At 33.1% G+C, this 246,737-nt stretch overlaps 6 protein-coding genes across 8 annotated transcripts; 3 read left to right on the top strand and 3 right to left on the bottom strand.

Annotated features, from left to right (window-relative positions):
- Positions 1-21,921: 21,921 nt before the first annotated feature.
- LOC131849817 (ceramide glucosyltransferase) lies at positions 21,922-24,184 on the bottom strand. The gene has a single exon (XM_059199940.1). The coding sequence runs from the start codon at positions 23,897-23,899 to the stop codon at positions 22,697-22,699; it is 1,203 nt and encodes a 400-aa protein (XP_059055923.1). The 5' UTR covers positions 23,900-24,184; the 3' UTR covers positions 21,922-22,696.
- A 1,245-nt stretch (positions 24,185-25,429) lies between these two features.
- LOC131849684 (uncharacterized) lies at positions 25,430-46,675 on the top strand. Its single transcript, XM_059199797.1, has 14 exons — positions 25,430-25,582; positions 25,676-25,879; positions 27,308-27,501; positions 28,832-29,033; positions 29,777-29,875; positions 30,790-30,953; positions 31,451-31,616; positions 32,762-32,839; positions 38,749-38,806; positions 39,224-39,288; positions 39,938-44,057; positions 44,507-44,603; positions 45,876-46,013; positions 46,236-46,675. Exons 1-14 carry the CDS (start codon positions 25,430-25,432, stop codon positions 46,387-46,389), a joined length of 5,892 nt encoding a protein of 1,963 aa, XP_059055780.1. The 3' UTR covers positions 46,390-46,675.
- Positions 46,676-48,967: 2,292 nt separating this feature from the next.
- LOC131849819 (nuclear transcription factor Y subunit gamma) lies at positions 48,968-58,090 on the bottom strand. 2 transcript variants are annotated; one of them, XM_059199944.1, is made up of 8 exons: positions 57,817-58,090; positions 55,097-55,235; positions 54,403-54,588; positions 53,437-53,568; positions 52,231-52,323; positions 51,753-51,857; positions 50,518-50,628; positions 48,968-49,650 (listed from the first exon to the last, which is right to left on the bottom strand). In XM_059199944.1, exons 1-8 carry the CDS (start codon positions 57,840-57,842, stop codon positions 49,570-49,572), a joined length of 873 nt encoding a protein of 290 aa, XP_059055927.1. In that variant the 5' UTR covers positions 57,843-58,090; the 3' UTR covers positions 48,968-49,569. The 2 variants fall into 2 exon arrangements, with proteins under 2 accessions (XP_059055927.1, XP_059055928.1); XM_059199945.1 differs by having other exon boundaries at positions 52,231-52,311.
- Positions 58,091-58,572: 482 nt separating this feature from the next.
- On the top strand, positions 58,573-86,957 carry LOC131849825 (zinc finger protein ubi-d4 A-like). The gene is made up of 12 exons (XM_059199950.1): positions 58,573-58,643; positions 58,780-58,889; positions 60,342-60,435; positions 61,003-61,183; positions 61,890-62,093; positions 62,952-63,033; positions 72,824-73,054; positions 74,036-74,250; positions 75,094-75,199; positions 84,842-84,954; positions 85,600-85,739; positions 86,586-86,957. The coding sequence occupies exons 1-11, from the start codon at positions 58,588-58,590 to the stop codon at positions 85,729-85,731; spliced, it is 1,524 nt and encodes a 507-aa protein (XP_059055933.1). The 5' UTR covers positions 58,573-58,587; the 3' UTR covers positions 85,732-85,739; positions 86,586-86,957.
- Positions 86,958-97,310: 10,353 nt separating this feature from the next.
- LOC131849815 (RNA-binding protein fusilli-like) lies at positions 97,311-212,291 on the bottom strand. Of its 2 annotated transcripts, XM_059199938.1 has the most exons (16): positions 211,504-212,291; positions 160,950-161,042; positions 144,184-144,266; positions 140,106-140,293; positions 137,772-137,861; positions 136,879-136,933; positions 118,525-118,635; positions 117,594-117,726; positions 115,995-116,132; positions 115,210-115,425; positions 110,698-110,862; positions 109,540-109,620; positions 108,883-108,999; positions 108,676-108,760; positions 100,224-100,354; positions 97,311-99,952 (listed from the first exon to the last, which is right to left on the bottom strand). In XM_059199938.1, the coding sequence occupies exons 1-16, from the start codon at positions 211,630-211,632 to the stop codon at positions 99,860-99,862; spliced, it is 1,908 nt and encodes a 635-aa protein (XP_059055921.1). In that variant the 5' UTR covers positions 211,633-212,291; the 3' UTR covers positions 97,311-99,859. The 2 variants fall into 2 exon arrangements, with proteins under 2 accessions (XP_059055921.1, XP_059055920.1); XM_059199937.1 differs by lacking the exons at positions 97,311-99,952; positions 100,224-100,354 and having other exon boundaries at positions 107,171-108,760.
- A 9,216-nt stretch (positions 212,292-221,507) lies between these two features.
- Positions 221,508-232,303, top strand: LOC131849820 (N-acetyltransferase eco). The gene is made up of 10 exons (XM_059199946.1): positions 221,508-221,774; positions 223,750-224,832; positions 225,257-225,694; positions 226,139-226,276; positions 226,934-227,044; positions 227,625-227,740; positions 228,335-228,403; positions 229,107-229,274; positions 230,802-230,923; positions 231,628-232,303. Exons 1-10 carry the CDS (start codon positions 221,525-221,527, stop codon positions 231,830-231,832), a joined length of 2,700 nt encoding a protein of 899 aa, XP_059055929.1. The 5' UTR covers positions 221,508-221,524; the 3' UTR covers positions 231,833-232,303.
- The last annotated feature ends 14,434 nt before the right edge of the window (positions 232,304-246,737 follow it).

The raw sequence follows: 246,737 nt of genomic DNA, 5'->3' as shown, positions 1-246,737 counted from the left end.
AGTCTCCGGAATTAACAGACTATAACAATCCCCTTCTCCGCTATAGGCGGCTACTTACCATTAGGCAGGCCGTGAGAATGCTTGTTATTCCAATAACATAAAAAAAAACAAAAATTACCCTGTTATTTTTTACTATTCTAGTACCTACTGTCTTACTGGGCAACCTTGGTGATCTAGTTTAGCCGCCTTCCTTTCGATGGTCGTGGGTTCACGATTATGATTGTTTGTATCGGTTTGGGTGTTTTCTATGTATAATATGTATGTATTTATGAAAAAAAATCTATGAATTTGTGTCTTAGCTTAGCTTATCTTGGGTCTAGATGGCGCTGTGTGAATTGTCTCGAGATTATTATTACTCTTGGCTGTACAGCTTTTACAGTTTCACCGGGCAAAAGGTGGCGAGTGCAGATGGCATTCCAAAACCGCGGAAGGACTTATGAAGCGGCTGAAGGCTAACCCATCTGTAGAGGTAAATTTTAGTAGACAAAAACCCCCAACTATTTGAAATCTTACATATATATGGCTATAAGGCAGTTTTAAGGAGTTGTATGTACACATCCTTTTATATTAGGTATATATAACCTACTGGATGGTGGCACGTGCAGAAACTGTGTTGCTACAAAGTAAATTAAATAATGCACCAACTAATCTAGCAATGTGTTTCTGTAATGTTAACGCTACAATTCTATATAAGCTGCTACAGTTCAAAACTGCAACGATAAATTTCAACGTTAATAACATGGAAAATTGCATTTTTCTGCTACACTCTGGATTTAACGTAGCGTGTGTGGCCGGCTTTATACAATTACTAAGTGAAAATATTTTATTTAAAGTTTGTAATTTACATAATATAATAAATACTTAATATATTAATATTATTATAAACGCGATAGTTTATAAGTATGGGTGTTTGTTACTCTTTCATTCAAAAACTACGGAACGGATTTTGATGAAACTTTACAGTAATATAGCTTAGACATTAGAATAACGTATAGGCTATACATTTCACGCGCACCTCGGTGAAACTACGGCCACAGCTGGTAATGTATAAGGTTAATTTACTTCCCAAATGCAGAAGGATTAAAAATGCAATTTAAAAAAATATTTTCGTAAACCTATTTATTTTATGAAGCATTGTGTGTGTGTATTTTCTGATTTGTCTAATGTTTTGTCATGTGTCGTCACTCTTTGTAGATAATCACGTAATTCATCACTGGACCCTAACGTTACAATAAACTAGAAAAACAGAGGCTAAAAACTGTGTAGACTCCACATGAAGCCCCATCGTGATTTGATCTTTTTTTGATGATTTGCATTATTTACGAAAATGTTTAAAAACGGAAATCCTTCAATGCTCGGTACTGTAAAAAAACTATTGTATTTATATCAAGATTACTGTTATGATACTGGGATAATTATTTTACAATATAAGTATTCTTAATTATATTTTTTATCACAGGTAGGTAGACTAAAAACTTGTCTGCGTAGGTAGTGGGTGCCTTGGTTACATCTATTTCAGTCGCCAAGCAAATTGCTTGTTTCAAATCAAACAAAATCAAAATATCTTTATCCGTGTAGGTATATTACAGACTATTACGATATGTCAAATCTACCGTCAGTTCAGAGTGCTTTCAACCTTAGAAGAACTTACAAGAAACTCAGCTCTTAGTCTTTTTTAATGTACCGAGCATTTTTAGAAATATACCGATTCATTTTTAAATTAAATTAGGTAGTTACCAACATATGCTATTAGTAGTTGGAGGATAAGGCGATTTTGCACGTTTGAAAAAAACAAGAATATAATGGATCTGAATAAAATTAACAAGCACTGTAGAACACACTGTTTAATGTTTAAAAACTATTGTAGATCATACGGCTTTAAAAAAATATCATTTGTAGGTATAAGCTAACTTCTATATGAGGGGATTTTTTGAGGATATTAAACAATATTTTCGGGAATAACAGACTGTCACTTGAAGGACTTAATGACAATGACTTTTTTCAGACGGTAACGGTTTTTCAGAGCCTTGAAATTAGAATAGAATAGAATATTATTTATTCAAATAAACTTAATTTAAGCACTTTTAAATAGTCATCACAATTTTTTTAATCTACCGCTCATTCCGAAAGTTGTCTCATCACAAGAAGAATGAGCAAGAAACTTGTGTGTTCCTATTTTAAATAATTACTTTAAGTCGACACGTGTGAATACAAACTACCAACTAGCACCAATTTGTTAGGGACAAATATAAATATATAATAAGATTAAATTAGTGGTAGTAATTAGAACAGACCAGTCCCTAGAGGCAGCACTCGTTCACGATTATGATTTATAAATAAATATGTATTTACAAAATAAAATTATAACGCTATAAATACCACAATACTAAAATATTCCAATTTATCGCAAGTTTCTCAATTTAACCCTAAGTAGGTAATAAATCATGTTTCTCGCAGTTTATACTCGGCTTATTTATTTTACACTGTCATCCTGGTACTTACAGGATGATATAATATAAATATAGCATTATGTAAAACTCCCACAATTACCTAACCTAAATTTAACGACTCATTAATCATTAATTAAATCGACTAATTCGTTTAGGAAGATATAAAACAATTATACAGATTATACGTAGTTCTTTTATGGATGATTTTGTTTTTTTTTTTACTACGATGGTAGCAAACAAGCATAGAACCCATTTGATAGTAAACGGTTACCGTTGCCTATGGACGCCTGAAACACCAGGGGTGTCACGTGCGCGTTGCCGACCCTAAGCAACCTTAATATAACCCTTCTTGAAAAACCCCATGCTATATAATGGTACTTACGACGATACTTAACCGTGATGGTTTCCAGGGGAACCAAACAACCTGACAAGAGCTAGTAATGATGGCCCTAATGTACATTGCAGTCCGTTACTAACAATGCCCTCCTCCTAATATTACTTTAAACTACTTAAAGGTTTTTAGGTACATCTGAAAAACATAACCCTTTCTTCAGGTTGACCTCCAGGCGGTTCCGACGATGGTTTCCAGCATCGTAGTAAATTGAGTTGGGCTTGGTATTTCAATTGCCATTTGCCAAGATAGGCTAACTGACAACGTAGACCGTTAGAGCAGTTGGATACATAATTCCATTATCATCCATAAAAAAGTACTACTACAATTAAGACTAACTTAACATCTCTTTAACTTTTATTTACAAACATTTTACGCTATTTACTTCGCCAAAGATTTGGACGCGTTCATACCTCTTTTTGCCCTGTTTGATCGATCTCCCGTCCAATTCAAACGGTGGTCGAAATTACTACGGCCTGAGCCGAGGTTCAAACCCCCTACGGTGCCCTCAGACTAAAGTCGTATCCGTCAAGTGGAAGTTGGCCTTCAACCGCTCTATAAGTCCATCGTGTTTCGAGTGCCACATGCACTCGCCCACTATCGTCTGGTGAGTCTGTAAAACCAGCAGCGACGAGCAGTTCGAAAATAAAAACCTCTTTTTTGTGATTCGGATCTATAACTAGCATAACTCGCTAGTCACATGTCTAGAAACATCAATACAGTAAACCAGCTGATCATTATTATCGGACAACTATTTGTGTGGCTAAATCGAATGATGACGTACAGCAGTAAATAATTTATAAGCTCCACTCGAGTCAGTCGACAGCGGTCTGTGACGCGTCTGATGTATTGCTATATTTTTATTTACGTAACCGTTACGGAATGGCACACAAGCGATGGTCTGTCCCACCAAATGGAAAATAACAAATTTCCCATATACATGAATAGCACTCATCATCTGGATGAACGGCGGTTCTCCGTTATGTGGTTTTCTAGAAACTTTTCGGCACGTTCAACCACATTGTGGAATCATTACTTTCTCCTATACATGAATAGCACTTATCATCTGGATGAATGGCGGTTCTCTATTATGTGGTTTTCTAGAAACTTTTTCGCACGTACAACCACATTGTGGAATCACCACTCTCCTCTCTCCTATACGTGAAATAGCACTCACCATCTGGATCCTCTGGATAAATGGCGATCGTCCACCGTGTGGTTTTCTAGAAACTTATTGCCACGTACAACCACATTGTGGATTCACCTTCCAGCAATGGTATTTCCGAACGGATACGATATTGAAACCTGCAAGGAAAGGGCTTCTTCCTTCTTAGGCCGACAACGCACTTGCAATTCCCCTGGTGTTGCGAGTGCTCATGGACGGCGGTAATCACTTACCATCAGGTGAGCCAGTGAGGTGAGTAATATTATGATTAAGACAAAGAATGTTAATATAATGGTCGCAGATTCGATCGCACGGTACAACATTTGTAGTCTGATTATGCATGTATGTATTGGTCTGTGTGTTATATATACTAGTTACTCGGTCCGGCTTCTCACGGGTGTACATGTATTATATATATAAACCTTCCTCTAGAATCACTCTATCTATTAAAATAACCGCTTCAAAATTGTTTTAAAGATTTAAGCATACATAGGCTTTGTTTTGTACTATTTAATGATATATATATATATTAGCTGTCCCGGCAAACGTTGTTTTGCCATATAAATTAATAACGCTATAAAAAAATAGGGGTTGATGATAGAAGGGTGAAAATTTAGGATTGTATGTATTTTTGTATGTTGTATCATAAAAAAATAGAAACTAAAAATTTTGTCTAAAAAAAAATTTAGGGGTGGACTACCCCTAACATTTAGGGGGATAAAAAATAGATGTTGGCCGATTCTCAGAGCTACTCAATACGCTCACAAAATTTCATGTGAATCGATCAAGCTGTTTCGGAGGAGTATAGGAACGAAAACTGTGACACGAGAATTGTATATATAAGAAATATATATATATACGTTTATTAAAGTATTTTAGCAGTTGTCTAGTACCCATAACACAAAAAGGGGCTATTATTATTATTAAATAACTTGCTTTTAATATATCATATATCCAATTACCCGTGAACCAATAAAAAAATATAAAATAAAAGGAGCCCATATTATTCGTTATAACATTCGCTATCTGCGAGTGACAGTTTCATCAAAATCGGTCCAACCGTTTCAGAAATTAGCAAGACCAAACACACAGATACATTTTAAAGGTTTTTCTGATACATAGACGTCCATATGCATTTAGCGGATAGCTGTTAATTTTAAATTACAAACAGTCACTATAATTTTATTTATTTGTATAGACCAAGCAAAAAACTAAACCTGTTTAAAATACTTCGCGGCGCTCTCGGCATGAATTTAACTCCCACATTACCGGTTTTGTTATGTTTGGCATTCAATCCTTACCAATCCTTATTCCTACTAATTTATCCTTATTTCCTTACTAATATTATAAATAAATACAAAAGTAATTCTGTCTGTCTATCGCGCTATCAGGCCAAACCTATTTAACCGATTTGAATGAAATTTGGTACTGAGAAAGGACATAGGCTACTTTTTAATGCGAAAAATGGGTTGTAAGTACTTCAAAGGGGAGTAGAAAGTTGATGACTGAGCTGTACTCGAGACTTCGTCCGCGTGGAATTTAACTTTACTATTCTAAAATAATTATGCGGAGGAATGAGGACCATGTCTTATGGAAAATGTGTAATATGAATGTGGATGGATGTAAAGGGAGGGGACGCCCTAAGAAAAGATGGATAGATTGTGTGAAAGATGATATGAATAAAAGAAGAGTATGTTTAGATATGACGACCGATAGAGAACAGTGGAAGAGAATGACATACTGCGCCGACCCCAAATAATGGGATAAAGGCAAAGCAATGATGATTCTAAAATAAAAGTAGCCTAAATTACTCTTTATTACATCAGCTACTTGCCAAAAAAAGTCCCGTCAAAATCGGTCCAGCCATTTCAGATTAGCCGGAACAAACAGACAGACAGACGATCAGACAAAAATTCTAAAAAATTTTATTTTGGTGTATGTACCGTATTTATATTCATATGCATGTAGTAAAAAACGGTTATTTCAATATTACAAACAGACACTCCAATTTTATTTACATATATGTAGAGTCACGTGGGGCAAGTGTGCGCACTTAAGGTTTGAAGTATCATATAATAAAATATTTGAAGTTAACTGGAACAAAACAAGGTTTATTATATAAAATATTTAATAATCAACAACTTAAACGCAAAATAAATAATTATCATTTACACAAATTCTTTGGAAATCAACAAAATCAAAACTGTTTAAATGCGTACACTTACCCAAGTATAGGGGTAAGTGTGCGCAGTAGTGCGGGTAAGTGTACGCAACATGTAACATACAGTAAATAGAGTCAGACTCATACGACAAACCAGAAAATAGACATCCTCAACCTAATAATACATCAGTTCAAATAATTCCTTTTCAAAGTTATTGCATTGTTCATGCCACCAGCTCTTACAGATGCTGTATTGGATCCAGTCTTCATTCGGTGGAAATATGTATTTTTCTCCACACAGTGGGCAAAATAATTCCTGCTCATCATTTTATTTATTTTCAGATCAAGTCGTATCTTCTTTTTTGGCAATTTTCTTCCTCTTGTTTTTTGTTTTTCCAATTCTAGTTTATAAGGACTTACAGTATCAATGATTGACTTTTTGCCTTTCTTTCGCCGATTTTGAATCACAGTCATTCATCCAAGAAATGCCTAAGGCTAACTTCGGTATTTCTTGGATGGATGACAGTCGTACATATTCATTCCTAGACGAAGGTACACTCATTATTGCGGGTGCCACACTGTCGTTTGCTACCAACCTCCGAAATTAATCTTTTAACAGCTTCTAGCTGTTCCTCTGTGACAACACTTCTATCCGGCATTTCTTTTATAATCGAGGCATTTTTTATGTATAATTAAACTCTGAAATAACAAATTGCATCATAAATACAAAGCCAAAGCGGAGCGGGGTAAGTATTCGCATGCGCACACTTACCCGACATTCGTATGCGCACACTTACCCCAAACCATCAAAATAAAATTTAACCAGAACTGAGCAATATTACGTAATCGTCATCACCAAAAGATTAAACACGGCTTATATTACATAAAATGTACTGTTCGATGGTATAAAGCATGATTTCAAAATATAAATATATTACAAAGGAATGAGTCCTTCATTTAAGACAAAAATCGCAATATTTCAAGCAAAAAACAATACTCACGAAACAAAATGGTTCACCGGCGGACAGTGAAAAAGTTGCACTAAGTATAGCCTTTTGTGCGCTAATGAGGAGGGGTGTTATCAGTTCGTACCTATAAACCGTTTTTGAAATACTTCGAGTGCGTACACTTACTCGCTGCGCACACTTGCCCCACGTGACTCTATAGATGATAAACTTCGATTTCTGATAAAATTATATGTTGTTGTAGCAATAAACCGGTAGTAGTAAACAGATTTACTTATATATTTTATCTATTACGTTATTATATAATAGATAAAGTTATTAATATCTATACCTATTATGGTGAAGTATAATCGACCGGTAAATCGATAAGATCTGTAGGTCAATGTAAAGATTTATTATAATGCGCTCCGATTTTGATACTTTTTATTTAAAAGTTATTAGTAACTATATATGAATGAAAATCACTTTTTTATTCATATAAAAAAATCTAGCTCTCTCTCCCCCTAGTTTTTTTAACTATTACTACATATAAGATAATATTACAGGAATGTTTGGCTGCGTCAGCTAGTATAATGAATGAAGAGGAAAAAATGTTGGATTTAACTCAAAAAATACTAAACAGATGTTAATAAATCTTTCACCTATAAAAAGCTACATTATTAGCGAACAGAATAGGATATCTTACTAATATTATAAACGCCAAAATGTGTGAGGATGGATGGATGGATGTTTGTTATTCTTTCACGCAAAATGTACTTGAAGCGGAGGTATCAAATGTGTCTGATGAGTGAGAGGTGCTGTGAGTTTTAATGAGGAAAATACGGAGATTAAATAAAATGCGACTAGTATGACAGCGATATATAATAGAAAGTGAACAATAAAGAGTATGTCAAAGAATATTATTATAAAATTTAAAAAGAATATAAAAACCTATCAAGGAGTTCGCTACAGTACTTAAAGGAATTTAATGAAACTACAGTAATGTATCTTATATATCAGAATAACATATAGGCTATTAATTATATTTTAATTGCGATTAAAACCGCAGAGAGAGCTAGTACTATAATATCTAAAGGGGTTAAAAAAGTATTGTTAATAATGTGAACTGATGACCCCATCGCTAGCAATGTACCGTGTCAGGTCGATCTCCACGCAGTACCTTCTGGAAACCATCGTGATAAATTCTAAGTGAATTTAGCACGATGGGCTAACTGACCTGACTTTATGTTTATCTTATCATTCTACACTGGTGCCCCGTTAATGCTGTTGGCCGCAACTGGCCTTTACAGTTTCACCGGACGTGTGCAGATGGCACTCCAAACCCGCGGAATGACTTCTGGAGCGGCTTATGAAGACCAACTCCCGCTTGACGGTGGGTACTGGTACTCCATTCCATTATCATCGACAAAAAAGATGTCTACCCGTTTATTCGTGTCAATCTTTTTCGTAAAATTTGAAGCCATGGGTATCATTGTCGGATTTATCAGCAATTCCTAGTAATTATGACTATCGGTTTCGTTGCTACATGTTTTTTCCACGCGATCCCCTATGACGTCAGCATGATCAATCCTTACTAATACTCGCGAAAGTATCTCTGTCTGTCACACTTATGCCAAAACTACTAAACTATGTAATATTATGTTATCTGTGAGTAAACTGATTTAAATGAAATTTGGTACAGACAGTCTAGACCCAGAGAAAGGATATAGGATACATTTTAATACGAAAAAAGGGTTGTAAGGGTTAAAAGGGGAGGTGAGAGGTTGTATGGAAGTATATTCATTTTTAAAGCTTAAGTTTAAGTTTAAATTTATTACATAATTTACAAAGAAAAACACTCAAACAGACACAAACAATGCATCATAATGCATCAGAAGAAAGAAGCTAGAAGCTTGAAACTTATTTTTGAGGCTATTGTTTAAATATAATAAAATATGGGATGAAACTTTGTATGGAAATTCGTCATTTTTGTGGTTAGAAAGAAGAAGCTTTTCTTTGGCTTTTTGGGTTACATTATTAAATATTTTATCATTACATAGTATAAAATAAAGTCGCTGTCGCTATCTGTCCCTATGTATGCATAAATCTTTAAAACTCCGCAACGGATTTTGAAGCGTTTTTTTTTAAAATAGATAGAGTGATTCAAGAGGACGGGCATTTATACCCGGGCGATGCCGGGGCGAGTAGCTAGTACTATATTAAGGTACACTATTCCACGCGGACGAATCGCAGGCACAGCTAGTTCCCGATAAATCCTATAATGACGTATATATTTACGGAGTTTATTTAAAAGGTTTGCTTAGTGCAAACAATTCGTTATCGATTGCGTTTACTTTTACGACCGACAAAAATGATAAACGTAACAAAAATGTGTAACATACTATGGTATTTACTTATAATAAACACTAATTTATTACACACACGTGTATAATGAATTTCTACTCAGTGCGTCAAACAATATATTTATTTATTGCCGTTCTGGCAAGAAAACACATAAAAAATACATTTAAATCAAATGAAACCAAAAATCATGTAGGACATTTTAGCCGCTTACAATAATAATAATATTGTGTTTAACATCCCATCAAAGGGAGATATATAATATATATATATAAGATATATATATATATATTATATATCTCCCTACAATAATACTAATGTTTATTTTGGCATCAATGACCCATTAGTTAGTAATTTTTTCTAATCTATTGTTAGTAAAGTTCTTAACTCTAGTATTACAGTTACAGTCGTTACAAATTGTTAGACGTCTATCAAACAAGTACACTCACACATTGTTGTATCATAGGCAAATCAATTTATTTCATCAATGTGTTTAGAATGTTATTGGAGCTACAACGTTTTCTGATGAATAAGATGCAGTTTTTTTTCTAATCATGGCATAAATGTCATCTGTTCATGTAAGAAAGAACATGCCAGATGCACAGAAACGCGGAAGCCCCATGAACATCCTGAAACCATTGTTATGAACGTAAAATACCAGTTCAGTATAATTGAGAACAGTTTGTGCAGTTATTAATCTAATTCAACGGATTTTTAATTATTTTATGGTAAAGGTATTTACCTCTCGACGTCTGGACCAGGTTGCAATAGTCATGGTCACGAGCTGACTGGAGTAACAGCGATGTCAACGTAGATACGTGCCGGTAGTTTCTTCAAATACTCGTACTTACTAAACTATTGCGTTCTGAATCATGAGAAGTATTAAGATGCACTTGTTCATTACCAACTACAGTATATATAGTTTTAAATATAAGTGTATTTTTTATTTTACAAATGTAAGAGTATTATGTGATGCAAATTTTTGTGATAATAATAAATAAATAAATAAAATAAAAATAAATACTGTCACTAGATTATCCAACGAAAAATCACGACTCAATACTCATGATATCCGTACACTTATTGACCGATGCTACATATATACAAGGCTACAACTGCTCTCATTCTTTCACCGCCCTCTTTATGGAACTGCTGCTACAACAAGCGTGACAACCGAGAAGGAACACATTATAGAATATTAGCAGCCACATCAAGCCGCTAAATAACTTTGAATTTCTTACCAGTTAAAATTTATGTATATTCTGTGGATATATAGCAGTAAATACAATTTATTCTGGATTTCATCACAGTTGCAAGTAAAACATAACTGTTACTTAGCAACATGAATACTCTGTGGCGAATTTACTATTATTGCACGGCAATACCATTGTCTAGTTACGACGTTGAGAAGAAATAAGCCTGTCATTCGGGACCGAATCACTTTCCTGTACATACCTATATATCAATTATAAATACTGCTATATTATAAATATGTACATAACCACAATCTGGACTCATCACTTCACCTCCTTCTCTCCTGCTGCTACATAAACACAAGACACAATAAACATAAATAATAGCGGCTACAACTTAGCCGCTAAAGCTTTTTTTAAATTTGATGATGTTGGTGACAATTAAAATATATTATTGTCATAAATTCTATTGTAATGTTTAGTAAATTCTAATTTTACTTATTATGAAATAAACTATTTATCTAAACAAGAAGTTTTTCCATAGATCAAGCATATCAGATGGATTATTCTTTTTATTTGAGAACCAATATGTCTTATAAAAATTGGGGCTTTACCTCCATGCTCTCTCATTGCCAATTTGTGCTTTGACAGACTGTAGTAATACTAGAGTGAGACTATACCTACAGTGGCCTAGTTAGGTAACCAAGGGCCCTAGAGCAAATCAAAAAATGGGCTACGCCACTGTTCCTATAGTTAGTTATACTGTGATGCCTACCCATGCCGCCACAAACGGATCTCATCATCATTGCCTTGCCTTTATCCCATTAATTGGGGTCGGCGCAGTATGTCATTCTCTTCCACTGCTCTCTATCGGTCGTCATATCTGAACATATTCTTTTATTCATATCATCTTTCACACAATCCATCCATCTATTCTTAGGGCGTCCCCTCCCTTTACATCCATCCACATTCATATCTATTCCTGAAAATACTGAAAGCCATGTTCTTCTTCTATGAAAATCGTTATATCGCGTCTGTACCAAGTAATGTCAATGTCATAATCGATCCCTCAAATCGGTAAGTCAGTTTAATTGCAATCTAGTTATGTGCGATATTTTTATAATAAAAGAAATATTAAAAAAGATAGTATTCAAGTTTGGTATTACTTTTGTAAGTTAGGTTTTTTTTTTATGGATGATAATGAAATGGTGCACCCGCCTGCGCTAACGGTTTACGCTGGCGGGGCACCAGTGGAGGATGATAAGATGAGCATGAGGTCAGGTCAGTTAGTCCATCGTGACAAATTCACCAGGGGGAACCGCGTGGAGGTCAACCTGACATGGTACACAGCTAGTAATGGGGTCCTAAGTCCACATTACTAACAATCCCCTTCCCCCCTGTAAGTTAGGTTAAGTTGTTCTTAATTTTATACTCACCCTGGTGTTATTGCCCCTGGAGTCGATGCCAGGGCAAAGGGGTTCGCTCCTAGGCCTCAACCTTCACCTCCGTAGGGGGTGTGGATGACCAGACAGTCAGCGGCACTTTTTTTTATCTAAATTTATTTCAGGATTTTTGTAACGATATTGTTGTTATTTTAAACTATATAAAAAAGTTTTTCTAGTATCTATGAACCATTAGCCATAGACTCAGTTCCAGAGACAGAACCTATCAAATATCTAAAATAAGATGCCATTGTTCTGTTTTACATAATGAAGAAGCAAGTCAGAACTAGCTTCCGATGCAGCTAAGTTCTTGTTCTGGATGGTATCATATTAGTTTAAGTTTTTTAAGTTGATTTTTATTATTTAGTATAGGTACGATGGGATTGTCATCGTAACATTTTGTGTACAAAATTGCCAAAAAAAAAGAGAAAAAAAAAAATAATGAAGAATTCTATAAATCCACTTTCTCCGGACTATTCTAACGCTCCTTCACCAGTCAAAGAATTAAAACCACTGTTGATTTTAATTCATATGATTATAATTACGTTTCATAATTTAATCATTGAATTTGTAATGCAGTAATATTAATACAATATAGCATTGGGTGTACAGCGACATAGCACATTTACTTCCGATGGACGCGGTTTCGATTTCTCGCACAATAAATTTGTACTCGAGAGTATGATTGTATAATTAAAAAAAATGTATCTGTATTACCATCAGTGGTCTAGTACCTATAACACAAGCTCTGCTTAGCTTGAGACTAGATGGCTTTGTTGTGAATTGTCCTGAGATATTATTATTAATTTGGAATAAGATAAAAACAAATAAATAGAGAATTAGATACTTTAATGTACTTATACTGTATTCAGGTACTGACATTATGAAAATTGTCATCCTTTATGAAATTATTAAATATATACACATCAGTACAAGCGACTATGTCATATAAACAATATTTTATGTAATAGTCACCTGGAAAATACAATGAGGTAAAAAACAAATTATAAATATGGTATAATTTGTATGGATCATTGCGGTCACTTATAAAAAACTTACATTAAACAATTTGGAAAAGAAAAGTACCTTTGGACGCAATCTAGTCTACTACAGTCTTAAATCTCAACAATCTTTGGTATACATTCTAAAATAATTTCCAAATATTATAAGCTGCGAATGATATATCACAAAATCATATAATTTCCAACACTTGGTCCCAATTAGAGACTTGATTTATAACGCATTTGCTATTAAATATTGTTTGAAACATTCAATTGACAGCTTCGCGATTACGTATGTATTGACAATGACAGATGCAGTTACACGCTCGGTACAACTCTGACTTTAAATATGTTATTCAATATAGTTATTTCAACAATTTTTTCTTCGGACTACTCTAATGCTGTTGGCCGCAGTTGGGCTTTACAGCTTCACCGGACGATAGGAAGCGAGTGCAGACGACACTCCAAACCCGCGGGACTTATGGAGCGGCTGACAGCCACCTCCCGTGTAACAAATACGACTATAGTCTGAGGGCACCGCTAGGGGTTCGAACCTCGGCTCAGGCCGTCGTAATTTAGATTCCCGTTTGAATCTTATTTCAACAGTTGTGTTGATAATCGCAATAATGTATCAATCTGTTTCAAACGATCATTTCCGGCAACTGCATTATATAATCATGTTTGTACATTCATAATTCGAACAATAGTCCAAAGGTACGGATATAAATCGTCACAGTATTTGGGAAACAATTATAAATGTAACCGTAAGATTGTGAATTTTTAATTACATTAATAGTATTTAGTAAGCAATATTGTACACAATTGTAATTTACATTCTTGCGAGATTGTAAATTGTAAAAACTATTAAGTTTACAATCTTACGATGACATAATTCGCACACAGTACAATAAGGTAGAGTGTATTTTCCGAAATTTAAAAAATTTGGAAAATACACTCTACCTGTTTTACCTTTAAAGTCGAATTCTAAATATTTGTAATTTAGTGTCAATACAGTATTGTATAAAGTCTGCGTATCTGTGTAAACTATACAAGACGAATATAAAATCAAATATGTAGGAAGTAAGACATTGTATTGTTTCATTCATTATTACACTATAATTTACAATTTCCTGCACAGTGGCCGAGTGCTGTATCATTGAGAGGCGCCGTGATGTTACAATTTCATTTGTGAAGACAGCATTCAGTCTTAGTTTCGAGATCGATTTTTTTGTCACAATATGAAATTGTAAAGACGCACCTCGACCGTATGTCCAGTCACATCAACCGCGTAAATTTTGTCTTTAGCCGTAATATAAAACAATAAAAAATACATTTCTAAATTCGAATAAGGAACAAAAAAAAATGTTATGTAGTTTAAACATTATGAATTAAATATATAAAACCAGTGTTTTTGCACCGTAATCTAATATGTTTTAAGGTATAAACAGAAATACAAGAATTTCGTCAAATATTGACGTATCATATATTTCGTATAAAAAAAACGGTTTCCACAACTTTGTTACATTTTCACAGCACAATACGAATTTATCTTAAATTACGATTTTTACATTGTTTAGATTTACCTAACGGTTTGTACAGGTTGTAGAGAATATGTTTCTATAAATACATTATTATATTTGTTACATTATGCATTAGAAAGTATTAAAGAGAAAATATTCTTATATACAATATTGCACCGCTCTATTTGATAATATTAGGAAATTAAATTTTATAATGTATATTTCAGTAGATACACAGAATTATTACAACGTTTTAGGCTTAGCGCAGGGGAAGCAATATGGCGGACTTACAAAATAATGTAGTAAGTACAGAATAAATGCAATGTCAAGGGCTAATACGCTTCACAATAATAATCTGAATTAACTTTAGTGTCATTGAAATTAAACTGAAAAATCGACGGCAACGTTTGCATTTAAGATCGAATTTGAAAAATTCCAAATTTTTCAAATTCGATTTTGGACTGATTGGGGCCTGATCTGTCAGGTTACGGACACTTAGTTGACTGTTTCCTTTTGACAAAATTGCAATAGCACATGCTGGTGGTCACTCTATTCTCTCAAATTTGAATTTAGAAATGAATCTGTATTGTTGTAATCATGTACAAGCACATTTGTAAAGAATAAGAGCAGAGTCTTCTCCGTTCTTAGTTCGAAAGCACTTCGAATTGACGGTAAATTTGACATATCATAAGTCTGTAATAGAACTATGTGAATAAAGATATTTTATATATAATTACATGATTTAATCTCTATTCAAATAAATAGAAATACACGAAATTTTAAATCGGTAATTAAATAAACCGGTACGAAATAGGAATGAGCGACTAGTATTTAATGAAATTGAAACGGAACACTAGGTCGGGACTAATTTAGCAAATGTTACCAGTTATAAAAAGGGCGGGGGAGGAGTCGTAAAATCATGGGAAACAATTTATATATGGCTCCTAAGATTATAGTGTCATTTGAACAATCGCAGTGAAGCTTAAATTCAGATTTATGTTATTGTTAATGATCTAAACAATGATGTCATTAGACAATTCAGAGTTTAGAGTCAAGGTTACACATACATATGTTATGTATACCTAAGATCCTGGAACTGCTATCCTCGATATATACATATATGTATTATTATAAGTAAATTCAGTATAATCCTTATTTATATATATAATATATATATGATGGCTGTTACAGGGATCAGTGGAAGAGGATATACTGCGCGGACCCTAAATAGTGGGATAAGGTACAAATAATAAATCTTATATAGGTACACAATTCTCGTGTCACAATGATAGTTCCCATACTCCTCCGAAACGGCTTGACCAATTTTTATGAAATTTAATATGTATATTCAGTAGGTCTGTGAATCGGCTACTACCTATTTTTCATACCCCTAAGTGATAAGGGTTCAACCTTACATTTTTTTTTGTTTTGATAATTTTTTTTTAAATAAATATATACAACCCTTTTTTCACCCTTCTACCACCAACCCCTATTTTTTAATTGCGATATTAGTACTTGAAATTTATACGGTAAAATAACCTATGACCGGACAGCTAGTATATATATGTATATAAATATACAATAATAAAATAATGGCATAAATATAAACGAACCATCAAGACTGTTTACTAACGCAATATATGACATGCCTACATTTCGCTCAGTATATTGAGCGAAATGTAGGTAGGTAAATAAGTTTATTTTTTATTATTGGTGCTTTCTTCATCGGAGTCAGATTTTTAAAACTCGACACAAAGTTATTTTTTTGTTGCCCAGATTTGACCTCACGACCTCGTGTAAAGTCTGTGTATCATACCACTAGACCACAATAGTGTCTATAACTAATATTACAAATGCGAAAGTCTGTCTGTTACTATGTTACGACTAAACTCATTGAATGTAATTGGCGTAAATATACTATTGATACGAGGATAAACATAACTAATATTTAATTTAAAAAAATGCAGACAACGTCACGGAAAACAGCTTGTATAGTAGTATAATCGTATGGCATTGACTAAAATTCTGCAAGTACTCATATCTGTTGGAAGGTTGTTTGTTATCTTATGTCAGTCCCTTGTAATGTCAACAAAGCGTTTAGGTGCTATCGGATATAAACAGAGCCGGTTATTGTACTAGTCCGCACGTGGCCCTACAATCAGTGGATGTGGGGGGAAATGGGATTGTTAGTAATGTGGACTCTCGACCCCATTATTAACAATGTACCATATCAGGTTGACCTCCACGCGGTTCCCCCTGGAAACCATCGTGTTAAATTCCTGGTGAATTTGTCACGATGGGCTAACTGACCTGACCTCATGCTCATATTATTACCCTCCACTGGTGCCCCGCCAGCGTAAACCGTTAGCGCAGGCGGGTGCACCATTCCATTATCACATACAAAAAAAAAATCAGTGGATGTAATGGGCCATCCATTAATCGCGTGAGGCTCGACAGGGGGCAGGAGGGGTTTGACAATAATCACGAAATATCACAAGAGGGGGTGGGGGGGGGGGTCTAGTAAGACATCACGTGTATTTATTTTATGCCGATCAAAATCAATCTGCAACCTTTCTGTCTAGACATTTTTATCATGGTCCTTAATTTCAGATAATATTCTAAAAAATTTAAGATTCTTTGAAGGTAATAAAAATACACGTGATGTTGAGTGGGAGAGGGGGGGGTAGTTTTAAACCTCCAAGTAACACCAAGGGGGAGGGGGGGTTAAAAATACTTTAAAAAAATCACGTGATTAATGCACGGCCCCTAAGTAATGTAACTATAATAATAATGATCTGGCTTACAGATGGTCGGAAAATCCGATATTGTCCCGGAATTTTGCGTCATGCCCCGTATCCATAAATTAGATCTATTGTTCCTAATTCTGAAAACCTACTGTTTTTGTAACAAAATGAACTAACAACGAACGACGCGGCTAGCCTGCCTGTGCGTTCCTTTTTTTCGGACTACTCTAATGCTGTTGGCCGCAGCTGGCATTTACAGCTGCACTGGAAGTTACAGGGCGAGTGCTGATCGCACTCCAAAACCGCGGAAAGACTTATGGAGCGGCTGAAGGCCAACTTCCGCGTGAAATGGTTTATGTTAGTGCCTACGATTCTAAATTTAGATAATCAGAAATGTTACATGACGTTATTATTAATTATAATTATTTATTAACCTTGTAGTTTCTGAATTCACAGTCATTAAAGGAAAATATATCATTAATGACACTAAATATTAAAATAATATTTTAGCATAACTTAAACAAACACAGCTTGTGTTATAGATACTAGGCAACTGATATAAATACACCCAGATTGATAAAAACAATCATACTCATCAATACAAATGTTACCGTGGGAGGCATCGAACCCGCGACTATGTAAGGAAGTAAGGCGATGTGCTAAACCGCTAGACCAAGGACCCGTATCATTTATCAGTCGACGAATGGTACAAAAAAAAACAAACTGCTAATTTTAATAGGAACTTCGTAAAAATTTAATAAATTAGTATTTAATAATTGTATCGCAAATTAAATAATATTTGTTTATAAATAACAGTTTCCTAATAAACCATGATATGATAAGCTTCGCAATGTCAAGGTCGCTAAGTCAATATCGGACGCAATGCCCATTGAATACAGTCGGCTTCATATAGACCGTAACGTCAAGAATGTTAAATATTATCTGTAGACAATATTATGTACACAATCCGAACAAAAAATACCGTTGTAACTTTACAACAAACGTATATCGGCGTGAAAAAGATTCTATATTCAAAATTTACTCTTCGAGACGTTTTATAATTAGAATATGTTACGTAGAGTAAGTAAGCATATTTCAATTATAAAAGTCATAGTAACTTTACAACCAACGTTTATCGGCGTGAATAAGATTCTATATTTAAAATTTACTGTTAGAGACATTTTAAAATTAGAATATGTTTTACGTAAAGTAAGCATACTCCAATTATAAATGACCACAACATAAAAGAAAACTTAAGTAGGTATGTGTACTACATATCCAAATATTTATATCTACATATCACTTTTAAAGAGAAAAATAATTAAATTTGACTGTTACTTTGTACTATTAATATTATTAAGAAAGATTTTTAGTCTGTAACGGAAAAAATCTGTATATTTAAGGAATTTTAAATTCTGTGAAACATTTAAAAATGTACATTATGAACTAATAACATGAGCTATATTAAAACAAATAGGGATAAATCAGTACAATAGATGATAAAATTCAAATAATTGATTTAGAATTGTAATAAGAACAAATATTTTGACAACAATGCCTACTAATGTTTATGAACCCGACTGTACTTTTATCTATACAAAATCTTTTATCATTTTAAATATAGCATTAAAAAAATCAGTTTCATTTATACATGTATATGTATATTTTAACATCATGGTTTATGTAACTATATTGCTGGCTCTTAACTTCATCTGCTCTGTGGCCTTTACAGCTTCACCGAACGATAGAGGGTGCAGATGACACTTGTAATCCGCAGGAGTTAAGGAGCAGCTGAAGGCTAACTACCGCCTGACGAATACGACTCTGGTATGAGGGCACCACTAGGGATTCGCACCTTCGTAACTTCGATCCCCGTTTGAATTCGAAGGGAGATTGATCATATTTCAACTTATATTCAAAATAATGTTTTTATGTATGAGATATATATGGCTATTTTAACATAGTATATTATTATGCATACCATTATAATATAATTTTAATATCATACTGTAGTTTTACAGTATTTTATACTCATAACTACACTAGCTGTTATGCGCAACTTTGTGTACAGAAACTTTCACACATGGTCCTCTCCACCCCTTTTCATCCATGTTTGAGATTATCTTAAAAAATATCTCGAAATGGTTCACCCCTTTAGCTAACAGATAGCTCAGGATCAGATTCAGATGTTTAGTTGTGTAATGGCAACAGATAGATATACATTTATAATATTAGTATTTATATAGTGAGGTGTAATTTTTGCACTTTTATTTCTCAGTGATTATATGATCATATATATTTTCAGTGCAAACCACCATTGCATAAATATTATAACAGACTTATTAACAAACTGACAGAACTACTCCACTTAAGAAATTTTATGCATTTAAACCAAATGTAATAAAAGTAATATAATGTTCAGGCCATGAATAATAAGACTTGAATCACATTCTTAAGAATGACTCAAAAACTTCTGGCTACATCCTGATCTGAATATGTCCCATATTTACTCACAAAGCACCAGCTATAATAATCAAAAAATATTCCCAAAATCGATTTGCATAGAGAAATGTACTAAAGATAACACACAAAAAATACAGTTAAACAGAAAGTCTTCACCTTAAGAGACAGAAAAAAAAATTATGACATAGGAATAGAATATACAATATTGATTTTCTTTAAAAAAAAGGGACTCCAAAAATTAAAAAAACAAATGGGAACAAACTGAAAGTATTCTCATTCTAATAAAAAAAAGTTTTGTCAAATCGTTTTACAAATTATTTCATTATACCCATACAATTTCAATAACTTTCTTAAAACAAAAAGCAACTCCTTAAACTAAAAAACAAATGGGTGCAATCTGAAAGTATACTCTTACTAACAAAAAAATAAACTTTTGTCAAATCATTTTATAATATAATGTTGTTATACCTATACATATAATTTTAATAATTTTCTTAAAGCAAAAAGCTTCTCAAAAAACTAAAAACCAAATGGGAGCAATCTAAAAGTAAACTGTTTCTAATAAAAGAAATTCTCAAAACAGTTTAAAAATTATGTAGTTATGGAGATATAGAACACCTTGAAAAAAAAGCAGCAGAATAAAGAACCTGTTCCTCCTTTCTTGGAGTCAAACAGGCAATTTAACGGTACTCTTTGTTTGTAACTTTTAATAAATTATTATTGAAATATCCTAACAGGTAAACCAAACGTATATATTATGTAATTTGCAGAAAGCATACATATTTCAAAAGTAGAAATTATGTCATAATAAGGAATATATATATTATTTGTAATATTATATAACATTGTGGAATTACTGTATTATAATAATAGTTTTCATTAAATATTACTCACTATATGATTATTTGAATAACGAGCGTGCATGGCAATAGTTGTTGTGCATCGGATTTTCATTTAATGTTGGACATAGAGACCTATATATATAAATTGTAAATAAATTGACTTTTAAAAAATTAAATAAAATATTTAATTGAGTTTCTTACCAATTCTTTTCAGTTGGATCTATATACAGAACTAGATGGTAAGGAAAAAATTAAAATTATAATGTAAAAATTATAATTTTAATTTTTACTTTGACCTTCATAAGCAGCTAATATGTCCTACATGTATGTATTCAACATGATTTTTGAATTTGAATTTATGTAAACAAGGGTTTTTCAAATTTAACTGTATTTTTTGTGTTTCCAAATTTAAATAAAAAAATATTAGTAAGTAGTAATAATTATAATAAAAATTATTGGTAGTAGTTCCAAATTTAAATAAAAAATTATGAGTAGTAAGTAAGTTGGTATGCCCTTTCGGAGATTATATAATTTAATTATAAATAAAATTATTTAACACACACCTCATGCAGAGATACAGAAATATTATCATCTAATAAAAACATGCTTTTAGTTCTGATAACTAGTTTTTGTTCATAGATTTGATCATACAACCATCTATTATTACCTATATATATATATATATATATATAGTTCTTCTGTATTAATATATTAAATTGAACCCTTTACTATCTCTGGTCGAGAACGCCAACAAGCATTAAGTCCGTGTATACAATTTTGTATGTAAAAGAATAAATAAATATAATGATACCAGCCAGTTGTACTCATTGCAATTTAGATTTTATAAATGAACTTGATTTTGCTAGCCACATAAGAGTGCATCAAAGGAAACATTAGGAGTCCCTATTATTGGATTTATGACAAGAAGCACATCATTATTATTATATATATCAAAGTTTATAATAAAACCATATAAAACCTATATTCATACAGACTATTTATAATTGCTAACTTTATGGATAAATTATTATAAAACCTATGTATTTCGGACTACTCTAATGGTGTTGGCAGCAGCTAGTCTTTACAGCTTCACCAGATAATAGGAGGTGAGTGCAGATGGCACTCCAAACCCGCAGGACTTATGGAGCGACTGAAGGACAACTCCCGCCTGACGGATACAACTTTAGTGCAACTTCTGAGGGCACTGCTAGGGGTTCAAACCTTGGCTCAGGTCGTCGCATTTGAATTGGAGGGATCGATCGAAGGGGAAAACCTATGTAACCAATACACATGTTCCCTAGTTGCATTTGGATGTAATAAAATCTAATAAAATCTAGTGCAATCCGATCAATTTCTCAGATATGGTGGAAGAGAAATACAGCTAGTAATTGGTATAATTTGGCTTCAATAAAGTATTTCCAAACTTCAGTACTCATAAATGACACTACTAGATGTGTTTTAATATAATTGTTATGTGGATATTCTTTAATACCCACTTTTTAAGTTTTCTTACTAGTCACTTTTCATTCACAAGTAACTTTTGGCATTGAATTTCTATATTAACATTGAAATTAAGTAACATATCAGAGAATCCATATATTCTGATTCTCAATTGATAAGCCTTCTACATTAACATTGAAATAAGTAGTATACCAGATGTTGCATGTTCAGAATCTCAATTGATAAGTGAATGATTTGTGTTCAAACATACTGTCAATAAACAAGGTGTTATGATAATATCTGTTAGTGATAACATAGATACATTGTACTTTTGTTTATGAATGGCATTTTCAGCAGACCATATTGGCAAATTGTTGTAAAATCAAAACGTTGGATGTAATTAACATAAAAATTGTACATTTCTTTTTCTAAAATAATATCTGTGAGCATTTATACTCATTGACAAATTATAAAATAGGAATTAAAATAAAAACTTATCATTACAAATTCACCCATTCACATCCACACACGAGCGAGCATTAAACATTTTTACATTAAAATATGTAAACATTCACCAAATTAAAGCTTTTGTGTATGAGGTGGCTTGAGTTCGTGGGCACGGCCACCCCAATCCAAACGGTAGCAGCGAGTCCGCCACGAGATTTCCGGACTAAACAACGCCGTGGCCAGGACGAACGGCGCACAGCACTCGCTCCACACCCACCCCAGCAGGAACTGCACTTTGGTGAACGGCGGCGAGCCATTCTGTACCGACCGCAGCATCAACCAGTCCGACAGAAACCACACTAACACATGCACTAAGAAAAACGGTAACGGTTCCGTGCCGAACAGTTGGCCAGCGGCCCACGCGGCGCCGGCCCCGAGCGGCAAACATTCACTGAGCACCTCCAGCATTGTCGTGGTGGGCACCATCGCGATACGCAACCTCGCCCACCGCGTCAGCCGCGCCCGCAGCGCTCCCACTGACCGCGAGCCCGCGTTCTGCAACGCCGGCAACGACGCCACCCGCATCCGCCAGCCACGGGACACTATCGCCTGCGCCATGAAGTAGTCCTCCGCTAAATAGTCGGCGAAGGCCGCGAGACCACCCACCTCGTCTAAAGCCTCCTTTCGCACCAGTGACGACATCCCCACATGACAATTGATGCCTAGGAAATCCGCGCACAGATACATTCTTGCCTGCGCCGTCCCGAAGTACACTTTCTCGTACACCGCCGCGAAACCTTCGGCATCGCACGCAAACGGCATCTGATGCACTATCGCTACGTCGTCACGCATATGCTGCACCATATCCAGTAATGTGTCCTCGCGCATTCGGATGCCAGCGTCACTCACGAGCACGAGCGGATACTTCGCCGCTAAATATGCGGGTTGCATATTATTTATTTTAGGGTTCACTCCTACTCGTTTCCCGCCTTTGAAAAGTTTCACGTCTACATGGGGATATTTCGGTTGAAGCGTCTGTTGTATTAACATCACCGCCGGATCTTCTTCGCTCTCCACACAGAACAGTATCTCATATGATGGATAGTCCAGCGTGAAAAAGGTCTCGAGGTTCGATAACAAGTTCGGGTCGATGCCAGTAAGCGGCTTTATTATTGTTACACCCGTGTATGGGTGTTCAGGCGAAGACCGGTCCACTGTTCTGTATAACTTCCACTTCGAATACGACAGAGCCATTATGTGTATTAACCACAGACACACCCACGCGATCATAAAAAATATGGCAAAACCATACACCGTATATACCATAGGCATCATAATTGTAAATTTGATAAGCGATTACTTCGTTCGGACCACATAATATCGACAAATTTCCGTTGGAACCCGCGAGAAACGTACAACTAGAACGCTAACGTAAGGGAGACTGACTGAATTGACTCGACTCGAATTCAAGTACGTATGTCGAGTAGTTCCAAGGTATGCGCTCTGCTATGTGATTCACCATTTTCTTATCACGTTAGGCATAAGAATGTTGTGTAAAGCAAATTTGAATTGTATACATATCAAGTTCAGTAATTCTAAACGCCCAAGCGGATTCGTACTATACGGTCAGATGAAATGAACAACTAACCGAATCGGTCACGCCACTTCAACAGTCAGTCAGTCTCATTAAAGTCATGAAGTAAATGTCAATCATAGATCAGACAGATTTAAGTCAATCAAGTAGAGACGTAACACCAAATGGACTACCGGTTTAAACTAGTTAGTTTTGATACAGTTGACTACTCTAGTTTTCCCAACCGTAGTCGATAGTTTTAAGGCATTAAAGGCAATGAAGAAACCAATACACTAAATTTGGACTTAAACATACTGCATTATAGAATATGTTATAGCAAAATATATACATTGTACTTCTGTTTATGAATTTGGTTAAGGTAAAGTAGTTTAGAATTTATTAAAAGCATTAAATATCTGAAATAACTATTAGAGTTAATGATAAAATTATGAGTAACAAATTAGGTACATTAGAGATCCCGTAATTGTTCATGCTCGGTATGTATCACTTACAACAGCTCTACAATAATCAGTCGTCACTGTCTTTGTAGCTAAAGTATTGCTTCGTTAAATAAAGTTTGGGCATTTCTCACACAAAAATACTTTTGTGTGATAAATGATGAAGATGAGAATTTAATAAAACAATAAAAAATAATTAATGTTACTACATTGTAACAAAGTAACAATTTAATTTGGAGAATTTTAAAATATTAGTCTTTATTTTAACCATAAATTACGGAAACGAATTATGATATGAAAGATTCTACAGTGAAGTATTCTATCTCATTTGCTCAGTTGCTAATATGACATGAAAAAGAAAAACATGGGACGATGGGATTTATACGATTACTTAATAAAGTATGATTACTGGAAAATGTCCAGTATTTTATGAAACAGATTTTATTAGTTATTTTTATTAAAAAGTCACTAAATAACAAGTTTATGCTTAGTATGCATAGAGTCATTATTTACTATAACTATGTAATATTATATTATCTGTGCTATAACGAAAATGAGGTATGCAGAACTATAATTTCTTTTTATGTTAAAAAAAAATATCATCCGATTTTATAAACTAATATTTTGATAGAAAATAATACTAGCTGTTTGTAAAAAGGAAATTGAATTCCAAAACTGTAAAACAGGAAATTGAATTTCGACAGTGTTGTCCACCGACAAAAATATGCGTGTATTGACTGGCTGCATTTACGATTCGCGGGAAAATAAAATTATTGCAATCAAAAACAATATTTGTTCAGAGTAATTTTAAATAATTTGGTATAATTAAATAATATGGATGTTAATAATTTGTTGAACAATATTAAAAATGTTAACGATTATATTTGTGTGACCCAAGATATTTCTACAAATTTGAAAAACATGAAATCAAAACTCAATATCACTACAGTGACTAATTTGAAAAGAATACGTCTTTTAGAAATCGAGGTATGCTCAATAACTACATGTATTTATATGAGACTTATATTATTATTGTTTATGAAGTTTGTTTTATTCGATTCGATATAAATATTTTTCCAGTACTTCATGGTTTATAACGGTAACGGAGCTGCAATTATTGTAATAGAAGATTTAATGAAATTGCCGTCATCAAAAACATGGAGTCTTCTTAAAAGGGACCTTGTTGCATTGATTTTTTATTGGCTAGATGTTTTACGAAAACATTTGATTGAAATTAGCAGACACTGGCGGCCATTTTTAAACCGTCTTCTAAAATTGATTAAGGTAATTTAATTTTTATAGATTTAAATATTTTTAACCGACTATAAAAATGAGCGGTTTTAAAATATGACTGATTTGTCTCTTACAAAAATATTATCCAGAGGTAAAGCACAGTCGTTTGCGTAGTTTTCGCCTATTTCAGCTTGTTTTTAAGCTCTTTCAGTTGTATGGTGGAGATTAGGCAGTACAATTATAGTATTAGAGGTATGACATCTTTGATCTCTCACATGATGACGTGATGTCTGTAGTGCTGTTCATGTGTACAGGCGACGATTAGAGTTTACCGTAAGGCGGGCCGTCAGCTTGTTTGCCATTTAAAATATTAGATGGTTACCTCTATTTTGATGATTATTATTAAACGGTTCTATTTTGATTTTAAAACCTGATGGTAAATCAGGTTTATTTTTTACGGATTATGGAATGGTGCACGCGCCTGCGCTAACGATTTACGCTGGCGGGGTACTAGTGGAGGATTATAAGATGAGCATGAGGTCGGGTCAGTTAGCCAGTAAATTCGCTACTAATTTATCAAGATGGTTTGCAGGGGAAACCACGTGGACGTCAACCTGAGGTTTTACTGAGGTTGACCACGCTGTTCCCCCTAGAAACCATCGTGATAAATCTTGGTAAATTTGTCACGATGGGCTAACTGACCTGACCTCATCATCACATATTTTCATCCTCCACTGGTGCCCCGCCTGCGTAAACCGTTAGCGCAGGCGAGTGCACCATTCCATTATCAGCAATAAAAGAAAAATAATGTGGTCCTACTTTTATAAACATCTGCTGTGTTAATCATAGCCAGACGTGACCTTTTCAACCTGCATACGTAATATCTGGAATCTAAGAGAGTTGGTGCTAAAGGGTTGGTATGGTGTTGAAGATTTGCAGTTTCCATTCAAATAAGAAGGGTTAGGTGGATTATTAGTAATGGGAACTAGTATCTCCCATTGCTAGCAATGTATCATGTTAAGTCTACATAAACACGGTTCCTCCTGGAATCCATCGTGATGAAATCCTAGTGTAGTTGTCAGGTTGTGCTAACTGACCTACCTTCATGTTCATCTTATCATACTCCACTGGTGCCCCGCCAGCGTAAACCGTTAGCGCATTTCATTATCATATATACATATAAATAAAATTGGACTGTCTGTATGTAATATAACCGTTTTTTCCTACATGCATATGAATATTAATAAGGTACATATACCAAAATATCATTTTTTACAATTTTTGTCTGTCTGTCTCTTTGTTCCAGCTCTCTAAAATGACTGGACCGATTTTAACGGGACTTTTTTTGGCAGGTAGCTGATGTAATAAGGAGTAACTTAGGCTACTTTTATTTTAGAAAAATAAAGTAAAATTTCACGCGGACGAAGTCGCAGCTACAGCTAGTACAAAATAAAATAACATGAGATTTTCAATGTCCAGGCATTAAATCAGAAAGATGCAACATTTCCGGAACTGATTGTGGAGGCGTTAGCGGAGCCTCTTCTAGGCCTGGCCACCAGCGACTTCATCGATGTACTACAGACGCAGGAGATACTGCACACTTTGAACTCATGCTGTGTGGCGTGCAGCAGAGAAGTGCGGATTAAATTGCGGCATAAAGTCGACTGCTATTTGTAAGATTTTAATCTATTTTGATCCTATCCATGAATTACTTTTACACCTTAAGGAGGGGTAGATTTATTTAGGGAGTTTTATCAGGAGGGCCAGGTTGTCAGTTTGTTTATTTATACTAGCGCGCGTCTTTATGATGTACTACCCCTATTTGGACCCAAAGGTGTGTTGGTGTTAGGTACTGTCTGTTGTGCGCGGGACTACGCGGTCTATTTTATAAGATAGTCTGTTGCTAGTGCGTCAAAGCGTTCGGTCTATTGTGATCTTTTGCTATTGTAAATACATATATATTATACATAGAAAACACCCAGACCGACAGAAACAATCATATTATTGAACATTTGCTTGAATAAAAACATTTTCTTTTAATTTTTAATTAAAAATAACATAGTTTGGGGGTGCCCGTTGGTTGTAACCATACTAAGTAGACACTTAAGTAGAGACTTTTGCCAGACGGCAATGAACAGTGCAAGTTATAATACTGTTACGAACAATATGTGAAAAAATTGACTTTCATAATTTAACGAATTTGATATGAAATTTTTTATAACTTTTGTTACCGTTACCTGCCAAAGGAACCACGATCCAGGTTTCATGTGTAGGGATCGTTCTTACCTGTGTTGGGGACACACATACAAGAACTGTCACATTTACTAATAAGACGAATGTCTGGCCGTCGTGGACTCTTGCTCTAAAATCCGGTGCATGACTATTCTTTGCAATGGGACTTGAAAACAGTGAGAGCAGAGTTTCTTCTCAGTTCTTCGTACTTTTCAGGACTGAGGATAGATTTGACTTACCAAACTGTTTGTAATTAAATCGACATGAATAAATATGTTTTTGATTACCTTTTGTAATCCTGTTTAACTAACTAACTCTGTCTGTCTGTCTGTCTGTCTCGCTTTCACGCCAAAAATAGTGAACTGATTTTAATGAAATTTGGTACACAGATAGACTAAAACCTGAGAAAGTAATAGGCTACTTTTTAATCCGAAAAAAGTAGTAAGTAGTTTGTAAGGGGTTGAAAGGGGAGGAAACGTTATATGGAAGTATAGACAACATACCCGGACTAAGACGCGGCCGCATCTAGTTAAACATATGTGAATAAATTTATTTTTGATTACCATTTGTAATTAAACATCGTAACATAGTATAAAATAAAGTCGCTGTCGCTGTCTGTCCTGTTTATGTTTAAATCTTTAAAACTATGCAACGGATTTTGAAGCGTTTTTTTTAATAGATGTAGTGATTCTAAATGACGGTTTATAAAAAAAAGCAGGGGCGAGTAGCTTGATATTTTTTATTTACCTTTCCGTTTGACGTATTTGCCAGCCCCAAATTGTCTTCTCGCATGGCTGCGTGTGGTCATCTACCAACCCAGTACAGCATGCTGGAGACACTGCTCCGCTGGTTGTTACCGCGGGATAATATGACTGTGAAGCTTGCGGCCGCCGCCGATTGGTTCCCGAAGGATACCTATCAAAAAGCCACAGTGGATTTGTTCTTGCAGAGACCTTGGCAGAACTTTTTTCAGGTATTTTTGATGTTTATTTTTTTGTAACCAGTATTATCTATATCTCTTCTAATATACAAATATAATTCTTGTGTAAAAGTGTTTGTAACTCCTCCGAAACTATTTATTTCGTCAATATTTTTATGACTAGCAGTTCCCGTGACTTCGTCCGCTTGTAATTTAACTTTATTTTTCTAAAATAAAACTATCCTAAGTTACTCCTTATTATATCAGTTACCTGCCAAAAAAGTCAAAATAAGTTCAGCCATTTCAGAGATTAGCCGGAACAAACAGACAGACAAACAAAAATTGTAAAAAATGTTATTTTGGTATGTGTACCGTATTTATATTCTATGCATGTAGTAAAAAACGGTTAATTCAATATTACAAACAGACAGTCCAATTTTATTTATATGTATAGATTAGGCATAAAAAATACATAGGTACAACAATTTTCACCCTTCTATCAAAATCTGTTTTTTTTTTTCAATAAACGTTTGCCGAGTCATCTAGTACTAATATAAAAATATTGTATTTGGATAAATTCAATAATACTTGAATGGTTTTTTTTCTTTGCATTATTCTAATAGTAATCCATATTAATATTGCCCGTTTATTTGTTAACTTTTCGTAAACGGGTGTACGGATATTGATGAAATTTCACAAAAAGACAGATGATTATTATTTATATATAGACGTGTGTAAGTGCGTTTATTTCTTTTAATAAATAGGAATTTTAAACTTCCATTTTTTTTTTATTTTAGGACGCACGAGATTTTCTGAACTCGCACAATGTGACTGGTGATCGAGTAACTTCGGTCGTATGTCGGAAAATGTCTGTAGGTGAACAAGTCGTAGTATCCGTAAGTATTTTTATGTAAAACTAGCTACTTACCCCGGCTTCGCACGGATGTACATGTGTTATATATATAAACCTTCCTATATCTATTAAAAAAAAACAACTTCAAACTCCGTTGCGTAGTTTTAAAGATTTAAGCATACATAGGGAGTAATAGGGACAGACAGCGACAGCCAGTTTATTTTATACTATGTAATGATATAAATTAAGTACCATCCCGATTTTGCAGAAACTTTTTGTCACTCACAACCACATTGTGGACGGTGGTACGAATGTAAGCGACTGATAACCTGATGGTATGTGGTAACCGTCACCTATGTATATGAACGGTACCATGAGTCATCTGACGCCTTTAGTTTCACTGCTGTATCTCACTCACTCATCCTTTAAACAAAATAGCTTTCAAAGCAATCTGTTAGGCAGTAGAAATAGGTGAAATAAAGGTACCCAACTACCCACGCAGGGGATTTTGTACGAACTGTACCTAGGTTTTACCATCCAGAAACTACGTCACATATACTGAGGGGGTCAGAGGGAGTCGAAAAAGTGTGACATTGTGGGATAAGCAGCAGGAAAGGGTCCCCGGTTACGTGACGTCATCTCTGAGTATTAAAACAGGATTTACTACACAAAAAACTGAAAAATATTTCTAATTCATCAACTAGTTTATTAGTGGTTTACAAAATTTGTGTCGCACACTAGTGAGGCTCTCTAGTGTGCGTCACATATTTTGCTAACCATCTAGTGAGGGGGCTCTAGTGTACGTCACATATTTAGCAATCCACTACTAAACAATTAGAAGACTTCGAAATATTTTAAACATTTTAAGTCTCACAAATGCACAGGGATCAAGTACCATGAACGTTGTGTGACGTAATTGGTGGCTAGCCCCTAATGTGTTATGTTATTTTTACACAGGGAGATGACAAACGCGATACTTGGTTAGATGTCAACGCTGCCACCAAAAGCATTTCCCTTCTAATGGATTTACGCATGATGGAAGCACTGGGTCGTTTTGAACAACCCATGTGCGAGACGTTGATTATTTTTGAGGATGAAGTGGAAAGTGTCATCATTTTCAAGTAGGTTTTTTTGTTTAAATTATTGTTTTATGTTATTGGATTGACATATAAACTGACTAAACATCGACTAAAAAAAAGTATTTCAGTATGTATATTAGTTGCTCAGTACATACCACAAGCTCTGATTAGCTTGGGACTAGATGGCGCTGTGTTATTTTTATTGGACTTAGCTGGCCTTTCGCAGCTTCACCCTCGTCGGGTGAAGCTGTAAAGGCCAGCTGCGGCTTTTTTTTCTGACTACTCTAATGCTGTTGGCAGCAGCTAGCCTTTACAGCTTCACCGGATGATAGGCGAGTGCAGATGACAGTGCAAACCCATGGAGGAACTTATGGAGCGGCTGAAGGCCAACTCCCGCCTGACAGATATGATTTTAGTCTGATGGCACCGCTAGGGATTCGAACCTCGGTTCAAGCCGTCGTAGTTTTGATCCCCGTTTGAATTGGACGGGGGATGATCGGAAGGGAGCGCTGTGTAATCTATGATTATTAATACATCAGGCAGTCAATAGAAGTGACAATATCAATAAGGATGGTCAACCCTCCGAGTATACACCCGTCAGAGGTAGCTCTAAACGGGCAGGATGTGAAGATTGTGATGAAATCCGACAGCGACCTAAGAAGATTCAATAAAGCACTGCAATACGTGTTTGCAAGAAAATATGAAGTAAGTTGGATATCCATTTTGTTTTATTGATAACTAACTGTACCCGCGACTTCGTCCGCGTGGAATTTAACTTTATTTTTCTAAAATAAAAATAGCCTAAGTTACTCCTTATTACATCAGCTACCTTCTAAAAAAAGTCTCGTCAAAATAGGTCCAGCCATTTCAGAGATTAGCCAGAACAAACAGACAGACAGACAAAAAATTATAAAAAATGTTATTTTGTAACACGCCAATTTTATTTAATGTATAGATAATAACTATCCTTGGATATTAAATTCCAGGCTTGTTACCTTAATTTACTTATATACTACAGAATATAGGAGTAGGTACTTTAATACTAGGGATTATACATTTAATGTATAGGATTATTCAAGGTTTAGGTTTATTTTATTGTCACATGTTGAGAGGAGACGAGGTTTTTTTTTATGAATGATAATAGAATGATGCACCCGCCTGCGCTAACGGTTTACGCTGGCGGGGCACCAGTGGAGGATGATAAGATGAGCATGAGGTCAGGTCAGTTGGCCCATCGTGACAAATTCATCAGAAATTTATCACGATGGTTTCCAGGGGGAACCGCGTGGAGGTCAACCTGACATGGTACATTGCTAGTAATGGCTTATGAGTCCACATTACTAACAATCCCCTTCCCCCGACGCGAGGTTGATAATGGGGTATAGGTCGATAATTGGGAAAAAGTGGATAATGGGGAAAAAGTCGATAATGCGCGAAGGTCGATAATGGGGAGAGGTCGATAATGGAGCGAGGTCGATAATGCGGGAAGGTCGATAATGGGGAGAGGTCGATAATGGAGCGAGGTCGATAATGCGGGAAGGTCGATAATGGGGAGAGTCGATAATGGAGCGAGGTCGATAATGCGGGAAGGTCGATAATGGAGCGAGGTCGATAATGCGGGAAAGTCGATAATGGAGCGAGGTCGATAATGCGGGAAGGTCGATAATGGAGCGAGGTGGATAATGCGGGAAGGTCAGTAATGGAGCGAGGTCGATAATGCGGGAAGGTCGATAATGGAGCGAGGTCGATAATCGGGGGAGAGGTCGTCGATAATGGGAGGAGAGATCGATAATGAGGGGGATAAAATAAATAAAATAAATTACTAACAATCCCTTCCCCTAAATTTGTAGATGTTGATTGACATAGCGTCGATGCAGTCAGCCCCACGGCGCAACCGTGACAAGTCGCCTGTAGTCATCGATAATTCTGTAAGTCTATTTTTTTTATTGAGTATGTTTTTGTAACTCTTTTAACTTTTGCGTTTGCGTTTTCGGGTTACGCTCGCTTCAGCAGTATGTTAAATGTTTTGGAAGTGTTTTATTTGTTTAGTTTATATATCTAGACACGCGGTAGCGTGTCAAGCCGAGTTTCAAGTAAACTGGCAAGCAGCACCGTGTGTATATTTACACGAACCATTTGGAGCCACTTTTGACCTCCTCATAACTCAACAACTCTTTCACAAAAACCTGTCAAATTTGGTTCATATATTGAGACTTGCGAGATAAATATGTGTTCCAAATTTCATAAACATATCTCAAACGGTTATTTAGATATTAATGTCCAAAAATCGTCATTTTTATCACTGATCAACTATAGATCAAAATTATAACCCACTTCCAGATGACCTAGGAAGTTCAAATTTGGCATGCAGATAGGTAATTAGGTGAATATAAAGGAAAAAATCTGAAACTGGTAAATTGTTATCATTTTACTACAATTTTTCACTTTAATTGATTCTATTTCAACTTATACTGGACGAATACTAAAATTCTATGAAAAGGTCGATAGCCACCAATTGACATTGATCCCTGGCGAAATATCTCATCTTGTACTGGACGGAAACTAATATTGTATGAAAACGTCGATCATTACCAATTTACGTTGACCCCTTCACATCAGTGTCGATAACTAGCAAACTTCAAATATTGCATTGGGCGGTAAACACTAGTTGCTATAATTTAGATTCTGTCTAAAATATACTCGTACTTATAACTAGGAGTATAGTCGAATTTCGTATTTATTATGTTATTAACTGAGATTTGGTATTAATTATTGTTTCAATATTTAGCGTACATCGATAGTGTAAAATCATTATTTTTATAAATAATTATTAAATAATAGGCATATCGGTATAGACGCCGCGGCGCCGTGTGGGAGCGGTGCGATAAAACGTTGAACTAACCTATAAGGTTGGTATTTATGCTACGAAATTCATAGTTTTCTTAAATTATACGTATATATTTGTCGTTATATTATTATTACATTATTTTAGTAAATACGTATGGTGATGACAACGAATGACAATAGTTTAAACCAAAAATTTATAATAATTTTAGTATAGTTATAAGTAGGAATGTATAGTTAACTCGAGAATGAGAACTCATTGGTAACATATTGTTTTCTTGAGAATTCAGTAGATAACAGTCAATTTGTTACATAATCGTCTTTACGAACTATAACGTGTCAATACCAAGTTTCAGATATTAAATAATGTATATGTCGACAGAGAACAATTCCGTATTTGCTTAACATATGCTATCCACAAATCACAAGGCCTTAGTTTTGACAGTCCTCTTCTCAACATAGGCTCCTCTACATTTAATAAAGGGCAGGTTTATGTACGTTGGACTCTCCAGAGTTAAAACCTTAGATGGAGTACGTCTTAACAATTTAGATCCAAGTCACGAGAGCTCTATTGTAGAGTACAACCATCTGTGGACGTTATACCGCCCCGATGATTTGCCCAAAAATTCCTGATACTGAATTGGCATTGCACTTAAACATTTAAAAGTTACAAGAAAATATAGAAAATAACACAAAAAAAGACAATTATACCCCGTAAATATACGAAAATACAGTAATTTATCAAAAATAATTTGGTATTAATTTAGTTATAAATAAGTACCTCGTATAATTTATGTACAAAAAGTAATGATATCCCATCAAAAACATAAATGTGAAATGATAGCCGAGTTTAATATTATGATATATGCCTTGATTGTTGACTTCTTCGCAAGTTCTAAACATGTTACTTGTCGGTTCCTATTTTAATATTAGTAGTAACTAGCAATCGAAAGTAATAATTTAGATCTCATCTCTTTTGTCGTAGAAGTCAACAATCAAGGCATATATCATAATATTAAACTCGGCTATCATTTCACATTTATGTTTTTGATGGGATATATTTTACGATGGTATGTCTTTGTTTACGAGTTCATAATCTTGTTATAGTTTTTGTCCGTTCATTCATATCCGCGTATAAACATTAACCTTATTATTATAACTTATATATCTAATATTTTATATATTATATATATTATACCATTTTTGAATTTTATATATTGTACCATCTATTTTTTAAGTATTTGTAATGCAAACCAGTATAATAACCTTTAATCATCATCATCATCATTATCAATATTCATTCTTCATTTTTATTCTCAGTCATCATTCTACCTTCCTTCATCATTCATTCTTCAGTCATCATTCATTCATCATCCATCATTCATTCTTCATTCATCATTCATTCATCATTCATTCTTTCATCATTCATTCATCATCATTCATTCTTCATTCATCAATCATCATTCATTATTAATCATTCATTCATCATTCATTCATCATTCATTCATCATTCATTCATCATTCATTCATCATTCATTCATCATTCATTCATCATTCATTCATCTTTCATCATTCATTCATCATTCATTCATCTTTCATCATTCATTCATCATTCATTCTTCATTCATCATTCATTCTTCATTCTTTCATCGGTCATTCATCATTCATTCTTCATTCATCAATCGTCATTCATTCTTTCATCATTCAATCATCATTCAATCATCATTCATCATTCATTCATCATTCATTCATCATTCATTCATCATTCATTCATCATTCATTCGTCATTCATTCGTCATTCATTCATCACTCATTCGTCATTCATTCGTCATTCATTCGTCATTCATTCATCACTCATTCATCATTCATTCATCATTCATTCATCATTCATTCATCATTTATTCATCATTCATTCATCATTCATCCATCATTCATCCATCATTCATCATTCAGTCATCATACATCATTCATTCATCGTTCATTCTTTCATCATTCAGTCATTCATCATTCAGTCATCATTCATCATTCATTCATCGTTCATTCTTTCATCATTCATTATTCATTCATCATTCATCATTCATTCATCATTTATCATTCATTCATCATTCATCATTCATTCATCATTCATTCATCATTCATTCATCATTCATTCATCATTCATTCATCATTCATTCATCATTCATTCGTCATTCATTCGTCATTCATTCATCACTCATTCGTCATTCATTCGTCATTCATTCATCACTCATTCATCATTCATTCATCATTCATTCATCATTCATTCATCATTCACCATTCATTCATCATTCATTCATCATTCATTCATCATTCACTCATCATTCATCATTCATTCATCATTCATCATTCAGTCATTCATCATTCATTCTTCATTCATCATTCATTCATCATTCATTCTTCATTATTCGTCATTCATTCGTCATTCATTCATCACTCATTCATCATTCATTCATCATTCTTTCATCATTCAATCATCATTCAATCATCATTCAATCATCATTCATTCGTCATTCATTCGTCATTTATTCGTCATTCATTCATCACTCATTCATCATTCATTCATCATTCATTCATCATTCATTCATCATTCATTCATCATTCATTCGGTTGGTATTTATGCTACGAAATTCATAGTTTTCTTAAATTATACGTATATATTTGTCGTTATATTATTATTACATTATTTTAGTAAATACGTATGGTGATGACAACGAATGACAATAGTTTAAACCAAAAATTTATAATAATTTTAGTATAGTTATAAGTAGGAATGTATAGTTAACTCGAGAATGAGAACTCATTGGTAACATATTGTTTTCTTGAGAATTCAGTAGATAACAGTCAATTTGTTACATAATCGTCTTTACGAACTATAACGTGTCAATACCAAGTTTCAGATATTAAATAATGTATATGTCGACAGAGAACAATTCCGTATTTGCTTAACATATGCTATCCACAAATCACAAGGCCTTAGTTTTGACAGTCCTCTTCTCAACATAGGCTCCTCTACATTTAATAAAGGGCAGGTTTATGTACGTTGGACTCTCCAGAGTTAAAACCTTAGATGGAGTACGTCTTAACAATTTAGATCCAAGTCACGAGAGCTCTATTGTAGAGTACAACCATCTGTGGACGTTATACCGCCCCGATGATTTGCCCAAAAATTCCTGATACTGAATTGGCATTGCACTTAAACATTTAAAAGTTACAAGAAAATATAGAAAATAACACAAAAAAAGACAATTATACCCCGTAAATATACGAAAATACAGTAATTTATCAAAAATAATTTGGTATTAATTTAGTTATAAATAAGTACCTCGTATAATTTTTGTACAAAAAGTAATGATATCCCATCAAAAACATAAATGTGAAATGATAGCCGAGTTTAATATTATGATATATGCCTTGATTGTTGACTTCTTCGCAAGTTCTAAACATGTTACTTGTCGGTTCCTATTTTAATATTAGTAGTAACTAGCAATCGAAAGTAATAATTTAGATCTCATCTCTTTTGTCGTAGAAGTCAACAATCAAGGCATATATCATAATATTAAACTCGGCTATCATTTCACATTTATGTTTTTGATGGGATACTATAGCTACTCGCCCCGATTCGCCCGGGTGTACATGTATTATACATATAAACGTTCCTATTGAATCACTATCTATTAAAAAAACGGCTTCAAAATCCGTTGTTTAGTTTTAAAGATTTAATGCATACATAGGGACGGACAAACAGCGACAGCGACTTTGTTTTATACTATGTAATGATTTGTTAATACTAATAGTTATTTATATACTTCGACTGCTATCCCAGATACTAATACAAATAATTGGATACATTTTTTTCGTAAATACATTCATAATACAGAGCAATGAATTATAAGGTTTACATTGTACGAGGAATCGGACCAACTACCATCGTAAGGCAGTGCTAAATCTGCATGTTGCATCTACACAAATAAATAAAATTGTAGTGTCCGTTTGTAATATCGACAGCTGTTGGAACTAGCTGATCCACGCGACTTCGTCTGCATTATGTATTGTATGCGGTAAAAATATTGTTAGTCCTATAGAGGGTAGTCAGAAAATTATAAATGTCAGTGATATTATTTAGTGTTGCATAGTAATGTTCTTCTTTTTTTAAATAATCTTACATTTGATCTTCCGTGATAGGTATGATATTATTTTTATATTTAAATAGTTTTAAAGAATGTAATCAGTGGATACAATGTTTCTCATACTATATCTGAGTAATATTATAAATGCGATAGTTTGTGAGTATGATTAGATAGATGGTGTTTGTTGCTTGTTCACGCAAAAATACTGAACGGATTCTGATGAAACTTTACAATAATATGGCTTATACATCAGAATAATACATAGGCTGCCAATTTTAAGTGAAACCGCGGGCACAGTTTAGACTATCTGTGTATCAAATTTCGTTTAAATCGGTCTAGTATTTTAGCATGAAAGCGAGACAGACTATCAGAGTTACTTTCGCATTTATAATACTAGCCGTGCCCGCGTGATATTTATAGCCTGTGTTATTCTCATGTATAAGCTGTATTATTGTAGTTTCATTAAGATCCATTTAGTAGTTATTAAGTCAAAGAATAACAAACATCCATCGTGGGGAAAGGGGATTGTTAGTAATGTGAATTGACCTCCTATTGCCATGTCAGGTTGACCTCCACGTGGTTCCCTCTGAAAACCATCGTGATAAGTTCTTGGTGAATATGCCACGATGGGCTAACTGACCTGAACCTCATGCTCATGTTATCATCCTCCACTGGTGCCCCGCCAGCGTAAACCGTTTTCATTGTCATCCATAAAAAAAAAACAAACATCCATCCACACTCAGAAACTTGAACGTTTATAATATTAGTAAGATTAGTAAGGATATGACTTCAAAATCTTCCGTCTGGTGAATGATAATGAATAAAGTATATGTTTTTTTTTTATTTAGGTGGAGGAGGCTGCGGTACTGTCCCAAACAGCTAAAGTTAAAAGGCGCAGACATTCAGGTAACTATTAGCGTTGCCAGACGTCCCGTATTTCCCGCGACGTCCCGTATTTTAGGCTGTTTTAAATGTCCCGGCGGGACTGACTCTGTCCCGTATTCGAATAGTGCTTCGTTTTTTATTATTGAATCGATCGATCTACGCTAGGCAAAAATATACACGCACGCAATGATCGTACCCCTAATTTAATAAAAAAAAGTGTTGATGACCATTTTTAATTACGATTATAATTATGTTAAACATATAAAAATCAATACAACCAATAAAAAATATGTTAAAACTGACTTCCTACTCAGAAAAATGTATAAAAAAAATAAAGCATGTCACTATATAATTTTATTTGTTCTGAGTAAAAAACTAAATTCCCGTATTTTTTTTTTACTAAATAACATAAATAATTATAAAAATTGTAATTCCTAGGCGTTATAGTGAGACACAGGCCGTGTAAGTCACCATCGACGGTATCTACCACATCGCTTCTACAGGTCAGAAACATTAAAATGTATTTAAAATATTTACTAAACATTTTCATTTATAATATATCAATACATGACAATAATACACACAGATAGAGTCATATGGGCTCACATGATCTAGTTCTGACCTGACGGCCCGTATCGAGAAAGAAAGATCCAAAGAGCGGGGAATGGCAACTAATGCGCCAATCGAACGGTGTTGTCGGCACTTGTCGTTGGGTTAGATATTAATAGAGCCCATTCTTTGCAGTATTATTTAGCATTGTTTATTTTACATATTCAACGATAGTATATGCATATTGCATGCCGTGTTCGCCTATAAACAATTGTGCATTTAGACCACGACCCGTTACATGTAATTAAATAAATTGTATGATTGTAACAATTGTTGGCGATACTAAATAAAATTTAAAAAAATGTAATAAATACTAGATATTACTCTTCGTCTTCTTTCTGATTATTTTTTTTAAATAAAAGAGTTATTGTCATTATTGTTACAGAAACTATATGCACGTCAAATTTCATTAAGACCTGATCAGTATTTTCGTTTGTAAAGATAATAAACAGACAGACAGATACGTAGACACCCTTTCGTATTATTATATTTGTAGGTTTAGGTTTATAAAGTAACTACTAATAATCCTCAAACTTGTTACAGCTTCGCGAGAAACTATCTCACTTGCCCACCTATAGATATGAGAACGAGCTTTTCAAAGTAAGCGCTTTCCCTGAACTGTCCAGTGTCAGTGAATTAACCGAAGACGGGGAAAGTTTTTCTAGCACAAAAAAATATCGCCCTTGTGGCATAGGTCATAAGAGTTATCGTAATTTAGAGAAGAACTCGCAAAGTGACGGAGAGCGAAATAATTCAAGAAAATGTGTATCTCCTTTACCAGATGATGAACATTCAGTAAGTTGCTTATTAGTAGCCACTATAGGGACTGATGAAGGTGTCATCAATGACACCGTTGAACGATTATCGAAAAGAAAAGATTATAAAGACAATAATATTGTAGATTTACTTGTTCAAGAGGCTTTGCAAATTAATAACGTAATATTAGATAGTGGTATAAATACAAACGACAATAGAAAAACACAAAATGAACAAGATGCTATAAAAAATGTCGATGCAATAGAAAATACTCCTGAATTTACAGAAAATGTATCTGTATTCGATAAAAATAATGATAAACAACTTATAATATTATCGCCTACTGACGATTCGAATGAAATACAAGAGACGCCATTAAATTACGTAAGTACGAGACGAAAAAAACCATTGACTAGTAATTATAACAAAAATGAGCATGTAGGAAGTACTGAAAATGGAAAAGAAATGCAAATTATTGACGAAGAAGCAGTTGATGAATTCTTTGCGAAACATATGAAAGAGAGAGATGGGAATATTCTAGTAAGTCCTACGCTAGCTAGAAAAATTAATGAAACTAGTTCAGAAGGTAGCAATGATGCTTTAAATGCTGACTATATTGTTAATGATAATACTACGAACTTCGTAGTCAATAGTATGGAAATAATTGATTGTTTAAATTGCATTCTGGATAAAGTATGTGATGATTTAGAGAAGGGTATAATTAACCAGGACAGTGATGAATATGTATTGAAGTCCATGAATTGTAAATCGGACCGAAATGATCCTTTACATGATCTAAGTAATATAGAAAAAGAAAATACTGTTACACCTAAGAAAACAGGATCGAAGTCGAAGACAAATATTAAACTTACTTTTGGTACTAAAAGAGATAAGATAAGTAATGTACGAGCGATAAAGAATGGAATGAAAATAAATTGTGCTAAAAAAATGTCTCCTATTCCAGAAATAAAAGATATAGCAGAGGTACAAGTACTCGAAGAAAGAATAGATATCCCAATGTCTGAAATTGTGACAAGACTAACTCCACCCAGAGCTAGCGACTTTGATATGCCATTGATACGTAGAAAACGTAAGCTTTATTCTCCTAAAGAAGAAGAAACTGATATAGAAAAGCCAAAAAGTCAAATAGAACAACCACTAACACACATTTTAGACAGCAAAGCTAAAAACAATACTAAAACTAGAAATTTAAATAAAAATAAAACAAGCTTTATGTCTGCTTGCTATAAGGAAATCGAAAATGAGCGAAAAAAAAGTATTCGCCAGACTTTTTTGAGGAAATGCAGATCCAAGAAAGTACGAACACCTTCTCCTAAAACCCAAAAAATGAATGCACTTTTTGATAAACTAAAAAAAGACGTGAATAATGAAGACATAATTATAGCGGATGAAAAATTTATTGATAGAGATTTTGCAGTATACAATTTCACAAGTGATAGTGAAGATGAGAATTTCATAAAGAAAAAAACTGACTTAAAAAAGCGTGTTAGTTCAACTACAATTGCAAGCGATTCTACGGTATCTCGCCATGGAAAGTTAACGAACTCTTCTAGTGGTGCTATAAAAAAATCTAAGAAATTAGAAAAGAAAATAGTCAAACGTAAAATAGATCGGAAAGCTTGCGATTTAGCTGACGAAAAAATGAGAGAAGCTGGTGTTGAAACTCTCGATACGTCGTTTGTATTAGACAAATCCCTTAAAGTTAGTAAAGAGCCAGAATTTCTAATAAAAGTTGCTCCTCAGATGGAAGTAATAACTGATGATGAAGTTACTAAACCTAGTAAAACTTTACCACCGAGGAAAGTAAAAAAAAGCAAGAAATGTGACATGTCATTAAAAAACGAAAATTATGCAAAGAAATCTAATGCAGAACAAACCACTTTAATAACTAGTGACGACAGAACTTCCAGCCCACTGCCAGGATTGGTAGTTGAAACAGTGGCAGCTCATAAGGGTGACGCTGATGATTCGGTAACTACACAAATGATTACGAAATTTAAGAAAATATATGAAGAAGGTCCAGAATGTCTCGTAAGGGATGAGACAAATACAACTCAGAACTTATTGGATGCAGAAAATACAAGTTACAACCCTTGTCTAAATATTACGGATGATTTAATTGAGATCGACTTCACTTCTACTTTGAATGTTAAATCTATACCAATTAATAATATAAATGAAAAAGTATCATACACCGATCCGAAAAACGTCAATAACGAAATGAAAGAAAAGAAAACATTCAGCTCAAGTATAAAAACAAATCGAGACGTAATTAACCCAAAAAAATTACAGCCTAAACTAAAAATAATAAAAACAGTAGAATACAGGAATTGTGTTGAAATAGAGAGTAATGCTGATGCAAAGTCGGAAAAATCTATTGCGACAATAGGAAATAATCCCATAACAGGACATGGTGATTCTGACGAAGCTCCTCCTAATGCAGAAGAACTAACACGAAACGTAGACTCTAGAAATTTAGAATTAGAAGACTTGGATCAATCCATGAAAGAATATTATCTTGAGCTGCGTAATGAGTTATCTGCATCGGCTTATAATGATTCTAGACGATCTGAGTCAAAAGGAACTCAGGCTGCGATTACAATCAATGACTGTAAAAAGTCGGAAACTAATAAATCTCCAGTAGTGTCCGTGAAACGATTGTCATTGGATGACATATCTAAATGGTTGCCTTCGCGGAGAAATTCTTCAGAAACTTCCATCTCTACGTATAAAGTTCCATCTCCTGCTAAAAAACCGCTTCCAACCAAATTAAAAGTGTTTAAATCTACTCATTCAATTTTACATGAGCGACTAACTAAATCAAAAACACAGATTGAAAAGACTGTGGATATTGATGATAAAATAGAAACTAGTACGAAGTCTCCAGCGTCCGTGAAACGACTATCTCCAACAAAATCGAAAACTGAAATTAATTTAGATAAGTCAATTTCATCAGTAGAATGCAATAAAATAAATAATATAACAGAGAATAAATATAGATCTATTATATCGCCTATAAGACTTTTCGACGAATGGAAAAATGATAAATTTCTGGCAAACAGTCATTCAAAAATTGTAACAGTTGATATACATAATGCTCCGTCTTCCTTCGAGGTTGTACCGGGCAATGAATCTAATTCTTCTGTAAATTCCATTTCTACATATAAACTCGCACCTACTTGTAAACCTACACTTGCAATAAAACCGAAGGCATCTAAATCTAAGCGTTTAAAGTTACAAGAACGCAAGATTACGTCAAAAACTGGAAAAGCTTTCGTTACTGATGATGAATCACTGACTAGTACAAACTCTCCAGTAGTATCTGTGAAACGATTGTCTTATGATGACATTTGTAAATGGTTGCCATTGAGAAATAATTCATCATCAACTATTTTACAACAAAACACCATAAAGAAAACAAAGCAACATGAAAAGGAACCATCTGACATTAATTTAGACAATTCACTTTCGTCAGAAGAAAGTAACAAATTGAAAAGTATTACGGACAATAATTATAGATCTATTATATCACCTATAAAAACGTTCGATGAATGGAAAAATGATAAATCATTAACAAATACACAATCAAAACTTGAAATTAAACAGTCAAATGCGTTAAAAGACGAAAAAAGATATAATCTAAGGAAAGCCAAAGGTCGTGATAAAAATTATAAACCTGTAATTTCGAGTAAAGATTCTAAAATTAGTACATCGACAAAAGCCGATATTATTAATGGATCAGATACAAATGTTTTAAAAAGAAAACCGAACAGTTCAGTAAGCGATAATTCAAAGAAAAGAAGAATTGAAACATCTGTTTTGTCAGAATGTCCAACTGTTTCGAGTGTCAATGACTGGCTTACGAGTAATGCTCTCACTAACACAGGTAAGATTTTATTTTAGTCAGTATTAGATTTGATAATTTATTCGATACTTTTCGGACTACTCTAACGCTGTTGGCCGCAGCTGGGATTTACAGTTTCACCGAACGATAGGGAAATAGAAATAATCTTTATTCAAATAAACTTAATATAAGTACTTTTGAATAGTCAAGTTTTTTTATTCTACCGCTTATTCGGAATGTAGATTCATCACAAGAAGAATAAGCAAGAAACTTGTGTGTTGCTCTTTTAAACAAATGTTGTTTTACTTATATTTAATTAAGAACAAGGATTAGGCATGCGACAATCAACATAAAAACCGCTACGCACTTAATCTCTGTTCAATGAATAATAAGAAAAACAGCAAATAGAACTGTAATAACAAAAGTCTTAATTCAATAAGCAATTTCTTACTTATGATGTTTTTTGTTTACAATTTTTTCGTGGTTTTCAGCTGACAGTACATCTCTATCATGTATAGATAGCATTCAGACTGTAATGGAAAAGCTCGACACAACATTGCAAGAAATACATCAGAGCACAAGCAAGAAGTAAGATTTTCAATACTGTAAACTCAAATTCAACAGCTAATAATTTTGAACCTAGGTAGACATGTTCAAAGTCTGCGTGGGTACCTCAGTCTCACCTATTTTGTTGTCTAGCAGATTGCTTTATAATTAAACACAGTTCGGTTGAAGAGGAGAAATAATCCAGTGAAATTACATGTTAATAAGTGTCATCACATTTTAGTTCTCCGGAACGGCAACGCATGAGTGGTATAATGGGTTAGGGGTCGTCCATTAATCACGTGATCTTTTAAATATTTTATGACCCTCCCTTCCCGGGAGGACTCATGACCCCATTACTAGCAATGTATGGTACATTGGTAGTAGTCAGGTTGACCTCCACGCGGTTCCCCCTGGAAACCATCGTGATAAATTTCTGGTAAATATGTCACGATGGGCTAACTGACCTGACCTCATGTTCATCTGATCATCCTACACTGGTGCCCCGTCAGCGTAAACCGTTAACGTAGGCGGGTGCACCATACCATTATTATCCATAAAAAACCCTCCCTCCCCCTTGGTGATACGTGGTGAGGTTTAAAACTCCCCCCTCACCCACTCAACATCACGTGTATTTTTAGTACCTTCAAACAATCTTAATTTTTTTACAATATTACCTTTAAATACAAGTATAAAGTATAATCTTATTTTATTCTGAAATTAAGGACCATGATAAAAATGTCTAGACAGGAAGGTTGCAGATTGTTTTTGATTGGCATAAAATAAATACACGTGATGTCTTACCAGGCCCCCCCCCCACCCCCTTGTGATATTTCGTGATTTTTGTCAACCCCTCCCCCCTCCCAAGCATCACGTGATTAATGGATGGCCCCTTACATGATAAATTGATCTCCGTGTTGCTATTCATGTATATAGGCGCCGCAGCGACGGTTACCTCTTGCTATGAAGTGCTGAAATAGCAAACAAGCTGACGGGCCGTGAATTTGTTTGCCGTACCAATAGATATATAAAAATATAGGCGACAAAACTGCGACTACCGAACAGTCATCACTAGGTTTTCAAAGTATAACCAAATACAACACGAGCCGTAAATAACAGTCAGAATTTGATCCCCAATGGTAATCACTTACCGTTAGGTTAGATTATGCCGCAGACTCATTTGTCCCCTACACTATAAAAATTTGTTACGGTTCTTGAATTTCGAAATATTGGAGCGTTTGCAACAGCGTCGAAATACCAGGAGTAAATAATTATATCTCGTACACAAAAAATAATATCAATAAATTCTAAATGCAGGTTCGTCCATATGTTTGTCGAAGTTCAAAAACAGATGTGTGAAGAGAAAGTTAAAAGAGAAGAGCTTTATAAAGGATATATGCTAACGTTGGAAATGATCAAGAACATCATTGACTCGCTTGCAGACATGAAGAAAAGGTTATACTTACACCATATTAACTAATTTTTATATCAAATTTTAGACTTTATAAAAGATGCTCTATTTCAGCCGAAAAACAGCTTGCTTTGTAAGCTGTGTATCGATTGTAGGGTATAGACTAACCAATGAAGATACTGGAAAATTCGAGAACCTTCGAGTCCTCGTGGGAAATTGCCACTTGTCAAGATGGACTAACGGACTGTTGTGTTGTTACTTTATAGGCTGCAAGACATACAAGAAAATGATGACATGTTCGTGGACCAACTGAAGCAACGTGCCGCCAACTTGATACGGGAAGACTGCAAACAGAAAAGAATTATGGTCACGTTATTAAGAGAAGACTTACAAGCACTTATGAACCAAATGAAAAAGTAAATATAGTACGTACTTTATCGTTTCTAATAACTGTTAACCCGGCCTCACATTATTAGGTTCATGAGTCCAAAGATAGCTTGATAGATTCAAATAGGTACCTTGTAGCCTTTAATAACAGTTAACTCGGCCTCACATTATTATTTTCACGTGCCCAAAAACGGCGGGGCGTAGTTTCATAACAATTAACCCGATCTTCCTTTACTAGGTTCAAATGTCCAAAGAGAACGGGGCGTAGGTTCAAATGTGCCAATATAACGTTAGTCACATCAGAAGGAAAATCGAAATGAACTTATATGATGCCAGATTTACATTTGAAATCCGATATCCAACTTTCCGTTAGAATAGGCACACATTATTAGGTTTTAATCAGACGACCTGTGTCGATAACGTTGTACGACTTTCAGAGAGGGCGAGCCATAGCAATGCAATGTTGTGTCAGAACCTGATAATGTGAGCCTACTCCTATATGTTCTAGTGATTATCCGGATTTCAATCGAATTCCAATCACATAAGAAAATTGTTGATAAGTGTAATTTGTTGTTGTTTTGAATAAACATTGTAATATGTATTAAACCCCAGAAAGATATGGTAACATAATCTAATAAAATATCATATGCGAGCGAGGTAAGTTATCTTTCTAGATAATATACTTAATAATGAATTACGTACTTACGTACTGTTTTGTTAACGTTCTATTATTCGGATTTTTTTATTATCCGTATGCTTTGACATTTTTAGTCAAGTTAATTGAATCTTCACTGATTCAGTGAAGACTTTTATCGTAAAACAGATAGTTTAAATACTGCAAGTCTAAGTCTTAATGCGCTAACACATTAATAGGATCCGTCGGTCATTCTTTCGTGCATTTTTAAAGAGAGCGTGATGTAGTAATTAACGTGGCAATCGAACGGGAATCGTCGCCACGACACGTTCAACAGAGCATAATAAGGCTGGCCTCATATTTCCGGTAAAAATCGACGAACCGTATCGAGTATACCGTTGGTTTGGTGCATTGGTTATTACGTTTCAGCACTGTTTTCTGAAACTAAACCTAATATGTGAGCGCCCTTATACATAAATATATCAAATATTTAGTAAATCTATTTTAATTATAGCACTGTTTTTGTCCTTTTCTTTCAACCTATTGATTTCATTTGAAAGAAAATGACACTGTAATAGATAAAATAGGTTTGTAATATTCAGTTCTAATGATTAAGGAAATGAGAGTACATAATAGAACACATATAAGTTATTCATACTTTGGTATATAAAATATATAATTGTTATGTTATGCTACAAATTTTAGTAATTAATTTTTTGAATCTATAATTTCGGTTTCAGTCTTTGATTTAATTTTATGAATGCTGAATTGATTTTTTTAATAACTGAAGCCAGTGTATTTTTCTCAATTTTAATAAATTAAAAACTGATTTTTAATATAGGTAGTATAAAAAAAATATTTATAACATTTGTTATTAAGATAAATATATTATTTTAAATATTAATTGTTGTCATGTTGCATGGTCAAGAAAAAAATGAGTTCTTTTAAGTCGCACAGTAGTGTTTTGTGCAAAATGTTATGATTTTTATTTATGATGATGTTAAAGATGTTATATTCTATTATTTTTCGTTCAAATATGTAATTCCATAGTTAATTTTAGTTGGTTTGTACCAATATTGAATTAGAATAAGTGATAATTGTTTTATTTTTATCTAATTATTAAATTAAATTTATATGAAATTATATGCTCTATGTTGTTTTCCATTCCATGCAATGATAAACAGATTTTTTCATATATCTTAATAATGTATGTTTTTTTATAAAGATTTTTCCAATCTAAGTCAACCCCAAGCAACTTGTGACCTGTTTCTGGTTGATGGGTGAGATATGTCAGTGAGATTACAGAATAATGTAGTCAAATAAGGTCGGTTTTATGTTTAAAACGTTTCGACGAGGTACAGCTTTGGTCTGACCCGATAATAGACGTGAAAGTTTAAAAGAAACTTTTGCTTCGAAGTCAAACTTTGCTTGTCAAACTCTGCCTCTTGCAATAACAAGACAATATCTTTTTTAAAACAATATATTTGTAAAATAATTTATTTTCGTAATACACTTAAATTACTATACAACATAATCTACATTTAAAGACTTATCATAGAAATGGTTCAACAGTCACCATCTCGCAATATAATTATTTACTCGACAAAACCCCGTGTCAGAATGGGGCTAAAACCTTCGAATTGCCTATTTTAAATTCGTCGTATTTAAATAATAGTTTTTCAAAATTTGATTTCAAAACTTGTATTATGGGAACTAGACAACTGATACAAAAACTTAACAGTTTTTTTATAAATACATACATAATATACGAAGAAAACACCCAACCGATACAAGAAATCATACTTATACATACAAATGTTTGCGTCGTGCGGGGCATCGAACCCACGACCATGAGAAGTAAGGCTATTAGTTAAACCGATTATATCTAGGCTATGAATCCTGCACTCCCCATATTACGTCTCTGGACAATGTACCAATAAAACAGCACTAATGTGTGTTGGGGAATGTTAAATGTACAATTTTTTTTCTTACTCCCAATTATCCAGATGTTTTAATATCCCATGATAATTAGTCTGGTAAGTAAAAAAATGCCACTAGAGTACTTGGCGTTTTTCTGTGTCAAATATTATGGACATTCTATACTATCGTTTGGAAAACAATCCTATTTGTTTTATGAGGATTCACTACTTAAGTTAGCAAAATCGTCGATTAAACAGAATGTATATATATGAATTTTAATTTATCAATATAGAGATTTAGTTTGCTATCAAAATACTTTAATCCAGCAATACCCATCATGAGTAAAATTGAGAAAAATTTAAAGAATACCCAAATTGTAATGTAATTAGATATTAAATACAACAGTACAAGAAATAAAGATAAAAATAATTTCTAATTAATCATTAAAAGATATAGAAAACTTGAAAATACTTGAAACAGCAAAAAAAATATACTTGTTCAAATGTTTTTGATAATTGGCAAGACTTGAGAGCTTGAAATCAATCTACGTTAAAAAATTTAAAACTTGCTCAAATATTTTTGATATATGGCAAATTTTTCGAGACTACGGTAGTGAAAGCTCCTGATTTTAATGTTTACAGTTGTTACTTATGATTGTACTATGATTCTTCTTGACTATTGGCAACTTGAGCTAGGAACACCTGCTGGGGTTGGTGCTGATGCTGCGCCTGTGATGACACCTGGAAAATATATTTTAATATCTTAGTATTGGGACAGTTATGTGGAATAAGAACCCCATTGCTAGCAATGTGTGGTACATTCTGTAGTTCCACAGGGTTCCTCTTGGAAACTATGTTGTTAAATTCCTAATGAATTTACCACGATGTGCTAACTGACCTGACCTCATAATCAACAATCCTCCACTGGTGCCCCGCTAGCGTATATCGTTAGCGCAAGCGAGCGCACCACTATTATCATGCCTAAAAAAAAATAGCATTTTTAATGGGCGACGATAGGATTAGCATGATTGGACAGACTTAGCCCAGTAGTTAGCGTGTTTATCAGCAATCAATAATAATAATAATAAAAACTTTATTGTGCATAAAAAAACAAATAATTACAAAAAAGAAAGAAAGAAAAATATGCGAACAAAAGGCGGCGTTATCGCTCAAAGCGATCTCTTACAGACAACCTGGGAGATAAAAGTATTGGGTGAGGGAAAGGTAGGTGGCGCACTATAAAAAGAGAGTTAAATATTATATGAATACTAAATACATATACATACAAATATTTAAGGTATATAGAATATATAAAAAAAATATATAACGCAACAAAACATTAAAGAAATTAACTACAATGACTTCCATAAGACAGTCAACCTGAAATAGTACATGGCTAGCTATGGGGTTAATTTCCGCTATAATTCAGGCATTATTTTAAGGAAGCATATTTCATTGGTTCCTTTCACACTCCGAAATTCCAAACTAAGCGCATCTAATAAAGTGAACGGCTTGGCTGAATTAGGAATGACTAAGATTTTTCGATTTTCTATGAATTCTACTTCGGCGATTTTTTTTATAAAACTCCAGTATCTACTATCTACATACCTGTATGATCTGTGGCGACTGTTGCGGCTGGCCTTGTATTATAATTGGTTGATTGGGATTGTTTTGTATCTGTAGCCGGATCATATTTAGTTGTGCTTGTGTCAGCTGGATCTGTAATAAATATACATTTAAGATTAAGATAAAAGTAATACGGGCTCAATATAGAATTAGGTCTGTTACCGGTGTTGTTTACACCAGGTCACATGTAGAGCGGAGCGCGTTTATTCTTAAAAACTCGGCTTGACCGATTGGAATTTTTTTAAATGGTAAAGATGGAGGCCTGATGGTTATTTTCGATGAAATTTTGGTCTATATCGATCAAGCCATTTCTTTTATTGACAAAGTGTGCAAATCTGATCACTAAGATCGCTCCGTGCTTTGCACTCTGTTCAATTAGTATAAGATGGTCCATATTAGAAATATCCTATACATTTTTTTATTTCAGGGTTTGGGACTTGGGCTGTTGTGAGTTGTAGCATTGCGACCTGCAGAGCAGCAGCATATCTATTGTGCTGTTTTTCAAAGTTACTAGGCTAGCTGCCTAGCTGCCTAGCCTACCTAAACTCATCAGGGATAAGAATCCAAGGATTTTTATGTCCTCAAGATAGAGTGTATACTTTCCAAAGAAGATATTTCTTTTACGCATGAATGGGCTACAACCACATAGGATGCATAGTGGCGTTTTCTCTTCAGCTTGGCAAAATGTGCAGATTGTTAAGTTAAGCCTAGTTTTGCTATGTATTTATTCAATTTGCAGTGTCCAGTGAGAGCCCTAGTCATGATGCATATATTGTTTTTACTCAATATCAATAGTCTATTGGAGCCAGTTATTTGGGCTTTTGAATGTACTAATTCTGGCATATTGTACCGTGATTCAGTGCTGTTTGGTTATTAGTTTGAGATGGATTTGCGGTAGATTAAAAAATGTAATGACTATTCAAAAGTGCTTCAATGTGAGTTTATTTGAATAAATGATTTTCTATTCTATTCTATTCTATTCTATTCTAGATGTCTTAGTGTTAGACAACGAGGTACGCCACAGAAGGCTTCAGGGCCCTGTTGGGCGATTTTTGCCCAACTTTGCCAGTTGGTAAACATTTTTATTGTCTTTTTGTTTTGTTTGTAAGTTTCAGTGCCCGGGGACCCATCTCAGTATAATTTGTCTGCTTCTTACATCATATATAACTATATATGAATGAATAAGTGTATTATTTATTTAAAACAAAACAACTGACCGGCAACTGCTGCAGTTCCCCAGAAGGCGTTAACACCTGCTGCACCAGAGTCACAGGTTGTGGTGGACTCACCACATTGTTGGACGATGTGCCCGCGCTTGAACTCTGCAAATAAACAGATTAATACATCATTTTCAAAAATTTTGGTTTTTTAAAAAGTTATTATGTAAATTGGGCGAAATATAATGATAAATGCCAGGTCATGTGTGAGTGATTCGAGAAAACTATGCCATATCTTACATTTTTTATTATTTGTATATTTTAATAGTTCACTCACTGGTTGTTTAAAATTTGCTTTGGTTGTTACGCGAGGCCCCGGGTGATTGCCTGTGCTGCCCTGTTCATCACCCCCTACACCCCCGCCGACACTCCATCTATCCATTCATATTCACAAACTTCCGCGTTTATAATATTAATATAAATAAGATTAAGATAATATAATATTAATAAAATACTTAGTCAGTACTAAGGTACTGACCTGTACAATCTGTGCACACGGCTGTATGACGATCTGTGGCTGCGTGGTGCCCTGTAGCGCCGCCTGATGCTGCTGCGCCAACTGCAGGTAGTACTGTCCACACTCAATACGTCATAAACACAATACATATTTATTTACCACTAGCTGACCCCGCAAACATTGTTTTACCATATAAATTAAAACCGCTATTAAAAATACGGGTTGACGGTAGAAGGGTGAAAATTTAGTTACATGTATTTTTAATGCTACAGTATATAAAAAAAATGTCCAAAAAATAAATGCAAGGGGCAACCCTTATCACTTAGGGGTACGAAACATAGATATAGATAGTAGCCTGAATACGCATATAAGATTTCATAAAAATCGGTCAAGCTGTTTCGGAGGAGTATGGTAACTAACATTGTAATACGAGAATTTTATATATTAGAAGATGTTTTACGGCTCTGGATAAAAGTCCTTATATTGTGTCAAAAATTATGAAATCATAAATTAAATAGGTACTAATAATGTCCGGTGGCAAGGGTAGTAATGTGGACTGATGATCTTATTGCTAGCAATGTACCATGTCAGGTTGACATCCACGCGGTTCCTCCTGGAAACCATCGTGATAAATTCCTAGTCAATTTGTCACGACAGGCCAACTGACCTGATATCATTCTCATCTTATCATGCTCCACTAGTGCCCCGCCAGCGGAAACCGTTAGCGCAGGCCGGTGTATCATTCCATTATAATCCATAAAAAAACCATAGTTAGGGGGGGAAAAGAGGTTGTTAGTAATATGAACTAATTACTCCATCGCTAGCAATATACCAAGTCCACTTGACCTCCACGTGGTTTCCCGCGAAAACCATCGTAATAAATTCCTGCTGAATTTGTTATAATGGGCCAACTGACCTTACCTTATGCGCATCCTATCATCTTGGTGCCCCACCAGCGTAAACCGTTAGCGCAGGCGGGTGCATAAATCCATTATTATTAACAAAATGTAAAGTATATAATAGTTTATATATAACTGATTACTTGCCCCGGCTTCGCACTCGTGTGTACATGTATTATATATATAAACCTTCCTCTTGAATCACTCTATCTATTAAACAAGAAACTTTAAATTCCGTTGCGTAGTTTTAAAGATTTAAGCATACATAGGGATGGACAGACAGCGACAGCGACTTTTTTTTATACTATGTACTGATGAAGTCTGTTACCTGATCAGTAGATGGGCTTGGTCTGGGCGGATCTTCTCGCGGTTTGTTCGGCTTCACCTCGTGCCGCGGTACGATGTCGATCAGGAAATCGAACTGGTCGGACTTGGATATCGCCATTGCTATGTCGTTCCGCTAAAAAATAATACAACATTTTTATATAACTACCATGATGTATCACTTTACGTTCTGTGAGAATCGCTGACAAAATTTCACCAAGAAATTATCACGATGGTTTGTTTCCAGGAGGAACCAGGAGGAGGTCAACCGGATATGATACATTGCTAGCAATAAGATCATCAGTCCACATTACTAACAATCCCCATGATTAAGTAATAGTAATAATAATAAAGTTTCTTCTTCTTTTTATTCTGATGTATAAGTTAATTACTGTAAAGTTTCATTAAAATCCGTTCAGTAGTTTTTGTGTGAAAGAGTAACAAATATCCATACATACTCACAAACTTTCGCGTATATAATATTAGTAAATATATCTGTTTTATAATTTTTTTATTTAATGAACTAAATCCTTTGAGTATCTCTGCACTCCCTAATACTGATAGAGAATGCTAATAGCATTAAGCCGGCCTATTGTTCAATTTAACAGTTTAAATGTATACATACAAAATTGGAGTGTCTGTATGTAATATTGAAATAACAGTTTTTTACTACATGCATATTAATATAATACAGTACATACACAAAAATCAGATTTTTTATAATTTTTGTCCGTCTGTGTGGGTGTTCCAGCTAATCTCTGAAAAGGCTGGACCGATTTTGACGGAACTTTTATTGGCAGGTAGCTAATGTAATAAGGAGTAACTTAGGCTACTTTTATTTTAGAAAAATAAAGTAAAATTCCACGCGGACGGAGTCGCGGGTACAGCTAGTAAAATATATAAAAATTAAAATTCCGACCGTTATTGAATCTACATCCATATTGGGTCCACGTTTCTGGTTATTTCTTACCTGCAATGTTCTCCGCTTGTTGTCTTCTGTGTGCGACCAGGCCCTCAGCGTGAGCTCATGAATAAAGATCTCAGCTGCTTTGGCGAACAGTACTGGCGCTTCTGCGGATATCATCTTTACTTCTTCATCCAATTTCATTATCTTCTTTATTCGTGCTAGAGGAAGCGCTTGCATTTTGAAGTCTTCCTGGTAATAAACATCAAATAAAATTTAACTAAAACGTTTATTGAGGTGGTTATTCTAAAAGGTGGATTGGGAATTGACGGCCTTGGTGGTTTAACGGTTTAGCACATTGCCTTACATATGACGGTCGCGGGTTCGATTCCTCGCACGGTAAAATACTTGTATTCATGATGATTGTTTGTATAGGTCTGGGTGTTTTCTATGTATAATATGTATGTATTTACAAAAAAATATATATGGCTATGTATTTGTATCACTAATTTTCGTAAAAAGGGCCGTGGTTAATTTACTTGATTTATATAAAAGGAGGCAATTCTAGTTTTTTGAAAAATGTATTATGTCTATTTAATCGACAACATATAATATATAAACCTTCCTCTTGATCACTCCATCTATTGCTATAAACTGCATTAAAATCCGTTGCGTAGTTTAAAAGATCTAAGCAACCAGACAGCGAAATATACTTCATTTTATATTCTATGTAAAGGTAAAGATTAAACAAAACACTTACTGTGGTAACTTTCTTAATATCCTCAGTGACTTTCAACCAGAACTGCTGTAGATTGAGTTGCGCATTCTCCGCGGGGGCCGCCTCCTCGCCACCTTCCGTTTCCACCTCCTCAGCCACGCCTGATGCGCCACCCTGATCACTGTCCACAAAATAACCTCAGAATTAATTTATTTACTAGCTGTACCCGCAACTTCGTCCGCGTGGAATTTAACTTTATTTTCTAAAACAAAAGTAGCCTAAGTTGGTCATTACATCAGCTTGCCAAAAAAAGTCCCGTCAAAATCGGTCCAACCATTTCAGAGATTAGCCGGAGCAAACAGGCAGACAGACAAAAATTGTAAAAATGTTATTTTGGTGTATATGTACCATATTTATATTCATATGCGTGTAGTAAAAACGGTTATTTCAATATTACGAGCAGACACTTCAATTTTATTTATATGTGGATAAAACTAGCTTTATAGCTACAACTCCACAAGTTTGAACCTATGGCGACGTGGTTGCCCGGATAAATGAGCTCCTACTAATACGGTGGAATGCAATGATGGTTCATTCGTCATACTAGTAGACGGGCGCTGCTTGTGAGGACTGGTTTGTTTGGTTACGGCCATTGATTGCACTATTTCCTTTTTACAAAATTGCAATAGCATATGCTGGCGGTCATTCTTTGAATTTAAAAATGAACTTGTTTTTGTTAAACATGTAAGTAGTTACACACACGAGCCACAAGCTCATTTAAGTAAAAAGAATAAGAGCTGAGTTTCTGCTCAGTTTGTCTTAGCTCGACAGCAGCTTCTAACGGTCCATTTGAAGGGGGAAGGGGATTGTTAGTAATGTGGATTAGGGGATTGTTAGTAATGTGGATTAATAACGCCACTGCTAGCAATGTACCATGTCAGGTGATCAATTGCTAGCAATGTACCATGTCAGGTGATCAATTGCTAGCAATGTACCATGTCAGGTGATCAATTGCTAGCAATGTACCATGTCAGGTGATCAATTGCTAGCAATGTACCATGTCAGGTGATCAATTGCTAGCAATGTACCATGTCAGGTGATCAATTGCTAGCAATGTACCATGTCAGGTGATCAATTGCTAGCAATGTACCATGTCAGGTGATCCATTGCTAGCAATGTACCATGTCAGGTGATCAATTGCTAGCAATGTACCATGTCAGGTGATCAATTGCTAGCAATGTACCATGTCATGTGATCCATTGCTAGCAATGTACCATGTCAGGTGATCAATTGCTAGCAATGTACCATGTCAGGTGATCCATTGCTAGCAATGTACCATGTCAGGTGATCAATTGCTAGCAATGTATGTATATATATAAGAAGAGTATGCTCAGATATGACGACTGATAGAGAGCAGTGGAAGAGAATTACATACAGCGCCGACCACAAATAACACGATAAAGGCAAGGCAATGATGATGATGAGTTTTTAAGTTTTTGTACTTTATGTTGGGCTAAAAATGACTTGTATCCAGAGCCGTAAAATATTAAGAAATAAAAAAAAAGTAAAGAAAAAATATAACTACTAATATAGGATACTTTCAGTTTGTTTATTTTTTATGTAATTATATTATTATATGTATTCATAAAAAAAATATTTTTAAGTTTATCTATATCTGTCTCAATGGTTTACTATCATTATAACACAAGCTCTGCTTAGCTTGGGACTAGATGGTGCTGCGTGTTTAAATGTTCGTGCGTGTTTGTGAGCGTGTGCGTGTGCGTGTTTGTGTGTGCGTGCGTATGTTTGTGTGTGGGCGTGCGTGTGTGCGTGTGAAGGACTTATGGAGCGATTAAAGATCAACTCCTACCTATATGAGCGACATTTCCATAAAGTGGGCCATCAGTTTTCTTTTGCCTCTCTTTACAAAAATTACAAAAATACCCTCTAAATAAAAAAAAACAAATCTTAGTCGATGTCATTGTTATTTTGCAGTTGTAGATAGTTACCTGTGTACTTATAAAGCTAAGTGGGGAACGTATTGTTATTAGTATGTATTCATTGATAACCGATTTTAACAGCGATGATCACAATCTGTAACGTCAAGGGGTTCCTCAGCTTCATGTATTTCAGCGGCTAAACCGCTTTCTCCATGTCCATAATAGTATGTAATATCTTATCTGTGGTAATAGCAACGCATAAATACATACTATAGACGCTCCATGATGAAGTCATGATCACTTATCATCGGTTTGTCTTTCCAATTACATAAAATAATTAATCCATCACTACTAATAAATTGATAATGATTATATGAACGTGTGTAGCCCCCCTTATAACTTATTTACGTAATTGAAAACAACAACAACGTGTAATACCTATACTAAGTGTACCGGCTCGCATTTGACGAATTTACTGATATTTGACTGCTTGCCCGTTTATACGAGTAACATTTATATTTTATACTATTTATTCTATTATAATACAAAACATCAACAAAATAATAATAAACGTTGTAAGTAAAAAACAATGTTATTTACATTGGTCCAAACAAACGGAGACAAAACCGGGTAAATGCGTTGTATTGTATATTTGTCTATAGTTGGAATGGTTGAAAGGTTATAAAGCAAAGATGTAAAAAAGACAGCAAGTAAATACAGAATCATTATTAAATAATTACATTTTTTCACAATTAATCATCGCTGCTGCTGATAAAAGGTGTTACTTATCAATTGGATTTATATATTGGAACGGCAACTTACGCAGGCACAAAGAAGCATACAGACATCTTGAATTTTATGTACACAGAACGGCAACGTCGCACTTATGAAATTGTTTTTCACTTTTTACACAATATAAATTTTGTTGTTTCGGAAAAAGAAATTATTATCCGCGGCCAAAGTTTAATAAAACACAGTAACCAATAATCAGTGTAATATTTGGGGATCTCCAATCACCAATTACAGAAAATGCGCCGCTTCCACGATTCGTCCACCGATGACCAGTCACAAGCTTTACGTTTCATTTTAGTGTTACCATCTAATTATTTACAAATATCTACTTAACTTTATTTAACATAAACAATCAACTTGACAAGTCAACAAGACTTTAAATAAAATATTCATGTTACCTGATTATTAAATTTTTCTCTAATAATTGATTTTGTCTAATATAACACTAAAAATGTAGCTTAAGTGTAATACTTTGATTAAGTTTTTTTTTCTTAAATGAAACCCTATTTTTTAATATTCAAACTTTTGATAAACTCCTAATTAGTTAATACAATCTTAGTAAATAGTCGATAATTTTTTTTGTATTAAACTGAACAAAATTCCTTATTACTTCATTTCAATTACACTGGCAATAGTAAACGGAAATAAGACATTATTAAAAAACAAATAAAAAAGAAGTGCCTAAATCTCAGTGGAAACCATAGATAGAGCAGGAAACAGAGCTTTATCATTCATTTCATTCAGTACTGATATTTGACGTTCGTTGGTGACGTCATCATAGTCGGGTCAGCGTCTGCTAAAATGGCGGCTACCGAAATACAAATAGTTAATCAATCTAATTTAGCTAAAATTGAAAGGTAAATAGCAGGTTTATCTATTCATAATTAGAATTATAAAAGTTCTGATCTTTTATTAAATTAATTCGATACTTTACAAGTGTATATCTGTTACTTGGTTGTGTGTTTATACTGGCAATGTTTCGTTGGATTTCAGTTTTCTCCATGACCCGAGTTATAAGGAGATTATCGAAAATTCTTCAACATTTAATTCACGACTATGTGCCGAAAGAAGGATGCGTATGCCATTTATCGATACTCAAACCGGTAAGTGTGTATTGATTTTTGACACCATTTTCTTCGACTCCGATGTAGCTTAGGTGTACTACCATAAATACATATCATAGATATTAATGATTTAGTCACCCTTTTAGCCGCCTGACTGAAATAAATGCGAAAGAGTTTGTTATGATTTCTCCCTTAAGAGTGGGCTCACAAAAACAAAGTGACCCTACGCTCCGTGTCGACGACGCCGCTCGAATGGCTTTCCTAAGAGGGCGGGGTGTATCAACTAATTTCATTTTATGAGGTCACTAATCTGTTGAATCGACTTATTTTTTTAATGGTACATCCATTAAAAAAATAAATCGATTTAAATAAATGGGATAAGGAAGAAGCAGATGATGATAATGGAATGTTGCCTCCGACTGCGCTAACGGTATACCCTGGCGGGGCACCATTGAATGACAATAGGATGAGTATGTAGTCAGGCCAATTAACCCATTATAACAAACTCCTTAGGAACTTCTCATGATGGTTATCAGGGGAAACCTGATTGCATTGAGTTTATTAATCCAGATTACTAACAATCCCCTTTCCCGAAATCAATTGGTTAATTCAGTAAAGACCTTTGAGATTGTTATAAGTTACTTTTTCTTGAGAAAAACTTATTGAAGGGCAAGGGTAATGGTGAATTTGCATTTGTAATTGATAAGTATTATTTTATCTGATATCAACTGACAACCAGAATTGGTTAACAAAAACCATTAATACAAATGAAGCTAGGTGGAAACCTTGTTGTCTTGGTATCTCTATTCCTATTTTGTGCACAATGGCTCAAATGAGATGCATCTTAGTAGCCTAACTAACGAGATGCATGAAACTAATAAGATGAGATGCATCTTATAATCTTACAGAAACAAAGTCTAACATACAATAATATTGGGTGTCCCTGGGTTCATCACCAACAATGAAATTCACAAAGAACTTGGCATGCTAATGAGAGCCTCAGTTCCAAAACAAAATAAAAAAAGTACCTTAGTAACCACCAAATTCAACTGGCTGCTCAACTATTAGAATAACACTACCCTAAGCAACTAAAAATAAACAACATTATGTAATGTTTCACAGACTTCGTAACAAGCATATCCTCCCACTGTGGTGGACATTCCATTTCAGTTCCCACACTCAAAAGATCCCATAGTTCCAGGACTGATTGCAGATAGGAATACATATATTTACTGGAATAGGAAATAAAAGAAAGAAAATAGTAACTATTGTCTATTTATATGAACAGCACCAAATACTTCATGTCTTCTTCATGTGATGTCTATCGCACCTCATTCATTGTCATTCTTGATGAATATTGTGTCATGTCTCCATACCTTGTCATTACGGGGTCAGCCATCTTGAGGGAAACCAGTCCTATGCTAAACTGGTCTAATTTAGCACTCAATCTTATAGCATCTCATTAAGTAATGCAGTAATTCTTGTGTTTAGGTGTCGCACAAAGTCATTGCAATTTGTTTATGACAAGAAAACAGAGGATGCCTGGAGCAAGAGAGGGCCAGGTGTACACATATCCAGCACAGAGGTAACTTTTTAAAAGAGGAGGAGTTTCTCAATTTGATTGTATTAGTTATTAAATGGAAATAGAAATAATCTTTATTAACGTAGCGGTATCTGTGGTTTCAATTTCAAAAGTTTTCTGACTCCATTTTTTATAATGATTTTATAATGGGTAAAGAAGACAATCCGGCTCGAAGGACCAAAAGTATTGTGGTTATTGTTTAAAACAAAATTTTAAGCTTCATTAAATGTCTCGATAAGTAATAAGGTCGCGCGCATGTTGCATAAAACTGCTGACAATTATATGTATAGTTGTACTGTACAATATGGTTATTATTATTAATTGATGATAATTAAATGGTGCTCCATCTTGCGCTAATGGCATACGCTAACGGGGCACTGAAGGATGATAATTAAAGTATGAGGTCAGGTCAGTTAGGCCATAATGGGAAATGCACCAAAAACTTAACATGATGGTTTCCAGGATGTCAACCAGGCATGGTACATCGCTAGGAAAGGAGTTATTAATCCACATTAGTAACAAACCTCTTCCTCCCCATGATTATTAATCATATACAACTTGTTACCTCAGATGGCGCAAATCTCGCCGCCAATATTTAACAATGTCGTCCACACGATGGGGCTGGAGTGGAGCAGATAATTTAGCAGACCACACTGGCGATGGAGACAACAGTTCCGGCATCCCTGGCGATATTCTTGGTGGCGAAGACAGTCGTGATGGGTCACAAACTGCCGCTAAAGATGATCCAAAGGTGAATTTTAAATGTTCAATATTCAGAATTGTTATTCTCGGATCTGAGGTGGTGTAGGTGTAGGTTTATTATCAAATGTCGATGTGAAAAACTTAATAGATATAGTACATATTGATAAATGAATGGTATATCTAAAGGCAATGGAGTTTCTAATTTACAGTTAACTAGCTTTTGCCCGCGGCTTCGCTCGCGTTAATTTATCCCCTTAGGGGTGGAATTTAACAAAATCCTTTCTTAGGGGATGCCTACGTCATAGAAGTTTTATGCATGCAAAGTTTCCCGATCGATATAAAATTGACAAAGTTTCATACAAACTTTCATCCCCTATTTTATCCCCTTGGGGGTAGAATTAATCAAAATCCTTTCTTAGCGGATGCTTACGTCATAACATCTACCTGCATGCCAAATTTCAGCCCGATCCCTCCAGTGTTTTGGGCTGTGCGTTGATAGATCACTATGTCAGTCACCTATAAGTTATAGATATTCAATAAAAACTTACTGTAATTGTTATTATAGTAAGATTTATTTGAATTTTTTTTGTTATTTAATTTATAATTAAAAAAAAAATATTAGCATTCTACAATCCATCCATCTCTTTTAAAGGATAAGTGTGCGAAATTTCATACTCTTCTTCTGAATTTCCGTAAAAGGGGTACAAAGTTATTGCTTCACTCATCACTTATTAATATAATGATAATTGTTGCAGGAATGGTTCTATGATGAACTAGCAATAGAAGAAATGGAAACAGGAGAGGAGCCCGATCCGGAGTCAGATGAGGATTATTATGATGATACATACGCTAACAGACGCAAGCGGCGTGGAGGAGCGACACCCACAGGACCGGGCAGCCGCGGTGGTAGGACCAGAAAGTCACAACCTGATGACACTCCTGCTAAAAGAGGCCGTGCGGTATGTATCTCTGAGATAAACTAAAAAGCCTGTGTGTGAGTGCCTCAGTCTCACCTATTTCAGGCGTCAAACAGCCTGCTTTTTAAGCTATGTTCCGATCTATGTTCAGATGAGTAGAAGTTTCAAATGGTAAGCCACTCTAGATGACAACATTACAGAACAGATTTGCTCATAGTCTTGGGACTGATTGCAAATATACTCGGAGAAAAAAAAATGTTCCGGTCGTAGCATGTGAAAGTAGCAGGATAAGAGTCCTCAGTATGAAAATATAATGTGGTTATAATTTATTAATATTATAAATGCAAAAGTACGTGATTAGATGGATAGTTATTACTCTTTGACGCAAAAATTACTGAACGGATTTTGATGAAACTTTACAGTAATATGGCTTATACATCAGAATAACATATAGGCTATAAATTTAACGCGGGTGAAACCGCATGCACAGCTAGTGTTAAATAAATCTATTTATAATGTTAAATAAACTTTGGTTCATTTAACATCAACTTAACATCTTGCTGTATTTTTTACCAGACGATTGATTGGTAACAGAAACTAATTGGTGGTGCAAATATCTTTATATAGTGTAAAATGGAGACTCTTCCGCTGTCTGTTCGGAATACAGTTTAAGGAATACACAGTTATTCAAGAGGAAGGTTTATATATATATTGTACTAGTACACAGTAAATAAAATTAACAGGACATAAATCTCATATTCTTTTGTACATACAAAAAAATATGAGATGATATTTATGAATTTAATTATTATAATTTTTTTATTATATTTGAGATTTACTTAAATTATTAGATTTAATATAGGCGGCAGTATTAGTAATAGTTAAATGTAAATTTTTCAGGGTCGAGGCCGTAAACGCGCCGGCCAAGGTACCTTACCTTACGAAGTGCCCGGCGACGCAGAGAAACCATTCGGCTGCGAACGTAAGTCCACGAGGCGACGACATTAGTGCCTCACAACTCAGCTCAGGTCCTATATAGGCAGCTAGAAAATTATATTGAGATGCGATACGATCAGAGACTGTCTGACAAGTATTTTAAAAAATATAAATGGCAGAGACAAAAATAATTGCTTTGGACTTATATAACTTGATTTCTTTAGCATTTTTAGTCACATGATGTATTTTAGCATTTCAAAACCTCCGCCCTTCTCTTTTCCACCATTTTGTCAAAAGATGTGAGGTCTCGCACTAAAATATCAGAAAGAAAAGAAAGAAAATCAGGTGTATTTTTAGTACCTACAAAGAATCTTAAATCGAAAAAATCTTAAATCTAAAATCGAAAAAGTGCATTCTAATTTTATTCTATACAAATCAACCGTCACACTACACGTTGCTCTGTGGTTTATAAATCACCGTTTGGCGAAAATATAAATACACATGATATTTTACATTTACATTACACTCCCCTCCCCACTTGTGATATTCTTGAGGGTTTTAACGATATATATCACAAGGTTTTGGTAACAGAATTTATTTGTTTGCACTTTTTAAATTGAATTACAAATATACCATAGAGAAATTGAATGAAAAATGTATGAATACAATTTTTTTAAAACTCCAGTTGTCTATGGCCGTATGGTGTACGATGTATTGTTTATTGGAAAACAAGTTTGAAATGCTAATCTAAAGCTAATCTTGTGCTAGTTTAATGCATTATTAATCTCAATTGATTATTGTTTAATTTCAAATGAAATTATTTTCGAGCGTAGTAATATTTTTTATCACAATTTTTATCAAAATTAACTGGTTCGACTTGATGTATTCTTACTTATTTTAACACAAAATTACTTTTGTCGAATATATAAAAAAAAACTATTATTAATATTTAATTATAATTCTCGTGAGGGTATAATCGTTTTGACCTGTATACTAAAGAAATTATATTATCATATATTATATACTTTTCGGGCAGTCTCAATCTATGTATTTCAAATGTATAGTAAGAAAAAAAAGGTTTAGGGCAAATATTTTTTGGCAAAAGATACCTATTCATCTTATTTTCAGCTCATGATATATTCCAATGAGATTTAAAACAATATTATAATCAAGAATACACAGTGGCTTAACAATAAAATAGAATACATAAAATACAAGCTGGGTAGTATACCACGGGATCTGTTTTGGAGCGGTTGGGGGTTTCAGGATAAGAGGCATGATACCTTTCTCTGAAATGCATGAAGATGCCACAAGTATTACATGATAATGTGATGTAAGTATTTCTGTCAGTTGTCTAGTGAAAACTGATAGAAATATTTAAATACTAGTATCCTAATTTGTGGGTACTAACCCATAAACTCTGCTTAGCTTTGTGACTAGATGGCGCTGTATAATCGAAGGTTATTATTACAGACAGATAACTGCATAGGAATTATTTATGAATAGCACGGTGAATCTATTTTGATACAATTATAAGCCAGTTTGTAATATATAACGTTTATAAATAAGTATAGAACTGCGTCATAGTGTAGTGTTTAGACCATATCAAGAGCTTACGCATTAAGAATATTAGTATTTTTTACACGGCGTTGCGGTTTTTTTATTGCACAACACAATAATGCTTAGTATTTTAGTAATTTATTTTAGAATTAAAATTTAAAAGAGTATGTATAAATACTAAATTGAAGTAAATTAAATTAATTCTTAATTGAAATGCAGTACAAAAAATAAAGTCTTCCAAATGAACTTTATTTTTTTATCGAAGCCATTATAATATGGTGTTGATTGTTTTTAATGACTCTTTTTGTACTAATTGTAATCTATAATATTTGATACCGATTATTCGTGCAGTCAATAATACGAACACAGTTTAGTACTTTGTCATAGTGACTTTATTTATAACTCCAATAATTTTTAGAAGTTATTACTGAATTGTTATTATAACAAAGTACATAAGTGTTTATTAGCTATGAATATCTAGAAATTTTGTATTTGCCATGTAAAACCAATACAGTTATGTCAGACCACGGTGCCTATATACAAGTAACGGAATATTTGAGAGCAATATTTAATATAATTAAAAAGCTATAAAGAAACCGCAACAAATACAATCGAAATATAATGTCGTAATGTTTTCTGCAATAGATTTTTATACAGTATAATAAATTGGCAAACCAACCACATACCTCGATGGTAAACAATATGAATTGCTCAATACTTACTAAATATACACATATAATAGATTGGACCTGAGCTTTTGTAGTTAATTCTGTATATTATTCGATATGCGACCAGACGTCTTTTTATCAGTGAATATAATGAAAACGAACTACTGTCACTTTAAAAAATATATATAAAATCTTGTTTTCAAGTTGTACAAAATTTTATAAGTTTTTAATTGAGGGACGGCAAATTAAGGTAGCATTACGGTGCGGTAGGAAGCGGTGCGTCATGCTTTTAACCTCTCATCTGCGAAGGAGCCAATTATTAATTAACTCGGACACTATAGCTCCATCTGTAGAGTACCCAATAATATTTTAAACTACATTAAAAATTATTGGATACATTACAGAAGACTCGAAAGCGCCATCTGAGAGAAGTCCTGTAATTGGTCTCACAGATGGGGCGTTAATATCATTTTGACAACTAGCTATAAAAGGTTAGTTATTGAAAAGAGTGCGGCATCCTATAATCGCACTGCGTTTTCATGCATCGAGATGCTTCCTTAAGATATAATCAATTTGTTTATATTTTGATTGACAACTGTAATCCGCATTATCTTAGGATATAGAACATTGTAGTCGTTACATCTGTTGAATGTAACGTTGATTTTTAAAAGGTCTGTTTACAAGACTTTAACAAACTAGTTGTATGGACGTCTGCTTGTAATTCGGATAGCTTAGATAAATATAAATATATCATTATATAAGCATCACATAGTTATAGTGCAGGGCCAATGAGTACTGTAACGTAGATGTAACATAGGCGGGACTAGGTCGAGCAATAAATAATAATTCGAGGTGCTTACTGTTATGTGTCCGACTGTACATATATTTTAAATCTATATAGTAAATCAATACAAAATGCACAATTAAAAAAAATAAATTGGAGTTGTTATGTACCAAAATTTAAAGAGCATGTTGGAAGGTCGTGGAAACTGGCAACAGCGCCACCGACAATAATGTGGCTCTTAAATTATGAATGAATATTAATACGTGAAACAAAAACATTGTACCCCTTTTTACGAAAATTACGCTGACGGAGGAGTATAAAATTTCGCACACTTATATATTTTATAAAGAGGAGTTCAGAATGCTAATCTTATATAAATCAATAAAAAAACATTAGATACCCTACCCTTTTTTGGACACATATATACACTTTTGTTTATTGTTAAAATATGTGGTTAAATTGAGAATAGATTAATATTGTTTGTCTTTAATATTATTAGTCTATAGTCTTACTGAATGTTAAATTAATTATGGTTGAATTTCGATCACTGGGCGACCACTAGTTTGTTTAAATGGAAGAAATGCTTGTTTTTTGCTTATCTGTAAGCAAAGACTGACGGACACATAACAGTAAGTGTGGGCCACGTCATCAGGGTTAGAACGAACGGCCCGTGCCAACGTTTTGCGTATTGGTTGTTAAGCTCCGCCCTCTCTGGAAACGAGCCAATCGAACGACGCCGTCGACTCTCGTCATCACTGGTCGTCCGGTCTGAACCCGACATGTGAGCCCACTTTAAGACCGGACAGTGTCGGCTTATCGGAGTCGCAAAATATGCCTTTTTATTGTTGTGTACGTACGTGTATAGTGTTAGTGGTGTAAGTGAATCTCCTTGGACTATCCGATTAATAATTATTACTTATTTTTAGGCGAATTATTAGACTTTTATAAATATTTGGCGGTCTGAGACTTTCGTGCGTATGTTATTTATTGTTGCACTGTATTTTAAATAGTAACCTAATTTTTTTTACTAGGTCTTACCCGCGGATTCGTCTGCATATAGAGTTTTCCCTAATTCATATTCTATCTGATTTTTTTATTTAAAAATCTTTATACAATCTTCATTCAAAAATTTGTTAAGATTCTTCAGCTTAGTCATGAAAATATGTCAAACAGATAGACACTTATTATCTATAATTTAATTAGTATTATTATATATTTATTTCAGTATTTTAATATCACAAATAATGTATTTCTTATTAACGGCCAACGGTTACTAGTTAAAGTTGTTCATTTGAAGCAAGCCGTTGTCTGTGAAAAGTCTCAGTGCTGCCATTCAAAATTATTATTTATGTTTAAAATGTTAAGCTTGCATTTAAATTGATTTGTTAAGGCCAAGTGTTTAGTATTTTATTGGATGTGTATATTTTAGTTTAATAAAAACACACTGGTTTTGTTCGTCGCCAAAAACCACTTCACATGAGCTATTTGTAAACGTAACTATAGTGTTAGATTCATATACAGGGTTACGAGTAAATGGTATACCAAGGCGACAGTAATTCGTTTGCCGGCCGTGATCTTGTTGCCCGAGACAACGCCTCAGGCTTTCTTCTGCCTCCTAGATTCCGAGTTGTGTGAATAGTAATATTTTCAAAATTGAATCATAGAAACAAATATAAAAAATATATATAAGTATCAAGTTTTATGTATATCTAAGTATCAAACAACGAATTTCATTCTGTTATCTAATACCCATAGCACAAGCTCTGCTTGACTTGGCACTAGATGGCGCGCACATTTTATTATAAATTATGAATAGTTAGTTCTAAATGTATTTTCTGATTTCGACTTTATTTTTACCTTACTTACTGTACTGTACTACTGCTTAGTGTACCCTTTACGGACTAACCCTGTACATTTTTTTTATATACAAATTTATATGAAACAATTTCATCATCAGTGTATCTACATTTTGCGTTTGAAAATCGCTTATGTGACAGGTCTCTAAATTCTGTCTATTTTATACATAAAAACGTTATTCCTCCACCCATATAATTTGTGTGTTTGTCCCTTACTTGCAAATTAAGATATTAACCTAAAGAGAGAGACAAAATACCTCAACTGTTAAAATAGGTAGGTGTGACGTTTTTGTGAATAACGCACGCGAGACCGCGTCAATTACGAAACCTATATAGTGCAAATTGCGTAATAAACAAAAGTAGGAATTTTATGGAATCTGTGACACCAATTATACATATAATAAATACACTGCCAGATATATTTTTACCAGAGTGGTCGGGCGACTAGTGTAGTTCTGTTATTTATAATGTAGGGCAGGGCTGTCCAAACTAGATAGGATTTATGGCCCGTAAATATTACTAAATTCATTGAGGGGCCGCAAAATATTTGTAAAAACAAAATGCAGGTAGAATATCATTATTTTATTATTGCATTAATTTATCTTTTACAATTCTGTCAACGTTAACGTCAGTATTGGTAGTAGTTAGACACAATGCATGGTTATAAGAGTAGAAGAGAAATAATTTATTCATCAAATCATTTGGGATTATTAAAAATTATAATTTTGTATAATTTTCTCTATACAAAAAAAAAATATTTAGCGGTCCGCATCAATTTAAGCCGCGGGCCATGGTTTGGACAGCTCTGATGTAGGGTATAGACTAGTTATTATTCAGTAATGAACCTTTATATTCAATAATGTATCTATAAATAGTATAAACGGAAGTCTCTGTTTATTTCTCCGCTTGCTACTAAACAAACTCATTTTGATAACATTTTTACTGTATTTTTTTACGGAAGTTTTGTCTGTACAATATATGTATCATTACTTATATATGCTTATATTTTCTGTCATTGTGAAAGCAAGACAGGGTAGGTTCATTCATCAGAGGTCGTATCCGTCAGGCGGGACTTGGCCTTTAGCCGCTCTATAAGTTCTTCCGCGAAATTGGAGTACCATCTGCACTCGCCCTCTACCGTCCGGTGAAGCTGTAAAGGCCAGCTGCGGCCAACAGCATTGAGAGTAGTCCGAAAAACAATCATAAGTTTTTTAGTATTTTTTCTGATTTATCAATTGTTTTAAGTATCACGTTTTATTTATTTTATCAGTCTTACTTTTATATTGCATGTTGAATTCGATACTCTTAATTCTAGATCTGCCATATTTTTGCTAGTAATTTCAGCAAATATTTTTAAGAAATAATAGTTTCTTTTTCTTGTTCAAGAAAAGATGAAAGTATTTTTATTTAACTGCTGTATATTCTATTAACATACAATTGACAAAGTATGTCAAAATATTTATGTACATGTTTTGGAAAGGTGTAAGCGGATCCAGGTAATTATCTTTTGATTTTTTTAAGTGTATATTTTTTATTTGAATAGATATTGATAGATGCTACTGAAAAAGGTTCAATACTGAATTCATTGGTATGAAGTTGCAATTGATGTATTTATGTACAGTAATTCTTGTCTCGTTATTATTTAAACGCTTTTTTATTTTAATAATTATAGCATGTAAAACATTTGTATACACTTATATATACTGAAGAATTAATATTGTTTAAAAATAATTAATGTGTATTCGACATTATTAATGATATTACTACTCGATATCTAAAAGACTGGCCGAATATATTTTCTTAATGTTAGAAAAAAAACTTTATTGTTTATATTGGAAATGTATTTTAATTCTAATTTTAAATTGTAAATATTGTATTATGATCTTTTTTCTTTATTTTTAAGGTTTTTTGAGTACATGGAAGGATGATACTGTAAAGACTTAATTGCACCTTCATACCTATTAAATCCTTATTCTAAACGATCTTATGAATTAATCATACTTTTTAATCACAATTTTTAAATTTTAGCACAGGTTGGTTTGATTGTATGTGTACGACTCATGTGTCTGTGATAGTTTATTTATTTCTTTTCTCTATGTCTAGGAATTTATCTGTAGCAATGACTAAAGTTTTATTCTGTATTCTGTGCCAAACTCAATAAAATGTATATACACTTTGTCACAAATTTAATCTAACATAAATTAGTTTAATTTTAGTAGTTATAAAAACGTTATATTTGAAAAATGAACTTTGGCACCAATGTTTGAACGTTTTAGGTACAAATTCAAATAATGATTATTTGATTTTTTTATATGAATCGGTATTGGCAATGATTATATCACAGGTTTATGTAATAAGTAGTATTTTCAAAACTACGTCATGTTATACTATTATTTTTAATTATTCCACCTGAATACATCGGTGGTTTAGTGGCTTAGGATTTTCCTCACTTTGGTGGTCTGCAAATTGGATCCCCGCACAATAATTATATATTTTCATGACTATTTCTGTATTGGGCAGGGATTTATTAACCTGAATTGCCATTACTTTCCAATACTGCCTTCTCTGTATATAATTTTCTATATAAATAAAATTTAGAGGAAACCTTTAAACGTTATGAAATGATTAAGAAAATTCAGTATTATTATAAAATTTTAGTCATTGTATGTGACTTGTGTTTCATTAACTGTATCATTTATTTATTAGTATTTTAGCGGTTCAGTGACGTTTTAGGTCTTCGCGTTATTCTTAGATCCAAACTATTATTAGCACCCAAAGATTGTTATAAATTTATACAAGAATATTTATGTTGAATAAGAAATAAAATTATCCAAATGTAACATTGTGATTTGTTGATTATTTTGATTGGACTCCAAGTTTGGATCTTGTTGTTGATACGCTGAGGATTTTGTTGTGACGTTTGATGAACTATTTACAAACTATATATAACTAAAGTTACGATTACGATCTACGATTGGATTTAACATGTTGAAGACCGCATTGAAGAATCTTATTTCTCACATAAACATTTTTTTTATTGTTAATTACGTTAATTATTTTTTAGTAGGTTTTTTAGTGTATAATGATTTGAGGTAGACATTATTTAACCCCTAGATTTATTTCAATTAAAGTGCCCACGGGTGATCACCAGGTCCCAACGTGTACATTTACTTTCGTTGCGGAGTGAGTGACTCACCTGTGGGCATGCGGTCTTTAACGTGTTAATAATTGAACTATTATATAAAAGACTAGATGTTTCGGTAAATGTTAAACTTTAGGTTCATCAAATGTGTATATTAGGTGCAAAATTCCCAGCGTACCTTTAAATATCATTATGTATGTGTTAATTAAAATTAAGCGTGTGTCAAATGGCAGATCCATTGATTTGAAGTCATCAATCAAACTCCACCACGCGGGTGTCTGCGTCCAACAGAACTGAGTACACGTATCACGACGGACCGGCAGTAATGTGAGCGCACTGTATAAGAACGCAAACGATACAGTTCAATCCAATTAGGTGTAATTTTGCGGAAGTCCACATCACTACTTGATGCACTTATATTATTTTACAATATGATATAAATCCATCAAGTAATGATACAGTTGTCTATGGGCGTAAATAATGTTAGTTTTGATAAAATAACATTTCAATAATTTCACCTCTTTGGTGATTCGGTAATTTAGTTTAAAAAACAAAAATCGTTTTCATATATTTTATCGGTTAATACTAATTTTCTCAAAAAAAGAATACAGGTAAGGTAAATTACCTCTGTATTTAGTAAAGGTAACTTTAGGTAATTTGCATTAAAACTTTGCGAATTAAATTCTCTTGGCGTTGCGTTCTTATACATTGTTTGATGTTGTGTTACACTATATGTTGATTGATGACCGATAATTATTGGAAGTCTACGTAAATAGATACAATACGCCGTTGCCGTCGTGGTGCCTCCTATGTGGTCTGTTCTGATGACGTAGCCTCCCAAATTCCCCCAAAAATACTTAGATACATTTTTAAGTTTGCATATTCGAGTGGTAATATACCAGATGGAGGCACTACGCACGGTAAGTTTTACATGTTTCTATTATTTTTATTGTATAAATTCTAATTTTATCTTTATAAATGTAATTATAAGTTATCATCCAAGATTCTACTTGTGAACGTTGACGAAGATCTATACGTAAGACTAAGGGTTATTGATCCATGCTTGTCTGTGGCAGTAAATTCATGATATTAGTAGTATTACAGTCTGGACTGCATATTTTCAGAAATCTATGTAGAAAGTATTCAGTATTCTTTGCACTGCTCTCTTATCAAGTAGTATCCGAGTTTTCGAATAAATAACAAGTATATTCTGGGTTCTCCCAGGTTTTTACGAAGTGTAGTTAGATCATTCGGGTCTCTAAGGTCATATTAACTGCAGGTGCTTAGAAATTGTATAATTTACTTTTCAATTATTATATTCTTGACGGCCTCGGTGGTCTAGCGGTTTAGCGCATTTTAGCGCTTTACTTCCGATGGTCGCGGTTCGATTCCTCGCAATTCCTCCAAACATTGTATTTATGAGTGTGATTGTTTGTGGGGTCTTGTCTGGGTGTTTTCTATGTATATTATGAATGTATTTATAAATGAAAATATTTTAGTATTTGTATCAGTTGTCTAGCTCTATAACACACGCTTTGGTTACCTTGCGACTAGATGACGTTGCACGAATTGTCAAAGGTTATTATTATTATTAATAAGCCCGCGGTTTCACCCGCAAATGAAATTTTTATCCTATATGTTGTTCTAATGTATAAGATATATTACTGTAAAGTTTCATAAAAATATGTTCAGTAGTTTTTTAGGGAAAAAGTAACAAACATCCATCCATACTCAAACTTTCGCGTTTATAATATTAATAAGATTTAATTATATGATGTACTAGTAATTTTTCTTTCTTATTAAATGTTACGACGTATTTGTAACAGTGTGCGGTGCGAAGTACAAGACCCGTCCAGGGCTGACGTACCACTTCACGCACACGCACAAGGACCCGCCCCCCGGGGGAGCGCCGGCGGCCGGCAGCGACGGAGACTCCCGCGACAGCCGCGCGGGCGCGCACACGCCGCCCCACACCGCCGCGCAGCCCGGGCCTCCGCCCCCGGCCACGGAGTACCAGGACAGCTACGTCACCTTTCTCAACAACCCCGCCGGGGCTGGTTAGTCTTTATATATACTTTAGCGGCGCCCGAGAGGAGTGATCACTTTTAGTTGTTTTTTTTTCGGACTACTCTAATGCAGGCCGCAGCTGGCCTTTACAGCGTCACCGGAAGATAGGGGACTAGTGTAGATGGCACTCAAAACACGCGGAAGGACTTAAAGAGCGACTGAAGGTTAACTCCCGCTTGACGGATACGACTTTACCGCTAGGGGTTCGAACCTCGGCTCAGGCTGTCGTAATTTCGATCCCTGTTTGAATTGGACGGGGGCTCGATCAGAGGAGACGATGTGTAACTGTGGCGCTGTTCATGTATATACGCAACGGTTGTCACTTACCACCAGGTGTCAACTTCTTCACCATTACAGTTATAAAAAATAACTGTAAGCTTATTCACACCTGATAGTAAGGGTCAACTGTCGCGTATATACATGAACAATTACAATTATAGATCATCGAGTAATCTATTCTACATCACACGTGTAATGTGTGTCAGGTTTCGTTCGCCATTTCCAGTTATATAAAGAACAGTTGATGATGTGGAATAAGCTTATTTATTCATGATTCCACATATCGAATCCTGTAGCGAGGACTGAAATATACTGGAATTACTTTAAATAAATTCAAAACATCTGTTAAATCATATTTACTGAGCAAATCCTATTACTCACTAAACGATTACTTGAATGACGAGCATGCATGGCAATAGTTTATCATATACTGGATTTTCATTTAATTTTAGACATATCCACCGATTTTAAATTGCTTATACATTGTAAAAAGAGGCTTTTTTTAAAAAAATAAGAAATTCAATTAAGTTTCTTATCAGTTCTTCTCAATTGGATCTACATATATACTGACCTGGACGGTAGGGAAAATAATATAATATAAAGAATTTGACGTTCAAATTTGAAGCTGCTAAAAAGTATATGAATAAATGATTTTTGAATCTGAATTTAACGGGCCCCTTGTAATTCGATAGCGACACTAGGCGCAGCAGGCGGGGCTGCGCCCCCCACGCGTCGTGCTTCGCCCCCGAGGCCGGCGCGGCCCGCGTCCGCCGACACGTCTTCATCAGATTCCGCGCACGCGCCGCTCGTGCCGCCCGGCACCGCTGCCGCCGCCGCTTCCGCTTCTGCTTCCGCCTCCGCATCCGCTTCGAGCGTCACGCCCGAAGGAAAGGAGGGCGACACCAAGGTTAGTTACTGTCTTTGTGACGATTGTCGTATATGCCGCACTTATGTGATGTGGCCGAGGGATGTTGCGATATCAACCTGGTATTGCAATTACATTTAAGACATTATGTATCAAGTCCAAAATTTCTGGCGATCTGTTTCAATTCGATTTGTTTCCACTTCTCGATACGGTACTAAAAGTACTTGGTATTAAGTTAAGTGCTACTTAATTAAACTAAGAATTGAAAGTCGGGAAGTTTGACTGCGCATTCCACTAACTATTCGCTAGTTTTTAGTCCCTGCGCTGCTCCTTACTGAGCTATATCTTAATCTTAAACAACTACATCTAAATCTTAACAGCTTTTGGAAAAGAGAAGAATAAAAAAAAACTATCCTTCCCCGAGTACATACATCATATAAAAAAGCGAGGATGGGGCAACGCAAATTGACCGCTTTGAACTTGTATGATTTAATATAATATTACCTGTAACCTTGAATAGCATTTTTAATTGTTTAGGCTAATTATTGTACAAATAAGACACATGTATAAATACTTTAAGCTTTAAAAAAAGTTCTTCGTTCTCGTAATATGACGAAATTTATTTATATTTCATCAACAGCCTAAAAAATATTTTTCAAGCTTGTTGCTTTAAAACTGATGAAGCTTCCATACAACCTTTCATCTCCCCTTTCAACGTCAAGGAAGGTCTAAACTATCTATGTACTAAATTTCATTTAAATCGGTACAGTAGTTTTAGCGTGAATCCGCGACAGACCGAGTTACTTTTGCATTTGTAATATTAGTTTGCATTATTGTGAAAAAGTCTTATATTAAATTATTTTGACTTTGTGTTTCTGATTGCAGGCATCGCCATCACCGTATTGCGACTTCTGCCTCGGCGACGACAGAGAGAACAAGAAGACGGGTACTCCTGAGGAACTAGTTAGTTGTTCAGACTGCGGGCGATCAGGTAAGAGACGCGGCCGGCCGCCGCGTAACGGTCACAAGAAGTGCTACCACATCGATAACAGGGTCTGCGAACGTCACAGACATCTCAAGGAGAATATCAAGCTGAACGGCATTGTTGAAATATTGTCTTCCATGTCATACCCGGCTGATGCTTTCGACACGTTCGCGAGTCAGACAAACTTGCTAAATGATGAGTATGTGGAATATCCTGTTTCGCCACCGTCGTCGCGTCAAAGTCCTCTCATATAGACATATGTTATATGTAATGTGACCCGTCAAATATAGATGAAGTGATTTCATTTAACAAATTCCTTCGATGACTAAATGTAGTCTTTGTATAGGTGCAGTAATTTTAGAGATCACAGATAATTAATAATTCGATTCACGACTTGAATCCAATTATTAAGGGGATTTCAAAATCTACTGGCCAGATTTTGATCAATTTTATATTAGAACACAAGAGAGGTTATATTCACCTAAGAATAAAGTGCTTATGAAAGAAAGAGCAAAAGAATATACAAGGGAATATGTGAACGTCTATTGTTGAGGTAGATTAAAAATATAATACATTTTTAATTCGCTTATTATGTTAATTAAAAAAATGGGCTTGTACTTATTTTTGGGGTTATCAATTAAAAAAAAAATTGGATTCTTTACTCTTAATGTTAACTACTCGATGGATTTATATTATTTTGTTTAATTTCGCTACAATTAATCAATAACGGTCGGAATTTGATCACCACTGGAGAAGGTCGTAGCGCTGGTCAGGTTTCCACACCGAATATTCGTAGTCTCACACATGTTAATTGTAGCGGAATTAAACAAAATAATATAAATCCATCGAGTAGTGAAATGGACTTCCGCAAAATAACACCTAATTCGATTAAATATATCTTAATGTTAATTTATAATTATTCAGACTTTATAGCTCTCTTATTCTGTGGTTACTAGATATTCGTCTTTATTCACATATAACTAAATATTAAAGTTAATGGAATGCTTTGTCTATGTTTGGTTACGGTCATATTACACTACTATTGCAGCAGTTATATTTTGTTGCAAGCAAAAAAGATACTTATCACTATAAGCATAAGTTGTATATTGTCACAAATACATCACGTTATGTGATGGGATTTCTTATTCTTACCAAAGAGGTATGTTTGATGTTACTTTTATGTTACAGATTATATAAATATGTTATAAAATATCCACGTAATTTCATATACATTCCAAATAATTCGTTTGAAAGTCATACATGAAGAACCTTTACATCATTAGAATATTTCTAGACTTTTATAATTAAACCTTTGTACGGTAATACATTACTTAAAAATGTGATCTAGTGTTGCCATGATAAAAATTTCTATACTTATATGACGATGGATGCCAAATATTTTAATATGTTGTCTGTTGTAAATTTATTAGAGTTTTACTTTACATTTATTTGTCAATGCGTTATTGCGTTTAACGCATTTTTTATTATATTAGACGATACCAAAATTATTTAACGAAGTACATTAGTTCAAGCCGCAATTTAGTTATGTAAGCATCCTTGTAATTTGTTTTTTTAGATTGTTTCTGATATTACCTAATGGAATAAAAAAATATTATATATATTTCCATAAAGAACATTCTAGAAATACATAAATCTATTGTAAATTTTTGTAGGAACTTATTCGAACACATTTTAAAAATAATTTAATGTCTTCATTTGCTTGTGCCTTAATATATTGACAACTTTTATTAAGATGATCCACTTTTTTAGAGTTTATTTATACTAATTCCAAGTAGGTTTGAATATATAAAAATCAATATTATTTACAATATTTTAAATTTTAACACTCTTGTCATGTACCCTTGTCTCTATTAAGAATGTCTAATTCCGTCTCGCCCGTTCTCTATAGACAAGAAAGAGACAAATGTAGGCATGTTTGAAGTCGAGTGTCTAAGGTTGCTGATATACAGCGGTCAGACGTCAGGTTGTTTGAATGCGACTAACGTTCTTATCCTTCAACGCATCTACTAGAGTGCGGAGCCAGCAATGAAATAATAATATAGAATTTTGAACAATGTTATAATTGTTCGTCAATTCTCTGAAACTTTATAGTGGTACTTTAATTGCGTTTGGTTTAATTCTTAGGCTGTGAAAGAAAACGCCCTTCAAAAGTCGGTAATATGGTCATGAGTATGCCAAATTATTAATAACATAGTAAAGCCAACGATAGTTTTCTTTGAAAAGATGATTTTGAATGTATTAATGTAATATATAGCATTTTAGTAATACGATGATTGACCGACTATAACCGACCGTATATCAGCAGCCTTAATAAAACTTGTAATATATTATCTATAGTTGCTTTGCTTATTACCGTAAAGCCATATCATATATAGCACGATCCCAGCTTTCTAGTCACGCGTCACCAAAACCAAATCATATTATGTCAACGCACACGCCTAACCTAAATCGTTATGCCTCAAAATGATCGTTATTTTGGCAATTTTGAGTAGATACAAACAGAATATTGCTATCTTTTTCTATACTTTGCGTGATAGCTGTTTGGTTTACCACTTATATATAGCGCGATTTGGAAATTTACATCTCCAAAACGTGGTAAATAACACTGATTATTCTGTTTGGTTTACCACTTAAATATATAGCGGTCTAGAGTAACTACTTTCATTTGAGTCAGGGATAGGCGGCTTTTTGAGGCAAGTATCTGGGTTTCTAAATTGTTTTGGTGATTCCTAATATGTAAAATTTGCAGTTTACGATAAGGATAATTTCGTTATTCATAATATAGGTTCCTTAGAGAATTTGTGAATAAAATTTTACGAAAGAAAGAGATAGTTATATTTAGTTGGCATGGTTATAGTGAGAGAGCTATGTGTATCTATTGAAAAGAAGGCCGCACTGTAAGTTGTCCTGATACTGTTAGACGCTATATTCAACAGCTTCGGCCAAAAGAATTAGAATAGTTCGAGAAAGAAAACTTATGCTATAGTGCCAAATCATAAATTTTGTTTTTAGTAATAAAAAGTTATTATTTGAAAAACTGACGAAACATTAATCGTTTTTTTTGTATTTGTCATTTCATTCATTTGTGCCAAAGAGATTTTAGGATATTAAAGTAATGTTGCCAAAGTTTTTTTTTATATAAATTCTGGCGGTTCACCCAAATATAGCACCATGAATTCAAATTCAAAATTTCTTTATTCATGTAGGTCTTTTTCAGAATCTTACGATATGTCAAGATTTACCGTCAGTTCGGAGTGATTTCGAGATGAGAAGAACTGACAAAAAACTGAGCTCGGTATTCTTTTCAAACAAGGTTATACATGTTTACAATAATATAGATTTATCACTATTCGTGTGGGTACCCTTCATAGGTTGCCATATCTGGGACTAGGGTGTCATTTTATTCTTTAATTCTTTAGAAATTTAATACAAAAATAACTTAATATAACCGTACGATAACAACAAATATTACAAATAGTTTCAAAATAAAATTATCAATTACATAATAATAATAATATTTAGTTAAACATAGATTGTGTTATAGGTACTATACAACTGTTATAAATACTATATATTAACTTTTTTTTTTGTAAATACATACATAATATACATAGAAAACACCAAGACTGATACAAAGAATGATACTCATGAATACAAATGTTTGTACCGTGCGAGGCGATTCCTCGCCCGCCCCTCAACCCGCGACCATCGGATATAAACTACAATACCGCCGAGTTTGTCAAATTATATGACATTTGATTTCAACAGTAGTGTATTTCACACTGTATAATTATTTATCTTTTCACTATTGGGTCGGTATGCCTCGTGTCATGCCTCTGAAAGAAATTTCAATTTATGCGTATGGACATTAATATTATCATGTTTCTCCATTTAAGATTTCTATTATAATTAGTCGAATTACGATATGTCTAAGAAAACTTGTACTTTGTAATTCATTAGAATACATAGAAATTCCTTAATTGCATATTAAAGAATCACCTATATTCAATTTGGATCTCCCAGATATAATATTATACAATATTGTTTAGTAAATAATAAATGAACTGCTAGTATATTTTTAGTGGAATTCATCTGTTATTTTTTTAATGTAGTATAATCGGATACAGATAGAGTTATTTTACGTTTTAACAATGGTTTCGAACATTATGAAATTAATATTTGCTTTTAATTGGTTAATTAAATACGAACTGTTATTTAATCATTAAAAAACTTTTTAATCCCTAACGTATAATAGAGATTAAAAAGTTTTTTTATGTATCAACACATTATATAGGGTCCTGCAAAATTATCTGCATTTCCTTGTACATAGCATAGTATGTGGAATATGCTTCATTACTATAATTTATGGAATTTCGTCTGCATAATGTGGTTAATTATTTATACATCAAAATGTTACTAATGTTATAAATGTGACTGTTTGTGAGTATGGACGGATTGATGCATGTTTGTTACTCTTTCATGCAAAAATTCTTGACGGAATTTAATGAAACTCTACTAATAGTAGTAATATAGCCTTTTTCGGCCTACTCTAATGCTTTTGGCCGCAGCTGACCTTTACAGCTTCACCGGACGTTAAGGGGCGAGTGCAGATGGCACTCGAAACCCGCGGGAGGACTTATGGAGCGGCTGAATGCCAACTCCTGCCTGACGGAGTAATATAGCGTATATATCAGAATAACACATAGGCTATACTTTAAAAATATATTATGTAAGTTGGGCGAACTATAGTGAAAATGCAGACGAAGTTGCGTGTGAGTTAGTTAGTGTTTAATTAATTCAAATATGTCATTTGTTTAAACTGGTGTTTAAAAACAGTTGTTGCCCCAGCAATTATTGCTTATCCATGTTTTGGTAGGAACAATAAAAAATCAATGAACTGCCTATAGTACCAAAAGTACTAATAATTATTTATATGCAGTGATGAAATTTAGGTTTTTAATTTAATGGTGGTTAGACATGAAATTTATTTATATTCTACTCGGCAAATGTCTTCCATATAAATTATTTCTGAATAGGTACCCCCTTATCAACTCTTAACTATCTACAAGAAAAATTCGCTAAAAACTGGCCGTATCCGTCAGGCGGGAGTCTCTAAAGTCCTTCCGCGGGTTTGGAGTCCATTTACACTCGCCCCCTATCGTCCGGTGAAGCTGTAAAGGCCAGCTGCGGCCAACAGCAAATAGAGTAGTCCGAAAGTTAAGGTTAAGCCTAAAGATGACAAACATTGTGATAGGATTTTTTTTTGTATATTAAATACATAATTTACACTATGCTCTATAGCAGGGAATGCAGATAATTTGGTAGTATCTTGTATATGGAAAGTTTTATAATTTTGACTTTTTGTAAACAGTTACAAGAAATCACATTTTCTATAGTTTTGTTATTCAGTGTTAGCAATATTAGAGCTTATTTAAATGTGCCTTCCCATTTTAAACTATATGCGAGCATGGTATGTATGTAAATATATTTGGGTATAATTATTTGCTACCGTATATCAGTTCCGATTATTGTTCAGTCCAAAGATTTGAATTGTTTAGATTATATTTTAAAAGACTATTAGCATGTTATTAATTTCACATTCCTATAATCGATATTTTATTAAAAAATAATTAGATTTTAAATTTGTATGTAGTCATATACTTTTTTAAATTTGACGCTGTTGTTATTTATACGTAATATTAAGAAAATCACATGATTAAAACCAATAATTACGATCTGAAAGTATTAAGGATTTCACAATTTGAATTTTGTTGTCGTTGCTCGATTTCAAAATCCATAGGATTCCATATATCATCCAATCTTATTAATATTATAAACCCGAAAATTTGTGAGTATGGATGGATGTTTGTGACTTTTTCACCCAAAAACTATTGAACGGATTTTGATGAAACTTTACAGTAATATAGCTTGTACATCAGAATAACATATAACTATAAATTTCACGCGGGTGAAACCGCGGGCACAGCTAGTCATATATATTCTTTATTGCACTTAGAAATTCAGTAGTAAACTTAATTATATACAAAGTGAGCAAAAGTGGATTTATCTCTAAAAGATATCTCTACCAGTCAACCTAACAGTGTGGCATAGCTAGTAGTGGGTGGGTAACACTAGTGTAACTATAATGATGAAATGTCCAAAAATTTGAAAATAATAATTTAAGTTAATTTTGTAATTAATTACAGAAAAATGTTTCGTTCGGATACCCCGATTGATTGAATGTGATAAAATAATGTGTGGGATGATACAGTGAGTATAGTTTGCCGAGATTAATGTCCAGCAAGTTTCAATAGTAGCGACAAAAACGTTCGAAGGTAAATTAAAGAGGAGAAGGAGAGAGAGGTAAATTAGGGAGAGCATAATTTACCATCTACCCTCTTCTCTTTATTTACCCGTGATCATTTCAGTTTGTTGATATATTGGGTTCTAAATAAACCCGTGATTTTCTTAACATTATATGTATTTTTAGTCAAATTCTCCTTTTTAAATTGTATATGAAATAAATAATATTTCTCTCCTAATCGCTTCCTATAGATATGTTTAAATATCGTGTATATTTAACGTTATTATATTTAATATATATTAATATAGTTTTAGTTATTTTCTGACGTTACAATAGACATGATATTATTTTGTTACTATAAATAATAGTTTAACGGTTATTTATATTATTAACCGGGTTTCAACACGGATCATTTTGTGGCAAATAAACGTATTTACATCTCTCGACGTGTTGAAACCCGGTTGATAATGTATATTAAACAGCAAACTTTAAAAATAACTAGTTTAACGGTTATTAATGAGAATTCTTGTTATAGTGGTTCTATTATTTACTCTATAATTATGTTAAACAAAATAGATACAAGTAAACGTGTTCAATAATTGTTCCATGTAATATATTTATGACCGGATATCCAGTTGTGTGCATATCACGGTGCCTTACTTTGTTAGTTCTAATCTTCATATAGTAAATAGAAGTATAGCCTTATATGGAGGTTTTTATGTATACTGTTATTAATTCAATCAGTTGTTTGCAAAGATAGGGGTTTGTAATGTATGGATGATGTGGAAATGTGCTTTCAAAAGGAATTGTTGCAGTCTTACGATATTTCTGTTGAATTTCTAATATTAATTGCATGTAATTATATGTTTAACGTGACCAAAAGATGATGTTATATATATCATAATTTCAATGCATTAGTTTATTGTAGTGTCTACATGTAATTGCAATTTATATGTTGACACTACAATAAACTAAAGTAGTACATAATACATTATTTTTTAAAATTACAAATTTAATCTGCCCTTGTACGACGCGCTGTCAGAGTACTCGAAATAACTCGAAATAATTTTCGAACATAAAACTGAATAGGAATTTCTTTTCAGCTTTTTTTTTTATTTTTAGTGAGGGGTTTGGGCTTTTGTCCAATGCTTTAGATCTGTAGCACTGCGACGTACATAGATCTATTTGTGCTCGCCCTTTTTCAAAGTTCGCTACCTGAACACATCAGGGACAAGTATTGAAGGATATTCTTAAGAGCGCTGGTTTTTATCTCCTCAGGATAGAGTGTATACTTTCCAAAGAAGTTATTTTGTATATGGATGAGGGGGCTACAACCACATAGGATGTGTAGCTTAAGTTTGTAAGTTATATATATTCTTTTCAAAAGAAAAACTTAAATGTTAACCATATCTTTAATATTGTAATTTCTATATATAGGGAAGCAATAGCACTCCGTGAGTGGGTGTAGTACAGGGCAGAAGATGATAATGCTGTATTATTTTTTGGTCGCGTTTTAGTATACATTATATTACCACTGTTTTACAAATGTTGGAAATATAAACGAGATATTTCTATAATAATGTTGTTTAAGAGCTCAAGATATTTCGACGCTGTTACAAAATGTCCTTGGTCGATAGATTTATATAATATGTATAAACGACTCGTTTATATAATGTGTACAAGTAAGCAAAGCGTGAATATGTATTACGATATAAGTGCGTTATGTTAGTTATAACACACGAGGCAGAATTTCAACCCGAGTTGAAGGCAGGGACGTAATAGAGCAGAGTGTGTTAAATGCGAACGTATTTCGTACGTTTTTCTTACGATATAAGTGCGTTGTTGTGTTATAACCATCATATAATACAACAACACAGGCGGAATTGCAGCCCGAGCCGTATACGAGAGCTTAATAAAGCCGAGTGTGTTAAATGCGCATATATCGTACGTTTTTCTTAATTGTACTCAACCGTGAAAATATTTTATTACGATATAAGTGCGTTATGATGGTTATAACACATAAGCCTGAGCCAAAGCAGAGTGCGTAATAGAACCGAGCGTGTTAAATACGCACGTATATCGTAAGATATTTTTCAACACACTTGATTTTAAATAATATGAACCATAAAACTATGATGCACAATGTTGCTTTCTCGTCGTTTTACTTTTTTAAATCGGCGTGCTGCGTATGAACTGACAGCTCCGCGCGACGGATTTCATAATTTAATTAGAAATAGTAGCAAATAGTGCCGTTATAAAAATAACTTTGCGTTTATAACGCACACGTGTTTTATAAGCTGCTTTATATATTGAAAACCGGTGGATTCAGATTCACTTTACGAGCGAGTGTGTTGAAAAAGTTATAACAGTGTTTATACGATTATTTGTTGCTTATTTACTTATTGGCTTGAAAGTATCCACAGTTGTAGGGAAGTGCATAGACGCGGCCACCCAAAGATATGTTATATCGCATTCATATATTTATATCTAAATTTTCTTAGTGTAAGACCGTTATAACAACTGTTTTGTATTGTGTAATTTTTTTCTACATTAAACATGTATAGACTTTAAATTGGCTTTCAATTTGTGCTGAAGAATAGTGAATTGTGCACTTCCTTACTTGTGATACTTTAATTATTGATCAACTCTCGGTTTTATTGTTAGTTATTTATTTTCTTTTGTTTATTTTTCACTATTGTTCGGCACATTTATATTTTACCCTTTTTTTTTATTATCTATATATTTATATAACGACGAGAAGAGACAGATTTGAAGGTAAGAATTTGTGCCTAACAATAATGAAGTATTCTTTTATTATATTATTTATATGTGGTGTTTAAAAAAATATTTGTAATAAACAAAAATCTTGTACGACATTTACAATTTTACAAACTGACTCTTAAATTTACTTTTTATATTAGAGCGCGTGTGGTTATCGCTTCATCACATGTGAAGAGTTGTCGCTACATAATTTATTTGTTATTTGTAGTATCTAGGTAGTGAGTACACCGGTGAAATAATTGTACATTATTTAAGCTTATTTGATAGTGTGCAACATGGTTTATTAGTTGTCGTAACATGGACTGACTTTACACTGAACTTAAATCTATGTCATCTGGAGAGGTACCAATGGAAGGGTCTCGCGTGATGAAATATTAAAACTGTAGACACAATATTTTAATTGTTTGCTAACAGATTTCAATACATTCTGTATAAAGTTGTATTTGTATATATATTTTTAAACACCATGTATAAATCAGTAAATCATGAATATAATAATGAAAAGTGTCTAGTGTAATATTAATTCATTGTGTATCGTCCAGGTCACCCCACGTGCCTGCAGTTCACCGCCAACATGATAGTATCCGTGCGCAAGTACCGCTGGCAGTGCATCGAGTGTAAATGCTGCTCCGTGTGCGGGACCAGCGACAACGATGTGAGTAAATGACGTTTTTTTTTTGTGGATGATAATGGAATGGTGCACCCGCCTGCGCTAACGGTTTACGTTGGCGGGGCACCAATGGAGGATGATAAGATGAGCATGAGGTCAGGTCAGTTAGCCCATCGTGACTAATTCACCAGGAATTAAACACGATGGTTTCCAAGGGGAACCGCGTGGAGGTCGACCTGACAAGGTATATTGCTAGCAATGGGGTTATCAATCTACATTACTAACAATCCCCTTCCCCCCCCGAGTAAATGACGTTGTAGATATCACTTATTTTTCTTCGGACTACTCCAATGCTGTTGGCCGAAGATACCCTTTACAGCTTCACCGGACGATAGGGGGCGAGTGCAGATGGCACTCCAAACCCGCTGAAGGACTTATGGAGCGGCTGATGCCAACTCCAGCTTGACGGATACGACTTTAGTCTGAGGCCACCTTTCAACCCCTTACAAATCTATTTTCGCATTAAAAGATAGCCTATGTCTGTTCTCAGGGTCTAGACTATTTGTGTACCAAATTTCACTTAAATCGTTTAAGTAGTTTGGGCGTGAAAGCGAGATAGATAGAGTTACTTTTGTATTTGTAATATTAGTAAGCAAGGATTATTATTAATTATATTATTATTGTATACAGGACCAGCTGCTGTTCTGTGATGACTGCGATCGTGGTTATCACATGTACTGCCTCGCGCCGCCCCTCGATACTCCACCGGAGGGCTCATGGTCGTGTGCGCTATGCATCAAGGAGTTCCACTTGAAGGAATGAACTGACAGGTTAATATTGAAACTGTTAGACCTACAATGAGAGTCACTGGCAGTTTTTATATTCTTTTATCCATATTCAAAATATGATGTTCTTTATATAATTCTTATTTTATTATACTTTTGTCACTGCGCTCTGCAATAAAAGACGTCTGTTCAAACATCTACCTATTTTCATTAATTTTTACTGAAACAAATGAAATTCTACTAATATAATTGAGTAAGTTTGTACGGATTGATAGTTGGGTGTATGGAATTTTTACCCACTAAAACCATTGTGATACAGCTGAGATATTTACATGATATTTCATAAAAATATAAAAAATAACATAACCTGTGACAATAATTTAAAAAGGAATTGTAGGTTTAATTTATTTAGTACTTTTTTACTTATTTTATGTTATATTTCATAATACTTTATCGTTTGTTTGTAGTAAGACATATAAAAAAAAACTGTTCTAAATTTATACGTGGCAATCCTCGGAACGGGAACAAATACCTGCCCCGCTCATAATGTGCTAATATAAAGCTGAAGACATTATTTGTTTGAACGTGCTAATCTGAGTATCTACTGGTTCTAATTGAAAAATATTTTTATGTACTGCGATACTCCATTTGTCGAGGAAGGCTTTAATGCTATATAATGTTACGCTACGACCAATACAGGCGAAGCATCACTGAAAAATGTTGCAAAAACGGGGAAAATTATTCATATTTGAGGGCTTCCGTTGCATGCGCTCCGCGAACGAAATCGCGGGCACAGCTAGTGTAATTATAACTGTAATGACTGTTTATACCATAATACAAAAAAATATATATTTATTTTATTATATATTTAAACTCACATTTTCTTTTCAGATGTTGGATATAGAAGCGATAGTGATGACTATATCGAGGGCTGTTTGGTACATACGTAACTCGTAATAACGGGTGTTTCTCGTCATATTAAATAAGTTCGCTAGTAAGTGAATATTGTGACAGATTGTACATTGTTGCCATAGATTATAGTGAGGCGGTCGGGTGAAGACTGACGGCTAGCGTATAAGTTTTATTCTATAGACAATATAAAGGCCGAGTCACACAGAATGCAGCGTTGTATATTTAAATGTATTTTCACTGCTATGTACGACTTAATGTAACACAGCCTAAGATTGCAATAAATTAAAAAAGTATTAAATTTAAAAAGAGCAATTTACAATTCGTTTTATATATATTATTAACCGGGTCTTAACACGAATTATTTTATGGTAAATATAGGTATTTACCTGTCTCGACGTTTCGACTAGGTTGCACTAGTCACGGTCAGGAGTTGACTGATATAATAATTATCATTTAATATAATAATCTGTTTATAACGTAGTGGTAATCCAACGGTTGCTTTTATTTTGCAGTGTACTAAACTACTTGAACTTTTATTTTATTTTTAGGTTTGATATCACAATAGTGAGTGCTGGTTACACAGTAACTTACTAAAATTTCAACAAATTTGTAATTTCAGACTCACAGATGTTTTTGATTGATGTTCAGATTATTATATACTTTGAAAAGTGCTTAAATTGAGTTTGTTTAAATTTATTTTTGATACTAATATTTTTTGTCTCATTGTAAACACATTCCATTAACAAATATTGAACATCGTCAATATACAATAGAGTGATGAATATAACAATATGTTGCAGGCAATTTAAACATAATATATTAATATGAGAGGAACCTGGAAGCATATACGTAATTAGACGATTAGTACTACAAATGATGCTTTACTTTAATACTGAACAATTAACAATCTTAAGTTCAGGTTCATAAAACACGTGCATTAACACGTATAGTCAATTATGACCACATAACCCGAAAAAGTATTCTCGTGAACACTCATTTTATTGATTTTAAATGCTTATTTCCAACTTTTGACACGTGCTGCGTTCTGTGTAAATCAGTCTTTATCGTATTGATAATAAGGTTTGTTACTTAGTTGTTTACGTCGATTTTATAAATACATAGAATTAATATGTATGCTCAAATGTAATAAGTTATATCAACACTAGTGGCATGGACACATGCTTCATTTGTCAACTGTCTGTAATGAGAGATGGTTTAGTAAAGAATGATAGAATAGCCTAAGCCTAAAACGTAATAATGACGTCATTATTAACATTCAACATGGTACTAGTTACACGCTCATGACCCCAAAAGGACTACATAAAGTGGCCTACACACGACACTAAAATCAATATTGGAATTTTTGTGGCACGATATGCGTCTCGTATCACGGGAGTTTGCCTTCAGCCGATAGCCGATAAGTCCTCCCGTGTGTTTGAAGTGCCATCTGCACTCGTCCCCATAAGGGGCGACCCGTATCGTCCAGTGAAGCTATAAAGGCCAGCTGCGGCCAACAGCGTTAAAATTGTCCGAAAAAAAAAACGAATATTTGATATCGATCCTCAATCGAATCGATCGATTTCACTACACAGGGAATGATCTAAAAAGCTACCCCAGCCGTCCCCACAACTTCACCGATATTATTCTTAATTGTCGTGTATATATTACACAATATTAATATTCTACATTTTATAAATCAAAGAAATACGTTATATGGATTTTTATTATGTATTGGCGTAAATACATATTGAAAAAACGGAACAACATATGTCAAATCTATATTTTATAAATAAAAGTAACATTAAATAAATCTATTACAGCTATCACAACAGTAACGGCCTTTGGATCGCTTCCTTAATTCAAAATAATGTGACAAAACTCAAATAGTTATAATACAATTTGTAAGATGTTTAAACATTTCATAGTACAATTAAATTCTCGTCATTGTTTCTGCAGGGTGTAAGAATAACAGAATTTAAATATATGATAATTCAGATATAGAAAAATACATAAGCCTATAAAAAAGCAGTCGCGAGACGCCAGGCTTAAGTGCAACGGCGAAAATATTTTGTACAAAGATGATATGTATAAAAAAATCGCGACGTCGTCATGCGCCGTAGTCGGTCCGATTATTAGATTATTTCACATCAATATATGTATTTATCAATCAATATACGTATTTATCAATCAATATATGTATTTATCAATCAATATATAATATATATTGAACTACGAATAGTTTGGTACGGAATTCTTAATATACGAGTATAACTCGTTGAAATGACTGGTTTAAATTTAAAATTACGCGTCTTTTATGTAAATAGTTACTATTAAAAGGTAAAAAAAAAACGTTTTAGGAACGTTCACATCAAAATCTAGCAGTTAGTATACAATTTAAAATTATAATTAATTAGATTATTTGCATTGTTTTATATTTTGGAGATTTTTGGAAATCATGGATGACAGTTCTTTTAGTCAACACTATATTAATCCTACAATAATATTCTTATTACAAATTGGAATCAAAAATATATTTGGAAAGTTTGATGAAAGACCCCGTGACGTAGGCAAATTGTTGTTCTTTATTTTTATTTTGAATATTGATATTGAAGAAATTGCCAGACTTTGGTGTGAATTATGAAATGTGTCTCTATTTTACTTTTAGCGTGTTACATGTAAAAAAAGCTAAAGAAATTAAGTGAACAAATTGTATAGTTGTTTATCGTCCAGTCTGCACTCGACTTTCCTATTTGTCTGTAAGGGCTTGTTCACACGAGTGGTGACCCGATGACGGGTTGTTATCGAATTTATTATATTTTAGACTGTTCCAATTGTTTAATTTTTAATAATTGAATGCATTTGTATACATAGCTTTATATTTTACTAGACTTGCCACTTAAAGACATTACAATTGTTAATGTTTGCAGAAAAAACAAATAAAAAATATCTATAGTAATAGGATAAAAGTCAGCTTTCTGTATACAGGCTGATTATGATGCAATCGAATAGAAATTACATAACATCGGGAACAATACAATAAAAGCGGTAAATAACGTATAATCAATGATATTTATCGTTTTGACGAAATTTTAATTCCGTTTGTAGTATTAATTTTAAAACTATTATGAGATTTGCAGTCGGTTGCATCTAAGGTCAGCCTGTAGAGCGGCAAATTAATCGAAAAATAATTATGTTGCTACGGTAACTTAGTCCTAACTGTAATGGACGGTCCGTACGAAAATGTATACTTTTAATAGGTAGCTAAGGTTGTCTCTTGCGTGAACAAGCCGCATTTCTTGTGTACTTGAACTCGCGTGCTAACGCAACGTGTCTATAGCGTTCTTTCTACCTCTACCGGTGCTTGTTTTAGTAATTTTAATTGATTTCAATAGACCGGCGCTACGTAATTTATGAGATATTGGTTACAGTTACACCATTATGAATAAGTTTAAGGGATTTATTAGCTGTTTAAATTTCATAATAGCCTGTGAAGATGTCAGGACGCTTCTGGGAGGAGCATTACTTACTACTTTAGTAGATCCGAGGCTACTAAAGTAGCCGACTTTAGTAGTCTCTTGTTTACTCGCAGATGAGATGCGAAATGCGGAGAATACAGTCGAATTTACATCTCGTGTTACAAGTTGCATAAAGTGGTTTCAAATAATTTGCAATTTTATAATGGTGTAACTGTTTCTATTAATTTAGACCACTTTTAATTTTTTGCTTAGTAATTTAATTTTAAAGCAGTTTTCAAGATCCAGACATGGATAAAGTATATACGTATTTAATATATAGCGTCGTCAAAATTAAACGGTGTCAATAAATAACCTTTGGAGCCGTTCAAGTATTACGTATGCAGATTTATTACAATTATTTCCAACATCCCCCATGCTTACGTACACATTTTCAATTACTGTATTGTTTTTTTAGCAAAGACAATATGTGGGATGCCAAGCATTGTAATAGCATACAATTTTGTTCAAAAAACTATTTTAGTGTCAGACAGGTGGCCCTGTTTTTGAAACATTCCCCTTATGCGTTGCCTATTACGTCAAAACTTGGCTTACAAAGCAACTACTTAGCATTTGACATAGGTGAGAAATATGCTTGTATAAGGTCATCAGTCAGGTTACATTATTTATCTGTGGAGATAAGTTTGTAATGTCTTCGTACACATGGGGTACGGTATCAGTTTAATACTATATTAAAGTCCAAAACAAAGATTCCATATTATTTATAAATTCCACTCATTTAAGGTATTGATTGACACCGTTATTTTTTTTATATGTTTTCTAGTACCGAAATTTAGACTGCATTTAATCTGGCCTCACATTATTAGGTTGAGTCTAACGAGTGTGTTATTTGATTGGAGCATTTGGCATTAAGCCCCGCCCTCTTTGGAAATGCACCAATCGTAACAAAATTGCATAGGGACCATTTATTAACTTATACATTATGTCACGCGTTAAGGAAGAGGAAAGGAAGACAAAGTGTCACATTTAAATAAATCAGCAAATTCCTGTGAACTGATGTATGGATGGTCCCATAGTAGAATCGTCCGACTGAACCTAACAATGTGAGGTCTGAGGGTTTATTACCTACATTAATGTATCAATTTATTTGAAATAAGCTAGTATCGGTCTTTGCAATGTCAGACATTGTTCTTTAACATAATGTGAGCATTATTTTTGTATTGATCATAATTACTATTACTATTGTCTATGTGCGTATTTGCAGCACCCTTCGTGTAAATAGTTCGGTGTCTATGGTACATACAAATTGATAGAACAGAAGTCCCTTAAACTAAATAAATAACTATTAGATTTGGTGATTTATTCATGAATACGCCAAATGTTTTACCTGTAGATTGTGTTGGATTTTTCTTATTTGAGAAATTGACAATACATGTATAGTTAAAATAAATTTGTGGGAGCTTTTGCGTAATAATGGCGTAACGGTAGTCAAGTTTCCACACTGAATATTTGTGGTCTCACACATGATACTTATAGCGGAATTAAAAGAAATAATATAAATAATCGAGTAGTGAAATGGTCTTCCGCAAAATATCACCTAATTCGATAAAAATAATCTAATTTGATTGTTAAGTTATATTGTTTAGTTTAAAGGATTTCTAATGATTGTATTAATAAAACAGTTCAGTTTAATATAACTACATAAGAGACTCGCTAGCAATACGCACTCTACTGCTATTTATTTGAATATAAAATAAAATTGTCATTCCACTTCAAAATGTTAAATATTTTGACACTTAAAGGGGATCAAATCCAATGTCAGTTCGGAATTATATTAGATATACTCAGAAGAAACTGCTCTTGCTTCAAATGTAAGAAAGAAAGAAAAATTGATAAAAAATTAGATCACCTGTATACAATAATACATAACATAGTAGTCCTAAGGTAAGCAGAGCTTGTGTTATGGGTACTAGACAACTAATATAAATATTTATATACTTTTGTTGCAAATTCATAATAACATCTAGACTGATACAAAAATCATACTCATGAATATACTGTGCGAGCTATCAAACCTGCGACCATTGAAAGTTAGTAAACAAAAATAATTTGCACATACAGACTAGTATGACGAATTAACTATTATTATATATCAGTCATATTATACTAGCTGTGCCCGCGGTTTCCCGCGTTAAATTTCAACAAAAAATATAGCCAATATGTTATTTTGATGCATAAACTGTATTACTGTAGTTTCATCAACATCCGTTCAGTAGGTTTTGCGTGAAAGAGTAACAAACATCCATACTTACAAACTTTCGCATTTATAATATTATTAAGAATAAGATAACAGAACAGCCCAACCACAGCTTAAAAGACTCCTTGAAGTGTCAAAATATAACTTTTTCCACAATATAAGTGTATGACAATATATTTTCTTTAGAAGAAAACACAAATACATTTTATTAATATTATAAAAGGTTTACATACGCATCAATGACATTTAACAAGTAGTTCAAACTTGAGTAGTATTTTAATTACCTTCCAATTACATTTTTGAGCGTAGCGCGAAGCGCGGAGTCATCTTAGAGAACTTAGAGATTTGCACTCTTTGCAACGATAGTCCTCTGAAACGGCTCGACCCATCGAGACCAAAATTTCATCGACGACCATCGAGCCTCGTTTACCAATCAAAAAACTCCGATCGGTCATGTCCTTGAGGAATGGTCAGTGATAAAGGTTGCCATACACTCAGCGTGGCAGTAAAATTCACGCGCTACTGAAAATAATTTGAATTTAAAAAAAAAAAAAACGCGCTCCGCTCATCAACATGTGACCTGGTGAATAAACAACACACTGGTAATAGACCTAGTTAATATTGATTTGCTAAAACCTCTTTATATAGTTCAGTTTGGTGGTTTCCAATACATATGTGTGATATTTTTGTTTATATAAGTACACGTGGTAATTAGGTACAAATTGTGTGGTATAAATTTATTTACGTAGTATAAATTGTTTTAAATATACCATATAAACGATAGCTGAAACTTATCGGAAACGTCTGATAGATTTTGTGGTAATTTTTGCATATATTTGTGTTATTTATGCTACAAAGACATTTTTGTAGATTGTTTATTTTTGGAAGGTTTTTTTTGATGTAAGACATGACAAAATTACAGTAATCGCATATATATTTTTTTATTTAATTTTTTTTTACATGCAAATTGATAAGTGATTTTTTCTTAATTCAAAAGTTAGTTAGTTTTTTTACATGAAAAGTGACTTTTTTAAATTTGAAAGTTAATTAGTTATTTGGAAACCTCCTTTATATATATGTATAATTATATGTAATTATATAAAACGCGTAGTTAGAGTACATTGTGGTAAGTAAAGCTGTGATCAGACTAGGTGGTTGTGACGGTCTTAAGTGTGGATTTATACCGACTTTTTAATGCTTTTTTTTTAATTTAAGTATTAGATAACTGTAGTGTCTAAATCCGAATTTTGCTTTAATGTTATCGAACAAAATCCTGCCAGCTTTGTATCGTTCTTAGACGAGTCTTGTCGGCTGTCTGTCACACGTTTATTGTAAACATTTGTAAATATTTCTCCACAGTTTTCATCAGTTTTTGTTTACTATTTTGGGATTGAGTAATTGCATTTAAGAAAGATAGCTTGACTGTACTTAAAATCTTCAACAGCGAATTTTGTCTGTTTAGATGAGTGTTCTATCATGTATATATTAGTTTCTGCAAAAAAAAATGCGATCAAAATAATTTATAAGTAGATGTATGAAAAAAATACGTAATTAATTTAACAAATCATTTTATAAATTCGCTGTTACCTACAATTTAAATATGATATTTGATCAATAGATGCATTTGTACGAAAGATGGTAACTGCAAGTCTCGTGGTATTAGTTTTGTTTTTATTTTGATTAAAGGAATGCCAGTAAATTTTATAGTTTTAATAATAATGATCTCAGGACAATTCACACAGTGCCATCCAGACCCAAGTTAAGCTAGCTAAAGCTTGTATTATGGGTACTAGACAACTGATACAAATATATAGATTTTTTTTTAAATACACACATATTGTATATAGAAAACACCCAGACCGATACATTTGTATAAATGTTTGTGCCGTGCGAGGAATCGAACCCGAGACCATCGGAAGTAAGGTGTACTAAACCGATAGATACCGATTTAGTACCACGGGATATGCATTTAACTATCATAATCGTCTGCTATAGGAGTAGCATTTTGGTACAAAAAGTTTTTCATATGACTTGTATGTCTTTCCGTATATTATGTACAGTTATAGATTTATTGTCGTTATATTACACAGTCCCAAATGTGAATATAATAATTTGTGGTATATGGTCGTCCACTTAACGTGTGATGGTCAGGCAGACCCGGATCTTCCATTTTTTTTTTGAGGCGGGGCAATAACTTAATTAAAATATATATTTTACATACAATATGTCGATAAGAATTGCTATGAAATTTATATTGTTTTATGTTACTAAGTCATAGTATGAAAAAAGTATGCGCTCTGCGATAAAAAATTTACATTACGTTTCAGTGGTTGTCAAAGGTGCGTTTCATCTGCTAGGTTCGAATTTAGCGTCCCCAGAAATTGCCACCCGGGATATGGGCCCCGTGTTGCCCCCCTCTCGATCCGGGGCTGTGGTCAGGCAGTGATTCTGTATGATGCCACGTCATGCCTCTACTATCTAATAATTCTATCAAACGATATTAAAAATGTAAATAAAACAAGATTAATTTAGTGATAATTTTCTAGATAGGTATAGTATTAAGTTGTATTTGTAATATTTTCTGCAATATCGCGGTGGATTAATTTACATGATGTGTATTACTCTGTAACAATATAAATGTATCGAGCCTCTTTTTTTCAGTGTGCCAGCAAATAATACAGTTTTGATATCGTTTGAGAGTGGTCAAAAGAATTTGTTAGTTAAAATGTAAATTAAGATTTCCATCCTCTATGTGTTATACTGATGCAGGTTGTAAGGAGACGTGCTAGCCAGGTATACTAAAAAGAAGCCTGGTTTTGTAAATAAGAAGAAAATCTTTGAAAATGTACTCTCAACTTAGTACTAAATTTTTTTATGACGATGCAAAAATATAACAGCTGAATTTATTATATGTTTTTAAGTAGGAACTATAAATCAGTTTCAAAGATTTTTCTCTCATAAGCAGTGAACATCATGTAAATGTGATGATATGACGAAATAAATGGAAATTATCATAATAATATATCATTGTTGTTTAACTTTTATTACATAACTGGTTGTCCCCGCAACTTCGTCCTCGTGTTGTAGTGACCTGGATTAAATCAAGAAAAAACATTTCAATGTTTTGTATTGGATTATTCATAATCTAACCCAAAAAAGACAAAAAATAGAATATTGAATAAATGACGTTAGTCCATACAAATTTTCATTTCCCCTTTCAAATCCTTACAACCCTTTTTTCTCATTTAAAAGTAGCCTATGTCCTTTTTCAGGGTCTAAATTATCTGTGTACTAAATTTCATTTTAATCGGTTCAGTAGTTCTAGCGTGAAAGCGAGTTACTTTCGTATTAATAATATTTTTGGTAAGGATGGCTAACAATCTAAAGAATAAATTCTACTGTAATTATTATATTAGAAACATAATGTAGCGCAAGACTTCTCCGTCCCAATCGCGGGCTGCTCCTATAATGGCTTTTTTGTCCGAGTCACTGTTCATAGGCCGCCATCTTGTACAGCACTTGTTGAAAAACCAGAAGTGTTAACAATGTCCAGATAATATAAAAGGATATGCTGTTATGATCTATTTAGAAATTACGTAACACTAAATTTATTATTTTTTAGCCTTCGCAAAGTGATAACGCAACGGTGATATTTTGAAATGTTAAAAATCTTAAAAACTTTCTTCGCTCTCCCTACCGATCAACGTGTAATGTAATTTATGGTTGGCCCCCATTGTCTATAGGTTTTAAATTAAAAACTACAATATTATCTAACGTATTTATTCATCGGAACAATTCACTACTTTGTATGCGTGATAAAACCAAAATGTTTTGGCATTAAACGTTGGAACATGTATATATTCTAAAATTGCACATTCTAATTGACTATACCTACACTAATATATTATAAAACATATATACTTGCTACGACTATATTTATTTATCATTTATATTACTTTCAACGCGGGTAATTTTGAATCGGGAACCGTTTATAACCTTCGTTGTCTATTAATACAATATCAAATGAATTACCTAATTTGAGATATTTTTGTCTATGATAGCACAGTTTACCCGATATTTCAAAATTACCGCAAAATATTTCAATAGACCTTTAAAGAAACTATAGAAATATAGGTAACAATTTTACAATCAAGATCACTTTCATTATAAAATATCACTGTGAAAACAATATACATAGATAAAGTACAAAAGTAACAAAAAAATTCATTTAATTAACTCGTACATAAATTAACAAGAATATATTATATTTTCCATTAAATGGAACATTGATCGAATTTAAACATTTTTGTAATAAATTATAATTTTTTAACAATATTAGGTATTTTAACAATATTAAATTTATTAAAAAAAAATATGCGGGACAAAGAGAAAGACTTACTTTTGATTTAATAATATAGGTACCTATGATATCCGGTTCTCGGACAATTGGATATGCGGCAAGATTATGAACAGGCACCAAAAAAAAAATATGCTAAACTTTGCTTGCTCTAAGAAATCTACAGCAACAAATTTGAGTTCCTTGTTACCAAGAGGTATATGATAATATGTTTACAATCTAGCATTTATATGGACCTATTTTCTATATAATTTATATAATTATTAACAAAATAAATCTTAATAAATTCTTTTTTCGTTAGTATTTTGATAGTGAATACGATTACAGAATTCACATAGTATTATCAAATTGTGCGTGAGTTTCAAATGAACATTGTCATGGTTTAATATAATAAACTTATAAGTATTTATATAACAATATTAGGATTTCATTTATTTGTTAATATAGAACTTTTTTTGTTTTTGGTCGTCATGCTATACTAATTTGATCTTATCCTGTAACAAACTTCTTACAGACTATTTTGACAGTCACGTACTGACATGCAGGTCTTGTCTATGGTAGTACTGTAACGTGCTTCTTACATGCATGTCAGTAGATAAATGCTTAAAATAGTCTATGGTAGTAAATACTTATTTATACCTACCACTAGAAGCAAAGATTAGATTAAAAGTTATAAAAAGATATAGACAAAACGTAGCATGTCGACCTAAAAGCATAAATAAATTTTAATTCAATAGGAAATAACTTTCTATTTATAATAAGTATATCATTATACATCTATAATATCGTAATATTACTATTTTCAAGTCCAATCACGAGTAATTGTGACGTTAAACTTACTTTAAAACAATTTTATATTACAGTCATATGGAAGACATTTGATTTTGTTGTTTCATCGTACTTAATAGCTAAAGTATTATGAAATAAAAATTATAAAATAAAAACTTAACTATAAAAAAATATAAAACAAAATATAAGTAGAAAACGAAGAGCAACTGATAGATATTTTTAATTAACACTAAGTAAATGTCTATACCTGTAAAAGCTGTAGGGCATGTTCATAGGAATCAAGAATATCCATAATAAATATACCCATTAATATTTACATCAAATTATACGAACGGAACCCTATAGATTGCAGAAGATTCCTAGGGTTAATATTTCGATAGGTAAATTGTTAAACTACAAAATTTGTAGATAGCACCCTCTCTACTCATTGATGTATTATGTACTAATATTCCATTAGAGTACACGCTAAGAATATGTTACGTGTATTGCGCAATAGAGTAACGAGCGCTCGACTAAACGAAGGGGAATACTGTGTTGAACAGAATTCATATATTTTAAGGAGATAACTTCGACAGCGAAGGCAAAATGATAGTTTAAAAATTATGTTATTTAGTATTGTGTTACATGTCAACGTTCAGGGGAAATATGCCCAAGTTCTTTGCGAATTTTATAAAAATAGAGCAAGATGTATTACAATTTAATTATTTGAAAAATTGTAGCTGTAATAATTTCAATGTAAAAGCAACTTTAATAGTAGGCAGTACATATTAATTATAAAAATACCCTGTTGTTTTATCGTTGACATTGGTCATCATTGCGTTCGCATCGTTTTGTCTACTATAATTATGATAAATATATAAAAAAATATAAAAAAATAATATTATTATTTATAATTCTATATTGAGCCGTAGCATTCTCTAAACCAAACGCTGAATGACTCTAATTAAGTTTATATTCATATCAACAATTTACTACTGACCTCTATCAATCATTTGGCCTTATTTACAGTCAGCGAGATGTTTATAATTACATTAATGAGCAAATAAAATTATTATCATTCAGTAACATTGCACTCCTGCGGCATCCTTACACATTATGGCATAGTCATACTTTAATGTTAAAACAATTTTATGTTCTACATTTAACAACTAATTGAGCGTTCTCTTATGTATTAACTAGGCAATAAGTGACAAAGCATAACTTGTTAATATAATTATCATTTTTGGTTCAATTTCTACAAAATTAATTAACAAACAGCACCTATATATCACTGTGTTTAAATACATTCGGTTCTGATCTGAAATCTGAGATATGATTAAATAGCGAAATAGACTCATGATTTTGCAGTAGTACCGTCCCAGTGAGACAGACCATGTTACCGTTCATTTGATTGACCATGCTCATTTAGGTATTATGTATTCATATATGACAAAAAATAATACTATTTTTCACATAACAAATTGCAGTTCTGACGCCGCAATTTATTGCTGTTATTATAGGACATAAATGTGTCCTCTAGTATACATAATACCTCTTGACAATCGTGCCTAATGTATTTTTTTAATAAATAGAAAAATATAATAAATTGTCAGTGTTGCTACTCATAAAATATTTATAATTCTGATACAATTAATTCGGAATAGAAATAGAAATATCTCTAATTCTAACACATCTAAATAGTATACAATATAAAAAAATATTTAAACTAATGATGTTTATAATAATAAACAAAGTTTGTCAAAGTCATAAAAATGTAAACAAATCCAATACAATTTATTGTAAACAAATTCAAACTATATGAAATATCAACAATATTTATATTAATGTATTTTATTGCTTAGTTGTAAAAGCGCTTCTTACACAGCAAGCTGAATAATATTTCTCAGTTTCTATTAAATAAAACCTAATTAATAAATATTATTTTATATAATTTAATAATAAAGTCTATTCAGATACAATGTTATTATATCTTATAATATCACTATCTTTTTGAGCCATTTATTTGTTTTTTTAAATGGTTATACACTAATATATTTTAATATTATAATTAATTTTGTGAGTTATAAGTTGGCGGAAATAATTCGTCTAAATAATAATAATAAATTAGACAATTAAATATAATAAATAAATTAAGAAAAGAATAAGATTTATTACGATATATTAGACAATTAAATAGAAATAGATTTAGCTAAGAAACTAGAGTAATTTTCATATATTCTTTGATAACTAACACTAATATAAATAAAAGTGAAATATAGAGATATAAAATAAAATTAACATTTTAATATTTACTTCAAAAGATAACGATATTTTTAAATACAACCGCCAACTTTAACCCAGTAGGTACATATATTAATTGTGTTTAGGTAAATAAATATTAGTTTACTATAAAAATAGGCCATTCTGGGCAAGCGGTCGGGGGAGGGATGGGCAGGGGCGAGCCGGCACCTACAGACACTACTTCCGACATCTGTAAGAAATATATATATGTTTATTTAATTTATTTACATTAGTGTTTAATATTTATTAAAATTTATCATTATGGTTTCCAGGGGGAACCTTGTGGAACCAACGAGACACTATCTATATCTTTATATTAACTTAGAGGATATACTTCGAAATCTCTACAGCTAGATTCAGCTCTATACCTAGATATAAATTTGTATGTAAATATCAATCGAGAAAAAACATATTTTATTATAACAAAATATGTTTTTTAACCTGTTGTCAAAAGACCTTACCATCGTCTGGGGGTGATGAGGTTGGTGGTAGTAATGCGCCGGGGACACGGGTGGTGTCGGATACCCCCAGTACACAAGCGGGGGCGGCGGCAGGGTTGGTCCCATAGGCGGGTAATAATACGTCAACGGACCTGCCATAAAACGCATGATTAGTTAAAATTTCTTAAGACACAAAGTTATAAATTAATGATTACTATGAATTAATTAATGATTCATCATTAATTAATTCATTATAAAATTTGTTACGGTAGTTTAAAGTTCAATCAACTTGAACGAATCATTAAATTCTGTAGACATTTTTATAATTAAATTCTCAGTGAAATGTTGTCGAAAATCTTGTTATTAATTACAATTTATAATATATTTTTCGTATGTAAATATAACATTTGCTAAACAAAATTCCTATCCTACACATACGCTGTCATAATCCATCTAACACTATATCATAATAGAAGGAAATGCAGATTTACTAGCACCCTAATTATATAGCAGTTAAATCCCAATTTGTACATCGTGTTTAAAATATATATATATATATATATAATATACTATAATATGTATTTGTTCGATTAAACAAAATTACGAGTCATGCGATTTTTGTTAGTCACATTACAAGTTTACGTTTTGTAAAGGTATGTGCATATATTTGGCACAGCCCTACAAATGCTCTCCAATTATGTAAGTATATATCTAATATTGAAGTAAGTACATGAATACCAGATTTTATACCATTATAAGTTTAACAACCCGTTATAATGTGCCCGTTACTTGTTTAAGAGCCCCTATTATTACACAGTGTAAATGTATTTTGAAAGTGATTATAAAAATGTTTAGCTGATTCTTTAGAAAATTAAAAAAAAGATATACAAACTGGCAAATATATACATATATATATATGTATATTACTATTAATACGTCTGATGTCAAACATCAATTCATAAGAATGTAATATAGTAATAATAAACTATATGTTTCCAGGAAGTTATGGATAAGATGTTATTTACAAATAATTTTAATCGGTAAACATATTATAGGAAGTAATTAATGATAATGTAGTATCACAAATAAATTTAATAATTAAATGGTCAATTAATAGTTAAAAAGCGAATTGCTTCTGTTAAGATGTTAAGTATATGTAAGCATACATTTTTGATAATATATTATTATATGCATATTAAAATCTAACTATAAATATAGTAATTATTTAAGATATGAAATAGAAGAGAAAATACATAATATTAAAAAAAATACCAGTTTGTATATTTAAGAAAACTGTTTTCTTTTTTTTAATACCAGCTAAATATTTTCATGCCCGTGACTTCATACGGCACATAGACGAACAAATGTGGGTAGTTATGTAATTAAAAACAAGATGAACACTCACCAGGTCTCAACGCATTAACAGTCCACCAAGCAGTGCGCAACTTACACCAATACTCTGATTTGTTTGTTACACACGTCGCCGATGCCGCCAACCACCAAGCTAGTCTGCGGACTTTACCAAACTTATGCTTGCCTAGTATCCCTCGTACTATTAGCACCATTATTGCAACCTCAAATTCTAAATTAGATATAAGTTTACATTTACTTTGTAATGTATATGATCTTCCGCGTTAATACATACATAAATGAATAATGGTTAAGTTACAAAATTGTGCTGTAATTATCATTAGTGCTGACAAATGGTTCCTGTAATAATTAATGATTAAATCTTTCAAATAATAGACATTTAATTATAAATTAATGATTGGTTAATTGAAACTGAGGTTGCAATTTTAAAGAGAGTAAGATAGAGCTGTATATATCACGTGACCCACAACAAATGAAGTAGATACTTACGCCATCTTGTTATACGTAAATGATGAATACCTATAGAGTTCGTGTAGCGCTAACATCCACCCAGCCACTAGAGGGCGTTTAGACCTTACCCATGAGTCGGTTTCCTCTAAATTAAGCACATAGATGTTTTCTACAACACACTAAGCTTGAAATTCATCCCATTTTACAAGTTTAAAGTTTTAATTCTATCACCTGTTGTTTCCATGCATTTCTCGAAGCGTATAAATAATATTGTAGTATATTTTTTATTGGAAAATACAATGTCGTATTAGGTAATTTAGAATTTTGGAGTTACATGAATTTTTCAATTGTAATAATGAACTAATGATACTTATAAATTATTACGTACTTATTGAAATCATTTTGTTAAATTACAATAAATAATACACCAAAATTATTAAATCTAACCCAATATGACTGATACTAAATTCATGAATATTAAAAAATATTGCACTTCGCCAGTTTGTAGTTGATTTCAAGAATTATTGTTCATTTAATATTCGTATTATTATCACAGATGAAGCCATATTGTGCTTGCATATATTATATATTTTTATTTTAAAATTTTCAGAGTAAGATTTATAAATTCGTACAATGACAGGTGTAGTTAATGAAGCTAAGTTAGGAGGCGGGATAGAGGAAATGATTGTGCTATTTTATCTGTTATCTTGTGAAGGAAATATCGATATAATACCGGTTTTTTACAATAAGTATGTTATAGAATGTTTCATATAGCTATGCCTGAATCATAAGCATAAAGTAAGAGATCATACATAAATTACATCATACTTCAGTGATGTGACAAACTGTGACAAAGATAGGGGGAGAGGACATCACCCCTCCCCCAGTCGATGTCACAGTGTGACGTCACATATTTATATATTTGAACTATTCCCATTAACAGTTCATATTTCGTGTTTTAAGATATTAGATTTTAAATGTGATGGCACATATTTAGGACCCCTCTCACTCTCTTGTCACACAATATCACACTTTGTCGGCGTAATTGTTACGTTAAGGAAGGGGCTCTTTAACTTATTGAATTACTGTTTTATCAATCAATTATATTTTAGATTTGTAAATGTGACATCATAAATTTAGATCCCTTCTCATCCTATTGTCACACTTTGTCACACTTCGTCGACCTTAACATATGACGTAATTAATAGATAACCCGTAATCATAAATATAGATCTTATTCTATAATTCGATAGAACTAAAATATTTATTTAATGAGTTACTATAGATGTGTGTATTTTAAGTGATTCATATACACCTCATATTCACCTAAATATCGTAGCTTAGTTTATAGGAAATGTGCAATATAATACACTGTGATAAGAATATTAACTCAGAAACAGCAGTGAATACATTATGTATCATATTACAATTAAGTAACATGCCGTAATTAATAATAATAATAATCTCAGGACAATACACACAGCGCCATCTAGTCCCAAGTTAAGCTAAAACTTGTATTACGGGTACTAGATAACTGATACAAATATGTACCTACATAGTGGTATAGCATACCGCCTTACATCCGATGGCCGCGAGTTCGATTCCTCGCACGGTACAAACATGAGTATGATTGTTTGTATCGGTCTGGCTGTTTTCTATATATATTATGTATGTAATTACAAACAAATCTATGTTATATACAAAAACAATGTAGGTACCTACGTATATATATCAGTTGTCTATGGCGATGGCGCTGTATGAATTGTACCTACTGAGAAATTATTATTATCACTATTGTGACATTTTCTCATCTCTTGCTGGTTTTTTACCACACTTACGGGCCGAAAGCAAGTAAGTCATTATTATTATATGGTTTTATGTTTGTTACTTAAAGAAATAGGTTTATATGAATTCGTAAATCCAGATATTTAAATCCAATTTCACAAATTATAGACACGTACCTAATGATGATGATAATACGGTATTTAACTCTGACAACGAATAGTTAATATAATGGTAAATTAATTGGACATACAACGATTCACCCATTCACCGTATAGAAAGTGTTAGTAAACAGAGGATGGCCTAACATTAACTCTGATAAGGAAATTAACGAGTTAGTAATCTCCTTCACAAGTTGTCTTCTATTCAATGAAGCCTTGTATAGAATGTAAATAGCACAACCAACCTTCAGTAGTGGTAGGAGATATTTCAATTTAGTTAAACTACAATTTCATTGAAACATGTTGATACATGTCACGATAAACTTTAGTACAAGCCCGTTAATTATTTCCTCATTATTCATAAACTAGCACACGCCCCGGCTTCGCACGGGTGTACATGTATTATACCTACATATAAAATTTCTTGAATCACTCAATAGGTCAATAATATGTATTGAAATTTGTTTAGCTATTACAATATCGATAGTCCTTTTCTCTCAAACACATTTCAGTATATGAAAGATAGTGACAAAATACTGTAATAGTTAAAATAGATTTGTAACTATTAGTTTTATGAATAATGAGGTTTGTTAACTAAATTATTTGTTTGACAAATTTAAGACTTAATGAGAAGGGAAATAAGTTTCAATTCCGCATCTCCTACCACCGCTAAAGCAACCACATACCAAAGAAACTCGCAATAAATATGATCTAACACGTAATTTATCATTTTATTCAAAGTACGCAATAAACTATAATTAGCCAACTAAATTATAATAAAAAAGAAACTCATTAATGAACTAACAAGGTGAGACATAAGCTTCGTAAACCGATTTCCGAAATATCTTAGCATTATCTACTAATTTCATTAGATGTATAATTTTTACTAAATTCGTAAATAAACAATCTATGTAAAGATATGTAATTCAGGACTTATTTTGTGTAAAAAATCTGAAATATATAGCCCATATTTAATTCATTGCCAATTCCTAAATCATTATAGGTGGTTTCCATTACGAGAATATATATATATAAAAAAAAATATCTACTATATATAGTCCATAATTACATATTTTTATAGCAATAGGCTTTTCTTATAGGTCGTGAAATCCTCACACCACGGGTCCCCCAGTCAATACGCAAATATTTCAATGAAATTCAGCGCAATTTCACCATATCATCGTTTTTACAGTGAGTAATAATTTATTTATTACATAACAAATTTATTTATGTAACTGTACTTTTTTTGTATAACAATTTGAAGACAAAACGGCAATATAAAATATACCTACATGATATTTACATTTCTATGTTTAGAAAAATTTATTATTAAATTAACAATCAAAAATAGTGTTTGTTACGTTTGTAATAAATTTCATTATTACTTATTCATTAAACAAATGTCTAATAAATAAATAAAATATATACGAGAGTGTCGAATATTTTGTAGAACTTCATTATACAAAAAAAAATACTGTATTTGTGAATATATGGTATGTAAAATATATAAGCATGCACTAAATATCATTGGAATATGAATTTGTTCATTGAAGTAGGAAACGAAATATTGAAAGCAAAGAGAAGATATCACAGAGCAGCAGAATAGAAGCTGTGTAAGTACATATGCGTGTTAATGACTGGAGGAGACCAGGTTACCCCTGACCGATCATAACTGTTATGTTTTATAAGTTGACTTGTTGACAACAAATATAACCATACAAAATACCCCTAAAGTCATCCAAAAATATAAGTTTCAGTCGATCTGTATTGTTCAGAATATATATAATTATAAAATATATATATTAAATAATAAATAGTTACATCAAAGCCAATTTCAATACAAAATCGACTATAAAATCCATAACACCATAAGCTATCGTGTACATTATGAAAACAGTAACATAGTACCTATACGCTGTATATGTATCCGGACGAAGTGTGCTCTGGAAAACGACAAAGTACAAGCGAAATTCATTGTATAACCCGGTTTATATTGATACCATGCAATACCTTACCAATAAAACGTAAGCGGCCCATGCTACACCCAGATTCGTTCACGAAACGTGAAGACCATTTTAAACATAAAGTGCCACACTTACCGTTCAGTTACAACGACGGTCATGCACATTTTCCATAACACAACCGGTTCGGATACACATCCAAATTATTACAACACTTGTTTTTATTAATAAACACATTATTGCATTGTAAACTAGTTTGTACGTTTGCAACTTTGACAATTTATGTTTATGGCAAACTCAAAATGACAAACGTGGCTAATGTTCATGAACAGTACTTCAGAAATCACATCGGTATGTCATTCCTGTGGTATCCTTCATTACTTGCTGATGGCTAAAATGGCAAAACTTGTACTTTTAGAGGAACACTAATTAATAGCAGAAATTAGACTGAGCTTCCCGCGCAGACGACATTGTACAGTAGATATACGTTGGTAAACTACAAATGTTTTATGTTAATTATTTCATGTATTGTCAAAGAGGCAAAATGTAAATAAATTTAGAAATGACAGAACAAAGATTAGCCATTACACCGTGTTTTGTGACTGAAGCCCCATACCTATGTTTGTGAATACCGAGACAATGGCAACACCATAAACAACAAAGTTAACTTTGTAAGGATTTCTAAAGAGATCCATTATACAAAACACCAGAATTTGAACACGTTTCTAACAATTTCCATTGCATATATTTATTGTTAATTTAGCATTATAATATTTATCAATTTGACATAATATTTATGCTATTGTAATAGCAATTTTACATTTGTCAATTTGACATAATATTTTGCTATTAGTTTAGCAATTTTACATTTGTCAATGTGACATATTTTTTTTAGTATTATTTTAGCAAGTTGACATATTTGCTGTCGGCAATTTCACTATTGGTTTAGCAATTGTAATTGCAATTGGAATAGCAATTTTACATTACGTAATTTGACATAATACTTTCGATATTAGTTAAGCATTTTTATATTTGTCAATTTGACATCATATTTTTGCTATTGATGTAGCTATTATACATTTGTCAATTTAACATACTTTTGATATTTATTTAGCAATATTTTGTCAATTTGACGTATTTTCTGATCGAAATTATACTCGTAGTTTTTAGAAATTGAATATATATATACTTAGGATTGTTGAGAAATGTGTCCAATATATATTTTACTGATTTTTAATACTGATTTATCTATATACTATGTGGTGTGAGGTATTGAATAATGACATTAAGCTAGGTGGATATAAATGCTTTAAATTGTTAGGTTGTGAACAATATAGATATGACCTGGGTATCGGATATCAGGAGAGGATAAGTGCCAATAACGATCGCGAATAACCGAAGCAAACGTAGAAATTCCTAAATCGATTTAAACAAACAAACGCAACAATAACGTTCTACGTAAACTTAATATAAGTATGATCTAAAAAAAGTGTAAATTGACAGCAAAAGGTGCATTGTACTCAATAAAAAACGACATAATATTTAAGTACCTAATATTTTCAAATAAGTACTCCGAGTACATAATTTTTCAGACTATCATTCAGCCTTGACGATATTTGTCTTTTAGCTAATGGAATGTCTATGGTTAAAAATCACAACAATATAAAATGATCTCTATATAGATCTCTATATACGAAGTATATATAAAGCTAAATATATGCCTAAATTGTCATTTATTAACAACCGTTCTTTTTAAATACCTAAAAACTATTCTAAACATAGTGCAACAGTATTTAAAGTCAGTACAAATTCAACAAAAAACACTTTGATTTCACGTAACTAACCTAAAATATCGAGGTGCTATACATTAGCTGCCGTCAGTATAAAGACGTAAATTCATGATGATTTAACATGAAAATCATTGGGAAGGCACACAGTGGCAGTTTCAAAAACTATTTGAGCCTGTTGTCACATTTTATACCCTGTTTAAATATTAACTACACAAACCGTTGTCATATCATTCGCAAGTCTTTTAACTGTTCTCTTATTTACTTTTATACAATTAAAATATCAACGCGCCAATGGTAAATTTCTCTTTTAAACATACGTCTTAATTACGCTGCCTAGGCGATCTATTTTAAGACATTTAGACAAGCCGTCCGTCTCTGTCTACCCTGCAAGGGTTCTACCGTGAAGATAGACTATATTAAACACCGGGGTAGTACGGGTAGGTAGGGAACATAGGCAGCGTGGCCGTAGGAAATGACGCACTCATAGAAGCCGGGAGCGCGGAAGACAAAGACCCGTATCCTGCCGGCAGAGCGGTGGGTATACCCGTAGGAAGACCACTACCGTACGTGGAAAGCATAGAGTTCGTATTCGCGTACGAGAATATCGGCGCGGACGTGCCGTAGGAGAGCACTGGGAGGGAGAGAGCCGGAGCCATGGGAGGGGGGAGCGTGTACGGGCGCTTAGCGGGAGGCGCCTCCGTGGGGGTGAAGGCGCGGTCGTAGGTCCTCTTCGTGGGGAGCAGCGTCTGCTGCGCGGGGAGGAACTGGGGCAGGGAGTAGGGCCCGGCGGGCGCGGGGGGGCGCACCGCGTACGAGGGGAGGAGGGGCAGCACGGGGGCGCGCAGGGAGGCGAGGAGCAGGTTCTCGTGCTGGCGGGCGAGCAGGCTCTGGTGCGCGATGTGGTGCGCGAGCAGGCGCGGCGCGGGCGCGGCCGCCGCAGGGGGGGGGACCAACGTACCGGGGGAGAGCACCTTGGGGGACGTGGCCGGCGTCACGCCGCCCGTCAGCACCAGGTTCATGTCGTCGCCCGAGCACTGGAACACCTGCAATAAACGTATTATACCTCATTAGTAAGGATAAATACCTTAATTTACAATAAAATTATTCGTATAAAGATCTGTTTAACAATATAAATTATCATTAACTTAATAGTCATGATACTTACCTCGATGTACCGTTGCTTCTTGCCGAAAGTCATGTACCGATGATGCTTTTGCTGCGCACACAGAAACGCGCTGGCTTCGCTGTCCATTTGTATAAATGCTTCTCCACTGGGGTGACCCTGTTGCGTAAGTGCGGAATTATTAATAATTTATTTGTAATGAATTTATTTATTTACAAATAAATAATTTATTTATTCAAAGTTTGTCGTCTGTTTGTCGTTTTAAATATATTTAAAATAAAAAAATAGATACATAAATTTATGATCGAAACAAGATTTTATTGAATAATGACGATTTTATGTCATACCTACTAGTGAACGAGTGCTGCTTGTAGCGACTGGTTTACTCCAATCACTACGACTGATTTACTCTTATTTAGTTGCTCAACCAGTTACTGGTATATTTATTATTTTCACTCTAATGAATTACTGTTACTTGGTAGTTCGTTTACACATATTTAAACTTCAAAATTAGGGTTACAACTAAATTACTTAAAAGAGTGTTGCTCTTTCAAAGACAAGCTTCTTAATCGTTCTTCTTGTATGAGACAGATTTCCGAATGAGCGGTAGATTAATTAAAAAGATTATGACTATTCAAATAATTTAAATGTAAGTTAATTTCTATAAAGAATTTTCTATTCTATTCTATAATCACTTACTTGAGCATTATAAACCATATGTACACCTTGTACCACTATGTTTTTGGCAAATTCGTCCAGGAAAGTTAGTATGTGTTCCACCTGCAACAAGGATTTGAAATATGAATTCATCTCTGTATATTTACGGTTAGATACATTCATTCATAATTTTATAGCCGCGCTTTTGATGAAGTTCTTGCAACTTTCCACGATCTTCTATCAATCTCTTAGTTGTTGATACGACACGACTCCAATTTTGTCTTTAATCTACTTGATATAGCTGTGTCATAGGTATATTTATAGTATAGTATATTTTATTTATTGGCTTTATGGACAAATAAAAATAAAACATGTTATACCAGTCTTTTGAGAAGTGTAGAGATATATTTGTGGCTAAACAATATGCTATGTCCATATTATTGCCAAAAATAATAGTAATAAGTGTATAATATCGGAATATGCAGAATAATAAATATCAGTTTATGAACTTTTTTTTATTTATAGAACTATAATACAGTAACTAAAGACAGTCGCTTGTAAATAACGTTAGAAATATCACGCCGTTACTATTTATTGCTTTCTGATTAACGAGTCCATTGTTTTCATTTATTCTTTTTATTAATGAAGTTTAAGAAATTGAGGATTGTAATGAACATTATTATTTCCAATAACAAATATATATCTTATCATCATCACCATCATCTTACGTCGTTCTGTGAACTCCTACAATTGTTTATTTAAAAATAAAATTTTAATCAAAATGAAATGCAATAAATCTTTTTTCTATACATATCATCACTTAGTATAAAACAAAGTCGCTGTCGCTGTCTGTCCGTCCCCTTGTATGTTTAAATCTTTAAAACTACGCAACGGATTTTGCAGCGGTTTTTTTATTAAATAGAGTGATTCAAGAGGAAGGTTTATATATATAATACATGTACACCCGTGCGAAGCTGGGGTGAGTAGCTAGTATATATATATGTATAACGTATTAATGTATATATTGACCGTACACTGCTATAAATTCATAAACGTTTTAGTTGACTTACTTATAAATGCGTCGTCTAGTTCCAAGAACGCTTAAGGTAGTTATTATACTTACTTTGCAATACGTCATTCCACTAACCATACATTTGCAAAGATCAAGTCATTTAAGATAAAATAGGAATAAATACTAACCTGCGCTTCGTATGGCAATCCTCGCAATCTCACGCAATCCTTGGCTGTCCCCGATGTGATCACATGTTGGGGCACCAGCACGGGTAGCAGACCCTCGGAGGGAGCCGGGGCTGCTGTTGGAGTACTCGCCGTACTGGAACGTGTCTCCAGCGATCGGTTCAGGACCTGTAGACAAAACGAAAATGTTTTATGTAATTTGAATGGTATAACAACAACAATCACATTGTTGAAAATCCTCCCAGCATTGGTATATCCAAACCGATACGATATACCTTCAAGAAAAATGTTCATTCCTACTTAGAAAGCCGGCAACGCAATTGCAATTCCCCTGGTGTTGCTGGTGCTAATGGGCGGCGGTAATCACTTACCATCAGGTAAGCTGCAAGCTCGTTTGTCTGACAGACTGACGGTCTACTGTCACTACTGGTCTACTGATGGTATGTGACAATCATCGTCTATACAGCCATGGAAAACAACAGGGATATCACATTATAACTAGTGCCTATTTGTTAAATCGCATCCTGAGTTATTTAAAGGATCCAATGACTTTGAGAGAAACACAAGTACTAAGTACGTCCTAAATCAATTAGCTAATAAAGTCAACGCTAGCAAGTTTAAATTGTTACCCAATGGCCATAAAAATATATAACAAGTTGCTAGAGGAGTTAAAACAATTATATAATACCAGTGGAGGATGATAAGATGAGCATGAGGTCAGGTCAATTAGACCAACGTGACAAATTCACCAGGAATTTATCATGATAGTTTTTAGAAGAAATAGCGTGGAGGTGAACCTGAATTGGTACATTGCTAGCAATTCAAAAATCGGTAGTCATATAGGTATTTATATAATGTAGATTATTACAGGGTTATTATTATTATTACTTATATACGTTTTATAACAAGAAACTCGCGGGCCTTAGTCAAGCGTGGATGAGTTTAAAAGTTATATCAGGATGATGAATGTAATGACGAAAGAAATTTTATTTCTATTTATTATTATTATTAGGTTTCTTTTATTTTCTTTTCTTTTATCGGATCTAAAAGAAGGCAATACTTACTCACACGGGCCTTAGTCAAGCGTGGATGAGTTTAAAAGTTATATCAGGATGATGAATGTGATGACGAAAGATATTTTATTTTAATTTATTATTATTATTAGATTTCTTTTATTTTCTTTTCTTTTATCTGATCTAAAAGAAGGCAATACTTACCCACACGGGCCTTAGCTAAGTGTGGAAAAGGTTGCGCTATGTGAAGATTATTGTGGATGTCAGAATTTTTGTAATAATGCGACAGGTATTGTGGCTTTTTGTAAGATATATGTATTACATATTATTATTATAAAATGACGTGGAAATTATACATTGGGTATTGGTGAAAATATAACTAGTTGAAATTCTTTATTGCACAAGCGTATCGAATTGCAGTAAACGATATGAAAACCAATGCGGGATTTGTAAATCAACGCACGATAACTCAAGGCCAATTCATAAAAGAGTTTGTAATGAAAAGAAATGATTTTTTATTTGCGTATTATACGGTTAGATTATAGTAATATGTCCAGGTATATTATTATATATTATTGGCAACTGTTTAATTGCTTCAATTTATGGGAATACAAATTTTTTAAATGTAATTTTTTTACCAGGAATAATAAAACTTGATGCTTAGTTAAGAAAGCATAATGGTAAATTTTTTTTATACGTAACTGGAAACAAGCTGACGGGCTACATGATGGAAAGTGTCAACCCTCGCCTATATATTATATACTACTTGTTCTTGCAACTTCTTCCGCATGGAATTTAACTTTATTTTTCTAAAATAAAATTAATCTAAGCCTATCAGCTACCTGCCAATAAAAGTCCCGTCAAAATCGGTCCAACCATTTCAGAGATTAGCCGGAACAAACAGACAGACAGACAAAAATTGTATAAACTGTTATTGTGGTAGGTATATGAAACGTATTTATAATCATATGCATGTAGTAAAAAACGGTTATTTCAATATTATAAACTTATATTGAGCAGTAATTTAGGCTACTTTTATTTTAGAAAACTAAAGTTGAATTCCACGTGGACGAAGTCACGATAAAAAAAACCCGTCACCAGTCATGCATTGTTACTCCTGACGATTTATATATATTTATGATATGTTAAGATGCCATGCTTTCCTTTTAAACATTTGATTTGTAATAATCCGTAATCTTTCCAGTTTGTATAGCATTATTTCCGTTAACATGAGATCAATGAATGTTTTTTATTATTATTCAACAGTTAAAGGTTAAAATAATTAAAGTGCATATCACAGTCAACATGCAATTAATTATCTGTATTTAAATATAATACCTACAGTTACCTAATCTCAGATCTGGGGGTACAAAGGTCCTGAATCATTAAGATAAAATATTATGCTGGTATATTAATATTTAACCTTTTCCACGTTATAAGTAAGTATAAAGTTGGAGTTTAGTATTAAATTAGCAATTACAAATTGAAAATAAATTTGTGTCAAATTTTAAACAATTTAAAAAAGACTTGTTTACCTAGAGGCTTAGCACAGAACTTTTTTTTTAGGCAATTGCTTAAATATAGATAAATATGACATCCAAAGTTTGTAAAAATGTTACCATTAAGGACGCAAAATAGGGGATGTAAGCTTGTATGGAAATTCGTCATTTTTGAAGCTAGAACGATGCAAATTTTTTCTTTTAAATTTTGCGGGTAGATTGTTTTTCTTTATTTGGTCAAGCTCACTATTCTACGCGGATACAACTAATATTATAAATGCACAACAGCTTGTCTGTCTGTTCGTCTGCTTGTTGCTATTTGGGGCATACTCGTTACGTAAATAGAATGACAATTATATCTAGCAAACATGTAATAAAATGACTCAGATGATTTATTGGAGTTTTTAGATTCATAAATTTGTTTACATTATACACATAAATGTGCTATACTTCTATAAAAACTGCAGTTCGTCCGATAAGGGTATCAATACTCGAGAAAAAACTAGAGTTCAACGGAAAATGATAATGTTATAACAGCAAGTAATGATATGACCGGGGCTTCTTAATTTGTATTACAGCTTAGAGATACTTTGAGTCGTGGAGAATGTATAGCAGCTCTATATTCGTAACTATTCTAATGCTGTTGACTGCAGCTGGCTTTTACAGCTTCATCGAACGATAGGGGGCGGGTGTAGATGGCACTCCAAACCCGCAGCAGGCCTTATGTACCGGCTAAGGCCAACTCCTGTCTGACGTATACGACTTTAGTCTGAGGGCACTGCTGGGGTTCGAACCTTGTTTGAACCGGGTTTGAATTAGCCAGGGGATTGGTCAATGCGAGGCGACCGAGGGCGCCAGAATTGTAGCGACATCATCAAACAAAATAACAATATATAAAGCATATATATGTTACTATATTATGATACAATCTACTACTACTACTACATACTATGATACTATCTATAATTTTAGTGAATAAAATAGAAAATAACGTATTTATTATATTCACGATAATAATTATTATATCTTTCTATCTGTAGCGTACAATAATATTTTGAACCATTTAATAATATATTTTGTAAAATTCTTAATTTGTGATGACTGATGTCTACGTGAAACCTTAACACACAAATAGACAAGCACATATTTATGCCAAAAAGATGAACCAAGAATGAATGTGACAATCTGAAACCAACAATGGGTTGGTTTCAGATTGCAATAGTGTAATTTGAAATATATAGGTATAAACTGATGACATTAAAGTGTCGTTAAGGACCTAATTGCAAAATGAATTAATTTTATTCAGTGTCAGTTTCCATTCAATTGTATTATTTGCATAGCATTGTGAAAGGTCAAGGAGCGTCAAGTGACAGCGCGTGACACTCCAGGTATTGTATTGCAGGTGTCCTAATTTTATAATCTAAATAAACATATATGACAAAACTATATATACTTAAAATTATCGGGTAGGAGGGAATTGTTACTAATATGGACTAATAATCCCATTTCTAGCAATGTACCATGACAGGTTGATTTCCACGTGGTTCCCCCTGGAAAGCATCGTGGTAAGTTTCCATTTGCCAAGATGGGCTAACTGATCTGACTTCATGTTCTTTGTATCATCCTCTACTGGTGCCCTGCCAGCGTAAACCGTTAGCGTAGGCGAGTGCAACATTCCATTATTGACTATAAAAAATACCTATAATTATTTTCATACACCACAAATATACATATACGGTTGGCCGCAGCTGGCCTACAGCTTCACCGAATGATATGAGACTAATGCAGATGGCATTCCAAACCTGCGGAAAAACTAACGCAGCGGCTGAAGGCCAACTCTTGTGTGACGGATACGACTTTAGTCTAAAGGCACTGCTAGGGATTCGAACCTCGACTCAAGCAGGCACTTGAATTTCGATCCCCGTTTGAATTGGACGGGAGATCAATCGGAGGGACGACCGGGCTCCGGTGTTGAGCGATGTAAAAGAAAACAAATGACTTACCTGTTGTACTTCTGCTGTGGTAGACCGGAACAGCTCAATATATCTTGAGCCGATTAACTTCCGGTGCCTAGAGAGAGCCTTTGGCGCGTCATCTTCCTTTGCAAATAGAACAAACGCATCCCCGGTTGCACGACCATCTGATCTTCTTACAAAGAGCACCCCGTCCGCACCGTCTAGCACTTGAACTGGATCGTCGCCGGTCGAGAAGAATTCCAGCTGGCAAATAATAATAATCATTTAGTTAAGATCAGCCAAGCAGAAGAGGAAACGCCAGTACACACCCTATGTGTTTGTAGCCCATCCATGAATTTAATCTGTTTATTAAATTAAGTATATTTTCTAAAATATCAGTAACTTAAGCTATCTGCGAATGAAGGTTCCGTAAAAATCGGACCAGCCATTTCAGACATTAGCAAGAACAAACGGTCACAGAAAAAAAAATTAAGTACTGTATATATATATATATTTAGTGAAAAGCATAATATGAAATACAAAAAGACTCTTCAATTTTATTTAAGAGATAGGATTCGAACCGCCAAATTATGAATAATTGCCGTTATTAATTTATAATTTTACTGACTGTGCCTGTGGTTTTACTCACTTTAAATTTAAATATACAAATTTCAATAAAAAATAAAGCTACTCAACTACAATATATGTTACTCTGATGCATAAGTTATATTACTGTAAAGTTTCATCAAAATCCGTTCAGTAGTTTTTGCGAGGGAGAGTAACAAACATCCATACTTACACTTTCGCGGTTATAATATTATTAAGATACTAACAACTTGTTGAGGTGTAGCATCATATGGCAGACCCCGCATCCGAACTATGACCTGCGCACCCCGCGTTAGGAAAGCCGCCGCTTCACACGTTGCACCGCCAGCGACTGATAGGAAGTCCTCTCCATTTGCCCGGTACACCTGTTCAGGTAACATTATTTATTTATATCTTATATAATTAGGCCTTAATTTGCGGAAGTTCATATCATTACTTATAGATAAAGCAGACGGTAAGCAGAGCTTGTATTATGGGTACTAGACAACTCAAATAAATACTTAAGATTTTTTTTTAAATACATAGAAAACACCCAGACCGATACAAACAACCATGCTCATGAGTACAAATGTTTGCACCATGTAAGAACTTGGACGGTAGGAAAAGAATTATGATATAAACTAAAAAAAATTACGTTCATAAGCAGCTAAAATGTCCTACATGAATAAATGATTTTTGAATTTGAATTTGAACCCGCGACTATCGATAGTAAATCGATGTACTAAACCGTTAGAACATCGAGGCTGTCATTTACTTAATGGATGTGTAATTCCACTACATGCTAATCTGCATGTCGGAGACCACAAATATTCAATGCGGAAACTTGAACACTGCCACTGGAAGCAATATAACTTTCTCCATTAGTGATCAGACTCCGACTGTTCAAAATCAAATTCAAAAGTCTTTATTCATGTAAGTCTATTACAGACTCTTATGACATGTCAAATCTACCGTCAGTTCGGAGCTTTCGAGCTGAGAAGAACTGACAAGAGCTGACAAGACGCAGCTCTTGTTCTTTTCAAATGAGCTTGTACATGTTTACAAAAATAAAGATTCATTTCTAAATTCAAATTTGGAAGAACAGCGTGATCACCAGCATATACTACTGCAATTTTATCAAAAGGAATATTTCCTTTAATCATTTATCGTATATTTTCTTCTATTAATCTTTATTATATATTTTCCGTGTCCGTAACCCGAATAGACCAGTCCCTTGAAGCCGTTATTATATTTATTTATTTATTAAAGGTAAACATGGCTGATTAAACACATGTTGAATCAATATAAAAACATACCTACTAAGCCACTGACAGGCTTTTACAAGTAATCGGAGTTATCAGATACACCCATATTGCGACCAATGTTTCACCTATAAACAAGGTAATGAATACAGTTTGGAGTCTAATGTTGACTGGTCGACAACCAGTCTATGACTGTTCAAAATATAAATTATAGAACGCAAATAATTTTACCTTTTTTTCCTGACGAAGTGTCCTGAATACTGGTGGGTAAGCGTGAAAAAATTGCGACTTTGATTAATATTCTGTTTATTTTTAGAAATATTTTAGAGTTAACTGGTACGGAATGGGAGAAGTCAGGAGTTCTAAAGAAATGGAATAGCTACAGTTATGGAGTTTGTTCTTATTATGAAGAGTCCTATGGTCCATAATTGTATGTACTCACCTCAATGTACCTTGGGCCGATGTGGTGCTTATGTCTTCGTTCGGAGTTCTCAAGATGGTTGCGATATTTAAAATGGAATGGCTACAGTTATGGAAATCGTACTTAGTGGGAAGTGTCTAAGGTCCATAATTGTATGTACTCACCTCAATGTACCTCGGGCCGATGTGGTGCTTATGTCTTTTGAGAGCCATGTCCCTGTGCTCTTGAGATATGAACCGAACTAATGCCTCGCCGTTGCGTCTACCTTGAGGCGAGAGGCATAGAGCTACTCCACCCCTAAACAAACAAAAAACAGACTTGTAATAACTACATTAGATTTTATATTATCTTTGCTTTCATTTATAAACTTTCATTAGGATTGTCTAGAAAATCCTTTCTGCTATAAGACCATGTTGATATTCATAAATTTTAGTTGGAACGCATTTATTTCGTGTCCGCGAGTTTCTCGGCGTGTATATATTGTGAACAATCTATTAACCATAATCAAACGACAAAATGTTAAGTATTTTAATATTTAATAACGTCACCTAGGGGAGAAGGGATTGCTAGTAATGGGAGTTAGTGACTCCATATGCTATTAATGTTATGTCAGGTTAATCTCCACGCCGGCCCCATGTAAACCATCCTGGCTAATTAGCCAGGATGGTTTACATGGTCAAAATCATGGCGTCATGGTCAAACCACCAGGAATTCCTGGTGGTTTGACCATGATGGGATGGGATGACCAACTAACTGATCTGACTTCATTCGTTTTGTCATCCACTATCATCCTCCACTAGTGCCAAGCCACTGTAAACTTTCCCTTCCATTTCAGGAGTTACTTCATTCACCTATTAAAAATTGTTTAAGCTGTAAGCTCGCTCACATTTAACAATATATTCTCTAAAAAAGTCATTCTAATTTCTGCGGCCATTTCATGAAACCTTAACCAGCTACGCCTCATTACGATGTCGTGAATAAATAAAGAACATTAACGGGTCTTTTTTTTTATAAATATTGAATTGTAATATGTGTGTATTTAGTGCCAAAATCCTTTGACAACCTTCCGTTTAGTACCTATATTTTAATACTTACTTGGCCACATTGAGACCCCGGAAGAACTTAGCAATATCCTGGTCGCTGGATTGCCAGGGGAGGCCGCGGGCGCGCACTATGCAATTATTATCAATCTCATCGTCTTTTGAGCTGAAACAATGGAAACATAACTTTATTTATTTGGCTCAAGGTCCAAACAGCAATGTACAGTAATAACAATACGCTAATTAAATAGTAATATTGTATATTTCCTATAATCTTTGAGGACATTGTCTTGTCAATATTTATTTAATAGTTAAGCCCGCAACATTCCAGTTTTATTCGCTATAACAAGAATTTATATCTTTTTGGTTTGTAAACCGTATGTAACAAAACTAATTAACTAAAAGTCCCTGTGGTCTAAAGGTTAGCACACCGCCTTACTTCCTATGGTCGCGGGTTCAATCGAACTCACATGGCAGACATTTGTATTCATGACTATGACTGTTTGTGTCGGTCTTGGTGTTTTCTATTCTGAAATATGTATGTATTTACGAAAAAAAATTATGTATATGTATCAGTTATCTAGTACCCATAACACAAGCTTTAGCTAGCTTAACTTGGGTCTAGATGGGGCTGTGTGCATTGTCCTGAGATTATTATTATTAAAACTGCAAAATTTACTGGCATTCCTTTATTCAAAATCAAAACTAAACTAATACCACGAGACTTGCAGTTACCATCTTTCGTACAAATGCGTCTATTGATCAAATATCATATTCAAATTGTAGGTAACAGCGAACTTTATTATTATTATAGTAGACACAGTGTAAATTGTTTTGAAAGAAATAAACATTTTATAATGTAAATTATCATTGTCCGTCTGACACTTGGATGCTATTAATAAAAAAATAATAATTTATGTGTAAAAACATTACAATTCTTATATAAGATAGACAAGTGACAACATAGTGTTGGTTTTAATAGTAGACATGCAAATTATTATGTTGTGTTTCAATAAAAAAAATAAAGGGAATAAGGTTTCCCAAATTCGAATTTAAAACTGAATCTGTATTATTGTAAACATTTACAACATTTATTTGAAAAGAATACGAGCTGAGTTTCTTGTCAGTTCTTCTCATCTCGAAATCATTCCGAACCGACGGTAGATTTGGCATATCATAAGAATCTGTAATAGACCTACATGAATAAAGATATTTTGTATTTTTTTAGTGGTGACACTGAGGTACTAATGCTGACGAATTTCGACAAAGGCTACCTCGAAATGTATAAATAACTAGCACACCGCCACAGGCTTTACATGGGTTCAATAGTTGAAGTTCTTCTTTTCTTAAAACTAAGATATCTCCTAAAGTGTTCGTTGAAATCAAACTATGTAAAGGACAATATTGTTCGAAATTAAATATGATAAATAACGTTTATAAGAACACCTTCGAACAATGTATTATTTTAGAAGAAATTTGATAACCATAAACAATGTGAGTTAACCTCAAACGATAAACATATGTTATTGCGGATAAGTTTTAGACCTTTTAAAGGAGAACAATTCCTTTATCGGTACATTCATTTTGTGTAATTTTAACCATTTACGCAGCGCAAGCAGCGGAAGCACTCAAAACGCATATTATTTGCTACATTTTTCATTGCTGCTACGCTCTAGGTCGTAGCGTGATGTTATATAATCTATAGCACTCAGGGATAATAAACCTTTCTACCAGTGTAAGTATTTCTAAAATCGGATCAGCAGAACCCGAGATTACCCCGAACAAACAAGCATATAAACTCTAGCTCTTTATAAGGACAATCAATTTTTTATCATAATAATAAATAACCCTAGAAGAGCGTGATCTCCAATCACAAGTATTTAATTATACTTACGAGGAGATCTCAGCCCGGGCTAAGAAGATATATATATATATAGTAATGTATTAGTAATGTGAAACACTTTGGTAAATCATCACCTGCTTCTTCTTATCCCATTTATCTGGTATCGGCGTAATAAGTTTTTCTCTTCCATTCATCCCTGTTCGCAGTCATCTCGTTACTTACTCCCTTTCTTACCATATCATCTTTCACAACTTGGTAAATAAAATAAGTAAATTTAAATTTATAATATTAGTTTAGCATTTCATATTTAGAACACTATACGTCGAAGTAAATTCACAATACTGTAATCTCGTCACGGCGTACATGCGTTCACAAAATGTCGTAAAACTATCGTAAACTTTACTCAATTCCGTTGATAAATACAGTCACACGTTTTGTTTGCGAAGCAATATTTATTCATTGCAGTGGATTGTATGAAATGATGTTTAATATTACTCTGAAACAACAACTATTTCAAATAGATATATGACAGACGTATATAGATGGAAAAATTATTTAAATATTTATTATTTTTATAATAAACTTTTTTCATTTGATTAAACAATTAAAACAAATTTAAAAATAAACTTTCAGGGCGAGCACAATATATATACGCAGGCTACAGGTCTAAAATACCTTACAATAGCCCAAAATCCTCAACTAACGCTACTAAGAAGCTTACATTTTCTTAATGAGTAAAAATACGTCGTTTTGAAAAATAACTGGAGGGTCCTTTTATATTTGCTCCCGTGAGAAGCTGAGGTTTTGCTATAGGTACCAATTACAAATATTTACACAGTATATTTAAGACATTTGCCGCTGCTATCTGTTCGCTTAAATCATTTAAATTACGCAACGGATTTTAAAGTTTTCAGTAATAGATACTATGCTTCACGAGGAAGGTTTATAAGTATAATTCATGCGTGTTATAGTATAGAACAAGCCGAGAAATTCAAAGATTTGTAATGCATCATGCATGCGCGAAGCCGGGACGGGTTTCTAGTAACAATAATATCAGTTGTACCTATGGGCCGATGTTTATGTGTTAATTAGAAGTTGTCTCATCCTTGTTTAGTTCAGCATTTATCGCTTTACTTTCAAATACCGATCATTCACCGAGTATAGTCGGCTCATCATCCATATCAAATTACCCAGAACAGAATGTAACGCAGCATCTTGAACTTGAAAAAAATATAAAGTCAACCTAACCCCTCAGCATATATTATTACCTCAACTTAGGTATATAAAATTAAAAATAGTATTTATAAATTCTTAAATGACATTAAGTCATAGTCTAAGAGACTTATGAAGCCTAATTTTGTGGTTCCAATGCTATAGTTTCAGAATATAGCTTTATTGCAAAATGTATTTAATTTATGTAATTGAATACCAAACAAGCTCATAGTCCACCAGATGGTAAGCGTTGACCGACGCCTATATACTTGAGGAGCACTGCGTAAATGCACTCTAGAATCAAAACACTGATTATAAAAATGAATGGTGGCTGAATAAAATAAATGAGACTGAAGTACCCACAAAGGCGCGACAAAGGCGACTTTTTATATAAATAAATGTAGTTATACGTAAAAATAAGTTAAGTTTCGTTTCACTCTTAAAAGTTGCGGCTATTTACAAATTATGACTTAGTATTTCAGCTGTACCACATTTATAATTAACTTAAATGTAGCAATTATTAAATGCACAATTAGTAAATGTCACCTGCACCATGCTACAGCGCATATGATATAATATAGTAAATAGGTTAGGGTAGTATAGCAAGTAGGTATTTTCGCAATCAAGTAGGTACCTACATAATAGCACCCTGATTAAAGAATTATATATTTTACAAATACGACAATATCTCTATTATCTTATCACATATACTTCCATACTCGTATAAGTAAATACCAGTGATTATACCCGGTTGTGATTAATGATTATATAGTAAATTTAAAGTAAATATATACCTATTTTTTTTTGTAAACATCATATTAGATAAGGTCTGATATTACATCAATATACTTAGCACAAATACGTTATAACTCAAGAAACAATACGGCAATAATACTAGTACCATAGAGCAATGAACACTGTTTTACATAAGTTAACATCGCCGTTCTGGCAAATAAATGTCATTACAGTCAGATTTTTATACTACTCTAATGCTGTGGGCCGCAGTTGGCCTATACAGCTTCACCCGACGATAGAGGATGAGCGCAGGCACACCAAACTCACGGAAGGACTTATGAAGCGGCTGAAGGCCAAATCTGTACCTGACGTACTTTACGTGACTTTCGTCTGAGGGCACCGCTAGGGGTCCAAACATCGGCTCAGGCTGTCGTAATTTCGATCTACGTTTGAATTGAATTGAAGCGAATTTTTCTAAAATATAAGCTATAGCTATAGTAAAAATTTGTTTGAAGTGAGGCGGGATTGTATATGCAGACAACTACTTCTATGAAATCTCTGAATGAATTGCTAAAAATGGCGGAGAAGTGCGGGGGAAAAATATCTTAGTCTTCCAGAAGGTAACGCATTGTTTGCCATTCTAGTCTTATAAAAAATCTACATACGAGATTGGAGGACAAATATCCTAGATTTTTGAAGTCCTTTCCTTAGAAAAAAGGTTGGCAACCTTGTTATTATCTCATTGCTAGTATAGTACCATGTTAGGTTGACCTTCACGCGGTTTCTCGTGAAAATCATCGTGATAAATTCCAGGCGAATTTGTCACAATGAGCTAACTGACCTGACCTCATGCTCTCATGCTCATTTTATTAAGCTCCACTGGTGCCCCACCAGAGTAAACCGTTAACACAGGCACCCGCCGCACCATTCCATTTTATTCATAAAAAAAACTGTTATTGTATACCATGACGACTATGATTGACGTAAACAACATGTTGTGTACGATATGACCTTACAAGTGTCATCTGTTTTTGTTATCTATCGGTTTATAGATAAACAAATATATTCTTAATGAACACAGTTTCCTGTGAAGAAACGGAAGGGTCAAAATAGACGCAATACTGTTAGCTTCTGCACTATCTTTTAATGTGTATTATATTATCAATTAATCCATACTAATTCTTACTAATACTATAAATGCAAAAGTATCTCTTGTCTATCTGTCGCGCATTCACGTCAAAACTACTTAACCGATTTAAATTAAATTTGGTACACAGATAGTCTTAGATCCTGAAAAAGGACATAGGTTTTAATGCGAAAAAAGGGTTCAAACGGGTCGAACGGGGAGATGAAAGGTTGTATATACGTATCGTCATTTTTATGGCTAGAAGGTTAAAATTTATTTTTTAGGCTGTTCATTAAAAATAAAGAAATATGACAAAGTTTGTAAAAAAAACTTGCGTTTATGTATTATAAACGCATTTTTTTTATATAGTAAGATTACAAACTACGTATAGAGAATATTATCATGTAAGTAATAAAATAATAAGCATGCGTAGGAACCCATGGAGACAATGTGCATTGATCGGAGGTGTCGATTCAAAACATGGCTGAACAATGATGTTACGACACATTGCGACATTATTTAACATGAACAGTTTGGGGAGTCCCATAGCTGCCATGTACCGATAACATTTATATTTTTTTTATACTACGTTGGTGATCAACGAAAATGAACGTTCGTAATGTTAGTTCTAGACGAGAAGAAGTTACAAGAAACTCTATCCAAACAACAAGTCAACAAGAATTAACTCAATAATTAATCAATATACTAGAATTAGTAACAAAGTCTAAAGAAGAAGAACGAGAAGAACTATCAAGAAACTCAACAACAAATCAACAAGAATGAACTCCCGATACAACTTTACCAATGTACTAGAATTAGTAACAAAGAAGAACTATCAAGAAACTCGATAACAAATCATCAAGAATGAACGTTCGTAATTTGTTTTAGTTCGAAACGAATAGAATTGTCAAGAAACTCTATCTAGACAACAAATCAACAAGAATCAACTCCCGAAACAACTGTACCAATGTACTAGAATTAGTAACAAAGTCTAACGAAGAAGAACGAGAAGAACTATCAAGAAACTCGATAAAACTCAACAAGAATGAACGTTCGTAATCTACTTTAGTTCGAGACGAGTAGAACTGTCAAGAAACTCGTATCTAGACAACAAATCAACAAGAATGAACTCCCGATACAACTGTACCAATGTACTAGAATTAGTAACAAAGTCTATATCGTATGACTGTACGTTCGATAAGAGACGTTATTGTGGTCTACAAGCCAAAAATTATCTAAGGTCAGTGATAGACGGGGCGCTATATTAAATTAATAATAGATCGCGCAACTTCGTTACCACATAATATTTTGACCACATATCAGGTTTTTTTATTGATGATAATGGAATGATGCACCCGCCTGCACTAACCATTTAGCCGTTAGCGCAGGCGGGTGTACCTTTCCGTTATCATCCATAAGATCCTTAAGAAACCTCATTGTACACTTCTTGAAAAACCCCATGTTGTAATATTCAGAAATTCGTAAAATATCAATGTATTTGCTTATAAATAAAAACGACATCCTATTGATGCTCTGAAAATTGTTCTTTTCCAGTGGGGAGGATAAGATGGTGGCAAATTGTGGCATCGTGACAAATGACAATTTACCACAATGGTTTCCAGGGGGAACCACGAAGAGGTTAACCTGACATGGTGCATTCCTAGCAATGGAGTTATTGGTCCACATAACTAACAATCCCCTATCCCCCACATTTTAGGTTAACCACCATGCAGTTCCCTCTAAAAACCATCAATATAATGATAAATTCCCGGTAAATTTTTTTGCACAACTATTATTACCGGCATAGGCTTACTAACTAATCTGACCTCAGGTCCCATCCCAGTTAGCTCATCTTGGGAAAGATCTCGTTTTATTATCCTCCACTGGTGCCCGGCCAGTGCAAACTGGGTGCACCATTTCATTATGAACCATAATAAAAACTTTGTTCTTTGTTAACCGATTGGAAAAAAACTGATTTTTAGCGAAGCACTACCTCATTAGTGACATTTGCAAAGAATTCGTTTACCGTTTCTAAGATTTGCGCACACAAACGGACTAAAAAACAAAACATCCGACAACAAATGTTTTGGGTTCTATTGACGGCCTCGGTGGTCTAGCGGTTTACTACTTTACTTCCGATGGTTGCGGTCTGGAATCCTCGCACGATACAAACGTTTTATTCATGAGTATGATTATTTGTATTAGCTTAATATTTTTTATGTACATATTTACAAAAAAAATGTATCTGAGTATATCTATTAGTTGTCTAGTATCCATAACACAAGCCCTGCTTAGCTTGAGTCTAGATGCCGCTGTGTGAATTGTTCAAGGAAATTAGTTTTTTGTCATTCTTGGGACTGGTGCCGCTATGTGAGTTGTCCAGAGATATTATTATTATTATTAAGTTGATAAACTCATCGAATAGTATTTTCTCTGATATATCTTCCATGTCCATATAGCAATCGGTTAAAATATTTTTTCTCATATGACTTCCATGTACAGAAAGTGACCAGTTACATTTTTATTGTATGTATCGAATACATGAATTTGCTAACGTCCTTCTTCTAAAATTAAAAAATCATTTATTCATGTTGGACATTTTAGACGCATATGAACGTCAAGTTTTTACATTATATATTTTTTTCCCTACTGTCCAGTTTGGTATATACTTAGATCAAATTGAGAAGAACTGGCAAGAAAATCAATTGAATAACTTTTTTAAAGCCAGTTTATTTACAATATATAGGTATTTATATGTGTCTGTCTCTGTCTGTGTATTATAGGTGTCTATGTCTAACATTAAATAAAAATCCCGTGCTTCATGCACAACTATTTTGGAAATGGGCATTCATACACACTAGTTCACAAATTTTCTAGTACACTTGCGTCCACATTTACAAAATATCCGCCCCGATAACGAAACCAACGTCCACCTTCTCCTCCACTCTCTCTCGCTTTTCAAAACTGACTGAGTAGAGTTTCACCCAGAAATAGAGATCAGATATAACAAATTATAGTAAACAGATATAATCTTATTGCCTTGACATGCCGCATTGGACAATTGCAAAAATCACATCAATTTACATGAAATTTGCATGTTTATGTTACTAATGAACATTGTTATTTGAAACGTGCATATAAATATGCAATTTAAAAAATGAAAAAACGTAATAGATGTTTCTGTGACCCGTATGTGTATATGTTTATGGGAATCCTGCAAATTTCTACAGTGATGCAGCATTTAGGTACTACGCACTAAAGGCTCATTTTGATACGATAAAATCGAAATATTATATTTGACTCCAAGTTACTTAATTTGTAAAAAGAGATATGGCAGATAATTTTCAGGCAACAGTATAATAATAATAATAATCTCAAAACAATTTGCACCTCACTTTATTCAGGCCTGGACCACCGGTCCAGTGGTTTATCACACCGCTTTTCTTCCAATTATCACCGGTTCAAATCCTCGTAAGGTACGACCATTTGTATTCATGAGTATGATTGTTTGTATCGGTCTGTATTTTCTATGTATATTATGTATGTATTTACAAAAAAAAATATCTATGTACTATATTAATTTGTGTTGTCTAGTACCCATTACACAAGCTCAGCTTAGCGTGGGACTAGATGGCGCTGTGTGGATTGTCTTGGGTTTTTATTAATATTAACTATAAGAAAACTGTAATTCTAATAAAATGAGCAAAAAAGCCTGATATAAAATAAATAATTATTACTATAGCCGAACCTATTATGTTGAACCTATATTAAACTTACGTTTTTAGTAATTTATATGTAATACTAAGCCTCTAATTTCTAGTTTATATAACAATTTTGCAATATGTACTTTCGTGTCAACACTAAATTGCATTCTTTAGAAGCATTCGACACAGCGAAATCGGATGCCGGTAAACTTCACTACATACGTATATTATAATATAGATATAGGTATGTTTATGTTCTAGAAATATAGTCTTAAAGATGAAGAGCATAAAGTACAAGTTTTGACTGTTCTTTGTGTTAGTGAGATATTTTGTTAAATATACTAGGTATGCCCTCGTAGCCACCCGCACAAAATTTATAGCCTGAGTCATTATGACATATTAAAGGAATTTCAGTAAAAATCCATTCAGTAGCATTTTCGTGTTTCAGAAATTTAATGAATACAATATCAAATTATTTTTAACATAGTACTTATTTGTAGATTGTGTTAATTCATTCATTGAGTTGTTTATATCTTACTGAGAAATTTGAAAATTTAATTACCATCTCGGCATAGTACACCGATTACTTCCGATGGTCGCAGGTTCGATTCCTCGTACGGTACAAACAATTGTATTAATGAGTATATATCTACCAAAACATTGGATACGTTGGAATCGTAGCTCCAAGTCTAACACACAGTCATAAATCAAAACCTAAAAGTATTATTGCCAATTTATTTAAGTTCTGCGAAACATCAAATGGAAGTCAATCATCATTACATAGTATAAAACAAAATCGCTGTCGTTGTCTGTCCGTCCCTATGTATGCTTAAATCTTTAAAACTACGCAACGGATTTTGAAGCGGGTTTTTAATAGATGCAGTGATTCTAGAGGAAGGTTTATATGTATGTATAATACATGACCACCCGGGCGAAGCCGGGGCGAATAGCTAGTAATTTATAAACAACTAGTTGACCACGCAACTTCGTCTGCATTACACTTGACATTTGTCATTATATTTAGCCTAATTTACATAATTTCTCCTTACATTACAGCTTATGTATTATTCTGATGAATAAGCTACATTACTGTAAAGTTTAATCAAAATCCGTTTAGTAGTTTTTGCGTGAAAGAGTAACAAACATCCATCCATCTATTCATGCTTACTGACAACCTTTCGCGTTTATAATGCATGTATGATTGTGAAACGAAAAACATATTACCGACTTTAAATAAATGGGATAAGGAAGACACAGATGATGAATGTAAGTAAGATGTTGAAATTTAGTTGTCCGTATTTCGTAATATATTCATAATCAATGGAACACATATAGAGGATAAAAAAATAGGCCAAAAGGATGTCGTCACAAAAGAAGCGGCAGATAATACTATAAAAAAAAATATTCGTAATATTGATGTTTTCTGTGGAAAAACGTGATGAGAGATAAGTATTCTCTAAACACTGTTCTATGTAAATAGCCTTATCTTAAAGACCGTGATCAACACTCGCTCACCCAGGACTAAACATCTTACTATTACTATAAACGACAAAGTTTGTGAGTATGGATGGATGTGATACTCTTTCACGCAAACTACTGAACGGATTTTAACGAAACCTTATAGTAGTATAGCTTCAGAATAACATAGGCTATAATTTAAAAAGATATGTAAATTGGGTGAAATATAATCATAAATGTCAAATAAATGTGACACAGATGAAGATGCGCAGATTATGCGCAGATCAGTATAAACAACGATTTTATATAACACAAGATGACGTTGTTTTGCCATATAAATTAAAACTGCTATTAAAAAAAGGGGTTGATGATAGAAGAGTGAAAGTTTAGGGTTGTATATTTTAATGCCACATTAAAATATACAATCTTCATAAAAAAATAAAAAACTGTTCAAAAAATAAAATGAAAATGTTAGGGATGGACAACCCTATCACTTAGGGTTATTATATAGAAATAATAGCTGATTCTTAGACCTAATGAATATATACATATAAAATTTCATAAAAATCGGTCAATCCGTTTCGGAGGAGAATGGTAACTAACATTGTGACACGAAAATTTTATATTATTTCATATGTGTGGTTAGTCTAAGGTATTTTTAATATACCCTATGTACTCTGAATTACATTAATAAAATAAAAAAAAATTAATTAAATTTACACTAAGATAGAATACTTAAAATAAAAAGGCAATTTAAAACATATTCCTATAACTCTTCTGATCCTTTGCTGCAAAATTCTATTTGGCAAATGCACCAATGTCCCAAGCCATTAAAAATAAAAAAAAGATAAAAAATATCAAATTGATATGATTGTATGGTATTAAAGAAGGCAATAAAAATAAATGTGCCCTTGTATCGGTCACCTAATAGACATGTTTTTGTTATTAACTGATAGGTCTCGCAATCAGATGTAACCCCCGACCTCAGGCGCCGACGTTATCAAATAAGTATCGAGCATTGAAATTCGGTCTTACTCGAGTCGTTAGTTGTGCATAAGTACAAATTTCAAGAGACAACAATATGCATTACGATCTTGTTTATGTTCATTTTTTAAACGACTTACAAAGTTCAATTTTGGATTGAAACAATAACCATTGTACTGTTGCGGACTCAATGCTTCTGGACGTGGAAATATACATAAATTAAAATAACAGGGACATATATTGTACTTTACTAACATAGTTCATAAGTTTATAACATAATATGGAATTAGGTTTATTTATATTTTTCTAAACTATCTTCATTTCAAGTTACACAAATATGGTCTTAGATGAGTTTATATTTTATTTAAAACACTTATAAAGTTCAAATTTGAAGTGAAACAATAATATGCACTTAGATTAGTTTAAATTTATTTCTATGTCCACCTTGTCAATGTCCACATAACACAGCGGCCCGAATGTCCTGTGCAATAGTTCTCTTCAAAACTGAATAAGTCAATGTTTTTCGAATGAGAAATGATTGCAACCGCGTTGCATAATCAAGTCTCGCATGACGAAAGTTAGTTATCTTTTCACGCCTAATCCGTGAATTATTATTGTTGATTTTTGGTACAGATATAGATTGGTGTGGAGATGGATTTTGGTGAAATAGACTGGACTGTGGCAAAGGAAATAGGTTATTTTTTATAATTAGAATAGGGTGTATAATAGGGTAAATAAGGGATATGAGTATTTAAGAATCAATTATTTTTAAAATAAGGGATATACAAGCTTACTAGTAATCGTAAATAATATTATCTTTAGACAATTCATATAGCGCCATCTAGTCCTAAACTAAGCTTGTGTTACACGTACTAAACAATTGATAAAAATACTTAAATGTACAAACAATCATAATCATGAATACAAATATTTGTATTATGCAAGGAATCGAAGCCGCGACCATTGAAAATAAGGCGGTGTAAACCGCTAGACCACCGAGGTCGTTAATATTATATTGTGAATGTTCAATCAGCGTGAAATATTGACATGCCACATGTTTTTATAAGAAAGTTTTCGTGGGAAACAAAATGAATTTTGTCTTCAAGTGCCTACTTATATAAAGAGTTATATATTGTTGTTGTTTTCTTTACCGTGTATTTCATCAGGCAGATATATTTTTTCTTTTCTTGTACGTTTGTTTGTATTATTTTATGATGTAATTTATTAGGTGCTTGAGTGATGGTGGTATAGTGCTTAATTTACAGTTACAACTGAGTATATTTTAAGAATGTTATATAAAATAACAATAACCCTGGACAACTCACACAGTCCCAAGTTAAGTTAGTCAGTTAATTTACATTTAATTTAACATTAGTGATATTTTCTATGTTACAGGTACATGTATGATTTTTGTTGTATATATATTTTATAGCATAGGCATAGACAAAAGATGGTAATAAGCTAATGGTAAGTGATTACCATTGCCCAGAAGCACCCTCAATACCAAGGGAATTGCAAATGCGTTGCCGGCCTTTTTAGAAGGGATGAGCTCTTTTCTTAAAGGTATATCGTATCGGTTCGGAAATATCATTGCTGGAAGACGATTCCACAGTGTAGTTGATAATTATATATTACATAAAAATTAAATAAGGACTTAGTTGTATGGATTTAATCAGATAAAAGCCCTGTCTCGAATGTTACGGGACCGGAGAGTAATTGTAAACTTTGTAATATTGGAAAAATAAGCCTATATCTATCTATGCCTGAAACGGGTTATGACAAAAAATGCAATAAAGTTTGTCTGTCCAGAGTGAAATAGATAAATGACGTATTTTTATAGTCTTTGGTCGCTCATCCATTCATGCAGGGAAAAAAATGGTATATAGGTACTTCCTAGTCTATATAAGATTATATATGACGCTGTGACTAGCGTACCTATATAAAAATGGTATATAGGTACGCTAGTCACAGCGTCACGTAGTCATATGACGTTTGTTTCCTACTCTTCCACTGATGCTGTTTCTGAGAACCAAGTTGTTAACTTGTCGTACCCTGTAACTTGTCTGCCATATGTAGGAATCCCAACTATAAGAGATTTTTTGCTTTTTATAGGCTATCACTTTTCTATCAGCTATCATATCCAGGGATCCCAACTATATGACATTTTTTGTTTCTATAAGAATATATTTTCATCCTGCTATAAATCTGTATGAATTTTTGATACATACGATAATCTGTCAAAATATTGTGATTTGATTGAGCTAATAATATTATACATTTTTTCATTTCTTTAACAGACTCTTCGATTCCTCGCACGGTGCAAACATTTGTATTCACGAGTATAATTAATTAAATTGTATCGATATGGGTGTTTTCTATGTAGATTATGCATGTATTTACAAAAAACAATCAAAGTATTTATCTCAGCGGTCTAGACCCATTACACAAGTTCTGCTTTCAGTGGGTTTAGATGGCGCCGTGTTAATTATCAAGGGTTATTTTCAAAGCAAGCCTTTTGATGGGGAGACAAAAGTGCCCACGTAAAGGACTTTGACCAAAGTGTACCTCAGTAAAATGGGGATTACAGGAAAATTACAAAAACTGTGTATGTACCAGTAGACATAGGCTGTAATTTTCCGGTGGGACATGTATAGAACAAGTTAAACTAATTATCAAAAGCTATCAGCGCCCACTCACCTCGTTATCTTAAGTTGCTGCCGAGTGGTGATAAAGCGGGGTCCCGAAAGCGTATCACTAAACCAACACTAGCCCGTTTCAAGTGTTATCGCGGGTGCACGATTTTTATAACACAACCAAGACGTTCCAACACAAGATAAGGTTTTATTTTCGTTCGTATCCAGTCCGGTACACGTCCGTCGCGACCGTTTGTTGGTAGCAAAGTGTCAGCGCGGAGTCTTGAGTCGCACGTTGTACGTTTGCACGCCCGAGTCTATATTACCCTGTACTATCGAACTTTGATAAGTTACTGTTAAGTTGTTGTTATGCAAATAATACATTTCTTCTTCCAATTGCATTATTTCTGCCTTTTTAATGGGAGAAAGAGCATTGTTAGTAATAACGGCTAATAACCCCATTGTTAGCAATATACCATGTCAGGTTGACCTCTATGCAGATCCCCCTGGAAACCATCGTGGTAAATTGTCATTTGCCAAGATGGACTAACCTGACCTCATGCTCCTCTTATCATTCTAGGGTAAGCCGTTACCGCAGACTGGTGCATCATTATCATTACTAAAAAATAAAAAGTCTTTAATTGTTGTACTACGTTTTTAGTAAATACAAAACCAAGTACCAACATATATATCGAAAATATATCCTTATTGAAAACAGGAATCAAAACATGGTGTCATCGGCTTTGCCTTGTTCCATTATTTTGGGTCTGCGTAATGACTTTATCTGCCATTAACCTCTATCCATCGTCACACTTGAATTTACACTCTTTTCATACTAATCCCTCATACTGTTAATCTTTAGTTAAATGATACTCCACGTCATATCGTATGAATTCGACAATACACGTAGGTATTTCAAGTTAACAATGAACAGATTCAGAAGAATGAATCATTTTACAATACTATTTAATATCAAAATATGACATTAACCCATTTCATCAACATTCTTGAAGAAACATTCTTGAATCATCATCACAATCACGTGAATAGGGATATTTTAGAAAACGTACGGCCAATAGTAAAATTATTTATTTCGTCACTTTGAGATAACTTAATAATTAAAAGAGGCATTACCTCTATCTATTGTGTGTTTTACAAAAAATTTTAGACCATAATATTTCTACCATTTAGATATGAGCCTGTAAACTTTAAGAACATGTTAATAAAGTGCCTATAAAATATTAATATTCGTTTTAGATGTCATTGAAAAAGCCACTACAATTATATTTAATCGAATTAGGTGTTATTTTGAGGAATTCCATTTCAATAATAATATAAATCCATTAAGTGCCACTATAATTATACAATCTTATAAAGATTGTACATTTTGGGAAGATATTGTAAAATCTGCTATCATTTAATGTACATTGTAAGTCGTCTCAAAATCTTGGATTTTCCTATTGTAAAAACAATTTAGAAAATTTCTTTACCGCAGATTGAATTTGGCATCACATTAATGCAGTGACGTTAAAGACTGAGGTGACTGACAAATCAATTCAATCTATCAATACTATTACAAATTATAAACCAAAGAAAAACCAATCATATTGCTACACAAATAAAAATGAAATTATCAGATAATTGCATTTTAAGTTATCAGTAGAGAAGTCCACGCAAATGCCTTCACAAATTACTTCGCGTTATCTTCCTATAATTACCTTTCTATAATCGGATAATGTACAAAAAAACAACAAATATATCCGGGGGGTCAAATTACGTTACGCAGGTCATATTTCATATTACCCTCGTAGTGCTCTGACTGATGAGATTCGTCGATTTGCGAATAGTGCATTAATTTTTACATTTCTAAGGAAAGAAAGGTTATCTGTCTGTAGACCTGCTAGAAATGTAATTTTAGACTTAAACTTGCTAGAAACTGAGTTGATTAACTAGAAACTTTTATCAGAGGTAGACTAGATACAACCAAGCCTTCTGTATGGGTATCTTTGTCTTATCCATTTCAGGCAGGCTCAAAGCAGTTACTTTGTGAGCTGTGTTTGGGTTGAAATGTAATATATGACTGAAATTTCAGAGTAAGTAAGTACGGCATCATACTCCACCGAAATAGCAACGCATAAAAGGCGTCACATAATAACATTATGTTCGTGGCACTCCTTATGTAGATATATATGTTGCAGGCGATGGTTTTATTATTGAGGGTTTTGGGCTGGGAAGGTTGTCATTAGCAGCGTCCCTACGATCGATCCTCAGTCCAATTTAAACACCGCCGAGGCTAGAACCCTTCACGGTACCCTCAGACTAAAGTCGTATCCGTCAGCCGGGAGTTAGCCTTGAGCCTTTCAATAAGCCCTTTCGCGGGTTTGGAGTGTCATCTACTCTCGTCTCCTATCGTCCGGTGAAACTGTACCATAAATACCAACGCCAACAGCATTAGAAATAGCTCGATAAAAAAATCTACCACTTGAGAGGTACCACGATCGTCACACGATCTGGATTAAGGTCGGTTTTGCAAAAAAAAACTATAATCAGGAAGAAAGAAGGTAACAACTATTGCATAATCTGCAAGTGGTTTACGAACAAAAAATATCTATGAATGTAGTAGATCTTATAGGACATAAACAATATGATACACGTCAGTGTATGGTGTGACTAATAAATTAATTGTTGAACTTATATAAATTAACACATTATATATAAATAGACCCACTTTATCCGAGTGACAGTAACAAATTACTATCAGATTACGGATATTTGGATTATGATTACCCAATTTATTACATATCTTATCGCCGAATTTATAAATCAAATATCTATTTGAAATATCTACTGCTTATAAGCAAATTGATTTGTTTTACTTTTCAAAACGCTTTTAGCTGTAATCATAGGTACATACCTATCTGTAAGATTAAAATGAAGGTATATAGTTGGAAGTAGATGGGATCGTCCAATCAATTATTGATTTGTACATATTATCAGTTTGTACCATATAGGAATTAACACAATTACTCGTTAGTTACAAATTTCAAGTCAATTTTAATAGGAATATTGAGCTGTAATCAAGAAATATTATTATACAATAAAATTTCTTTCTAACATATGATATTTCAAAATTTATTCGCAAATATATTTGAATAAATATTAAGGTTGGCTGGTAGAGAATGCTAATAGCATTAAGCCCGCCTATTGTACAAATGCAATAAAGTTTAAATAAATAAATAACTAAGTTTGCTCTTAAGATGTTGTTTGTATTCACACAAAATTTTAAATATGTACAGTAAGACCCTACTTAATGCGGGGGATACGTTCCAATAAGTTCCAGCGTTAAACGGAACAGCGTTCCTATCAATATTTTCATTACTATCAATATTTTTGTTTTCTTCTTGCTCAGTTAATTCCTTATTAGAGAGACTAGCTGCTGTTTTTTCCACTATTTCCTCGACGTTTATCCGTTATGATCAATCCCCGGGTTAAAATAAAGGCGCGCTAAACCGAAACAACATTAAGCGGGGTCTTATTGTACAAAATTTGCTTGAAAAGAGCACCAGCCAAATTTTTCGTCATTCTACTTGGCTCTACATATCGAATATATGATGTTAATAGACACTAAACATCACTATTCAATTTTCGCAAATTTTATAAAGAGATTAAGTTCATAATGGTGTGACGGTCAAGATAATGTGCGGTATTACTTATCTGATTATAAAATTTCTTTTAATGTCTCCTACAAACGGAGCTGCAATGAAAAACGTTCCAAAAACGCAGGAATATTGAAGCAGTTCAAGTTGCGCGGGTCATCTAGTAGTCTATAGGTGTATTAAGTTCATTTAAATAGAGATTATTGTAAAATTTCCACCTATAATTGTTAATCAATGTAGTACAATGCGATACACTCAATCTACAAAAGTTTATTGGTACAGGGGACTGTTTTGTTTGTCAGCATTTGAGCATAGACCGTGGTGTCGAGTGACGCGTTAAATTTCTCCTTACTCGTATGTTTGGAGTGCCTCGCCTTGAGTTTGCTAAGTTGTTGTTTTTATAACATGCAGGTTATTTTAAAATTATATGCATGTTTCTATAATATTACTTTTTGCTTTCATTCCTGGTGTTTGACCAATGAGTTTTTAAAGAAAAATGGTCGACATCATATTACATTATCTTTGTTAATTTAGATTTAAATCTTTATTTTTTAATCTATATACTCAACGTTACATATGCGTCATGGTCCAATATCATTGCGATTGGTAGCGTTTTTTTTCACAAAAGAAAGTGTTGTAAAGTGTATTTTTTTGTAAATTTACCCAATAAAGACCTCATGTTGATTTTCTTCGAAACTTTTAATGATTTTCTTTATTAATCTTTCCTATAATGTTTAAAACTTTAAAGTATGTGTCTAACTTATAACTTAAACTGTATAATTTTGTACTATATTCAACACAAAAATGTACAAACATTTTTAAATTTTATAACCATAAACTCTTAATGACTTGAGGTGACAAACCTTCATACTTAATGAGCCTGTAGTTGTTTTGTTGCCGTTACATTTTGAACAGGCGTCCAAGAGGAAGTTTTAATCCAAGACCTTTTTTAAGTACATTGCAAATTTTTTTCAAAATTGCATATTTAGAATGAACGGTTTAATTATGTCAATATACTAGGTATGTTAGGTATAAATATAAAAAAAATGTCTACTCACCAAATTCCAGTTTCTAAAACTAAGTCCACATTTTCTGGTAACTCTAACCGGAAACCTGAAAAAAAAAATGTTTTTAATTGAACAGATTTATATCTATAATAATGTTATTAATAGAGATAAGGGAAGTATACTCTGGAACTAGTGCACTGAATTGAGAAATTCTTTCACTGTTTAAAACGTAAATTATACGAGCAAAACTTACATAGTTAGTACTCGGGGAAATCTAGGGCGGGCGATTAGTGTTATATAAAATAAATAATAAGCAAGACTAAGGGTAGTGGTAGACGTCAACGATATTTTACAGTCTAGCTTCGGTAAGTTGTCAAGAACGCCAAGAATAGGTATTTTAATCTTGACCCAATCATTTGATTAAATCAAATTGATTGAAAGCCGTGCAATGAATTGATAACACCCAAAAAACACAGTTTCAGTAATGTTTTTAAAACTAGCTAGCTAGCAAACCCGCCCCGGTTTCGCACAGGTGTATATTATACATAAAAACCTTTCTGTTGAATCGCTCAATCTAATGCTATAAACTGAATTAAAATCCGTTGCGTAGATTAAGAGATCTAAGCGAACAGATAGCGGAAGCGACTTTATTTTATACTACGTAATAAGTATAGTGTTTTATTTATATATAATAAATAAAAAAAATAACCCTGGACAATTAACACAACGCCATCGGTAAGCAAAACTTGTGTTATAGAATATATAAAATTTTTTTCGGTAAATAACATAGTAAATACATACATTATAATACATAGAAAAGATCCAGACCGATACAAACAATCTATGCAATCATACTCATGAATACAAATGCTTGCACCGTGCGAGGAATCGAACCCGCGACCATCCGTAGCCATCAAAGATGATGATTAAATAAACATGCTTACCATCTGTGTATATCCTTTGTATGATACTGGCCATGTCTTTCACTTCTGCCGCGTAGAAATTCTCACCGCTGTACGGTGTTATACCTAAATCTGAATAAAATGTAGTTTGGATGCATATTCTAAACAAGAATGAATGTAATTATTTTTTTATTTTTATTGGGTTGTTTGGGCTATTGTCATGTGTATGGAGGTGTAACACTGCGACCTGCATAGATCTATTGTGAGATCTGTGTGAGATTAAAGTTAGACCCGTCAAGAATTGAAGGATATTCTTAGGAGCGATGGTTTTTATCTACTCAGAAAAGAGTGTAAACTTTCTAAAGGAGATATTTCGTTTATGCATGAGTCGGCTACAACCACATAGGATGTGGAGTGGCGTTTCCTCTTCAGTTTGGCAAAATCTGCAGATTTTTGTTGTGCTGAGGTTTGCCATATGTATATAATGTTAAATAACTTATAGTTTGGTTAGCCCTAAGTTATTTCGAGTCGTGCGATTTTCAAACTAAATAGCGTCGGGCTCTTACTATGCGCGGGTGCAATTCTTGAAGGGTCCTCATTATTTTTTAAATAAAATTTCGGCCCAACTTACTTGCTGATCATGTAGATGTCTAGAGGTGATAAAATTTTATATATGAATTTTCAGTTTATTCATTAGGAATAGAATCAAATCTTACGTTTTCATAGTATCAATTTAAAAGTTATTCATTTTAAATAATTTAAAACTATGTATATTATTAAAAACAATATAATTATTTAGTATAAGGCTTTTGCTGAAATAAGGCAGAATTTTATTGAATGGTGCATCGATATGGGGATTGTATGATGTGGTTTAAGTCAGACAAAAGTCAGGTCCGTCAGCACATAACGGCGAATACACAAGGAAAGAATTAAGCATCTCAGTTTCAAGGAAGATTGCGCAGGGGTCGACTGACATAGATCGCCAGAAATGGGTCTTTAGCTACCTAATTAGCATTTTTACAATAATTTATAGACCTCAGTGGATTAAAAAGACGTGGATAGAAACTCTCTTATTCGAGTCAATATTGTTTCATACTACAATTAGATGGCGCTGTATTTTTTCATGTAAATTTTAAAACGCGCACTTAATATGTTTTTGTCGTACCTTATAGACATATGTAATTATTTTTATCCACTTAGATCAAATAAGGTTGTAATTTCGTAACTGTATTTCATTCAATAAGTACAAACATACATACGCTCCTGATCTCCAGAACCTCGATTTTAAACACTCTTTCTCAACTAACCAAAGTGTCTCATTTGCATTTGTTGCATATAATTGAGTTGTGATTCTTTGGAGCAATCTTATTTAATAAACAATGGGCATAAAAATTAATGGATCGTTAAAATATAGCAGCACCATTGTTACGAAGTAATTCAGACTATTCAAAACTAATATAAATACTTGTTTTTTGTAAAATTATTATTAACGATTAATAATTACAAAACATTACGAAACATCATCCCATTATTATTTATGAAGGTATTGTTCTATTTGTTAATACAATATATATTATTTATTCTTGTGACAATCGATGGCAAATAATTAAATGCAAATCTGGAGTGTACAAATTAAATTAATAATTCGACATTTTGTTCTATAAAAAAAGATGACAATAGCAGTGTATAAACTTAGTTACAGTATAGGAGAAGCTCGTTTACAGTAGACTATTTTTAATTTATAATAAAATAAACATTATCTACTTGAAAAGAAAGATTGTAATATATCTAAGCTAAAGCTGAAATAGCAAATATTTAGTAGTGGGTTTTTTCTTAACTATATTTATCCACACGATAAAAAAGGAGTTCAAACTTCTGCTCAGATTGTCGTATATTCGATCCCCATTGGAATGGAACAGGCGATCGATGTCTCTTACACCTAAATACTTATTTGGCACTCTGTTGATTGGATATTCATATTTTATAAGTTAGCTGTGCCCGCGGTTTCACCCGCATCAATTTCAATATAAAATATAGGCTATGTGTTATTATGATGCCCAAGCTGTCAAGTTTCTTTATATTACTGTAAAGTTTCATCAACATCTAACGGGTTATTAGAGACCGCATGCCCACCGGTGGGTCACTCCGCAACGAAAGTAAATTTACACATTGGGCACCCGGTCCCAATTTGAGGTAGACATCACCCGTGGGTAATGTCTACCTCAAATTACTGTACACTAAAAACATATTTAAAAAAGAATACACTTAATTAACAATAAAAAATGATGGTCCCTATGTGAGAAATAAGATTTTTCAATGCGATCTTCAACGTGTTAAATATTAAACTGTTTAAATATATATTTGATAAAAGGATACAATTTAACATATCCGTTAATGAGCCGGGGTGGTCCGGGGGCGGGGGTGGTGGCGGCGCCTGCGCCCGTGGGGGTGTGACTGCGCGCAGTGTGTATGCTCGCACATACTCCTTACGCAGATCGTGGAAGCGCGCGTAGTATACCGGCAAATTGATGTCCTTACTGCACGCCTCCGGGTGAAGACATTGTCTGTAAATATAATATTCCTGAATTAAAATACGTTATAAATGCATATAAACAATTGATGGCCTAGGTGGTTTACTGGTTTAGCACACAGCTTTACTTCCGATGGTGCAGGTTCGGTTCCTCGCCCGGCACAAACATTTGTATTCATGAGTATGATTGTTTGTATCGGCCTAGTTGTTTTCTATGTGTAATATGTATGTATTATATTTACGAAAAAACAAGTCTAAGTATTTATATCAGTTGTTGTTGTTGTTGTACCCATAACACAAGCTCTGCTTACCGTGGGACTAGATGACACAGTATTCATTGTACAGGGTTATTAATTAATTTATATTAATAATTTGTAGTAAACGCGAGAGTTTAAAAATATTTAGTCTCTGTTTCACCCCTGTACAACGGTTGTGTTTTTACTTAAAATGCGTATTTTTTTAACAACACCAGTGCGTAGTAGAGATTGCAGTTCGGTATGTTTTTGACTCCGGCCAGGTCCGCCCGGCCCGGCCTGGTTGAGTCCGGTCACCGAGCCCCGTATGGCCGGACCCGGTTTGCAACCTCTAGTGCGTAATCGACCAGAAAAAATTACGTAAATAATACACGAGTAGCTACTACCTCCACAAACATATTCATGTTCGTCAGTTTATCTTTTTTCTTCTGTAGACTCTAATTGGTGTTTGTATATCTAGTATTTTGTATGCTAAATTTGCATATTGACATTTATAATGAACATGTACGTAAGTACTTTGCAGATGGTTGAATACTTACAAATGACAGAGATTCTCTCTCAGGTTTGAATATGAAATACTACGATACCTTTATTATGACTCTGTATACAAGATTTATAATATTTTCACCTAAGTTAAAGCCCGTGATACCACTCATGCATCTTATCCTATATTTTCACTCAAGTTATTTCCCCCTCCGATCGATCCCCCGTCCAATTCAAACGGGGATCGAAATTACGACGGCCTGAGCAGAGGTTCGAACCCCTCGTGGTGCCCTCAGACTAAAGTCGTATCCGTCAGGCGGGAGTTGGCCTTCAGCCGCTCCATAAGTCCTTCCGCGGCTTTGGAGTGCCATCTGCACTCGCCCCCTAACGTCCGGTGAAGCTGTAAAGCCCAGCTGCGGCCAACAGCATTAGAGTAGTCCGAAAAAAAAAACAAGTTAGAGCCCATGATACATCTCATGCATCTTAATCTGTATTTTCACTGCCGTAAGTCGAAACGAAAAACATTGCTTGGCAATAAAATTTTATGAGACAAAGGCTGTAGAAACTTATTAATTTATAGTCAAAGATTATAATTAAATAGTAAAGTGCTTTGAAATAGTAAATGAATCCTTAGAAGCAGTTAAGTAGAGTAAACTATATGTTGCCTACGTACTGGCCATATATAGTTTTATATCTCATATTTAAATTGTATTTTTTACTAATTTTTGTATATAGAACCTTAGTGTCGAATCAATATTGTGACAGACGACAACACTAGATGGCCAGCACGTCAGCAACAATCGAATTTTGACCGATTTACGTACATCAAAATCTCGTACCCACTAGTACTAGGATGGTAATGTCCTTGTACCGAAGGTCAACAATCTCGTACTTGTAGGACGATTTTCGTACGGTGAGCAAACCTTCCATGGCAACAAGTCGATACCGTAAATATTCAATGTATAGATAGACTAAGTATGCCGGCGACTTCGTCCGCGTGTTATAGTGACTTTGACCAAATAAATAAAAAATATTCAATACTCCAGCCCAAAAAAGGCAAAGAAAATAGATTCATCGTTCTAGCTTCAAAAATTTTCTTTTCCCCCTTAAGGGTAATAATATTTTTACAAACTTTGAACGTCACATTTATTTACATTTAAACAACAGCCTAAAAAATAAGTTTCAAGTTTTTAGCTTTAAAAATGACGATATTTCCGTACAAACTTACACCTCCTCTTTCAACCACTTACAACATTTTTTTTGCTTTAAAAAGTAGCCTATGTCCTTTCTCAGTGACTAGACTATCTGTGTACCAAATTTCATTTATATCGGTTCAGTAGTTTTGTCGTGAAAGCGAAACAGACAGAGTTACTTTCTCATTTATAACATTAGTAAGGAAGTAAGGATTAACTCCATATGTTATACGCATTATAAAAAACGAAGGTCTTTCACACACAGCCAGTGATACTAGATAAAGGTTAATTTATTATTATAATGAATTACGAAACCACAAAAATAACAAACGACGCTACATATATATGTACATGTATATCAGAAATTGTGTTCGTCGAACTTTGAACTGGCCCTGAAGAGCGGGAAATAGCATTGTTGTCAACCGTATTAATATTTAGTAGCCCTCAATTATGTATGGTCTTGAATTGTGTGGAGAAATACATTATAGCTACAATGTATTTAAAAAAAACATAAAGCTATATTGAGTTTCGTTTGATTTGTTTGTTAGTAACATTACAGAATAAAGTCGCTTCCGCTGTATTCCGCGTATTTTAATGTACTTATAAATAGATAGTGTGTGCTGTGATAGAAATTTAGTGAAATAATTATAAGGTAGAATTAGAATAGAGTTGATATTTTTGTTTTTAAAATGATAAATGATTTTAATAATTATTTCGTTTATAAAATTACTACCCTATCACCGAGTAATATGCATCTATATTTTATTTTAGAAAATAAATAAGAGAAAATAAGAGTGATCCAAGTGGAAGGTTTACATGTATAATACATGTACACACGCGCGAAGTCAGGACGGGTAGTTATTTATAGATAAATTACATTCGATTTGAAATTAATATCTTTTTCGAATAAACCTAAAATACTCTAAAAATCTACCTATCTTTCATTATTAGCTGTATTTTATATATTTACGTATATACGAAAGTAACTTTGTCTGTCTGTCTGTCGCGATTTCACGCCAAAACTACAAAATTTAAATGAAATTTGACACAGACTACTGTTTAATGTGAAAAAAAATGAAAAAAAGTCAATACAAAGTTTGATTGTCATATTTATTTTCATTTAATCATCAGCCAACAGAAAATAAGTTTCAAAATGTAACTTTAAAAATGACGATATTTCCAAACAACCTTTCATCTTCCCTTTCAACCCCTTGCAACTTTTTTTTCGCATTAAAAAGTAGCCTATGTTCTTTCTCATGGTCTAGACTATCTCTGTACCAAATTCCATTTAAATCGGTTCAGTTGTTTTGGCGTGAAAGCGAGACAGACAGAGTTACTTTCGCATTTATAATACTACTAGTAAGGAATAGGGATAATTATAAAATAATAAAAAATCTCACGTTAAAAACGGAGGTAATTGCTGCAGTAGAAAGGGACAGTGGTTCCAACAGAGGGGAGCTACATAATTACTATTTACTAGTATTATATCTATAGCAGCTATTTATACGTACATTTATGGTCAATATAATTGCTAATTGCAGTACCGGATGTTGGAATACCGATTACATCCGTTTTTTACGATTCCGATTTATTCCGATCGACAGATAACAAAACTGGCTGCAACAATATTCATGTAAATAAATGTAAATGTATGTAATATTTTTAGTTTTCTATTTCTATCCTGGGTGTTGAATAAAACACGACCGAACAGAGGTCAATAGGATGTGTCTTAGAATTTATAAAGTTTTAATATCTTTACTAATATTACAAAGTTGAGGAGTTTGTTTGTTTGAACGCGCTAATATCATGAACTACTGGTTCGAACTGGCTTCAAGCTATATAACATTACGCTACGACCTATAGGAGAGGCGCTACAATGAAAAATATTGCAAAAGTTGTGAAAATAAGGCGCAGACGAAGTATAATATAAGGCTCTGATTTATAGAATAATCGTAAGAGATAAGAGAATAACAATTTTAGCGGAATGTAGGTACCTGAGTGGTGTCTGTCCGTCTGTGACGAGCCTGAACAGCGGCGACTGTGGGTCCACCTGAAGTGATCGCACGAACTCGTCGAACTGTAACAATACAATACATATTAAATATAGGGATCGCTCAAAACGTACATATTTCTATAACCACAGAACATTAAACTACACAACGGATTTTAATGCAGTTTTAAAAATAAATAGAGTGATTCAAGGGGAAGGTTTATATGTATAACTAGATTTTGCCCGCGGCTTCGCTCGCGTTAATTTATGCCCTTAGTGGTGGAATTTATCAAAATCCTTTCTTAGGGGATGCCTACGTCATAGTAGCTTTATGCATGCAAATTCTCAGCACGATCGGCTTAAAATTGACAAAGTTTCATACAAACTTTCATCCCCTATTTTATCCCCTTGGGGGTAGAATTAATCAAAATCCTTTCTTAGCGGATGCCTACGTCATAACATCTACCTGCATGCCAAATTTCAGCCCGATCCGTTCAGTGGTTTGGGCTGTGCGTTGATAGATCACTACGTCAGTCACCTTTGAGTTATATATGTTTAGATATATGTACATACAGCTGCGACGGGTAGACCAACCACAACCAACCAACTCTATGAAGGAGGACTACTGGCTGAATAGAAGGGTGTGGTATATTGGAGCTACCGTCGCAGATTGCCGTCGTCAGAACCATAAGCATACAGACAATTTCAATATTTCTATATCTTAGTTTTATAATATTCATTCATATGTATATTAGTCTATAAGGTAGTTATAATATGTGTCTAGTAGCCTGAAATCTATATATCTATGCAAATAAATATAATTGGAGTGTCTGTTTGTAATATTGAAATAACCGTTTTTTACTACATGCATGAATATAAATGAACACCAAAATAACATTTTTTACGTAGTTTGTGCATTAAGTCAATCATCGTGAGAAATAATTATAATATCCAGTAAAGACTACATCAGATGTGCGGGGAGTCAACATGAAATCTGTTCTACCACCATCGCTGCCATTTGCTTTCATCAATAATTTGGAAAACGTCACATATGATTATGATATTTTTTGTTCTATATACCGCTCAAGCCAAAAAATTAGGAGTTAATAGATATAAATTATTTCATTGTCAGATATAGTCAGTAGGTATTTATTAAGCAGTTTGTTATTCGTTTTTATGATAGTGTTGCATACAATAAAAACAACTGGTTATTAAACATTTGTATCGACAAAAAAATACAAATACGACGATTTGAGACTTGAGTATTTATCGTTAATTCATTAATACACACAGTAAAAGATCTATCTTTATAACAGTATTTATTTGTACTCCCACACATTGACGGCGTCGATGGTGTAGTGGTTTAGCACACCGGGTTACTTCCGTAGGCCGCGGGTTTGGTTCCTCGCACGGTAACAACGATTTAAGTGGTTCTGCATAAAGGCAGATAATAGGGGAGAAAGGGAAATGCTAGTAATGTGGGCTCTTGACGCTATTGCTAGCAAAGTACCATGTCAGGTTGACCTTCACGCGGTTCCGCCTGGAATCATGGTGAATTTACCACGATGGGTTATTTTATGGATGATAATGAAATGGTGCACCCGCCTGCGCTAACGGTTTACGCTGGCAGGCAGCTCACCAGTGGAGGATGATAGGATGAACATGAAGTTAGGTTAGTTAGCCCATCGTGACAACCTCACCACGAACTTATCACGATGGTTTCCAGGGGGAACCGCGTGGAGGTCAACCTGACATGGTACATTGCTAGTAATGGGGTCATGAGTCCACATTACTAACAATCTCCTTTCCCCCCGGGGCATCAGTGTTAATTGACCTGACCTGATGCTCATCCTATCATCCTCCACTGGTAGGGCACCAGTACTAGCGTAAACCGTTAGCTCAGACGGGTTTAAAAAAAGTTAATAAAATAATAATAATTATAACCGTAAACGTCGAAATTTCTATAATTACATTTGTTATACAAGAATAATAATGCAATTAACAACGTGACTCTACCAAGATCTGATAAGCGTCGCGATATCAGAAACCTCCAAATATTAAAAACAAGTTGATTGCATACTGAAAGTAGAGCGCTTTCACTGTTACGATATATCTATGTCCGTGGCATTCAAGTGGATGAGCAGGAAATAACAAATATATATTAAATATGGAACTTATAGAATCATAATTAATACGTGAAGCAAAAACTTTGTACCCGTTATTACAAAAATTGCACGAATTGAGGAGTATGAATTTTCGCACAATTATACTTTATATAGACAAGGGGTCCAAAATACCAATACTTCTTTTAAATTATACATACACTTGTATAAATATACATAGTATAGTATAATATATATTATATAAATATTTATATAATTCTTTTTCTTTATTTTAAATGATCTCCACCAATTTTGATCGGTGATTTTGCCAACATCATTGTTTGAGAGACACAGTGTAATTTGTAGCTGTGGTATATTTTAGTTTACTCAGTAAAGTTTGACAGTTTGATTCAGTTTCAGTATATTATAATTAAGGACAGGACAACACCTGAGGGACAACAAACAATTATTAGTAGGGTTTTCATTATTAGGTGGACAATACTAGTTAGTAGGACAACACAAACATAGACACTTAATATTAAATTGAGGAGAGCCGGTTCGGAATTACAATTTCACATTATTGTTAATTATAAATTATATAATTTATATATATATTAAATCTTAATATTTTACGACTGATGACAAAACATCAATGATGAATGTCAAATAATGTCAAAATTCTTAATTGTCAAATCAGCGAGTCGAGGTTTATTTCTGTACAGTTATCGAAGTAATCTATATAAATGCTACTCTTTGATAACAGACCCTTAATGTTTAAACTTGTAAATTAAATTATTTATGATATATTTGCGACTATTGTCGACAATATACTAGACTAGTTTATTGTATTAATTCAATAAAATATATCACTAATACACAGATAATTTGTAATAAAGCATTACAAATGTAAAACGAAGACATTCATAACATTCTTTTAAACGTCCTTTATTTACCATAAAATATAAAATTTTAAAACCTCTAATTCCTAATAATTCCAATAAATAATCCGTTCCTTTACATTATCTCGTCTCCTTTCTTGTTTCATTCATTCATAATTTAAGAGCGACGCTCTTGTCGGTGGACTTTCCACGATCCTCCATCATACTCTTTGAACATAGGTCGAAAAAATTGTGATGATGCCTGGCTTCAAAGTCTTGCTGACAAGAGACGGAATCGCCATGTAGGCGTCTCAATACCGAGTACGGCCAATAATTTCTCTTGTCGAGCCTGTGGTAGGCCATGCCGCTCTCGTAAAGGTTTATATAGCCACGAAAAGAGCTGTTCACAGACCAAATCGTCTATAACAGATGCATAGGGAATTATATATAATATGCAACACTAGGCTCTGACCAAAAAGACAAATTGTGACAAGTGTGAAAAGTTATGTCATAATAGTAATAAGATGAAAAAATCGAGTCTCTTGCTGTCAACCGTAGCAGCTCTGAATGGAAGAGTAAAAGTAATTTAAAAAAATCCTGACGTGTATATATGACAATTGGACAATTCGATATGTATAACGAAAATCATAACATATGTGTAGTATAAAAGGCGACGTAGTAATAAATTACGCAACGGATTTTAATGCAATTTTCTGCAATGGATAGAGTGATTCAAGAGGAACGTTTCTATGATAATACATGTGTATATAGTATAGAACAAGCTGAGAAATTTAAAGATTTGTGATGCTAATGTGCGGACCCGGGACGGGTCCCTAGTGTATTTAATAAATCAAATTCACATTAAAAGAAAGACAAGAAAAGTTGACGCCATCACTGTTTGTTCTTTGCGGAAGAGAGAGAGGTAAGCATATAATAATAATAATTTATAGACGGCTTCGGTGATCTAGCGGTTTAGCACATTGCTTTACTTCCAATGGTCGCGGGTTCAGTTCCTCGCATGGTACAAACATTTGTACTCAAAATGTTTATTAGTATTTACAAGAGTTGTCTAGTTACACATGTTCTGCTTATCTTGGAACTAGATGGCGTTGTGTGAATTTTCAAGGGCTATTATAATATTAATACATTTTTTTCCTATAATTAATTATATTTTGACGACAACAGTCTATTTTAATAGATGTAATTATTAATCCTATATTAGTAAATAATGCTGTTAAACCCATAGTCTCAGACTGCGATAGTCTTTTTTGCAAGAAATTACTTTTAACGGCCTCGCGGTAAGGGATATCGCTTTTCTTCCGATGGTCGCAGGTTCGATTCCTTGCACGGCACAAACATTTGTATTCATGAGTATGATTGTATCGGTCTGGGTGTTTTCTATGTATAATATGTATGTATTTACGAAATAAAATCTATGTATTTGTATTAGTTATCTAGTGCCCATAATACAAGCTTTAGGTGGCTTAACTTGGGTCTAGATGGCGCTGTGTGAATTGTCGAAGGTTATTTATTTATTTATTATATAGGTAATGTAATAAACTTTGTCTTGGCCGGGTAACTTCTTTTCTATCTGATTTAATATTAAGCTATTTAATAATATATGTTAACATACGACTTTGTTTTCAGCATGATTTGAACTCACCATCTACGGGTTCAATAATTTGGTAGATAACAGATAAAAAAACTGCAGATTACTGCAAAAATGTTAGGTGACAATCTACTAATTTTCATTATCTATATATAGATAGATAGAATATGCTTTACTTGTATTATACAATGATAAAGAATAGGTGCAATTATTTATATAAACATGTGTATAAATACATCAGCATTTCTTCAAAGCAAGTCATTCTCGTTATGATGTTATTTAACGAGATTAATTTATTTTTAATTTATAATTATACTAGCTGTTCCCGCGACAGCGGCCGCGTGGATTATAACTTTACATTTCTAAAATTATAATTTTTCTAAAATAAAAATAGCCTAAGTTACTCCTTATTACATCAGCTACCTGCCTATAAAAATCCCGTGAATCGGTCCAGCCGTTTCAGAGATTAGCTGGAACACACAGACAGACAGACAAAAATTGTAAAAAATGTTATTTTGGTGTATGTACCGTATTTATATTCATATGCATGTAGTACAAAACTGTTTTCAATTTCAATATTACAAACGACACTCCAATTTTATTTATATATATATATATATATATATATATAGATGTATAGAATAATATAGATGATAAAGAATAGATACAATTAATTCAACTAAACATGTGTATAAATAAATACATAAGCAGTTTTTCAAAGTCATTCTCGTCATGATGTTATTTGACGGTTATTTTTAATTTATAATTGTATAAAGAATGGGCCCTAGCGTAGCGTCAGTCGTCGGACAGGTTTCGAGTCCATCGCCCTAGGTTGTATTTATTCTATCGTGTCAATTCGTGTCACATAGGAAATTTACTGTGAAGGGTATTGAACGATGAGTGTTGTCATTTTCTACAGTTGGTTTTATACATTATCAAAAGGAGGTATATACGGCCTTGGTTGTCTAGCGGTTTACCACACTGCCTTACTTCCAATGGTTCGATTCCTCGCAAGAAACATTTGTATTCATGAGTATGATTGTCTGTATCCGCCTGGGTGTTTGCTATGTATATTACAAAAAATGTTTGTATTTATCAGTTGTCTATCTTTCTAGTACCCATAACACAAGCTCTGTGTAATTGGGATTAGATGGCGCTGTGTGAATTGTTGAGGGATATTATTATTGATATAAATTCCTGGTGAAATTACCACGATGGACTAACTGACCTGATCTCATGCTCATCCTATCATCCTCCACTGGTGCCCCGCCAGTGTAAACCGTTTGCACTGCGGGTGAACCGTGCCGTTATCATCCAATAAAAAATATTGTAATCTAATTATAATAAGAAGCTAAGGTGGTTTGCTAGTTACAATCTTCATTATATAGTATAAAACAAAGTCGCTGTCGCTGTCTGCCGGCCTATGTATGCTTAAATGTTTAAAACTACGCTACCGATTTTTAAAAAGGTTTATATATATAATACATGTACACCCGTGCGAAGCCGTAGTCGGTAGCTAGTTATATATAAAAATGACGTGTCACGTTATTTGTCCGCGATGGACTCCTAAACTACTGAACCGATTGCAAATTTAATTGTGTGCAATGATCTAATTTGACAAATAGGATAACTTACATCTCAATTTATAGTCGCTATATTATTTTATTCAAGAACCTCAGCCACGGCAACGCGTGGCTGGGTCTGCTAGTATAACTATATATATATATATATATATATATATATATCTAATTTACACTCCGGTGGTGGCAAGACCACTATATATATATTATTCATAATACCTATCCCCGGATATTAAATTCCAGGCTTATTATCTTAATTACATATTTATTACGGAATACAAGAGTACTTTTTTAATATATTTTTCATTTAAATATAATTTTTTAGTATAACTATATACCGATTGCAACTGCACTATCAATAAATAAATCTATGTTTATTCAATTTTACGATATGAAGGAAATAATTTAAATATTTACTTTCGAGTAAATATTAAGTGCATATTCTTTATGATTATAGTCGTTTATCTAGATTCATATCTATATGAGTGGCGTAATCCTTGAACCAATATCGGACTAAGTAATTAGTGGAATAATAATTTGACGGTCGCGATGTGTTAGCGGTTTATCACACAGCTTTCCTTGCAATGGTAGCGGGTTCAATTTCTCACTTGGTTGAACATTTGTATTCATTAGTATGTTGGTATTGGTTTGGTTGTTTTACATAGAAAACTGTTATATTTAAGGATTTAGATTAAAAAAAACTTATTTAGGTATTTCTGTTAGTTGTCTAGAACTTATAACACAAGCTTAGCTTAGCTTAGAACTAGATGGCGCTGTATCAATTAAACAGGGTACAAAAATAATTATGGAATTATGTTGTTGTTTCTCGGCTTATTTTATACTATAACACATATTATATAGATCCTCTTGAATAACTTAATCTATTGTTGAAAACTATATTAAACTCCGTTACGTAATTTAAAAGATATAAGCGATACAGCAGCGACGACTGTTTTGTTAATACTGTATGTAAAGACTAGCTAATGTAAAGATACCTCTACAAACTTTCATTACCTATTTCGTACAAGAAAGAATAATAGTGAATTTTACCCGTAAAGACACATGGCCATGGGCTGGCTTTTATCGTAAAAAAGTAGACGAATTCGCAGGTAATTACTAGTGCATTATAAACCCCCTTGCTACAATCTATAGCTGAGTCATCAGAAACACCGAGGTCTTCAAAGAAGCTTCGAGAACCTTGAAGAGTGATTACCATGATAATCACAGTATCATTTACGGAATTTTTATATCTTTGTAACATATCTATATATATTTACATAATCAATAATAAATCTATGTAGGTAAACATACATCAATCAAGTAAACTACAAAACAATTCAGTGCATACCTATAAAACAGGCCAATGAAAGATAGGGTATACCTAACTAAAACCAAATATTAAAGAAAAACTTGGTCTCACTAAGTTTCGTTTAGAAAAAGTCAATATGTCTTTTACAATAAGATACCCAAAGGTATACTGGAATTACCTTTAAACAAAAACATCTATTAAATCATATTTGCTGAGTAAAATCATACTAAACGAATACTTGAATGACAGGTGTGCATGGCAATACTACCAGTTCATGCATGAGATTTTCACTTAATGTTAGACATAGACACCTACATCGAAATCCAGTTCCTCTCAGTTGAATCTGTATACTGAATTTGACGGTAAGAATAAAATATTAATACAAAAAATTGTCTTAAGCGGCTAAAATGTGCTACATGAGTTTTGATTTAATTTGAAATAAAAAAATAAACTTACTTAAAAATCGAAAAGACGTGAATCGTGTTCATCCCTAAGGTATAATTTTTATAGTAATAAGAATAAATAATAACAATTAATGATATTTATGTAGCACTAGCTGACTACGCGAATTCCGCTTCGCCCTACAAATATTTCAAAACCAAAATTAGCCAAATTGGTCGAGCCATTCTCGAGTTTTAACGTGACTAACAAACATCATTTCATTTATATATCAGAGAAGATTACATTAATATCAACGCGCACTTGACACCTCTGGTGTTTCAGGCGTTCATAGACTACGGTAACCCTTTACCATCAGATGAGCCACGGTCGTAAAAAATTATTGTAAAGCATACATTTCTGTATATGTATATAGAAATGTATGGTATACAATAAATTTTTGTACTAATTTTATATTAAAGTAGTTCTGACATTTTTATTAACAAGGAAATTCATAAGTTCATTCTGTGATGTTCATGTACACTTTCCATCAGGTTTGCCGTGGCTTGTTTAAATTCCAGTTATATAAAAAACATGACTCGTCATGTCGACTCGTGACTAATATTATTTTGTTCAAACAACCAATAAATATTTGGAAAACCATAGTGGAAAATGGTGATTATGTTTATAATAAACAATGACGTGGATTTATATAGAAAAGCTATTTCTGTATGACGACTAATTATACCGACATTTATTTATATATCAATGTACACAAAATGTGTTATGAATGTGGATAAGGGCCGAAGAAGGTCGAAAAAGAGATGGATGGACTGTGTGAAAGATGATATCGTAAGAAAAGGAGTAAATAACGAGATGACTGCGAACAGGGATGAATGGAAGAGAAAACATATTACGCCGATCACAAATAAACAGGATAAGGTAGAAGCAGATGATGATGTCAAAGTAGGTACACAAGTTGTTACAGGAAGGTGTTACATATGAATGTGGATGGTTCTTAGAGCCTAGGAAGGCCGAAAAAGAGATGGATGGCCTGTGTGAAAGATGATATGGTAAGAAAGGGAGTAAATAACAAGATAACGCCGATCCAAAATAAATGGGATAAGGTAGAAGCTAAAATCAAACCTATCGTTTCATTATTTTCCAAAATGTATTTAATTAATAGGTCTTTTATAAAATGAAAGGGGAAATAAAAGTTTCTATGGAAGTTAGGCTGTTGGTTAAATATAAATAAATATGACATTCAAAGTTTTAAAAATGTTACCCTTAAGGGGGTAAAATAAAATAGGGGATATAAGTTTGTACCTATATAGAAAATTGTAATTTTTGAAGCTGGAACCTAAAAAAATCTTCCTTTTTTAAGTTAGATTATTGAATATTTTTTCTTTATTTGGTTAAGGTTACTGTAATATGCGGAGGAAGTCGCGAGCACAGCTAGTAAATGATATACCTAATAGACAGTACCCATACATATGATGTATATATTCACCCTAAGCGAAGTCGGGACCGACCACTAGTTATACGTTATACAAATCATTAAATATATCTACACTATATGCAACCTGTAATTTTCGTCTCAATCTGCACAAAATTAATGAGTGTGGTCTCGTTTCGAAATTTCGCACTGATTCGAACTGGTTACATCCTCGACCCTTCAATTACTTGCCATACCGGTACCACTCCTAACTGTAAATGGGACGCAGGCAAAAATATACAGCTTCAATGATGCCCGGTAACAACGAATTGAACTTAATTATTTTAACATTTGTTATGAGGTATATAACTTTCTCATTGACATAGATAATGTAATAAACACTATCCTAAATTTAGTAATGACATATTGTAATTTAAATATTGTAATGGGTGAAAACTGTGATTGGTACAGTTTATGCTATAAATAATATAAATGACGTAGTGGAGTAACTTGAAAGTCATGCTCGCTATAAAGTTCAAACTTGTGGCGGCGTGGTGGGCCGGATCGATGTCCTCCCTCTAATATGGTTGAGTGCAATGATGGCTGGCTCATCCGTCATACTCGTGAACGGGTGGGAACTGGTCTGTTCAGGTTGCGAACACTGATTAGATTTTTTGATTTTTTTTATATAGCATATGCTGGTGGTCACTCTATTCTCCCAAATTTGAATTTAAATGAAATATTATTATTATAAATATGTACAACATTAAAAAAAAAAAATACGAGCTGAGTTTCTTGTCAGGCTTCTCATCTCGAAATCATATACGGTAGATTTGACATATCATAAGAGTCTGTAATAGACCTACATGAATAAAGATATTTTGAATTTGAATTTGAATTTGAATAAGGTTCTGAATCAATACTTTAATTTTTATTTGTAAAACTTAGGATCTTTTTACAATCTACTTCTACTACAGATAATAGGTAGCAGATTTGACGGTCTCGATGGTCTAGCGGCTCGACAGACCGCCTTTTTTCCGATGGTTGCGGTATGTAATATTATGTTATCTGTGGTTGCGGGTTCATTTCCTCGCACGACACAGACATTTGCATCTATGAGTATGATTGTTTGTATCATACTGGGTATTATCTATGTATATTATGTATGTATTTACAAATCTATGTATCTGTATCAGTTACCTAGTAACCATAACACAAGCTTTATCTAGCTTGTCTTGGGTCTGGATGGTGTTGTGTGAATTGTCCTGAGATTATTATTATTAATTAGGTGATTTTCTCGAAAGGCCATTTCAGTATGGGATTTATATTATTTTATGTGAGATCACAAATATTCATTCATACATTCATATACCTGACCATCACTACTGGAATCGGTGATCAAATTTCAACCGTTACCGAGTCTACACCGAATAGAGACATCGTCAGACATCGATAGAGTCCACATATAGCTTGGAAGCTTAATGTTAACTGTACGGTACTTAGAGCAGTTAATAACCTCTATTGGTCATATGATTGATCAAATTTCGACCATTACCTAGTCCACGTCCATATTGCGACTCATGTTTCGCCACGGAACAAGGCATTATCAGGAATCGAATAGAGTTCCGATATAGCTTAGAAGCATAGTGTTAACGGTACAGTGCCTACTGAGTCGCAGTTCGTAACCTCTATTGGTGATATGATTGATCAAATTTCGACCATTACCAAGTCCGAAAGCTACATCCATATTGCGACTCGTGTTTCGCCTCTGAAAGGGGCACCAGTACAGTACTGAGACGCAGTTATTATGACAAGGTGGTTTCAAAGTCCAAACCATGTTGTTATTATGTTCATTCGCTTGTGGAAATCTCTAGAAGTTTTACAATATTTATTCCTTATAAGTAGTTAGTTGCTATAAGTTTTTATCAGTGTCAGAATATTGATTGTATTTGTTAGCTTAAACCTTATTATTCTTATTAATTTATTGGGTTGTTTGGGCTATTGTCAGGTGCATGGACCTGTAGCACTGCGACCTACCATATTCTTTACATAGTATTATATAAAATGAAGTGACTTCCTGTCTTTTCGCTTAGATCTTCTAAACGCAACACGCAACGGATTTTAATGCAGATTTAGCAACAGATAGAGTGATTTAAGAGGAAGGTTTATATAATAAAAGTACGGCCGGTCGAAGCCGGGGAGGGTAGCTAGTGTCATATAATGAATCTTTTTTACAAAGAAAATGCATTACGGACTTAACACCTCGAGGCATTTTCTACCAGTAAACCAGAGAGTAAACAGACATGTAGATTTATTTATTTAATTAACAATTAGATGGGCAGTACATATATATAATAAAGTAACAATGCAAAAAAGTTATTATTCGTATTTCACGTGTCCATAATCATATATAACTAGTCATACCCCCGGTTTCACCACCATGAAAATAGCCTGCGTAATTCTGATGTATTATATATATTACTGTAAAGTTTCATCAAAATCTGTTCAGTAGTTTTTGCGTGAAAGAGTAACATACATCCATCCATACTCACAAACTTTAGCGTTTATAAGATATACATAATAATGTAGTTGTATACGTATATCAGTTGCAATTGTTGCAAGATGGGATCCCATCCGCGAGCGACAGACCGTACGGGACGGGAACCTGTTCCTAACTGTATCCCGGTTGCGCAACGCGGGTTCGATGCCCGGCGGTGTTCTACTTGACCAACTCAAGTGTCTGTTCAAAAGACACACTTGAATATTACATCCTCTCGTACTTATGGGTTTAACAAACACAGTTTCTGTATTGAAAATTATTGAAGTATCACTACATATAATAATAACTAGCTGTGTGCCAGCGATGTCTCATATTTAACAATCTAACCCAAAAAGGACTATGAAAACAACTTCTTCAAAAGTGCTTAAATTAAGTTTATTTGAATAAATGATTTTCTATTCTATTCTATTCTTCAAAAATGACGAATCTCCATACAAAATTTGATCCGCTATTTCATTTTACTCCCTTAAGGGTAATTTTATCAATCTTTGAACGTTATATTTATTTATAAAAAAATAAGTTTCAAATTTCTAGCTTTAAAAATGACGATACTTCCATCCAACCTTTCATCTCCTCTTTCAACCAATTACAACCCTTTTTTTCCACATAAAAAATAACCTATATACAATTTCAGGGAACAGACAATCTGTGTACTAAACATTTAAATCGGTTCCTTAGTTTTGGCGTAAAAGCGTGACAGACGGACGGAGTTTAATATATTATTTTATTAATTTTGTATTGGTTTAAATAAATCCTTTAATTCTTTAATTCATACAACAGTAATACTACTATTACTATAAATATCCGTTTAGGTTTTCCCTATTTCTACAAGGGTTTTTATTTTTAGTCAAGGTTTATTAACCACAACTTTATTACTGTAACTGGGTTTTTTTATTTCCACATAGTGCAACTTTTGAATAAAATCACGTATCTTATTAATATTACTCGCGGTACCCGCGACTTCGTCCGCGTGGAATTTAACTTTATTTTTCCAAAATAAACGTACTACTAGGCTACTTTTATTTTAGAAAATTCTATAGCTTATTACATCAGCTACCTGCCAATAAAAGTCCCGTCAAAATCGGTCCAGTTATTTAAGAGATTAGCCGGAACAAACAGACAGACAAAAATTGTAAAAAATGTTATTTGAACCGTATTTATATTCATATACATGAAGTAAAAAATGGTTATTTCAATATTACAAACAGACACTCCAATTTTATTTATATGTATAGCTATAGATTGTAAGTATGGATGTTTGTTACCATTTCACGCAAAAACTACTGAACGGATTTTGATTAAACTTTACTGTAAAATAGCTTACGCATCAGAATAACACATAGGCTATATATGTTATGGAAAGTTAAAGCAGGTGAAACTGCGAGCACAGTTAATAGTTTATAATTTAATATTATACTATTCAAGAATGATATATTATTAAGGTTTCTTAAGAGTCAGTTACGCGCATGTAACACCTCTGGTGTCTCAGGCGTCCATAGGCTACGGTAACCATTTATCATCAGATGGGCCGTATGCTTGTTTGCCACCATCATTACATAGTATAAAACAAAGTCGCTGACGCTGTCTGTCCGTCCCTATGCTTAAATCTGTAAAACTACGCAACGGATTTGAAGCGGCTTTTTTAATAGATAGAGTAATTCAAGAGGAGGGTTTATAGATATAAGACATGTACACCTGTGCAAAGCCAGGCGAGCAGCTAGAAGCTTAGTTGTAGTATAAAAAAAACTTACTTCCGGTATTATTATTCAGAATCATGGAAACCTAATTGCATAATATTAAACTTGCGACCGCCAAACGTTCTGTAAACACCAGGTATCTCGTATTCATTAAAGATGACATTGGCTGTTTAATTCCTCGACCATAGACTATCATTACTTGTCTCACTAGCTGATTTCGTCTATGTCACGTTTTTCCCGTTTTTTGCAAGATTTTTCAATCCTGCTCCACTTCTATTGGTTGTAACGTTATGTTATATAGTCTATAGCCTTCCTCTAAATTGGGCAACACTTGCAGAATATTCAAAATCGGATCAAGGAATATCAGAGATTATAATATTAGTATAGATCTGCATTAAAGAACTTTCTAGAAGTAGGATTCTGTAAAAAAATATTAACCTCACAATATAGTTTTTTTTTAAACCACGTAGGTAGCAAACAAGCATACGGCCCATCTGATGGTAGACGGTTATCATAGCCTATGGACGCCTGAAACACCAGGGGAGTCACATGCGTGTTGCAGACCCTTAAAAAACCTTAATATACCCTTCTTAAAAAACCCCATGCTGTAGTATCTCGGGAAAACCTCGACAGGTAGTTCATTCCACAATCTAAGTGTACGCGGGAGGAAGCTCCTCTGAAACCGCACTCTCCGAGACCACTTAGGCTTGTATATATCTTGTAACATTTCATTACTAACCCTCTTGGAATATAGTAAAAAAATAGTACACTTTGAATTTTCAACTATTGTTATTGTACTTAATATATATTATACTATTTTTTTATATTTTGCGTTATGCACGGAAACGCACCCTTTTATATAATTGTTGTATTTTTATAGATATCTGTATAATTTCTGAATAGTTTCTTCCTTGTTCATTTGATGTCAAATTAGAAATACACTGTTTAGCACTTCGACCATTTAATTCTTTCACGTAAAATATCCTTAAAGGCCAAATCGTTAAAAGACTCCATTTATAAAATAAATATACAACATTCTTTGATATAATCAATACTCTTTGATATAATAAAGCCATGTCAAAGACCAAGGCTTGTCTTTGTACAGCCATAGATAATTAGAATAGGCAAGTTTATGAAGCATAAAACGTACTAACAAGATCCTTTTAAAGTTTACAATGTCGAATAATTACTGTACTACAAAAAATAATACAAATATAAGTAACTAAATAATTATAATTGAATTCTAGAATAGAATGAACGGATAAATATATTTATTAAATTAATACTTATTCTCTATCAAACAGATAAAATTAAAAACTAAATGCGGGATATCTTAACTTCAAATAGGATAAAGTCACTGAATCTATCGGAGACAATGACTGTATAGGCTGAGTCCTTTTGCCTTTCCCTTAAACGGGAAAAACAGAACAAAAAAAGACACTGAATATTGATTGACCTATTATTTTTTAAGGTTTTTTTTAAATTATTCTAATACATGTACTTACATAAATAACTAATTAATATAATATTAGTTATTTTTGTAAGTACATGTATTAAAATAAACTAACAGTTGTTATAATTGTTAAAATTAACTAATACTGTTTTTGTAAAAACTTATAATTCATAGCGCTGACAATATTATCTGATTGCACTAAGAAAGAGGGCGTAGCGGTTTCTATGTTGATTGTCGCATACCTCTTCCTTGTTATTGTGTAATTATTTATTTTAATATCTAATCAAAAGAGCAACACACAAGTTTCTTGCTCTTATTCTTGTAATTAATCTTAGTTACGAATGAGTGGTAGAATAAAACAAATATGACTATTCAAAAGTGCTTGTATTGAGTTTATTTGTATAAAGATTATTTCTATTTCTAATATAGGTGTGCCCTGACTTTTCCCTTCTGAGTATAGACACAGAAGGCTAATGTGAGAAATAACTTAAGTATTTAGAATTTATGTATGAATACTAATGACATTATACAGATGTCTATACTATTTAATATCTATACTATACTATCATAAAGCTGAAGAGTTTGTTTGTTTATTTGAACGCGTTAATCTCAGGAACTACTGGTTCGAATTGAAAAATTTTTTTAGTGTTGGTTAGTCCATTTGTCGAGGAAGGCTTTAAGCTATATACCATTACGCTACGACCAATAGGAGCGGAGCTGCAATCAAGCATATTGCAAAAGGTGGGGAAATGAAAACGCTGACGAAGTTGCACGGGTCAGCTAGTCAATAATAAAGCTGTAACATTACGAATAAGTACAGGTGCTCTATTATAAACAAGTACAAGATTATCATAGAGTGGGTGTGGGGTCATCTGAAATGGTTCTAATTATCATCTGTATTGAACAAATTACTACAACCGTAAAGGTCAAGATTGTTATATTTTATAGAGTCAATTAAAGCGCATTATGATTTTATCTAAAGTGCTGAGTAAATAAATTCATTAATATGACATGCAGATAAGATAATTATATCTAGATAAATGAATTATATTATAAATTTTAAAATCGTAGTACTCTAATGAATTTTAGCTTTGCAAAGTTTTAGAATGTTTTGGCTGGAGGGAAATGGGATTGTTAGTAACGTGGACTGATGATCCCATTGCTAGCAATGTACCATGTCAGGTTGACCACCACGCGGTTCCCCCAGGAAACCATTGTGATAAATTCTTAGTGCTCATCTTATTATCCTCCACTGGTGCCCCGCCAGCGTAAACCGTGAGCGCAGGCGGGAGAACCATTCCAGTATCATCCATAAAAAAAAAATATGATATCTCATGGTCATCCCACCATCTTAATCTTAATAATATTAATAATCATTTAAGTCATTTTGATAGCCTTCACGCGGTTCCTCCTGGAAACCATCCATAGGCCAACTAACTTGACGTCATCTTATCATCCTACGCTGGTGTCCCGCCAGCGTAAAAAGTGCTCTCGAAATCGGGTCCAACATTATATTATCATATATAATAAAAAATTATTGGCTATAATTTTAAAAAATAAAAATACGACTTCCATACTATACCTACAACTCAAATAATTGACTGGTTTGTGAGAAATTTTGTAAATATCCATATGCATATAGATATATATCTCTTTTTTCCGGTTTTTCGATAATTGTTTCCGGTAGAATTATATGTATTATACGACCCCATTCTGTAGTATCTCGATTATTACAACACTTAATCTAGTAATTCATATGTAATATTCACCTGTTGTACAACTACATCTAAAGGTTGTCCAGTCTGCAGTTCCTCGGAGGGCCGCCTCGTAGGTCTCACTGCATATTCTCTTTCGCCTATTATCTGCAACAATAAAAAAAGTAAATAAGTAATGTTTATCGAAATACTTTTAGAGATAATATTGCAATCTTTGTTGTCACTGCAATAAAGTGTGATTAACATATTTAATGTATTTATACAGATAAATTACAAGTGTTAAAAATGATATCGTACTGTCATATATGTAAACTATAATATATTGAGATGTTTAAGATATGTAATGATACATCGATGCAGTGGTACTCGATTTTTATTTCTACGCTACGAATAAATGTTCTTTTAAACGTAAAACAACTACAACTACGGGAATATTATCTCAATTTGTTAGTTTTTCTGTTCTCTCAGTTCTCTTCCATTAATTTTTTTTCTATTCTACTCTCTTCTGTTCTGCTACTGTCAGACTATTTAGTATCAGTATAATATGGGTCCTTTCCTTATTTATATAATATATATATATTTTTTATTAATAATAGGATTGCGCTTGGTCTTACCTCATCTGATGGTAAATGATGGCAAGGCCTAAGATATAACGTGCTTACCCAGAAGCTACTTTCACCTTACAATCTGGTACAGTTATACCCCATTCTACATTTCTACAATGTACCATGTCAGGTTGACCTACACGCAGTTCCCCCTGGAAACCATCCTGATAAATTCATGGTGAATTAACCACAATGTACTAACTAAGCTGACGCCCTGCTCATCCTATTACCCTCCATTTGTGCCCCACAGCGTAAACCGTTAGCGCAGGCGGGTGCACCATTCCATTATCATCCATAAGGTCCTTAAGAAACCCCATGTTGTAATATTCATAAATTTAAAAATACATGTATTTGTTTATAGATATACTAAAGCGACATCCTGTTGATGTTCTGGAAATTCTTCGTGTCCATTGTCATTTATTTTCCTTTAATATTGACAGTAATTTACCCAATTAGGGAAACAATTTAACTGTTGTTAAATTAGAAATTAATGAATTCTATTAATGCATTACTGATTGATATACTTGTACATTATAATAAGCTGTTATATTTATAACTAGCTGTACCCACGACTTTGTCCGCGTGGTATTTAACTTAATTCTTATTAAATAAAAGTAGCCTAAGTTACTCCTTATTACATCAGCTCCTGTCAATAAAAGTCCCGTCAAAATCGGTCCAGTCATTTCAGAGATTAGCCGGAACAAACAGACAGACAGACAAAAATTGTAAAAAATGTTATTTATATTAATATGCATGTAGTAAAAAACTGTTATTTCAATATTACAAACAGACACTCCAATTTTATTTATATGTATAGATGTATAGACTACAACATGTGTATCTATTACAGTGATTTTAATTTCCTTAATGCTTATTTGCCATTCTATTACGTCAACCTAGAAGTATTGCCTTAAACGTAGCAGGTATGTAATGTAAAAAATTTATATTTATGTATATAAACATAAATATAAATTTTCTAACAGATTTTTCTTTTTAAAATTCTATGTGATAATAAGTTTATTGGAATATTGTTAAAAATCTATATAGATATAAATAAGAATTTATATCCCTTGGTCAGGTTATCATGCGTTAACTGCTGAATCGATTACGCAAATTTTTATTATTGTCAAGAGAAGGTTCTTAAAAGAACTAAGAAAGAAAAGAAAATTAGAAAAATATACGGTTTTTTTTATTTATACCAATACCAATTCAACATTGATATTTAAGATAGGAAAACGTATGTAGATACAATTAGTAATAATTAAATAACCCTGGACAATTAACACAGCGCCTTCTAGTCCCACGGTAAGCAGAGCTTGTATTATGGGTACTAGACAACTGATATAAATACTTAGATATTTTTGTATATAAATAGATACATAATATACATAGAAAACATCCAGACCGATACAAACAGTCATACTCATGAATACAAATGTTTGCACCGTGCGAGGAATCGAACCCGCGACCATCGGAAGTAAAGCGGTGCACTTAACCACTAGACCACCGCATCGTCAAACACCTAATAGATTTCGAAGGAAATTACCATAGTGTCTTTAATTGTTAATCAAACATTGATTACAATGTTCAATCCCAATGCATTTCACAAGAGTTATGACAAAAACATTTATTGGGTATAACAAAATAATTCACATGACAATGTGGGAAATTAAACACTTTTAAATTACGTAATGTTTTGATGAGTCTTACATCATCATCGGCTTCTTCCTTATCCCATTTATTTGTGGTCGGCGTAATATGTTTTTCTCTTCCATTCATCCCTGTTCGCAGTCATCGCGTTATTTACTCCCTTTCTTACCATATCATCTTTCACACAGTCCATCCATCTCTATTCTCTCTATTCACACACTTAAACTTAAAAATGTAAAGTAATAATAAAATTATTTAAAAGAGCAACACGCAAGCTTCTTGCTCGTTCTTCTTGTGATGAGACAGCTTTTCGGATGAGCGGTAGATTAAAAAAATATAATGACTATTCAAAAATGCTTCAATGTAAGTTTATTTGAATAAATGATTTTCTATTCTATACTATTCTATTCTATTCTATTCTTTTCCGGCCTTCCTCAACCCTTATTACCATCCACATTCATATGTATCACCATTCTGTAATAGCTTGTGTAGATATATTGTATTTGTGGTCGGCATAATATGTTTTTTTTCTTCCATTCATCCCTGTTCGCAGTCATCTCGTTATTTGTTCCCTTTACCATATCATCTTTCACACTGTCCATCCATTTCTTATTCGGCCTTCCTCAACCCTTATTACCATCCACATTCCTATGTAATAGCTTGTGTAGATACATGATACCTATTTGTGGTCGGCATAATATGTTTTTCTCTTCCATTCATCCCTGTTCGCAGTCATCTCGTTATTTACTCCCTTTCTTACCATATCACCTTTCACACAGTCCATCCATCTCTTTTTCGGCTTTCCCCAACCCTTATTACCATCCACATTCATATGTATCACCATTCTGTAATAGTTTGTGTAGACATATTGTATTTGTGGTCGGCGTAAAATGTTTTTTCTTCCATTCATCCCTGTTCGCAGTCATCTCATTATTTACTCCCTTTACCGTATCATCTTTCACACAGTCCATCCATCACTTTTTCTCTTTCCCTTACAACCATTTGATGAGCCTTACACTCTCACTATATACTTACGCAATATTGACATTGTTAATAAATTAAAACTGTTATTAAATAATATACAAGTACAACATCTTGTAAAAAGGATACGTAACTCTTAGGTAAATATTTTATATGAGAATAAGATTAACAACAAATTTATATTACTAGAGATCGTTCAGAGGCTGAAATTCGACCATTGTTTATTAAATTTTTATGCATTACTAGCTGTCCAGGGAAACGTTGTTTTGCCTTAAAATAAAAAAAAATTAGGGGTGGACTACCCCTAACATTTAGGGCGATGAAAAATAGATGTTGGCCGATTCTCAGAACAAAATTTCATGAGAATCGGTCAAGCCGTTTCGGAGGAGTATGGGAACAAAAACTGTGACACGAGAATTTTATATAGATATAAGATTGAAAAAAAAAATGCATTCTGTACTACTTATCCACGTAAATGTCTTAAAAATGGATTCAATTTTTGCTTCACGTATTTATATACCTAGACATTATTAGTTAAACGGGTTTTAACAGGAATAATTTTATGGCAAACAATTTACCTCTCGACGTTTCGACTATCTGTAGGTTGCAGCCGTCGAGAGAGGTAAATACCACTATTTACCATAGAATTATTCGTATTTAAAACCTATTTAACTATAATAATAACTAGCTGGACCCTCGACTTCGTCCGCGTAGAATTTAACTTTATTTTTCGAAAATAAAAGATTTTTTAAAAATAAAAGTAGCCTAAGTTACTCCTTGTTACATCAGCTACCTGCCAAAAAAAGCCCCGTTAAAATCGGTCCAGCCATTTCAGAAATTAGCCGGAACAAACAGACCGACAGACAGACAGACAAAAATTTTAAAAAGTGGTTTTTTGGTGTAAAGACCGTATTTATATTCATATGCATGTAGTAAAAAACGGTTATTTCAATATTACAAACAGACACTCCAATTTTATTTATATGTATAGATGATAATCTATTAACATACATTTCAGTAGCACCAGGAGTTACGTCCGTTTTAAAATTGAGAGAAATCCCTACCATAAGGTGCCATATTTGGATCAGTTACCCGAGCCAGATGTTTCTAATTTCAAACTGGGACGTTCGCAGTTTGACGAATGAGAGAACAAAACGATTGCGCATGCGCGACTCCGACCAATCACCGAGCGTGGTTCGTTGTAAACAATAACATGGCGGGAAATGGAATTGATGGATACATTATGTAACCACCCACAACACTTCACAGTAGAAATAAACTGTTAGCTTCCTTTATATATGATTTTATAATGTTTAATCATAAACCTGGGCGGAGAAGAGTATTTTTTAATGGATGATGGTATGGTGCTTTACTCTAACGGTTTACGATGTCGGGGCACCAGCGAAAGATCATAGGATAAGCATAAGGTCAGGTCAGTTAGCCCATCGTGATAAATTCACCAGGAATTTATCACGATGATTTCCAGGAGGAACTACGTGTAGGTTAACTTGATATGGTCCATTGCTAGCAATAGGGTTATTAGTCCACATTACTAACAATCCCCTTTCCCCAGATGATTTTTTTTTGTTTTGTCCTTATTGCTACCTGCCAAAAAAAGTTCCGTCAAAATCGGTACAGCTATTTCAGAGATTAGCCGAAACAAACAAACAGACAGACAGTCAGAAAAAATTGTAAAAAATGTATTTATTGATATGCAAGTTACAAAAAACTGTTATTTCAATATTACAAACAGACACTTCAAATTTTATTTACAGGTATAGATTTTTTTCTTATCGATAATAAAGGAATGGTGCACCCGCCTGTGCCAACGGTTTACGCTGGCGGGGCACCAGTGGAGGATGATAGATGAGCATGAGATCAGGTCAGTTAGCCCATCGTGACAAATTCACCAAAAATTTATCACGATGGCTTCCAGGGGGAACCGCGTGGAGGTCGACTTAACATGGTACATTGCTAGCAATGGGAGTTACTAGTTCCCATTACTAACAATACCTTTCCCCTACCCCAGATGTTAGGTGTTAGCATCAGCAAATTTTTTTTTTCAGACTACTCTAAAGCTGTTGGCCGCAGCTGGCCTTTACAGCTTCACCGACCGGCGATTGTAGATGGCACTCCAAACCCGCGGAAGGACTTATGGAGCCGCTGAAGGCCAACTCCTGCCTGACGGATACGACTTTAGTCTGAGGGCACCACTAGTTCGAACATCGGCTCTGGCCGTCGTAATTTCGATCCCCGTTTGAATTGGACGGGGGATCCATCGGATGGGAAAATCAGCTATATATGATTTTAAAATATAATATCTTAAATGTTTGAGACCGGGGAGTATTGTTAATAATAAGGATTAATGATACCATCGTTGGAAGTGTTAGCTAGTCGACATTCCGGCAAACTCTAGCGCACGGCGAAGATACAATATTTTTTATTTATAAAACAAAATATGTGTAAGTCAAAAATTATATAAGGTTATACCGTCAGATGGGCCGTACGCTTGTTTGCCGACGTCGAACTATAAAAAAAAAGTGGGTACATGTAATTTTTTATGTACCTAAAAGAGCAAACAATCAAACAGCCCACCTGATGGAAAGTGGTAACTGATAACTGTATTCTATAGACTACTATCATTATGATAATTGAGGTAAGCGTCTCATGCGTTGTCATTTCTGTAGATACTGCTTCTATACTAGGTATAATATGCAGTATAATTTGTATAAAGTCAGTACAATGTAATATATACAATGTAATATAATGAATAACACAAACAAATTCTAATATAAGAACATAATTTTTTTTTCGTTCTTTTTTTCTCATCTCACGAAAAGGCAAAAGGACTCTGCACATACAGCCATTGTCTACGATAGCGTACTTATATATTAGCAAGTATTTTTTTTATTAGACATCGATGCCACAATAAAGTACCTAGATGATTGTGTTTTAAGAATTTTCTAGTCTATGACTGACGACTTCGCAACTCGCTGTCGGTTTCCACCCCGTCTATTGTCGCAAATGACTTTTGACCGGCGATGCATGCGCAATAATGTCGCGACCCACCTCACTTTGCATACAATGTGGAAAAATTATCTAACAAAAAAAATATATTACTGGTAAACGATTGATTGGGAAATTCGAAAATAGACTCTTTGTGTTCACATTTAGAGTTTATATTAGAATGTTCTATTCCACGTGGAAAATCAATCTAACAAAAACAATATATTTACATGGCAATTTGAAAATAGTCTTTTTATTAACGACTTTAGAGTCTATTTTACAATGTTCGACACTATATGGAAAATTTATCTAACAAAAACTATATTACAAGTTTTAAAATCACTAGTATCCTGACGACTTAGGCGTAATGCCGATTAGTCAGGGAGAGAAACACCTCAATGCCTACAATATTCACAATTATCTATCTCTTGTTTTTATAATCATATCAACACTTTCGCTCCAAAACTCCCGCTGCCTCCGTTCAATCGTCCGTCATCCACTTGTCAATGTCACATAGATTACTTTGGCTCTGGCCTCTGACGTTCCGTTTCAGGTTACATGATTATTGACTTTACCATTTTTAATTAATGGTGCGTCACACGATAGTTAACAGTCGGCCATCCTGCAATAGTGTCTGGCCCAGACACATAGGTAACTGATGAGCGTAGTCATGCTTATCAAAGGATATAGTGTCTACAGGATCATATAACAAATACTTAACTAAATAAACTAAAGATACACATTACTTTCATAACATTGACTATCTTAGTATACTGTCAAAGGTTTACAATCTAAAATCAATACTAACAGAGCTAAGTTTCGGCATGCATTCAGAATGCACAAAATATAACATAACATATATTAATTTACATAATCCAAATCACCCAAAAACATGAACAACCTTTTAGAGTAACAAACAATTATTTGGCGGTGATTGACTTCTATGAGTCAGACTGTAACATATCACCATCACAATGTAAGTTTCCGATCCGATGAACATTGAATTTTTTTTATACCTCCAAAATAGAACTTGACATTTCTCATCATGAATATTTTAACGGATAAATTTAACATATCACATTACAAAAGGTAAAACTTAATTACCTACATATATAGAGAAAAAAATATAAAGAGAAAGTATTATTCTCGTGACATAAAATTAGAACAAAATCGCTGCCTGCCTTCACCTCACCAATAGAAAATAACAGGTCAATATTATTCAAGTGGTTCTAATACCCTCAATACTACTACTACTATTTTACTTCGACGATACTCTTGATTTACCAGAGAATTATTTTAATATAACATAATTCATTGAATTTCAGTTATGATTTACTTAACAATACCATCAGCTCACTGGTCAAGTAATCTATTGCACCCTTTGAACCCTGTACATTTAGGGAACTATAAATGATTGTAGATACTGATCTCAATTTTCTTTACAACACCAGTTTAACATAAACCAAAACCCACTGTTCCAGATTAATGTGAAATAGAAATAATCTTTATTCAAACAAACTTAATATAAGCACTTTTGAGTAGTCAAGATTTTTGAATCTATCGCTTATTCGGAACGCAGATTCATCACAAGAAGAACAAACAAGAAACCTGTGTGTTGCTCTTTTAAATAAATATTGATTTACTTATATTTAATTAACAACAAGGATTAGGCGTGCGGCAATCAACATAAAAACCGCTACGCACTTAATCTCCGTTCAATCAGACAACATTGACAGCGCTATGAATTTCAAGTTAGATATTTTCTAAAAAAAACACTGATTTATAAATGATGACATTTATAAATTTTTCAATTTTATAATAAGCTTTTTTTTTTTTTACAAAGAAAATATTTTATGACACATTTGATTTCTTTTTCTGGCAAATTGAGTACAGACTCTGGGAGTTTGTTGTAAAACCTTGCGCAATTTCCATAAAACGAATTACTAACTTTCGTCAAACGAACGTGAGTTTAGTAAGCCTACTATTCACTTTATATTTTATCGATGGTATTCGTAGCCACTTCGGCCATCCAACGTTATCGAAGGGCCATTCGATATTATCATAACAGTTAACATCGGGTAATATAATAAAATTAAAATCATATAAAATTTAGTTTGAGATACTTTACATACTTAAAGTATGAAAGTTGCCACTGACAACTACACATTACATTTCAACATCATGAATTCAGTCTTTGTTATATTTTTCCGCCTTAAGTTGTATCACTTAATTTTTCACACCAGGTACTACACAGGTACAGTCAGCATCTCTGCAAACACGGCTGCCTAGCTAATTAGTGAAATACCTGTTAAAACAAAACATTAAAAAAATGCCACCGCTTGCCCACTATGACTACGGTCTCAACAGATCTGGATTTTATTAGACTCAGCCACCGCTTGCCCGCACAAGGAGCTACGGCCTCAAACTGGTCAAATTCTCATTAGACTCAGCCACCGCTTGCCCACACAAGGAGCTACGGCCTCAAACTGGTCAGATTCTCATTAGACTCAGCCACTGCTTGCCGCCACAAGGAACTACGGCCTCCAACTGAAACACATCAAATATTTAACAACTGGTCATTTTCTCAATGAGGCATTCACCGCTTGCGCACGCAAGGAGTTACGGCCTCCAACTAGTCATATTCTTTATGGTACTATGCTATTTTTACTTCAGCCTCAAGTGCTCTACATTGCAACTCAACTATGGGTTATATGCACTCCCATCAAAATTTACTATTACTTTTTATTCTATTACATATCTTTAAGAACTGGATTTCCTGGTTCCATTTTACTATTTCTCCAACGCTTTAAAGGACTTTATAACATTTAATCATAAGTTAATTCAATTTAATTATGTACCAAATTCGAATTATATATCTGGTTGATATATATCTAGTATCTACCAATTTCTGAACGAACATGCAATATATTACTACCACATACCCTACTCCTATTATTATCTACCAAATCTTGAGTAGCATCAACAAAAAGCAAGTCGTTCGTTGTACGTCGCATTGAGCACACGCGGATCCCCATTTTCTCCGTGAACTAACGTATACGGAACCATCAGCCGCGATCTCAGCGCAATCATCTCATCAGTATATCATCAAATCTAAATCACCATCATTTACCTTAAAATCCATAAATCGTATTCATAGTCATATGATTATTATATTAATCTCATAATTTCATCAAAGTATTGCAAATCATTTTTCATTGTCATATCAACCGCCCGTTCTATTAGCCATTTTGCTCATAATTCAGCTTGTCATCGATTGTAACTCATCATTGTATCACTAGCATTCCTTAATCTTTCAGATCTATTCGTTCATGTACAACTCTTCACCGCGTATATTTACCGACTATTTTCTATAGAGGTGTATCAAATTTTACCTTGTGATCGTCCTTACTACAATCTTGCAGTGTAACTATCTTGTACACCTCGAGCGCTTTATTCATAATATTTCTAAAGTGTCTGTATACGGTGTCTGGGTTCTATAAATTAGCACCTCTTCTAATTTCCCATTAATTACAACAGACACATAAAATCAATTCTGAAAGGATTAATTTCAATTTAAACTATTTAGTTAGTACAATAGTCAATCCGATTTCTCCAAAGGGCGTTCAGCCACACATACAAGTGCATATAGGTGCTCAGACTAATCTATGGAATCAAATGCCCAGCATTTGATTGCGTTGATCATTACTTATAAAAATTTTAACTTCCGTCGTCGTCAAAGACAACGCTTTAAATTTAATTCAATCTTATTTATCTGATCAATATCAACCAAATATTTGAAAACAACATCACCGTTATTATTATAAACTTCCAATATTTCTACACCTGTAATTTTGTACAATTCAACATTAAAACACCCTCACTTATTTAATACATCCGTTCTCGTATGCTATGCAAGTGACAACATCAATTCTTATATGTTGATGAGTTTACTATTAAAAGCCTTAGTTAACACTCTTATTTTACTTCAACTCAACAGTTATGTCAAAAGTGACAATGGTCTAAATACAACACATCCAATCTCATATTCCAGTCAATTGAGTCAACATGTATACCAACAATTCTTACATGCTCGTTAATTTAGCATTATACGCTTCGATTATACTCTTTTTTTTTCAACCAATTAAAATCTTAATAGATACAATATCTCAAGATTTAACAAAAGTTAACTAGAAATTAATAAAATTGGCAAAACCATCTACAACAGTAATTTTTAACTGTAAACTGTAATCTATTGTTAACAATATTTAACTTTCTTATATCTTAACTTTCATTTATATCCTCTAGTAACTTTTCTTATATATTCCTGGGATTAAATTGACAGATATAGCCTTACTTCCACAACTTATATTATCTCTCATTTTATTTGCATTGGATATAAAGGTCTCTTAAAACAGTTATAGGTTCAATAGGATCCTTTCAACTTAAATCTAGTATACCCATGTACACTTTTCAAAACTTTAGTGCTCATACATTTAACAACAATCAATTGTCCTTTTGTTTTTCTTTTTCTTTTAACTACCTGTGCTTCTTAAATTTGTATTCACTATAATACCATTATAATTAAAGAACAATGGCTCAGCTCGCAAACATTTTCTCAACAAATAATTCTCTATAACATGTAAAACTTACAACTTAGACCATGCAGTATTTATTTTTCATTCTACATATATGCTATTCATAAAGTAGTTTATTATCCATCAGTAAACCATATAAAAATCTCATAAATTACGCCAGTATCCATATTCATAAACCAGCTCGTCCATACTGACTATCCATGTCTCTCTCTATGGAAGTTTGCATCCAGTCTTCTCCTGCTGTTTCCTTTTTTTTCTTATGTCATCTGCTTATCTTTTTTTCTGCTGTCCTACGTTTCTTTTGTGTCGTCTCTGCCATTTTCTTATATATATATATATATATATATGGCTTATAAATTTTTCATTTCATTATATGGTGTCCTACAATCCAATCAATCACAATACTATTTAAATGTTAAATAGGCTTAATATTACTATATGTATTTATACCTGTACATATGATACAATTTTCTTTTGAATCATTACTATTTATATATTTTTTTCTTCTATAAATTATACTGATACTGTGCTTGTGAATCACTGTTCATCCCAACGGATACCAACATCTCACTTTCAATCTAAGTTACATTTGCAGTGATTAACTTGTGTTCACAAGATATTGAGGATTTTTCCTATTCTTTTTTTTTTTTACTTATATATTCCTGTCATAGCTATACCGAAATCACCATGCACTGTCCTCTACAGTACAGTAGATTCACAGAAGATAATTGGAAGCTTGCCACAGTATAGAAGTGCTATCTTCATAAAACCGACTAACTTCAGTCTCATCCTCTTTGGTAACAAAGTTATATTAAATAAAACAAACCACATGCTTATAAAGGCATAGCATAAAACACCAACAATCAGGAATTCTCATAAATATATAACGGTTGTATAGAATGGGAACGAATTTCTATGCATGGACAATTATGCAGCCTATTAATAACCACATTACCAAGGTCATCAGCAAAGTTTTCTAGAATATCCATATCTCTTTTCTTTCCTAACAATCTTGTCTGTCTGTGTCTCATAATTTTCCTCTATAATAATTTTAAAGCTTATGTACTTTGAATATCTTAACATTGCCTCCCACAGAGACTATTTAATAATAACTAATTAATATACAGAAACTTCATTAGTCAAATCATAAAATATTTTATAATCCTGTAGTCTACAAATACATAGAAGGTAAGTTACATAAACCATTTAAAAATAGTATCCAATTTTTCCTTTCTCCTCTATTTCACCATATCACAGTTTACATGTATTCACTTAATTCTCTCCCATCTGTCCATACCTATATACAACAAAAGAGTGCTATGCACTCATTTATTTCCATTTTCCTGCCATAATATCTGAATTATAAAGTTTATTATCCAAATTTCACAATTCTAGACCACACTGTTTGACACAATCCATGTGCTAACTTCAAGATGAGTTCATTATTAACTCATGAATGCTTTAAATTAGTTATTATCTTCTGATATACATTTATTTATATTAATATTCAATAATATATTCTACTTGTTTTTTTTTTTATTATCTGTACTTCACAAATATATAATACAATTTGAATTTAAACAATGATTTCCTCCTTGTTTCACATTTCAATTCCAATACAGATTTAACAATGAATCTGTCCACTTTATAGTTTCTTAGTACTGTCATTCTACAAATGACACTAAATAATAAAACTCAATGGATAACTTAAGCTCAGATCCTTGCAGCAAATCTTCAGTTCATTAGCTTATGCACTACACAAGATTGGACAATATAGCAATACATTGCAATATATTACAATAGTCTATTTTCATTATTGTGATAACAATTGTCGTATGTTGTACATATTCATATTATAAAATCATGACATTTTGTGCAATTTACTGTATGGAGAGTTATAACTCATCAAAAGGCAAATACTCTCACTGTTGCGACTCAATATATATATCCAAACATTCTGTATGTACACAAATATTAACTTATTTACAAAAACTTTTATTCATATTCATAACACTAATAGTAAATTTAAAGACAAGCTTGTTGCTCAAGTATTGTTTAGAAAATCAACAGGTTTCTTGTACAATCAATAATACAATCAAGAGCCAATAACATTCATTTCTGGAGTTACCAAAAGCTTTTCTTTAGGTTAAAAGACAACTTCATAAATTATAAAACTGAACCATGTAAGAATAGTCTTACCTGTAATCTATCACTTTCTAACATGTCACATATTAATGTGGTGCTTATAAATTCCAACACTCACTTACTAAACATTGTCTCAAATGACAAATGTACATAGCTACAGGTACCTGCACAGGACCTTTATTGATCAACAATGGCTGCTAAGGGCCATTCTAATGAATTTCAAGAGAAGCATCAAAGAAGTGAACCAATTGCTCAAACATATAATACATTCAATCTGAGCATACATATAATATATAATTCCAGCATAATATGACACCTTTGAGGAATCGGATATCATTTCTAGGTGCTTTTTCAACACATTAATAATCAATATCATATGATTATGATAACCTTGAGGATCCTAATAGATCTCAATTGGATTTTATACTAAATAATGATTAAATAAGGAACTATTAATAATAATAGTTTACAGTTATTCGGTTTTTTAACATTGGAGTTTACTACCAATTGTTAGCCATTGCTATATATATAAAATTCAAAACACAGCAAGAAATAAATATAATAATTGTACTATCAGAGTTAAGTACTATTTTCACTGAGAGCTTCACAGCTAATCAAGAGATAGCATCTAAAATGTCTTTAATATCTAATATTATGAAATATAACATGTTATGTTGCTGGTATCAGTTTATGTCAACAATATACTGTGTCTATCTATATTAATATGCTTTATTAATTCATTAATAAACACATATCAAAGTATCAACCAATATAATATATATACATATGACAGTGTCTCAATTTGGGAATATAACCACCATCAAGACATATACCTGGACTATGCCTGTGATTGTCATTTATCTGAAATGGGATCATCAAACATATATGTGTACCTATGTAAAGAAATAATAACAATTCTTCAATTCAATTCACGTAGAACAAACACACAAAACTGAACAGTAAGTTAGACTAATTTACTGTGAATTAGCAACAAACTCAGCAATACCATTACACTGTTTATATATATAACATGGTATGTGTTCTCATGTTCAACCTGTATGTCAACATAGTTAATGTAACTGTTTCTAATCTGTTGATATCCTATCATACTCTATCATAGGCATTAATAACATAACAATAGTTACTCTGTATTTTAAACTAATTAGATAGCCATGTTGTTCTATACTTAATGTATTCATAATACTTCTTTCTTAGGTATATTGTATACCTCAATATCGTGCTACATGTCATGTCATTACTCTCGCAAGTTATCGTACATACTAAATCTATTTAATATGTAGAAAGCAATTCATCCAAAAGTTCAATAAAACAAGTGAGAAACTGCGTTTAATGGTATGCGTGTTATTAACGTAAATTCACTTACCACAACTTCTAGTCAGAATTACCTTACAGTCGAATTTGTAGGCGGGATTGGTACCGCTTCTGAACTTTTAAAATCACTAGTATCCTGACGACTTAGGCGTAATGCCGATTAGTCAGGGAGAGAAACACCTCAATGCCTACAATATTCACAATTATCTATCTCTTGTTTTTATAATCATATCAACACTTTCGCTCCAAAACTCCCGCTGCCTCCGTTCAATCGTCCGTCATCCACTTGTCAATGTCACATAGATTACTTTGGCTCTGGCCTCTGACGTTCCGTTTCAGGTTACATGATTATTGACTTTACCATTTTTAATTAATGGTGCGTCACACGATAGTTAACACAAGTAAATGAATGTATTGAGAAATTCGAAAATAGGGTCTTTATAATCGATTCTTAGAGTCTATTTTACATTATTCATTAAGAATATATTTTTATCAAAATCGTTCTTCTGTACACGTTAATATTCCGTCGTGGTAAACCATCGATTGGATGAGTGACTGTAAGTCCCAGTACTTATAATATAAACCAGTTAAAATAGTAATAAAATATAGATATGTATCATATATTAAAAAAATTACAATGAAGTGGAAGCGCCACTACACATCCTATGTGGTTGTAGCCCACTCATGGATAAACGAAACATCTCCTTTGGAAAGTTTACACTGAATCCAGAGGAGATAAAAACTATAGTTCATAAGAATATCCTTCAATTCTTGTACATGACAGGTCTATGTAGCGAACTCTGAAAAAGGGCGAGAACAATAGATTGCATAGATTTATTCTATTTTCATAGGTCGCAGCGCTACAGATCCAAGCACATGTGTTGTTCGACATGATGCCGACAGCCACCTTTTACCACCGCACCGCTCGCCATCGACAGGGAATTCATCCCCACACACTGGAACCTAAGTAGTCCCGAACAGTGCGGTTTCAGAGGAGTTTCCTCCCGCGTACACTTAGATTGTGGAATGAACTTCCTGCCGAGGTTTTCCCACGAGACTACAGCATGGGGTTTTTCAAGAAGGGTATATTAAGGTTTCTTAAGGGTCGGCAACGCGCAAGTGATACCCCTGGTGTTTCAGGCGTTCATAGGCTACGGTAACCATTTACCATCAGATGGGCCGTATGCTTGATTGCCACCATAGTAGTATAAAAAATAAAAAATAAAAAAAAAAGCACCTGACACTACTAGCCTATAGACAGTAGTTTTTATCGTTCTGGGTATTTTCTATGTATAATGAGTATGTATTTATGAAAAAAATATGTATTTATCATTTATCTAGTACCTACCTACTCATAACACAAGCTTTGGCTAGCGAATAGTGAATTGTCCTGAGTTATTATTATTATAAACTACGTTCAAATCAAATCAAAAATAATTTATTCGTGCTACTCGCCTCGGCTTCGCCCGAGTGTACATGTATTATATATATAAACCTTCCTCTAGAATCACTCTATCTATTAAAAAGAACCGCTTCAAAATCCGTTGCGTAGTTTTAAAGCTTTAAGCATACATAGGGACGGACAGCGACAGCGACTTTATTTTATACTATGCAATGATATACCTATTTTTATATATAACATTCTCGTGTCACAATGTTAGTTACCATACTCCACCGAAACGGCTCGACCGATTTTTTTTTAATTCTAAATTCATATTCAGTAGGTTTATGTACCTACTATCTATTTTTCATATCCCTGAGTGATAAGGGTTGACACCTGACCTTTTTTTTAATTTCGCCGTCGCTGTCCGTCCGTACGTCCCTATGTATGCTACATAGGGACGGATAGAGAGCGACGGCCACTTTGTTTTATACTATGTAATGATTTTTCCCTACCGCCCAGTACAGTATACCGATTCAATTGAGAAGTACGGGCAAGAAACTTATATGAACTTTTTTTTTTAAAAAAGACAGTTTATTTCTATCTGAGCGGTATGTACTTATATAAGGTAAATAATTCAAAGAACTGGTAATCTTATATTAAAATGTATACGCACTACGAATTAGTCTGCTAATTTATACATTCCGGTTAATGACCCGACTTTACAAAGGTGTCTACACATAAAGCGCCCACATATTACACGTATAAAGAAAAAATCAAGTTCTAAAGTTAATAAACTCTAAATAGTAATAAGATAACTAAAATTGGATGGGACGGCCTCGGTGGTCTAGCGGTTTAGCACACCGTTTCACTTCTGAAGGTCGCGGGTTCGATTCCTCGCACGGTCCACACATTTTTATACATGAGTATGGTTGTTTCTATCATGGTAAGCACTGATATAAATACTATTCTTTTGTAAATACATAATATACATAGAATACACCCAGACCGATACAAATCTTATATATAAAATTCTCGTGTCACAGTTTTCCTTCTCATATTCCTCCGAAACGGCTTGACCGATTCTCATGAAATTTTCGGAGCGTATTGAGTAGGTCTGAGAATCGGCCAACATCTATTTTTCACCCCCCAAATCTTAGGGGTAGTCCACCCCTAATTTTTTTTTATTTTAAGGCAAAACAACGTTTGCCGGGACAGCTAGTATTATATAATAATGTAGATACTCTTGAGTAGGTACAAATATTTGTACTGTGCGAGGAAGCGAACCCACGACCATCGGAAGTGAAACGGTATGTTAAACCCCTAGACCACCGAGGCCGTTACTAATGAGGATATATAAACTACATAGTATCATTTTAGAAGTACTTAGTAAATGAATACTATTGAGGTAATGATTGCGTTTTCAGTAAATACCCACATTAACTATGGTGATAAATAAGCTATATAGCTTTATAGGTTCTAATCAATCGATTTATAATAAACTAGCTACTTGCCCCGGCTTTGCTCGGGTGTACTTGTATTATACATATAAACCTTCCTTTTGAATCACTCTATCTATTAAAGAAACCTCTTCAAAATCCGTTGCGTAGTTTTAAAGATTTAGGCATACATTGGGACGGTCAGACAGCGACAGCGACTTTATTTTATACTAGGCAAAGATATACCTATATTTTATATACAACATTCTCGTGTCACAATGTTAGTTACCATACTCCACTGAAACGACATGACCGAATTTTTTAAAAGTTTTAAATGCATATTCAGAAGGTTTATGTAATTACTATCCATTTTTCATATCCCTGAGTGATAAGGGTTGCCCCTGACCCCTTTTTTTTAATTAAAGTTTTTATTTTTTTATAATGTGGCATTAAAAATACATACAACCCTAAATTTTCAGCCGTCTAAAGGTGAACATGCATGCTTATTGCTATCGTTTGTGTATCTTCAAGAGATGATGTCTAGAAATAAATACGCGCACACGGGTTCGAACCTCGCATGGTTGTCAACATTTGTCTTCATAAGTATAATTGTTTGTATAACTTTGGGTGTTTGTATGTGTGTAATATATGATTTTATATAAAAAAATGTATTCAAGTATATCTATCAGTTGTCTAGTAACACAAGGTCTGCTTGGGACTTGATGGCGCCGTGTGAATTGTCCAGTCATATAAAAATAAGTCATTACTGCATGCATAGTCTTTACATACATACATATATAATATAGGTATGTATGAATATGAATCAGTATTGAGCAGCTGTCCAAACTATATTACTATATAAATTTAATTATACAGATTTACTTAACTATAGCAAGTTATCCGCGTGACTAGAATAAATGTTTTTTCAATGAGTAGGTAATAAATTAATGGAATATTGCAAACTCTTTTACTAACGGTATACGCTACCAGTGGATGATGATAGTATGAACGAAGACAGGTCAGTTAGTCCATCGTGGCGAATTCACCAGGACATTCAGAAACCACGATGGTTCCAGACAACGTGATAGTCGACCTAAGATAATTGCAATGATCCAACTTGTTCCCATTAGGCGATAAGACCGCCTTTTGTTGTTAATTTTCTATATTTCTTCTATGTGAGGAATAAAGAGTTTAATATTATTATTAGTGTACTGTTTATCTTTATAATTATCTGTTCTCAAATATATACCACTGTTCTTACTCGCTGTTCACAGCTTATGATGCCAGCAGTGTGCGCTAGGGACGACATAATCCTTATTTCTCTTTCACACTTATACTACTGACACAATCCCCTCCCAGACTAGAACAGAACACATTATCCGATCACGATAGAAATAAAACCACACTAATTTAGAAAAATATACAAATAATGATATTGGCAGTGAACTTTTTAAATTTCGTGTGTTAAAAGTCACTGCTTTTGGAGTATGTAATATAGAGAGAAAGAGATAGAATACGCTTACCATATATAGATAAAGATTTTTTTTCAACTCACTACTATTCATTTCTGGAACTACCAATCAAATTTGAGAAAACCTTTTTAACAATTCTTGAGGTAAGGCATAGATTATTGTAAGTAGACTAGACATCAAGCTATGATTTAGGAACGCAGAAAAAAATACAGGATAATCGAAACTTACAAGTGCTGCATTGTTAGGCGGTGTGGCGATGGTCGATGTGGCCGCCATTTTGTTTTGAATTTAGTAAAAGCGCGGGAGTTCATAGTGGTTAGGAGTTACAAGTCGGTCAAAAGAAAGGTTATTACTGTAAGATTATAGTAATTTAGTATATAATATGAACTATTATTTTTAAATATGAATATAATTGGGTATCTAATATGATCTGTATTGTAGTGAGTATGCATAGGATTTTTGGAATAAATGTTGTAAAATTAAATTTGTTGTAAAAACTATTCATAGTTTATTTATAAAAACTGTATTTAGTATTAATTGTAATATTATATTTTAATATTTATTATTTAATGTAGATATATATAAAACTTTATAAGCATTGTATATTATTGTTGTTAAACGAAATAAGCGCAATAGCTGTCTATAAAAAGAAAACCACTCCGCTGAATGGGGGTCCTCTCCGATCGATCCCCCGTCCAATTCAAATGGGGATCGATATTACGACAGCCTGAGCCGAGGTTCGAACCCCTAGCGGTGCCCTCAGACTAGAGTCGTATCCGTCAGGCGGGAGTTGGCCTTCAGCCGCTCCATAAATTCTTCTGCAGGTTTGGAGTGCCATCTGCACTCGCTCCCTATCGTTCGGTGAAGCTGTAAAGGCCAGCTGCGGCCAACAGCATTAGAGTAGTCCAAAAAAAAGCCTGAATGGGGGAGTTGATTTTAAAAAGTGATCGAAGTGGGTAACTTTCGGAAAACTAAATCCTTGAACACAACCGTCGTTTCATTTTGAATATCTTTAATTATAATATAATTTATCCAAAGTAATCCGAGGGGACTGGGAACCAGTATACAATGCTTAAACGGCATCATTAACATCTATATGCCATAATGGCGGCAATTCGTTTGGATTTCTTCGTAATGACTAGAAAAACCACAAACTGTGACGGTATTATGGAAGCATGAAGAAATTACTACAGCCCACTTGATGCGACATGGTTGCACAACGACACACCGCTAGTTGTACATAGAACTCTGTTGCACTGAACACGGTAATTAATTTTTATTTTTAGATTAACTGAATAATGAATGATTCCGTGCGTAGTTTGGTATTCTGTAATTTGTTTTAGAAGTTGCTGTTCTATTACAATTGCATTAAGTAATATTATACTAACTGTAACCCGTAGGTTTGGCCGTATTGTTTAACATTGTCTTATGCGTGAAATCCTATAGGCATATTTTGTTATAAAACAATAAATCTGTTTTAGGTATATGGTACGTATAATTAGTAAATCATGGAATCTTACCACGTGTTATTTTTTTATTGAGGTTTCGATATTACGGCAGTGTTTCAACCGCCATGATCACGGGTAAACTGAAGAGCAGCGGGTAGACGGTAAACAAAATCTTTTAGGTATGGGCAGATATATTCGTCTACCTTCACACGTATTCGTTTGTTGCTACTATTGAAATTCGCCTGTTCCAAAATAATGTGTTTAGATTTTGTGATTTACCAATCATACGTATAAATAATGACCCCGTAAAATTTAAAATTGTAGGTTCTGAAAGCGCAAGTATTTTTTTTATCATACGGATTGTTAAATAAGCTTACGGCCCACAGTATGGAAAATTCCACCCGATGACGCTTTACGAATATACGTCATCACGTCACGTTGTATTCTTCACACGTTGCAATTGCTGAGAACTAAAGGATGCCTTCATACCCTTTAATTTCACTGCCATAACTCATTATGGCAGTGAAATTATAGGGTATGAAGGCAAATTCAAACAAAACACGTTTTACGAATTCCCTAATATTTAAAATGAATTTTACTAATATTATAAATGCAAAAGTTTGTGGGTATGGAAGGATGTTTGTTACTCTTTCATGCAAAAACTACTGAACGGATTTTTATGAAACTTTACAAAAATATATCTTTATCAGAATAATCCATAGGCTATGAATATATAGCTATGAATTTCATACAGGTGAAGCCACGGGCACAGCTTGTGGAGAAATAAATAAAAATATCTAGTTTTCGTTATTTTCTAAATAATGGGCGAATACAGTTCAAAAAAAGAATTAGGCTCCAACACATCAAACGTTTAATATTAAACTGCATTAACTGACATATATAGGTTTTGGAAAAACAACCTTAAATTTAAGTTCTTAATGTTCATTTTCAAAATTACTCTTAATTTTTTTATAATTTATTGATGAGCGAGAATAATGTTTTTTTTTCTTAATATATGGGCACTGGCGATAAGTCAATCAGTCTTTACATATATTCAATTATCATCTACAAATATATAAAATGTTAGTTACCACACTCCTCCGAAACGGCTTGACCAATTTTTATGAAATTTTATATGCATATTCAGTAGGATTGAGAATCGGCTACTATCTATTTTTCATACCCCTAAGTGATAATTGTCCGCCCCTAATATTTTTTTGTTGTTTTTGGTCAAAATTGTTTATTTATATATTTTTAGAATGTGGCATTAAAAAATACATACAACTGTAATTTTTCACCATTCTACCACCAACCCCTATATTTTAATAGAGTTATGAATTATTAATACTTAAATTTATATGGCAAAACAACGTTAGCTAGTTTTATATAACTAATACGTGGTTATGAGCCTATACTTATTACAGTTGACAGAGTTGACACACTGTCAGTGTTTACTTGGCCTCGACGATTGACACTTGGCCTGACTTTGCGTGGCGAAACAAATTATATCTCTAGGAAGAATTACTTGGAATAATTACTTAATGCACCAGTAATTATTATATTGTTTTAAAAACATCACCGGCCGACATTATTTTATATTTACCTACTTTTATATTTCATATGTTTTATATAAAGTAAAAATTTCATTCTAGTTAGTTCTAGTTCTATGTTGATTGTCGCATGCCTAATCCTTGTTAATGTAAATATAATTAAAACAATATTTATTTAAAAGAGTAACACACAAGTTTTCGCTCAAACTTCTTGTGATGAGTCTGCATTCCGAATGAGCGGTAGAATAAAAAAACTTGACTATTCAAAAGTGCTTATTAAGTTTATTTGAATAAAGATTCTATTTACTACCTATTTTTCCAAGCAAAAGAGGAGACGTGGTGTATGTGTGTAGTGGACACATGGTATGTGGTTGTAGCCCACTCATGCATAAACGAAATATCTCATTTCAAAGTATACAAGTCCAATTCTATTAATACCTCTATATTTTTTTATGTCTAGACTCTTGACAATCCAAATTTGCGAAGCGTTGTGAATACAACAAATGTTGTTTCCAATAAGACAAATATTTGTGAAATAAACAAATATTTGTCGTCGATGCGGTAAAACAAACTAACTCAGGAAGAGGGCTGTAAGTGTTGGAGGGCTTTAGATTATCTATCCTGAGGAGATAAAAACAAAAAAGGGCGAGCACAATAGATCGCAGTTGGCAGTGTTACAGGTCTTAGCAACTGAAAGTAGCCCAAAAACCCAAAAAAAAAATATAAACCTTCCTCTTGAATCACTCTATCTGTAAAAAAAACCGCTACAAAATCCGTTGCGTAATTTTGAAGATTTAAGCATACATAATGACGGACAGACAGCGACAGCGACTTTGTTTTATACTATGTAAAGATATAGTATTGTAGATACTTAGTAACAATAAGTAAATTGACTTCAAGATATCCAAATTCTAAACAATTGGTTAATTGCAGTTCGTTCGTTTAATTACAGTAACGTTAATGGGTATACAAAAAACTAATTGTGTTAATTTTTTACTGCCTCCAAAAAGGAGGTTCGTAATTAGTTTCATCTGAATATTGAATAATGCAAAATCGTTGTTTATGTCAGTCTGTTTCTACGCCTTCTTTTAAACCTTGCAACAATTTTGATACGATTATCACTGTTATTTCAAGCATTTCTTCCTGAAAATATATATGTTTATATATAATACATTTTTTATAATACAGTAATATAATACAGTTTGCGCCTTTTCGTGAGAAGAGGGTCTTGATGGTGTAATTAAACTCTGAGATTCCAGGCTCATTTTTTAATTACTTGAAAATGGTTTGCAGATCTTGAGTATGATATGCATAGATATACGATCGTTGGCAGATTTTGAATATGAACTGTAATCGTCGTCGCTTTGTCTCTGGCCCGCTGAAATATCGACGTTTCAGTGTTGCAGTATCAAAAATACAATTTTGGCCACACATGCATATATGTAGAGTTACGTAATGGATTTATATTATGTTGTTTAATTCCTCTGTCATAGCGGAATTAAACTAAATTATATAAATAAGAAAAACATAAATAATAAGTGACCCCATTAAGGACTATATGACCCTGACTGACGTATAATAAATGAATTCGTAGTAGTCGATGTTCTATAATAAGTTCATTCTTATAAGTTAGTAAAGTAAAGTCTATCATAGTGTAAGTAAATACACTATGATGAGCTGGCTGACCTGACTTCATACTCGTCCTATCCTGCAGATTAAGTTTCTAGTGCAGGCACGTGTATCATTCTTGTAAAATAATATATTTTTACACTTAAACCTTAGATTTTCTCATGAGACTACAGCATGAGGTTTTTCAAGAAGGGTATATTAAGGCTTCTAATGGTCGGCAGCGCGCACGTAACACCCCTAGTGTCTCAGGCGTTCATAGGCTACGGTGACCATTTACCATCAAATGTCATATGCTAGTTTACCACCTTCGTAGTATATATATTTTTTCAATAATGTATGAATTTAATACTTGGTTACAAGCCTAATTCTAGAGATGTTAATTGCAGCTGTGAAACAGTCTAGACATATTGTAAAACTGTAGAATTTTCGCTCATTTAATTTCAGCAATAAACAAAAGATGTTTAAGGAGAAACAATATGAATAATATTATATAGTATGCTAATATTAAAGTGTATAAGTATATGGTTTGTAAACGCCATCCGTGTACAGTACATGACAATAAACCTTGACATCGGGGATTTCTCTAAGAAAAACAGAATATGTTATCACAAGACTACTTGTTAAATGTATGTTTCCGTATGCGTACATATACCATACTATACATATTTACTTACATACAGACTGTCACAGCTGAAGTTATATTTATTTATTTATATTTATACTAGCTGACACGCGCAACCTCGTCTGCATCGTACTTGCTTGACATCTATCATAATATTTCGTATTTACATAATATCTTTTTAAATTATAGCCTATGTGTTATTCTGATGTATAAGTTATATTACTGTAAAGCTTCATCAAAATCCGTTCAGTAGTTTTTGCGTAAAAGAGTAAAAAAAAACATCCATACTCACAAACTTTCACATTTATATAGTAAGATATCAGGACAATTCAGACATCCACTCGCATGCTAAGCAGAGTTTGTATTACGGGTACTAGATAAACTAAATATCTCTTTTGGAAAGTTTACACTCTATCCTGAGGAGATAAAAACCATAGCTCCTAGGAATATCTTTTAATTCTTGTCGCTGACGGCTGACGTAGCGAACTCTGAAAAAGGGTGAGCACAATAGATCTATGTAGGTCGCAGTGCTACAGGTCCAAGCACCTGACAAGCCCAAACCTCCCCATTAAAAAAAATAAAAAAATGGGTACATCTGTTTCTCCGCCTACTTTTTTTTTAATAAGATGTACTTTTTACTTCACTTTTTTAAAATTTCAGTCGCGGTAATTTTTTGGGTAATTTACTGCGTAAGCTTACTAAAGTGACCATGTCATGCTATCATGGTCCACTGGTACCCCATAAGCTCATATCGTTAGCGAAGCCCAATACATCAGTATAACTATTAGTACTAAAAATTACCTTCATATGTTAAAATTGAACCTATATTAGTCCTAAAATTAGTAAATTAGTACTCCTGTGTTATTCAACGTACGGACGGAATTACAAAGCACGTATTGCTACTAGTAGAAATAAGGAAGTCAGTGCTTTACATGAAGTGGAACATTCGCCATATGTTAATATCCAGTTCATGATACGATCAGGGTTGCCAAATGTACGAGAAACGGTCAGTACGAAATATAAGAACATTTACATCATCGTACAATTTGGTACGAATATTTGACTAACGGAAATTAATGCGTACATTTTACACTAAAAGGTAGAATTTATTTATTTTACAATCAAGCTTAGATGTCTGTTTTACCTATTTTAGTTAGTACTACGCTAAGTCTTTAAGTAGGTACAGCGAAAGAAACAAATCTATCTCATCCGTAATACTCGTGAACGGGTGCTGCTTGTGGGGACTGGTCTGTTCGGGTTACGAACACTGATTAGACTATTTGCTTTTGCAGTAGCATATGCTTCTGGTCACTCTATTTCTATTTCTCTTCTCCCAAATTTGATTTTAAAAATGAATCTGTATTATTGTAAACATGTACAACATTTATTGGAAAAGAATACGAAAAGAATTTCTTGTCAGTTCTTCTCATCTCGAAGTCATTCCGACCTGACGGTAGATTTGACATCATAAGAGGCTGTAATAGACCTACATGAATAAAGATATTTTGAATTTGAATCTAATAAAGTCGTTGTACAAGATTTATTGCTTCGTTATCTCGTATGACGCACAAAGTTTTTAGGTTGGGAACCCTGAGAACGATATTTAAGCATAGTACATAAATATTAGCGAATTTTTCTCACAACCGACAATGTGTAGACATAGCAATATAAACAGTTTGTTATGCATATTATCTATCAATATAATTTAGAGTACACAGAATCCCTAAAAAGGCAAAAGTAAATTTGTATCTATTTCTTGTTATTTAAAAATTTTTGTGGTTTGTAAATAAAAATAAAACATGTTCGTTGTGTAAACATGGACTCAACGTCAATCATGGCGTCGTGAGAAATGACTTTTATAGATAAAAAAACCTTTTTAAAATTGTCTCTGCGGTCTGCTTTGTGTTATTTAAAAAAATAACTCGTTATGGCCGTATTTACATACATACTTGTTACATCGTTTGTCAACGAATTAATGAATATATCGTCGAACGAAGCAAATGACAAATAATCAATAGATTATATACTGTGCAACTGGAAGTAAATGCGTTGTCATAATAACTGATTTTTTTTTCTGTGATTTTTGTACACAAAATTGACGATAAAACACTCCATGCTGTAGTTTCTAGAGAAAACCTCGGCAGATTAATTCCATAATCTAAGTGTACATTCACGAGAGGAAGTTCCTCAGAAACCGCACTGTCTGAGACCATTTAGTTTCCAGCGTGTGGGGATGAATTCCCTGTCGAAGCTATTATTTTTAAAATTTTTATATTATTTTCAAGTTGCACAGTTGCAATGTAAGACACTTGACCCTAAAACCTTTGCGTTTTGTCTAGTATAGAGATGAACAAACATTAAAAGCAAGCAAGAAAGAAAAATAGAATAATAAAGTATTCATTTTGGTAACAAAATTTAAGGTTTCAAAACGGCTGTATGTATGGTACAACTAAATGTTCTGCTGAAAAGAAATTACGGAAAAGATTGTTTCGCAGCGATTCATTATAAAATCATTGCAAAAAGAAAATAATTACTACAGTCATGTAAATACAATTTCACGTCTCAAATGAACCCCTTTAATTATTTGTATATTGACTAATCATTCTCTTTTTATTGGCTATAATTGCAAACTGTGAGTTGTGAATTAGGTGGACGTGGTCTCTGCTATTTCATTATAGACTTATTAGTTTATTAAAGGCCGTAGTAGCTTAATTTGACTATTAGTCGCTTATAAATATAAACGCACCACGGATATTCTCGTCTGATCGATCCCCCGTGCAATTGAAACTGGGATCGAAGTTACAATTGCCTGAGCGGTTCGAACCCTTAGCGGTAGCAACGGCGACGTGTATGCCAACCACACTATAACTAACTAAGTAATTAACTAAGCTAATAAACTAACTAACTAAGTCCGGCAGTTTCACCTGCCATTTAAAAGAAATAGCCACTACTGTATCGTATATCACGGCATCACCCGCCTGAGCTACTCTTATTACTTATTTTGCAGTTAGTGATAGTGATCCCCTTCCGATCGAACCCCATACCAACCCCAATTCAAACGGGGATCGAAATTACGACGACCTGAGCCGAGATTCGAACCCCTAGCAGTGCCCTTAGATTAAAGTCATATCCGTCAGGCAGGTATTGGACTACAGCCGCTCCATAAGTCCTTCCGCGGGTTTGGAGTGCCATCTACACTCGCCCCCTATCGTCCGGTGGAGCTGTAAAAGCCATCTGCCGTCAACAACATTAGAATAGTTCGAAAAATAACTGCGTATATCACGTCACCTTATGTCCGTGGTTTCGCTAACGGGTTGCTACTTCTAAGGACATCAAATGTCCGAGGGAGAGATTAGTAAATCTGTAGGTAGAGACTTTTAGCTTAACGGTGCGAAATTTGGGCGAACATTAATTCCTTGTACTGATGTATCAAACGAAGGTCGTATTATGTTTACAATAACATAGTAAGTATTAAAGTAAACTATTAACAAAATTAGATGGAAGCCGTCGTACATAATCCGTGATCTCAGTATGACGTGAGCATTATGTTTGTCGTATAATTGCTTATTACATCACTGTAAATATTTGTAGTAGCCTGCAACCCGCAAGATTTATTTGCACACTCAACCAAGTTTTTTTATGTTTACACCAAGTTGCACAGTTGCAATGTGAGACACTTGACCATCGAACCTTTGTGTTTTATCTTGTATAGAGATGAAGAAACATTTAAACCAAGCAAGAAAAAAAAAATAGTAGGAATAATAAAGTATTAATTGTCGTAACAAAATTTAAGAATGTCTCAAAAGGGCTACTAAATGTTCTGCTGAAAAAAGATTACAGAAAATATTGTTTTTCAGGAAATCATTACAAAATCGTTACGAAAAAAAAATTCTTTTTGACTATAAATTGAAGTAAATAAAAATTATAGTAAATAACCACAATGTTTTGAAAACACAATCATATAAACTATAAACCAAATCAGAATGAGGCAAATATCTTTACATATGTAGTATAAAATGAAGTAACTTCCACTATCTATTCGCTTAGATCTTTTAAACTAGGCACGTAACGGATTTTAATGCAATTTTTAGCAACAGATAGAGCTATTCAAGAGGACGGTTTATGTGTATAATACATGTACACCCGTGCTATGTCGAGGTGGATAGCTAGTATTGCATAAAATTTAAAAAATCTGTTTAATTTAGAATGCGCTCCTTTCTGTACTTATAATACGTGTAATAAAATAATTTTAGATTTTTTCTTTAAAAATTTAATACACGTAGCTGCCGAAATGTAACCAATACATATTAATTTGCAATCAACATAAGTCGCATAGGAATTAGTGCCAATTTAGTGCCACTATTTATCATTAATTTCTATGTTACTTTGATGTTGCAAAGTCTTGTATTGCAGTATCAATATTTAATTATTTACATAGCAAAATGTAAATAATGTGTAATGATATATTAATAATATAAAACTGAAGAATTTGTTTGTTTCTTTGTAATAATACTTCACAAAAATCTGAGGAATAACACGTTTTAATTGAAAAATTCTTTATATATAGGTACTAGCTACTTGCACCGGCTTTGCCCGGGTGTACATGTATTATACATAAAAACCCTCCTGTTGAATCACTCTACCTATTAAAAAAAAACCGCATCAAAATCCGTTGCGTAGTTTTAAAGATTTAAGCATACATAGGGACGGACAGACAGCGACCGACAGCGTACTTTGTTTTATACTATGTAGTGATATATCGTGTTTGGCCCATTTGTCGTGGAAGGCTGTAGGAGATAACGCCGTGGTACCATCAATCGGAGTAGAGTATCTGTGGGTAATGTTGCGAAAACAGATTAGAAATATTCCTTTTGAGATCTCAAGTATAGTGCATAACCTTTATCTCTCTAAAGAGATGTTAATTGTATCAGAATCCTCATCTAAGTACGAGACATTCGGTATTCGATAAAAGATACGTACAAGTTTGTACGAAATTTTAACCTACGGAAAACGTTCAAACAATGACAAGTTTAAACAGTCGTATTGATCTAATGTACAAGACTTTGCCAGACGTACGAGGTTAAATGTTTTTATTTCAATCCAGGTTGTGAATCCTACTTATGTTACGCAGACGAAGTTACGTGGATCAGCTAGTAATAATATATGTATAGGTATTCAACAATATTTAGTTACCTAATGCATGTATACAGGTTCGAGCTAAGACACTTAAAATAGAAATCAATGGACGTCTGCATTTTTTTTGTGTTCTGACACCATTCATCTAAAAAGACTTAAGTTCAAGTGACAACAATAAATTAATCGCTGTCATATAAACGCAAATTATAATATCTACCTTCATTACATAGTATAAAACAGTCGCTGTCGCTGTCTGTCCGTCCATATATATGCTTAAATCCTTAAAACTACGCAACGGCTTTGGAAGCGGTCTTTTAATAGATAGAGGGATTCAAGAAGTAGGAGAATATATATAATATATGTACATCCGTGCGAAGCCGGGTAGCTGGTATACTATATGTAGGACTAGTTTGCTGTCCAAGTTATAATTTTTTTTACAAATTTCAGCATATTAGATTTCGTTTTGGCTAAGCATTAATAGTTTAACTAACTAGTTTGACTGACGAATGATTTAACTACAAGAACCTTGTGTATTTATTCATATACATTTCAAACTAGTAAGTGTGTGACTTTGTACCCGTTTATTTTTTTTTAAACCTACTGAAATAAGACAAACTAACAATTTTAAGGAAACTATCCACAAGTATACATGAAGGCACAGTCAAATGAACGTAAATTCTAACTATATTTATTGACTAGCTGTTCCCGCGACTTCGTCCTCGTGGAATTAAACTTTATTTTTCTATAATAAAAGTAGCCAAAGTTACTTCTTATTACATCAGCTACCTGCCAAAAAACGTCCCGTCAAAATCGGACCAGCAGTTTCAGAGATTACCCGGAACAAACAGACAGACAGACAAAAATTGGAAAAAATGTTATTTTGGTGTATATACCGTATTTATATTCATATGCGTGTAGTAAAAAACGGTTATTTCAATATTACAGACACACCAATTTCATTTATATGTATAGATGTATAGATTTCTATTACGTTCATGATATATATATACGTTGATAAATAGTTTTTCTCATATAACTTCCATGTACGGACAGCGATTAGTTATATTTTTATATATGTATAATTTATACCTACTCTTATTATATTGACCTGCGCCTTAATTAGTTATTCATTAGTATGTATAACATGTTAATGTTATACTGTATTTTTTTAATGTAAAGGATATTTATATAATATGTTACGAAACTTCGAACTGTTACTAAAAACGAATATGGAATTATGCTATTCATGTCTTTGCATTTAAAAATAATAACGTTCGTTAAAAAAATATACTTTATTTTAATATTTATTTATTTAATTAATTCAATATAAACTTACAGCTAATTGCCTATACGTTTGTATCTTAAAACTATTATACTTATCTATATACACTACTTAACTACATAAAGACAGGTACATTCTTATTTTATTTATCGTCCGGTGAAGCTGTATCAGCCAGCTACGGTGATCAGCATTAGAAAAAGCAAAAAAAAAAAAAAAAATAGAAGGCCTTTGTGTACACGTCAGTATCTTGGACCTTATCCAAAAATAAGTTTAATAGATGCAATGCTCTAACACTGGTACACTTACTAGGATGGCTTTTATTTGGCAATATAAATACAGACGTAACTTAGCAGGTTTTATTTTTATTTCATATTTCAACACTATTAGAACCTTTAACGTGTTAATAAGTCGTTGTCTGCGTCTGTTTGTCCTGTAATATATGCAGTATTACACAATATATTACTATTAATATCTATGAAATTCTGATACTAAATCGTAGTGGAAAGGGATTGTTTAGTCTGGGGACTAGTCAGACACTACTGGTCAGATTTTGTTCAAATTTATATGGCTGATTTATATCTTAGAAGTTGTTTTGCCATATAAATTAAAATCGCTAATAAAAATAGGGGTTGGTGATAGTAGGGTGAAAATTTAGGTTTGTATAATTTGGTATTTTTTAATGCTCATTATAAAAAAATAAGAAATATTTACCAAAAAATAAAAAAAATAAACGTTAGGGGTGGCAATCTTTATCACTTAGGGGTGTAAAAATTAATAACTGATTCTCTGACCTACTGAATATCCGTATAAAACTTCATAAAAATCGGTGAAGCCGTTTCGGAGGAGTATGGCAACTAACATTGTGACAGTTTCTATTTAACATCACGTGCGATACAATAACTTTGTCTTTAAATATATAATATAAAAAAAGGAACAGTCTCATCCAACTGAGTTTTTGTCAAAATTTACCTATACAATTGCGTATAAAATTTCATAAAAATCGATAAAGCCGTTTAGGAGGAGTATGGCAACTAAAATAGTGACACGAGAATTTTATAACACAAGAAGTGCCAGTTTACAAAAATACAATTAAAAAAAAGTCAATTATGAACCTGCTCCTTTTTAAGAAGTCAATTGAAAACATGATTTGTTTATATTTTTTTAAGGTGAACTCAAAAATAGAACTTAATATATAAAGATATTAACTTTACGAGTTTTTATTCGTTGCTCGGTACAACTGACAAAAAGCACATTGATGTAACGAGATCCGGTACCAAAGCTATATACAGCATTAAAAATAAAAACAAAAAAAAATATTTACGTGTAAACTACATCGTACTTGATAAACATTATGTTCAACAAAAAACTAAACCTACTTGGTAACATTTTGTGCAATTTTATAGGTAAATTTTGACAAAAACTCAGTTGGGTGAGACTGTTCCTTTTTTTTTATATTACCTATAGTTTTAAAGACAAAGTTATTGTTTCGCACGTGATTTTAAATAGCAACTGTTGCTTATAATCATGAATAGCAATACCAATAGCACATACATCACGTTATCATGTGACGCCCGTTGCCATTCCGGAGAACTAATGCATCATATCTCCGATCCTTGTCATATTACTGCTATATGTCATAATTATATTAAAACTCAGCTACAAATTCAAATCGAAATTAAAAAAAACATTCATTCATGTTGAACATTTTAGCCGCATATGAACGACATTTTTTTTATATTATAATTTTTTCCCAAGTATATTATAAGTTCAGTATACCGATCCAATTGAGAAATACTGGCAAAAAAACTCCATTGAATTACTTTCAGACCGATACAAACAATCATACTCATCATACAAATGTTTATGCCGTGCGAGAAATCGAACCCGCGACCATCGGAAGTAAGGCGGTGGGCTAAACCACTAGATCACCGGGGCCGTCAAAATGGCTAAGTAGATGGCTAACCACGTTTTTAAGTTCATTAAAATATTTTATGTGACCATCACATGTACTCGTAGCATCATGTTTTGCATGTGGGCGTAGCTTTATAACAGGTTTTTGTTATTTTGTTGTGTGCTTTGGCCTAACAGGGGTTTACTATTTATAGTACCTAATAATAGTAATACTTACCGACTGGTTTTCTATGTTTACAATATTTATATAACTAGTACGATGTTTGGCTCAATATTGTAAGTGAGTATATTTTTAACTGTCTTAGAAGAAATATTTTAGTTCTACGCTATTTCTCTGTACTACATTTTAGAACTTTTATTACTTACCCGCGTTCAAATTCAATAAAAAACATAGCCTATATGTTATTCTGATACATAATCTATATTACTGTAAAGTTTCATTAAAATCCGTTCTGTAGTTTTTGCGTGAAAGAGTGACAAACATAAAACAATTATTAAGATTATTTATAATTTCAATAAATTAAAAAAATATCTTATTAATTATCTTTTGGAAATTGGTAGAACACCTAGTATATGTTAATTTTCACTTCAAAATGAATATAACAATGTTTTTAGTTGAACGTTTTTTCTTTGTTACTTTTTCTTAGCTCCTGACATTAGTCCATATAGTTTTTTTTTAGCCGATCGAGGCATTTGTAGTACCAATGTATGGCTTACTACAGTCGTATTTTTTTTTGTCGAATGAGGCCATTTGGAGTACTAACGTATGGCTTACGACTGTCTCACCGATTAATTTGGTTTCTTATCCATATTTCCTTAGTCAGTCGAACATATAAATGTAGACATTAACAACTAACGTAAATAACTAATCAAAAATAAAAAATAATTAAGAAAGATTTCATCATCATCTGCTTCTTCCTTATCCCATTTATTTGAGGTCGGCGTAATATGTTTTTCTCTTCCATTCATCCCTGTTCGCAGTCATCTCGTTATTTACTTCCTTTCGTACCATATCATCATTCATACAGTCCATCCATCTCTTTCGGCCTTCCTCTGCCCTCATAACCATCCACATTCATATGTAACACCTTCCTTAAAATATTATTCTCATTCCTACGCATTACATGTCCATACCATGATAGACGATTACTCTTCAACCTCTCTAACAACGGTGTCACTTTAGTAAGCCAAATTTGATGTCACGACCTTTGGTTTATTAGCCGGTGTAGTTAACCACTAGACCGCAAGCCTCTCCTCGAGTTTATATACAAATTATATTTAATGTGATGTAAATGCACGTGCCATGGTGATAAGAACTTAAAGCCTTGTCGGCACAGAGGGCAGACCTTGACTCGGGTAATGATAGGTCCTGTATGTAAAACAGTTCTGTACTGTGTACAGTTTACTCTTGTTTAGAAATGGCCGATTATTTTATGGTCGGTGGTCTAGCGGTTAGCACGCCTGACTTCCAATAGTTGCGGGTTTGATTCCTAGCACGGTACAAACATTGGTTGTTACTGTTGGTCTAGGTGTTTTCTATTTATATTATGAATGTATCTTTAGAAAATATGCATTTATGTATATTAATACACTATACTGATATAAATCACTTGTCTAGTACCCATAACATAAGCTCTGCTTACCGTGGGACTAGATGGTGCTGTGTTAATTTATTAGACCAGGATTATTTATTTATTTAATGCCTAAACTATAACTTTTGTTATTTTTAGTTCTGTTTAGTGGCGTCGTTTCGATGGATATTCTTACACATTGTGGATAACTATTGTATTACAACAATATATTGCAATTCAGTTGAATCATTGCAAATAGCAAAATTGAGGCCATTTTCGACTCTAGGTTTGTCTATTCAAATTACTAACTAACAGTAGTCTTAAAATTTATCTATCATCATTACATAGTATAAAATAAAGTCGCTGTCGCTGTCTGTCCGTCCCTATGTATGCTTAAATCTTTAAAACTACGCAACGGATTTTGAAGAGGTTTTTTTTAATAGATGGAGTGTTTCAAGAAGAAGGTTTATTATTATTATTATTTATTCTTTATTGCACTTTTAAAAATTGTACAATTTGGCGAGCTTAATGCCACATGGCATTCTCTATCAGCTAACCATTAGGTAAGAACAGAAAGCGTTGATGGGCAGTGGTGGAAAAGGACTAACCTATAATTTTATCTAATATCTATAGGTAATTAGGACTTTAAAAATACTTACAAATATACATACATAAATATAAATATATACCTACTATAATACATACAAATCATTATTACATCAGCTACCTGCCGATAAAAGTCCAAAGAAAAAAAAAAAGAAGATAAAAGTAAATCGGTTCAGACATTTCAGAGATTACCCGGAACAAACAGACAGACAGACAGACAAAAAGTGTAAAAAATGTTATTTTGGTGTATGTGCCGTATTTAGGTATATTTATATGCATGTGGTTAAAAACGGTCTTTTCAATATTACAAACAGACACTCCAATTCTATTTATATGTATAGATGTATAGATTAGTATGTACTATGAATAAGCATTTGTTTTAAAAGAATTGTATAATATTATTTCTTGTTAAATAAAATTGTCGGTAAAATGACAAATTATCCGACACTTTGGTTGTTTAAACAGATTTTTGAACAGTTTCTCCGGAATCATTTCGTCGAAGTATTTGTATGTCCAAATGTGGTCATACCGGGTCTCGTCCATGAACAATTACACTGTACCCTGTTTGATTTAAGTTTAGGTTTAAATTTCTTATATAATAATTCACTTAATACTTAAATACCGAAGATTTAATGACTTCCTACTTTTTTTTTATTTATGAATTATTTGTATCCTTTTGACAAGTAACTTTTTCTTTTCTTTCTACTGAATTAAATTCTCAGTGTGTATATAAAATATTGATCCGGCAAACATTTTGTCATATTAATTACTGTACTAATATGTTTTAAAATTAGGGGTTTATGACAGACGGGTTTTAATGTCGAATTATTAAAAAAAACAATTTAAAAAATAAAACCATGGTTGATCCAACTGTATCATTTAAAAATGAAAAATACTTTACATCTTAATCTCAGTCAATCGGGTTTGGACCACGCTTATCACTTAGTGGTATTGAAAATAGTTTACGACCTACCCTCAGACCTACTGAATGTACATAGAAGAATATAAGAATCGGTAAAGCGATTTCAGAGCAGTTTTGTTACAAATACTGCAACATAAGAACTTTATATATATCTAATATTAGAAGAAGACAGATATATTGAAAAAACTGATAAGAGAAACATGTTTCTGTATACATAAACATTTGTTTAATTCAACTAATTGGTGCCCAGAAAACCTAAATTGGATGAACACCCACTCACTTGTGGTGAAAGTATGTTCGTTTTTATATAATGATGCGTCCACTTAAATAGTAAATGTCCCCACGCAGAAGAGAAACTACGAGTACCTAACTACAGAACAGGTGCAAACATTCACGCAAAAATATTATTATTATTATTTCATTAGAAATAGAGAAATAATCTTTATTCAAATAAACTTAATATATAGCACTTTTGAATAGTCAAGTTTTTTTATTCTACCCTTATTCCGAATGCAGATGCATCACAAGAAGAATAAGCAAGAAACTTGTGTGTTGCTCTTTTAAATAAATATTGATTTACTTATATTTAATTAACAACAAGGATTACGCATGCGACAATCAACATAGAAACCGCTACGCACTGAATCTCTGTTCAATCAGATAACATTGTCAGCGCTATGAATTTCAAGTTAGATATTTTCTACAAAAACATTATCATTTATAAATTCTTCATTTATTTGGGATATGTATCCATATTATGTTAGTAAACTACTTATAAAGTATGTTAGTAAATTACAATTTTATTCATTTAGTTCGTATATTTATATATTTGTATATGTCCACGTCCAGAAGCCCTGGGTCCGCAGCAATGCAGCGATATCCAGTGCCCCTGGAGTGCACAATCCGACATGTTGGATATATTGCGACTTGTAAAATTAAAAAAAAATACTATCTCACTAATAATTGTTTATTGTTTAAATTGTTGTGTATTTTATTATAATGATATATTTAAAACAATTTAATATGTTGAATTTTAAATGTTCATTTTAAAATTTTGAACATTTCAACATTATGTTGTTAGTTGCACTTGTGTTATCCACTCGTTATTAGCTCTGCCACACTGTTAGGTTGACTCGTAGAGATAAGTCCACCTTTGCTCACTTTGCATATAATATAGTTTACTCCTGTATTTCAAAGTGCAAAGTTTCCAAGAATATATATAATATTATAAATGTGGAAGTTTGTGAGTATAGATGGATGGATAGATGTTTGTTAGTCTTTCACGAAAAAACTACTTAACGGTTTTTGATGAAACTTTGCAGTATGTATAGTTTATACATCAGAATAACACATAGGCTGTAACATGCGAGGTTATACATCAAATCTTGGGTATAGCTAATGTAAAACAATATTGTTTATTGGTTAGGATCACTAAACAATATTGTTTTACACTAGCTAAAAAACAACATTATTTTACACTAGCTAAAAAACAACATTATTTTACACTTTAACATTATTAAATTCAACATTGTTTTACACTAGCTAAAAAACAACATTATTTTACACTAGCTAAAAAACAACATTATTTTACACTAGCTAAAAAACAACATTATTTTACACTAGCTAAAAAACAACATTGTTTTACACTAGCTAAAAAACAACATTATTTTACACTAGCTAAAAAACAACATTATTTTAAAGCTAAAAAACAACATTGATTTAATGTATATTTTTAATTATAAGCATAATGTGTGTGTTGTTAAACAAATATTAGCATTATATGACAACACACACGCATAGTAAAATAATGTAATGTTTTTTAAATTGATTTAATGTATTTTTTATGCATAATTTTAAACAAATATTAGCATTCATACGCCTCCGTTCTCGCAATTTTCGTAAAAAAAGTTATGTATAAAGTTTTTACTTCATGTATTAATATATATAGGTATTACTATACAAATAATGAATTAAAAATCAAATCGAAAAACTGATTTCCCTTATCCCATTGAAAATTTGGGGTCGGCGTCATATATTTGTCCTATTATCAACTATTCGGCTTATTTAGATGTATAACTATGGCTATTAATTATTATACTTACATGATTTCTTTTGCTGATTGAACAAGGAGGATGGTTGATTTAAATATGTGCAAATAAAAATGCAATATTTCGTTAATCTGTGTTAATTTGAATTTTGTTCTTTTTTTATTCTTCTTTTACATATTTGTAGGCAACCAGTTACAATCTTATTTTGAAAGAGAATTGTGTATATTTTTTTTATTTTAAATCAATTATTTTTGTAAACAATTGTTTATAATGAATTTATAGTATGTAGGTACATTAAGTTTATTGCCCTCCAAATGAACATACCATCGAAATAAACAAAATATAATATTATCTACTGAGTGACAAAACAATAGGTAAGTTAGTTCATAATGCAATTGTCAAATCAAACAAAATTTGTGATGTTTGTTTAGATAAAATGTAAACATAATGTAACACTGATGATCACTTATGTTATATGTACCTATATACAATCATTATTCTAGTAATAAACTAGCTTTTCCCCGCGGCTTCGCTCGCGTTAATTTATCCCCTTAGGGGAGAAATTTATCAAAATCCTATCTTAGGAGATGCCTACGTCATATTAGCTTTATGTATACAAAGTCTCAGCCGGATCGGTTTAAAATTGACAAGTTTCATACAAACTTTCATCCTCTATTTTATCCCTTTGGGGGTAGAATTAATCTAAATCCTTTCTTAGCGGATGCCGACGTCTTAACATCTACTTGCATGCCAAATTTTAGCTCGATCCGTCCAGTGGTTTGGGCTGTGCGTTGATAGATCACTATGTCAGTCACCTTTGAGTTATATATATTTAGATATCGAGGACGCTTCGATAAAATTATCACACCCTTGTTATCTTTGCGAACAAAATTCATAATCAAAACTAGATAAATCAAGAATTTTCATAATCTTTGAACTGTGAATGAACTTCTAGAATGGTCAATCTTTGGAGGAAGGGGACTAATGTTACCATTGCTATCAATGTACCATGCCAGGTTAACGTCCACGCGGTGCCACTTGGTGATAAATTCCTGGTGAATTTTCAATGATAGGCTAACTGACTTCATGCTCATCTTATCATCCTCCACTAGTGTTTACAATTTTTGTCAGTCTGTCTGTCTGTTTGTTCCGGCTAATCTCTGATATGGCTGGACTTAAGTTAACGGGACTTTTTTGGCAGGTGATGTAATAAGGAGTAACTTAAGCTACTTTCATTTTAGAAAAATCTTTTATTTTGAAAAATAAAGTTTAAGTTTTAACGAAGTCGAGTGTACAGCTAAGCATCAATAAAAAAGGGTTTTTTTTATTGTGTTGATGTATCTGTCGGGCAGGAGTTGACTTTCAGCCGCGCCTTAAGTCCTCCCTAAGTCTTTCGAATTTCGAGTGCCTTCTTCACTCCCCCTTTAGTGAAATCTTATATATAAAATTCTCGTGTCACAGTTTTCGTTCCCATACTCCTCCGAAACGGCTTGACCGATTCTCATGAAATTTTGTGAGCGTATTGAGTAGGTCTGAGAATCGGCCAACATCTATTTTTCATCCCCCTAAATGTTAGGGATAGACCACCCTTAAATTTTAATTTTTTATTTTAAGATAAAACAATGTTTTCCGGGACAGCTAGTAAAAATATAAAGACTTGCCGACCAATACCATTAGAATAGTTAAAAAAAAGCACTGTCACCATACGGATATAACGCGTTACAGATAAAAAAACTTCAGGTGAATAGTAGCGTGTTGTGATAGCGTATTACTATACTATTATACCTAATCATTGTAGTTATCTATACATAAATAGATAGATATTTACGGCATATATAGGTCAAATTTACTATCTTCATTACATAGTATAAAACAAAGTCGCTGTTGCTGTCTGTCCGTCCCTATGTAGGCCTAAATCTTTAAAACTACGCGGTGAAGCGGTTTTTTTTTATAAATAGAGTGATTCTAGAGGAAGGTATATAGTACATGTGCGAAGCTGCGGCGAGTAGCTGGTTATATATAAAAATTACATTTCACGATGTGTGTCCACGATGGACTCCTAAACTACTGAACTGATTGCAAATTTTTTTTCAAATTCAAATTCAAATTCAAAATATCTTTATTGATGTATTTTACAAACAAATTTGATTTGCACATTGTTTGCAATTGGATCCAACTAAAGAAAGGTAGGATCGCTTACATCTCAATTTATGGTAGCAACATTATTTTATTCAAGAACCTTAACCACAGCAATGCGTAGCCAGGTCTATAGACCAACTATAGATACAACTTGTAACAGCAAGGTTTTCATATATATATAAAAACCTTGCTGTTACAAGTTGTATCCTGACGAGATATCTTCAGACGAGATACTTTATCTTTCTCTCTCTCTCTTCCTCCTTCCGATAGATCCCCCGTCCAATTCAAACGGGGATCGAAATTACGACGGTCTGAGCCGAGGTTCGAACCCCTAACGGTGCTCTCAGACTAAAGTCGAATCCGTCAGGCCGGAGTTGGCCTTTAGCCGCTCCATAAGTCCTTCAGCGGGTTTGGACTGTCATTTGTACTCGCCCCCTATCGTCTGGTGAAGCTGTAAAGGCCAGCTGCGGCCAACAGCATTGGAGTTCGAAAAGAAGCTCACCTGCGCTAACTATAGGTATGTAAGGTATTCCCGATCTACGGCAAGGGAATCTATCACGATAACAAGTGAATGAGCAATTAGATAATTTATTTTAAAGTATCCATGATTACGGTTAATTGATTTATGAAAGAACTGTTTAATCGATGTTTTATAACTTGAGTCCATTAAAAATATGCATACAATTAAAAAAATAATGTTGCCACCTTACTTGTTAATGCATCCTCTCGTAATTACCTATATTCAAGGCCGTTATTGTATAATGCCGTCAATACCTTAGTACTAATAAGGTCTATTGATTCGCGTGTTGCATTGTATGCGAATTAAATTCCTCACGTGAAGAATGAAATGAGAGCTCAAAGGCGAAGGTTATATGTCGTCTTACAGTTGAAATAAAACAAACAACGGAACACGCTTCCTCTATTTGGTCTCTATTGTAAAACAATGAAGAACAGTTTCATGAAACAACTTTGTTTGCAGTATGTGCATTTTTTTTTATACTGTTGTTGACATTAATTAAAGACTAACATTCGGTATACACAAAATGTTATAAAATTCTTAATAATAAAAAAATATTAACTATATAACTAAGGGGTCAGTATCTTCACACTGTAACATATTAAATGCAAAAATATATCTATCTGTTCATTAGTTTATCAGCTTTAAGCAGTTGAATGGATCTTAATGGAATTTGAGATGAAAATAGACGTGGATTCTATTCTTTTATCTTCAAAAAAGACGACGACGTTGGAGCGTAACATATAGTATTTTAAAATTGATATTAATGTAGTATTAATCATCATCATTTCTGCCCGGAACCCTTTGTTCAACGTCACTGTTGAACAAAGGCCTCCTCTAAAAATCTCCACGACAATCGGTCCCGCGCTGCTCGCAACCAACGCTTTCCAGCAATCTTGACAAAATCGTCGGTACACAGTCCAATTTTAATATTGTGACAATATAGGTAAGTTCGAGATATACTAATAGAAAAAAAATTAAATTATAAAAAATAAAAGTGATTAATTAATTTCTCCATTAAATTATATTTAAAAACAACAACGAAGAATGAACAAAGGATTGAATGGTTACTCACATAACCTTATAAACACGATGTATTACCTACATATATTTGTATATGTATGATGTATTCATATGTACTTACAGAAAGTCCATTGTTAATATACAAAAAAGTATACACAGAGTCTATATAAATATATATGTATGTATCTACATCTACGTACCTATATACAAATAAATAAAATTGAAGTGTCTGTTTGTATTTTCAAATTTACAACATTTCACTAAATGCATATGAAAGTATATATATATTGTGCTTACATTACTTAATGTGCTTACAAAATTATCTAGGGGATGGGAAAAAGAATTTCAATTTAATTCATTTTGAAATCAATTGTCTAGTACCCATAACACAAGCTCTGCTTACCATGGAACTAGATGGCGATGTATTAATTTTCCAATATTATTATTATTATAAATGTTGCCAAAGTTTGTGAGAATGGTAGTGGTTTGGTACTCGTAAATTATAAACCCACAATTTTTTATAACAATGTTATAAATGCAATAAAATTTATACCTAGTTTTAATAGTGATTAGGACGTAATTCCTAATTCACTTTTATGTGTCCTATTAATAAATAATACACAAAAAGTTATAGGAGGGACAAGTGTAGAACCAGTTCCAGAACTAGCATTTCGAGGCACTTCATATATACATACTGGATCAAACGTCATCCAACAAATGTTTATTTGTCTCACTCATTAATATGTAATAAAATAAAGACAACAGGATACTCCGTGAAAGTGTAGGTATAGAAGCGTTGCATTTGAAACCTAGTTTAAAATTCCATCGACTTCGAAAAAATAGAACTTCTAAATATGATTGTATTTTTAACGCGTTTACTATCGTTGTTCTTGAAATATTTTTCAATTTTACTATATGAGCTATGAAACAGTGGAGCCTTCTGGCACATGCGTTTTTATATTTAAAAGGAAGCTTCAACAAAATTACGTAAATAAAGATTTGAATTTTTGCACTAATTCTTAAGCAATTCTGATGTTTTTTTAATAAAGATGTTTTAGTCTCACGCTTATCTCACAGTAAGTACACGATTTCGAAAAAGTTGTGAATTATATATATACACATATTACATACCTAATATTCTTGTACCAAATGTAAACCAATTTTTATAATTCTTTTAATAAATTACTCCTGTTGATCTATTAGCGATTGAAGTGTTTTTTGTGGACCATAATTTTAAATTGTAATTAAATGTCATTATGAAATAGTTTAATACCTATTTCGAAACTTTCTTTGATTGAACGACGCCAATCAACGAGGTTAAGCAACGTTGAACTCTGTCATCTCGTAGATAAAAGATCGCATAAATTTCCTTAAGCTATTCCATAGTAGGTTTTCAGTATTTCCATCCATGCTAAGAAGGCAAGCCTAGTTTTTGTTCATCACTTATTTATGGACTTAAGGTCTTTGCACTTAGAATGCACGTTATATTGCACATTTTGATTAATAATTATTACTATTATTATTTATGTTTCTTTTATTCTATCATCAGCATTTCATTCCACCACCGTTTTTTCTCCTCTACCTAAAAGTTCGTCTGTCAAGAGATCGTTTAAGCGATATTACCGCCTTTTGTACCTATAGGTACACTCTAAAATTCTGTTTTCTTTTGTATTATTTTTTGTTAAGATAAGGAAGGTAAAGAATAATAAATAATTATAACAATACCCCTGGACAATTCACACAATACCATCTAGTCCCATGCTAAGCAGAGCTTGTGTTATGGGTACTAGACAACTGATAAAAATACTTAGATATTGTTTTTTGTAAATACATACGTAATAACATAGAAAACACTCATGAATATAAATGTTTGTACCGTGCGAATAATACGTAGTTTTTATATACCATAATTTTAAAGTAAGTAAATCTAAATATATATAACTCAAAGGTGACTGACTTAGTGATCTATCAACGCACACCCCAAACCACTGGACGGATCGGGCTGAAATTTGGCATGCAGGTAGATGTAATGATAGGCATCCGCTAAGAAAGGATTTTGTTTAATTCTACCCCCATAGGGATAAAATAAGGGATGAAAGTTTATACAAAAATTTGTCTATTTTAAACCGATCGGGCTGAGACTTTGGATGCATAAAGCTACTATAACTTAAGCATCCCCTAAGAAAGCATTTTCATAAATTCCACCACTAAGGGGGTAAACTAACGCGAGCGAAGCCGTGGGAAAAAGCTAGTGCTATTATAAAATAGTTAAATACCTAACCATTGTAATTTTTATTCCTGAATAGGACATGGATCGGTTGAAAGGGGTAGGTTACATTGTAATATACTGATACTATTGGAAACCAATATTAATATTGTAGAAACACTGTTATTGTAACTCTCTCTTCCATTCTTACCGCCAAGAAAAAAATGTTATCCGTACATCTATACATATAAATAAAATTGGAGTGTCTGTTTGTACTATTGTAATAACCATTTTTTACTACATGCATATGAATATGAATACGGTACATACACCAAAATATTTATTTTTGTAATTTTTGTCTGTCTGTCTGTCGGTCTGTTTGTTTCGGCAAACCTCTGAAATGGCTAGATCGATTTTGACGGGACTTTTTTTGTCAGGTAGCTGATGTAATAAGGAGTAACTTAGGCTACTTTTATTTTAGAAAAATAAAGTTAAATAACCACGCGGACGAAGCGCGGGAACAGCTAGTGTCTTATAAAATTAAAATATACGTTTATTTTGAAGCTCCTCTTTTAATTGAACGCCAGCGACAACCTTCCCCAAATACACATTATTTATCTATGTACTTGCGTACAACAAAATTTGATTACAAGTATGACAAAATTGTGATAAGATTTCAATAAGTACCTACATACCCATTGGGTAGGTCAAGACAGTGGTACAATTAAACAACAGATAAACGTGGACTTTAGATATTCTCACACTTCGCTCTACACTCAGTAAGCAACTGTTTTGTGATCAAATTTCATGGGTGTTTATAACATGGCTAATGTTTACCACTTTTCTATGATGCAAATAAGTGACGGCGTCGGTGCTTTAGCTGTTTATGACACCGTTTTACTTCCGATGGTCGGGAGTGCGATTCCTCGCACGGTGCAAAAGTTTGTACTCAATAGTATAAGTGTTTGTATTGGTCTGACTGATTTTTATGGGACTAGATGACGCTGTAACATCATTACTACTCATAGTAGCATCACAACATCACCATCACTTCTTTTTTTTAGGACTACTCTAATGCTGTTGGCCGCAGCTGGCCTTTACAGCTTTACCGGACGATAAAGTGCAGATGGCACCAATCCCTGAAAAGGCATCTATTCTATTCTATTCTATTCTACTAGGGCTAACGACGCAGGAGCCGCAGTAGGTAACTAGCATAAGCTAACGCGACCTAGTTACTGTGGCAATGGCGCTCGTAGGTACACCGTGTGGTTTATTTACTATAAGAATCTCACACATCCCTTCGTCACCCTTCCAGCGGGGAAACGGCCTTACGTACACGATAAAAAAAGTATGGTTATGGCAACCCTTGTAAGATTTCATTCAGCATTAAAGACTGCATGTCGCCTGCGAAGTTATGTCACACCACACGTGTTTCTCAAATAAAACTTTCTCCACGCTTGCAGGAGAGGTGTAAAAAATTATGTGTTCAGTAGGTAATGAATAACAGTCACGCTACAAGCTCAATTTGATGTTGACATCGAGTATACAACTTCTGTGACATATAAAACCATAGTGGGAGCTATAATAGTCTCCTGTGAGGATGTGTCTCACGTAAATATTTTTTTAAAACTTTATTTATGGCAGTACATATTTGTCAGACTATTAAATATATTTATGTGTGGTTTTGTATGAGTATATATATATATATATGTAGCTATTTATTCTCATATATTTGTATGTGTATCATTCAATATATTTATATCTGCACCGCCTACAATTAACCCCTCCAAAACCCATGGTTGACTGGTAGATAATGCCGCATGGTGTTAAGTCCGCCATATGTACTTTAAAATAATGTGCATTAAAGTTTAAATAAATAAATATTATTGCAATTAAACAACTTGTTCTGTAAGCTATTACAGCTTACAGAACAAGTTGTTTAATTGCAATAATATTTATGTATGTATGTATTTATAGATGTATGGCAGTAAAAATTGCGAGTGCATAAGCTAAAATGTCTCATATAGCTTAATGACATTTGTAGGCTTGTGTATACCGGTGTTTCATATATAATCTAGTTACCATATGATTTAGTGATAACGGTGTATTAATATTATCTTCATTATTAAGCATGTTACAAATAAATCAAAAGTAGAAGTACCTGCCAAATAAAAATATAAGTAAATATAATAAATAAATATTAATATATAGGCGTTTGATCTATTATCTACTAATGAAATGAAATGAATTGAAAATACTTTATTGTTCTCTCTTAGAATACAAACAAATATTTATATACATTATTAATATATAAATATGTATAAACATACAATATTCCCAAAAGGAAGAGGCAACAATGGGCGTCTGAAAAGCGATTTCTTACGTATCTATGACGACCTCGGTAGTCTAGTGCTTTAGCACACCGCCTTACTTCCGATGGTCGCGAGTACGATTCCTCGCACGGCACAAACATTTGTATTCATAAATATAATTGTTTGTATCGGTCTGGGTATTTTCTATGTATACGAAAAAAAATGTATCTATGTATTCGTATCAGTTATCTAGTAACCATAACACAAGCTTTAGCTAGCTTAACTTATGTCTAGATGGCGCTGTGTGAATTGTCCTGATATTATTATTATTTTATCTATTATGTCGGATAAATTAAATTAAATTATTAAAGTTATACAATTTTACTGTAAAGAGTTGTCTGCATGGATACTTCAGTCTTCTACTAATTCAGCTGAAAAACAGGCGGAAAATCTCTGGAATGTCAATGCATGAATTACGAGCGATAACTAGTGGTGCTGTTCATGTATATAATCAATTGTAAGGGATAGTTAAACCACAGTATTCACTTTCTTTATTTATATATTCTTATATGTACTTATAGTAGTCTAAATATATATAACTCAAAGGTGACTGACATAGTGATCTATCAACGCACAGCCCGAACTACTGAACGGATCGGGCTGAAATTTCGCATGCAGGTAGATGTTATGACATAGGCATCCGCTACGAAAGGATTTTGATTAATTCCCAATCCCCTATTTAATCCCCAAGGGGATAAAATAGGGGATGAAAGTTTGTTTGAAACTTTGTCAATTTTAAACCGATCGGGATGAGACTTTGCTTGCATAAAACTACTATGACGTAGGCATCTCCTAAGATAGGATTTTGATAAATTCCATTCATAAAGGGATAAATTAACGCGAGCGAATCCGCGGGCAAAAGCTAGTATTAATATAAATGTATTATTTTACTTATATTATAGACGCAAAAGTTTGTAAGTTTAGATGGATGTTTGTTACTCTTTCACACAAAAACTACTGAATGGATTTCGATATTTCGATTTAATTTCCCATGGCCAGTAGGTAACTAGAGAAAGTAAGACTAAAGTTTAAATAAACAAGACAATTGTTAGTAACTACATAAAAACTGTTGAAAATACCGGTTTATCATTACATAAGCCAAAACAGAAAACAGTTGAAGTATTTTAACTTCCTTTTCGAGATTTTTCGTTTCGTTGTGTATTATTTTATATACTAGTTGGTCCCGCGACTTCATCCGCGTGGAATTTAACTTTTTTTTTTCTAAAATAAATGTACACTAAGTTACTCCTTATTACATCAGCTACATGACAATAAAAGTCCCGTCAGAATCGGTCCATCCATTCCAGAGATTAGCCGGAACAAACAGGCAGATAGACAAAAATTGTAAAAAATATTATTTTGGTCAATGTACCGTATTTATGTTCATATGTATAGAGTAAAAAACGGTTATTTCAATATTACAAACGTACACTCCAATTTTATTTATATGTATAGATTACCAGACGTCTTTCGAACTATTGCTGTTGGCCGCAGCTGGCCTTTACAGCTTCACCGGACGATAGGGGGCGAGTGCAGATGGCGCTCCAAACACGCAGAAGGAATTATGACCTAACGGAGATGACTTCTGCCTAAGAGCACCATTGGGGGTTCGAACCTAGGCTCTGGCTATCGTAATTTCTATCCCCATTTGAAAGAGAGGGGTGACCGGGGATGCCGATGTTGCGTCACCCTTAAATTTTCTGTTGTTAAATCTAATTAAATAAAAAAACATTTATTCATGTAGTACCTACATTTTAGCCGCTTATGAACGTTAATTTTTTTGTATTCATATTTTTTTCCTTATGTGTTATGTCGTGTGAATTTATTAAGCAATCTTTAACTATCTACTAAACAAGGGATACGCTCCGACTTTGCCCAGATACAATTATTGTTGGAATATCTATTTTTTTTTAATAAAATACAGGCAACGTTCTCCGCTCTCTGATGTCTCTACCATGCTATACATATGCCAAATCTGTACTAATCTTATATATAAAATTCTCGTGTCACAGTTTTCGTTCCCATACTCCTCCGAAACGGCTTAACCGATTCTCATGAAATTTTGTGAGCGTATTGAGTAGGTCTGAAAATCGGCCAACATCTATTTTTCATCCCCCTAAATGTTAGGGGTAGTCCAAACCCTAAATTTTTTTATTTATTTTAAGGCAAAACAACGTTTGCCGGGACAGCTAGTAATCTATATTATTACAATAGTATAGATTTGGACATATATTGCCTGCATCTTTATATCTATAGTAAAAGTTACAATGAATGAAATGAATAAACTCAATGTACCTACTAACCTAGTACCTACAACGGATGTTGTGTATATTTGTAGATAGTACTCCTATTTCAGTAATACCTATAAATATACACAAAATCCATTGCATGGTTTAAATAAAGTAACAGACGAAAACTATTATAAAAGACTACGACTGGTAGCAAAACCGCCGCCAATAAAGCCCCACCGCTAGATCACCGAGATGGGTTTTGGTGGTCTAGCTACTTCTGATGGTCGCGGATTTTATTCCCAGCACGGTGAAAACATTTGTAATTTTGTGATTATATAGTATGACTAGCTGCACCCGTGACTTCGTCCACGTAGAGTTTAACTTTGTTTTTCTAAAATAAAAGAATTTCTAAAATGAATGTAGCCTAAGTTACTCCTTATTACATCAGCTACTTGCCAAAAAAAGTCCCGTTAAAATCGGTCCAGCTATTTTAGAGATTAGCCGGAACAAACAGACAGACAGACAAAAATTGCAAAAAATGTTATTTTGGTGTATATATCGTATTTACTATATATTCATATGCATGTAGTAAAAAACGGTTATTTGAATATTACAAACAGACAGTCCAATTTTATTTATACGTATAGATGTACATCCGTGCGAAGTCGGGGCGAGTAGCTAGTAACCTATATAATTTCAATATAAGAATTTTATAGGAATAGATTATATATACCGCACCTAAACAGTTTTAATCCTTTTTCAATTACTCATCAAACAAGTGAGTAATAAATCTGGCAATCGCAAATAATTTGAAGACCCATACTGTTCTCCTATTTAGGAATGCCTGACGTGTTATCAGTTTTATCCAATGATAACGCGTTACGTCCTATTTTGTATTACTCGAGTTAATGAAACTAAGTATATTTTTACTACACAATATAATTCTTTGCCGTTTCTTTTCAATACATGTTGTATTTAATTGCGTTTCCTACATGTGTTTTAAGATAACACTTGTTATGATAATTTCTCATACGTTTACTTTATAGATTTACAAAAGTATGTAAAATTGTGTAGGTATAAAATTTAGTATGAAAATTTTATCCTTTATAAACTAATATTTATTTATTATATATGTGGTAACATTGAAGCTAATTATAGTTTTCACTCAATTGACATAATTTATATTAAATTGGCTTGCACTAAAACAAAAAAATAAAAATAACTTAATATGAACTGTATGAAATAACTGAATGTGGAAGCTATACATTTTGTAATGTTGATTTTTGTAATTAGTCTTATATGAAATTAATTTGCGCTAAAACAAAAATAACTGAATGAAACAACTGAACGACCGAAATGACTGAATGTGGAGTGAGTGATCCAGTAAGAATATTATATCACCAGTCCTTTCATTCAGACGAATGGTTACTTGGTGAACAAAACACAAATACAAAGATACAAGAGAATATTTAAAATACAAGACCGCTCCGCGCCGCCTTAACTACGTGAGAATCCTAATGACAACAACCCATTGTCGTCCCACTCCTGGGTATGGGTCTCTAGATATATATTGCTGTAATTACATACCTATTTATCGTCTCTATGTTATTCAAGGGTAATTTTTCTGTTCCTAAATTGTGTTATTATTAATTTGTAGTATATTATGTATCGTATTTAAGTATGTATGTCTAATATGTGAATGAATTATGACGAAAAGTTACCACTAATGCGCCGCTTACTAATTTCTCAGTTTGCCTTATGGTTGACTGGTAGACAACGTCCTCAGATGTTAACTTCGCCATATGTACATACATTTATATATTGCATCTGTGCTTTAATGTTTATATAAATAAACTACAAAAAGTGATGAGTTTGGGTGTATATATGTATGTGTGGTACATGTATATAGCTATAGTTGTATGTCTTAATGTATTTTTATTATACTGTCTATGCAAACCCAGTAACTGCAGTGCCATGTGAATTTGGGTAATCTTTCTAAGAGGAACAAATGACTATAAATTGAAATTCCTAATGCAGAATAAGTCTGGTTAGAGAATTTAATATGTAATAAAAATCAAATAGAGAATGTAGGTAGATATAAATTACATAATTGAAGACGAATATTTGCCTATTACATTTTATCTTCATAATTGTCTAATTAAATTAGGCGTGTATTGATATTATATTATATAATTATGATATTACGATATTTAATTATATCTTAAATCATCAAATATGTATTTAAAAAGTGAAATAATTAAATAATTATTTAGGTAGGTGGACTATTTTAAAGATAAGTCAAGTTTTATAATATTAACAAATGTTTAATAAAGCTTGGTATGAAAAATTGTACTGTATTAATTATATAATACACATAATAGTATTATAAATACTATTATGTGTATTATATAATTAAGGCTTATTACAATTAAAAAATAGGCATTTTAAAAAAATCTTAGTTATTTGCTGCATAAATTAATTGCTAAAATTTAATTGAGCTTATAACGGTATAACAATTAATTGCCAGGTGTCCTAATTGAATTGCTTCATTTCATTCGTAACATAATCAGCTTATCACCAAACCTTTCAAAAATATTTTGCGATTTTCTTATAATGCTATCGGAATAGTCCAAAAGACTATTACTTGCGCTTCTAACCGTCCTCATTGCATACCTTCTTAATTACTGGTATATATAAAGTAATTTGCTAACTTTGTAGCTTTATTATTACCACATGATTACCGTATTTACAACCCAAATAATGTAGTCATTAGAATAATAGATCCTTACCTGATTGGTGTGAACATCTATGACGATATAAGCGAGGTAGACCACCTCTTCCTCATCAGACCCGAGGGCTGCGCCACTGAGCCCAGCGGTGCGCACGTGCAGTGCGCACACCCAGCCCCCGCTAATCATCGCGCCATACACTGAACACCAGCTATTTATCACAACACCTTCCAATAGTCGCTGGTAACAATTTTATACACTGTTCTTACACCTATGAAGTCATAAACTATCCACAAATCAGTTACGTTGAAACAAAAATAAAGTCCTACTTTCTAAAGGGACAGTACCAAAACCTTTCGAGCGTTCTATTCTTAAGCAACCACTGTCAATAATCTGTCGTCCGAAAACTCGCGATGCTTGTTTGTGTTCTTATATACGTCGAAAGCACTTTTTAGAAACCTGACGGTTACTCAACATGGAACGAGTCGCGTGTGGCGCGGACGGCGTTTTACCGCTACTCGTCTACGTAAGCCGTTTCCGCTGCAGGTGAAAATCTAGAATTAACTAACATCACGTTGGTAAACGAATTTCTGTCGAGGCTACCCGGTGACTTGCGCTTCTGGTCTACTGGGGTGTCGATGAACGCGCCCTGGTGTGGCACTAAACTGCCTCAATTTTGAAGCGCTAGCGTTTTCACATCTCCTATTAACACTTGTGTACTAATCACATTCAATTTCCGAATTGGAAATTAGTCTTGATGGAATATTTGAGTGTTCAGGACAGGTAACGCGGCGTGTCTGTAGGCACAGTGTGCATCACTTCAACTGGCTTACTGGCGGCGTTCCGTTCGCTTGCCCCCCCTGTTGACACTGCGCAGGTACGGCCAGGTGAGCGAAGCCGCCGCGACGTTGCCAAACCGACATATTATCAATGATGATGAGATATCTGCTGTCTCTACTATCATACCTGCGATTGTGTATAGTTGCTAACGTTAAAATACCTTTTTTATTGTATTTTATTAGCAAATGCAACGTTGTAATGGTTCAATGAAACAGGTAGTTGTTTTAGTATCGAGAATGCTAGCGCGCAGTATATAAAAAATGTAGGTTTTTTGACTATTGTATTTTTTACGATATAAAATATTCTGGCCGTTCGTATAAAGTTTTTATACATTGCGGTTGTTGTGCAGATTTTAAATAGTATTGAAAAGACAAGCGCGTATTGAATTATTTACAACGGCTTGTGTCGATAAATTGGATGTTTCATAATAAATATGTAGGTAAATGACTAGGGACATTTTGTAGTAATCAGCTGAAAAATTCAATTACTGTTCAATATTTATTTCTTGATTAATGATTTGGTTGATTTATTTTACTTCTTTATAATCAAAATTATGTACTTTTATATAGTAAACATTCATACCTATCTACTTGTTATCTGTGATATGAGATTTATTACATATAGAACATAATTGACGAGTATTGTTAGAACTTATTATTTAATTTACGGAATATCATCACGTGAACTTACAAAATCATCAGAAAGTGTGTTATATGTTATATTTTAAGAAAATATTTTCCCTGATTCTGGCCACTTGCTTCTCCATACTAAATTTGAGTTTGTAACCTATTCGCCATAAAACTGCTTAACTGATCTTACAATAAAATACTTTAATAAAACAGTTTATATGGAGAAGTGAAATTATGCGCATAGCATTGTTTGAAATATGTAGGGAAAATACCAAAATCAGTTACAGCTAGATACTATATATAGACCTATTTATTTACAAAAGAAATTATCAAAATTCTTTCAAAATACCGCGAAAACTCAACAGTATTATCTGCGTAGATAAAAGTACCTACGTATGTTAGTTATCCCGCAGGTATCTTGATCAATTCTAGACCGACTTAACGAAACTCACGACTAAATATTACTCACGTGATATAATACATCTTGTTACAATTTAAAACTGTTTTATATGCCATTTTGAATACCTACAGGTATTCAAAATGATCAAGTCATTGTGAGGCGCATATAATTTTTATTCTCTTACTAGCTGTTCTCACGATTTTGTCCGCGTGGAAGTTTTATTGTTTTTCTATGATGTAAGTGATTACGTATGATAATTACATCAGTGGATGAGAGAAAATCGGTATTGTAAAATCCTTCCTGTTTCAGATTAGTTCTTGTTAAAACATGTTATTTCAGGTCTGCATAATTTTATTTATATGTATAGATTCTTTCTGGAGGTTGTGTGTAGTTCCTAAAACTGCAATATTATTATTTATTAAGTTTTGTATTTGTATTTTATTATTATTATTATTAACTTTGTAATTTTATTAAGTTATTGCCAAATTTTTATGTTTACTTTGTTAGTAGAGGACAGTTTTGAACTTAAGTGCTGTAGTCGTCGTTGATTTTTTATTGTTTATTTACTGTAAAGGCTAAACACTTAGCAGAGAGGGCGGACTCATTGCCCCCTGTAGTGGGATGTGTTTTGTTAATTTATTGATTTCAGACGTTTTAACTGGTGCTTTGTAATAGTTTATTATTTGATAATAAATATAACTGGTATTATTTTAACTGTATTTTTTTATTTATTTACATATAAATAAAATTAAGCAGGTGTGGGAGAGTGTCTGTTCTGAAGAATATTGAAATAACCTTTTTTACTACATGCATATGAATGTAAATGCGGTACATACACCAAAATAACATTTTATACAATTTTTGTCTGTCTGTTTGTTCCGGCTAATCTCTGAAATGGCTTGACCGATTTTGATGGAATTGTTTTATTGCATATAGCTAATGTAAACTTTATCTGAGGTATTTTGTATGTTGTGTTAATTAGGTAGAAGATATACTTTTATTTTTTTTTATGTAATGTGATTAATATTATTATTATAATTTTATATTGTTTTCTCAGCTTTTTTTACTGGGTTTATTATTATTATTATTCTTTACACTAAATTTCGCAGCCTTTGCAGGTTTTTTACGCTTTACGTGATAATCTTAGGAATAATCGTAGTGCATGTGTATATGTGTGTGTATATATTGTGGACAACTTTACATAATAGACGTTTTGTTAAATAGTCTATTTCCAGACCTACCGAATATTTTGAATAAAATTTCATAAAAATCGTTTCAAGGCGTTTAGAGGAGATTTTTTTCTAACTAATTGTTTCATACTATGTAGGTGATTTTGATACATATGAGAGAACTAGTATTGTATAACTCCTTAACTCGTTCTTAAGTGATTGAATTCTGCATGTTTTTCCAATTATTATGCAATTGTGTGTAGTTCCTAAAACTGCAATGTCTATCAGATAAGTTTTGTATTTATTTTATTATTATTATTATTATACTCTCCTTTTCACAGCGAAACCGGTGATTAGTACCGAGGACGGGTCATGCCAAGTCTCTCGTTACTTTACTCATAATTTTCAGTGTTATTCTCTCGTAACATAAAGCGGTAATAAATTGTAGTTAATGTAGATTAATTTATTTAATTTCAGATGTTCTGGTGCTTTAGGAATAGTTCCTGTAGATAATATCTAATATAACTGGTATTATTTTAACTGTATTTTGTTATCTATACATATAAATAAAATTGGAGTGTCTGTTCTATAATATTGAAATAACCGTTTTTTACTACATGCATATGAATGTAAATGCGGTACATACACCAAAATAACATTTTATACAATTTTTGTCTGTCTGTTTGTTCCGGCTAATCTCTGAAATGGCTTGACCGATTTTGATGGAACTTTTGGCATATAGCTGATGTAATAAGGAGTAACTTAGACTATTTTTAATTCAGAGAAATTCTTTTATTTTAGAAAAATAAAGTTAAATTCCACACGGACCGAGTCGCGGGTACAGTTAGTTAAATTATAATCCACGCGGATATCGCGACGTGATAATCTAGGAATAATCGTAGTCCTAGTAATATATGTATAGGTATACACGAGGACAACTACATGACTTATTATATATATAAACCTTCCTCTTGAAATATGCACTAAAATTTCATAAAAATCGTTTCAAAACGTTTAAATTAGTGGCATAAGAATAGTAACGAATAACTCCTTTAACTCGTGTCTTAAGTGATTGAATTCTATGTTTTTCCTTTATTATGCAATTATTAGTTTCCTTACTTCTCTGTTATTAGGTGCAATGTTGCTTATCGCTTTTGTAATTATATACATATACGTATTTAGATTGCGCTAATGAAGCCGCACATAATCTTAGAGTATACTAAATAACATAAAGTACGGTAATAAAGTAGTTAGCATCTAGGTGTAATGATATTCACAGAGTAGACTGCATACAGAGAACGCACTGTTTACAGAACATTTTTTAACTAAAATAACTATGACTGGAATGGCAAAACAATTATGATGATATAAATTGTTGTCTTCGAAAAACTATGTTTTTCTCTAGGACAGTTAAGTTTTTCCGTCGATAATGAAGGCGCGTGGAGGTATAACAGAAAGTGCAGCAATAGGATTATTAATTCCATTACTAACATATAAGTATAAAATAGATATAAATGGGGTGTTTTTTATAGATAAAAAGCCCCGGCTTCTCACGAGTGTACATGTATTATATATATAAATCTATGAATCAACTATTAAAAAAACCGCTTCAAAATTAGTTGCGTAGTTTTAAAGATTTAAGCATACATAGGGTATGCTTAAATCTTTAAAACTGCGCAGACGGACGGACAGCGACAGCGACTTTGTTGTATACTATGTAATGATAATGGAATGGTGTGCCCGCCTGCGCTAATGGTTTACACTAGCGGGGCACCAGTGGAGGATGATGATAAGATGAGCATGCCAGGTCAGTTAGCTAATCGACATCGTGACAAATTCACCAAGAATTTACCATGATGACTTCCATGGTGGTGTGGTTTCCCCCTGGAGGCGTGGAGGTCAACCTAACATGCTAGCAATGGGGTTATTAATTCACATTACTAACAATATCCTTGCCTGCGTTCGGGGTTCGTTATAATAAATTTCTACTGTAATATCTACGCTTACCTACCAAAATAAATTTAGTCTTAAGTCATTTTAAGCAGCAGACAAGACAATAACATTTAATGAACAATTGTTCATATATAGTCCCTTAAGCACAAGGTAAACTCAATATAAATACTCATTTTCATTACAATCAGAGTTTATTATTCAGTTCTGTGATCCCATCGACCCCGACTCAACGTATAAATGACGTGGCGCTTTTGTGTTAGTTTATGTGAAAATTTACCTATTTACATACGGTCTTATGACGTACCTACAATATACACATCGTGATTTCAAATATAGAATTGAAAAAAAAAAAAGAATTTTAATGCCGAGGTGCTTTGCACAGCGCCATCTAGTCCCATGTTAAGCTAGCTAAAGTTTGTGTTATGGGTAGCACAGATAACATAATATTGGGTAGTAAACAACTGATACAAATACATATTTTTTTTCGTAAATAAATAGATATTATTAAGTACATAGAAAACACCCAGACCGATACAAACAATCATACTAATGAATACAAATGTTTGTGCCGTGCGAGAAATCGAACTTGCGACCATCGGAAGTAAGGCGATGTGCTAAACCGATAGACCACCGAGGCCGTCAATATTATTTAAAATAGGCGATTAGTATCTAAGCGTCAACCTACGGAAAAACTACTTTACAAATAATTTGAATAATGAAAATAGATTAACTGTACTTTACCATCTTTTTCCTTATAAATTAGTGGCGTTCAGAATATCAGCTCTGTTTAGGGTTGGCAAACCCTTCCGAGCTCAGGGCGGGGACGCAGAAGTATGTTGTTCCCGCAACCCCGCCGGTCACGAGCTGAAAGGTATACCATCAGGTTTTAAGCTGGTAGGAGACCGCCATAAAATACCTAAAGAGGCGCTTTTATTTATAAAATACCAATTTATGATTGTATAACAATTATAGCTATACAATTGTATTCTTCATGGTTTTTTTGTTTTTTTTTCCGTCGATAATGAACGTGGTATAACAGAAAGTGCAGCAAATATTACACTCCACGAAGATATAAGTATAAAATAGATATAAATAGGTCGTATTACTAGATAAAAAGGACAAAAAAGCATAAATAAAAAATCTATGGTAACTCAATAACATTGCATTCTCCATATAACGATATAGTTATATCGTTTTTATTTTAAACTAGCTGTGTTCGCGACTTATTACGTATGGAATAGTGACCTTGACCAAAAAAAGAAAAATTATTTAATAATCAATAATCATGAAACCTTTTGGGTTACAAAAGGTTTCATGATTCTAGCTTCAAAAATTACAAATTTCCACACAAACTTTCATCCCCTATTTTATTTTACCCAATTAAGAGTAAAAATTGTATTAACTTTTAATGTCATATTTATTTAATTAGTTAGAAGTCATAAGTTTCATGCTTCCAGCTTTAAAAATGACGATACAACCTTTCATCTCCCCTTTCAATGCCTTACGACTCTTTTTTCACATTAAAAAGTAGCCGATGTCCATTCTCAGGGTCTGGACTATCTATGTACCAATTTTCATTAACATCGGATCAGTAGTTTTGGCGTGTAAGGGCGACGGACAGAGTTACTTTCGCATTTATATTATTAGTAAGGGTTTCGTTAAGTGGTCGGTATTTAATATTGGAAGCCCGCGCTTGCGCCGCCTCTTCCTGCATTCTGATTGGCTGGCGCGGATATTAAATCCAAGATGGACGCTCACGTCTCAAATTACATCAACGTAATCTGGAAACATGACCTATATTGGAAACTGTACAGTATGGCTATTGGCTACTGGGTATTATAAACATGCATTTCAGTTTTGTACACCTCCATACTCAGTATCGTACAACCCACCAGATATTAAGAATACAACCCTGATCACTTGGAAAAAGAGGATCAATGAAGTCAAGTAAAAGTGTAATCATAGGTATAGGTATTGTAAAATATAAAATGAAACTATGATCCCAGGTAGGTACTAAATATTTTTTATGGATGATAATGAAATGATGCACCTGCCTGCGCTAAAAGTATACGCTGGCAGAGCACCAGTGAAGGAGGCAGTTAGCCATCGTGACAAATTCTCTAGGAATTGACTACGATAGGTTTTGTTTTTCAGACTACTCTAATGCTGTTGGCCGCAGCTGGCTCACAGCTCCACCGTGCAGATGGCACTCCAAACCCGCGGAAAATTTTTGTAGCGGCTGAAGACTTAAGTCTGAGGGCACAGCTAGGGGTTAGAACCTCGGCTCAGGCCGTCGTAATTTTGATCCCCGTTTGAATTGGACGGGGCATCGATCAGAGGGGGGACGGTGAATCGATCGGAGGGGACCATGATATTCGACTATGAAAGAAGATTTTTCAGCGATAGAGAAGATAATGTAATGGTAGTTTGAAATACTGTTTGGCAGTGAAATCAAGCATAGATTTCTTACCCAGCAACCTCAATCCTGGTATGACTGTTATTCTCCGCGCGCTATAGCATAGTGCATTTAATAAAATTTTCATCATTCATCACCTACCAATATTATTAAGAGATAAAGTTTGTGAAGTTGTTGGAAGTACAGAACCGATTTTGAAAATTACTATACACATGCGCCCACACGCATTTTTAAGCTTTTGTTTATTGGTATCGATTACAAATAAAAAAACATTTATTCAAATAAAGTTACATTGAAGCTCTTTTGAATAGTCATAACACTTTTTTTTTCAATCTACCGCTCATCCGGATAGCTGTCTCATCACAAGAAGAATGAGCAAGAAACGTAAGTGTTGCTCTTTTAAATAACTTCGTTATTACTTTACATTTTTAAGTTGAAGTGTGTGAATACAAATGTGTGACCAACTAGCACCAATACAATTAATTGCTCAAATAGAGAAAATATGAAATATACAACCAATATGGTTGAGTAAGTAAATAAGAGTAAATCAGTCGTAGTGAGAGAGCAGACCAGTCCCTACAAGCAGCACTCACGAGTATGTCGGATGCCAGCCATCACTGCGCTCAACCATATTATAGGGAGCCCAATGATCCGACCCACCACGCCGCCACATATCTGGACATTTTAGTGAGCATGACTACACAAGACACTTGACCACGACATAGCTTCTTAAAATTGCCATGTGATAGTTATAGTATTCACATTTTACATAAGAATGCATGCGGCAATCAATACAAAAACCGCTACGCATTCATATTTCTCAAATAGGAAATTCAAGAAAGTAAGTGGCCAAATTGAGACTAGACACAGATAACATATTTATTACATAGACTAGATTAATATTATTTGTCTATAGTCTTACTGAATGATAAATAAATTAAATTAAACCATAGTTATGGTCGAATTTTGACCACTAGGTAACCAATACCACTGTAAGTAGTAGGTATATAGTTTTATTGTGCTTTAATTTTTTTTTTTTGTGTCGCTGTTACCCGCAGCATAGATAACATAATATTACATCCCGCACTATGCTATATCGTGCGTAGTATAATATAAGACGTACCAACACTCGCTTATTATTGTATGTATTATTATAATGACGACAATGAGCAAATACTGAAATCTCTGTAATGAATATTTACGTACTCTAACAATAATTTGCATACAATTCAAAGTCAAGACTTTTTTTCTGAGTTGTGATTGCCTAAAGTATATACCTACCTACTTACATTTAACAGCCTAATGAGAAAGACTCGGATCTGTTCCCTTTTAGTTGAAACGTCGTTCTTAAATTTTAGTTCTGGTATATATGTTATATTTATGTTGCCACAAATAAATAAAATTTAAGTGTCTATTTGTAGTTTCAAACAAACTTAACCGCCTGTATGTTTGTTCTAGCTAATCTCGAAATGGCTGGACTTATTTTAACAGGCACTCACTCCTCAACCATTGTTGTCTCTTAAAATTCTTTATTAAACTATAATGTTCGGTATACAAAAATAAATAAAATTCTTAATAGAAAAACAATATAAATATAGAGTATAAAACTATACGGCCAGTACGTCAGCAACAAGAACTTAAGCTAGTTTTAGATTATTTATTTTAATTTAAAAAGTTACATTCCACTTCACTAACTGTCCTCTAGAACTCAATCGTCTAATCGTTAATATAGCGTTCGTAAGAAACATTTTCGTTCGACCGTTTTCTATCCGACTTACTTTGTAAATCTGACTACTATGAAAGAGTCTTTATTGTTTGGGTGGTTTTCTATTGATAAAAGAATTTCCAAAATGGGTGTAGATCCAGAAATTATACTCCTTACGATTTCACAAGCACTATTTCTTTATATTAGTCTACTATATCTTATATATAAAATTCTCGTGTCACAGTTTTCGTTCCGATACTCCTCCGAAACGGCTTGACCAATTCTCATGAAATTTTGTGAGCGTATTGAGTAGGTCTGAGAATCGGCCAACATCTATTTTTCATCCCCCTAAATGTTAGGGGTAGTCCACCCTTAATCTTTTTTTTTATTTTAAGGCAAAACAACGTTTGCCGGGACAGCTAGTATAAATAGATATTTCATATTAACGCGCCATGCTCCAGTACGAAATATTGCCATTACATACAGAACTTACCTTTAATTCGTAGGTAGAGAATACTTCATATAGGAATTATTTAAAAAAGATGCTTTTTTAATATTTCATAATATTAAAAAAGCCATTGAGTATAATCTTTTAGGGTCACGTAAATTAACAACGATTCGATAAAAATATTCTATCCACGATATTCTACAACTGGAATACTGTATATGATATATGGTAACACTGTTAGTGACAGATGTTTACGCGCCAAACAACAATGGTCGCTGGGTAACGTTTGTAGAATCTTTCCTTTAAACGTTTTTCGACAATTTTACTTTACTATTTGCTATAACAAGTATTAAAAACATTTTCTTACTTCTTAATTTGTAAATTGTTACAAAATGTTTACTTATTTCTTTACTATTGTAAGAGTGATCTCAATAAAATAAATTGGGTTGACTGTTGCATGCGGTTTAATTAGACTTCCACTTGTGATTTTGTAAATTATTGTGAAAAGAATAGTTAGAATCATGGCTGGAGTAACGCCTCGACGTTCCCAGCGTCTTCCACATACGCACACTCCTAAAATGTCTGAAAGAAAAAAGGGGTTGTTCCAAAGTAACCCAGAGCCCATTAAGGAGTCACTGACTGAGCACAGGCGTCTTCCTGTCGTGGACAGCGAAAGCGATAGTGAGGACTGCGATTTGGGCATCATTAGCACCCTGGATTCCAGTTCTGATGAAAATGACGGGCCGAAGACTCCGGAACGAAATATTTGGCGTGAGTAAATCTCTACTTTTCAGCTGTGTTATTAGAATTTTTCATTTTATTACATTATTATTATCTATATGTATTCTATCCTATGTGAATTCTGTAAATGAATGTCCTATACTAGTGACTCACCTCGGTTTTACATGTTTTCAATGGAGATACTAATTTCGGGCAGTGTGGAGTAAATAATAACATTATGATTATACATGTAAACCTTAGTCTCGAATCAATTTATTTATTGGTGTAAACTACATTGAAATCTGTTAAAAATAGTTTAAAAGATTTATCCATATAGACAGTGGATGCAACTTTGTTTTATACTCATCATCTTCATTATCCCATTAATTTTTGGATGATGTAATATGTTATTCTCTTCCAAACATCCCTGTTCACAATGACTTCATTATTCACTGCCTCGCCATATCATCTAACACATAATTCTTATAACTTTTTTGGCCTTATTCTGCCTCAATACTTTATAACTTCACTTTGTTTTTCACTATGTTAAGATATTAAATTGGGATATGATCCAATTATATACAAAATTAAATTGAAATCTATATAATTCTATGTGTGATTGAATAAATAAATTTACAACTATAACATATTAGTAATATATATTTTCAAATTTATATTAGGTTAATGGTAGTAGAAATAGAAATAATCTTCAAACTTTTCAAATTCAAACTTTTGTATAGTCATTTTTTTTTATTGCACTATTTTTTATTTGCAAGGCAGCCTCATCACATGAAGAATTAACAAGAAACATGCATGTTGTTCTTTAAAATAATAAATTAAATTATAACTTATATGAATGAAGAAGTTACACTGTAAGGAATAGCATTGCTTTTGTAATCTTCATGTAATTTTCAACATTAACTGCTTTGTTTATTATGTTCTTTCCACACTTAAATACACTACTTAATGTTCATTAGAAATAATGTTTACAATTGATGATGATCATGACAGATTCACCAGGAGTTTATCATGTTGTATTCCAGGAGAACTGCATGGAGGTCAACCTAACATGGTGCATATTAGGTTATTAGTCTACATTACTAATAATCTCCTTTCCCCCCTGTATAAATCTATTGTGCTTGCCTTTCTTCAAAGATCGCTATCTAGACCCATGAGGGATGGTTAAGTGATGGTTTTCTCAGAATAGAGTTTATACTTTCTAAAGGAGATATTTCAATTATCCATGAGTGGTATAACCACATAAGATGTGTACTGGAATTTCCTCTTCTATTGGCCTTATCATCAATCTCCAAAGCTGCAGATTAATGTTAAGCTAAGGCTTAATTAGTACACTTACTAATTGTTGATATACAATGAACAAAAAAAGTAACACTATTTGTGTTTATATATGAAATTGGATATATTGTATTTCTGATAGATACCTTGACACTTCCATCTTATTTGACCTCTTTATACAAGGTTGTATTGACAAACCAATATATTTTATTACAATTTCCTTTATTGTACATCAGACCAGTTTTCTACAAATGTAATTAGGAATTATAATAATTACTAAATAGTTTTCTGTTAATAAATTGGCCATTGTGTTGCAATGCTAAAAATCAAAACCAATTAAGTCACTTGTTGCAATTTTATCTATTAATTGTTAAATTTAATTAATTTATAAATATTTATAATAAGTTACTATACAATTATACTAATAAAACCATTAAATAATAAATTTAAAAACTGATTACTAATTATTTATTAGTAATCAGTTTTTAAATTTATTATTACATTCTTACTCTCTGCAATAAGACATTTTCAGGTACTTAAATAATATAATTTATATTTCAGAGTTGGTTATTGTTAATTTTAAGAATAGTATGGTGGTATGGTAGGTAGGGTATTAAAACATCTAATTCCAAATTTAATTATATGTATTGCAATATACTGATTTTAATTAAAAAGTTATGTATATTTTTAAAATAACTCCTTCAAATTACGGATGTTCATTTCTTTACAGATGAGACCCGCAGTCAAACTAAAAAACTGCTGAAGGTGAACCAAGACTTAAAGAATTTCATTAAATCCCCATTCACACTGAAAAAGTACCAGACTAGGTATTCTTGTGGTGACTCCAAATGTACGGGGTCTGTATCCACACCAGCTACTCCGCATTTCCACAATCAGCCTGGAACCCCTTCATCAACACACTCCTGTGGTAGCATAAATACAAACTCGTCCACTTCCAGTCGAGCCCGCAAAAGCTTGGCTAACCTTATAGCTGACACAGAAAGCTGTAGCAGTTCTCTGAAAGACCTCAACTTTGATACAGATTCTGGAACAGACTCTAAGGAAAACACACCAACAAAAGGTCTTCGACGCTCGAACAGGAGACAGAAAATGACGCCTAAAATACAAAGCTTCAAAGGTGTATTGCTAGAACAGAAAAAGAACATTTCTCCAATGAAGACAGCCGTAGTTTGCCTAACTAAAATGGACTTGAGTAGTGTCATATCACCAACTCAAATGTTGAAGACACCCCGTAATACAACTGACACTCAATCACCTCCAAAAATAAGTCACAATCGTCGCTCCGTTGTCGAGATCGACGAGAGCCCAGAATCGTATTGTGACAGCGAGAAAAGTCAAAAGAGAATTAGGAATGATAGTGTAACGGATGGTGGGCCGAATTCAAAGTATCCCAGACTAGAAAATGCGGCGCCCAAAGCTCGTACGTCACTGTTCAATAGTGAGAGACTCAAGGAAATTTTATCTGCAAAATCGTTCTACGGTAAAAGTAACCCTGAATTAAATAGCAATGTAACAACTAAGATTTCCAGTGCTATAGAAATAACTAGCATTCATAACCGCCGACCATTATCACATTTCAATTCTCATAAACGTAAAAGGAAGCCTGGCCAGATAAACTCTGGTGTGAAACATAAAATCAGAAAGCCGAAAGTAAATAGAGCTAAGATTATTAATGGAGTTAGGCCTCTAAATAATTCGATGGATACATCAGTAAAGAGCACTACTGCAACTAATGAGAGTAATAATGATAGTTCTGTTTTGAGTCAGAACACTTCACAGGAACTTGGCAATGGTGAGTACATTATGAGTAATTTATATTTAATAAAACTTTTGTAATATATATTATATATTTTTTAATATTCATTAGATAATGAAGAGACAGACTGTAAAATGTTGTCTGTGTGGGTCTCTTTTGTTCTTCTTCTGTATCTCAATCTGACTTATTTCAGCCACCAAGTAACTTACATTGTAACACGTATTTTGGCTATGAGATGCAGATTAGGCAGTGTAATTACAGGATAAGAGGGATAACATCTTAGTCCTCTAGAGTGGCAACACATGGATGGTATCATGGATATCTATATGATAACGTGATGTAAGTAGTGCGACGGTTACCACTTACAATCAGGTGACCCACCAGCTTGTTAGCCAATTACATAAAAAAAGATATTTTAAAAATAAAATTTTAAATATATTAATAATTTATTTGTATATAGATAAAATGGACCCATTCGTGAAGGAAAAGGAAACTATTGAAGCACTCCTCAGCCAATGGACAGAGGAAGAAATTCCCGATTCCGAACTCTCATATTCAAAGTCCAGACCAGAAATACCATGCTTCAACAACTCTGTTATTGAAGAAACTAGGCAGATCTTCCAACCAATCACTGCAGTTCCTGTGTTGGTACCAAGTTTACCACAAGATTCGGATGCCGTTATTGTTGAACTGGGGTCTAAGAACGAGATGGTATTACCATTGAATGGTAGTGGTATACCACAAACTGTTGATTCATTACCGCAAACAACTGAAGCGCCGCATGACGTGGTCATGTCGGAGCCGGATGGTCACAAAGCAAACCACGGTGATTTGTCTAAGAGTGGACAGTTTTTACCTGTTGAAGGCGGATATATATTAGTGGATGATGGACAACAAGGTGGGTGTACTGATATAAAATATTTATTCATACATAATTTAAGAACTCTTGCCTCACTTTCCACAATCTTCTATCTTGCTCTTTAAATGTTTTTACGACACGACTTCAATTTTGTTTTTAATTTGCTTGATGTGGCTGTGCCTTCGTATTCCCCTCGCTTTATTTACTTATTTTTCCCTCTATAATAATTTTTATAAATTCATTGTGCCATATCATGTGTCCTAAAATTTTTCCTCATCTATTTTAATTTATTACTCATGTTTATTATTTTGTTAACTATACCTGTATTATTGTATATGAATTAATAAAAGATAAAATCTGATACTCTCACATAAAAATAAACTTCAATATAAAAATATGTATACAAATATAGAAAAATCATAATTACAAGACCCAGAGATTTCCTACAAGCTATGAGTTACTTATTAATATTTTTTTTCTCAGCTCAAGATGAGTTACCAGATCTGGACGAGATAGAGCGAGAGCTGAAAATGCTGGATGAACAAATATTGAAAATGGCTGAGTCTAACAACATCAATCCACAAGCGGTACTCGCATCCACCGAGACAACAATACCACCAGGTAACATCACATCTAATAATTCATCATGATGATGTCTTCTTCATCACAATACTCTAAATTGTGATGAAGAAGACAGTATTGTGATGATGAAGATTAATAAGTGAAAAACACCTCCTTTGTACCCCTTGATGTAGATATGAAATTATTTCGGATTATCCGTTAGTTTCGGATAATTTCGGTTACGGATATTAACTTTTTAAGGAATTTCAAAAGTAAAATACAAACAGCTAATAAAATGGTTACATAACGTGTCTCAATTAGGTACCACCCCTATCCGATATTATCCGAAACTTTTATTTCGAATTCGGTTACGGTTACGAATATTTTTTTATATCGGATATCCGACAGTTTCGGTTACGGTTACGGAGCTCCCTAAAATCTCTGGTTTGAGGGTAGAGTTTGATATTTTTCCGGTTCTTTCTATGCGGCAGGTTTTGATGTGCTTAGACCCAACCGCATTGACAGTTTCCACGAACCTATCGTAATAGTCCACGTCTACGCAATCACCGAGACATTCAAAGCTGTTTTTCAATTCCAGCTGGAAACTTTCGGGGTTTTGGGATAGATTTCATTATTACTATGTAAAGATATAAATATAATATGTATTATAGTTATGTATATGTATGTATTAGTTACTTGATTATATTATTGTTTTAGTTGCTACACCTGCAGTGTCAATGGAAGAAGCTGCAAAAACAGACAAAACACAAAAGCTATTCCCGATCTTCAGCAATCCAAACTCGGGAACATCAAACACAAATTCCAAAGGTATTCTTATTTATTTTGATAAACTGAAGTTTAATTTAATGTTTAGATTTGAAACATTGAAGCATCATTTTACCATCTCAACCAAATGTTACTCTCACAGAGTGAGTCTCGATTTGGAGGGAGTAATTTTCGTATGTAAACATTACAACCTATTTCAGCCGGCAAACTGCTTGTTTTGTAAGATGTATATCGATTATAATAAGAATCATAGACAATTCACACAGCGCCATCTAGTCTCAAGCCAAGCAGAGCCTATATTATATGCATATTTATAAAGGAATCCAAAATAATGTTAAAATTATATTAGATGCCAAAAAAAGTATGCTAGAAATTTTTGTCTGTTTGACTCCCTACTGCAAATGATTTTGCGTGGTTTTCACTAATTTATAGTATATAAACTTCTCTTAAAATATAACTCCACTATTTGCGTTTATAACGCACGCGTGTTTTATGATCTACTTTATATGTATATCGCGAAACTTATTAAATTAGATCCACTTTACGAAAAAGTGTGTTGAAAAAAGTTTGATTTTGTAATATTGTTGAAACAATATTTATTTGTTTATATGTTAATTTGCAGCGTCGGATAAAAGTAAAAAGTGTATACTAAAAGACGGATCTAAGCAATACGTAATTGACGCTGGTCAGAAGCGGTTCGGCGCTACACAGTGTACTGAATGCGGAGTTATATATCAGGTAACATGATTTGTAATAATTATTCTACTATTAATTAAGATATCGTGAAATTATCGTCATACTCTGAAGATCAGGAATAGAACAGAAATAATATTTATTCAAATAAACTATAAGCAATTTTGAATAGTCATAATTTTTTAATTCTACCTCTCATTCTGAACACAGACTGAACACAATAAGAATGAACAAGAAACTTGTGTGTTGCTTTTTCAAGTAAATGTTGTTAAGAAGTTCGTATTTACAGTAATATCAAAGATAATATAATATTACATATGATAGTATAATAATACAAATAACAAAGTAAAAATAAAGGTTACAATAGTAACAAAATAAATCAGTCACAGTTATCAGAGCAGATGACTCCGTACAAGTAAATAGTAATATAAAGATTTTATTCATAGTAATGTCCATCATCTGCTTCTTCCTTATCCCATTTATTTGGGATCGACATAATATGTTTTCTCTTCAATTCATCCCTGTTCACAGTCATTTCGTTATTTACTCCCTTTCTTACCATATCATCTTTCCCACAATACATCCATCTCTTTTTCTTCGACCTTCCTCTTCTTTATAAATGTAATTATTTTTCTGCAGGTTGGCGATCCTCAGGATGAGCATGATCACTTGGTTCATCACAACGCAACAGATGTACTACGGTTTAATGTAAGTGTTGCTTGTGTTATTAATGAAGTAATAATAATAATCTCAATGTAAATTCATGAGAGCCATCTAGAACCAAGTTAAGCTAATTGTTTTATGGGTACTAGATAACTGATACATATACATGGATTTTCCTTTTTTTTCGTAAATACATACATATTATATATATAAACCTTCCTCCAGAATCACTCTATTTATTAAAAAAACAGCTTCAAAATTCATTGCATAGTTTTAAAGATTTAAGCATACATATGTAATGATATTAGAAACGCGGAAGTTTGTGATCCGCGAGCACAAGTAGGTTAATATATATTCACTAGCTGACCCTGCAAACCCATTGTTTGAAGAAAAAAAGAAAAGGTGAAAAGGGTGAAAACTTAGGGTTGTATGTATTTTTTAATGCCACATTATAAAATAATAATCATTGTCAAAAAATTAAATATTAGGGGTGGACAACCCTTATCACTTAGGGGTATGAAAAATAGATCTGCCAATAAAAGTCCCATCAAAATCGGTCCAGCGATTTCAGAGATTAGCCGGAACAAACAGACAGACAAAAATGGTAAAAAATGTTATTTTGGTGTATGTATGTACCATATTTATATTCATATACATGTAGTAAATAACTGTTATTTCAATATTACAAACAGACACTCTAATTTTATTTATATGTATAGATAATTGGATTGTGTTCATGTTTTATCAGGGGTGGAAGGAGGAGTGCGTGGTGGGCTCGTGGGAGAGTGGGCGGTGTGTTCGTGTACGTGGCGGGGGCGCGGGCTGGCGGCGTGTTAACTCGCTGCTGGAGCGGCTCGTACACCCACAGCTGGGACTGCCGCCGGCTCTACCTTCAACCACGCTGCATGCCTACACGGTCAGTATCATGTCCAGACGAAATTATACTCTATTCTGTTACTTTCAGAGTCTATGATGCCGTAAAATTACATGACACTAATTTAAAGATTTTGCGTCTGTGATGATATGATAACCAACGATTAACCTAAATAGGCAGAATCTCAAAATAAAGATAGGAATAATAACGACTCGTTGTCCCTTAAACAAACACCTGTACACAATAGCTCCTACAGACAGAGTCCCCTTTGTCGGGGTTGCTTTGAAGCCGAAGAACCGTCGCTCACGAAATCCTAGAGTGCGTAGCGGTGCCACACAACAAACACAAATCCTCGGAACGGTGAGGTCGCTCCGTGAAGCCTGTGATACCGAGACTTCTACGCTTCTGGGAGGAACTTGGCTACATTAGTAGACTCGGCTCTACACGTTCAGTGACCCAGATTAGAGGATGATTGCGGAAAATAGAGTCTAATTCAAATTAAATTACATTACACGATATATGATATGGTGTTGTGTAATTTACACATAATTAATGTTAATGTAACTTTAATGACAAATGATAAACCTCATATTTGTTTGTTTTGAGTTCACAATTGGGTCTAAACTGTTTTTTATAGTGTTATTATTCATAAGGCGCTGCTAGGGGTTGCATATAAATATACTACTACAGGTAATAATTTCCGAGGTTCGAACCCCTAGCAGTACCGTCAGACTCAGTCATATCCGTCTGGCAGGAGTTGGCTTTCAGCCGTTCCATAAATCCTTCCGCGCAAGTACCTGCACTCGCCCCCTATTGTTCGGTGAAGTTCTAAACGCCAGCTGTGGCCAACAGCATTAGATAGTACGAAAAAAATGGTAATAAAACTAACTAGTTTAACGTTTTTTGATTCTCTTTTAGTATCCGCCACCTATATACATGAACAAAATTATGGATATCACGTAATCCTGTGACGACCGTGTGTTGTCTTTCAGGAGTACTAATGTTTCATGCCTCATATCCCTATAATTTCATTGCCTCCTCTCAAGCAACACAGCGAGCTTCTGGAACTTGCAACTTTGTTACAATATACTTCTAGAAATCATGAAATTCCTCCCAATCATAGCCCATGCTTTAACAACTAGTTTCAGTTACACTTTTATTTATTTATTTATTCTTTATTGCACTTTTAAAAATTTTACAATTTGGCGAGCTTAATGCCATATGGCATTCTCTATCAGCTAACCATTAGGTAAGAACAGAAAGCGGTTGATGGGCAGTGGTGGGAAAAGACTAACCTATAATTTTACCTAACATTGGTATAGGTATAGGTTTTCTTAAAAATAATTACAAATATACATACATAAATATAAATATATACCTACTATAATACATAATAATGATACACCAATAAAATTAAATAAAAGAGAAATTTACATATATATTATGACAACAATAGATAATTAAGAACCGTTTTGTTCATTGAACACTTTCTCTCGAATTAAAAAGTTAGTTCTATAAGGAAACAATTTTTCCGTATCTATAGTAGATTTATAAATGCTTTACTTGCAGGCCTATCTGTACATAGAAAATAAACAAATAACGGGCTGCTTGATAGTAGAGCCCAAAACAAAGGCGCACAAACTGATACCCGGCGACCCGGACTGTTGTAGCGAGGAAGAATATACAATCAAGTGAGTAGTGTAATGTTTCCTATATTCTACATCGTAAAAGCGTCATAGTCTAATACACGATTATAACCAATTTAGTGACCAATAAAAAGCTTTGTTGTTTGTGTGTATATTTGTGACTGATTCTCCAGTGGATGAAACACTTGTAACAAACCAAAACAAAATCTGGATGACGGCGGTAGGATCTGCCACATTGGATTCAAATATGTGACCATGTGAAGTGTTGTGTTCATCACGACTTTGACAATATCTCTGACTAACCTATCTGGGATAACCGTCGTGATGTTATTATTTACATTAACGTAAATTATTTACATAGTATTTTTTTTTCAATTCTATGTAATTAGTTATGCGGGTTTGGAGTGCCGTTTGCACTGGCCCCTATCTATCGTCCGGTGAAGCTGTAATCTGCGGCATACAGCATTAGAGTAGTCGGAAAAAAAGATACCATATTACCACTCCCACTGGCATTCCAGAGGCCAGTTATCAAAAGTGCTTAAATCAAGATTATTTGAATAAAGGATTTTCTATTCTATTCTATTCTTGAACAACTAGGTACCGTGTGGTCAAAAAGCTGGTATTGAAGGTTTCTTTTTGTTAAATAATACTACAGACATCATAACTTATTTAAATTTTCCTATGGCGCCATCTAGTTTGCGCGAAAACTACAATTACTTGTATCTTAAAGAATTCTATTCCGTTTGCAGGATGGGCGTATCTCGTATTTGGACGCACCCATCCCGGAGACGTCGCGGCGTGGCTGCTCGTTTGCTGGACTGCGCGCGCGCATCTCTACTACTGGGTGATGCTGTACAGGTCCATCAGCTCGCCTTCAGCGCGCCTACATCAGCGGGGAAGGCTCTCGCTGCAAAGTACTGCGGGACGCCCAACTTCTACGTCTACACTGATTAACTCGCACCAAGTAATCTGTAAAATTTATGACATTTTTAATGAAGATTTTAGAATCTTTAAGATTTTTGAAGCTACATGTTGTAGATTTTGTTCAAGACGTGGGTGCTTTGTCTCGTTTTTCTTTGTCAATAAGTGGCTACTCTTGTAGCTTACAAGATGCCATATAGGTTTATCAGCTAACCTTAAACACACTAACAACAGCAGGAAGGCTCTCGTTGCAAAGTACTGCAGGACCCCCAGCTTTTACGATTACACTAATTAGTGGATACCAAGTAAAATTTATAACATTATAATGGAGATTTTAATTAATGTTTTAGCTCTCAAAAGCCTACAAGTTAAAGAGTTTGTACAAGCCCTGGGTGCGTAGAGTTGTCTGCTTTATTGTTATTAAGTAGCTACCCTTGTAAGCTGTATATTCGGTGACATGGTAACAATGGTGATGCGGGTAACGCAGTGCCCAATTTGTATGTCTACACTGACATGCTTACACTACGTAATCGTTGTGACATTTTTCATCGAGACTTTAGAGTCTTTTAGCTCTTTTAGAAGCCTACGAGCTATAGAAGTCCATCTTTATGTCTACACTGACTAGCTTACACCAAAAAATCTTAATAATAAATCAAATGTTTGACATTTATTAAGATTTTAGGATCTTTTGGCTCTTAGAAGCCTACGAGGTATAGATGTCTAACTTTGCGTCTACAGTGACTAGCTGACACAAAGTAATCTGTCAAATTTACATTTTTCATTAAGATTTTAGAATCTTTTAGCTCTTAGAAGTGTACAAGGTATAGATGTCCAACTTTACGTCTATACTGACTAGCATACACCAAGTAATCTGTCAAATTTATGACAATTTTCATTGAGATTTTAGAATCTTTGGCTCTTAGAGAATAAAGCCTGCTAGTTTTAGCACAAAGTCTTAAAGGTCTACCTTTATCTAACCTCTTACTGTTACCAAACAGCTGTATTTGTTGACATATAGCAGTGTAAATAGAGAATCATGACGCTATCTGTCCTTATGTATGCTAAAATCTTTAAAATTACACACTACAAGAGTGATTCAAGAGGAAGGTTTATGTATGTATAATACATGTACACCCGTGCGAAGCCGGAGCGAGTAGCTAGTATATATATCTTATTCCTCAGAAATGGCAACATATAAGGGACACCATAGACGTCTAGTGACTTATTTAAGCGATGAACACCACTTACCATCAGTTATTCATACGCTTGTAGAACATACAATTTCTATTAAAAAAAGAATTGGAGGACATCAAACTTCGATGCCGACTTGATTTTAGAAAATTTGATATTACCTCTTTAATTAGTTTATTTATTATTTAATGAATAATAAGTCCTAAATGATCAAATGGTTTACGATGATATTGTACTGCACTTTCAAAATATATCCCAGTAATTAGGAAAAATCACGGGATCTTACCACGTTTTATTTATTTTTATTGAATTCCCGATATTTCGGCAGTGTTTCAAACATGCAGGACAGCCAGTGTTTGCATTAAAATGCAATTTATAACTATATATATTTGATCATAATATAAAATTTTAACATTAAATATTCTTATAATTAATTACTACTATGTGATACTTCCACGATGGATGAATCAATTCATGAATGATGATGATGAAATACGTTGGTGTATCTGATTCGGCAACTTTCTTAGAAGCGGACCCAACACGGAACGCTGACTGTGTGGTACTGATGTGGCAACATGACAGGGATGCCACTCTATGCAGATTCAGGGTTGTCACTCTATGTAACATTTCAAACTAACTCAATAAAAATACATAAAACGTGGTAAGATCCGGTGATTTTTCCTAATTGTATTATAAATAATGACCGTCTCAAATTTAAAACATATCCAAGAAAATTTAATTTCCACCTAAATAAGCTAGTCCTCGTATCAACCGAATTAATAATATGTTTATGTAATAATTAAATAACCAGATTAGTTTATATATATATATTGGATTTATTACCAAGTCAGTTTATTTTTCGTATTTCTTTTAACCTCTATACATCTTTTATTATAATGTGAAAAGAATTCCGATTACAATTGAGTGATTTTAACTTATTGATCTGAGATTCTTTCGTTTTATTCCCGTATTATGTATGATATTATATAATAATTTTCAATTATAGAAAATATGGTTTATATCGTTTAATTGTGAATTTAAAGTTGATATAGAAAAAGTGAGAGCATAGACAATAAGACTGTCTGTGATAATATTAATATTTCACAGATACTGTAATTCATAAACATAGGTGTTTTGTCATTTTATTTATGTCTGTTAATTCTCAGTTAGCAGTACCAACTATATAACTAAATAAAAGAATCTACACTATATCTTTAATTTGTAATAAAAAATCTATATAAAACTAATTTCAATGTAACTTAAACCTTAATTACAAATGATAATGTTTAAGTTAGTTTGTGATGGAATTCGCAAGCGAAGCATTATTTTACTCATTGGTTTTTACTGTTTTACCAGACGTCTTCTTGTTCGAAGGTTTAAGAATACAACTACTGCTAGGGTTTTTGTTACATTTAAAACAAACATTCTACTGTTTTTAGACAGAAATTGTTTTTTTTTTTATTGTAATTTCATTTGTTTTATTAAATAAGTAATTATGTTTTCTTAATATGTCATTTGAATGGGTGTCGCCTTAAATTTTACGCTGTTTTAAGAATCCACCAGAGCCGCTTTGGTATAATAATGTTCCCGTAAGAATTATATATAATATTTTACCTCAATTTCTACAAGTGATTGTTGTATCTTAAATATGCTGGTATATTTTTTATATTATGTGCACATATTTATATATTTAATGTTTTATATAATACACTCAGTTTTAATTATACTAAGTGCCTTATGAATTAGGTTGTTGAATTTAGGGAATAATTATCTGATTTATTATTCAAGCTACAATGACAGGACAAATAAATTATTCGTCGATTTGAGGGCGATATTACATATAACTACTAATTTTAGATATTCAATAAGCATCCAGTAGACAGGGTTAGATGTAGAGAATATAATGGAAATCATCTGTAATATACATCGTCTCTACCGACATCGTATTATTACCTCGCAACAAATATCATGTCGCAAGTCATTGATAGTAAATATTTAGTATAGTTTCTATGAAACGAAATAATTATCTCGGAGGCAAAATAGAAAATAGTATGTTCAAACAAAAGATTGAAATCAAGTTTTATATTTCCAATTAGTTTCTTTGTAACTGTGGTTCTTTTTCGTATGTATTTTATTTGAATTCCAGTTGAATCTACGACTAACCCCGTATATTGGGAAAATTTAAACATTAATAAATATACTGTCATTAAATAATTATACTACCATTTGTATTGACGACTGCTAATTTAGGGACCATTCATAAACTGTGACACGCTAGAAGGAGTACATTTTGTGTAGTCTCATTTTTCGTAATAAAACACGAAATATAACAATTTAAATGTGACTGGCTGTGAAAGAGTGTAAAAAGACTGAAATTGTTGTGACCAGCTGTTAAATTGGGTAAAGAGGACTGAAATTGCGAAGTTTTGGATGGCCCCTTAACAGATGATAGAAGTATAATCTGTTATCTTAATAGAATTCAGAATAGGAACTAGGGTAAGTGGGAGTCCAACTCGCCACGGAGCTATTTTACATTATGATTTAATACGAGTTAAATATCTACCTCTCATTATTTGAACTACCAATATGTAATGTGTGAGCGCGGGATACAAATCTATGGAAATACATTGAGGTATTATGTACTAACGTCTTAGATACACGTCATTTGTCAATTGTAGTGATATCACCACACTTCCAAGCGCTCGCTAAGGACTGAATAGTTTTTTATTAAATGTAGTCCACGCGTTCGCTACGAATGCTTGTATGTTGGTACTAAATGACTTTTTATTACGTGTAGTAAAACCAATAGTATAATTAAGTAATTTGTAAGGAGGTATGACATCATAGCCCTCCAGAATGGTATGGTGGAATGGTGGTTATTATGACATACTCGTGATACAACGCATGAGTTGTATCACGAGTATCGCATAATAACGATGTTCATGGTATTGTTTCATAATATACGATTGCCGCTTCCCATACACCTCCAATTTATTGCCTATAGAGTTAAAAAATATATATTGAAATTTTAAACAAGTGTTAAATAATTATTACATTTTGTTCGTATAACGCCGTTTTCGCTAGTACATAATATCTCATATAGACATCCAGTAATGTGTAAACAAACAAAACATAGTTTTTTTGTCTGTCACAAGTGAATGTCTAGTTTTATAAACAATGCAATGGAAATGTAAACTATTTAAGATATTCCTTTAAATGGGACCAACTTTTTAATGCCATTTTTGCTGTATTATGTAACGCTTAATTTTGTTGTTCTAGTTTTGCATTATGCATCTAGTGATGTAGTGCCAATTTAGATGTTAAGTTAGTTTTAGTTATATTTCTAAGTTAGTTATAGTATATTTGAGATTTTAGTTTTTGAGATTGTCAGTTTTTTTTAATTGAGAATTTGGTTTTTTGATTAAGAATTTTAATATTTTACTTTCGAATTTTATACCGATTATTATATCCTGTTTTTTATGCATTTACATTTATTAACTACTCGTGAATCTGTCACATGGGAAGTGAAACATTTATTCCCCGTAAATAGTACTTTTGAAATTGAGAATTTAATGTTTCTCTGTATTAAACCTGAGCAGAAATATATAAAATAATATTATATGGGTGGTTCTACTTGCAAGGGAATTTTCCGCGGCTCACCCTATTTTATACAGTTTTTGTAGGCAAATTATATTGAATTAGGATCGAATATGTACAACTAAATGATTTCTATTATGACACTAAAAATTAGCTCACTCCTACATATATATCTATCAAAAATTATAATTTAATGTTACGAATTCTCAGTATCCTGACATGTCTCTCGCCTGTAATGAAAGTTTATAAACATAAATATCTGCACTAAAATAGGAATGTATAATATATATAGTTTCAATGTGTTTCTCTAATTTTATCTTAAATGCGAAACTTATTTTTTTTAAATGCATTATATTTTGTCTCTCGGTTTTTATCTCAGTATCCTGCTACATCAAAACACGTTAAAATCAGTTCGAATTACCGCGTCTAGCGCATTGCTGTTCGGTCAGAGAAAATGATCTAATTAAAGTGATTTTCAATCACTCGCGCGGTTCTCGGCTCGCAATTGTTTGGTCGCTACGGTGAGTTGTGTGTGTGAGGTTTTGCTGCGGCCAGTCAAACATATCCTGGTACGTATTTATTTAAAATCCATTACTATCTATATAATTTTTTTGCTTTCATATATCGTAAATAAGTTATATTTGAGTACAGAATTACATAATTACAATATTAAATGTTGCATTGCGTAATTATTGGCTTGTCCTCAGTCTCCTGGCAACATAACAGTCAGGAGACTGAGTATTTTTTCGAAATGATTAAATCCAGTTAACATGATTGATATATTAATTATTGGTACATTTTTGTAGTATAGTTACATATTATTTGTAGAAAAAATGTATAAGCTCGGATTTTCCCGAAGCAAAAACTCTGATTTCTAACATTTAAACTTATTTATTATTTTTTTTGTTTGATATAATTTTTACATTTTTTAGTTTAAATTATAACGTTTTAGATATCAATATGTGTAGGTAGGTAATATTTAAATACTTAAAAAACCGAATGAAATGTTAATTATATTCTTTTACAGAAAAATGACCAAACAAAAAAATATATCTAAGGAAGAAAGATTAGAGAAAAAAAGATTAGCTGTAAGGCTTGGATATGAACGATCCTGTGAAATCAGCGGCTCAAAAAGAAAAAAGTCGGCAAATATATTTAATTAGAAGAAAGGAAGAACAAAAACTCGAAGTTGTTAAAAAGCTTTATTTGGTGACACTGTAGAAAAGCAAATATCAGATAACATTACCAACTTAAGCACAAAGAGTGAGAAACTAGTTGCAAACAGATTGATTATGGGAAGTGCAGTTAAAAGAAATAAAATTTGGAAATTAAAAAACAAACTTATCACGTACAAAAAGGTGTGGCACTCACAAAAACAAAAGGAGAGATCAAGAACAAACTTACGAAATGAGGTATAAAAATTTCTAGAGGATAACAGTAGATTGTGTGCCTGCAAAAAAGATTTCATCACTAAAAATAAAGTGAGCAAACAGAAACGCTTCTACTTGATACTCTTAAAAACTTGCATAAAGAGTTTTTAAAATCTGGCAACGTTCTCATCAACTGATGAGACACTAGCACACATCGAGTAACTACTCGATGTGTGCTAGGCTAAAACCTTTTTGGATAGTGGCCCCAAAAGTAATTGATAGGGATACTTGCAAGTGTACTACACACAGCAACATACAATTAGTTGTTAGTGCTTTAAATACTGCAAAAATACTGAAAGACACAAGCTACCAAAGATTATTAACTTCTTTATGCTGCGACAGATGTAACGAAAAGTGCTTAGGGAGAATTTGTGAATTATGCTCTGATAAAGCTATTTTATTTAGCGAAGACTTTGACGACACAGAACTGGTTAACTAGAAACAGTGGGTTTCTTCAAGAGAAATTATTGTAGACCCTAAGACGAAAAGAGAATGACAGGATAAAATAAAAGAAAGAAAATATTGAACCATTTGTTCGAGATCTTAAAGTTAAACTGCAGAATTTCCAATAATTAATTTGAAACCTTGTGTAAGGTTTGTTGTATAAAGAATACTAAAAACCTTATTTGATTTGATTATTTTTTTCAAATATCCTAATTATGTAATAAGGGACATTTTCTAGTTATTTGTAAGTCAAGGTCTAACAATAGAAGTGTTCCATGGAAGACACTATTTTTATTAATAAAACATACATATTTATTTAAATAATTACAACGGTTTTTAATTTCTTTCGTATAATACTCAGTATCCTGTTCATAGTCTCAGTCTCCTGGGGCCATATTTTTTTTAAATGTTCATAAATTTGGTATATTTTATTTTTTTGACTGGCCCGTTAGAGATCAGTAAAATAATGACCTAAGCTAAACGCCAAGCTACTTTTCAGACCTTATATAAAAAAATGTTGTTCCATTTTTATTTTCGTCCCTCCTGAGTAGAACCACCCATATATCAAACACAAAAACAATATCTTTCAGCCATTAAATTACAGTTTCCTTCATTTTTAGTTTAAAACTAAATTACATTTCACATAATTTAAAATGCTTCGTTTCAAACACAGACCTCAATATGATAAGCTCTCTCATTTTTATACGCTTATTTAGTATATATAGGTTTAGAATGGTACTTAAGATTGCTTTTATGGTCAGGACACTTCAGACAGCCACTGTATAAAGACGCCTCGTATGAAAATGACAATGTGGTTTGTGAGTATATATTTTAACTTTCAAAAACTACTTTAATCTAACGGATATCGTTTTAATTGTCTTCATAAGAGAACAAAAAATATCTATTTTTTATTTATTCTATAAACAAAACAGATACGATAAAAGAATATTTGTCATAATTTTAGCAGGACTTCAAAACGTATACAAAAAATAACTAATGAAAACAGTAAAATACAGATATTTACCACATTGTAATTCTTGTTCAGAAGCGTCCCAAACATTCCAGTCGCCTAACTTTACTAACATAGATATGGACTGTAAGTCCTTATAATTTGTCGACTTTGTACCGCACTCCAGTAAAGGACGGAAATGTCATTTTGTATTCGTTCCTTTACCGTTGCACTTTTACTTGCCAATGAATGTAGAAATAACGGCATGAAGTATGATGAAGACTTTATTTAACAAAGATTATCCATAATGTTAATATAAATTTAAATACTAGTTACTACTTATATATCCACCATAGATCCAGTTGCAATGTCCTTGTATTTTTCAATATTGGCAATATTTGTCGTTGTGAGCGAGGGCAATGTTAGAATACATTTTATACGATAGTTTAGTGGCAACTCCAAAGATATTCTGTACCTAACTATTGCCATAGACTTTGTAAATAATATTTATTTGTAAAAGTGTTTTAGTTTTACTCGGCAAAAGCATTTTTAAGTTTATCATAATTATTATGCTCACGATTCGTAAATATAATTTTAAATTTTGAATATTTTATAAGTTACACAGAATGTGTGAAATTTGGTTTTAATAAACGTCTGATTATTTTAAACTTCGTTTCTCATTTTACAGAACCTTATGGAAATCGAAATATTGATTTCAATTGTAGTGTCAAAACATGAATATTTACCATTAAAATGTGGGGGGAGGAGTTATTACTAATGTGGACTGATGACCCCATTGCTAGCAATATATCATGTCAGATTGACTTCCACGCGGTTCCCCCTGGAAACTGACCTGACATTATGCTTATCTTATCCTCTACTGGTGTCCCGCTAGTGAAAACCATTAAGGCAGGCGGGTGCACCATTATCATTCATAAAAAAAACTATTAAAATGTAACCACCTGTGACGAAGGGAGGTCAATGTTTGAATAATTAATTTAGTTAACATTTTTAATACGCATCCTTATTTCATGAACTAATTATTAATGATAAAAAAAATTTATGGAGTCATACAGATGTTTTACTTTTTAATGTCGTTTGATAACGTATGTATAATATTCACATTGTGTGGGTGTAAAATAAAATAGCACAATTTTTAAAACAACATTTATTTTTACATACATTAAGTCGGATTCAAAATGCCTGAAACATACTGATTTTTGTACACATCAGTTAGGTATAGATTATTAATTTCATGGACAGTAAATTATATATTCTCTTTGCACAAAACTGTGGAGACGAAAATTATAAGCGTTTGTTATTTTATAATCACCTCGCAGTACACACTACTATACACATAAATATTAAAAATTTCATTTTTTAATCTTTAGGATTTCATTAATTAGGTATATTTTTAAAATTAAATTTGTTAAAAATATAGATTTTCAGTATATATTAAACGTAGGTATTAAGATTAAATACATCATGACAATCATATCCGCAGTCCGTCGGTAAAGTATAACATGTACATGTAGGTACGTGCTGATCTCAAATACCAATTCTAAACGAAGTGTGTTTGAGCTATGCTAGAAAATATATCTATTAAAGAAACCACTACTGAAAAATTGAGAGAAAAATACTTTTTTTTTTGTGCTACAATGGAAAAAAATCTATGAGCTCTAGTTTAAATGCCATCATATTTATATCTACAGCGAGACAGATCTAAAGAGGGCATGCGGACAGCGCGCGACTCCCTACGACAGGTAAAATATTACCAAAAATATTTGCAGGCTCGGCTGCACTTTGTCAAAACAAAACGGGACCATCCTCACATACGTATTGTGCGCAAGTACATTCACTTATCTACTATGAAGATATTAAAAAAAGGAGGAATTGTTCAATACTATTTGGTTATTGGCAACGGACGTTACATTACCTACTAATCAAGGATTTGATCACGCAAAACAATTTAAAAATTACTTTTAAACACTAGTTTAGTCGAGTTCCTGCGCCGAGGACTTGGAATACAATGTACTAGACACCAGCTGCATCATATCTTGCCCGTACTACAGCACAGTACAGGGCAGTACACAGAGAACGGAGAGATATATTTAAAAATCTTTACACCTTTGTACGTTCCATTTACTTGACATCGACACTGGCAGTATTTATCTAAATATCGAAAAACATAGAAAATATGCTATATTCTACTTTATACATATTACATGAATCACTTGTTATTGCATCTTCTTAATTGTACGAGGTGTCGGGCCGGATGACAATGTACACTGCACACTGCACACTGCACCGTGTACACGTGTAAGTACGTCTCGTACTAATGCAGACATTTCTTAGTAAAAATAGCTTCCACTGCTTTCACACATACCATTACAATTAACGGACCATCACAATAAGTTACCGAAATACAATGTCGTCGGCTGAAGGCGTTTATTACATATTGAATGAAGCTACACGAAGTTATTTGACCAGTATTCTCAAACGTCGTCATTCCGCACACGATAAGTTCGTGTTCTCTCTTTCGCACCTACATTGTCAGAGAGAGAGGTATATCGAAACATTTTGCCGAAAATAGGCGGTGAGATTCGCGAGTAACGCTTTCACGACTTCGTATGTTAAACAAAGACAAAAAATAATTTACGTATCTCTTCTACATTTTTAAAGTTAGAACTACGCAACAAAAATGTTTTTAAATCCTTCAGAATTGTATTGTGAAAATAGAAATAAAGTTACGGCTACACTTAATTCTTGGTAAATACAATAAATTATTTGATAAATCCATTGAAACAGTTTTAGGTAACTAAATACGATTTAGCATTAAATGTAATAACTGCCTTAATTATGACTTGTGAGCGATTTGTGATACTTAATGTAACCACGTTAGGACAAGTAGTGAATTATTTGCTTATAATAATCGTTCGCCATTTCTTAATTTCATTTACCTACACGCAATATCTTTACTAACTAAACTTAGCAAGCACATTTCATATTGAATAACACACAGATGGTTGCAAGTTCGTTTTTCACTTATTTATACCAAAGTCTTGTCCGTAGCGATAAATCTAACATATATCACTAATTATAGCATCCCAATCCATAGATAAGTGACATGTTATTGTTGATTTCGTTACGGGTACGAATTTTTGTGGCGTTTGCTCTATTATTATTTAGGGGCTTATTTTACTATCATATTAATATTACTAGCAATTTTAGTTTTACCCACAAGTTTTAATTGTTATTATTTGCTTGAGTTATGAAATAAAGTTTTAAATTGTAATGATTGGGTTGACAGAACTCTTCACTACGTGCTTTTGTGACCTATTTCCTCCTATACGACGAGATTTGGATGATTTTATGTGTATATTTCAATAGATTCCTAAATGGTTTGTAAATACAATGGGACCCGGTAGATGGTGCTGTTTTCCGAATAGAAATACGGTCCTACTGGTTTCGCTACAAATACAGTGTAGAAAGAAAATGACACAAAATTCTACCAACGATGTATGTACTTGTTTTTGTAAATAACTAATATTAACATTACCCTAGTATATTAATAAAAAGAGTTAATTCCCGGATACGATCTATACAACAATTTGATAGTGTAATAAGCCCGTAATAATAATAATTATTCTCATCATAGAGTACGGATACAATTTATTAACATAGCTCGCCGTTTTCATTTCGTAATTCCATGTAGATTTCCACACAATCATGCCACAATTTCAACATATTTACAATATCCACACGATTGTTATTATGCATACATTTTTTTTATATTCACTCCATATTTATTAATCTAACGTGGTTACAGTACTTTGTATACATCCTATAGATGACATTCACATGTGCACTTTATATGGACAGTATGTTCCTTGAGAAGATCGATTCTTGGAATTTTTGATGTGGTAATTTTTATTTAAACAATTACACGTCTCACTTCCTTTGGCGGTATATTTTAACTTACGACGTAAACCAATACGCTCCGTATTATAACTTTACAACAACATTCGGTGTACAATCATAAACAAATCACATTCAAAAATTCCAGAACAGATCAAACAAAATTTGCATCCGACTGCGAAGGACCAATCATTTTGCAATTACAGCAGTCTACTTCATTGTAAATATATATATTTGTATATATATAGATATATGTTATTTCTGATCTCCATTTTGTTACATTTGCGATAGGCTAAAACTTACTTAAAATAGCTACCAAATAGTTTTTACTTTTTAAGTTTACATATACAATAAGTTTAAGATGCCATGTATAATATTACACAATGAATTCTATAATGAATGGTAAATCAGTGTCGGAAGGTCGCTATTACATTGACAAGTACATAATAAGATTAATTTACTAAAAGAAGGTCGTATATTGCAAAATAATGTATATTTATATACACAGAAAATCATCAACTATACATAGTTAATAAAAGTTATTTAATTAACACTAACCACGTCCTTTACGTTAATAAATTAATAAGTAGTAGTATTCCTCATGAAAGCAATATATATACTTAAGTATATAAAGTAATTTCAATAAAATCTAAATGTGATACGAAATGGTAACTTAGGTATTATACAATTAAGGAATGAGAAATTACAACTTATTACAATTAACATTAACTAACTATTGTAAAAACATAGTATATAATGTCTATACATATTATATAGAATGAGAATAAAGTGAGAACATAAAAATACACATTCTCGGAATTGAGAATGTGTATTGTTATTATTGATAGTGTGATATTGGAGCGACCTCCCGACGCACGCACGTATGAAACAACATATACTTCATTTATAATAATATACGTTACATTATTCTTTCCTACTTACATTCAAAGTGAAACTTAATTAACAAAAAAAATACAATTTCAATAGTTATATATTTAAAAAAATAACGAATTAAATTGTTAAATATTTAAAAAAAAAAAGCAATAAAAATATAGCGCTTGTTATTTTACACGATAGGAAGGAATCCAGTGTTTCCGAGTCATTATTATTTTGTAGATAATTTACTTTATATGGTAACATTAGGGTTATGGTGTTTCCGCTGGCAACACTTCATTATGGCACATTACAAAGCTCCACCATAAACATTCTTATATTAAGGACCATAAACGGATTAAGCTAAACATATAACAATTATACATCACCGTGGTTAATTCTCTAAATATTATTTTTGAATGATTCGGGTCTGCTTATACAGAAATAAAAAAAATTGTATACCACATACAATGTAGACACAATAAATATACAACGCTTGATAATAAACTGTATTAACTCAATAAAAACCTATTTGGAAATGCATTTTAAAGCTATTACTTCAAAGTCCATTTTCAAACACTAATACAATTTATTATAAAACGTTAAAATATCAACATGTTAAGGATGGCCAAAACATTATAATGATGTACATCCAACATTCGTATTAGCTCGTATAACCGAATACCATCCGATAGCAATAAAAATAAACCATTCAAAAATAAAAAAATTATAACAAGAAATCATTGTATTGAACTAAATAAAAAATATAGATCTTTTATAACATCCATGTTCCAACACGATAAGTACATAAACCAATTTCATAAACAATAATAATAACTATAATTTATTAGCCACGTTAGGGACTGTTAGTTACATCTTGAACTTACACGCTACAAGTTGTGTCCACTTATAAAACAAAACGTTTACAACTAGAAATCAAATCATTAGAACATTACAAAATACTGCTAGAAGGATTCTCTCTAAGCCCGTATCAAATACGGCATCTTTGGGACTTACAAAGCTCGGGACATAAAAATATATAACCTAAGTTAAAACTATAGCAAGCGATATATATATTATAGTCATAAATTGTGCTAAAACACTATGTCAATTATTAAAACGAAAATTGACTATAGGTAAAATGGAAGACGCGTCGATAAAAACTAAAATAAACTTAATAATTGTAAAGATAGCGGCGCAACGGGCTACAACCGTCAAAATATAAACCACATCAAAATATATGCAATTAGAAACGTAATAACCGCATCCCTAACCAAAAATATACAGACATAACAAATTTTCTAGAAGTTTTTTCTATATATTAAATAAAGACTCTTCTACCGAAAACGAGATGTACATTTTGCTACAATTTGATATTTGTCTCAGTAATTAAATACAGGGTCAAATTGATTGTTTCAATTAGTATTATTCCAATAAACCAGAACTTTTTTAATCCGAACACCACTAAACAACCCGCGTTTTCACATTAAATACTCCTGACAAACTAAAATATTGGATTTCTTTTAATAAGTTGAATAAATATAACCTCTGTTAATGAATATACACATGTACATTTAAAATTTCATGATACTATTACTGTTATTTCATAAAAAAATACCGTATAAATTATGTATGCTATAATGCAAACGCGCCACAAATCCGTTTGGCATAAAGAAGTCCTGGTGTTATGTAGAATCACAGAAACTGCGTAAAACGAGGTGTAGGTACGTCACGAATTCATCATCATAAAGTGAATGCGCATTCAAGTGAATTCAAGTAAAACCTTGATACAATATATACTTTAAAATTGTCCATAATAAACTTTCATAATATGTTTTACATCTTGTATTTTAATTTCAAATTGGAATAACTGTAAATTGCATTTTTGTATTAAATATGATAGCACAATAAATTAAAATAAGAAAGATTTAGATTAATTTAATGTAGTAATGAGTCATTTAAAGACTCATAATAACGATCTGATCATCTTGACGTCTGGCAAAACACTATTTCACGTCCAATTATGTTAAAAAACTGTTTTAATTATCTTATAATTATATTATTGCAACATCTACTTTAACCATATATGTATTGATTTAATATTTAGTGGCCATTTTTCGCAATCAACATTAAATATATGTATATATATATATATACAAGGTTACCTTTGTTCATAAATATATGTTTTTATTATATAAATAATAATAAATAAAAATAACTTTGGACACTTAACACAACGTCATCTAGTACCATGGTAAGCAGAGCTTGTGATATGTGTACTAACAACTTTTTTTTAAATACATAATATGCATAGAAAACACCCAGACCGATGCAAACAATCATACTCATGAATACAAATGTTTGCAATGTGTACATTTTTCTTATATGTCTCTAACATTTCAATTTCACCCTGTATATTATAGGGACAAAGCCATTAAATAAATAAACGAAAGATCCGTCTAATTTGAGCATAATATACAAGTGATATGCATAATTAAAATAATTGCTTAATTGAAAGGGAAAGACTTCTTTATTT

Source organism: Achroia grisella, unplaced genomic scaffold (assembly GCF_030625045.1).
Source record: "Achroia grisella isolate CSIRO2021 unplaced genomic scaffold, CSIRO_AGI_Agris_v1 utg660, whole genome shotgun sequence".
In the NCBI taxonomy this organism is placed as follows: Eukaryota; Metazoa; Arthropoda; class Insecta; order Lepidoptera; family Pyralidae; genus Achroia; species Achroia grisella.
The sequence above is the reverse complement of the archived record's forward strand: the minus strand, read 5'-3'. Positions and strand labels throughout refer to the sequence as shown.

Coding starts and splice junctions, on each gene's coding strand:
- LOC131849817 (XM_059199940.1), bottom strand. CDS start 23,899: ATGATGCCTATGGTATATACGGTGTATGGTTTTGCCATATTTTTTATG.
- LOC131849684 (XM_059199797.1), top strand. CDS start 25,430: ATGGATGTTAATAATTTGTTGAACAATATTAAAAATGTTAACGATTAT. Junction 25,583..25,675: donor TACGTCTTTTAGAAATCGAG/GTATGCTCAATA, acceptor ATATTTTTCCAG/TACTTCATGGTTTATAACGG. Junction 32,840..38,748: donor CTGTAGTCATCGATAATTCT/GTAAGTCTATTT, acceptor TTTTTTATTTAG/GTGGAGGAGGCTGCGGTACT.
- LOC131849819 (XM_059199944.1), bottom strand. CDS start 57,842: ATGTCTGTATGCTTCTTTGTGCCTGC. Junction 50,629..51,752: donor GGGAACTGCAGCAGTTGCCG/GTCAGTTGTTTT, acceptor TATTTATTACAG/ATCCAGCTGACACAAGCACA. Junction 49,651..50,517: donor AGTCGCCACAGATCATACAG/GTATGTAGATAG, acceptor TATATTTTCCAG/GTGTCATCACAGGCGCAGCA.
- LOC131849825 (XM_059199950.1), top strand. CDS start 58,588: ATGGCGGCTACCGAAATACAAATAGTTAATCAATCTAATTTAGCTAAA. Junction 60,436..61,002: donor TACACATATCCAGCACAGAG/GTAACTTTTTAA, acceptor TTGTTACCTCAG/ATGGCGCAAATCTCGCCGCC. Junction 75,200..84,841: donor TTCAGACTGCGGGCGATCAG/GTAAGAGACGCG, acceptor TGTATCGTCCAG/GTCACCCCACGTGCCTGCAG.
- LOC131849815 (XM_059199937.1), bottom strand. CDS start 211,632: ATGATTAGCGGGGGCTGGGTGTGCGCACTGCACGTGCGCACCGCTGGG. Junction 140,294..144,183: donor GACGGACAGACACCACTCAG/GTACCTACATTC, acceptor TTATATTTACAG/ACAATGTCTTCACCCGGAGG. Junction 116,133..117,593: donor TCGGCCCGAGGTACATTGAG/GTGAGTACATAC, acceptor TTACCTGAACAG/GTGTACCGGGCAAATGGAGA.
- LOC131849820 (XM_059199946.1), top strand. CDS start 221,525: ATGGCTGGAGTAACGCCTCGACGTTCCCAGCGTCTTCCACATACGCAC. Junction 221,775..223,749: donor TCCGGAACGAAATATTTGGC/GTGAGTAAATCT, acceptor ATTTCTTTACAG/ATGAGACCCGCAGTCAAACT. Junction 224,833..225,256: donor TTCACAGGAACTTGGCAATG/GTGAGTACATTA, acceptor ATTTGTATATAG/ATAAAATGGACCCATTCGTG.